The following is a 288,358-nucleotide window of genomic DNA, read 5'->3' as shown; positions in this document are numbered from 1 at the left end:
AGACTCTTAAAGGGACACACACATCTTTCAGGTAAGTTTGTATTTAAGCTTTTGGACTGGATTTTTTTTTTATTGATGCAGTGGCTTGCTGCAATACATGTTAAAAGTTTTTCAAGTGTGTAGAGACTGCTGCTGGATGCTTGCAAGGCCTCAGATGGTAAAGGAAGGCCTCTGAGAAGACACAAAATGCTGCAAATACTCAGTAGTTCAGGCAACATCCGTGGAGAGAGAGAAACAGAGTTCACGTCTCAGGTTGAGATGCTGCCGGACCTGCTGAGTATTTCCAGCATTTTATGCTATTACTTCAGATTTACAGCATCCGCTCGCAGAGGGAGGAGGAAGACGCAGAAGAGGAAGATGCAGAAGAGGAAGAAGTTGAAGAAGAGGTAGCGGAAGAGGAAGAAGCAGAAGGAAGGAGGCAACCCAGACAGCCCCTTTCTGACCAGGATGGAATCATCCGCCTGCGATACCAGTGACCACATCCTCAATTTCCCTTTCAACATTTGTCCCACACCTTACCTTCCCTCTGTTACTGACCATCACAGCATCCTCTTGGCCTCACTGCTGAAATAAAAGCCACCACAAAGCAAACTTTCCAATCCAACTTTATACATTTATCCATTCAATATTACATCACGAAATCAATTCATTACCCTTATGCATTATTGACTGTCTTGTGTGTGCCTTTGCCTATCCTACTGATGATATGCAGTGCTACCCCAATGGCTGCAGCATGGCTGGTGGAAGGCTGCTGGCTTTCAGTGGGGGAGACGGGAGATGGCCTTGCTGGTCGACCTTGAGGAGCTGGTGGCTGGGAGTGTGAAATTGAGTGATGGTGTTTATTCTTCTTCTTCTTCTTCACTCTCCTCTCTATCTTCCTGGTCAACCACTGGCTGGGCAGGTTGGATTTCTTGAGTGTGTGAAATGAGGAAGGCACAAGGGTGGAGTTGTGGTGAGGTGAGGGCAGGAAAGCAAGAGGTGCAAGCCAGAAGGAGGATAATGTATAAGAATACCAGCATCTTGTATCCTTTCTGCGCCGCTGCTGGTCAATGGCTCAGCCATGCCCCTACCAAGAATGGCCAGCACCGTCTCCTCCAAGGGAGTGAAGTGAGGCTAGGAGTAGGCGGTGTGCCTCATGATTGGTACAAATTGCTTGTAGGTGAGTGATTCAGGGGGAGTTGTGCATTGAGAAGTGTGTGAATCTAGTGGTGCAGTTGGTAAGAGATGGCTTTTGAAGATGCATTCACTGATCTTGACCAGTGGTCTGAGGTCATGAAACTTCTTTGGGCACTGGAGCCAGGTGGTGGGGGCGAGACTGCTGGCAGTGATGGCCTCTGTGTTCTGGTCCCACATCATTCTTTCTGGGGGGCCTCCTGGCCCCTGTGGGTAGAGCAACTCTCTTAGAGCGTTGACCTCCTACACAAAGCTGGAGTGCTGCATGTGAGACCCTGAGTGCCCTGACCCTGGCTTGCTGAGCCATTTGTGTTAGTGCTGAGGCATTTTTCCCATTTTTTGAAGTGCAGAAGGAAATTCAGCTTTAAGAGCTGAACACTCCCATTTGGGACTTTTTTTTAATATTAATTTATTTTAAAGGCAGTGAGGGCTGAAAACTGCATTTTTAAATTCATTTTTATTTTTATCAGTTCAGAAGGTATTGCCTTTTTAAGGTACTACCCTTTTAATGTCCCACAATGCCTATCGAACTCATTGCCTCACTTCCAGAGGCTGTTGGAAGATGGAACACTACTTCTGGACAGTAACTTTGCCTCCAATGCCTGCGCTAATGCCACCAGGAGGGCGCTACATGGTGAGTTAGTCTAGACTAAAAATCTTTTGTCGCCAGCACAAATTTTGCTCTCCTACCACTGTGACCATTTTTAGCAGCCATTAACCCGAGGCTGCAGTGACAACGGCAACTCTCGTGGCGGCCACGAATTTCTAGGCTATGATTTTTTTAGTGGTGAGAAACTATTAAATGTTGGTGTTCAGAGAAATTTAGGTGTCCTCGTACAGGAAACACAGAGAGTTAGCACGCAGGTACAGCAAGCAATTAGGAAGGCAAATGGCATGTTGACCTTTATTGCAAGGGGGTTGGAGTACAAGAGTAAGGAAGTCTTACTACAATTGTACAGGGCTTTGGTGAGACCACACCTGGAGTACTGTGCACAGTTTTAGTCTCCTTATCTGAGGAAGGATATACTTGCCTTAGAGGTGGTATAATAAAGATTCACTAAATTGATCCCTGGGATGAGAGGATTGTCCAATGAGGAGAGATTGAGTAGATTGGGCCTATACCCTCTGGAGTTTATGAGTGAGAGGTAATCTCATTGAAATATATATGATTCTGAGGGGGATTGACAGGGTAGATGCTGAGAGGTTGTTTCCCCTAGCTGGAGAGTCCAGAACTAGGGGGCATAGTCTCAGGATAATGGGTCAGCCATTTAAGACTGATGTGAGAGGAGTTTCTTCACTCAGAGGGTTGTGAATCTTTGGGATTCTCTACCCCAAAGGGCTGTGGATGCTGAATCGTTGAGTATATTCAAGGCTGAGATAGATAGGTTTTGGACTCTAGGGGAATCAAGGGATATCGAGAACGGGCGAGAAAGTGGAGTTGAGGTCAAAGATCATCCATGATATTGTTGAATGGCAGAGCAGGCTCAAGATGCCCTATGACCTACTCCTGCTCCTAATTCTTATGTTCTTATATCAATTTTAAGTAGCTTGAATGTTAGAAACCTCTTAAATAGAAGACGTTGTTTAATGTTTTTATTATTTAATACTACTGAAGGAGCCATAAAAACCCTGATTGCAAAACAAGGAGAAAACTTAGACAATGAATTAACACATTAAAACTTGGGTCAAATGTTTTAAATTATTGAATACAATTTTGAAGACCTTTCACATCTTCTAGCAGCATGGGTGTTATCATAGTGACCAGCCACAATTTCCATACTGGCTAATAATTGGCCTTTGGATGTGTGGCCGGCCATTGATATCATCATCAGTTCAATCAAAAAAAAACACACCAGTACTTAATTAGTAGCTTTTGCCTTTCTCCACCGTGTGCATGTGGTCAGAATTTTTTTTTTAAATGAAGGGCGGGCGGTTCAATGGATGTTTACAGTTTTATAAATTACTAAAATATCTATGAACAAAGATTCCACACAAGAAAAAAATTCAGATTATACATTATAAATAAATTTTAAAACAGAGTAAGCCTCTTAGAGATTGACATCAGTAATCAAATACAAGTAAAATACAATTCAAAAAGCTTGTGTGGGTAGATTCTACAAATTCACAATTTCGGCTTAAAACTTTGTGCACCCAGAGCACATATCAGGAATCCAGGCACAGAGGTCAACCAGCCCCATAGGATTTTCAAACCATTAAAGTAATTTGACGGAAAATCCAGTTGGGCCTGTTGACATCTGTGTCTGAATTCCCGATACGTGCTCCTGACAGATGAAGCTCCACAATGCCAGCACAAGTTTGTAAAGTCTATCCTCTAATGCCGAATGACATGTAAAAAACTTGGGTTATTTGCCTTCACATTGAATAATTCATTAGAGTCTGTTCAGTTTGTGACTGCACAGTCCCTTGCATATCATTAACAATCCCATCTAAATGTTAAACCATTACTACCTTTTACCCTTGCAAGACTCTATTAGAAGCCACTTTTAAATATGATCCCTTTCAGCTTGTTGTTTATAATCATTTATAACTCATATCAATTAGTTGTTTTATTCTTAATACTCATATTTTCAATTTTAAAGGCACTGACTATTCCACAGGTTCCAGCAGCCCTGCCATTCTTCACCTAAGTGGGCTTTCTTCACATGTGTCAGTAGCCTATTCAACTGTTGAAGGCATCACAGCAATTTCTGATCCTGTCTTCACCTGACATACACTCTTTCCAGCACAGGTCACTGGACAGGAAACCTGCCAGAGTTCTCCCTCCTCCTCCCTTATCTGGGCAATGAGACTAATTATTCTTCATATTGTCAGTTATGAATGTTTTTGAGTAATGTATACATTTTGGTGTTTAAGACATTAGATAAACAATATCCTATCCTCAACTGTGTTGTGTTCTTAGTAAAGCTTAAACATTTCTGTACAATGTCACTGTGATGGAACAGCTTTTTAGAACCAGATATAATACTACTTGCTTGTAACATGATATTAGAAAATGGCAAAACTCTCTATTCTAGCTCACAGCAACTATTGGCTCAACTGATGAAATATCTGTCTTTCCTGACTGGATGTTGCTGTTTGAGCGAAGACTCTGAGGGTCTTGTCCCCTCTTGAAGTTGCTCTGTTCAGGCCAGGCTAGCCTGTAAGAAGGGGCTGTGGAGGGGAGGATGTGTTCCTGCACTACACGTTCTCTTCTGAATATGTTCAAGAGAGATTTAAGTTCTGAGCGAAAACGCTCATTCAACCAGCAATAGATAAAGGGGTTATAGCAGGTACTGCTCATGGCAAACCAGTGGAAAGCAAAATAGAGAGCGTTGTTGGTGTGAATGGTTTGACTAGAAATGAGGACAACATAACAGTTCAGAGGAAACCAACAGACAGCAAATACTACCACAACCAGCATCAGCATTTTAATTGTCTTTTTCTTTTTCCGTCGGTGTGCAAAATACTGCTCTGTTGTCACGTCCCCGATTGCATTGCGAAGCCATAACTTCTTGGCAACTGTTGTGTATGTGGCAGTGATGATTAAAAGGGGCAGCACATACAACATGATAAATGTGGCCAAGTCCAGGTACTTCCAGAACAGGTCTGCTGGCTCTGGGAAGTTTGGGACGCACAAACTCCGAATCTTTTCTTTGCTGCAATGTAAAATAACAGACATAAAGTCATCAGTGGGATCAATGGTTTATGATAACTAAATAAGTCAAATTACATTATTATTACATTGAGTTGTGGAGCTTTTACTGGTGTTTTGGAAATCTTGTTCCATGATTCCTTCCATTTTCCATGACAACCAGAAATCAGTGGTTTGGTTATTAGCACTTAATTTAATTGTGTAAACAAATCCTTCTTACCAGAACTTCTGATGATAGTAATGACTTTTACATTTAGTTTTAACAGTCTCTGGTGGACAAATATAACTGAATTGAATGGGTGAATTAATTTGAAAATAAGTATGCTTTACTCCCAGGAAAATGTTCAAAATACAGCGATTAAGCAGTCTGTCTAAACAACCAACTAATGTTACATGTTGTGTTTGCTTAGTGCTAACATTAAAAAGAACAGTTGTCAAAGGATATTACACATAAATTATGGTACTTACTGATTGATCTCCTTGCTTACCTTCTATAAATGTGCAATTTGAATTTATTATGTTTGATGTCAGTCGTGACTCATTGGCAGCTCTCACGCTGCAAGGAGATCAATCAAGATAATCAATCTCTCTGGATATTTACCTGTATTCAAATTTGAAGAGCTTCTGGTAGATCGCATGTGGGAGGGAGAAACAACTGGCCATAATCCAGATGATGGTGATGTAAAGTACACCCTTGGCTGTTGACATGCGTGGCTTCAAAGGATGTATGATAACCTGCACAAGATATAACCATTAACTTCTAATATAGATAAAGGATTTACGCAATATATTACGTTATATGGTTAATGGCCCAAAACCTTCCACTTTATCTTTTGCCGCCCTCTTATAATTTCACCGTGGCAGCAAATGATAATGTACAAACACTTAACATTTTTGCATGAAATTCCCCTCTCCAATACTTTACTGGAGATGCTGGCACCATTTAAATTAGGGCCTCAACTAAAATATTGCAGATAGGAGTTTCAAATGAATGCTGTGAGCATGGGTGCATTAGTAACACATGGCATATTTCAGAGCCTATGATTTCCTTTTCAAAGTGAAATCAATTACAGGTCCCAACCTGACTCCGAGAGAAGAACCCCTGGCAAACCCAATGGATTTGACATCACATGGACTTTCTGAGTACTTTTTTAAAAAATGATCCTGAGTTGATTGAAATATCTAGAGTGGGCTACTGTAACTACGCGTGCGCAGAGCTCTGCAGAGTTCGAGTTGGAGCCAGGCTGTATCTGATACTGGGTCAGGTCTGGAATCTTTAGCAGCTGTATCGTTATGTTTTCAGTCTCACAACAACAAAAAATTCTGCCGACATCAATCGAAGCACCCGCCGCAGAAAGCCGCTTCTTACTACTGAATCGCTGTTAAATGATTTATTGTGATGTTGCGTATCGTTATTTTACACTTAATTGGCTAAACTCCAAAATAATTTATATTAGGTCAAAGGAAAGGAAGAGAGGGAATGGGCAAAAGGGGAAAGGGGAGCGAGCGGAGCAATTGAATACAAGAACCATTGAATGAACGGGCAGTGTAATGTGATACGGCTTAAACGGTAACGGACACTGTTGTCAATGATTGCTGGTTTGTGTTGTAAAAGAACATTTTACAGTTAATAATTACTGTCGATTCAAGTGAATTCCGAAATATTCCGAGCCTCTGCTTTCTTTTAACAATAGAGAATCTGTTACCGGTATAAGATGTTCAGCACCCAGTAGATGAACAGCGCCAGGAAGGTCAGTCTGAACGGATTCATGGTTTGGCAGTGGCGACACCGCCCAGGCGTTAACTGTGTTACTCCAGCTCTCAGTTCTGAACAAATGAAACGCTGCAAACACTGACTGCTTTCCTTTGCCCTTAGCTTGGTAGCCAGGTGCAAACTGTTCGATGAATGGTTCATACTGCGCTTGTTAGCTCGGAAAAGATTAAAGCGGGGATTAGGCTGCAGCAAGGATTCGATTTTGCTCTACAGCTGCGGGGGTCTGTCTCACTAAAAACCCGATCACAACGTTCTGGTGTGGAAAGATCTATGGGATCCTCAGATCCTACGTCTAAGAAATTCTATAAAGTTACGTGTTATTTTAGGAGATTGCATAGTTAGAATGAAAAATCTATGGCTATGGTTGTACTGTAGCTACCGATCTCATATGACATTGCACAAGAGTTATGTGATGTCAATCACAAGCGATGTGAGACGCCATCCTTAAAGGGATTGGACACCTCTTTGCCTTGCTTAGACACAGCTCTGGGATTATACAATCACTTTTGTGTTGCTTTAATTTGGAAATCACTTAGTGCAACTTTTCTGTCATTGATATCATTACATCTATAATTCATGAGAATTGACTGGAAATGTGGATTTTAGAGGTATATTCACCCGTGGGTTATGTTATGCAACAGTCAATGCAAGCCAACTTTTGTCTCTTCATTCTGATTCTAAAATAAGCTAATGACTGACCTCCCCGATTATTTCAGTCAATCATTTCCAGTATGTATACAAATACATCCTGGTAACTGTACAAATGGTGTTTGTGCTGGAAACCTGTCCAGGTATTATTTTAGATTAATGACCTCAACAAACTGTTAGCTAAATATTTCTCAGGTGCGATTGGGGGGAAACAGCTAAATTAAAGAACATGATTGTGGGACAACATTTGGTCATTTTTCGTGCTTGCTGAGAAAAGTGGCACTTTCAAACAAATAACCGTGAAAGCCTCTGAATACCGGAATTTTTTCAGACCAACAAACTTGTGTATTTATGGTGACTTGGAATGTCAGAGTTTCCAAAGACATTATAGGTCCATGTAAATGCCCTCGGACATATATGTGGACCTCTTTGAAAGGCTGATCAGTACCTGATGCCTGTCTAGGGCGATGCCTGTCAAGGTGAGAGTGGAAACGTGCAAAGAACAGTACTGAGCAAAGCGGCTGATGTGACACATGACCTTCCCGAAAACCCAAGAGCTGTTAACAAACCGAACCTGTCAATCAAAAATACCAGACGATTACTCATACAATCCTTCACATAACATAGTACGTATACCGAACAATACTGTTGATGTCTGTTCGCTGTTATTGTGTGACTATGTGGTGTTCATCTGGGACATATAACTAGTGAACAAGATGTACGCCCTTAAGTACAAAGACATTAAAACTCTATCGTTTTGTATAAATCACAGCTAGGAAAAATAGATCGTTTATTTACTGCACATTAAGGAATCATTTTACGGACTACCAGAATTACAATCATATTAATGATTGTTTAATTGTACTCTTTATATCGTTAATGTGGGTTCAAAGTTACAGCAACGACATTTGCACGATAAAAGAATACGCTGCATGCAAAATAGAATTAACAAGATTTAGATGATATTTTGGGACAACTTTACATTTCAAGCTGAGTGCCACTTATTGTCAGCCGCCCTGTTTTACTTGCATGTGCTATTCACTTGCGTGTCAATTTACCGTAAATTAAGTCGAACACATGCTTAAAAATGGAAACTATACCTGTCACCAGGTATTTGTTACCTACAAATGTTTTAAATAACATGTTCAAGAAGTTCGGATAAAGTTTTATTCAGGTACTCAGAAGGCACTAGTGATTGAGTGTGACACAAAAAGGTAAATCAGTAATCAATTACAACAGTTCACAATTAAGCTCTTCAATGTTTTAATTGAGATTCAAATGCAGTTAAGGTCCGGATTGGGATGGACAAAATAGTTGTGCAGGTAGCTGGACTGGGCATACCGTAAGAGACAGTGTAAGGAACACAAGTGGACGTTTTACAACATTGTCAAGACTTTGCTATTGTCAGAAGTGGTTTGGACCCCGTTTTACTCTTGTGGTGAAGTGGACTGGTGAAGAATATGTAACGACTTGGGACAGGCAGGGTAATTGTATACCTCGTGCCAAGCTTAAAAAGATAAGAAAATCCATGGCCTAGAGCTTTTTACTTGCAAGTTGTCCTCGAGTATTACTTTTGCTCCGATGGCAGAAGTATAGTTATCATGTTTGACCAGGCGTTTGGTCACCTGTCCTACTATCTCTTTCTGTGGCTCGGTGTTAAATGTTGTCTGATAATCGCTCCTGTGCAGCTCCTTGGGACGTTTTACTATGTTAAAGGCGCTATAGAAATGCACATTGTTGTTGTTGTTATCTGCGTTTCTGATTTTGTGTAACCTTTTCAGTATGTTTGAACAATGCAAGGAATAAAGTTTAAACATCCCCCGCCCAATAAATAATTTTAGTCTTACCAGTGTAAACGGAGTGTTAAGAAGGGTGATCATGATGTCCGCCACGGCGAGATTAACAATGAACAGGCTGGTGGCAGAATGCATCCGTTTGTTCTTTATTACCACCTGGCACACAAGGACATTTCCAAAGAGAGAGATGACTATAATAACCGAGTATGCCACAATAAGCAAAGCCTTGACGGTTGCATTTTGGGATTCCGCCTCGTATTTTGCCGAGTCCACAAAGCTCTCCCAATCGTCCAGAGTAAAGTTACCCCAAGGAAAGAAAGTCGACCTGTTAGACGTAATGGGAGACTCGGGGAAGCTAATGTTAAATAAGTTGTTTGATCTTTGAAAAGCATTGGCCAAGTAGGGAAGAGAGAGCCACATGTAACGGGTCATTATTCAAATGTTACCAAAACTCTCTTGTATTTAAACACGGCAGCTGTTGGCAAAGTTCTGCTTTTTGATGCTTTCTGAAAAGTTGCTACGATGCAGGCACCCGAACAGTTCGGCGTTAACTAAGAAGTCGATAATTCACATCTCTCGGTTTGCAGGTCGGAACTCTGGTGCGCGCCTTGAGAAGGTTTGCTCAATTTGTCAGATGTTAGTCCGGTTTTTGGTCGCTGACCATTCTTGCAGCGCCATGATCTAACATCTCACTGCTGATGAGTGACTGTTGTGGAAGCTTTTTTTATATGGACCAAGCTGAAACCCACGCACATGGTGACACGTACTGTAGCCAATTGATGCTTCGGGCTCTTTCACATCGTGACGTCTCTTCCGCGTCAACGATCACTCGTTTTTTGTTCAGGACCTGCATAGTATCACTTTCTGCTTTATTTTCTGTTTAATATAATAGGTATATATCATTTTTTCAAATGAAGAGTAGGCGTGACACTGCCTTCTTTTCGATAGTCTTTCCCCATTCGGTGATTTACGTTATATTTCACCCCTTCCTTTAATATTCACCATGAACAAAAAACATTATTAATGCAAAAATGGAACCAGCAGGTTTATTTTTGCATCTTTCACTAGAACCTAACAGGGCAGTAACTTTTGAAACAGCAGCGCACCACACCAGCTTTTTATCTATCCACAGTCAGTCGTCATTGACATTAGTCTCAGATAAAATAAATGATCTTTATTTTAAGTAGCCATTCATGTTAATACGTGAGGACTTATATTCATCAACACATTTCGGCTCTCTATATGGCATACAACCGGTGCCGGCATCATCTCCAAACGAAATGTAATCCCATTTTTCAATCGCTGTCGACTCGCTCGAAATTTGAAAAGACTAATTATAAAATTCTGGAGCATCTCGTCTTGAGGTGTTTCTGCTTGCCTTCCGCAGGCAAGCATTCCCCTTTGTTCACAGATGTATTCCGGTCTTTTTGCGTGGGAGTGCATGCAAGAGGGAATCCTGCTCCTAGTCCAGTCTTGGCGCTTACGTTAAAAGATGCGGCAGAATCGGGACCAGACGTCAGAGGACTTATTCAAAAGCAAAATACTGCGAATGCTGGAAATCTGAAATAAAAACAGAAAATGCTGGAAATACTCAGCAGGTCAGGCAGCATCTGTGGAGAGAGAAACAGAGTTAACGTTTCAGGTCGATGACCTTTTGTCAGAACTGGGAAAAGTTCGAGATGTAACCAAGTGCAGGGGCAGGGAAAGGGGGGAGGGGAGGAAAGAACAAAAGGGAAGGTCTGATAGGGTGGAAGGCAGGAGAGATTAAAAGACAAAAGGGATGATGGTGCAAGGCAAAAGGAGATGGTAATGGGACAAGTAAAGAAACAAAAGATGAGTCTAGATGAGGTGTAAATGGCAATGGCAGAATCATCAACAGCTGCCATGTGAAAAAAAAGGGGCAGAGGTTATGGTCTGAAATTGTTGAACTTGATGTTGAGTCCAGAAGGCTGTAAAGTGCCTAATCGAAAGTTGAGGTGCTGTTCCTCGAGCTTAGGTTGAGCTTCATTGGAACAGTGTAAGAGGCCAAGGACAGCGAGATCAGAGTGGGAGTGGAGCGGAGAATTAAAGTGACAGGCGACTGGAAGCTTGGGGTCATGCTTACGGACTGAATGGAGGTGTTCTGCAAAGCGATCACCCAATTTGCGTTTGGTCTCTCCAATGTAGAGGCGACCCCATCGTGAGCAGCGAATACTAAATTGCCAGAAGTACAAGTAAATCGTTTGTTTCACCTGGAAGGAGTGTTTGGTGCCCTGGACAGTGGGAAGGGGGGAGGTAAAAGGGCAGGTGTTGCATCTCCTCCGCTTGCACGGGAAGGTGCCGTGGGAAGGGGAAGGGGTGTGGGGGGTGATTGAGGAGTGGACCAGGGTGTCACGGAAGGATTGATCCCTTTGGCATGCTGAAAGGGGAGGCGAGGGGAAGATGTGTTTGATGGTGAGGTAATGCTGGAGGTGGCAGAAGTGGCAGAGGATGATCCATTGAATGTGGAGGCTGGTGGGGTGAAAGGTGAGGACAGGGGGAACCTTATTGTGGTTCTGGGAGGGAGGGAAAAGGGTGAAAGCAGAAGTGCAGGAAATAGAATGGACACAGTCGAGGGCCATGTCAACCACGGAAGACATATCGGAAGCACTAGTATGGAAGGTGGCATCATCAGAGCAGATGTGACAGAGAAACTGGGAGAATGGAATAGAGTCCTTACAGGAAGCGGGGTGAGTGGAAGTGTAGTCCAGGTAATTGTGGGAGGCAGTTTGTCAATAGCCTATCCCCAGAAATGGAGACAGAGAAGTCGAGGAAGGGAAGAGAAGTGTCGAAAATGGACCATGTGAAAGTGAGGGAAGGGTGGAAATTGGAATCAAAGTGAATGAAAGTTTCTAGTTCAGGGCAAGAGCAGGAACTGACACCAATACAGTCATCAATGTTCCAAAAAAAGAGGTGAGGGAGGGGACCTGAGTAGGACTGGAACAAAGAATGTTCCATATATCCCATGAAAAGGCAGGCATAGCTAGGACCCAAATAAAAACAGAAAATGCTGGAGATACTCAACAGGTCAGGCAGCATCTGTGAAGAGAGAAACAGAGTTAACGTTTCAGGTCAATGACCTTTCATCAGAACTGGAACCCATGTCTAGGACCCATGTGGGTTTCCATAGCAACGCCTTTAATTTGGAGGAAGTGAGTGGTGTCAAAGGAGAAGTTGTTCAATGTGGGAACAAGTTCTGCAGGCGGAGGAGGGTGGTGGTGGATGGGGACTGGTTGGGCCTCTGTTCAAGGAAGAAGCGGAGCGCCCAAAGGCCATCCTGGTGGGGGCTGGAGGTGTAGAGGGATTGTATGTCCATAGTGAAAAGGAGGCGGTTGGGGCCAGGAAACTGGAAACTGTTAAAGTGGTGAAGGGCATCAGAAGAGTCACGGATGTAGGTAGGGAGAGACTGGACAAGCGGAGAAAAAATAGAGTCGAGATAGGAAGAAATCAGTTTTGTGGGGCAAGAACAGGCTGAAACAATGGGTCTACCAGGGCAGTCCTGCTTGTGGATCTTGGGAAGGAGTTAGAAGTCGGCTATTGGGGGACTATGAGGTTGGCAGCCATGGAGGGAAGATCTCCAGAGGAGATGAGGTCAGTGACAGTCTTGGAAACGATGGCTTGATGTTCAGTAGTGGGGTCATAGTCCAGGGGGAGGTAGGAGGAGGCATCAGGGAGTGGGCATTCAGCCTCCACAAGGTAGAGGTCGGTTTGGCAAACAACAACAGTGCCACCCTTGTCAGCAGGTTTAATGACAATGTTGGGATTGGATCTGAAAGAACGAAGTGCTACAATTTCAGAGGGAGGCAGGTTGGAGTGAGGGAGTGGAGCAGAAAAATTGAGATGGCCGATGACACGCCAGCAGTTTGCAATGAAAAGATCTAGAGTGGGTAAGAGTCCAGAGGGAGGGGTCCACGTAGATCGAGAATTCTGTAAACAGGAGAAAGGGTCAGCTGTGCAGGTGGAAGACTCCTGGCCAAAGGAATGGGCACGGAGACAAAGGCAATGGAAAAAGAGTTCAGTGTCATACCAAGTTCGAAATTCATTGAGGTGGTGTGACGAAATAAGCTATCAATTACTCATAAAAGACTGAGAGTTAGAAGAGTAACTAAAGGCTTTTATTAACAACAGAATGGAGGTCTGCCTCGAGTGGTCGACCGGTCCAGGATACAAGGGCTGGGGAGCAGTCACCTTTATACTAGGACCTGTGGGAGGAGTCAGCCGAGGCATGTCCAGGCATGTACACAGTGGAATACAAACAGGACAAACAGGAATACAAACAGTGGTTTACCACATTCACCCCTTGTTTAAAATTGAGTCCGGCGGGGTGAAGTGTATTAAAAGTTAGTGTATTGGAGTCTCTCCGGAGGTCTTGTCTGCCGCTGTGATCGGCGTGGCGACGGCAGGGGTAGTGAAGCTTCCGGCGTCGAGTCCAGCGTAGGCTGTGGCACAGGCGTGTCGTCCTCGTAGATGTCGAGCGGGTCGCGGGGCCCAGGCCTGCCGTCTGCTGGGGCTGGATATCGGATCGTGGGGGGGGGTGGTAGTGGGTAGTGGGTTACTGTGGTCCCCGAGGGTGCAAGGTCTCTTATGGAGACTGTGTCCTCCTGCCCGTCCGGGTATGCGATGTAAGCATACTGGGGGTTGGCGTGGAGGAGGTCGACCCTCTCGACCAGGGGGTCCATTTTATGGGTCCTCACGTGTCTTCTCAGTAGGACCGGCCCTGGGGACGTCAGCCATGGCGGTAGCGACGTCCCTGATGTGGACTTCCTTGGGAAGACAAACATTTTCTCATGAGGGGTGGCGTTAGTGGCAGTGCAGAGCAGTGACCAAATAGAGTGGAGCGCATCGGGGAGCACATCCTGCCAGCGGGAGGTTGGAAGGCCCCTAGACTTTAAGGCTAGCAGGACGGCCTTCCAAACTGTCGCATTTTCTCTTTCCACCTGTCCGTTCCCCCGGGGGTTGTAACTGGTGGTCCTGCTTGTGGCAATACCCCTAGTTAGCAGGTACTGACGGAGTTCGTCGCTCATAAACGATGAGCCCCGGTCGCTATGGATATAGCTGGGGAAGCCGAACAGGGTGAAGAGGTTGTTCAGACATTTAATGACCGTGGCACTGGTCATGTCCGGGCAGGGGAAGGTGAACGGGAAACGGGAGTACTCATCAATAATATTGAGGAAGTACACATTGCGGTCGGAGGAGGGGAGAGGCCCTTTAAAATCAACGCTCAGGCGCTCGAAGGGGCGAGTGGCTTTTATCAGGTGGGCCCTGTCTGGTCTATAAAAGTGTGGTTTGCACTCAGCGCAGACTTGGCAGTTCCTGGTCATGGTCCTGACCTCCTCAATAGAGTAAGGCAGGTTGCGGGCCTTGATGAGGTGGAAGAACCTGGTGACCCCCGGGTGGCAGAGGTCATTGTGGAGGACCCGTAGTCTATCGATCTGCGCGCTGGCGCAGGTGCCACGCGATAGCGCATCCAGGGGTTCATTTAGCTTCCCGGGCCGGTACAAGATCTCATAGTTGTAGGTGGAAAGTTCGATTCTCCACCTCAAGATCTTGTCATTTTTGATTTTGCCCCTCTGCTTGTTGTTAAACATAAAAGCAACTGAACGCTGGTCAGTGAGCAGGGTAAATCGTTTTCCGGCCAGGTAGTGCCTCCAATGACGCACAGCCTCCACAATCGCCTGGGCCTCCTTCTCAACAGCGGAGTGTCTGGTCTCCGGGCCTTGGAGGGTTCGTGAAAAGAAGGCCACGGGTCTCCCCGCCTGATTGAGGGTAGCGGCCAGGGCAAAGTCGGACGTGTCGCTTTCCACCTGGAAGGGGATGGATTCGTCCACTGCGTGCATGGTGGCTTTGGCAATGTCCTCCTTGATACGGTGGAAGGCTAAGCGGGCCTCTGCCGTCAAGGGAAAAGAGGTGGACTTGATCAGCGGATGGGCCTTGTCCGCATAGTAGGGGACCCACTGGGCGTAATAGGAGAAAAACCCTAGGCACCTCTTCAGGGCCTTGAGGCAGTGGGGCAGTGGAAGTTCCATAAGGGGACGCATCCGGTCGGGGTCGGGGCCGATGACTCCGTGTTCCACAACACAGCCAAGGATGGCGAGGCGGTTTGTGCGGAATATGCACTTCTCCTTGTTATATGTCAGGTTTAGGAGTTGGGCGGTGCGGAGGAATTTTTCGAGGTTTGCGTCATGGTCCTGCAAGTCACGGCCGCAGATGGTCACATTGTCCAGATATGGGAAAGTGGCCTGCAACGCATTTTGATCTACCATCCAGTCCATCTCCCTTTGGAAGATGGAGACCCCGTTGGTGACGCCAAAGGGAACCCTAAGGAAGTGATAGAGGCGGCCGTTTGCCTCAAAGGCAGTGTACTGGCGGTCCTCAGTGCGGATGGGGAGCTGGTGGTACGCTGATTTCAGGTCAATGGTCGAGAAGACGCGGTACTGCGCGATCTGGTTGACCATATCAGCTATACGGGGGAGTGGGTAGGCGTCCAGCAGGGTGTAGCGATTTATTGTCTGGCTGTAGTCGATGACCAGGCGCTGCTTCTCGCTGGTCTTAATGACCACAACCTGGGCTCGCCAGGGGCTGGTGCTGCCCTCAATAATCCCTTCTTTCAGGAGCCGCTCCACTTCGGTTTTAATGAAAACCCTGTCCCCGGCACTGTATCGCCTGCTCTTTGTGGCGATGGGCTTACAGTCGGGGGTGAGGTTAGCAAACAGTGGTGGGGGGGTGACTCTGAGTGTGGAGAGGTTGCACCTGGTGCGCGGCGGGCAATTTGGAAGCTGCTGGCTGCGGACTGTGAGTGGGGGTAGGGGTCCACCGTACGCCATCGTAACACTTTTAAGGTGGCACTGAAAATCTAACCCCAGCAGGACGGCAGCGCAGAGGTCAGGCAGGACCAGAAGTTTAAAATGATCATACACGGTCCCGTCTACTACGAGTGTCACCACGCAGTAGCCGCCGATGTCCGCCGACTGGGACTCGGAGGCCATAGAAATCCGCTGTTGCGCAGGCAGGACTGGGAGAGAGCAACGCCACACCGTGTCTGGGTGGATGAAGCTCTCCGTGCTCCCAGAGTCAAAAAGGCAGATTGTATCGTGACCATTTACCTTAATGTCCATTGTGGAACTGGCCAGTTGGTGCGGTCTCGCTTGGTCCAGTGTAACGGATGCCAGCGTAGGGGTCGGTGTGTCGCTGCGGGTATCAGATGAGGCGGTGTCGGGGGCCTGCTGCGTCCCGGCTGTCGTCCAAGATGGCGGCGTCCATGATCCCCATGTGGCTGGAGGCGTCCAAAATGGCTGCTGTACCGGTGATTCGCACACGGCCGGGGAGGTCCAAAATGGTGGCCCGCATGGCCCACACGCGGCTCTGCTGGGGTTCGGGGTGGCTTTGGCCCTGCAGACGCTAGCGTAGTGTCCCTTCTTCCCGCAGCCCGAGCAGATCGCGTTTTTCGCCGGGCAGCGCGCTCTGGGGTGTTTTGCCTGGCCACAGAAGTAGCATTTCTGGCCTTGGGGCACTGCTGTCTGGCCTTGGGACACTGCTGCGGTAGTTGGGCCATTGTTGGGGTGTGGCTGGGGTGGCACGGCGCTATGAGGCGGTCCTACCGTGTCCCAGGCTGTCATTCCCCACGGCGTCCACGGTGCAGAGGAGTAGGCATCCATGCCCTGGTAGGCTGCATCCAACGATAGTGCGAGTTCAGAGGCCTTGTTGAGGTCGAGGTTGCTCTGCTCCAACAGTCGCTGTCGTGTGTAATTGGATCTGTGGCCCGCTACAAAAGCGTCCCGGATAAGTTCCTCTGTGTACACGGCGGCCTTTACATCCTTACAACCACAGGCCCGGCCAAGCACAGACAGTGCCTGAAGGTATTCCACGGTCGATTCCCCAGGTTGTTGTTTACGACTCCCCAGGAGGTGCCTGGCGTACACTTCGTTCACTGGGCGCGTGTACTGGTCCTTGAGGAGCTTGATAGCATCCGCGTACGAGGTCGCGTCTTGGATGACCGAGTACACTCGGTGGTTCACTTTGGAGGTCAGGACATCCAGTTTGTCCTCGTCCGATTTGATTGCTTCGGAGGCGGTCAGGAATTTTTTGAAACACTTAAGCCAGTGAGTAAACTTGGTGGATGAGTCCGCCTCCCGATGATCTAAGTCCAGGCATGCTGGTGTGAGGATCTTCTCCATTATAAAAATGTTGTTAATAAAATTGATGCGCTATCAATTACTCATAAAAGACTGAGAGTTAGAAGAGTAACTAAAGGCTTTTATTAACAACAGAATGGAGGTCTGCCTCGAGTGGTCGACCGGTCCAGGATACAAGGGCTGGGGAGCAGTCACCTTTATACTAGGACCTGTGGGAGGAGTCAGCCGAGGCATGTCCAGGCATGTACACAGTGGAATACAAACAGGACAAACAGGAATACAAACAGTGGTTTACCACACATAGTGAAAAGGAGGCGGTTGGGGCCAGGAAACTGGAAACTGTTAAAGTGGTGAAGGGCATCAGAAGAGTCACGGATGTAGGTAGGGAGAGACTGGACAAGCGGAGAAAAAATAGAGTCGAGATAGGAAGAAATCAGTTTTGTGGGGCAAGAACAGGCTGAAACAATGGGTCTACCAGGGCAGTCCTGCTTGTGGATCTTGGGAAGGAGTTAGAAGTCGGCTATTGGGGGACTATGAGGTTGGCAGCCATGGAGGGAAGATCTCCAGAGGAGATGAGGTCAGTGACAGTCTTGGAAACGATGGCTTGATGTTCAGTAGTGGGGTCATAGTCCAGGGGGAGGTAGGAGGAGGCATCAGGGAGTGGGCATTCAGCCTCCACAAGGTAGAGGTCGGTTTGGCAAACAACAACAGTGCCACCCTTGTCAGCAGGTTTAATGACAATGTTGGGATTGGATCTGAAAGAACAAAGTGCTACAATTTCAGAGGGAGGCAGGTTGGAGTGAGGGAGTGGAGCAGAAAAATTGAGATGGCCGATGACACGCCAGCAGTTTGCAATGAAAAGATCTAGAGTAGGTAAGAGTCCAGAGGGAGGGGTCCACGTAGATCGAGAATTCTGTAAACAGGAGAAAGGGTCAGCTGTGCGGGTGGAAGACTCCTGGCCAAAGGAATGGGCACGGAGACAAAGGCAATGGAAAAAGAGCTCAGTGTCATGCCAAGTTCGAAATTCATTGAGGTGGTGTGACGAAATAAGCCATATTTCCAGAGATACACCATAATATGAACAGAATTCTGATATTTATTAATACATGATATACTGGGTTTAAAAATCTAAAGCCTCGGGGACACAAGCTGCAAACTGAAAACAGGCTTCTGAGATAAAGATCAGTTGTTAACAAAGTTGGAAACACCACAAGCTTTTGAAATGGGAATTGGTTAAATATGCTAAAACAATGGCCCTATTGAAATAGCAGTTTGGCACTTTGAAAAGGTCTGGAGTTTGGGAGAAACACAATGGAATAACCCAAGTAAGGTGTTATAAACTAACACGTTGAACAGAAACAGAATATTAAAAGAGGCATGTGCCTTTGAAAAGATGACATCAAGTTAAAGAAACACCTGCTGGTCAAATAGTTTTTATGTTAAACTTGAAAGACAGGAAACGTGATTAAATATGCAACCAATTGAGTGAGCTAGAAAACAAGAAACCACCCTAGTTGCAGTGTCTTTAATTTACATGTAGTAAATATGATACCTGCAGAACACTTTGAAGATATGACTTCAATAGACGACACCAAGCAATCACATGGTTTTTGTATTGAACTTGGAACACCATGGAATCACAACATCTGTGGTTATAACCAGTTAAGCCAATATTAAGAATTGAATGAAAGACCTTGGATAAGAATGGCATCAAATAAAGACTACTGTCATAGTGTTTTATGATAAGTTTTTGGAACACCTAAAGGTAGAGACATAATTATGCATAGAAACATAGAAGATAGGAGCAGGAGTACATCATTCGGCCCCTCGAGACCGCTCCGCCATTTAATAAGATCATAGCTGATCATCCAAATTCAGTACCCTGTCCCTGCTTTCTCTCCATATCCCTTGATCCCTTTAGCCTCAAGAAATATATCCAACTCCTTCTTGAATATATTTAATGAATTGGACTCAACTGCCCTGTGTGGCAGAAAATTCCACAGGTTCACCACTCTCTGGGTGAAGATATTCCTCCTCATCTCAGTCCTAAATGGCTTACCCCTTATCCTTAGACTGTGACCCCTGGTTCTGGACTCCCCCGCCATCAGGAACATCCTTTCTGCATCTAGTCTGTCTAGTCCTGTCAGAATTTGATAAGTTTCAATGAGATCCCCTCTCATTCTTCTAAACTCCAGTGAGTATAAGCCCAATCGACTCAATCTCTCCTCATACATCATTCCTGCCATCCCAGGTATCAGTCTGGTGAATCTTCGCTGCACTCCCTCCATGGCAAGAACATCCTTCCTCAGATAAGGCGACCAAAACTGCACACAATACTCAAGGTGTGGTCTCACCAAGGCTCTGTACAACTGCAGCAAGACATCCTTGTTCCTGTACTCGAATCATCTCGCTACGAAGGCCAACCTACCATTTGCCTTCTTAACTGCCTGCTGCACCTGCATGCTTACCTTCAGCGACTGGTGCACAAGGACACCCAGGCCTTGTTGCACTTCCCATTTTGCCAATCTATTGCTGTTCAGATAATAACCTGTCTTCCTGTTTTTGACACCAAAGTGGATAACCTCGCATTTATCCACATTATACTGCATCTGCATGCATCTGCCCAATCACCCAACCTGTCCAAATCATACTGGAGTTTCTCTGCATCCTCCTCACAGCACACACGCCCACCCAGCATTGTGTCATCTGCAAACTTGAAGATATTACATCTAGTTCCCTCGTCTAGATCATTTATATATATTGTGAATGACTGGGATCCTAGCACCAATCCCTGCAGTACCCCACTAGTCACTGCCTGCCACTCAGAAAAAGACTTGTTTATTCCAACTCTTTGCTTCCTGTCTGCCAACCAGTTCTCTATCCAAGACAGTACCTTACCCCCAATCCCATGTGCTTTAACTTTACACGCTAATCTCGTATGCGGAACCTTATCGAAAACCTTCTGAAAGTCCAAATACACCACATCCACTGGTTCTCCCTTATCTATTCTACCAGTTACATCCTCAAAAAATTCCAGTAGCTTAGTCAAGCATGATTTACCCTTTGTAAATCCATGTTGACTTTGTCTGATCCTGTCACTGTTTTCCAAGTGCGCTGCTATTACATCTTTTATAATGGACTCCAGCATTTTCCCCACTACCGATGTCAGGCTTACCGGTCTATAATGCCCCGTTTTCTCTCTACCACCCTTCTTAAATAGTGGGGTTACATTAGCTATCCTCCAATCCATGGGAACTGTTCCAGAGTCTATAGAATTTTGGAAGATGATGAGCAATGCATTTACTATTTCTAGGTCCACTTCCTTAAGTACCCTAGGATGTAGATTATCAGACCCTGGGGATTTATCGGCCTTCAATCCCATCAATTTCCCTAACACCATTTCCCTACAAATACTGATTTCATTCAATTCCTCCCTCTCATTAGACCCTATGTTCCTCGACATCTCTGGGAGATTATTTGTGTCCTCCTTTGTGAAGACAGAACCAAAGTATGTATTTAATTGGTCTGCCATTTCTTTGTTCCCTGTTATAAATTCCCCTGATTCTGACTGCAAGGGACCTACACTTGACTTCACCAATCTTTTTATCTTCACATATCTATAGAAGCTTTTACAGTCAGTTTTTATGTTCCCTGCAAGCTTACTCTCATAATCTATTTTCCCCCTCTTAATTAATCCCTTTGTCCTCCTTTGCTGAATCCTAAACTGCTCCCAATCCTCAGGTTTGCTGCTTTTTCTGGCCAAATTATATGTCCTCTCCTTGGATCTTATGCTATCCCTAATTTCCCTTGTTAGCCACGGTTGGGTCACCTTTTTTGTTTTATTTTTATGCCAAACAGGGATGAACAAATTCTGTAGTTCATCCATGCGATCTTTAAATGTTTGCCATTGCCTATCCACCGTCAACCCTTTAAGTAATGTTCCCCAATCCATCCTAGCCAACTCGTGCCTCATACCATCGTGGTTTCCTTTATTTAATTTCAGGACCGTAGTCTCTGAGTCAACTAATTCACTCTCCATTTTAATGAAGAATTCCATCGTATTATGATCACTCCTCCCCAAGGGGCCTTGCACAACAAGATTGCTAATTAATCCTTTCTCATTACATAATACCCAGTCTAAGATGGCCTGATCTCTAGTTGGTTCCTCGACATATTGGTCCAGGAAACCATCCCGTATATAGTCCAGGAATTCCTCCTCCACAGTATTGTTACTAATTTGGTTAGCCCAATCTATATGTAGATTAAAGTCACCCATGACAACTGCCGTGCCTTATTGCACGTGTCTCTAATTTCCCATCTAATGCCATCCCCGAACTCAGCATTACTGTTTGGGGGTCTGAATATAACTCCCACGAATGTTTTCTGACCCTTGGTATTTCTCAGCTCTGCCCATACAGATTCCACATCATCAGAGCTAATATCCTTCCTTACTATTGTGTTAATCTCCTCTTTAACCAGTAATGCTACCCCACCTCCTTTTCCTTTTTTCATGTCCTTCCTGAATATTGAATACCCCTGGATGTTGAATTGCCAGCCTTGGTCACCCTGGAGCCATGTCTCCGTAATCCCAATTATATCATATTCGTTTACATATATTTGTGCAGCTAATTCATCCACCTTATTATGAATGCTCCTCGCATTAAGACACAAAGCCTTCAGGCTTGATTTTTTAACACACTTAGTCCTTTTAGAATTCTAATTTACTGTGTCACTGTTTGTTTTACACCCTTGATTTCTCTGCCTTCCACTTTTGCTTTTCTCCTTCCTGTCTTTTTTTTCTATCCTTGCTTCCCTTTCCTCTGTCTGCTTGCACAGGTTCCCAACCATTTTAGTTTAAACCCTCCCCAACAACACTAGCAAACACTCCCCCATGGACATCAGTTCTGGTCCTGCCCAGGTGCAAACCGTCCAGTTTGTACTGGTCCCACCTCCCCCAGAACTGGTTCCAATGTCCCAGGAATTTGAATCCCTCTCCCTTGCACCATTCCTCTAGCCACGTATTCATCTGAAATATCCTTCTATTTCTACTCTGGCTAGCATGTGGCACTGGTAGCAATCCTGAGATTACTACCTTTGAGGTCCTATTTTTTAATTTACCTCCTAACTCCCTATATTCAGCTTTTAGGACCTCATCCCATTTTTTACCTATATCGTTGGTACCTATATGCATCATGACAACTGGCTGTTCACCCTTCCCCTCCAGAATGCCCTGCAGCCGCTCTGAGACATCCTTGACCCTTGCACCAGGGAGGCAACATACCATCCTGGAGTCTCGTTTGCGGCCACAGAAACACCTATCTATTCCCCTTACAATAGAACCCCCTATCACTATAGCTCTCCCGCTCTTTTTCCTCCCATCTTGTGCAGCAGGACCACCCATGGTGCCAGGAAGTTGGCTGCTTCTGCCTTCCTCCGATAAGCCATCTTCCTCAACAATATCCAAAGTCGTATATCTGTTTGAAAGGGGGATGGCCACAGGGGACCACTGCACTACCTGCCTGCACCTACTACTCTGCCTGGTGGTCACCCATTCCCTTCCCGCCTATGCAGCCATTACCTGCGGTGTGACCAACTCCCTAAACATGCTATCCACAATGTCCTCAGTATTGCAAACTCTCCAGTATGTATCCATTTGCAGCTCCAGCGCCGCAATGCAGTCTGTCAGTAGCTGCAGCTGGATACACTTCCCGCACACATGCAGCAGCTAAATTGACAGTAAGATCAGTAAGAATTCAACAGAGAGAATTAATAAGATAATTAACGTACATCAGCAGAAAACTTCAAAGAATAAACCACTAAAAAAGAGTATAAAAGATAGGATTTTCAAATGGGAAAACAGAAGTCGCTGGAAACGGGCAAGCGATTCGTAGCTTCAGAACCACTCTGTAAGCCTACAACTCTGAGTCTCAGGTAATGAAGGTATTTCATTATGGTGGATATTCTGGATTAAGAATAAGTAGAAGTGTGGAAATATAACAACGTTAAGATTTGAGAATAAGGATCTCTGATAAGAAATGTAAGCTATTTGTATTTTGAATTGTTAATGTTGCGACTGACTCAACAGCTGTTAAATGAATGTCGGTTCTCAAATAAATCAATATCTTTTTTTAATTGTCTCACAGAGTATTTCTGTATCAATCTCTCGAACCTAATTTCTGTACACTCTTTTGTAAGGAGTTGCAGGATTCTGGGGAGTATTCTGGACCCTCATAATATCTGGAAGGTTACAATCTAGTTAAATGTATTAAAAGTGCTATCTGGAGGATGGTAACATCTTCAGTCATTCCTTTCCTTTAGGGAAAGATAGCCTGAACCTTTAGACCCATTTAAGCATCTTATAGAATTCAGCTATCTCTAACTTTAGTTGAAGGTCTGGGGAATATGCCTGATCTGGTGTAGCCCAAAAAGGGCTAGGACCTGTAATTATCCCTCCAGTGGGGACATAAGGGGATGAAGCTCAGGCCTTTGCTGAGGACTGATCGTTCGGGGTCAGAGATGGGAAGGTCAGAGGGGATAGTGAAAACACAGTAGGGGCTAAGATTGGAAGAAGGGATGGGGTCAGAGGAAAGTGAAGGGGAAGAAGTTTCCGGAGAGGCCTTAGTGTCCAAGGATTGTTGAAGCTTGCGATCCTTGACACCTGAAAGGAAGAAAAAAGGTTTTTTGTTAAAGCGCCGGATGAGGCGAAGTATGAAATCGAACTGCAGACCAGGACAGCTTCAGAAGACTGATTATTTGTCTTGACTCCGAGTTTGGGTTTAGTGGGAGCAGGAGGGGGTTTCTGAGACCCAGTAGTTGACAAAAGTACAACACTTTAAGGATTAGCCGCTAAAATCCTGAACACGGATATTGTAGGATATTAGAAGCCCTACATCGTATAGAGTCCTAGGCTGCCATAGATTCCTCAAGATCACTCTAATTGGTGTAATGGTTGCAGCGCAGTGCTATTTTGGCTTCTGCCACTGATGCAAACACTTTATGAAAGTAATTGTGACCAAGGTATGGTCATTATCTACTCCCACCACCCACTATCATTAGCCCTATGCCTACCGGAAGGCTCGCCACCACCTTTTCAAGGGCAGCTAGGGATGGGCAATAAACGTGGGCCTTGCCAGCAATACACACATCGCGAAAATAAATTAAAGAAACATTGGAGCTAGCATGGTAGGTGTGCAGGTGGGGGCAGATCAAGATGAAAGTTTTGAATCCTGTTTGGATTTTTTTCTCTGGACAGATGTATGTCACAAATAATCTAAAGTTTCAGGAGGGTGGTTTGTAAAGCTTTTCAAAAATAAAGAGAAATCAACATTTTAATCCAACTCTCTCCAGAAAAGTAGATAAATTAGGAAATTCCCAATCATGAAGGTGCTTGAAGTACCTTAATGCAGAAAACGTTTGTTCATTGAAATTCAATATATATCAGACCACAGAGTAAGAAGGTTCTACAATATTTCTTTAGGATATTAAGCAAAGTTTTGCAACAAAAATACTGTTTAAAAACAATTGGAGGAAGATCTGCTACAGAGCAAAGCTGGTTCCTCTGCACGTTCATATACTATATCAAATTGGTGGTCAGTATAGCTACTGACACTTTGAATCAATTAAATGTTGTACTCTGTAGGCCCAGGCAGTTGACTACACAATTCAGAATGGTGACCTACTCCAAGACTTACCTGGAGTTGCCCACGTTACAGTAAATGCTCGTACCAGTTTCTGATTGATTACATTAAGATCTAAAGTATGACATTTTGGCTTGAGCATCCTGGGCTTTTCCTAATATTATTTACAATCGCATGTAGTTTATTACAAGGTCCAAGTCAGGGGTGTAATGGAATATTCACCACTCACCTGAATGGGCGCAGCTGCAGCACCACTCAAGAAGCTCAGCACCATCCAGGTCAGAGCAGTCTGCTTGATCAGCACACTTGCCACTGAGCCCAATGTACATCCCCTGCACCTCTCGTGCACTGTAACTACAATATGTATGATCTACAGGTTGCAGAGTACACTACATCCCTGGTCTCACCAAGGAGAATGCTGAACTCTACTGGGAGTATGTCTCAATGTTTGAATCTGACCCCTTCTCAGAGGAAACAATATCTACCGGTGAGAGGGTGATGTTAAGTATCTCTCAAGTACGTCAAAACACCTGGAACACCTTGATAGAGACAACAGATCTTACAAAAAACAGCAAGAAGGCATGGTCTCTCATACGCAAACTTGGAGGTGATCCCAAGAAAGCTGCCCAACATCCAAATGTGTCTGCTAACCAAGTTGCACACCAATTGCTCCTAAATGGAAAAATCAACAAGAAACAACCAAGAGCACAACTAGATAGGAAGAAGTACAGCGATGATCCTGGCTTCACTAGACCATTCACCATGGAAGAGCTGGAAACTGGTATATCTAGTCTAAAACACGGGAAAGCAATTGGTCTTGACAACATAGCAACGGAGCAGATAAAGCATTTTGGACAGCAAGCAAAGAAGTGGCTCCTACAATTGTTCAACCACTGTCTGGCAACACACAAGCTACCTAATATCTGGCAGAAGGCACATGTAATAGCACTATTAAAGCCTGGAAAAGATCCCTCAGATCCTAAGAGTTTTCGGCCAATTTCACTGCTTTGCCACACCTATAAGCTGTTTGAACGCCTGATACTCAATAGGATAGCACCAACTGTAGATGAGAAGATCATTCCAGAGCAAGCAGGTTTCCACCCCGGCAAATCAACAACAAGCCAACTGCTCAACCTCACACAACACATCGAAGATGGTTTTGAGCAAGGGATGGTAACAGGTGCTGTTTTTGTAGACCTGTCAGCAGCATACGATACAGTGAACCATAGACGTCTCCTCTGCAAGATTCTAGAGATGACAAAAGATATTCACTTAACAGAGCTGTTAGAAAGCATGCTTCAGAATCGCCGGTTCTATGTTGAACTAGGTGGGAAGCGCAGCAGGTGGCGTATTCAGAAGAATGGTCTTCCTCAGGGAAGCATGCTTGCACCGCTGCTGTACAACATCTACACGAATGACCAACCTATAGACGGTGTCACACGCCGTTTTATATATGCTGATGACTTATGTGTCACTGCCCAAAGCACTGATTTTAACACCATGGAGAAAACGCTTTCTGAGGCCTTGGAGGGACTAAAATCCTACTATGAAGAAAACCACCTTCGCGCAAACCCATCAAAGACGCAAGTTTGTGCATTCCACCTCAGAAACCGTGAAGCCAAACGCCAGTTGAAAGTAACCTGGTGTGGAGCAACACTGACGCATTGCGAGCACCCTATCTACTTAGGAGTCACCGTTGACCGATGCCTCACCTTCAAGAACCACATCGAGAAGACAAAGGCAAAAGTGAGCGCATGAAACAACATCCTGAATAAGCTCACTAACACAAGATGGGGAGCAAGCCCGAAAACATTGCGAACCAGTGCACTTGCTCTTTGCTATTCCACTGCCGAATACACCTGCCCTGCATGGGAAAGGTCTACTCATGCCAAGAAGATGGATGCCGTTCTGAATGCAAGCTGCCGATTTATCACAGGTTGCTTAAAACCAACAAACACCAACAGCCTATATATCCTGGCAGGTATCGCTCCCCCTGATATAAGAAGAACGGCAGCCAGCAAGAAAGAGCGACTCCATCAAACATCAGATGAGAGGCACCCTCTGCATTGTCATACACCTACACCCAGCCGCCTAAAGTCAAGGAAGAGCTTCATGAACAGTGTTGTTCCATTACAATCAACCTCATCTGAAGCCCGCATCGCCTTGTGGAAAGACCGGCTCGCCAGTCTTGAACAACCCCCAGCGATGGAAATTTTACCTGATGAAAGCCTTCCCCCAGGAGCTAATTGCAACTGGGCAATCTGGAAGTGCCTTAACAGACTTAGGACCGGTGTAGGTTGCTCAAAGGTGTCACTAAACAAATGGGGATATTCAACCAGCCCGACAACTTGTGAATGTGGAACTGAGGCACAGACTATGCAACATCTCCTGCAATGCCCATCGTTAGAGGAACCCTGCACTGTTGCAGATCTTGCCGAATCCAACAACAAGGCGCAAAAATGTGTCCAGTTCTGGCTGGGCTATGTATAGACTGTCCGTGGACACGATAAGAAGAATCTACATGATGCACTGCAGCAACTCACCAAGTTCACTTTGACATCACTTCACAGCCCATGGCCTCGACCACCAAAAAGGATAAGAGCAATAATATAATGGAAACAGCATCAGTTCCAAGTTCCCTTCCAAGTCACACACCATCCTGACTTGGCCGTTTATCACTGTTCTTTCATTGTCATTGGAAAATCCTGGAAATTCCTGTTCACTACTTTACAGGAACACCATGAGCACAAAGACTGCAGTGGTTCAAGGAGAAGGCCTAACAGCACCTTTCAGAGATACTAGGGATGGGCAATAAATGCAGCCTTGCCGGTGTCATCTACATCTTGTGAACAAATTTAAAGAAAACTTGCCTCTTTCAGAAATAAGTAAACATATAGACAAAGAAAATTCATCTGAGACTAACATAATCCAAATTGATTTTAATCCAATGTAAATTAATGCAACTTAGTGAATGTCTAAACTAATATAAAGAAAACTTTACAAAAACGATCCCTCTGCGGCCAGATGACATTACTGGAAAAACCTCAATATGGAACATAACATCAAACAGAGGTACAGCATGCAAAAATCCCTAAAACTCAAGAAAACACAATGGCCCCGATTTTCGGCTTGTGTGGGGAATGGTCGGATTTCCCCGAATGTGGGGTTTCTGACGCACATAAAAAGTGTCAGCCAGCTCCACGCAATTTTCCCTCAAGTGGCTAATTAATTTCCAGCATGTGGGAAGCCTTGCTAATTGTTCAATTCGAGTCAGAAATCCCCACACTATGATGTCATCATTCGTGCTGCTTTCAAAGTGTCCAGCAAGCTTCTCCACCACTGCAGGCTTCTCAACCACTCTTGCACAATGGCAGAGGAGCCTGCACCAGCTGCTGCCAGCGGCAGAGGCCGAGCTGCCTTCAAATTCAACGAGGCTTCACTGCAGGCATTATTGGATGGGGTTAGGGCCCACAGGGAGGTCCTCTTCCCTAGGTCAGGGAGGAAGAGGCCTCCCACTGAGACCAATGCTGCATGGATGCAGGTGTCAGCAGATGCCAACTCGCTGGGAGTCACCAGAAGAACCTTGGCATTACATCTCTATCTACTTCCTTTACTCCCCCACAGTACCATCCAGAGCCCCCATCCTCACTGTGGAGGAGGAAGAGGCTGTGCAGCCAGACTCCTCAGAGGAAGCTCCAACCTCTGAGGGCGCAGCATCAGCAGAAGTAAGCGCACCCAGCACCAGCGCAGACACTCACACCTCGGGGGGACCTTCGGGACTTAGAGTAGCGTTGTCACCTGGTGTTTCACAGCTCACAAGTGAGCCTCAGCAGATTCTGGAGACAGGGACAGCAGTAGAGAGTCCTCGTCGGAGGGCGCAGGACTCTGCCAGCTCAGCTCAGCTGTGCTGCATGACGACCCTCTGCCTCTGGGTCCATCCGCAAGAGAAGAGGTGATGGATCTCCATGCACAGATGCAGGAGTCTCTGGCAGGTTTTGTCTCCAGGGTCGCTGCGAGTGCTGAGTAAATGAAGGAGTCCATAGTGACCATGAGCAGAGCCTTTGTGGATTCATTGGCGCATGAACGCATCACCATGGAAAGGTTGGCAACCTCCATGCAGGAGATAACTCACCAGGGTACGGAAAACATGATGAGTGCTCATAGGAGAATGACATCTCTTGAGGAGCGATGGCCATCTGCTGAACAGAGAAACCAGATCTTCCTGGAAGTCCTTCTGAGTAGGACTGCCAGTGCAGAAACAGGTCCCACTGGCCCCCTAAAGCACAGCAAGGTGCTCTCAAGCCGCTTCCAAGCACTGGCCCCTTCTGGCCTGTGCAGCTTCAGGTGAGTGAGCAGCAGCCTGGTGCTCCTGGTGCTCATCCTGCTGTTCCTGGTTCTGCTGCTGCCGCCTCTGCTGTTGGAGATCCTCTAATGCCAGGAAGGGAACGTCCCAAAGGCCTCCCATGCTTCTGGCAGATGCCTCCGTTGAGGGGGCGCTGAGTTAGGGTGGTGAGAGGGGCTTCCCAGGAGCTCACACTGGAGAAGTGTGTGAGGCTCCAACTTTCTGCAGCTGCTCCTAAGGCTTCAAAAAGTTCCCCCGAGCCTTGATCAACAAGGCCCTGCAGCCTGCAAATGCTGCCTATTTAAATCTCTTCAGCCCTCAGCGACCTGCTGCTGCAAGCAAGCAAGCCAGCTGTTTTCACGCCAGCTCTCAGCAGCGGGGTTCCCCGCAGGCGGGTTTCAGGTGGGGAAAGCCCCAAAGTTGCAACGGCACGGGAAAATCCACTTCAACGAGCAGATAATTGCTTGTTAGTGCTCCGACGACCAGTCCCTCCAGCAGCGGCCGGGACTGAAGCGGGGCGCACGGAAATGGCAGTCCGAAAGTCAGACGGGGCGGGGAATCAGGCGGGGGGGTCCCGACCCGCTTTATCGCCGATTTTCGGCCCCCGGCCGCATGAAAAGCCGCCCGACGGCGGCCAGAAAATCAGGGCCAATATATCAAGATAATGACTGTCAAATGTGTGTGCAAACATAAAGCAATAACTGGTTTTACATTGGGACAGTAATTCCGGTCCCAACGCGTGAGTATGGATGGGGTACTCACGCGTGGGCCCGTTGGAAGTGCCGGATTTCAGCATGCACAGCGCATGCGCGGGAAACCGGCATTTCCTGTCCTCTGAACCAAGGGGTTCAGATGATGAACGCGTGCGCGCAGGAGTCTACGCGTGCGCGCTGAAATTCCTTTTTTTCCACAGGTTTGCGCGTGTGTAAGGGCCTCTCCTTTTTACGAATGTAAAAAGGAGACGTAAAGACTTCATTCTTTAAGGTAAGTGGTCTATTACTTAAAATTATAACATTTTTTCCACAGCTTTATTGTTTTTAAGGACTTTACAGTAAGGTAAGTGTAGTTTTAGACCCGATTTTTTTTTAAATTATTTTTTTCAAAAATTTGATTAATTGTTTAAAATAGTTTTTTAAAGTTATTTATAGTTTATTTAATTATTGGGATGTTTTTTAAAATTTTATTTAAAGCTAAACTAGTCTTTTGGGTGCCCGTACTTTTCATGAGTTTGACAGTTCTTACTATCAAACTCATGAATGAAGTTTCCTCTCCCCTGATTGGCTGCACAGTGCTCACCTGATCCCAGCCGGCATATCGCACTAACTACGCCGCTGGATCAGGCAAGCACATCGCGCCGACATCTGAACCGCGCCAGTGACAGGAATTCCAAGCAGGCCCAGGCTTCAGATGTCGGCGCGCCGGGTGAGTGCACATTGGGGGCTTGCACGCACGGCAAGCCCCCGAACCTAATTTCTGGGCCATTATCTGCACTTAAATGGAGTGATGTTTGGCAGAGGTACAGCACTTAATGTGAAGTGTAGCTTTAATGTATATTGGTTAGTATTCATTCTGTAGTGCTGACTGACAATTCACTCCTTACAGAATTGTCATTACATACCTTGGAGAATTAAAATATAACAAGGCAATGTAGGAAATACAACTCTTTTCATTTAATTATTTAACTATTCAATTGCATTGCCTACTTTATTCTATAAAAGTTTAAACACTCACTGTGTCTCTCATTATTTACATGCAATCAACTCAATATATATGTACATCTGTATTTACCACTTATTTAAAAATAATTGAGAGTCTTTAGATTGATTGCTACCAACCTTTTTGCATATTTTATGAGTTTGCTCTCCTGGTTCAACCAATGCTAATCAAAATCCATACTGACCTGACACCAGAACACTTCACTTTATACATTTTTTAAAATGGTATAAATTGAGTAACAAAATCAGAATTGAAGTATTTAGTTGTTTCAGTACACTGTAAGTGTTCTTTAAATATATACTGTTACACTTCAGGCTTTCTCCCAACACTTTTGTATTATGTTCTTGATAAAAAAAGATGGTTTCTATAAGCAAAGTGAGTCTCCTATGAACCAATACCTGCACCCTTATAAGTCCCATGAATGGAGTAACATTCTCAGGATTAATAATTACCCATTAATGGTAGTGTAAAGATTAAATAGAATTCCCACCTCTTTCTCCTGACTCTTTTCAAAAGCAGAAACTATCACTCCTTTGCAACAGTGTATACAGGGTAAAATTAATAGTCAGATTTATTTACAGGTTGAGTAATAGACAGGTGCAGTAAGACAAGTAAAATACTGAGTACAATAAAAGAAAATAGGTCCATAAAGGGCTAAATACTCTTTTTAGAATATATTTTTTTACACATTTTGACTGAAACAGTCTCTTGCAGACATTCAGGATACAATGTTGTATGATGTGGCAAGGCAAATGTTAGTTTATCCACACAGTTCAGATCTGCAGCCTGGACAAAAGTCTATGAAAATGTCCCTACTATTTAATCAGTACATACACATCTGAAGTCAAGGCTGTCAATCATCCATGATTAAAGACTCAATGGAGTGAACTATTGCATAGAATGCTGATTAGCACCTACTGATATGTTGTCTACTTTCTGAGGATCTGTTAAAGCTTTGTCCAAGAACAATGCAATTAGTACCAAGAGCAAAGCCCCCGTAAGTTCTGACAAATTTCCTGATCAGAGAACCTGATCTGATCCCAAAGACAATTTTTCTCCAGACCCCCATTTTTAAATTGGGTAAGGAACTGTTTCCAACATTATTATAAAATATAAACTGAAGTTTGACAATGCATTAACAGTAATCATTAACTCCAAAATACAGCAAGAGTGGAGAAAAGCAGAACAAAATAAGCGTTAATGGTATTATGCTAAAAGAAAGATGGCTTTAAACATGGTTTATATGAGGAGCTTTATCTATAGTCCATTCAAAGCAGATGCATGGCATCAATTTGTGGTCTTAGAGGTTTTTTTTCTTCCAAATTCCGTCTCTCTCCTGAAGGTGCTGTCTCTTGTTGAGGTATAACAGATCATTTGCCAAATTTGCACTACTTGTGGGGATTGTCGCACACAGGCTGTGCATATTGAGAAATCACAGGCTCTAAGATTGCATTGTGCGTGGGGTCACAATTGATCCAAATCCTATCCTCATTTGATGCCTATATATGTATGTTTTTCAGGAGTGGTTACTGGGTTACATTCAGGGGTAAGAACACCAGAATCACTAAGACCAACTGAGGGCCCTCAACTCCTGTTGTACTGACAATAGCTAACTGAGGATCAAACTTTGGATTCTTCATGAGATGTATGGCGCAGTTCCATATCGGGCAGTGCTCAACCATTAGGAAACTTATTTAGTCTGTTTAACAAAGCTTTAATATTTATTCTGTGGATATTGCAAATATTTTCACTCCTGAAGATGCAGTTTCAAACCAGTGAAAATTAAAATAATATTGCACCTTTGACAAGTTATCCGAGGGTGGCTGGTATCTGTTGACCCATAGCTCAGAGGGTGGCTGGTACCTGTTGATCCATAGCTCAGAGGGTGGCTGGTATCTGTTGATCTATACCTCAGAGGGTGGCTGGTATCTGTTGATCTATACCTCAAAGGGTGGCTGGTATCTGCTGATCCATACCACAGAAGGGTGGCTGTTACCTGTTGATCCATACCTCAGAGGATGGCTGGTATCTGTTGATCTATACCTCAAAGGGTGGCTGGTGTCTGTTGATCTATACCTCAGAGGGTGGCTGGTATCTGTTGATCTATACCTCAGAGGGTGGCTGGTATCTGTTGATCTATACCTCAGAGGGTGGCTGGTACCTGTTGACCCATACCTCAGAGGGTGGCTGGTATCTGTTGATCTATACCTCAGAGGGTGGCTGGTATCTGTTGATCTATACCTCAGAGGGTGGCTGGTACCTGTTGACCCATACCTCAGAGGGTGGCTGGTACCTGTTGATCTATACCTCACAGGGTGGCTGGTACCTGTTGACCCATAGTTCAGAGGGTGGCTGGTACCTGTTGATCCATACCTCAGAGGGTGGCTGGTACCTGTTGATCCATAGCTCACAGGGTGGCTGGTACCTGTTGACCCATACCTCAGAGGGTGGCTGGTACCTGTTGACCCATAGCTCACAGGGTGGCTGGTACCTGTTGACCCATAGCTCAGAGGGTGGCTGTTACCTGTTGATCCATACCTCAGAGGGTGGCTGTTACCTGTTGATCCATAGCTCAGAGGGTGACTGGTATCTGTTGACCCATAGCTCAGAGGGTGGCTGGTACCTGTTGACCCATAGCTCAGAGGGTGGCTGGTATCTGTTGACCCATAGCTCAGAGGGTGGCTGGTACCTGTTGACCCATAGCTCACAGGGTGGCTGGTACCTGTTGACCCATAGCTCAGAGGGTGCCTTTACCTGTTGATCCATAGCTCAGAGGGTGCCTTTACCTGTTGACCCATAGCTCAGAGGGTGCCTTTACCTGTCGATCCATAGCTCAGAGGGTGGCTGGTACCTGTTGACCCATAGCTCAGAGGGTGACTGGTATCTGTTGACCCATAGCTCAGAGGGTGGCTGTTACCTGTTGACCCATAGCTCAGAGGGTGGCTGTTATCTGTTGACCCATAGCTCAGAGGGTGGCTGTTACCTGTTGACCCATAGCTCAGAGGATGGCTGTTACCTGCTGAACCATAGCTCAGAGGGTGGCAGCTACCTGTTGACCCATAGCTCAGAGGGTGGCTGGTATCTGTTGACCCATAGCTCAGAGGGTGGCTGGTACCTGTTGACCCATAGCTCAGAGGGTGGCTGGTACCTGTTGACCCATAGCTCAGAGGGTGCCTTTACCTGTTGATCTATACCCGTGCATGAATCAGCACAAGACACAACGATACACAATTTAGCCCGTTGTAACTATCTGTTTAAAATCCTTCAGCGATTTCTAATCAGTCTGGTAATACATTCAATGAATTGTTAGACACAATGGGGGGGATTTTAACTCAGGTGCGGGATGGTGACGTGTTATCTGAATTCCGTGTTTCCCACACGAATGTAAATGGATGTGGGAGATTGATGCAATTTTAACTCAATTGGCCAATTGATTTCCAACGTGTCTGAAGCCTTTGCAAATGGGTTTTTCATGACTGAAAGTCCCCTCTGATGATGTCATCATTGCTGCTGCATTTAAGGTCCACAGCAAGCCTTGCTTCTTCTGCAGACTGCCAAGCTTCTTGACTGTGCAGTGTGAAGGAGCTGCAGCAAAAATGACAAGCGGGAGGGCAAGGTCAGCTCCTCGCTTTGATGAGGTGGCACTGCAGGCATTAGTCGATGGGGCTAGGGCCAACAGGGAGGTGCTCTTCCCTTCATCAGGGAAGAAGAGGCCTCCCACTCAGACCAAGGCAGTGTGGATGCAGGTGGCTGAGGAGGTCAACTCCTTGGGAGTCACCCGCAGAACCTGGATACAGTGCAGGAAAAGATTTCATGACCTTCAGCGCACTGGAAAAGTGAGTATGAATTTCCCATTGTGGTGTATGTGCCTTTAAGAGCCCCTGTGTACTGTAATGCCGGTAATGGCCACTCGGGCTATATAAGCCTGTATAATGTCTTGTATCTGTTAGTTCACCTCCAGACTTTGTTCAGTAAACACCTGTAAACCAACTCCTGCATTCCGTGTCTCCATTAACACACGGGTACAACAGTGGCGACGAATTGGAAACAGACTTACCTGCAATTCGGCAGCACCTCAAGGAGATCGATTCCTCAGACGAAGGTCGAAGAAAAAGAAAAAAAAAGAAAAAACTGTGGTTTCACCAGCTAGCCGGGCTGGTGGCAGGTACTGCAATAATCCTTCCTGGGCGGCGGGCTGGGGCTCGATCGGTTGGCTCTGCAGCGGGGCCGAGCAGTGAAGGCGGAGGCAAAGAGAGACGGAGGGTGGAGCACTCGGGAGACGGCCAGCGCTGCAAAGCAGGTCGGCGTTCGGACCAAGCAGAGGGAGGGAAAATTCCCAGAGAGTCCGGCGGGAACGAGTCTCCAACTATTAAAAATATCTGTATAAATAAAAACCGCGGAGAACAGCATTGTCAGCAGCGGCAGCGGCGGGAAAGCGCGGGAGGCGCCATTTTTTCTCGGCAGGGAAGAAAGGAAAGCGCGGGAGGCGCCATTTTTTTTTCAGGATGCCTAAGACTAGCAATATTACTGCTTTCAATAGTGATGTGGAGGATTGGACCACATATGTGGAAAGAGTGGAGGTATATTGCACAGCAAATGAAATAGAGGATGATAAAAAGGCATCGGTACTTCTAAATCTAATGGGCGCAAGGACATATGGACTGTTGCGAAACTTAATCACTCCAGCCAAACCGATGGTCAAGAATTTTAAGCAGATTGTTGATACCCTGCAGGAGCACTTAAACCCAACACCGCTGCTGATAGCGGAACGATTCAAATTCTTTAAGAGGAATCAGCACAAGGATGAAAGCAACGCTGATTACCTCAACGAATTAAGGAAGCTATCAAAGCACTGCCAATTCGGGGCAGGACTGGCAGATTCTCTTCGAGACAAATTCGTCTGCGGTCTCCTAAGTGAAGGAACACAGAAAAGGCTACTTTCTGAGAAAGATTTAACACTGGACAAGGCTTTCAGTGTGGCTGTATCATACGAAGCAGCCGCAAGAGGAGCTGCAGAGATACAGCCAAAGCCACAGGACTTCGGCACCCATGAAATGACACAGGGTTTCGAGAGATGTTATCGCTGCGGCAGATCCACCCACGACCAGAGGGACTGCTGGTTCAAGGACAAAGCATGCAGGCAATGCGGAAAGATGGGACACATTGCACGTGTATGCCGATCTGGAAACAAAAAAATCCACTGACAGAAAAAAAATCAATAAGGAAAAGTACAGAAAGGTACAAATGATGACAGACAGTAGCTCCGAAGACCAGAAGAGCAATAGCGACTCCGGAAACAAGAGACTAAGCTGTCTCAAATTATATAATGTAATTGCCAAAGAAGATTACCAGACCATTTGGGTTACCCTCACGATAGCGGGGTCCCCAGTTAAAATGGAGCTAGATACAGGATCAGCTCTGACCGTCATAAGTCGACGGGATTACGAGCGACTATTTCCGCATATACCTTTGAAAGACACATCCATTATCTTGAAAACATATACGGGGCAGAAAGTATACCCCAGAGGGAAAATAAGGGTACCTGTTGTATACAACGGCAAGGAAATACAGAAGTTGTATTTATACGTTCTGCAAGATGGTGGTCCACCGCTGTTGGGACGTGAATGGATCAGGAAGATACGTTTAGACTGGCACTCCATTCAGGCACTGACGGTGACCAGTAAGAAAAAAAATGAGGATGACGTCATACCTGAACGATTAAAAGACATCTTGGCCAACGCCAAAGAAGTGTTTCAACAGGAACTAGGAACCTTGAAAGGCGTCACCGCCTCAATAAAAGTGAAAGATGCGGCAATTCCCAAGTTTTTTAAGGCAAGGCCAGTGCCATATGCAATTCGTCCAGCAGTCGAGGCAGAGCTGGAGAATTTGTAAAAGGCAGGCGTGTTATCCAAGATAGATTGGAGCGAGTGGGCAACACCCATCATTCCGGTCATGAAGAAAACGTTGAATAATGATAAATCTGAAGAACAGAGAAAAATTCGCATCTGTGGGGACTTCAAGGTGACTGTAAACCCGTTCCTTCACACGGTACAGTATCCTCTTCCGAGGATAGAAGAAATTTTTGCCTCACTGTCCGGAGGGAAACGTTTCACCAAAATTGACTTGGCACAGGCATATCTACAGATGGAGGTTGAAGAGGCCTCTAAAAAGTATCCCATGATAAACACACACAAAGGCCTGTACCAGTACAATCGACTGGTTTTCGGAGTAGCATCAGCTCCAGCTATCTGGCAAAGAGCTATGGAGCAAGTCCTCCAAGGGATTCCGAGGACTCAATGCTACCTAGACGACATCCTTGTAACAGGAGAAAACGACAACGAGCACTTTGCCAATTTGGAGCAGGTGCTCACTAGGCTGAGAGAATGGGGCCTACGAGCAAATCGCCCAAAGTGCGAATTTTTCCAGAAACAAATATCATATTGTGCCACATAATTAACGAGAAAGGGTTGCATAGGTCACCTGAAAAATTTGAAGTGGTCATAAAAGCCCCAGCACCGGAAAATGTCTCACAATTAAGGTCGTTCCTGGGATTGATAAATTACTATCATAAATTTTTACCGAACTTGTCAACTGTTCTGCACCCTCTTAACGAACTGCTACAAACGGGAGTAATTTGGAAATGGAGCGAAGACTGTAAACGTGCCTTCCATAAATGCAAAGGCTTGATCACGTCCAAGGAAGTTTTGGCTCATTACAACCCATCACTGCCAATCAGACTGGCGTGCGATGCATCCCCTTACGGCGTAGGAGCGGTGTTATCGCATAGATTCCCTGATGGCTCGGAGCGGCCAATAGCTTTTGCGTCACGCTCATTGAACTCAGCTGAGCGTAACTATGCCCAGATCGACAGGGAAGCACTCAGCCTGGTATGGGGAGTGAAGAAATTCAACCATTACCTACACGGACAAAAATTTACCTTCTTGCCTGACCATCAACCCCTCGTCTCCATATTCAACCCTAAAAAGGGCGTTCCCATTATGACAGCGCAAAGGCTACAGAGGTGGTCCCCTTTCCTAGGGGCACACCAATATGACATAGAATACAAAGGATCAAAACAGCATGGGAATGCTGACAGTTTATCGCGCCTACCGTTGCCAACGGTAGAAGAGGCACCTACAGTGGACCCAGTGGAGGTGTTCCACTCAACCATAGTAGAATGTCTACCAGTAACAAATTCTACCATTGAAAAGGAAACGAGAAATGACCCGACTCTCTCACGAGTCTACGATTTAACGGTGAAGGGATGGCCAGCACATGGCGAACCACTGTTGCCAGCATTCTCGGAAAGAAGAGAACAGCTGTCAGTATGCCGAGGAACCTTGATGTGTGGATCCAGAGTGGAGATTCCACCCAAACTCTAGGATAAAGTGCTAAAGGAGCTTCACGAGGGGCATCTGGGTGGAGTGAAAATGAAGAACCTAGCCAGAGCGTTTGTGTGGTGGCCAGGTATCGATGGAGACATCGAAGAAATGAGCAAGAGCTGTCTAGGATGCCAGAAGGTCCAAAACGCCCCACCACAAGCCCCTCTACATCCATGGGAGTGGCCCTCATCTCCATGGGAAAGGGTACACATCGACTTTGCTGGTCCATTTATGGACTCAATGTTCTTAATCGCGGTTGATGCACACTCCAAGTGGCCGGAGGTAATAAAGATGTCCTCCCCCACCACGGAAAAAACCATCACAGTATTAAGGACCATATTTGCCAGGAATGGGCTGCCTGAACAGATCTGTTCTGATAATGGACCGCAATTTGTGTCCGAAGAATTCAGGAAGTTCTTAAAAAACAATGGGGTTAAGCACTACACGTCCGCCCCATACCATCCCGCCACCAATGGATTGGCTGAAAGGTTTGTCCAGACCTTCAAGAAGGCCATAAAGGCCATGGGTAATGAAGACATAAATCTACAGCATAAGGTAGATAACTTCTTGTTTGCATACAGGAATGCAACACATATGGTTACAAACCAAACTCCCGCCATGATGTTTTTCAATCGAAGCCTAAGATGCCGGCTGGATTTGATCAAGCCAAACATCAGAAGGGACGTGGAGAACCGGCAATTTCAAGGCATGAATGAAAGGCCAACTAGAACCTTCCAGATAGGTCAACAAGTTTTGGCCCGGGACTACCGTACCGAGAAATGGCAGCCTGGAACTATTTGCACACGACTAGGACCGCTGATGTATACCGTGGACATTGGAGAAAGCATAATAAGGTGCCATGCTGACCAGATCATAGAGTCATCCGAAAAGGGACAACCTACACCACAACTCTATACGCCTAATGATGAAGCAGAGATACCCATAATATCTACCTCCGATCCGGTGATACTGGAACCAGATGAACCCGACACTGGCATTCAAGCTGAATCGACCTTGTCAAAACAACCTACTACACCACCAAAAACTACTGCACCACCGAGGCGTTATCCGGACCGAGTCAGGAAGCCTCCAGAGAGACTGACTTATAATTGATTAACTGCAGCAAATGTGTAGATTATTGTTCTTGTAAACATGTTAATTAATGATTACTTAAAATGTTATGTACTGGTTGTCTAAAAGGGGAGGAATTGTGGTGTATGTGCCTTTAAGAGCCCCTGTGTACTGTAATGCCGGTAATGGCCACTCGGGCTATATAAGCCTGTATAATGTCTTGTATCTGTTAGTTCACCTCCAGACTTTGTTCAGTAAACACCTGTAAACCAACTCCTGCATTCCGTGTCTCCATTAACACACGGATACAACACCCATCACCCTCAATCTGATCTCCATTGCCTTTCCTCACCAGCACTAAGCTTTAGCAATCTCTTCCTCCACATCCCACTTGACACTGACATCCATGCACCCTTACCCATTCCCTCTCTCTCTATGCTCACATTCACATAACTATTCCACCATGCAGCCCTCACACTCCCTATCACTCTGATGCTTTGAACACAACTGACAACACACAGGGAGGGCCCTTGGACTTGCAACCTCACTCCATCTTTGTCTGCTTCTAAGTATCTATGCTATGCAATCTCTACACTCACTCCTTCATTCTCACTCAACCTCCACTTGTCTCCCTCATTGCAGGAAAAGAGAGCTCACAACAAAAGAGAGCGACCCAGGACAGGAGGAGGGACAGCCTCATTAGCACACCTGACCCCCCTGGGAGGAGGCCATCCTGGAAATTATGGGCATTGAGGATGATTCGCGCGTGGGGGATGGACAGATGGGTGCAACACAGCAAGCTGGTGACAGAAAAGTTTCCCATCTCTCTCTTTCACATTGCATGAGTCGCTGGTAATGATTGTGGAGCTGTAACAGATGCACTTATTAGCACCTGCGAAAAGCTATGTGCATGTAGCCTTTGCATCAGATCTCTGACTCTTTCCTTTACTCCCCCACAGGACCATCACAAGCATCCATCCCCCCTAGCCAGGAAGAAGAGGCTGAGCAGCCAGACTCCTCAGAGAAAGCTGCAACCTCTGAGGGCACAGCGTCACCAGAAATCTGCATACCCAGCACCAGCGCAGATACTCACACCACAGTGGGACCTTTGTGGCATAGAGTAGCGTTGTCACCTGGTGTATCACAGCTCACAAGTGAGCATCAGCAGATTGTGAAGACAGGGACAGCAGTGGAGAGTCCTAGTCGGAGGGTGCAGGACTCTGCCAGCTCGGCTCAGCAGCATGTCGACCCTTTGCCTCTGGGTCCATCCATAAGATCAGAGGTGATGGAACTTCAGGCACAGATGCAGGAGTCTCTGGCAGGTTTTGTCTCTAGGGTCGCTGCGAGTGTGGAGCAAATGGAGGAGTCCATAGCGAACATGAGCAGAGCCTTTGTGGAGTCATTGGCACATGAACGCATCACCACGTGTCAGGGCGAGGCTGGATCTGGACCCAAGTGCAGACAGACGAGGCGAGAAGCAGGTATGCAGTCTTAAATAAAAGTACCTTACTAGAATAACACAGGTAAACAGTTACAAACATAGGAGCTCAAGACAAGCTACCACTAGGCGAACGGCTTGTCAAGACTGAGCACAGAGGGAAGAAACCACAGAACTTAAATACAAGCAAAAACAGGTGAAACCAATAAACCTGATAAAAGGCAGTTAAGTAAACTAGTAACAATTTAGCAAAAGGTGCCATCTAGGGGTTACTGAGGGAACTAACCGGCACCCTCACACCACGGAAAGGATGGCAACCTCCGTCGAAAGGATGGCTACCATAGAGGAGAGGGTGGCTACGGTAGAGGAGAGGATGGCTATGGCCATGGAGGAGCTTAGTCACCAGTGTATGGAAAACATGGTCATTGTTGTAGTGTATGTGCCTTTAAGAGCCCCATGTGTACTGTAATGCCAGTAATGGCCACTCGGGCTATATAAGCCTGTATATTGTGTTGTATCAGTTAGTTCCCCTCCAGACTTTGTTTAGTAAACACCTATGAAACCAACTCCTGTCTTCAGTGTCTCTATCAACACACAGACGCAACAGTGGCGATGAATTGGAAACGGACTTACCTGCAATTCGGCAGCACCTCAAGGACATCGATTCCTCTGGCGTCCAAAGTTGAAGTAAAATGAAGAAAAAGAAAAAGCTGTGGTTTCACCAGCTAGCCAAGCTGGTGGCAGGTACTGCAATAATCCTTCCTGGGCGTCGGGCTGGGGCTCCAGCGGCTGGCTCTACAGCTGGGCCAAGCAGCGAAAGCGGAGGCAAGCAGTAACAGATGGGGAGGGAGCACTCGGGAGATGGCCGGCGCTGCAAGCAGGTCAGCGTTCAGACCTAGAGAGAGAGTCCGGCGGCAACGAGTCTCCAACTGTAAATAAATAAATAAAAAGAACGGAAACCGCGGGAAACAGCGTTGTCATCGGCAGCAGTGGCGGGGAAGCGCGGGAAGCGCCATATCTTTTTTGCAGAAAAGCGCAGGAAGTGCCATTTTATTTCTAGGATGCCTAAGTCTGGCAATATTGATGCTTTTGATAACGAGATAGAGGATTGGACCACATATGTGGAAAGAGTGGAGGTATATTGCACCGCAAATGGAATAGAAGATGAAAAAAAAGCTTCAGTACTGCTAAATCTAATGGGCGCAAAGACATACGGGCTGTTACGAAATTTAATCACTCCAGCCAAACCAAAGGACAAGAATTTTAAAGAAATTGTTGATACCCTACAGGAGCACTTAAACCCAACACCGCTGCTGATAGTGGAACGATTCAAATTCTTCAAGAGAAATCAACACAAGAATGAAAGTAACGCTGATTTCCTCACTGAATTAAGAAAGCTATCAAAACACTGCCAATTCGGGGCAGGACTAGCAGATTATCTTCGAGACAAATTCGTCTGCGGTCTCTAAAGTGAAGGAACACAGAAAAGGCTGCTTTCTGAAAAAGATTTAACACTGGACAAGGCTTTCAGTATGGCTGTATCATACGAAGCAGCCGCAAGAGGAGCTGCAGAGATACAACAAAAGACACAGGACTTCGGCACCCATGAAATGACACAGGGTTTCGAGAGATGTTATCGCTGCGGCAGATCCACCCATGACCAGAGGGACTGCTGGTTCAAGGACAAAGCATGCAGGCAATGCGGAAAGATTGGACACATTGCACGGGTATGCCGATCTGGACAAAAAAAATCCACATACAGGAAAAAAAAATCAATAAAGAAAAGTACAGAAAGGTACAAATGATGACGGACAGTAGCTCCGAAGACCAGATGAGCGATAGCGACTCCGAAAACAAGAGACTAAGCTGTCTCAAATTACATAATGTAATTGCCAAAGATGATTACCAGACCATTTGGGTTACCCTCATGATAGCAGGGTCCCCAGTTAAAATGGAGCTAGATACAGGATCAGCTCTGACCGTCATAAATCGATGGGATTACGAGCGGCTATTTCCGCATATACCTTTAAAAGGCACATCCATTATCTTGAAAACATATACGGGGCAGAAAGTATACCCCAAAGGAACAATAAGGGTGCCTGTTGTATACAACGGCAAGGAAATACAAAAGTTGTATTTATACATTCTACAAGATGGTGGCCCACCGCTGTTGGGACGCGAATGGATCAGGAAAATACGTTTAGACTGGCACTCCATTCAGGCACTGACGGTGACCAGTAAGAAAAAAAACGATGATGACGTCATACCTGAACGATTAAAAGACATCTTGGCCAACGCCAAAGAAGTGTTTAAAGAGTAACTAGGAACCTTGAAAGGCATCACCGCCTCAATAAAAGTGGAAGATGCAGCAATTCCCAAGTTTTTTAAGGCAAGACCGGTGCCATACGCAATTCGTCCAGCAGTCGAGGCAGAGCTGGAGAATTTGGAAAAGGCAGGCGTATTATCCAAAATAGATTGGAGCGAGTGGGCAACACCCATCGTCCCAGTCATGAAGAAAGCATTGAATAATGATAAATCTGAAGAACAGAAAAAAATTCGCATCTGTGGAGACTTCAAGGTGACTGTAAACCCGGTCCTTCACATGGTACAGTATCCTCTTCCGAGGATAGAAGATATTTTCGCCTCACTATCCAGAGGGAAACGTTTCACCAAAATTGACTTGGCACAGGCATATCTACAGATGGAGGTTGAAGAGGTCTCTAAAAAATATCTCACGATAAATACACACAAAGGTCTGTACCAGTACAATCGACTGGTTTTCGGAGTAGCATCCGCTCCAGCTATCTGGCAAAGAGCTATGGAGCAAGTCCTCCAAGGGATTCCGGGGACTCAATGCTACCTAGACGACATCCTTGTAACAGGAGAAAACGAAAACGAGCACCTTGCCAATTTGGAGCAGGTGCTCACTAGGCTGAGAGAACGGGGCCTACGAGCAAATCGCCCCAAGTGCGAATTTTTCCAAAATCAAATATCATATTGTGGCCACATAATTAATAAGGAAGGGTTGCATAAGTCACCTGAAAAAATTGAAGCGGTCATAAAAGCCCCAGCACCTGAAAATGTTTCACAATTAAGGTCGTTCCTGGGATTAATCAATTACTATCATAAATTTTTACCAAACTTATCAACTCTTCTACACCCTCTTAATGAACTGCTACAAACAGGAGTAATTTGGAAATGGAGCGAAGACTGTAAACGTGCCTTCCATAAATGCAAAGGCTTAATCACGTCCAAAGAAGTTTTGGCTCATTACAACCCATCACTGCCAATCAGACTGGCGTGCGATGCATCCCCTTACGGCGTAGGAGCAGTATTATCGCATAAATTCCCTGATGGCACGGAACGGCCGATAGCTTTTGCGTCACGCTCATTGAACTCAGCTGAGCGTAACTATGCCCAAATCGACAGGGAAGCACTCAGCCTGGTATGGGGAGTGAAGAAATTCAACCATTACCTACACGGACAAAAATTTACCTTGTTGACTGACCATCAACCCCTCATCTCCATATTCAACCCTAAAAAGGGTGTTCCCATTATGACAGCGCCAAGGTTACAGAGGTGGTCCCTTTTTCTAGGGGCACACCAATACAACATAGAATACAAAGGATCAAAACAGCATGGGAATGCTGACGGGTTATCGAGCCTACCGTTGCCAACGGTAGAAGAAGCACCTACCGTAGACCCAGTGGAGATTTTCCATTCTACCATAGTCGAATGTCTACCAGTAACAAATTCTGCCATTGAAAGGGAAACTAGAAATGACCCGACTCTCTCACGAGTCTACGATTTAACAGTGAAGGGATGGCCAGCACATGGCGAACCACTGTTGCCAGCATTCTCGCAAAGAAGAGAACAGCTGTCAGTGTGCCGAGGAACCTTGATGTGTGGATCCAGAGTGGTGATTCCACCCAAACTCCAGGATAAAATTCTAAAGGAGCTTCACGAGGGGCATCTGGGTGAAGTGAAAATGAAGAACCTAGCCAGGGCGTTTGTATGGTGGCCAGGTATCGATGGAGACATCGAAGAAATCACCAAGAGCTGCCTAGGATGCCAGAAGGTCCAAAACGCTCCACCCCAAGCCCCTCTACATCCATGGGAGTGGCCCTCATCTCCCTGGCAAAGGGTACACATCGACTTTGCTGGTCCATTTATGGACTCAATGTTCTTAATCGCGGTTGATGCACACTCCAAGTGGCCGGAGGTAATAAAGATGTCCTCCACCACCACGGAAAAAACCATCAAAGTATTAAGGACCATATTTGCCAGGAATGGGCTGCCGGAACAGATCTGTTCTGATAATGGACCGCAATTTGTGTCCGAAGAATTCAGGAAGTTCTTAAAAAACAATGGGGTTAAGCACTACACATCCGCCCCATACCATCCCGCCACCAATGGATTGGCTGAAAGGTTTGTCCAGACCTTCAAGAAGGCCAGAAAGGCCATGGGTAATGAAGACATAAAACTTCAGCAGAAGGTGGATAACTTCTTGTTCGCATACAGGAATGCAACACATATGGTTACAAACCAAACTCCAGCCATGATGTTCTTCAATAGAAGCCTAAGATGCCGGCTGGATTTGATCAAGCCCAACATCAGAAGGGACACGGAGAACCGGCAATTTCAAGGCATGAATGAAAGGCCAACTAGAACCTTCCAGATAGGTCAACAAGTTTTGGCCCGGGACTACCGTACCGAGAAATGGCAGCCTGGAACTATCTGCACACGACTAGGACCGCTGGTGTATACCGTGGACATCGGAGAAAGCATAATAAGGCGCCATGCTGACCAAATCATAGAGTCATCCGAAAAGGGACAACCTACACCACAACTCTATATGCTTAACGATGAAGTAGAGATACCCATATCTACCTCCGATCCGGTGATACGGGAACCCGATGAACCCGACACTGGCATTCAAGCCGAATCAGCCTTGCCAAAAGAACCTACTACACCACCAGAAACTACTACACCACTGAGGCGTTATCCGGACCGAGTCAGGAAGCCTCCAGAGATACTGACTTATAATTAATTAACTGCAGCAATGTGTAGATTATTTTTCTTGTAACATGTAATTAATAATTACTTAAAATATTATGTACTGGTTGGGTAAAAGGGGAGGAATTGTAGTGTATGTGCCTTTAAGAGCCCCATGTGTACTGTAATGCTGGTAATGGCCACTCAGGCTATATAAGCCTGTATATTGTGTTGTATCAGTTAGTTCCCCTCCAGACTTTGTTTAGTAAACACCTATGAAACCAACTCCTGTCTTCAGTGTCTCTATCAACACACAGACGCAACAATTGTTCAGAATAGAATGACATCTCTTGAGGAGCGATGGGCATCTATTGAACAGAGAAACCAGGCCTTCATGGAAGTCCTTCTGAGTAGGACTGCCATTGCAGATACGGGTCCCCATGGCCCCCCTGATGTGCAGCAAGGTGCTCTCCAGCAACTTGCAGGCGCTGAGGGGGACCTGACCCATGAGAGGGAGGTTGGTGGCAGACCTCAAGGAAGTGGGGGTGCCTCTCCAAGCACTCACACTTCCATGCCACTGCAGAGCCCTCAGTCAGAGCCCCACCGGAGTCCATACCCAAGTGAAATAAGTGTCTCAACCCTTGCACAACCACAGGAGCAGCAGACTGTTGACTAGCCCTCACAGGCTCACCACCCCAGAGGACGCCCGCCAAAGGTGTCGATACAGGAGCAGCAGCAAAGTGAGCAAGGGGCCTACCCATCTGCTGAAGCCAAAGGGGAGGCACCACGTAGGAGCACGCATAAGAGGAAAATTCTGCACAAATAGTCACAAGGGTAGTCACTTGGGTGCAATTTTGTGTTTGCTGTAAAAATGCCATCACTTCGTTATTGTACATAAAATTTCTAATGGCAAATGTTGCAGTTGTATCATCTGTCATTTCGCTAGTGGGACTTCCACTGAGGGTTTAGGCATATTTGCAAATGTCAGTATGGTGGTCAGAGTGCTAGGAATCCGCTGGTTCTTGGCCATTGTCAAAGCTCTGGTAAGAAGCTGCGAGGCAAAAGTGTTTGTTTGACTAGGCTAAGCAAATCTGGCCAGGATGAGTGCGTCCTTTGCATCCCGGGCAGCAATGTTGTCACGCACTGGCGCCTTCTGGCATATGCATCTTCAGGTGGGTGACTTGCAGCTTGCCGCTCCTGTTGATGCTCCTGCTGTTGGTACTGCTGTTGCTCATGGTTCTGCTGCTGCCGCGGCTGGTGCTTGAGCTCCTCTAATGCCCTGATGGGAAGGAAATAAATGGCTCCCATGCTTCTGGTATATGCCTCCATTGAGGAAGCACTGAGTGAAGGTGGCGAGAGGGGTTTCCCTGGAGGTCACACTGGAGATGGGTGTGAGGCTCCAACCTACCTGAGACCACTAAATCCTGCCACCTGCAAATCACGGCTGATCAAATCTCCTCTTTAATGGTTGACCTGCAGTTGATAGTCAGCAATCCAATAGTGCTCCCGCCAGGTTTCACATTCGTGTTTCCCACCAGGCGTATTTCATGTGGGAAAAGGGTTAAATTCACAAGGGCCTTTCAAAATAGGACTATAGAGGCCATTTAGTGGTTGTTAAGGGCCTTAACAACCACTCCCGCCTGTTGGATGCGGGATGGAGTCGGGACCATCAGACACGCCTGAGTTAAAATTGCTCGGAGTCGGGAACCAGGCCGGGGGGGGCGGGGTGTGGGGGGGAGTCCCGCCCGCCAGTTTTTGCGATTTTAACCCCCTGCATGCTTCCAAGCCCGACTCCACGGCTCAATGAAAATCGAACCCAATGTGATTTTTAATGAAAGTGATGTTATTACAGATCTAGAGTTATTATTATGACAATACAGTCTTATTTACAGACAGTGCTGACTTGAAATAAGGAGGAGTGAATCTGTTAATGTAATACTGCTGTTATCTGTCATCTCTTATGTGTAGAAATTCCTTTAATTGTGCTTTCTCATTGGTTAGAGAAAAGATTGTACGGGGTGCCTCTACTGAATATAAAAGGATGATTTTCCTGATTAAAAGGTAGTGCTGGTATAAAATAACCTGCCAGGAACATGTTCATGAATTAAACAAGTGACTGAATAAATTCACTCTTGATTATTTGTACTATTTACTAATCCCTTAGAATCAGAAAATTTGTGAGACCACAGGAACAGTAATTAATAAGAGTAAGGTGGATCTTTCTTCCTGGAAGACTACAATCATTCAAATATTCATCAAGTCTGTTGAATAATGGAATGAAGAAGAGTCTTTCATATAACAACTGTGAAATAAGACTATGTTACATATGGGGTTAACAGGCATTATTGTGTACAGTTTATAGATGGATATGCACAAACAACTTGCAGACTGGTCAAATTAATTGTTTGATCAGAATTAATCTAATCACACTGACAGCAAGTGGCTCTCAGCCAGTTACAGTTTATTCTTTGTATTACAATTTGTACAATTAAAAAAACCTCTGAATACTGTGGAAGTACAGTTTCTCACTTAGACACAAAATGGCTTCCTGGGCATAGAATAAAAACTTAAATGGCCGACAGCATGATTCACTAACCAGTCTCTAGGGAATAAGACAAGTTAGGAATGCTACATACGTACTCCTTATCTATGATAAGCTTACAAAGAGCCTCATTCACCAAACAAATAGCCAAGGACATGATAAGGTAAACATCGGCCTACAGGCCCAGCTGGTACAGTGAGAGAACAGAAGGAACAGAGGGATCCCATAATAAAGGATTAGTTAATCTTATCCCGAGGTATTTCTGTTTGCTATTCTAACGCAGCCCGGAATACGTTGTTTCAATAATTCGCAAGGTCTGTACCTTTGTAATCAGGTATGATTCCATACTATGTCATGTGGCATAGAAAGCCTGTTTTGTTTCTATACTGTATAAATATGTTACAACTTCTTTATTACTTTGAAGAGGCCTGATGTAGCCCTTGACTACACAACTCTTCCCTTGCAAGCAAATAAAGCCTGTCTTTAACGATACTTTGTGTTTAAGAGTCTTACTCGGGAGTCGAGACTTCGACAGTTACATGGAGGTTCCACCGAGATCGCTTGCTGCCTTTCGGTAAGTCACGGACAAGGACATCGTGAATCTCTAATGACAGATCCTGACTGGCCACAGTGATTTTTTTTCACATAAAAGGATTTCTCATTAGATATTAAGTTGGTGTGGTCTGTTTCTTCCGACGGGAGTACTGCGATCTAGTTAAGACTCATGTTTCAGACTTGAGTTGAATCCTGTAACTTTTGCTTCTTTTATCGTTGACCACTGAAAGGAGGAGAATACTGACAACTCAAGTCTTTAAAGAAAAAGTATCGGGCAAAGAAGGCAAGAGGAAAGTCGACAGGGCTGAGTCCCAGACAGATAAGGTACCAAGTTAAAACTGCAGTATCAAGGGTGGGTCCCTTGATCAAGGGTGGGTCCCTTGAGCCGGGGCTGAGTCCCGCGGCAGAAAGTATCGTTTGAGAATTGTCACTGTAATTTTTTAAGATCTGTATTATCAGGCTCAGGATTTTTCTCCGTTGAGATACCTTCTACGAGGGTTCAAGCCCCTTGCATTAAAGCATAAGGATTCTATGTTGTTTTCCATTTTTGTTGACTATTGACAACATTAAGACAGAAAACTCTCACATAAAGTATAAGTTAAACGTTAAGGACTCAGCTTGTAGTGGCGTACAATGCAAACTGAGAATTGACTATTTGTTTAGTTTAAAGTATAAGATAAATGTCTGAATATTTCGTCTGTTTGCCTGTTTGGGCAGTTGCATTGCTTATCATTTCTTTGACTGTTGTCACTACGTGTTATTTTTCATCACTTATGGTCCTTTGGACAGTCAGTAATAGTCGTAAGGGGGCAAGGGGTGAAACTTGCGATCTAGAAGAAGAGAGCCTAGTTTAAAAAAAAACACCAAACAAACTAAGATGGGAGCTGCACAGAGCAAGATCCCAGAAAAGGGAACTCCCGCTTCTTATGTCTTTACCTACTATGGTCAGATATCCACAAATGATTTACCTAAGTGGGCTAGATGGACAAAGAAAGACAGACACCCTTTCCCCGTGGATGGTACATTCAATCTAGATAGAATCACGTGTCTAGAAAACTGCCTAGCAGGCAGAGACCCAAGTAGAAGGGGTGCAAAATCAGTAAATTGGTCTGCCTTCTCAGACTGGAAAAGGGAAGCAGAAAAACGTAAAGAGCGCAGCATATTAACTAGCAAAATTGAGAAAAAAAATAAGAAAAGAGATCTAATGAATAAATTGATTAAACAAGAAGAGATTACACTAATGCCTTTAAGACAAATCCCGAAGCCCACCGCCCCTCCTTGTGAATATCCTCCCATTCCCACGACTCATTCCAGTAATGACGAGGATGAGGGATTGTTCAGAAGACCAACCCCGCCTCCTGACTACAAAGTACAACAACCAGCCGCAGCAGCTGCGGAACCACCTGACCCCGGTGCTACAAGGCAGGAGAACAGACCCAACACTAGGTCTGTGACTGCCAGTCAATCAAACCAAGGAGGAGCTGAACGAATTAATGCTTTTCCACTCAGACGTTTCCCCAATGTCCACAATGCTGACGGAGCTCCAGTCGCTGTCCACCGCTCATGGACAGCTGGTGAGCTTAGGACAATAATTCATGAATTACCCGGTCCCACAGAGAACTTAGAAAAGGCAATTAATGAGCTTAAAAGTATCATTATCTGCCACCAGCCCACCATTGTGGATGTTGACCAGCTATTTAGAGCTTGGTTAAAAGATACCAAATACTGCCTTTTGACAGAAGGCGCAGGCGTGGATAGGTTTCAGCTTTTCGAAAACCATAGAACAAATCAAGGCTGGAATCCAGAAACCTTACCTGATGATGCATTCTGGACTGAATTATATAGAGTAATGCATGTCAAATTCCCTAAAAGGATGAATTGGACAAAGATAATTGAGACAACTCAGAAAAGGGATGAAGACGTTGAGGATTATATGGAAAGAATGGAAGCGGTTATGGGACAGCATTCGGGTATGACAAAAGAAAATTATCAAATCCCTTTAATTAATGCTCTTGTAAACGGCCTCAGAACAGAACTTAAGGAACCGTTGACTTTAGTTTGCCTTGACTGGAGACATAAAACCATTCCTGAATTGACACAAATCTTGAAAGGAATACAGGAAAGGAATAAAGATCAAAAGAATAAAGTTTCTTTGTTAATGGAGCAAGCAGCTTCTCCAGCCCCGACCGCCCAGACTACTATTTACTACCAGGGTCAGAACAGGATTTCAGTACTCAATTAGATCCCGTTGCACGTGGGTTGCCTGGATGCCTGCCAATTCTAACTGCTGCCTATTACGCTGTACAACAGGCTCAAGGAAATGTCAGGCTCATGCAGGTAGTCAGGATCAGATATCCCTGGGTAACGAGCGGTCAGATAGAGCTGCTAAATCAGCCGCTCTGTCAGATACAGGGCCACTGGTCTCAGCCTTTGTTTTGCGTCAACAAAAATCAGATAATGACCCACCTTCTATTAATGATGTTTTAGCCTTTCAGTCACGGGCTAACTCGGACAAAGTGTTAAGTTGGGCAAGGGATTTTTGCTTTAAAACGCCTGAAGGGGTATGGGTTCACCATGACGGCCGCATGGTGGCTCCAAAGTCTTTACTTCCATGGATTGCCCGATGCGTTCATGTTTTCATGCATGCGGGCAAAGGGGGTATGGCAGACTATATTAATCAAACATGGTATGCACCAGGTATTTCGGCAATTGCAAAACAAATTAGTGAAAGGTGCACCATTTGCCAGGAAATGAATCCAGGCAAGACAGAGAAAGTACAGGCTGCCTCCCACCCAAATCCATCAGGCCCTTTCGTACATTTACAAATGGATTTTATTGAATTACCTCCATGTTTAGGATTTAAGTATGTGTTAGTAATTATAGATATGTTTTCAAGATGGGTTGAAGCTTTCCCATGTAAAAAGAATGATGCTGTAACAGTAGCAAAGTGCTTGTTAAAAGAAGTCATACCCAGGTTTGGAATACCTATGCAGCTTTCAAGCGACAGAGGATCGCATTTCACTGGAGCAATTATAAAAGAACTATGTAAAGCTTTGCAGATTAACCAGCATTTTCACTGCAGTTATCATCCACAATCCGCAGGACTGGTGGAAAGACATAATGGAGTGCTGAAGAATAAACTTTCTAAACTTTGCAATGAAACTGGACTTAAATGGGTCGAACTATTACCCTTAGCATTGATGATAATGCGAGCAGCAACTAACAGGACAAATGGACTGTCTCCACATGAGATTGTTATGGGACGACCCCTAAGACTGCCATTCTCAGCACCATTTACGGTGAAACAAATGGACATTCATAAAATGGACGAGACTATGCTAAACTATTGCATTGCATTAACTAAATGTATTTCCAGCTTTCACCAACAGGTAAAAGAAGCTCAAACGAGTCCAGCAGAGGGAAAGTGCCACGACTTGGAACCAGGAGATGACGTCTACGTAAAGGTTTTTAAAAGGAAGAACGGTCTGCAACCACGCTTCGAAGGACCATATCAAGTGCTCCTGACTACAAACACAGCTGTAAAAGTCAAGGAAAGATCTTCCTGGATTCACGCATCCCACTGCAAGAAGGCACCGAATAGAGACAATTGATTTTTGAAAGACTCTAACAATGAAGACGTTACTTATATTTTGTATACTAATCGGACTACTGAGTCTAATATGCCAAGGAGATAAAGAAAGATCCCGAAAGAAATGAGAATTACACGTGAAAACCTTTTTATACATGTCTTACAAGTATGCTAAAGCTGTTGGTAAATCCAGTTGTTGGGTCTGTGCCCATGTGCCTATTCACACCACGGGGGGAATTCCCCTAAGATCAATTCCCTTTAATACATCTGAAACACCAGAATGGGTGATAGACAAATATATACATATATATTCCACATGCTCTCCTCTTTCTGCAAAACACATTTTTCCATTTTAAATGGGAACTGCAGGCTAGGAAAAAGAGAGAGGACTCCTTTCAACAACAAGCCAGTGTCGTCGACCTTGTATATCACTTGGTCCGCACTTTGGGGGCTTACATAGAAGCACTTGTGCTTAGGAGAACCCCACAGGTTAGTTATAAACTGTGTGGGCCATGAACTAGCCCTCCTCTATAAGCTGCTGTTCCTTATCTTCTTAGAAGGTGCATAGTGGCACCAGAACTACAGGCTAATATAAGCTGCAGGGAAATTAGAACTGCAGGCTAATATAAGCTGCAGGGAAATTAGAACACTGCAGGCTAACATAAGCTGCAGAACTTCACAAAGACATAAACCTGAAATCAAATCAAACACAATTCAACCCCTACAAGAATACACGCCCAAACACTAAGAATAAACAAAAACGAAAGACGATCTTAGATAAGGTCAACCATCAATACAGGTATATCCCGAGGATGGTTCAAAACAGAAGTCGGTATCCTTGGCTAAAATCTAAATTTGGTATGAGGACCGAAAAAAAAAAAAAGGGGTTAATTTCAGTTATGTTGTCCTTGTAAGGACAAAAGGGAAGAATGTGGAAGTACAGTTTCTCACTTAGACACAAAATGGCTTCCTGGGCATAGAATAAAAACTTAAATGGCCGACAGCATGATTCACTAACCAGTCTCTAGGGAATAAGACAAGTTAGGAATGCTACATACGTACTCCTTATCTATGATAAGCTTACAAAGAGCCTCATTCACCAAACAAATAGCCAAGGACATGATAAGGTAAACATCGGCCTACAGGCCCAGCTGGTACAGTGAGAGAACAGAAGGAACAGAGGGATCCCATAATAAAGGATTAGTTAATCTTATCCCGAGGTATTTCTGTTTGCTATTCTAACGCAGCCCGGAATACGTTGTTTCAATAATTCGCAAGGTCTGTACCTTTGTAATCAGGTATGATTCCATACTATGTCATGTGGCATAGAAAGCCTGTTTTGTTTCTATACTGTATAAATATGTTACAACTTCTTTATTACTTTGAAGAGGCCTGATGTAGCCCTTGACTACACAACTCTTCCCTTGCAAGCAAATAAAGCCTGTCTTTAACGATACTTTGTGTTTAAGAGTCTTACTCGGGAGTCGAGACTTCGACAATACCCACGCAAAGTCTTACTTCAATGGTACCCTCCTCAAGTATTGTGGGCATTGTCTGCATCAACCTCTCAGGAGCTCCCCAAACTTTGTTCAAAAGGTGATAGTGACGTTGAGCTTTCAAAAGTATGGTACCCAGGAATAAAAAAATAAGCTCATTTGTTGGAGAAGTGCATCATCTTTAATTGACTGTAAGTGAACTTGTTTGATACTGGTGTATCTATCAGTTCTAATCCAAGTTAATCTATTACTTGTGATTTTCAAACAGGTTAAGTAAAAACACATGATTTACATTTCTAATTTTCCTGACTGACAGTCTGTTGTCTTAGAGTATAGAGACCATATGATTGGACTGCAAGGCAAAGTAATTCTATAATATGCCTTAATAGTTATAATGGACTAGAAACCCAGAGGTCATGAGTTCAAATCCCACTTTGACAAGTTGTAAAATTGAAATTAATAAAAATCTGGTAATTTGTGGGCTAACACTAGAAAACATAACTATGAAAGCTTCCAAATTGTTGGAAAAAGCCAACTGGTTCATAAATGTCCTCCAGGAAGAGAGTCTGCCACTCCTTCTTGGCCTGGGCTCCATGTGATTCTAGTCCCAGACTATGTGGTTGGACCTTAACACCCTCTGAACTGACCTAGAAAGCCAGCCAGTTATAGACAATTGCTACAAAATCAGATGGACCTATCATGAACAACCCAGTCTTCATTTCAGGATTAGACTAAAGTAATCCTAGCTCAGTCAACCCTGCAAAATCTGGGGGGAGGTGTCCAATTAAGGAGAGCTGTCACACAGACTAGTCAAGCAACAGATTGGCATAATCACACTCATGGAATCACATCTATAAATCTCCTCTTAACCTTCTCTGCTCTAAGGTAAATAGCCCCTGCTTCTCCAATCACTCCACAAAACTGCAGTTCCTCATCCCTGGAACCATTCTAATAAATCTCTTCTGCACCCTATTTCACCAGTCTGTCTATGTCCTCCTGAAGTGTGTTACTATCCTCCTCATTATTTACTACATTTCCAAGTTTTGTTTCATCAGCAAACTTTGAAATTATGCCCTGTATATCCAAGTCTAGGTCATTAATAAATATCTAAAAGAGCAGTGGTCCTAATATTGACCCCTGGCGAGCACTACTGTATACTTCCCTCTAATCTGAAAAACAACCCATTCACCACTACCCTCTGCTTTCTGTCCCTTAGCCAATTTTGTATCAATGCTGCCATTGTTCCTTTAATCTCATGGGCTTTAATTTTGCTAACAAGTCTATTATGTGGTACTTTGTCAAACACCTTTTAAAAGTTCATATACACATCAACCGTATTATCTCATCAACTTACTCTGTTGCTTAGTTAGTTAGTCAAATATGATTTGCCTTTAAACAATCTGTGCTGACTTTCATTTATTAGCCCATACTTTTCCAAGTGCCAATTAATTTTGCCCTGGATTATGGTCTCTAAAAGTTTCCCCACCACCAACGTTTGTCAGATTGGCCTGTAGTTGTCGAGTTTATCCCTCTCCCCCTTTTTTGAACAGGGGTGTAACATCTGCAATCCTCCAGTCCTCTGGCACCACCCTCATATCCAAGGAGGATTAGAAGATTGTGACCACAGTCTCTGCCATTTCTCCCTTACCTCCCCCAGAAACCTAGGATGCATCCCATCTGGACTGGGTGACTTTTCTACTTTGAGTACTGCCAACCATTAAGTACCTCCTCTTTATCTATTTTTATCGTATCCAATATCGCTACCTCCTCCTTTACTGCTACATTGGCAGCATCCTCTTCTCTAGTGAAGCTAGATGCAAAGTATTCATTTAGTACCTTAGCCATGCCCTCTGCCTCCACAAGAAGGTCTCCTTTTTAGTCCCTATTTGGCCCCACCCTTCCTTTGACTACCCTTTTACTATTTATATGCTTATAAAAGACTTATATGTTTATAATCAGCCAATATTCCAGACTCCTTCATCACCATCCCTGGGTATGTCCTGTCCCATTGGCTGGATAGACCCACTGGAGGTTGGGGCACACTGGTATACAGTCAGGTGGCAATGACCTGGGGAGTTCTCAACATTGACTCTGGACCCTATGACCTCTCATTGCCTCAGTTCAAGCAATGTCCAGGAAATCTCCTGCTGATCACAACCTACAGCTCCCCTCAACTGAATCACTATTCCTCCATGTGATAGCAAAATACTGTGGATGCTGGAAATCCGAAATAACAACAGAAAACGCTGGAAAAACTCAGCAGGTCAGGCAACATCTGTGGAGAGAGAAACAGAGTTAACGTTTCAGGTCAAAACCCTTCTTCAGAACTGAGAAAAAAGCAGGAACTGAAACAGGTTAAGAAGCAAGTTTGGGGGCTAGGAAATGGGGGAGGGGATGAAAGAACAAAAGGGAAGGTCTGAGAGGTGAAGAGACATTAAGAGATATTCAAGGCGAGACGAGATGGCAATAGGACAGGTAAAGAGACAAAGGATGGCTCTAGATGAAGTGTGAAATGCGCTGGCAGAATGAAAGACAGCTGCCATGTGGGAGAGAAAAAAATGAAAAGGCACAAACCAAAGGTGTAGATAAAAAATATATAAAAATATAATAGGGGCCGAGGTTATGATCTGAAATTTTTGAACTCGATATTGAGTCCGGAAGGCTGTTAAGTGCCTAATCGGAAGATGAGGTGCTGTTCCTCGAGCTTACGCTGAGCTTCTGTGGAACAATGCAAGAGGCCGAGGACGGTGAGGTCTGAGTGGGAATGAAGCGGTGAATTGAAATGACAGACGACCGGAAGCTCGGGGTCACCCTTACGGACTGAACGGAGGTGTTCTGCAAAGCGGTCACCCAATTTATCCACACCTTTGGTTTGTGCCTTTTCCTTTTTTTCCTCTCCCACATGGCAGCTGTCTTTCAATCTGCCAGCGCATTTCACACTTCATCTAGAGCCATCCTTTGTCTCTTTACCTGTCCTATTACCATCTCGACTCGCCTTGAATATCTCTTAATGTCTCTTCACCTCTCAGACCTTCCTTTTTGTTCTTTCATCCCCTCCCCCATTTCCCAGCCCCCAAACTTGCTTCTTAATCTGTTTCATTTCCTGCTTTTTTCTCAGTTCTGAAGAAGGGTTTCGACCTGAAAGGTTAACTCTGTTTCTCTCTCCACAGATGTTACCTGGCCTGCTGAGCTTTTCCAGCATTTTCTGTTGTTATTTCACTATTCCTCCATGTTGAACATTATTTGGAGGAAGCTCTAAGGGAAGCAAAGGACACAGAATGTATTCTGGATAATGGACTTCAATGTCCACCATCAAGAGTGACTCAATAGTACCAGCACTGATTGAGCTGGCCGAATCCTGAAGAATATAGCTGCCACAGTGGGCCTGCATCAGGTTGTGAGGGAACCAACATGAGAAAGTAACTTATCTGTCACAGATATGCCTCCACATTAGCATTGGTAGAAGGCAAAGTCTTATCTCCACATTGTCCTCCATCATGTAGTGCAGTAGTACCACCATGCTAAGTAGGACAGACTAAGGACAATTCTGGCAGCCCAAAACTGGGCAACCTTAAGGCACTATGGGCCAGAATTGTATACCACTACAATCTGTAACCTCATGGCCTGGCACATCCCTCACTCCTAGATCATTGTAACCATCCTTTCACATTTAATTGAAAACACCTTTATTGCACTTCACACTGTTCCCAACTTAAGAGAAAAACAGAAGCACTTTAATCACAGAGATGGGAGGGTAGATGTGAAATCTTTGGAAGCCAGCCAGTGGAGTGCACCAGTCAGTCACCCGATGCTGCCAGTGGGAGGCCCAGCCTCATTACCATATCACCAGTGAGCTGCATGTCCCACAACAGGGCCCCACTGCAGTTCGTTGGTTTCTGGGCCAGTGCAATATAAGGCAGCCGAGAGGCTGGCACAGTTGTCAGGAAGGTAGGTCCGGGGGTGGGGGGTGAGGACCGATCACGGAGTCGGAGGGAGCCTGGAATGGTAGTGGCCTATATTATTCTTGTGGCGCCCCAGGGAGCACTCCTGAACCCACACAAATATTTTTATTTGCCTTTTTGGGGTCTCTACCGCTTCACCATCCGGTACAACTCGGAAAAGCACACCGAATGCTTGAATGTTGGCTCTCAAAATTGCACCGGGGTCTTATGTGAGAGCCAATTTAATAGAGTGATGAGGCTCCTGCCTGATTCCGGTGGGCATCTGGGCCACCCAATGGAAGGCCCCAGTAAATAATGCAGCGGAGCAGGAACAAGGCAGTAACTTCACCACCACTATTTTAAATCTGCTTCCAACCTGTTTCTGCTGGACATTTTCTTCAACACTTTAAATGCATGTTTTAATAAAATCATGTTTGTACTCCAGCTGGTTAATTGAAACAAGCCATTGTGCCCTTCAATCAACTGCACAATCCTTGATTTTCCATTACAGTACACACTATCAAATTATGTTCTGATGCAAATCTTGGTTTTATTTTGTGATGCATTTTGCTTTCACTCAAAATGTGATTAAACGAAAAGAAACAAAAACTTGAATTTTAAATAGTCCTTTATCTTGTTACTTGAAACTTGCATATTTGTTCAACAAACCAAGTTATAATTCAGTCACACAGCACCATCTCCTTGTACACAAAGGAGACTGCATTCTAATGGTTATGAAATTGTACCTGTAAAATAAAGACTATGGGGGTAAAATTCAACTACAGCAAGGGCGCACAATGGGCAGTAGCAGATCGGCCGCACGTTATACACGCCACCCATTATAGAAGCCACCCAATTTTCCTTTCCATTGAGGGAGCCATTAACAATGGGGCCGGAAAGATAATTGAGTAATGTTTCTAAAGCAGCTTAACTATACAGGACTTGAAATTACATTGTGGGATACTGGAACATGAAGGTGTAATGCATTTGTGTGAAATTTATTCCTTTGCTATGTTAATGAAGGGATTACTCCATTTGAAATACACCATAATATGTCACAGGAATGGTAGCATAGTGGTAATGTCACTGGGCTATTAATGATCCAGAGATGTGAATTCAAATCCCACCACAGCAACTGGGGAATTTAAATTCAGTTAATTAAATAAATCTGGAATTAAAAAGCATCAGTAATTAAACTATTGGATTGTCGTAAAAACCCATCTGGTTCATTAATGTCCGTGAGAGAAAGAAATCTGGCCTATGTGGGTGACTCTTAACTACCATCTGAAATGGCCTAGTTACTCAGTTGTAACAAACCATAATCAGAATAAAATCAACTGGACCACCTGACACTGGCTATGGACAAAGCAATGGCACACCCAGCCCAGTCAACCCTACTCACCAACATCTGGGGACTTGTGCCAAAATTGGGAAAGCTGTCCCACAGATTAGCCTGACAGAATCATACCTTACAGCGCATCACCATCCCAGGGGTTATACAGTCAGGAAGGTGTGGCCCTGGGAGTCCTCAACTTTGACTCCAGACCCCATGAAACCTATCTGCCCTCCCTCAACTGATGAATCAGTACTCCTCCATGTTGAACACCACTTGGAAGAAGTACAAGGGCACAGAATGTATTCTGGGTGGGGGGGACTTCAATCTCCATCACCAAGAGTGAATTGGTAGTACCACTGCTGGCCGAGTCCTGAAGGATATAGCTGCCAGTCTGGGCCTGTGACAGGTGGTGAGTGAACCAACATGAGGGAAAAACCTACTTGTCCTCGCCAATCGACCTGCTGCAGATGCATCTGTCCATGACGGTATTGGTAGCAGTGACCACTGCACAGTCATTGCGGAGACTTCACATTGTGTTGTGTGGCACTACCACCGTGCTAAATGGAATAGATCCAGCAGCTCAAAACTGGGCATCCATGAGGCGCTGTGGGGCAGCAGCAGAATTGTATTCCACCACAATCTGTAACCTCATGGCCTGGCATATCCATTACCACCAAGCCAGGGGACCAACCCTGGTCCTATAAGGAGTGTAGAAGAGCATGCCAGGAGCAGCACCAGGTGTACCTAAAAATGAGGTGGGAAGCTGCAACACATGACTACATGCATGCTCAGAAGCAGCATGCTATAGACAGGGCTAAGCAATCCCACAATCTACGGATCAGATAAAAGCTCTGCAGTCCTGTCACATCCAGTCGTGAATGGTGGTGGACCACTAAACAACTAACAGGCGGAGGAGGCTCCATGAACATCCCCATCCTCAATGATGGTGGAGCCCAGCACGTGAGTGCAAAAGACAAGGCTGAAGCATTTGCAGCCAGAAGTGCCGAGTGGATGATTCATATCGGCCTGCTCCTGAGATTCCCCACCATCACAGAAGCCAGTCTTCAGCCAATTTGATTCACTCCATGTGATATCAAGAGACGGCTGAGTGCACTGGATACCGTAAAGACTATGGGCCCCGACAACATCCCGGCTATCGTGCTGAAGACTTGTGCTCCAGAACTAGCCGCGCCTCTAGCCAAGCTGTTCCAGTACAGCTACAACTCTGGCATCCATCCAACAATGTGGAAAACTGCCCAGGTATGTACTGTCCACAAAAAGCAGGACAAATCCAATCCGGCCAATTACTGCCCCATCAGTCTACTCTCAATCATCAACAAAGTGATGGATGGTGTCATCGACAGTGCTATCAAGCGTCACCTGCTCACTGGTGCCCAATTTGGGTTCCGCCAAGACCACTCGGCTCCTGATCTCATTACAGCCTTGGTCCAAACATGGACAAAGAAGCTGAATTCCAGAGGTGAGGTGAGAGTGACTGCCCTTGACATCAAGGCAGCATTTGACCAAGTGTGGCATCAAGGAGCCCCAGTAAAACTTAAATCAATAGGAATCGGGCGGAAAACTTTCCACTGGCTTGAGTCATACCTAGCACAAAGGAAGATGGTTGTGGTGGTTAGAGGTCAATCATCACAGCCCCAGGACATCGCTGCAGTGTCCTAGGCCGAACCATCTTCAGCTGCTTCATCAATGATCTTCCCTCCAACATAAGGTCAGAAATGGGGATGTTCGCTGATGACTGCGCAGTGTTCAGCACCATTCACAACTCCTCAGATAAAGAAGCAGTCCATGCCCGCATGCAACAAGACCTGGATGACACTCAGGCCTGGTCTGATAAGTGGCAGTTAACATTCGCACCACAGAAGTGCCAAGCAATAACTATCTCCAACAAGTGAGAGTCTAACCACCGCCCCTTGACATTCAACGGCATTACCATCGCTGAATCCCCCACCATCAACATCATGGGAGTCACCATTGACCAGAAACTTAACTGGACCAGCCACATAAATACTGTGGCAACAACAGCAGGTTAGAGGCTAAGTATTCTGCGGTGAGTGTCTCACCTCCTGACTCCCCAAAGCTGATCAACCATCTACAAGGCACAAGTAAGGAGTGTGATGGAATACTCTCCACTTGCCTGGATGAGTGCAGCTCCAACAACACTCAAGAAGCTCGACACCATCCAAGACAAAGCAGCCCGCTTGATTGGCACCCCATCCACCACCTTAAACATTCACTCCCTCCACCACCAGCGTACCGTGGCTGCAGTGTGTACCATCTACAAGATGCACTGCAGCAACTCACCAAGGCTTCTTCAGCAGCACCTTCCAAACCCGCGACCTCTTCCACCTAGAAGGACAAGGGCAGCAGGCACATGGGAACACCACCACCTCCAAGTTCCCCTCCAAGTCACACACCATCCTGACTTAGAAGTATATTGCCGATCCTTCATCGTTACTGGATCAAAATCCTGGCACTCCCTAACAGCACTGTGGGAGTACCTTCACCACACGGACTGCAGTGGTTCAAGAAGGTGGCTCACCACCACCTTCTCAAGGGTAATTAGGAATGGGCAATAAATGCTGGCCTTACCAGCGACGCCCACATCCCATAAACGAAAAAATATATATACACACATGTGCGTGCATTTGGGTTTGGAAAGATATTTGTGAAGATGTTAAAATAAATAAAGGATTTGTTGAAAATTTATGAAAGATAAATAATTGTTCCCCTCACATGCAATAGCTACCTAAATAAATTTGCACATGTAGCCTGTGGAGAAGTGCAGTTCAGAGTAAGAAGAGTGGCTCTGGGGCAGAAGGGTGGCTCGGGACTATCTGGCTGTACAATTCACTCCAGTAAACAATGGTGCGTTAATAAACATAAATTGCGTAAATAAACAACAAAGAGGATTAGGTTTGAAGAAACATTGCGCAACTTCTCCTCCAACGTTGCCAATCACCACGGCCTTGATTCTGCTCCTGCCCATGATAGCCGACTCGCTTTCTTCAAGCGGGAAAGATGTTGTGCAGGCAGGCTTTTCCTACTCCGACGCAAGCCTGCTGTCTTGAGTTGTGTGCGCCCTTCTCCTGCAAGATAGGAGTGTGTTAGTGAGCATCTTGTGAGGTGGTTAGAGAATGTGCCGATCATGATTAAATAGTTGTTATGCAGATGTGAGGTGTAGGGTAGTGAGGGTTGTAATAGTGGCGATTATGTGAATATGAGAAGGATGTGTAGTAAAATGTGTAGTGAATATAGGAGCGTGCAGGGAAGTGGGGAAAAGGAGTCTTGTGTTATGAGGCTGCAAATGATGGTGGTGTGAGCAGAGAGTAAGAGAGCACTATTCTTATATTGACAACTCGTGATGTCATTTAACTTCTTCCAGCATTACTTCCATGTCCTGGCATTAACATACTCTGCAATATCTTTCCATTGCCACAGTTGATGCCTGAAGGCTTCCTGCCCCTGCGGGTGGTGAAGAGAGGATTTCTCTCCTTCTGTTCACTGCCTGCATCCAGGACTTCTATGGCAGCATCCGAGAACCTTGATGGTCTGTCAGCATTTGCTTCAGCCATATTTCTGCTTGCAAAAGTCTTTCCCTGGTGTCTGCAGCCAGAACGCACCTCTCCTTTAAGAGGGTTTGGCTGTCTTTAAATTGTGCGGCAGCTTATCAAAAGATTCCTGAAAATCCAAGTCTATGGTGTCTACCAGGCTATTTTCAGCCACCGAATTGTTTATGCTGAACAATGTATAATTTATCCATTTTTTTTGCAGTTGCTTGAGTGACATACAACATTTCTTATTCATTAGTGACATTATTCAAATTTATTGCAGTTAATTGGAAACTTATGCAAATTTATTTATTGTGATTCAGTCTATCAATTGATTGGAAGAGAAAGCTCATCAAGTAAATCGCTGAAAAAATGTCCACGTCTTTTTCTAATGTCTAAAATAAGGTTGTAAACAAAAGCATCACAATTAAAATTTTTACAACATTAAATTTATCCACAGAATTATCTTTTGGGTCTTATTTTCTTCCAAACACACTAGAGTACAAATTAAGTTGTTTATATTTTACCTCAGAAAGAGGCAGATAAACAATAGTGGTACTTTGTTATTTATACTTAATGCCAAATTATGAAATTATTTTCCCTTTTCATTTTGACTTCATATAAAGCTAAGAATTATCTATTTTAATTCAAATGAATATGCATTGAAAAAACTCAGAAGTTGTGAAATGTGGATTTTCTTTGGATAAAAAATTGAAAAGAATGCCAATCGTGAAATATGGATGTTTTAGTTAAGACAACTTTTAGAAATTTTTCATACTGCTAGTAAGATTGCAATGTTTACATCAGTTAAAACAAGAGAGAGAGAAAAGAGTAAGTAAATGAGAGAGGAGCAGTGAGAAAGAGAAAGAAATAGAAAGGAAAAGAGACATACTCAGAGTTAAAGAGAGTGCAAGAGACCCACATAAACTGAGCCAGGGTGAGAGAAAGAAAGACACAGATGGAAAATGAACAAGAGTATGAGACAGAGAAAGAAAACATGAGACAAAAATAATGCGAGACAGAGACAAAGGCCGTAATTTTGCTGACTGAGACGGGCCTGGGGCGGTCGGGGTCAGTGTCGTGGTCCCAGCCCGCTGTCTACTGCAGCCCGCACTCTCCAAGTGATTTTACGTTAATTGGATTAAGCCCACCCTGCGAGGTTACCGGCCAAATAGGAAGGGGGTCGGATGACATCATTTGACGACGCGTCATCAGCCGGTTTTCTTAAAGGGGCCATATCCAAATTGATCGACAGTTCTGCTGCACCCAGGCTCTTCCACGACTCCCTCCATGTGCTTATGGAGACAGTCACAGTACACAGGGAGGTTATCTTCCCTTCCCATGGGTGGAAGAGACCTCCCCAGGAGATCAACGCAGCCTGGTTGCACATTGCACAGGAGGGCACAAGCAGGGATGTCGTCAAGAAGACTAGGATGCAGTAGCACAAGCCTTTCAATGATCCAAGTCGATCACAAAACGTTACTGCCAAGCCACAATCAACCTCATGATGCTGTGCTACTCATCACATCCACATCACTGCCTTTCCTACCCTACTCCTGCACATCTTTACTCACACCACCTACATTGGACCTCCACCCATCCCCCTCTATCTACATTATCACTTCCCCATCTCACTCACCACCTCTCACACTCACCCTCATCCAATTGCAAGCATACAAACTAACACACAAGGGTAGGTAATGTATGGTTTAGCCAATGTCCATGTCAAGTTTCTGTTAATGTGCTGTCAAACATTGAAATCTGTATTTTCAACACGTTACCTTATTGGACAGATCTGTGCTCACCTTTGGGAGTGTTTTAGTGAGTTCCAGTGAATGTTGAGAAATAATTACCCCCCCCAAATTGTGATGAATGTGAAAGGAATGGCTTGGACATTGTAGGGATGCTTTATGGTGCTGGTGTGGGGCGGTGTCAATCTGGCACAGTAATAGGCAACCAGGGTATGCAGCATCAAGTAAATCTGGCCATGGTAATGCCATCGCTGGCCTCTCGGGCAGCCATGTTGTCAGGTGCTGATGCCTTGTGTCCTGTGCAGCATCAGGTGATTGCGGAGAAGGTTGGTATTGTTGTTGGTGTGCCTGGTGGTGTTGGGGCTGATCGTGGAGGGATTCAGAGGACCAAGGTGAGATTTCTTTTTAAGGGCACTGACATTGCTGGAATAGATGGCAGCTGAAGTTGAGATGACTGAAGCAAACTGTCAGTGGTGAGAGAGCTTACTCCAAGGAGGTGATAGTGGATAGCGACTTTACTCCAAACACTTCCAAACTGCATATAGCTCAAAAGTGTCTTCCAAGTCCTGAAGGCTCAAGCTTCTGACATTGGAAAGTGAACAGCTGTGAAATGGTAGCTTTCATACCACTTTTGCAGCTGTCACCTATTCACAGCAATGGGGAAGAGAACCCAACCTACTTACCTGACGTGATCTCTGAACGACGTGAGCTTCGTTAAAAAAGTGGTAAAATAGAAATAGCCTGGCAAAATAGTAGTTAACAAACGTTTAACAAGCATTTAACTATCTTAAATGCCTCCCCCGCCGCTTGGTGTCAGGTCTGTTTTGAAATCGCAGCCCCGACACTCTGGAAACTCACATGGAGGCGGGTTGAGAGCGGGCTCCCAACCTGCTGTCAATCATTTTGATTTTGACAGCAGACCCGCCTCCATACCCGCCCTCTGAGCACTGGCAAAGTCACAGCCAAAAAGTGAAAGACAAGAACTAGAGAAAAAAAGAAATTGTGACAAAGTGAGAGAAAGAAAAAGAGATAACGACACAAAGTGTGTGAGAGTGGAACAGAGAGAGATAAAGAAAAAGAATGCAAGACAGAGAGAAACACAATATGACAGAGTAAGACAAAAACAGACATAAAACATGTGCCTAAGCGTCCAATATGGCAGGCAGCGTGCGTGTATGCATACATTCCATGTCAAAATTGTGTCGCCTTTCATATTGGTAAACACTCCTGAATAGGCGACCAGGGCTTGTGCCTGAAACAGATATCAGGCCCCCTAATTGCATATGCAAAGGGCCTAACACCTGTTTAAGGCTCCCTGTTCAAAATTTGTTAGCGCATGCTCTTCCCAGCTTCACATTAAATTTGTGGGCCGCTGCCCCTCGCCCCCCCTCCTGATTGCCTGCCTCCAACCCTCCTTCTACTGCCTTGTCCAGATCTTCCCAGGACCAACGAGTTGCCTCTGGGGCAGTGACTGGCAACCTCACCTCACCAGTAATAAACAAATAAAGCCAGTGGTTTAATTTTGCGTGGTCCTGCCACCGGCCTCATAAGGTTTGTGCGGTGTGCACTGCACCAGGATCATGTTCCAATTTGGATGCAATCCAATTTCTAAGTCAGGGAGTGAGAGAGAGAAAATGAAACAGAGGGAGAGATAAAAGGAAAGTGAAAGGCAGGAGGAAACAGTGAAGGAGGTCAGAGACAGAGATACACAGTGAAAGAGCAAGACACAGAAAATGAGAAGACAGAGAAAGCGATTGGGAAAGAATGAGACTGAGACAGATGAAACCAGAGAGGTAAGGGGAGGGGTGGGGGGCAAGACAGAGGAAAAGTAAGTGCCAGAGCACATGCATTTTTTAAAAAGCCAATCACATCCCAAAGTGCTTTGCAAACAATAAATTCATTTTTGAGCAAACACTCTTAGGTAGGCAAACAGCAAACCACCGAGCTGAGTTTGCTGGGAAAACGAGCCTCCTTGGGGAGATCAACAACCAGCTGTTGGACTCTTAGTGATTTTGCCCTTTCCATATGGAAACAAAGCAGTGCATCAATATTGTGGAACCGGCATCATCTCGGACCTGTGGAAGGCAGAAAAGAATGTAAAAGCGATCTCACAACACTAATATAACTCAGTGCCTACCCAGTCAATCACAAAGAGCACATTTTAACTTTTGCAGAATAATTTATAGAATTCATTGGAGTACAATGGGCACATGAAAGTCTTTTTTAAAAGAGATTATTTTCATACAACTCAAAACAGCATGTTATTTACATATTAATTTAGTGCTATTTAAACCATGGAGCAAGCATAGGAATTCTTGGGTTTTATTGTCCAAGATAATTACACTTGTTTACAATTTTGAGCAGCTCCTGACTTGGTTTCTTAAAGGGCTAGACTCCAACGTCAAACATTTGCAGCCAATTTTGGTCTCTTCACTGCCCCATTTGTGCCTGTAACATTTTGGATTTTTCCTGGACTACCCGAACTACATTTATTAACTTTATATTTCTAAGGTTAAATTCAACATTTTTTCCTCTACAGTAAGTCACCAATGTGAAAACCAGGCTGATTATCATAATGTTTGGAATGATAATTAGCAAAGGCAGGGATTGTTGTGTACAATCACAAACATTTCAAGCTATTGTGACCGGTGACACTGAACGCGAGACACAATCTAACAGAATATCTCAAAAATTGCAGCAGCCAAAGCTGTAGACAAGCCTATTGGCGAATGACCATGGGAACCTGTCCTCGAGCTCTGGGTCAGCAGAAGCAGATACCAAGCTGTACCATCTGCTATAAGGACACCTACAGCTACCATGTAGCAAAGGACTAGCACAATTGCATGGACAGTAATGGTCAGCTGTGACCTGAAACTTGATTTTACCTGCTTGCAGGCATGCTATAGTAGACCTATGGGATGGTGTTGTGAAGTGTCAGAGGGGAACCCTCCTTCGAAGCCTCTCATTTAACAGAGAGGAGGCTGGGTGCTGGTTTGTACTATCAATTATCTGCAGACTCACACCTGCAAGTTAGAGGTCCCTTTCACTTCCCTTCTTAATCACCTGCGCCAGCAGCATTGACAATGGCATTTGATTGGTTGAGATTATCTTTTAAACTTCTTCCAGAAATTATTTGAAGTTTTGTTTTCCCCTCCCCATTATGACCCTTACCTTTAATTGTCCCCACCCCTTTAAATTTGACTTGCATGCCATTTTCCACTAGCAGTGGTTTCATCCATAGGCCCATCGCACTCAAACCTTTCAGAATCAGACCCCAGCGGTCCCACTGAATGACAGCATAATGTCATGAGATGAGAACAGGTTTTTAAAAGGGTGCATAGTGCATGCGTAATTTGGCTGCATTTAATGACAAGATTTGTAGTTACACTGCCAGGAAGTGAGGACAATAATACAATTAATGAAGAAATGTAATGTGTAATTTCATGGAGTCAAGCTGTAGACTGACAGTACTGCATTGAAGTTCTCTACATGGCTAAATGCAGAACTCAATGTATAGCGCTTCAACACAGCACTAACACTTGGGCCAGGCTCGAGCGATGTCACACGCAAGGACCTGGCGGCAGTGTCAATATTCACTCCATTCATTGATTTGTAACGGTCTTTTCAGAAAATATTTATAAACATGGTATTTTTTTGATTAATTATATTAATATATCGTGGTTGAGAATTTATATAAAAATAATCACACTTTCTTTTGAACAAAAATACAATTTGAGCATTAACAGCCTTATACACAAGGATTTCTATTGTATATTCAAGCTGAGCAACAGATTAACAATTAAACACAAACAATAACACTGCTCATATTTTAATATTCAATTATTTCTTCAACAAATAGTCTCTTGACTGAAAATTACTATGTTCTAGGTTAAGCAACTACAAAAGTTTTAAACTAAACTGATACATGCTTATGAAAGTTTCAATTTCACACATACTTAAAGATGATGCACATATTTTTTTAAACAAGGAAAACAGGCCTAAACTACACGTACAAGAATCTCAAGTCAGTTTTTTATTGCAGCAACATTTTACATCAGGGTAATCCTTCTTTGATTCATTGCAGATCCAAGAATATTTGACAAGTTTTTCTTTAAAAAGGGAAAGGCTTTTCTATATTATAAAAAAACATTTCAAGGCAGCTGGAGAGACAGTTTTAGAGGCACCATGTTGTTGTTTTCGAACAATGGAGCACTTTTTTTTTAATATGATTCACATCAGATAAAGATATTAAAACAGGAAACAGTATTGTACATTTTTCACAAACAAAATAAAAGTATTCACATCCACCGCTGACAAGTATCCACGTATAATGGACAGATGTTTCAGGGATAGTTTTTTTTCCTCGGTTGGTTAACTATTGTTACCACAAAATTGAAACCGAATCAACCGTTGAACAAAAACATCCAGAATGTAAAACATCAGCACATTACGGGGGCTTGACAAGTTATCTTCTGTTTCTTCTCAAGGTTGTAGAACTTTTAAAGGGATCATATTCATCCTGGGAATAGACATATAGCATTGATACAATGAGTACAAATCTTTCACAAAGTGAGACTATCAAAATTTCACATCAGTTAGCACCATATCAATAAGGCTGTGGTGTCCAGACATTAAAATTAAGTTAGATTATACCATATTTATTAAATACCTGTATTTTAAACAGGCGATTAAACCTTTAAATACATGTATTGTACATTATCAAAGAGCTGAAGGTACATAAGGTGCAACATCACTTCCTGGAAAAACTGAATGTGCTCCAAAAAAGCAACTTTCCATTACTGTGTAGTTAGTGAGGAAAAGTCAAGTGCACGGAGATGCAAGAATCCTTTTGCTAAAATTGCTGGATTGATTAACACAGTTTGTCATTGGAAATTTGCATCTGCAGTTAATTCACTAAACAGTCAAAAACTCATTTAGCCAATGAAAGATTATGTCACAGCAAATGTATAAATCATTTCAGAATCGTGTTGGTTAGTTCCAACAACTTCTAGTTATAATACATAATTTTGATGAATGGACTGAATTAATTGAATCAATTTATGACTGAATGCTATCTTCTTTATACAGCTTAAAACAGTTCCTTTTATTGTTACTTGCCATAACTCACAAAATTCATTAACTATAACAATTTGCATTTATATAGCATGTTTTAATGTAGAAAAATGTCCAAGGCTCTTCAGAGGAACAAGAAAAATAAATGCTAAGCTAAAGGAGAATAGATTAGAATGGATGACCAAAAGCTTGGTCTAAGAGATGGGTTTTGAAGAGGGTCTTAAGTAAAGTAGAAAGAAAGAACTTGCATTTATATAGCGCCTTACACATTCCGAGGATGTCCCAAAGCACTTCATAGCTAATTAAGTACTTTTGAAGTGCAGACACTTATGCAGGTAAATGCAGAAGCCATTTTTCATACACCAGTGTCCCACAAACAGCATCGAGATTAAAAAACCAGACCATGGGTTTGTTTTAAAAAAAATTTGGTTGAAGGATAAACGTTGGCCATGACACAAGACCTCCCCTGCTCTTCTTCGAATAGTACCATGGGATCACTTATGCTCATCTGATGCTGTAGACAGGGTTTCTATTTAATGGCTCATCCAAAAGACGGCATCTCTGACAATGCATCACTCCCTCAGTGCTGGATTGAAAGGTCCAGGTTTCTGGAGTGGGTCTAGAAGTCAATGGAAAGGAAAATCAGGCAGGGTGTACAACGGGCCAGTGTACAATCTGCCCGTTTTCTGCCCCTGCCAGAAGTAAAAATTACCCCCAACAATGTAGCATTCCCTCAGTACTTCACTCAGGCGGTGTTGCCTGGAGGACTTTCAGCCCCCTGGTGGGGGAGGGAGCAGGGGAAACAGAGCATCTCCATCCTCCTGCTCACTGCCTGGACCAGGGCTTCCAGTGCAGCATCAGAGAACCTTGGTGCCCTGTTTGGACGATTTTTAAGTTCCCCGTTGTCTGCATGATAGCTGTTCATTTCTACAGAACGATTTTTAATTCAGAGGAGGTAACAAATTATTAGACCTTCCCCATTATATGCAGGGTATTTGTTGCTCCTGGCCCCAGTACTGACAGAGACAACAGTTAATTGGTGACAAGTGATGCACATTTTTCCCTCTCCCGCTAGTTGAAAACTAATGAAAATCTCCAGATGCATTTGCTGGTACATTCAGTGCCCCAGACACCTATAAAGGCTCAATTGACATTCAGCTCTAACCACTAATCTCAGAGGTTTTTCTTAAGGCACTTTGTTGTCAGCACTGTGGCAAATTAATCGGTCAACCTTAAGTCTAAACAGCTGATTCCTCATGAATCCTCATACAAGATCAAATGTTTTCCTAATCCCAATCGGTTTCAAATATAGCGGACAGATACAAGCAACTGTGATATAAAAGTATGACTTATTATGTTACCTACCCAATTTGCAATGCACTGTAAAAATATAACTTCTGTGATCTGATTTAAAAGAACTAATACCAAGGCAGAACAGTGCAAGATAAGTCACAGAGAGCCTTGACTGACACTTACAGGTTGGTGCTAAAATTGGCATTACTAGTCACCATTGTTAAGGAGCTGCTACTCTCTATTAATGTGACGAGATGAGTCAGTCATCTCATTCCATATTCATATGCTGGAGGTAAATTCATGCCCAACTGCACTGTTCCTATGTCACACAAAATTACTTTTAAAATCGGTTGCTGTGGGCATAGCAACTGAAAAGTACAATCCAAATTACAGGAAACTTTGGTTTATCCGGAGGTTAACTGTCCGGAATGCTCGAGCCACCGGCAAAAATCAGGAGCCGTTTCGTTAGGTTTTTTTCTTTTCGTTGCTTTTTTTTCTCACCAGTCAGGCTCTGCAAGGTCTCGCTGAAGCTGTTGCTAAGCTACAGAGACGCTTGCAAGGTACGGCCGACTGTTTAGAAGCTGTTGCGCAACAGGGTTTGTTGCCAGATACGGAGCTGAAAATCTCCGTATGTTTCAACATTAGCGCTGGTTTGTCTGGCAGTTTTGATGGGACGGCAACAGCTCGGTCCTGTCGGTGCCGGATAGCACAAAGTTTCCTGTAGTTCTGCTGTATGTAACGCAGCATGCTGTAACTGTACAACAATTGCACAAATCCAAAAAAATCATTTATTTTTTAAAAGGAGCATAGATTCCAGTGTGTCATTACAATGATGTGTCTTCTGCCAAGGTAACATTAGGCTTTTCATATGCTGATATGATAATCTGGCTTTGCCTATTGTTAAGTATAATTTATCAAAGCTTGGTCCTTAAAACTGCACACGTGCTTTCTTGAATACTGCTGTGTAGAAATGGAACTAAAATCCATTCATAAAGTAATAAATTACAGGTTGATGCTAAAATTTGCATTAATAGCCACCATTGTCAAGTAGCTGCTACCCTCTATTAATGTAACAAAATTAGTCAGTTATCTCATTCCATATTCATCTGCTGGAGGGAAATTCATTTCCAACTACCCTATTCCCTTGCTGCATAAGATTGCTTATAAAACTGTTCCTGAGGGTACAGCAACTGAAAAGTACAATCAAAATTAGGTGTGAAAAATATGGATGGGCCTCTCAAAACATGAAGAAAAAAGATAAACTGAAAATGCTGGAAAAACACAGCAGGTCCATCAGCATCTGAAGTCAAAACTAGGTCAACGTCCCCAGTGTAGACCCTTACATCAAAAATGGAAATCAGTCCTATTAAGGGCGTATTTATTTTGCAAACTGCCAGGGAGTGGGGGAAAGAGAGAGAGAGACCAACAGGTAACAATCAACAGTTAAGGGTGTTGACTTCTATCACAGAGAGGTAGTTAATGGTTTTAATGGCCTGCACATGTTTTTAAAAAGCTGGCAAGAGGTGAAAACTAATGGATAATACAATATATAAAGGTCATGTCAGTGAGGCAGTCAAAAGAGAGTAAAGAAAGTAAGAACATGCATTAAGGCATTAATAGAATAAATGGGCATTAACAGTTAAGGAAGGGAATGAAAAGGCACAGGAAAGATGCATAAAAAGCTAAAAATGGAAAGGAATCAAGCAGGAGGTAGATGGGAAAACCAGGGTTGTAGCCGAGTGTATATGTGGGTAAATGGCATGCACGCATTTTAAACTGAACTTTTGGAGGCAAGCACCAGTGACTGCTGTCATAGCCTTGTCTCAATCACCTAACCAATGGAATTCTTCCCCTGCTGTGAAAGTGGCTGAATCAGCAGCAGAGAGGGAGAGAGAATTTTCAACTAGAGACATCGCAGTAATGGGAAAAATTGTGTAGTAACATCAATGAATGCTGCAGCTGTGCCCTCTGCAGGAGACTCTGGCATCAGTAATAGCATCTCTCAGGGATGCTTATACCGGGGCTTAGCAGGCTCTGGGTTCCACCATTATCTCTGTTTTAGACAGGCTCAGAGACCAAAGGAATAGGGGCTTCTAGGATTTCCTGCAGTCTGCTCTCCTACAGATCAATGGGTGTGCGGAGTCCCAGCCCCATAGCAGGTACAGTCATACAATGGGAAGGGAACATGCAGCCATCTCGCAGGCTGACAGCATGTCCACACCCTTGCCACCTCTTGTGCCAGAAAGCCAGCTGGGTCATATTACCCAGACAGTTGCTGGGCCCCTTTAAGTCCAAGTTGCTAGAAGTCATTGACTATGACTGAGCCAAAGCAGCCTTCATCTCCCGTGCTGCTGCCACTGGCAGAGCCCCATAGGTAAAAGAGACCGACAATAGAGCCCACACCAGAGTGATAACTAGTGTTCGGCATTTGTACAAGTCTGCAAAATTACAATCCTTTTTGAAATCTTTGTGTGGATTGTTCCTGTAGTAGCTGGCGACTCTGCCATGTTAGTTGACATGATCATCATCGTTGGTCTTCAGGCTGATGCTGTTTATTTGAGGTTGGAAGGAGAGATGATGGACATGTCTGTTAATGCAGGGTAGCAGAAATTGTCTCCATGTCTTTTCCCTGTTGCAGAGCAAAGTTATGCGTGTATAGTAAACCATCAACAAATGGAACACTTTCTGAGCTGTATTGCAGGAAGACACCAATGTAGGCAGCGAGAGCCAAGTGTGTGGGGATAGCCCTTGTCCCCAAGCAGCCAGCCTCTCATTTGCTCTGCAGGGGCAAACGGTGGAGGGTTGGAGCACTGTCACTATATAAAGTCATCATGACAGCTGCCATAAAAACAGACAGACCTGCAAAATACGCTGCTGGTGATCACACACTAGCTGAAGAAGAAAAGTGCACTGCCAGAAAAAAACTTGCATTTCTACAGCGCCTTTCACAACCACAGAATGTCCCAAAGCGCTTTACAGCTATTGAAGTACTTTTGAAGTTTGGTCACTATTGTAATGTAGGAAACGCGGCAGCCAATTGTCAAGCTCCCACAAACAGCAATGTGATAATGACCAGATCGGAATCTGTTTTGGTTATGTTGGTTGAGGGATAAATATTGGCTAGGACACCAGGGATAACTCCCCTGCTCTTCAAAATAGTGCCACGGGATCTTTTACGTCCACCTGAGAGAGAGCAGTCGGGGCCTCAGTTTAACGTCTCATCCGAAAGACAGCGCCTCCGACAGTGCAGCACTCCTTCAGCACTGCACTGGAGTGTCGGCCTGGATTTTTGTACTCAAGTCTCTGGAGTGAGACTTGAACTCACAACCTTCTGACTCAGAGGAGTGCTACCCACTGAGCCACGGCCGCAGGTGTCAGCTGTGACTCAGTAGCTCCTGAAAAGGCTATTTGATCCTAATTTCCATATATTCATTAGGCCACGATTGGAGCTACCCCCAGAAAAAGTTACCTAAACCAAGGAACAGCCGAAAATCAGAATGGGCAGATAGCCAGCAGTAAGTTAGTGCTTCTGTTCTCCAGACAATCGCTACCGTCCCATTTCTAGGCATAAATAGGGCAGCAGCAAGATGAAAATCACCCCATTATGTTCCATAAGCTTGCGCTGAACTTAGCTGGAATGAAAGGAAGGAAGCTGCACTTATGTAACACCTTACCACATTCTCAGGACATCCCAAAATACTTCATAGCCAATGAACATCATCTCGGTCATTAGGTAACCAAAAACAGCAGTCAATTTGCATACAGTAAAGTCCCATAAACAGCAAATTAGATAAATTACCAATTAATCTAGTCTGGTGTTGGGTGAAGGACAGGTGTTGGCCAGAACACCAGGGGGACTCACTGCTTTTCACATTCAAAATTAGGCAAACAGGGCCTCAGTTTAAGATCTGATTTAAAAGGCAGCAACTGCAACAGTAACTGCACTTCAAAAGTAATTCATTGGTTTGGAGCACTGTGGGACATCCCGAAGTAATGATAAAATGCTGTAATGCTTTTAGTGATTCGTCAGCTAGTTACAAAGTGGTTATTTGTGTTTAGCAATAATTCTGACTATGTATTTTGGCTGTAGGAACAAAACAACATGTATTTATATAGCGCATTTAATGTAGTAAAACATTTCAAGGCACTTCACAAAATTTGACACCAAGCCACATAGGAAATTAGGGCAGGTGATCAAAAAGTTGGTCAAAGATGTAGGTTTTAAGGAATGTCTTAAAAGGAGGAAAGGTGGAGAGGCTTAGGGAAGGAATTCCAGAGCTTAGGGACTAGGCAACCGAAGGCATGGCCACCAATGGTGGAACGATTAAAATCGGGGATGCGCAATATGCCAGAATTGGAGGAGCACAGAGATCTCGGAGGGTGGTAGAGCTGGAGGAGGTTACAGAGATAGGTTGGGTCGAGGCCATGGAGGCATTCAAAAACAAAGAATTTTTAAATCAAGGCATTGCTGGACCAGGAGCCAATGTAGGTCAGTGAGCATGGGGGTGACGGGTGAATGGGATTTGGTGCGAGTTAGGACATGGGCAACAGAGTTTTGGATGAGTTCAAGTTTATGGAGGGTGGAATATGGGTGGCCAGACAGGAAATCATTGGAATAGTCAAGTCTAGAGGTAAAAAAGGTAACAATGAAGGTTTCAGCAGATGAGCTGAGCCAGGAGCGGAGACAGGCGACGTTACGGAGGTGGAATTAGGCAGTCTTGGTGAGGAGTGTTTTTTGGGGTTGGAAGCTCATCTCGGCGTCAAATAGAATGGCAAGGTTGCAAACGGTTTGGTTCAGCCTCAGACAGTGACCAGGGAACATGTTGAGTCAGTGGCTAGGGAACAGAGATGTGGCGGGGATCGAAGACAATGGCTTCAGTCTTCCCAATGTTTAGTTGGAGAAAACTTCTGCTCATCCAGGACTGTCACAAGCAGCGTGACCAATCAGAGATAGTGGAAGGGTTGAGTATGATGGTGAGGTAGAGCTGGGCATCATCAGCGTACATGTGGAACCGGACGTTGTGTTTTCAGATGAGGTCACCCCTTGTGAAATAGGAGGGGGCCAAGGATAAATCTTTGGGGGACTCCAGATGTAATGATGCGGGAGCAGGAAGAGTAGCCATTGCAGGCGATTCTCTTGCTACGACTGGATAGATTTGAACGGAACCAGACGAGGGCAGTCCCACCCAGCTGGATGACGGAGAAGAAACGTTGGAGGAGGATGGTGCGGTCAACTGTGTCTAAGGCTGCAGACAGGTTTAGAAGGAATAGTTTACCACGGTTACAGTCACGTAGGATGTCATTTGTGACTTTAAGGGATGGAAACCTAATGTAGGAATTCAAACATGGAGTTGTGGGAAAGATGGGCACGGATTTGGGAGGAGACAACACATTCAAGGATTTGACAGGAAAGGGAGGTTGAAGATGGGTTGGTAGTTTGCAAGAACAGATGAAGTCAAGGGTGTGTTTTTTGAGGAAGTGGGTGATGACTGAAAATTTGAAGGGGGGCGGGGGGACAATACCAGGAGAGGGAACCGCTAACAAGATCAGCTAACGTGGTTAATTTGCTAAACAATATAGAGGAAGAAAACTAGAAATTACCTCATCATCGTCATCATCATAAAAATTTACTCCTTTAGATTGGCTTTGCGAGCCTCTTTTACTGAAAGATCCTGATGTGCTTGATGTCCTTTACAAATGAAATAAGATCACAAATCAACAACTAGAATCATTTTCCATGTGCTTGAAATTCAAAAGGGTCTGTTTTGCAACATATATATCATGTAAAGCAGTGGTGCTGATTAGGTGGCCCCAGCACTAATGTTCCCCGTAACTATTTTTTTGGGTGTGGGGCTGCATGTCCCACAGTTCCGTGCATGTGCGAACTTTAACATTGCAAAAGTCTGTCCCGGGCTGCGCAGGACTGGCAAGAGCGGCTGCGCAGCTTATAGGGAACGTTGTCCAGCATCATTTCGCTGCGGGTCTTGCAAAAGGCGGCAAGGAAATACTATTTGGAGACAAGGTTATCCAGTTTCCATATAGCAAGTGAAAGGGTCATATTAAGATGGAGGTATTTAATGGAACAATTGGTTCTATCATTTACCCCCAACTCCATTGCCTCTGGGGAAGGCCCTTGCCTCCTCCGACCAATCGTCTACTGTGGCATGATTGAAATCAGGAGCAGATTCATAATCTGTCATGCCACGGTGTAGCACATGGTTCACAGTTCACAGGTTTGTAGCCTTTGATACAAAAAAAGTAATACTTATTTATAGTGTAAATATCAAAAGACAGATTTAATGAACAAAACCTCAACAGCTTTCCTATATGTCTGAAAAACCTCTTTCACAGAAATCACAGAAACCTCACAGTACAGATAGAGGCCATTTCGGCCCATCGAGCCTGCACCGACACATATCCCACCCGATCCCCGTAACCCCTACACCAACACATATCCCACCCTATCCCCGTAACCCCACGTATTTAATCCCCCTAACACTAAGGGTCAATTTTTATCATAGCCAATCAACCTAACCCCGCACATCTTTGGACTGTGGGAGGAAACCGGAGCACCCGGAGAAAACCCACACAAACACGGGGAGAATGTGCAAACTCCACACAGACAGTCACCCGAGGCCGGATTTGAACCCGGGTCCCTGGCGCTGTGAGGCAACAGTGCTAACCACTATGCCACCGTGCTGCCCTTTGTAACAATGTTTGCAGTATTTTGTGCTAATTTATCAATATTCAGTTTAATAAGCTTACAGAAATTTGATGGATGTAATTGTACTATTTTTGGAAGCCATGAAAGGAAATCAGTATTTAAAAAATGCCTTTAGTAAGAAATAAGCTGCAATTAAATGGCATACACATTAAAATATGTGAAAGTTATTTTGTGTAATACAAGTATCCAGTATTCATTGATACATTTTACCTATGTGGGTGACAATTTTTATTATATAGTTTAGGCAATGAACATTACAAGAGATCAAAATAACATTTTTGTAGACAAGTACAATTTTTACAGGGAACACAAGATTTCACGTTAACGTAACTGTACTGTCCATAGATGATGACTGTACTGCCGAGTGCCAGATTAGGGCAAAATGATTTTTAAACCAGCATTAAAGGTCGTGTGAACTCGATTTACGCTTGACGTAACGTGTTTGAAATTCCCCGATCTTTTGCGCTGGTTCAGCCAATTTCACCAAGATTGCACCGATAAAACTAGTGCAAACTCTACCCATGTGTTTTGTTTTCAGATTTACAGCATCTGCAGTTTGTTGTTTAGAACATTTCACACATAATGAAGCTAGACCCAAGCAGCACCATTCTAAATTGATAAATGGCTTTCCAGAAATTTTTAAAGCCTTGCAACAATTACTTCCATTAATCTTATACAATTATTACTTATCTCGTCAAAACAGAAGGTACGGTAGTTACAAAATATCCTTTCAAGGGCACGAATGAGGCTCTAAGATTACTATTAAAAATCATAGGTATCAAGTAAATTAAAACAGTTACTGCTAAACAAAGCTTTCTAGGTATCTATTTATTGTCATGAATGTAGGTAGAATTTTAATTTACTCAAAAAATAAATGTAGGATGCGTACACAATCCTTTATATTATATGCAAGTGACATAGTACAATCTTACTCATTTTTTTTTTTAAATATGAAAATCAGGATACCCAGGACAGTGTTCCATTCCACTGTATCTGAGCCTCCCAGTGATATCCACTTGCCAATTAAGAGCTGTTACTGTTGTGTGTTTCTGGTATTTTGTATGATAACAAATTATACATACCCCTGTTTTGGTTTTGAAGAACTGGATAAAGAAGCTTCTTCCAAATCAGAATCGTCACTGATTAAAACCTGTAATATACAAAATTTAACACATGCCCATTATAAAGTTTTTAAAAATGCTACGGTACATGTTTTCTAAAAAAAAATTATAGTATTGTCATACACACAAAATTATATTTATCAAATTTTTAACTTCACTTCGATTTGAACTCTGGCTTGGACTGGTAAAGTGTTTTTGCATTACAATTTTTGCCTTACAACATATACTTATAATTAAAAAAGCTCAGTATGTCACAACATTCCATTTCAAAAAGTCAGGCTCCACCTATGGCAAAATCCATTAAAAAAGTGTAAACATTTGGATGCAGTGCCTGTTGCACACTGTGATAGGCCTTTACAATGTTAAAAAGACCCATCACGCAACTTAGGTTTGGAAAAGAAATAGCCAAAACTGTAAACTTAAAAGTTTTCTTGGGTATTGGCAAAATAAAGTGCAGCAACTCTCATCACCGAGGAGATTCTTCAACCGAGGCAGATGAAACAACAACGGCCCTCAGCCCCCACGGAGAGGGTTTGGGGCCCTGGCATATCTAAAAAGGCAGTGTGCCCCCAACCCTGCTTTTATTTTGCTGTGCCAGCTGTTGGAAATCAATTATACTGCAACCTGCTCAATGTGCGGGCTGTGTACTTCTCTATTGGCTTGGTCTCAACTGACTGAAGGCAATATTAACAATCCCTACTCCTCCTGGAAATGGAATGAAATAGGTTTCTCAAACTTCCCCCACCCACAATGGATAGTCCGTCACAACCGCCTCCCAGCTCCCTTTTCCACAGGAGATTGTTTTTTTAAATGCGATCTGTAGGAGCGATGGTGCAGCGCATAACACCCATGTGCAGAGATAAAAATCAGAGTCTGCAGGAGAGTAAGGGAGCTGAGCTTGGTTAAGAGTAGGGTAGTTTACCAGAACCCCTCCCCCAGTTAAGAGTTTTCCGTCTTCCCCCCACAAAAAGGGGTTTCTGTACCTTGTCTCCCCACCCCCCCCTCTCTTTGTCCTCCTCCTCCCCCCTCTCCACCCCCATTCCCTTCCCTGGCTGGGTCCAGTTATCCCCATTCAGAACTAGTTATTCTCCTGTCCTCTATCCCTCATTGACATGAATGCTGCACTTGGTCTTGCCTCACATCTGCACTGTCATGGTAGATTGACTCGTGTAAATATATTTTAAAAATTGTAATGAATGGTTAATAAACTATTAAATGTTTTACCTCCGCATGAGTACTTTGATGCAAAGTCCGTGCTGGACGCTGGCTAGATGCTTTAAAGGCTGAAAAGAGAGTTTGGTTACTAGCAATGTACTCGCCAATCAGAAAGATTTTACAGTAGCAACATTGTGTGCGGCCATAAGTAAAATGGCAGTTTCAAAACCTACAACTACTTCAATTAAATTCTAATCTGTTATACACACTAGTGATGTCCTGTGACAGTGCTCAAGGTGGTCGAGGATCTGCAGCATGATTTCTAGTGCTTAACCAGGTTCTGTTGCAGCCTAAATGCCACAGCAAATGTACTGAAGTAATATATCACATGATTGACACAAGGTAAAAATATTACACATAAAAGATACAGCTGTAATATTTTAATACTATCTACCTACTACTTTAAGTTGCAACTAAAGCAGGTTTTGTAAAGTGTCAATGTTATTTACATGATTTTTATAATCTACTCTTAATTTGAAGTCCCTTGCATCGAATTACTGGATAATTTGAATGGTACAAAAAAATCAATTTCGAATTATCAAGAGTGGACTTTAAAAATCTTGTTTCTGCCCTTTACATCCCATGGTAGGTTTCTAGTTTATGCTGAAGCTGTCATTGGTGTAGTGTTGCACCAGGAAGGTTTCTCCCCTACTAATCATCAAGACCTTGAACAATTGCTCACTGGAGAATATGTGGACCTCCCACCACATTCCTCCCCTCATCCTCTTACACTTGCTGTGGTCATCCAGACTGGGGATTCAGGGGTTAACTTAGCAATAGTGGTTATTTTCCACCCTGCAGACACCTGACACTTTGAGTTGTCACCCCACAGATGTACACTAAACAAAAGACCTATAATTATATAGACAAATGGGGAATATGCTGTAAAACCATATAGAGTATTGAAAATACGCTGTGAATAAATTAGGTCTTTACCAGAGCCCAGAGATGAGCCACTGGTGAATAAGACTGGAACCCAGAAATTTGCAGCAAGTAATTAAGTCTGTTTTGATTCACTCAACAACTGTGTTTAGAAGAGCAACTATTACAAAGTAATATAATTAATTTAATGTTCAGCAAAACACTAACAATTCTGTTTTTTTTTTAATACTATTTTATAGCTTACCCTTACAAAGATAACTGCAGTGGGCAATCAAAGGACTGCTGAGTTTTGTAAGAAACATTATACAGTAGTATAAAAATATAAGTTATAGTATTTAGAATAAAAGACTAATATTTAACACATCTGCAGTGGTTCCCGGACATATAAATTGGCCTACCGTCCATGATCGACTTAGTCTTTACAGGAGTAACTACTGGAGCCTTGTATGCTCTGCTGCTGACCTTCGATTCTTTTCCAGTTTCTCGTCCACTGCTCCCTAGTGAACCAAAGGAGTTACTTAAGCTCTCAATATATTAGAATATTAAAACATATTAATAAAACAATACCATCTTTGCAGTTATTTACCATAAGCTCAGAAAAGTCACCTGTGATTACCTCTTTTATATTGACATTTTAAAAAACAGACACCATTTTAGGTCAAAACAGCTGCTGTTAAACAATTACTATGAATGGTCAGACATACGAAGGACCTTTGCAGGTTTTGGAAAAAATATTTATTCTTCAATTCAAACTAATAACTGAATATATGTTTGCAGTAAACAGGTCTCCTTGTCTGGTGTAGAACTGCTTTCTTAATGTGAACACTTCAGTTACCTATAAAATTAATATCAAGAGTGTGCTTTGGAAAGCAAACAGTGATGAATTAGCTCATTGAACAAACATCACTTAAGTGGACATGAAACAAATGGACATGAAACAAATACAAAACATAGAGTGCTAATGACAGCTCGCTGCTCATTCACCGTAACTTCAGTAGAAGAGTCAGAGAGTCTGGAGAAATGCTGTTTATCTGGGATTTGGCTGAGGTACTAAATGAATACTTTGCATCTGTCTTCACCAAGGGAGAAGATGCTGCCATAGACATAGTAAAGGAGGAGGTAGAGGAGATACTGGATGTGATAAAAATTGATAAAGACGAGGTACTAGAAAGGCCGGTTGTACTTAAAAGTAGATAAGTCACCAGGACTGGATGGGATGCAGCCTAGGACGCTGAGGGAAGTGAAGGAAGAAATCATGGAGGTAATGGCCATAATCTTCCAATCCTCCTTAGAAATGGGGGTGGTGCCAAAGGACTGGAGAATTGCAAATGTTACACCCTTGTTCAAAAAATGGTGTAAGGATAAACCCAGCAACTATAGGCCAGTCAGTTTAACCTCAGTAGTGGGGAAGCTTTTAGAAACAATAATCAGGGACAAAATTAAGAGTCACTTGGATAAGTGTGGATTAATTAAGGAAAGCCAGCACGGATTTGTTAAAGGCAATTTGATCGAGTTTTTTGATGAGGTAACAGAGAGGGTTGATGAAGGCAATGCGGTTGACATGGTGTACCTGGATTTCCAAAAGGCATTCAACAAAGTGCCACATAATAGGCTTGCCAGCAAAGTTGAAGCCCATGGAATAAAAGGGACAGTGGCAGCATGGATACAAAATTGGCCAAGTGACAGGAAACAGAGAGTAGTAGTCCACGGTTGTTTTTTGGACTGGAGGAAGGTATACAGTGGTGTTTCTCAGGGGTTGGTTCTAGGACCACTGCTTTTCTTGATATATATTAATGACTTGGATGTGGGTGTACAGGGCACAATTTCAAAATTTGCAGATGACACAAAACTTGGAAGTATAGTGAACAGTGAGGAAGATAGTGATAGACTTCAAGGAGGACATAGACAGGTTGACAGAATGGACGGACACGTGGCAGATGAAACTTAACGCAGAAAAATGCAAAGTGATACATTTTGGTAGAAAGAATGAGGAGAGGAAATATAAACTAAAGGGTACAATCCTAAAGGGGGTGCATGAACAGAAAGATCTAAGGGTATATGTGTACAAACCGTTGAAGGTGGCAGGGCAGGTTGAGAAAGCAGTTAAAAAAGCTTACGGGATCCTGGGCTTCATGAATAGAGGTATAGAGTACAAAAGCGTGGAAATTATGATGAAACTGTATAAACACTGATTCGGCCTCAACTGGAGTATTGTGTCCAATTCTGGGCACTGCACTTTAGGAAGGACGTGAAGGCCTTAGAGAGGGTGCAGAAAAGATTTACGAGAATGACTCCAGGGATGAGGGACTTCAGTTACGTGGATAGACTGGAGAAGCTGGGGTTGTTCTCCTTACAGCAGAGAAGATTGAGAGGAGATTTGAGATAGGTGTTCAATATCATGAGGGGTCTAGACAGAGTAGAGAGAGAGAAACTGTTCCCATTAGCGGTAGGGTCGAGAACCTGAGGACACAGATTTAAGGTGATTGGCAAAAGAACCAAAGGTGACATAAGAAAAAACTTTTTTACGCAGCGAGTGGTTAGGATCTGGAATGCACTGCCTGAAAAGGTGGTGGGGGCAGATTCAATCACAGATTTCAAAAGGAAGTAGGATAAGTACCTGAAAGAAAAAAAATTGCAGGGCTACGGGGAAAGGGTGGGGGAGTGGGACTAGCTGAGGTGCTCTTGCAGAGAACTGGCACGGGCTCGACGGGCCGAATTGCCTTCTTCCATGCTGTAACCATTCTATGATTCCACAGCATTTTTGTCAAAGTTACAACGAACAACCGGGTGGGCCTCTATGGAAATTTACCCCCATTACTCTTAAGGGGCAAGGGTAGAGAGAACTATATTTTTCCATGTATACAATCAAAGCTATCTATTACCATTCATTATTGTGCAGAATAATCTGTACCGTTAACATAGTGACTTCAATCAGTGCACCCTAAATACAATACTCAAAATGAAACATTCATTTCTGCACTGTACCAAACCAAAACTAATTAAACTCACTCAATGGAGAGAAGCATGTTTGAGTGACAGAGTTAAACACAGCTTTCTGTCCAGGAGTCAACCCCACAAGTGAAAATACTGACTCACTATGTAATAATGGCAGTGTAATAATTGTTTTAAATCTAACATTTTAAGGACTGTGTTCTTTGTAGTTTTAGAAAGGATGCAAAAACAGCCATAAGATTAGCCAAATGATCTCTGGAAAAGAAGATGGTGCATAATTGTGGCAGTCATAGCAAAAGCTCTTTTAGCCATGTCAGAAGACCATTAAGGACCATATAAGGGCCACTAATGGATACTGTAGGGCAGATTCGAACTGATTCGCAGGTTATGGCAGAGCTGCTAAATGACTATTTTGCATCAGTCTATACTCCTGTAGATGATGCTTATGTTCCAAATTGTGGGGTGGTGGTGGGGTTTACTCAGTATTGAATAGCATTATTAATATTAAAATAGATAGTAATGTCATCTTGGATAGATTAGGAAAGCTCAAAGTTGATAGAGCTCCAGGTCCAGATAATATCCATCCAAGGGTGATTAAAGAGATGGCACAAGTGTTCTGTGAGCCCTCCTTTCCCATATCTTCAAAAGTTCAATAGAGTCAGGGATAGTTCCTTTAGACTGGAAGCTAGCTCATGAAGTTCCTATTTTCAAAAAGGAAAAGGGGACAAATCAGAGCAAGGGAACTACAGGTCTATCAGCCGGATATCCATTATTGCGAATATGTTAGAAGGGATCATAAGAGATGCAAATTCACAACACGGCTTCTCAAAAATATGTTGCACCTAACAAATTCGATGAGCTTTTTTTAAGGAAGTCACTAGCTTAGTGGATAAGGGAAATCCGGTAGACTTTGTCAACTTGGACTTTTAGAAAGTCTTTGAGAAGATACCTCACACTAGGTTACTTATCTCGTGGCATTAGTAGAAATCTGAAACGCTGGATGAGGAATTGGTTCCAATCTCGCAGACAAAATGTTGTAGTTAATGGATGTGGTTCAGCTTAGAGACATGTTACTAATGGTGTCCCCCAGGGATCTTCACGGTCTTTATTAATGACCTGGACAGCAGTGTTCAGAGTATGGTTTGCAAATGACACCAAAATCTGTGCAAGGGTTAAAACGGTAGAGGAGTGCAATCAAATCCAAAAAGATTTAGATGTGCTGGGGAGTGGGCTGCACAGTGACAAATGACGTTTAATTTAGATCAATTTAGTGTTATGCATGTTGGTATGGCCAACACAGAATACACATTATTTGCAGGGAACAATACTGAAAGCGATTGAGAAAGAGAGAAAAAAAGATCTTGGTGTTACTGTGCACAGATCACTAAAGGTTCATGGCCAATGTAGAGAAACTGTATCTAAAGCTAACAGGGTATTGGGCTGTAGTAACAGAACCAAAGGACACCATTTTGACACTATACAGGTCTCTTGACAGACCGCCCAGTTTTGGTCCCCGTAAATGATGGGCGATATAGTTGCCTTGGAGTAGGTCCAGAGGAGAGCAACAAAAATGATTCCATGCTTAAAGAATCTCAGTTACTGAAATAGGCTCAAGGCCCTTGATTTATTTACTTTACAGCAACATAGACTTAGAGGTGACCTGATATAGGTCTATAAAATAATTAAAGGGCTGGATACATCCCTACTGATGGATTATTGCAGTTTACCAGATTGGGGAGGGCACAGGTAGGCGAGTTTAAACTATGCAAGGGTAGGAATAGACTGGATGTTAGGCAGTTCTTCTTTTCCCCAGAGAATTGTGAGCTTCTGGAATACACTGCCGGCTGGTGTGGTGGGTGCTGACTCTCTGCTGGCCTTCAAGAGGGAGCTGGACCAGTTCCTGACTAGGCAGAGATTGCATCATATAGAAGGTTAGTGTCTTTATAGATAACAGTTGGTCCATGTGATCTCCTGTACCAGTTTTGATCGCCTGAGGGGGTCAGAGAAAAATTTTCCAGAGTATTTTTTCCCTTACTAGCTCTGGTTTTTTCTGCCTCTCCCAGAATATTACATGGCTGCAGGGGTGGGTATGAGGAGAGGTCAGGGGAGGGAAGAAGTATTTAGCCATGATGGACCGGCCAGCATGGTGTGGGCCTGTCTTGATGGACCAGCTGGTCTTTCCTGCCCATCAATTTTGTATGTTCGTATAACGTAAACAATTCTTACTGCTTCCTCTTCTGGATCCTCCTCTTCCCGTGGAAGTGCTCTGGCCTCTACTGCTGCCCCTTCCACGACCTCTGCCTCGCCCTCTGTTGGTTAAAGATGCACTGCTTTCATCAGAGTCTGCAGCTTTCTCTTCAGTAATGTCCACATAATCCACATCGTCATCACTAATCAATGATGAGACTTCTTTTCCTTCAGTTCTATGCGCCCTGGCTCTACTCATTGCCTTTCATTTAAGGGGAAAAAACTGCCCATCAGGAAAATGCTCACTACAATAACATTAAACAAATAAGCAGACATACAATGACAGTATAATTTACAGTGAATTCAGTTTGAAATTATTTGAAAGATCCAATTACTCAAGTTAAACATGGGATATTTCCTATTAATGCAAAAGCAATGTCTATCACAGTAAGGAATTGAAATAATTTTCTACACTGTTACAACTTTGACCCAAGTGGCTAAAGTTAGAATATTACAAGGTAAACAACCAGCAACTATCTAATGCCTTTAATGTAGAAAATGTCCCAAGATGCTTCACGGAGTGGGAAGAACAAGATAGCCTTTAAGCTGCAAACAAAATACGCTGCAATAAAAATAAAAATTCTAAAATACAAGTTAAAAATCTTTAAATACTATGTTTTAAACTGGCAGTTACAGCAAGAACATGGCACTGGGAGTGATATCACTAAAATTAACAAATCACTCATTCCCCACCAAAAATATTTCACAGTCTCTAAACAATTTAACAAAAAAACACACAAATAATTTGAATGGTTTGGGGGCAGTGAAGATTTACATACCTGCCCAAATTATTAGCTAAAAACATGATTGAAGAACAAATAATCTATGTGAATGAGAATTTTCTGATTATTTGTCTCACACATGCCATTTTTCTCCTCTCCATGCCCCCACCCAAAAAAATAAAGAGCAAATGAACAAGAATAGTATGATCCATATTAATTTGATAATCCCTTGGGCTAATTTATAGCCACACATTCTGGACTCGAGCAAATATATGAGTGATGATAACTCTCGACATGTTTATGCTTTCAGCACATAGTTCATATTAAAATATTATAAGGGGATAAATTTCAAAGAATTCTGAGGAGAAAACACTCAGCCACTTTATCTCCTGTGAAATCAAGATTGATTATTCATTCATGGGATGTGGGCGTCGCTGGCAAAGCCAGCATTTATTGCCCATCCCTAATTGCCCTCGAGTAGTTGGTGGTGAGTCGTCTTCGTGAACCGCTGCAGTCCGTGTGGTGAAGATACTCCCAGTGTTATTAGGGAGGGGGCTCCAGGATTTTGACCAAGCGACGATGAAGGAACGGCGATATATTTCTAAGTCAGGATGGTGTGTGACCAGAGAGAAAAGACAGACTTGCATTTATATAGTGCCTTTCATGACCACTGGATGGTTCAAAGCGCTTTACAGCCAATGAATTACTATTTGAAGTGGAGTTACTGTTGTAATGTGGGAAATGCGGAGGCCAATTTGCGCACAGCGAGCTCCCACAAACAGCAATGTGATAATGATCAGATAATCTATTTTTGTTATGTTGATTGAGGGATAAATATTGGCCAGGACACCGGGAATAACTCCCCTGCTCCTCTTCGAAATAGTGCCATGGGATCTATTACGTACACGAGAGCGCAGACGGGGTCTCGGTTTAATGTCTCATCCGAAAGACGGCACCTCCAACAGTGCAGCACTTCCTCAGCGCTGCACTGGAGTGTCAGCCTAGCTTTATGTGCTCAAGTCTCTGGAGTGGGACTTCAACACAACCTTCTGATTCAGACGAGAGTGCTACCCACTGAGCCACAGCTGACACTGACATTGAAGGGGAACTCGAGGTGGTGGCATTCCCATGCGCCTGCTGCCCTTGTCCTTCTACGTGATAGAGATCACGGGTTTGGGAGGTGCTGTCGAAGAAGCCTTGGTGAGTTGCTGCAGTGCATCTTGTAGCTGGTACACACTGCAGCCACAGTAGGCCGGTGGTGGAGGGAGTGAATGTTTAAGGTGGCAGATGGGGTGCCAATCAAGCGGGCTGCTTTGTCCTGGATGGTGTCGAGCTTCTTGAGTGTTGTTGGAGCTGCACTCATCCAGGCAAGTAGAGAGAATTCCATCACACTCCTGGCTTGTGCCTTGTAGATGGTGGAAAGGCTTTGGGGAGTCAGGAGGCAAGTCACTTGCTGCAGAATACCCAGCCTCTGACCTGCTCTTGTTGCCACAGTATTTATGTGGCTGGTCCAGTTAAGTTTCTGATCAATGGTAACCCCCAGGATGGTGATGGTGGGGGATTAGATAATGGTAATGCCATTGAATGTCATGGGGAGTTGGTTAGACTTTCTCTTGTTGGAGATGGTTGTTGCCTGGCACAAATATTACCTGTCACTCATCAGCCCAAGCCCGAGTGTTATCCAGGTCTTGCTGCATGTGGGCATGGACTGCTTCATTATCTGAGGAATTACGAATGTAAGCATCAGCAAACACCCTCACTTCTGACCTTATGATGGAGGAAAGGTCATTGATGAAGCAGCTGAAGGTGGTTGGGCCTAGGACACTGCCCTGAGGAACTCCTGCAGTGATGTCCTGGGGTGGAGATGACTGACCTTCAGCAACCACAACCACCTTCCTTTGTGCTAGGTATGACTCCAGCCAGTGGAGAGATTTCCCCCTGATTAAAGTCAAGAGTGTGCAAGAAAATCCAAATGCTGATATTATGACCCATGGCTTTTAACAGTCTTTTGTGGTTTCAATATTTTTGCAATAAACTGTTCAAAGATTTAAAATCCTGCATATATTCCTTCGATATTACAAACTAATTAAGCACGTTCCACCCAGTCTCAGTAGTGTTAAAATGATCTTGTTACTAATAAAACAATAGCCTAAGAATTTGTTACAGATTAAATTTAAATCAACTGCTAGCGGCAATAGTATGATTCTTATATTCCTAACCTATAGAACCCTATGGCTTAGTAGTTTGGATAACAAATTTTCTAGAATTAAGAAACTAAAAGCAGGATCTCCAAGACGTTATCCTTCTGGCTAGCAATTTACAGAGCTAATATGCAGTCCAGAGCGTTAGCATTACTCCAATGATCCGGGAGTGAGAGATTGGGGCTTTGTACTAAATCGTAGAGATCAGCAGATTCCAGGTTTGTGCCGAGTTAACTGATCAGTTGGAGCAGCAACTGAGGCACTGAAACTGGCCTCACCATTCTTCAGCTAGCAACTTTAATATAACCCAGTGTTCCTAATCCTGATCATTATCCTGTGATCACAACCGGATTGTGTGCAATTCAAGTGAAGACAGGCTCAGCTGTGATGCAGTCCAGTGAATAACTCACTGATGTTCACTGCCCAAGTTCATGTGAGAAGTACAGCCATGTGGGTGAGCTACCAGAGTGCTGCTGTTTCATGTAGAACCATAACCAATGAGAGTCAATGGGGGAAAAATTCGTTAGCGTCCATTATAGCGCCGGCGATCGCCAACTTCAGTTTTAGCGCCCCAAGAGGGAGGTGGAGATCTAATTCAAATGCTCCACTTCCTTCTTAAGAGCGCTAACCCCGAATACCGGGGCGGTGCGTTCTGCAGCGCTATGCACTGGGCCACATAGCGCTGCCGCATCGAAGGGCTCTTCCCCTCATTAAAGGGGAGGGCCCAATCCCACAACTCTGCGGGGCCCTACCTGGACCACCGGGGAGCAGGGGTGCCGTTCCAGCAGCCCAGCACACAAGAGGAGCGCCAGGCTGCCAGATCGCGGCATGGACCCCGCATTCAAAGACGCAACGGGCCGTGACAAGTCAACCAGCCAATTTTTTTCCCCCCGCCAGCCACCTCCCCTTTAGTTAGCGCCCCGCGAGCCTCCTGCCGCTCCGTTCCCACCCCACTGAATCGGTCGCTGTCATCGCCCGGCGCAGGTTCTGGGGGCGCGGGCCAGTTTTGCAGGCGGGGCGAAAACGGGGCACTGCGCACAGTGATGACGTCATCATCGCCTGCGCACCAGAGCAGTGCGCAACCAGTTACCGCTGCCACTAAACTCCCGCTGAATTCTGATGAAAGGTCATCGATCTGAAACGTTAACTCTGTTTCTCGCTCCACAATGCTGCCTGACCTGCTGAGTGTTTCCAGCATTTTCTGTTGTTATTTCTGATTTCCAGCATCCGCAGTATTTTGCTATTGTAGGAACAACATATTGTATATGCCTGCCTGAAAATATTGAGGGGGTATGGAGCACTCAGCCTGTGCACGCCATCTCATTTAGACATACATTTAAATTTAATTACTTGGATCTGGACGGGTCAGATTTGTATCCATAGACAGGGCAGTAAAAGAGCATCACTGTAAATTCTGGTCACATGGTACAGCTTGCAATGATCAAAAACACTCCTGTGAGTAACATTACACCACTCAAGTCCAGAGGCAGTGTGTAAAAAGTTGTGGCACAAATCTATTATTTAATTAAAGAATAGAAACGTTACAGAATCATCACACAGCAAACAATGGATACTTACCTCTTGAACGTCTTCATCTTCTTCTGCTGTGTTTTTTTTTCGAGTTTCACGAAAATGTCGAACCTGAAAGTTTAAAAAAAATCAGATGACTAGTCTGTGTGAAATGTCCCAATAATGAACAGAAACCTCACCCGGCCCCAATAACCAGACAGACTGATAGTTCTCTCATCAGTACAGCAGAGTGTTAATCAGGTAGCTGTTGCAGGCCCCTCCCCCTTAACAGCAGGAGGAAGGCCTGCAGTACGGCGGCGTGCCGTGCCGCAGCGTGTGGCGCTGCGGCACGTTGCGCTGCGATATTCAGTTTCAGCGCCCTAAGAGGGACGCGGAGCGCCTCGAGCCTCGCCCCGTCTCCCTCTAGGGGCACTTCAACTGAATTTCTGACGATCGCTACAGCACCGAACGCTGCGCAAAAACCAGCGCCCAGGCGAACTTGGCGCCTCAACCCAATTTCTAGGCCTATAACTTTTAAAATAAACCCTTTGAACCAAAATTCAGACTGCATATTCCTACATGTACAGTTCCTTTTTTAATTTTATTTATGCACAAGCTACAATACCAGCTGAGGAATACTTTCTCTCCCAGTATATTTCCCCCTTGCCAATTTTCTCCCTGCTGTGAGATGGTTACATAGGAATTGGTCATCCTCTGACATCTTGCCCAAGTGGCCATCATTCAGATGAGAGCCTGAACAGAGTGTCAGGAGGTTATTTAACCACAGTTGAACATCACACTGAGCTTGAAACTGCCCTCACCTGATGTACATATATGCATAACGTCAGCAGTGGTTGTTGGATAGTGGTCACAAGGAAAAATCCCACACAATATTCTCGCTCCAACCAAGGGTGCCAAAACCAACTCAGCAAAAACCAGGAATCACACTTGGAATCTCCGTAATCCCACACCAGCATGGCATTCTCCAGCACCTTGCCAGAATGGCCATGTTTCATGTGGAAGCCTGGACAGCGAAGGTTGACTGGAGGATCTCACAGCCAAACCCGATCCTATAGTCACCCAACATTCATACACCTGTAATTCCAGAAGAGGTTGCTGAATATCAATCAGGAGTGGGAGCCCTCTCTTGTCTGTGTAGGCATCCTCGCTCCAACTCAACAGGTGGTACCCTGGTTACCAGCATGCATGTGTATTTTATCACCACACAAATGCACTGACATATGTGGCACATGGTATCATGTTGAGATGGTGTTCAGAATTTTGCAGCAACAAACTAAAGACCTCTCAGGCCTGCAACTGCACATCAAGCCTCAGAGATCAGGGCCTTCTAGTCACTGATAGAGATCGGCAGTCAGAAGGCCCCCATTAGACCTAGATATCCTGGGCGGGAGAGGTGGGGCGTTCAATTTCCAAAAATGGTAAACGCCCTGCCCCTGGAACCTCAATAGATCCTCTGGTTGGTGGAGGTCCAGAGCCAGTACACAGTGCTATATTTTCTGGGTGTCCCAGAGCTGAAGCAAAGGGAGCTCGGATTCGGTGCAAAAATGACACCAAGGTCCCATAGCCCTGGGTTGAGCCTGGGGTGCAAGCTGGTAGTTGATGGAAGTTAAGGCTGGCATCATGTATCATTGACAAAAACTATCTTTTACCGATGCTGATTTGAAGTAAAGTGTGACTCAGAGGATGAATGCATTAAAACCTCTGACCTTCACATCTCCACTATTCAGCTTTGCCTTGCTGTCCTCCAGACATTTCTCCTCCCCACAACACAGGAAGATTTGTGACTTGTGGAGAATGTGACAATCTCAGTCTATAATCACTCTTCATATAACCACCGATTCCATTCCTATCTGCATATTTATCCAGTGTGGAGCAGTTAATCATCTTAACTTCAACTGCTTTTGCTGAGATCTCTGCCAGAGTAGAGGCAAGGGCATCTATAGTCTGCCTCAGCAGCCCTGCTAATGGAGTGGAAAACTAGCCAAGGTTCTCATTCCTGGTTGCTATCCAGTTATCCTGCTAGGTGAGTGCATGCATGCAAACACACATGTGCAGGGCGAGTATAGTACCAGTCTTAACAATGATAACCTCCACAGTCTAATAGCTTTCTCACTATCAAGCCTTGCACAAATTAAGCACGGCCAAAGAACACTTCCTGCTTGTGCAACTGTACCACAGCAAGGAGACAACTTCAGGAGAAAACATGGCAAAAGGAAGCAAAAAAAGAGAAAGACAACCAGAAGTAACAAATAAATCAACTTTTTTATTTATGAATTTTGTTTCCTTAAAAGTGGGATATTACAGTTTTAAATCTCTACTCAATCACTCTCAAGGTTTGCAAAGCTCAGCGAGAATTTAAGCTGTTAAATACAAATTCTAGAGCCTCCAATTTGTCACTACATATTTTACTGAACATGAAAATCAGTGTCATTTTAATAGAAAAGAATCACTTTACAACAAGTTTTAAAATCACTTAAAAACTTATTTTTAGAGTATATATTATCCATAGCTAAAACCAACTCCTTGGGGGCAGGGACTTAGCAGGGTCTCTTTGGGATTGAAGTGGCTTCAAAATGACATGTCTACAGATGGAAGTTGGAACCACGTCAGTCCTCTGTGTCAGACCTGAGCCAAGCAGGTCTGCAGTACCTCAAGGGCACAGTTGTTTAACCAGCCAGACTGGCTCACGAATAGAAGCTGAAGGGGTAGACCTAGCCCCAGAGGCTGGGATTCTTCCCACTTGGTTCCAGATAACTCTGCAGGCCAGGTAGAGTGATCCAGCCTGGACAAGCAGCATGACATTTACCAGTGCTGTGTGCTGGTCAGCTGTACAGTTTTGGTCAATTAAACTTCAGCACTACCCATGCATATATCCGAGGGGTCCCCAAACCCGAGAATCTCCAAACATAGAAACATAGAAGATAGGAGCAGGAGTAGGCCATTCGGCCCTTCGAGCCTGCTCCGCCATTCGATGAGATCATGGCTGATCATCCAAATTCAGTACCCTGTCCCTGCCTTCTCCCCATATCCCTTGATCCCGTTAGCCTTAAGAAATATATCCAATTCTTTCTTGAATATACTTAATGAACTGGCCTCCACCGCCCTCTGTGGCAGAGAATTCCACAGGTTCACCACTCTCTGGGTGAAGAAATTCCTCCTCATCTCAGTCCTAAATGGCTTACCCCTTATCCTTAGACTATGACCCCTGGTTCTGGACTCCCCGGCCATCAGAAACATCCTTCCTGCATCGAGTCTGTCCAGGCCTGACAGAATTTTATAGGTTTCGATGAGATCCCCTCTCAATTTTTTAAACTCCAGTGAGTATAAGCCCAATCGACACAATCTCTCCTCATACGTCATTCCTGCCATCCCAGGTATCAGCCTGGTGAATCTTCGCTGCACTCCTTCCATGGCAAGAACGTCCTTACTCAGGTAAGGCGACCAAAACTGCACACAATACTCAAGGTGCGGTCTCACCAAGGCCCTCTACAACTGCAGCAAGACATCCTTGTTCTTGTACTCGAACCCTCTTGCTAAGAAGGCCAACATACCATTTGCCTTCTTAACCGCCTGCTGCACCTGCATGCTTACCTTCAGCGACTGGTGCACAAGAACACCCAGGTCTCTTTGCACTTCCCCTTCTCCCAATCTATTGCCATTCAAATAATAATCTGCCTTCCTGTTTTTGCCACCAAAGTGGATAACCTCACATTTATCCACATTATAGTGCATTTGCCATGTTTCTGCCCAATCACCCAACCTGTCCAAATCGTACTGGAGTTTCACGACATCCTCCTCACAGCATACCCTCCCACCCAGCTTTGTGTCGTCTGCAAATTTGGAGATATTACATCCAATTCCCTTGTCCAGATCATTAATATATATTGTGAACAGCTGGGGTCCTAGGACCGATCCTTGCAGTACCCCACTAGTCACTGCCTGCCACTCGGAAAACGACCCGTTTATTCCAACTCTTTGCTTTCTGTCCGCCAACCAGTTCTCTATCCAAGTCAATACCTTGCCCCCAATCCCATGTGCCTTAATTTTGCACGCTAATCTCTTATGCGGGACCTTATCGAAAGCCTTCTGAAAGTCCAAATACACCACATCCACTGGTTCTCCCTTATCTATTTTACCAGTTACATCCTCAAAAAATTCCAGTAGATTAGTCAAGCATGATTTACCTTTTGTAAATCCATGTTGACTTTGTCCGATCCAGTCACTGCTTTCCAAGTGCTCTGCTATTACATCTTTTATAATGGACTCCAGCATTTTCCGATGTCAAGCTTACCGGTCTATAACTCCACCCGCCTTTTCTCTACCACCTTTTTTGAATAGTGGGGTAACATTAGCTACCCAATTCATGGGTACCGTTCCAGAGTCTATTGAGTTCTGGAAGATGACCAGCAATGCATCTACTATTTCTAGGGCCACTTCCTTAAGTACCCTGGGATGTAGATTATCAGGCCCTGGGGATTTATCAGCCTTCAGTCCCATCAATTTTCCTAACACCATTTCACTACAAATACTGATTTCTTTCAGTTCCACCCTTTCATCAGACCCTATGTTCCCCGGCATCTCTGGGAGGTTATTTGCGTCCTCCTTTGTGAAGACAGAACCAAAATATGTATTTAGTTGGTCTGCCATTTCTTTGTTCCCCATTATAAATTCCCCCGATTCTGACTGCAAGGGACCTACGCTTGACTTCACCAATCTTTTTCTCTTCACATATCTATAAAAGCTTTTACAGTCAGTTTTTATGTTCCCTGCAAGCTTACTCTCATATTCTGTTTTCCCTTTCTTAATTAATCCCTTTGTCCTCCTTTGTTGAATCCTAAACTGCTCCCAATCCTCAGGATTATTGCTTTTTCTGGCCAATTTATATGCCCTCTCCTTGGACCTTATGCTATGCCTAATTTCCCTTGTTAGCCACGGTTGGGTCACCATTTTTGTTTTATTTTTATGCCAAACTGGGATGAACAAATTCTGTAGTTCATCCATTCGATCTTTGAATGTTTGCCATTGCCTATCCACCGTCAACCCTTTGAGTGCCATTCCCCAATCAATCCTACCCAACTCGCTCCTCAGACCATCGTAGTTTCCTTTTTTTAAATTGAGGACCCTAGTCTCCGAGTCAACTACTTCATTCTCCATCTTAATGAAGAATTCGATCATATTATGATCGCTCCGACCCAAGGGGCCTCGTACAACAAGATTGCTAATTAATCCTTTCTCGTTACATAATACCCAGTCTAAGATGGCCTGATCTCTGGTTGGTTCCTCGACATATTGGTCCAGGAAACCATCCCGTAAACACTCCAGGAATTCCTCCTCCACAGTATTGTTACTAATTTGGTTGGCCCAATCTATATGTAGATTAAAGTCACCCATGATGACTGCTGTGCCCTTATTGCACGCTTCTTTATTAATGCCATCCCCAACCTCCGCCTTACTGTTTGGAGGTCTATAAACCACTCCCACTAACGTTTTTTTCCCCTTAGTATTTCTCAATTCTACCCATACAGATTCCACCTCATCAGAGCTAATATCCTTCATTACAATTGTGTTAATCCCTTCTTTAACCAGTAATGCTACCCCACCTCCTTTTCCTTTTTGCCTATCTTTCCTGAATATCAAATACCCCTGGATGTTGAGTTCCCAGTCCTGGCCTTCCTTGAGCCACGTTTCCGTAATCCCAACCAAATCGTATTTGTTTACTTCTATTTGCACAGCCAATTCATCCACCTTATTACAAATGCTCCTCGCATTAAGACACAAAGCCTTCAGGCTTGTTTTTTTAACGCTCTTAGACCTATTAGAATTATTATTTACTGTGGCCATGTTTGATTTAAACCGATGATTTCTCTAACTGCCACTTTTGTTTTTCTCCTTCCTATCTTTTGCTTTTATCCTTGTTTCCCTTTCCTCTGTCTCCCTGCTCAGGTTCCCAACCCCCTGTCATTTTAGTTTAAACCCTCCCCCACAGCATTAGCAAACACTCCCCCTAGGACATCGGTTCCAGCCCTGCCCAGGTGCAAACCGTCCGGTTTGAACTGGTCCCACCTCCCCCAGAACCGGTTCCAATGTCCCAGGAACTTGAATCCCTCCCCCTGGCACCATTCCTCTAGCCACATATTCATCTGAAGTATCCTTGTTTCTACTCTGACTAGCACGTGGCACTGGTAGCAATCCTGAGATTACTACCTTTGAGGTCCTGTTTTTTAATTTATCTCCTAACTCCCTATATTCCGCTTTTAGGACCTCATCCCGCTTTTTACCTATACCTATACCTAAACCAAGCAGCTGAGAAATTCACACATGTAGAGTCTCTCTTTTCCCAGTGTTGAGTGACAATATGAATGCACTCTTGTCCCATAGCTTACCAGAGTCTAATGAACTTAGATAACGCATGGCTCAAGAGGAAAGTCAGGCAGGGCGCACACCCAAAACACAACCTGTCCAATTTCAACCCATGAATTTAATTGGACAGTAAATTGGGTGGTTGATCCTCCTTGCCAGATTTTCTGCTAAGCACTACACTCATGTGATGCTTTACGTCCAAGTGCTGAAAATGGAAATCTGCCCCAAGGTCTCTTAAGAACATAAGAAATAGGAGCAGGAGCAGGCCAATCGGCCCCTCGAGCCTGCTCCGCCATTCAATAAGATCATGGCTGATCTGATCCTAACCGCCAATCCACTATCACAGAACCATCTCCTGAATCTAACAGAATTAGACACACGAAATAGGAGCAGGATCAGGCTACGCGGCCCCTGGGCCCGCTCCGCTACCCACAGGGCCATGACCGATCCGAACCTAGACTCATGTCCAAATTCCTGCCCGCTCCCCGTAACCCTTAATTCCCTTTACTTCTAGGAAACTGTCTATTTCTGTTTTAAATTTATGTAATGATGTAGCTTCTACAGCTTTTTGGGGCAGCATATTCCATGGACCTACCACCCTCTGAGTGAAGTAGTTCCTCCTCATCTCAGTTTTGAAAGAGCAGCCCCTTATTCTAAGACTATGCCCCCTAGTTCTAGTTTCACCCATCATCGGGAACATCTTCCCCGCATCCACCCGATCCAACCCCTTCACAATCTTATATGTTTCAATAAGATCGCCTCTCATTCTTCTGAACTCCAATGAGTAGAGTCCCAATCTACTCAACCTCTCCTCATATGTCCATCCCCTCATCCCCGGGATTAACCGAGTGAACCTTCTTTGTACTGACTCGAGAGCAAGTATGTCTTTTCTTAAGTATGGACACCAAAACTGTATGCAGTATTCCAGGTGCGGTCTCACCAATACCTTGTACAACTGAAGCAATACCTCCCTATTTTTATATTCTATCCCCCTAGCAATGAAAGCCAACATTCCATTGGCCTTCTTAATCACTTGCTGCACCTGCATACTAACCTTTTGAGTTTCGTGCACCAGGACCCCCAGATCCCTTTGTACTTCAGTACTTTCCAGTTTCTTGCCATTAAGATAATAACTTGCTCTACGATTTTTCCTGCCAAAGTGCATAACCTCACACTTTCCAGTATTGTATTCCATCTGCCAAATCTCTGCCCACTTACTTAGCCTGTCTATGTCCCCTTGCAGGTTTTTTATGTCCTCCTCACTCACTACTTTCCCTCCCATCTTAGTATCATCTGCAAACTTTGATATGTTACACTCGGTCCCCTCCTCCAAATCGTTAATGTGAAAGAGGAATTCAAATGGCCACTTGTACCAAATTCACAATGTTTATTTTACTTCAGTTATAAGGCACACTTGCAACATCTAGTGGCATTTAAATGTTACTACACAACCTTTCTCAGTGGTTATTCTTCATATGAGAATCTAGTGTTAGCAGGCTTTTTGGACAGGGACCATCTCAGTTGATCCTTATCCTGTTCTCACCCAACGTCTACATAAGTGCACTTTCCAGCAGAAGTCACTGGATAGTAACCAGGAACGGGACTCCGACTCATTTTTCTCTCTCCCTAGCCCAGGGGACCAATAATATTATGTACAATAATAATGGAACTGATTAGCTGCTGCATTTCCTTTTGTGCCATCAACTGATAAAGAGACAGTTTGGGAAGATTAATTTTCCCTCACCTACACCTTTGATGCTTGTCCCCAGTTCTCTCCCAACTTGTTCATTCACCCTGGTATGGCCCCATCTTCGCTCCCTCAAGTGTGTAGACTTCAGCATATCTGGCTTAACCATCCATCATCAGATTTTGCTGGATCACATCTAGTGCTTTTGGTCCTCATTCTCCTCTGCCAAAACTGCTCACTACTCTAGGATCATCCTGGAGAGCAAAGGTAACTCCCAGCTTCTTTTCTGCATTATCAACCGCATCCTTAAATTCCTCTCCCCTGCCTCAGTTCCAACAAGTGCATTGAGCTCATGGACTTCTTTGTCACTAAGGTAGAGACCATCCATTTAGTTGCCTCTGCTGCCTCCCCACCAAGCTTAATCTCCAAGGCTTTTCTCCCCTAGTTCTGAACCCCTGTATCTCTCTGGTTTCTCTCCCACCTCCACTCATTCACTCTCTGAGCTCATTTCACCAATGAGACCCACCCCCTGCTACCTTGACCACATTTCCTTTAAACAGCTGACCACTTCCCATTCTGGCCCCCAGACTAGCTGATATTTTAAATGGTTCCCTCCCCTCACTTGGCCAGTGCTGGGACTAGAGTCCTGGCGGATCATATAACTAGGGCTGTAGAGAGGGCTTTAAACTAACTAGTGGGGGGGAGCTTCCTAGAGAACAAATAATAAAAATGACAACAGAGAAGGTCATAGACTTAGGTAGCAGTGGGGAAATTAAAAACCAGAGCGTGTCAGGAAGGGGCAGAAGGTATGGAGTAAAAGGTAAAGTAATAAAAAGGGCAAAAGCAGGAACTAAGTGTCACAAAACACATTTGAAAGTTCTCTATCTGAATGCACGTAGCATTCGTAACAAAATAGACGAGTTAATGGCACAAATAGCTACATATGGGTATGATCTAGTGGCCATTACAGAAACATGGCTGCAGGGTGACAATGCCTGGGAATTAAACATACCAGGTTATTTAACAATCAGGAAGGACAGGCAGGAAGGAAGGGGAGGTGGGGTGGCTATGTTAATAAAGGAAGGAATCACTGTAATACAGAGAAATGATATTGGGTCAAAAGATCAGGATAATGAAACAGTTTGGGTGGAGATAAGGAATAGTAAGGGGAAAAAAACACTAGTGGGCGTAGTCTATAGGCCTCCGAACAGTCGCAACTCGGTTGGACGGAGTATCAATCAGGAAATAGTTGAGGCTTGTAATAAGGGAACATCTATAATTATGGGGGATTTTAACTATCATATTAATTGGACAAATCAAATTGGGCAGGGCTGCCTTGAGGATGAGTTCATTGAGTGTATTAGGGATGGGTTTCTTGAGTAGTATGTAACTGAACCGACCAGGGGGCAAGCAACCTTAGATCTGGTCCTGTGTAACGAGACAGGATTAATTAAAAATGTCCTAGTAAAGGATCCCCTTGGAATGAGTGACCATAACATGGTTGAATTCCATATTCAATTAGAGGGTGAGGAGGTTGTATCTCAAACAAGTGTGCTAAGCTTGAATAAAGGAGACTATGAAGGTATGAGAGCGGAATTGAGTAAAGTGGATTGGGAAAATAGATTAAAGGGTAAGACGATACATGATCAGTGGCGTACATTTAAGGAGTTACTTTACAACTTCCAAAAAAAGTATATTCCACTGAGAAAAAAAGGGTGTAAAAGAAAAGACAGCCATCCGTGGCTAATTAAAGAAATTAAGGATAGTATTCGACTAAAAACAAGGGCATATAAGGTAGCCAAATCTAGTGGGAGGATAGAGGATTGGGAAAACTTTAAAAGACAGCAAAAAATAACAAAAAGATTGATTAAGAAAGGGAAGATAGATTATGAAAGTAAATTAGCAAAAAATATAAAAACAGATAGTAAGAGTTTTTATAGTTATATAAAAAGAAAAAGGGTGGCTAAAGTAAATGTTGGTCCCTTAGAGGATGAGACCGGGAAATTAATGGTGGGAAATATGGAGATGGCAAAAACACTGAATGAATATTTTGTATCAGTCTTTACAGTAGAGGACACCAAGAATATCCCAACACTGGACAAGCAGGGGGCTATAGGGGGGGGGGGAGGGGGGAGGAGATAAACACGATCAAAATCACTAAGGAAGTGGTACTCGGTAAAATAATGGGACTCAAGGCGGATAAATCGCCTGGACCTGATGGCTTACATCCTAGGGTCTTGAGGGAAGTGGCGGTAGGGATTGTGGATGCATTGGTAATAATCTTCCAAAACTCCCTGGACTCAGCAAAGGTCCCGGCAGACTGGAAAACTGCTAATGTAACACCCTTATTTAAAAAGGGCAGTAGGCAGAAGGCTGGAAACTATAGACCGGTTAGCCTAACATCTGTGGTAGGTAAAATTTTGGAGTCCATTATTAAGGAGACAGTAACAGGACATTTGGATAATCATAATTTAATAAGACAAAGTCAGCATGGTTTTATGAAGGGGAAGTCATGTTTGACAAATTTGCTGGAGTTCTTTGAGGAAGTAACATATAGGGGTGGATAAAGGTGAACCAGTGGACGTAGTGTATTTAGACTTCCAAAAGGCATTTGACAAGGTGCCACACAAAAGATTATTGCTTAAGATAAAAAAATCACGGGATTGGGGGTAATATTCTGGCATGGATAGAGGATTGGCTATCTAACAGAAGGCAGAGAGTTGGGGTAAATGGTTCATTCTCAGACTGGCAATCAGTAACCAGTGGTGTTCCGCAGGGGTCAGTGCTGGGTCCCCAACTCTTTACAATCTATATTAACGATTTGGAGGAGGGGACCGAGTGTAACATATCAAAGTTTGCAGATGATACTAAGATGGGAGGGAAAGTAGTGAGTGAGGAGGACATAAAAAACCTGCAAGGGGACATAGACAGGCTAAGTAAGTGGGCAGAGATTTGGCAGATGGAATACAATACTGGAAAGTGTGAGGTTATGCACTTTGGCAGGAAAAATCGTAGAGCAAGTTATTATCTTAATGGCAAGAAACTGGAAAGTACTGAAGTACAAAGGGATCTGAGGGTCCTGGTGCACGAAACTCAAAAGGTTAGTATGCAGGTGCAGCAAGTGATTAAGAAGGCCAATGGAATGTTGGCTTTCATTGCTAGGGGGATAGAATATAAAAATAGGGAGGTATTGCTTCAGTTGTACAAGGTATTGGTGAGACCGCACCTGGAATACTGCATACAGTTTTGGTGTCCATACTTAAGAAAAGACATACTTGCTCTCAAGTCAGTACAAAGAAGGGCCGAAGGGCCTCTTTCTGTGCTGTAAAACTCTAAGGTTCACTCGGTTAATCCCGGGGATGAGGGGATGGACATACGAGGAGAGGTTGAGTAGATTGGGACTCTACTCATTGGAGTTCAGAAGAATGAGAGGCGATCTTATTGAAACATATAAGATTGTGAAGGGGTTGGATCGGGTGGATGCAGGGAGGATGTTCCAGATGATGGGTGAAACTAGAACTAGGGGGCATAGTCTTAGAATAAGGGGCTGCTCTTTCAAAACTGAGATGAGGAGGAACTACTTCACTCAGAGGGTGGTAGGTCCATGGAATATGCTGCCCCAAAAAGCTGTCGAAGCTACATCATTACATAAATTTAAAACAGAAATAGACAGTTTCCTAGAAGAAAAGGGAATTAAGGGTTACGGGGAGCGGGCAGGAATTTGGACATGAGTCTAGGTTCGGATCGGTCATGGCCCTGTGGGTAGCGGAGCGGGCCCAGGGGCCGTGTAGCCTGATCCTGCTCCTGTTTCGTGTGTCTAATTCTGTTAGATTCAGGAGATAGTCCTGTCATAGTGGATTGGCGGTTAGGATCAGATCAGCCATGATCTTATTGAATGGCGGAGCAGGCTCGAGGGGTCGATTGGCCTACTCCTGCTCCTATTTCTTATGTTCTTATGTGCTTATGTTCTTATGTTCTCAGGTATTGTACTCCTCTCTTTCAATACCACTATCATACCCTCTCCAAAAAAAACTACCCTCAACCCTTCTGTCTTTTCAAACTACTGTCCTACCTCCAATTTCTTTCCTCTCCAAAATCCTTGAACATGTTGCCACTTCTCAAATCCGTGCCCATCTTTCCCACAACTCTATGATTGAATCTCTCCAATCAGGTTCCTGCTCTGGACTGTGAACATGAGGTACTATCCCTCTTTGGCCTCTCTACAGCCTTTGACAGGATTGACTACACCAGCCTCCTCCAACATCTCTCCTCTATTGTCCAGCTCTTATCTATTCAACTCTAGACAGAGATTCTCCAGCAATGGCTTCTATTCCCACTCCATTATCTCCAGGGCCTCCTAAGGATCTATCCTTGGCCCGCTCCTCTTCATGCTGCCCCTGATGCGCCATCAATTACTCAAAAGACTGAAGTTGAGCGAGTAACAATCAGGCTTTTATTAACTAAAGAATGAAGGTCTAGTCTCGAGTGGTCGACCCGTCCAGAATACTAAGGGACTGGGAGGTAGTCACTTATATACCTGGAATAGTGGGAGGAGTCAGCCGAGGCATGTCCAGACCTGTACCTAGTGGAATACACATACAGACACAGACAGGTATGACAGTGGTTTACCACATTCACCCCTTGTTTAGAAATGAGTCCGGCGGGGTGAAGTGTATTTAAAAGTTCGTGTATTGGTAGAAATGAGTCCGGCGGGGTGAAGTGTATTTAAAAGTTCGTGTATTGGAGTCTCTCCGGAGGTCTTGTCTGCCGCTGTGATCGACGTGGCGACGGCAGGGGTGGTGGAGCTTCCGGCGTCGCGTCCCGTGTAGGCTGGGGCCCTGGAGTGTAGTCCTCGTGGGTGACGGTCCAAGGCGAGCCGGCTGCTGGGGTTGGATATCGGGTCGTGGGGGGGGGTGGTAATGGGTAGTGGGTTACAGCGGTCCCCGAGGGTGCGAGGTCTCGTATGGAGACTGTGTCCTCCCGCCCGTCCGGGTACGCAATGTAAGCGTACTGGGGGTTGGCGTGGAGGAGGTCGACCCTCTCGACCAGGGGGTCCGTTTTATTGGCCCTCACGTGTCTTCTCAGTAGTACCGGCCCTGGGGACGTCAGCCATGGCGGTAACGATGTCCCCGATGTGGACTTCCTTGGGAAGACAAACATTTTCTCGTGAGGGGTGGCATTGGTGGCAGTGCAGAGAAGTGACCGAATCGAGTGGAGCGCATCGGGGAGCACCTCCTGCCAGCGGGAGGTCGGAAGGCCCCTAGACTTTAAGGCTAGTAGGGCAGCCTTCCAAACAGTTGCATTCTCTCTTTCCACCTGTCCGTTCCCCCGGGGGTTGTAACTGGTGGTCCTGCTTGTGGCTATACCCCTAGCGAGCAGGTACTGGCGGAGTTCGTCGCTCATAAACGATGAGCCCCGGTCGCTATGGATATAGCTGGGGAAACCGAACAGGGTGAAGAGGCTGTTCAGACATTTAATGACCGTGGCACTGGTCATGTCCGGGCAGGGGATAGCGAACGGGAACCGGGAGTACTCGTCAATGATGTTGAGGAAGTACACATTGCGGTCGGAGGAGGGGAGAGGCCCTTTAAAATCGACGCTCAGGCGTTCGAAAGGGCGAGTGGCTTTTATCAGGTGGGCTCTGTCTGGTCTATAAAAGTGCGGTTTGCACTCAGCGCAGACTTGGCAGTTCTTGGTCATGGTCCTGACCTCCTCAATGGAGTAAGGCAGGTTGCGGGCCTTGATGAAGTGGAAGAACCTGGTGACCCCCGGGTGGCAGAGGTCATCGTGGAGGGCCCTCAGCCTATCGATCTGCGCGCTGGCGCAGGTGCCACGCGATAGGGCATCTGGGGGTTCATTGAGCTTCCCAGGCCGGTACAAGATCTCGTAATTGTAGGTGGAAAGTTCGATTCTCCACCTCAAGATCTTGTCATTTTTGATTTTGCCCCTCTGCTTGTTGTTGAACATAAAAGCAACTGAACGCTGGTCAGTGAGCAGGGTAAATCGTTTTCCGGCCAGGTAGTGCCTCCAATGACGCACAGCCTCCACGATAGCCTGGGCCTCCTTCTCGACCGCGGAGTGTCTGGTCTCCGGGCCCTGGAGGGTTCGTGAGAAGAATGCCACAGGTCTCCCCGCCTGATTAAGGGTGGCGGCCAGAGCGAAGTCGGACGCATCGCTTTCCACCTGGAAGGGGATGGATTCGTCCACTGCATGCATGGTGGCTTTGGCAATGTCTTCCTTGATACGGTGGAAGGCTAAGCGGGCCTCTGCCGTCACGGGAAAAGAGGTGGACTTGATCAGCGGACGGGCTTTGTCTGCATAGTAGGGGACCCACTGAGCGTAGTAGGAAAAAAACCCTAGGCACCTCTTCAGAGCTTTTAGGCAGTGGGGCAGTGGGAGTTCCATAAGGGGACGCATCCGGTCCGGGTCGGGACCGATGACCCCGTGTTCTACAACACAGCCAAGGATGGCGAGGCGGTCTGTGCGGAATATGCACTTCTCCTTGTTATATGTCAGGTTCAGGAGTTGGGCGGTGCGGAGGAATTTCTCGAGGTTTGCGTCATGGTCCTGCAAGTCATGGCCGCAGATGGTCACATTATCTAGGTAAGGGAAAGTGGCCTGCAGCTCGTTTTGATCGACCATCCGGTCCATCTCCCTTTGGAAGACGGAGACCCCGTTGGTAACGCCGAAGGGAACCCTAAGGAAGTGATAGAGGCGGCCGTTTGCCTCAAAAGCAGTATACTGGCGGTCTTCAGGGCTGATGGGGAGCTGGTGGTACGCTGATTTCAGGTCAATGGTCGAAAAGACGCGGTACTGCGCGATCTGGTTGACCATGTCAGCTATGCGGGGGAGTGGGTAGGCGTCCAGCAGGGTGTAGCGGTTTATTGTTTGGCTGTAGTCGATGACCAGGCGTTGTTTCTCGCCGGTCTTAACGACCACAACCTGGGCTCGCCAGGGGCTGGAGCTGCCCTCAATAATCCCCTCCTTCAGGAGCCGTTCCACTTCGGTTTTGATGAAAACCCTGTCCCCGGCACTGTATCGCCTGCTCTTTGTGGCGATGGGCTTACAGTCGGGGGTGAGGTTAGCAAACAGTGGGGGGGGTGGGACTCTGAGTGTGGAGAGGTTGCATCTAGTGCGCGGCGGGCAATTTGGAGGCTGCTGGCTGCGGACTGTGAGTGGGGGGAGGGGGCCACCGTACGCCATCGTAACGCTTTTGAGGTGGCACTGGAAATCCAACCCCAGTAGAACGGCAGCGCAGAGGTCGGGCAGGACCAGGAGTTTAAAATTATTGAACACAGTCCCGTCTACTACTAGTGTCACCACGCAGTAGCCGCCAATGTCCGCTGACTGGGACTCGGAGGCCATAGAAATCCGCTGGTGCGCAGGCAGGACTGGGAGAGAGCAACGCCGCACCGTGTCGGGGTGGATGAAGCTCTCTGTGCTCCCGGAGTCAAAAAGGCAGTTTATTGCATGGCCGTTTACCTTAACGTCCATTTTGGACCGAGCTAGCTGGTGCGGTCTCGTTTGGTCCAGCGTCACAGAGGCCAGCGTAGGGGTCGGTGTGTCGCTGCGAGTATCAGATGGGGGGGGGTTGGCGGTCTGCTGCGTCCCGGCTGGTGTCCAAGATGGCGGCGCCCATGATTCCCATGTGGCTGGAGTCGTCCAAGATGGCTGCTGCTGCGGTGGTTCGCACATGGCTGGGGAGGCCCAAGATGGCGGCTCGCACGGCCCACACGCGGCGCTGCTGGCGTTCGGGGTGGCTTTGGCCTTGCAGACGCTGGCGTAGTGTCCCTTTTTCCCGCAGCCCGAGCAGGTTGCATTCTTCGCCGGGCAGCGCGCTCTGGGGTGTTTGGCCTGGCCACAGAAGTAGCATTTCTGGCCTTGGGATACTGCTGTCTGGCTTTGGGACACTGCTGCGGTAGTTGGGCCGTTGTTGGGCTGTGGCTGGGGTGGCACGGTGCTATGGGGCTGTCCTACCGTGTCCCAGGTTGTCGTTCCCCGCGGCGTCCACGGTGCAGAGGAGTAGGCATCCATGCCCCGGAAGGCTGCGTCCAGCGTTAGTGCGATGTCGGAGGCTTTGTCGAGGGTGAGGTCACTCTGCTCCAGCAGTCGCTGTCGGGTGTAGTTGGACCTGTGGCCCGCTACGAAGGCATCCCGGATCAGTTCCTCCGTGTACTTAGTGGGCGTTACCGCCTTACACCCACAGGCCCGGCCAAGCACGGACAGTGCTTGGAGGTATTCCTCAGTCGATTCCCCAGGTTGTTGCTTGCGACTCCCCAGAAGGTGCCTAGCGTATACTTCGTTCACAGGGCGCGTGTACTGGGTCTTGAGGAGCTGGAGGGCGGCTGTGTACGAGGTCGCGTCCCGGATGACTGAGTACACTCGGTGGTTCACCTTGGAGATCAGGACAGACAGTTTGTCCGCATCCGTTTCGACCGCAGTGGAGGCAGTCAGGAATGTCTCGAAGCACGTGAGCCAGTGAGCAAACTTGGTGGAAGCGTCCGCTTCCCGACTGTCCAGGTCCAGGCATGCTGGTGTGAGGATCTTCTCCATTATAAAAAATTTAGTTAATAAAATTGATGCGCCATCAATTACTCAAAAGACTGAAGTTGAGCGAGTAACAATCAGGCTTTTATTAACTAAAGAATGAAGGTCTAGTCTCGAGTGGTCGACCCGTCCAGAATACTAAGGGACTGGGAGGTAGTCACTTATATACCTGGAATAGTGGGAGGAGTCAGCCGAGGCATGTCCAGACCTGTACCTAGTGGAATACACATACAGACACAGACAGGTATGACAGTGGTTTACCACAGCCCCTTGACATCATCCACAGATATGGGGTCAGTTTCCACTTGTACACTGAAGACACCCAGCTCTACCTCTCACCACCTCTCTTGACTCCTCCACTCCTGTGTTGTCAGACTGCTTGTCCAACATCCAATCTTGGATGAGCCGCAATTTCCTCCAGCTAAACATTGGGAAGACCGAAGCTATCGATAGCCACAATCTTTGTATCCTTGCCACCGATACCAACCCCTCTCAAGCCACCATCAGAGGCAGAAACAAACTGTTCGCAACCATGGCATTCTATTCATTCCCAAGCTGAGCTTCTGACCCCATATCATCCCAACACTAAGGTCACCTATTTCCACTTCCATAACATCACCCACTTCCAACCCTACCTTAGCCCATCTGCTGCGGAAACCCTCATACATACATGCCTATAGCAATTCTCTCCTGGATAGCCTCTCATTGTTCACCCTCCATAAACTTTAGCTCATTCAAAACTCTGCTACCCGTATCCTATGCCGCAACAATTCCCACACACCCATAAGCCCTTTCCTCACTGACCTACATTGGCTTCTGGTCTCCAATGTCTCAAAATTATCTTCATGTTTAAGTAATTTCATGAGCTCACGCCCCCTTCTCAGCTCTAGAACCTCCTCCAGTCCTACAACAATCTCCTTCAAACTCTTCTTTCCTCATGTGTATCAACCCCTGCAACCCTGCTCCCTTCACCCCACTATTGGCAGCCGTGCCTTCAGCTGCCTAGGCCCCACGCTCTGGAATTCTCTCCCAAACCACTCATCCTCTTCAAGTCCCTCACCTCCTTTAAGACCCTGCTTAAACCCCACTCCTTTGACCAAGGTTTTGCTGACCTTGCTAATATCTTTTATGAATCGGCATTCATTTATTTTGATTATTACACACCTGTGAAGTGCCTTGGGATAATTTTCAAAGTTAAAGTTGTTGTGTTAACAAACACACTGACCGCAACATTACTTACCTCGGCAGGTTTGTGGCGGGCGATGTCGATGGCGGGTTGCGGCCCCGCTGCTGGCTCTATCCCACTCTACGAAATGACTTTCCATTGATAGGGCTTGTTAAGCCCGCCCAGCACATTTCCCGGGCCAATTAAAGGAAGCGAGTCTGGTGACGTCATTTCATGACGCGTCATCAGCCGGTTTCCTTAAAGGGACCACATCCAAATTTATCTTGACATTTGTGCTGCAAGTGTTCTACAGCATTGAGGAGCTGCAAACACTGACAAGCACCACACAGATGCACAGGGCTGCACCCAGGTTCTCCCATGACTCCCTCCATATGCTCATGGAGGGAACACAGCACGCAGGGAGGTCCTCTTTCTTTCCGATGGGCATAAGAGACCTCCCCAGGAGACCTAAACAGCCTGGTTGGATATTGCACAGGAGGTCACAAGCAGGGATGTGGTCAGGAGGACCTGGGTGCAGTGGCGCAAACCTTTCAATGATCTCAGTAGATCACGAAATATTAGTACAAAGCCACATTCAACCTCATTCTGCTGTACCTCTCATCACATCCCCATCACTCTGCCTTCCCTACCCTACTCCTGCACATCCTTACTCACACCAACTTACCTTGCACCTCCACCCATCACTCTCTCTCTCTATATTATCACATCCCCATCTCACTAGCCACCCCTCACACTCACCCTCATCCTAGTGCAATCATACCAACAAACAACACACAAGGGTAGCCAACTTGGGTGATTTATCCAATGTTCATGTAAAGTTTCTGCTAATGTGCTGTCAAACATTGAAACCTTTATGTATCAGTGTCAGCTGTGGCTCAGTTGGTAGAACACTCGACTCTGATTCAGAAGGTTGTGGGTTCAAGTCCCATTCCAGGAACTAGGCTGACACTCCAGTGCAGTGCTGAGGGAGTGCTGCACTGTTGGAGGTGCCGTCTTTCGGATGAGACGTTAAACTGAGGCCCCGTCTGCTCTCTCAGGTGGACGTAAAAGAAGAAGAGCAGGGGAGTTATCCCCGGTGTCCTGGCCAATATTTATCCCTCAAACAACATCACTAAAAACAGATTATCTGGTCATTATCACATTGCTGTTTGTGGGAGCTTGTTGTGTGCAAATTGGCTGCCGCGTTTCCTACATTACAACAGTGACTCCACTTCAAATAGTACTTAATTGGCTGTAAAGCCCTTTGAGATGTCCGGTGGTCATGAAAGGTGCTATATAAATGCAAGTCTTTCTTTATTTTCAACACTTTCCGTTCTTGGACAGATTTGTGTTCATCTTTGGTAGTGGCTTAGTGAGTTGCAGTGAATGGTGAGATGTAACAGTAACCCCCGCAATGGTAGTGAGTGTAAAAGGAATGGTTTGGACATTGTAGGAATGCTTTATGGTGTTGCTGTGGGGTGGTGCCAACCCATGGGGCAGCCAGGGTGTACAGTGTCAAGTGAAGTAAATCTGGCCATGGTGTAGCCATCCCTGGCAGCAATATGCTCGGGTGCTGATGCCCTCTGTCCTGTGCAATATCAGGTGATTGAGGAGAGGTTGGTGTTGCTGCTGGTGTTGGGGCCGATCGTGGTCAGATTCTGAGGACCAAGGTGAAACAGTATAAATAGTACCCTGATGGAATAGATGGCAGGTGAAGTTGAGATGACAGAAGCAAGCGGTCAATGGCAAGAGAGGTTGTTCCAATTGAGGTGACACTGGATAGAGAGTTTGTTCCAAACACTTGCAGCCTGCATATAGCTCAATCTGTGTTCCAAATGGAGCAAGCAACGGTTTCTGAGCTTGGAAAGTGAACAGCTGTGAGGTGGGAGCTTTTATAGCACATTTCAAGCGGTCAAGTAATCAGTTCATTCAATGGCCAGTCAACTCCTACCTCAGTTTAACAGACGTGATCCCCGAGCAGCGTGGACCCCGTGGGCGAGCAGTTAAAGAGAAAAGGTAAGGTTAAATGTATTCTTAATGATCTGTCAACAAGGCAATAATCAGCTTAATTTGGTCCCCTGCCGCTGCGTGTCGAGTCTGCTCAGCACTGACAGACCCGACATTGGGAAAGGCACGTTGCGGCAGGTTGACAACAGGGTCCCGACCCGCTGTCAAAAAAAAACCCCAGTTTTCCACCCGACCCGCCACCGATCCCGCTCGCTGACCCCCTGGAAAATTCCAGCCAACGTTTTCCTGAAAGTCAGTGTTTCAAGGTGCAGATATTTGTTGTAAAGTATTAAGATTACTTACCTCTTCATCAATCTTGTCCTCGGTGGCATCAATGTGCCGCTCTTTCAAAAACCGCTGTGTCTTTTCCAATTGAAATTTTACCAGCTCATCAATAGCATCTTTTTCTTCCTTGTCAACAAATTCCTGCACAGCTTCCCCCATCCCTCTTTCAGTCAACAGTGACAATCGGACACTCTATAGAGGAAAAGCAACATCTGAGGTCATTCAATCTAGATGTATTTTATAAAGAAACACTGGGCTGGATTCCCATTAACCTGCCGGAAATGTAACAGGATGGGATGGGATGGGACTTCTGTCCACCCACCCCTGCCATAAACCAGCTGCTTTTTCTTGGGGGAGATAAAATACTTACGCAGGGCATATTTGGAGCGGTATTGTCACTGACAGAATTCTAGCTGGGACAGAGGGAAATATTGTGGTGCACACAACAACTAAAGGGGCTGTGTAAAATGCTGGAACCACACTACAGGAAGTGAAAACCTGAAGAATGGTTGAAGGAGAACAGCGTTAGAGGGTTCAACACCAGATTTTCTGATGCATCCGTGGAGTTCTTACTCACAGAAATAAGAAAAGGATGGCCCGTCTCCTAGGGACTATGGAGGGAGGTGGCTGAGGCAGTCAGTGCTATCCTTACCTCCATATACTGCCACGCAGTGCCTGAAGAGGTTTAATGACCTCACAAGATTAGCCAAAGTAAGGGAAGGCACGAGTTACCATGCACATCCTGTAAGACTGACTAATAAACATGACTCACCTTCATAGCCACCATATGCTCACAGAGTGGATGACTTGACTAATGTTAAACACAGGGGTGGGAGTGTCAAAGTGTCCAAGGAGAGGCAATTAAACTTAATTTGCACCTGAAAACAGTATCACCATGCAGACATCTGGGAAAAAGCATACAGTTGCAAGTCAGATTCCCGTCAGTGTTTTTTCTTGTACAGGGAAAGGTTACCTACACAACCAGCGGCAAAGAACAATCACAGAGGGGAGGCACAGCCACCATCAGAACATTAAGTGCACATGAGGAGGTAGATAGTAATACAAAGAAAATCCAGCCCACTGTTTCTCAACAGAATAACAACATACAACCTTGCCTCAGCTGTCAAATTCCTGGATGCATTTGGTATGCAGTTTGGATAAGCATGATAGAAGTTTTAAAATACAATGCTCTATTAAAACTGCAAATAATTTAATCTGTACTGAATTTACTTCCTATTCTCTTCATGTGACCACACTATAATGACCCCCCACTCAGATATCTTACATTTCCCAGTATCAAAATCCTTCACCTCAAATGAGCACGAATGTAGAATAACTATAAAATCTTACCGTCTTTATTCAGCAACTACAGGAAACTTTGTGTTATCCAGAGGCTAAATGTCCGGCAAGCTCGAGCCACCGGCAAAAATCAGGAGCCGTTTTGTTAGGTTTTTTTTCTTCTCGTGGCTTTTTTTTTCCAACAGTCAGGCTCTGCAAAGTCTCTGTAGCTTAGCAACAGCTTCAGAGAGACACTTCCAAGGTACGGGCCGACTGTTTAGAAGCTGTTGCTAAGCAACAGTGTTTGTTGTCAGATATGGAGATGAAAAGCTCCATATGCTTCAACATTAACGCTGGTGTGTCCGGCAGTTTTGAGGGAACGACAACAGCTCAGTCCCGTCGGTGCCGGATAGCACAAAGTTTCCTGTATGTAATACAGCATTCAAATGTTCTAGTTTAAATCCTTTGCTTTAATATTTTTTCACCAAAAATACAGCAATTTGTTAACAGTAAATGATAATAAAGAAATTATAAGCTTAGAACTTTTGATGGAAGACTGGCTAGAATACTAGCATGTACTTTGTTCTTGCTCCTTTCAAACAGAATTAGAATTTGCTCATTCCTAAATTAAAAGAACAGATCAGTGAACCAAAGCATTTTCTCTGCCATTAAGTGCAAAAGGCAATTTAGCACAAAATGGAAATTTAGCATCAAGATTCCACAGGATTGAGTGGAGTTAACAATAACAATTGTATTGTGTTTTTTTTTAAAAACTTGACTAATATTGTGAATGCATTATGACAAATTAATTAAACTCTGAATTTGAGAGACTAATTTCATGTGATTCAACAATTTATCTTTTCAAATCTCTTTTTTAATATAAGAGTAGCCTTTGCTGTAAAGCAGCATTTATAATTTATCCAGACTGTCAAAGTGGCATTAACTTACTTTTTCTGCAGTCTCAAAATACTGTTTGACTAGATCCTCCACTCTTAAGGTCATTCCTTCTGAAGATCTCTTTGTAAATTTTTCAAAATTAATCTGTGCGTCATCTGTAGCAAAATCAAACAAGAAAAAGAAATTGTCAATCACCAACTTTCAGCACAATCTTCGCCATTCTTTGAATGCTGTCCAGTCAGATGAATGTTACATTGGCCCGGAGTTTATGGGGCTTATAAGCGTATGCCGTCGTAAGTGCTGTGAATGGCCCCGCAAGTTCCGGGTTTCCGCATACGATGCGAATGCGCGAAAACCTGGAACTTGCAATCTGTCAAGTTTCTCCTTGACAGATCGTCCGCATCCACTGGAAATCACTTTCGCTGACAGAGTTGGGCCAACTACTGCCCAGCGAATACCCACAACCCCTTCTTTTACCAGCGTAAGGGTTAAAATAAATGTTAGTCATTTTTTTAAATGATTTAAATGTTCACTTACATTTAAAATTAGTTTAGGTAAATTTTGTCATGTTTAAAAATGTTTACATTTATTTTTAATGTTTAATTAAAGGGTATTTTAATTCATTTTGAATCTGTGATCATTTATTTTTATTTCAGTGGTGTGAAATTGCATTTATTAGGTGAATTCTATTATGTTTATGGGGATTCCGTACGTAAATGGAATCCCCCTTTGTCATTAGTTGGCATGGCCCACACGATCCCAGGGACACTTGCGAACCGCGTACGCCCCTGGGATCCGTGGGTCTTTACGCAGCCGTATGCCCACAGGCTCAGGACCGCAAGAGTCCGAAGCTCTGGAGACACAAGGTAAGTACAGGAAACTTTCTTTAACCGGAGGTTAAATGTCTGGAAAGCTCTATCCACCGGCAAAATTCAGGAGTCAGTTCAGATAAGTTTTTTTTACTTCTCGTTGCTTTTTTTCTCCAGTCCTGGCTCTGCAAGGTCTAGCTGAAGCTGTTGCTTAGCTACAGAGACGCCTGCAAGCTATGCCGACTGTTTTGAAGCTGTTGCTAAGCAACAGGGTTTGTTGCTTCACACGGAGCTCAGAAGCTCCGTATGTTTTAACATTAGTGCTGGTTTCTCCGGCAGTTTTGATGGAACGGCAACAGCTCGGTCCCGTCAGTGCCGGATACCAGAAAGTTTCCTGTACAGAGTTTTCTTGCGGCTCGGAGGCGTATGCAGATGGCAAGCCTCCGGCCACAATTTCCAGGCCATTATGCTTGAAATGAAAAAAAATATTTCTCTCCCCTTTTAAATAGTGCATTTTTTAAAACCATAGGCCAGAATTTACGGTCAAAATAACTGCAAGGCTAATGGCGCTCACTATTATTTATAGGTAAATGGTATGGCAACTTCAGGCGAGGAGCAGATGTGCGGTTAAATGGAAATATCTTCAAGTTACTGCCCAAGTTACACTGCTCCGGTGTTAGCTTTGCAAAAAACGGCATCTCACCCTTTGCCTTCCCGTTTTTTTGGAACTTGCTGTATTTTCCCATTAATTGCACATTCAACTCGCCACAGAAAGTTAATTCTCGTCATCAGAAGCGCAAGTACCCTTTTAACGGCATTAATTACTGCCAATCAACCTCTCTGGCACCGAAAATTAACTGTTACAAGTGTGGAGACTCATTCCTTCAGGTTCTGACTTTTTCAGGGAGATTTTTAAAATGTCAAATTTAAAATGTTACTTCTTCTTATTACTTTTCCTTTCTGTCTCTTTCTTCTCTCTCTTAACCCAATCTTTCTTTCCCTCTCTATTTCTCTTTCTGTGCCCAATTTGACATTGAATTTATACCCTTTAATGCACCCTCCTTCTCAGTCCTTCCTGTGTTTATTTCTCAATCCTTAAATCTCAATGGTTAAGGAGATACCCTGTTGGTTGCCCTTTTCACTCAGGTCCCAGATGCCCTGTTTCCCTCACTGTGCCGTTATCGGTAGCCTAGTGGTTGTTACTGGACTACTATTCCAGAGACCTGGCGACATGAGTTCAAATCCCATTATGGCAGCTGGGGAATTTAACTTCAGTTCATTAAATAAATCTGGAATAAAGAGCTAGTATCAGTAATGGTGGCCATGAAATTACTGGATTGTCATAAAAACCCATCTGGTTCACAAAGGGAAAGAAATCTGCCGTCCTTACCTGGTCTGGCCTACATGTGACTCCAGACCCACAGCAATGTGGTTGACTCTTAACTGCACCACTCCACCACCTTCTCAAGGGCAATTAGGGATGGGCAATAAATGCTGGCCATGAACGAATTTAAAAAACTCTGCGAGTCTCAGCAGGGATTCTTCAAGCTGATTGGTTAAGAAGATACACAGTCGCTTGTCCTGTTCACACAGGTCCCAGATCCCCTGTAGTGGGCACCGCGCTGTTTTGCATCTCTAATAACCGGAAGTCAGTGCAAAAACCCACAGAAAGTTTGTGAGGAAGTGTAAATGTAACAAATGTTCGCCGCTGATCACAACATCCTCGCCTACCTTTTCTGTCTTTTTGTTCTCTATGCCGGAAAAAGTGAATGACATCCTTGGGGTTGGCCACTCGTTCTACAAACTTCTGGCTGAATCGCAGAGTATTGAAAGGTTCAAATCCTCCACTGTAATCCACCTAAATCACATCAAGGAAAGGAACTGTACTAAGTTATATTTCAGTTTGTGACGAATTGCTTAGAACATTTTTAAACAAAGTCGGTACTTGGCATTTCCAAACACTCACTGGATATTTTTAGATTCACCAATAAATTGGTTTGCTTAGAATTCAAAGTGTACAGTTGTTTATAATAAACTAGCTATTGGGTATTGCATATGACAGCACTGCTAATACAGTACTATGTTTTGTCAACTACAATCGAACCAATACTATAAAAAGCCTTGAACATTTTGTGCATAAGAGTCAAATGCAGAGAACTCTAAAATTACCAAAATCAAATTTTCTGACAAACTCCATTAAGTCAAATGCAGCACAATTCTATTTGATTATCTTGTTACAATTCCTAAAATTGACATAAAATTTTAATTCAAACTACCACACTCCACTCATTTGCAAGTAGTGCAAGCCATATAATCTTGCATTTATATAGCACCTTTGACAACCTCAGGACATCCCAAAGAATTGTACAGCCAATTAAGTACATTTGAAGTGCAGTCACTGCTGTAATGGAGTGGGCCTTTGGCGTAGCAGTAGCATCCCCGCCGCTGGGCCAGAAGGCGTAGGGTTTTGAACCCCGCTCCAGACAGTCCCGGCAAGTGGAGTCGGAGCTCCGGCTCTAAATTCTGGGTTGACATCCAGCGGGATACTTGCGTCCATGGGTGTGGGTGGCCCCCCCCCCTCGTATGGGTTGTGGGAGCCCGTAAAACCCTCCCGCCATAGGACTAACCACCCTAATGGCTGGTACGAAGATGGTTATGGTCATGGAAGGAGCGTTAATCGCGGCCAGAAATCCTTCCACCACTTCATACAGTTCCCCAAAGGGAACAGTGTGAAGACACGTACGACGACGACGACTGCTGTAATGTAGGAAATTATTCACTTGATTAATTTCCTTATTGTGCACACATGCAAAAAAGACCAGCAGGTCCATCAACCCTGTCCCATCCTTACATGCTGTAATTTCTGCACACCATCACCACTATTCCCCTCCCTCCATGTCGCCATCAGGGGGAAAAAACCTTGGGCCTGTCTAGGAAAAACTGGCAAATTCCTCTCCAACTCACGTTTTGGCAACTTATTCCAAAGGTCAACAACTGTAAAATGAAGAACCTCCCAGCATCTAATCTAGTTCTGTGCTTTCATAACTTATACTTATGCCCCCTCGATCTCCTTAACCTATCTAGCTCAAATTGCCTACACAAGTGGACCGAGTCTAATCCTGTCATTATTATTGTTTTTTAAAAAAAATCTCAAACAAATTTCCTCGAAGTTTATGCTTCCCCCACCCCTCCGCCCAAGTTAAAAGTCCCAGCTCTCTTGTCCTGGTAACTGAGTGCCCTTAAACTAGTGGGCCCTCCTCTGAACTTTTACCAGGGCCTTTATTTCCCACATTTGAGGAAATCAAAACAGTATACAGGATGTGATCTGATTAAGCTCTTATACAAATAAAAGATAGTGGGGGTGAAATTGGCCTTGGGCAGTAGCACACAATTGGTGATATTAAATCGGCAGCCCGTTTCACACCATGCCAGATTTGCTTTTCCATTCCCTTTAACAATAGCCTTCATGACACCGATTATAGACCTTCAAGGACTCCCAGGCCCTTCTCCCACTCAGCAGCCTTGAGCACTTCATCATGTTTTAGACAAGAATAGTGAACATATTTGTGTTATAAAACTCAAAAAGATATCTATTCCTCTTGATATTTTATTCTAGATAGAAACATCCTTTAGCAGCTCAGTTCTTCAAAATTAGCTCTACTTTCAGCCAATTTAATTTGCATTTTAAAAAGACTAAGCCAGTAAAAAAAACACTAACTCTTAGTCTCATTAGAGGCTTTTCTGGTTGGCGTGGATTTCCAATACGTTCGCTTTCAGCGACATCCAACATTCCTTCTACCTAAAAGATGAATACAACAGACAAACAAAATGAGCAAGAGCTATTATTCCAACCTAAAAGATTCAGAGATTCAAAGATTGAGCAGTCTCTAACCATTTGTTACTGTCTCAATATTCATCTTGTGCTGCAAATACTTAGCGTGCATTCATAACATTTTCCAAAAAAATACATCTAATACATATTAAATTAGATGCTGTAATAAAAGTATACAAGTTCTGACTTAAATGCCCCAAAGCACAAGCATATTGATATTAATAAGTTACATAGCAATCAGTTTACATTCTGAATGTATTACTGCAGTGGTCTCAAGCTACAGGAGCAAGACACCAAGTCAGGATGGTGTGCAACTTGGACGTGATGGTGTTCCCATGCGTCTGCTGTCCTTGTCCTTCTAGGTGGTAGAGGTTGCGAGTTTAGGAGGTGTTGCCGAAGAAGCCTTGGCGAGTTGCTGCAGTGCATCTTGTAGATGGTACACACTGCAGCCACAGTACACCGGTGGTGGAGGGACTGAACGTGTAAGGTGGTGGATGGGGTGCCAATCAAACGGGCTGCTTTGTCCTGGATGGTGTCGAGCTTGAGTGTTGTTGGAGCTGCACTCATCCAGGCAAATGAGAGTATTCCACCACACTCCTGACTTGTAGATGGTGGAAAGGCTTTGGGAAGTCAGGAGGTGAGACACTCAAAGCAGAATACCCAGCCTCTGACAGTATTTATGCGGCTGGTCCAGTTAAGTTTCTGGTCAATGGTGACGCCCAGGGTGTTGATGGTGGGGGAGTGGACGATGGTAATGCCTTTGAATATCAAGGTGCGGTGGTTAGGCTCTTGCTTATTGGAGATAGTCATTGCCTGGCATGTGTGTGGCGCGAAAGTTACTTGCCACTTATCAGCCCAAGCATGAATGTCATTCAGGTCTTGCTGCATGTGGGCATGGACTGCTTCATTATCAGAGGAGTTGTGAATGGAACTGAACACACTGCAATCAGCAAACATCCCCACTTCTGACCTTATGACGGAGGGAAGGTTATTGATGAAGCAGCTGAAGATGGTTAGGCTTAGGACACTGCCCTGAGGACCTCTTGCAGCAATGTCTTGGGGCTGAGATGATTAACCTCCAACCACCACAACCATCTTCCTTTGTGCTAGGTATGACTCCAGCCAGTGGAGAGTTTTCCCCGATTCCCATTGACTTCAGTTTTACTAGGGCTCCTTGATGGCACACTCGGTCAAATGCTGCCTTGATGTCAAGGGCAGCCACTCTCACCTGACCTCTGGAATTCAGCTCTTTTGTCCATGTTGGACCAAGGCTGTAATGAGGTGTGGAGCCAATGTACGTTTTTGTACATCACTATTACACATGCCTCCATAGTGTGTTTGGTTTCCAGTTATGAGAATATTTGTCATGCTGCCCCTTACCCTGTTATCCCGGAGGGAGGCAGAGTGAGTGAGTGAATGTGTGGAATAGGGCCGGGGGGGGGGGGGGAAGACCATTAGTACCAGTATCCTTAGCTAGACGGGAACTATTGGCTACAAGACATTTTTGGCAGAGCCCAACTCAAAAACATTGAGAAAAATTGAATCCCTCTAAGGAGTACTGTAAATAGAAATGTCAATCAAACAAATCAACTCCAAATCCTTTAGCTCCTGTGATCTGGATTAGAAAATTCATATGTATGTTAATACAGCTCCTTGTTGTACTTTACCCATTTTTTCCTCCTGGTTCTTGGTCTCCTGATTGCAGGCACCATATACTGCCAAGATAGACAGGAAACCAGCTCCGAGGCCTTTGTTAAAACTGTTCGGAAACCAAGAGGTATGCAACAGCAGTCCAAAGGACTCTCCCTCCAATTTACTCTCTCAGTGGAGAAGTTCTTGGCATAAGCTCAGTGTTGTGTATTTTGAATGTTGTATTTGAATTGTCCCACATAGCTTACCGTAGTTGTGATGTGCAATGCACTATGAGAAATAGAGTGCATTTAGTTGAGAAGATTCTCTGGAAAGGTTGGCTGTTAACTGAACTCTGTCTCCTGTGTACTCTTTTAATTTTTATACAAGCAAGGTTATTAAACTTGAGATTTAACAAAAGTGGCGACGAGGACGCCTGAACTTACGTGACTCTGCTGTGCGGAAGATAGTCGGGTTTTACGTGTTTAAAACTGTTATTTTTGCCGTGGACAGTTAAGTAAAGTGAGGCTGGCTCGAGGATAAAGGAGCTTGCAATGGCGGGAAGACGAGACGGCGTATAAGGTACTAACGACTTGAGGAAGGGGAGGTAAAAGCAGTGAGTAAATCGGGAAGGACATTTATTCAACTGTGAAACGATCTGTGAATTGAAGCACTAAATAACTGATAGTGATTTTAGTTGAGTTCAACATTGGAAGGATCCTTAGTGAATGATAATTAGGAGCCTGAGAGAAGGAAAATGGCTGGAATTATCGGTAACATTGGACCGTTTGATGAGAATGTTGAACAATGGAGCTCATACACAGAACGATTTGAATACTTCACACAAGCAAATGACATTGGAGGGAACAAAGTAGTACCTACATTGTTAAGTGTGATGGGACCAAAGACTTTCAATCTTTTGCATACTTTAGTGCATCCAGATAAACCAGGGACTAAACAATATAGCGAAATTGTGGAGATACTAAAAGGGCATTTTTCACCCAAACCCCTAGTCATAGCTGAGAGGTTTAGGTTCCACAGGCGTAACCAGGAAGAAGGAGAAACAGTGACCATGTTTGTAGCTGCACTAAAAAGACTATCAGTGCACTGTGAGTATAATGACGTGCTAAATGATACTATAAGAGGCAGGCTAGTGTGTGGTATGAGAACTGAAGCCATACAGAAGAGACTATTAACGGAGAGTAATCTGACTCTACAAAAGGCCATTGAAATCAGTATTTCCATGGAATTGGCAGCTAAGGAAGCTCAACAGTTGGGTGCAACAGAAAAAGTGCACAAAGTAAGAACAGAGAGCCAAGGGCCATACTTCCGTTGTGGCAAAACAGGGCATCTTGCGTCTGCATGCTGGTGTGTGGACATGGATTGCCACAGCTGTGGTAAAAAGGGACATATTCAGCGCGCATGCAGAAATAAAAAGGACACAGAGAAAACGTCAAAGACGGAAGGAAGAAAAAAAACATTCAGACAAAAGATAAAGAAGCATGTCCGCTCTGTAGAACAGGACAAAACAGAGGCAAATGACACTTCAGAGGAGGAACTATCACTGAACGTGCTGACTGTAGCTGGGGATTCGCATGGCTACTGGGTTTCACCCTTGCTAGAGGGGCAGCCTGTGCAAATGCAGATCGATACCGGGGCAGCAGTATCTCTTATGTCAGAGAAAGTCTACAAAAAGACATTAAAGCACCTTCCACTTCAGCCAGCTAACATAGCGTTAAAGACATATACCGGTGAAAGAGTAACCGTGAGAGGTATCACTGAGGTCACAGTTCAGTTGAATGGACAAACTAGGAAGTTACCACTCTACGTAGTTAAAGGAGACAACCCCTCCCTGCTGGGACGTTCGTGGATGGAGAGAATAAAACTAGACTGGTCATCAGTCTACATGATGTCACATAATGATCCAGGCTTACCCGCCATCTTAAAGAAACATGCAGAAGTCTTTAATGGAGAACTGGGTAGCATGAAAGATATTACTGTGAAGCTTCGTATTAAGCAGGATAGCAAACCCAAGTTCATGAAGGCACGACCTAGAAGCTCTAGTTGAAAGCGGAGTATTAGAACCAGTCAGCGTGAGTGAATGGGCAACGCCCATCGTACCAGTGCTCAAGAAAGGGGGTGGAGTTAGGATATGTGGAGATCTTAAAGTAACTGTTAACCCTGTATTGTCAGTGGAGCAATATCCGCTCCCCCATATTGATGATTTGTTTGCGGGACTTGCTGGGGGCCAGATGTTTAGCACAATCGACCTCTGTCAAGCCTATCTGCAAATGCATGTGGATGAACAGTCACGAGAAATGCTGACTATTGTGACGCACAAGGGCCTATTTAGGTATCGTCGACTTCCTTTCAGAATTACATCAGCTCCAGCGCTTTTCCAACGTGCTATGGACCAGATCCTTAGTGGATTGCCTGGAGTCCAGTGCTACTTAGATGATATCTTAGTTACTGGGTATGACGACCAAGACCATCTGCGTAACTTGGACGCAACGCTACAGAGACTGAGGGATTACGGACTCAGAGTTCGCAGGGATAAATGCGATTTTTTTCAGGCATCAGTTGAGTACCTCGGTCATGTGATCGATGCCACAGGCCTTCACAAGGCACCATCCAAGACCAAGGCAATCGTGGATGCTCCAGCACCTGAAAATATCAGCCAGTTGCGTTCTTTTCTAGGGTTACTGAACTACTATGGAAGGTTCATACCGAACCTAGCCTCGATGCTGAGGCCGCTGCATTGGTTGCTATGTAAAGACAAGAAGTGGGAATGGACTAACAAGTGCCAGGAGGCGTTCATGACAGCAAAGGACACGCTCCTGAAGTCAGAGGCTTTGACGCATTTTAACCCTTCATTACCAATACAGTTAGCTTGCGATGCATCGTCATATGGTGTGGGAGCGGTCGTTTCTCATATCATGCCAAACGGAGAAGAGAAGCCGATAGCATTTGTATCTAGGACTTTGAACCGAGCTGAAACTAACTACGCCCAAATAGAACGAGAAGCACTGAGCATCGTTTTTGGCGTTCGCAAGTTTCACCAATATTTGTACGGGAGACAGTTCACCCTACTAACAGATCACCGCCCTCTCACGACCATCTTCGGGCCACATACAGGGATTCCGTCACTTGCTGCGAGCAGAATGCAAAGGTGGGCGCTGCTGTTGTCTGCACACACATTTGACATTAGATATCGCAAGTCTGACCTGCACGGCAATGCCGACGGTCTTTCCAGCTTACCGCTGCCTGTCACCAAGCCTATGATGCGTAGCATGGACATCTGCTATTTTAGGCAGGTGGAGGACACGCCTGTTACTTCGACACAGGTCTGACGAAACACCAGAAACGACCCAGTGTCGTCTGCAGTGCTGGACATTATAGTCAGGGGCAAGCTTGACAGCGATGACCCAAACCTAAAACCATATCTCTTAAGGAGAAATGAACTGTCGGTGCAGTCTGGATGTTTGCTGTGGGGGAGGAGAGAGGTTATTCCACCATCGCTACAGAAACCAGTGTTACAGCAACTACACTCCGGACACTGCGGAATGGTTCGTACGAAAGAAATAGCGAGGAGCTACTTCTGGTGGCCGGGTATGGATGGACAGATTGAGGACAAAGCTAAAACCTGTTCCTCATGTCAGAGAGTTCGTAATGTGCCACAGCTTGCACCTCTTCACCCCTGGGGCTTTCCGGAGGAAGCATGGCACCGCATTCATGTAGACTTTGCAGGTCCATTCGAGGAGAGAATGTTCCTGGTGGCTGTTGACGCGCACAGTAAATGGCCAGAGGTTGTTATAATGAGGTCCACCACCACTGAGAAGACCATCGAGAAGTTAGGTGAGGTGTTCAGCCGATTTGGATCTCCGATGCAACTTGTCTCAGACAACAGTCCACAGTGGGTGTCACAAGAAATGGCTACATTCCTGCAGGTGAATGGTGTACAACATATCAGGGCTGCACCATACCACCCTGCGACCAATGGTCTAGCTGAGAGGTTTGTTCAGACCATGAAACACTCTCTAAAGGCATCGCAAGGCCAGGGAACGCTTCATCAGCGCCTGAATAGTTTCCTGTTGAGTTACAGGAATACACCACATGCGGCCACAAAAGCATCACCTGCCACTCTACTGCTCAAAAGAGAGCTATGAAACAACTTCGACCTGCTGAAATCACCAAAGGTGAAAGACGTGGTACAGTATCAGCAGGACAAGCAGATCAAGCGACGTGAACAACGCTCCAAAGACAGAGTCTTCAGTCCAGGTGAACATGTGTTGGCACGGAACTACAGTGGTGGACCTAAGTGGGTTCCTGCTACTGTCATTGCACAGACTGGTCCAGTATCCTACACTGTACAGACACCCGAGGACATTGTCTGGAAGAGACACACCGATCAGCTTCTACGAAGTGCAGCAACACCCACTGAACCACCAACAGCAGTTTATCTGCCATTGGGTGACGCTGTGGGTCATCCGCCTTCTACACCAAGAGGCTCACCTTCTGAGGAAGCAGCCGCTTCAGCCCCTAGCTCATCAGCAAGGGAGACCTGTATACAGGCACCTCAGCCGCCTACACCTGTGTTGACGTCACCTGTGAGAGACAATGAACTGGAGAGCCAGGTTGACCGCCGGTATCCTACCAGAGAGCGGCGGGCCCCTATATGTTTGAACTTATAGTTCAGAGGCTTACCCTTTATCTGGGGCAGAATAATCCTCATGGGTATAGCCATGGTTGGAGGAAGTCTACCCTCACTTCCAGGTTATTGTGTTTTAAAAACTTCGTGGTTTTATTGGGACATCTAATGTAAGAGGGGAGATGTTGTGTATTTTGAATGTTGTATTTGAATTGTCCCATATAGCTTACCGTAGTTGTGATGTGCAATGCACTATGGGAAATAGAGTGTATTTAGTTGGGACGATTCTCTGGAAAGGTTGGCTGTTAACTGAACTCTGTCTCCTGTGTACTCTTAATTTTTATACAAGCAAGGTTATTAAACTTTTGAGATTTAACACTCAGCATCATCCTCTGTAGTTTGGCTGAGATCAGGAAGTGACTTACTGTATATTCTATTAACTTACCTTCTCTATACAGAAAGCCTCTATTTTCTGTGTGACTTTGGGGTGATCTGGGTTAAATATGTCAGTGTGATCTGCAAGAACAATGTCCTCAATAAAGAATTGACGAATTGTTTTCAAAGGAATCTTCTGCATGTTCATTTTCTTTCCTTTGATTCGCAGCAGCCCAATATGTCTATAAATCAAGAGCAATAAAACTTCATAAATAGCAATAGTAAACAGTTTGTAAATATTAATGACTTTACTGATATCCATTGGTTATTCCATGGACTTTGATTAAGTTTGGTATAGATATTACAGTAAATTTTACAAATCCATGCTGCTGGAGAGCATATCAGTAATTAAGCACAAAAGTCAATGGGCTCGATTTTGCCAGTGTGGGCGGGCTGGGGCGTGTCAGGTGGTTTTCGTGTCAGGACCCCGACTCCAAAGTGAAGTGGGGAAAAAGTGCGATTTTCCCCTAATTGGGCACTTGATTTCCTGTGTGTGGGAACCCCTGGCCTAATGAGTCTTTTCATCTAGAAAGTCGCCTCTGATGACGTCATCAATGCTGCTAGCTTTAAGGCCTGCAAGCAGCCTTGCTTCTTCTGGAGACTGCAAACTATATGGCCATTGTAGTAAGCATTTCATTGATCGACCATGTCCACCAGTAGGCCAAAGTGTGCTCCACGCTTCGATGCGCTCTCCCTCCAAGCTCTGGTGGAGGGAGCAAGATCCAATAAGGAGGTGCTCTTCCCTTCCTCAGGGAGAAAAAAGCCACCCCAGCAGACTAAAGCTGTGTGGCTGCAAGTGGCCCAGCTCTAACTCGATGAGCCGCAGAACCTGGCTAAAGTGGACTGGAAAAAATAATTAAAGGGTAAGACAGTTGAAATGCAGTGGCAGACATTTAAGGAGATATTTCATAACTCTCAACAAAAATATATTCCAGTGAGAAAGAAAGATTTTTAAGAGAAGGGAGCTCCATCCGTGGCTAACTAAGGAAGTAAAGGATGAAATCACATTGAAAACGAAGGCATACAATGTTGCCAAGATTGGTGGGAGACCAGAGGATTGGGAAATTTTTAAAAACCAGCAAAGGATGACTAAAAAGAGAGATGAATTATGAGAGTAAACTGGCAAAAAACATTAAAACAGATAGTAAGAGCTTCTACAGGTATATAAAATGGAAGAGGGTAGCAAAAGTAAACGTTGGTCCCTTAGAGGATGAGACTGGGGAATTAATAATGGGGAATGGGGAAATGGCAGAGACTCTGAACAAATATTTTGCATCTGTCTTCACTGTAGAAGACTCCAACAACATCCCAATAATGGATAATCAAGGGGCCACAGGGAGTGGGGAACTAAAGACCCTCACTATCACTAAGGAAATAGTACTTGGTAAAATAATGGGACTAAAAGATGACAAGTCCCCTGATGACCTGCATCCCAGGGTCTTAAAAGAAGTGGCTGCAGAGATAGTGGATGCATTGGTTGCAATATACCAAAATTCCCTGGACTCTGGAGAGGTCCCAACAGATTGGAAAACTGCAAATGTAACACCCCTATTTAAGAAAGGAGGGAGACAGAAAGCAGGAAACTATAGACCAGTTAGCCTAACATCTGTCGTTGGGAAGTGCTGGAGTCCTTCATTAAGGAAGCAGTAGCAGGGCATTTGGAGAATCATAATACAGTCAAGCAGAGTCAGCATGGTTTTATGAAAGGGAAATCATGTTTAACAAACTTGCTGGACTTCTTTGAGGAGGTAACGAGTAGGGTGGACAAAGGTGAACCAGTGGATGTGGTGTATTTGGATTTCCAGAAGGCATTCGATAAGGTGCCAAATAAAGGGTTACTGCATAAGATAAGAGCTCACGGAATTGGGGGTAATATATTAGCATGGATAGAGAATTGGCTAACTAACAGAAAGCAGAGTGTCGGGATAAATGGGTCATTTTCCGGTTGGCAAATGGTAACTAGTGGGGTGCCACAGGGATCGGTGCTGGGGCCTCAACTATTTACAATCTACATTAATGACTTGGATGAAGGGACCGAGTGTATTGTAGCCAAGTTTGCTGATGATACAAAGATGGGTGGGAAAGCAAGTTGTGCAGAGGACTCAAAGAACCTGCAAAGGGATATAAACAGGCTAAGTGAGTGGGCAAACATTTGGCAGATGGAGTATAATGTGGGAAAGTGCGAGGTTATACACTTTGGCAGGAAAAATAAAAAAGTAAATTATTTAAATAGAGAGAGATTACAAAATGCTACAGTTCAGAGGGACCTTGGGGTAGTTGTGCATGAAACACAAAAAGTTAGCATGCAGGCACAGCAAGTAATCAAAAAGGCAAATGGAATGTTGGCCTTTATTTCAATGGGGTTGGAGTATAAAAGCAGGGAAGTCCTGCTACAACTGTACAGGGTATTGGTGAGACCACACCTTGAGTACTGCATACCGTTTTGGTCTCCTTATTTAAGGAAGGATATATTTGCATTGGAGGTAGTTCAAAGACGATTCACTAGATTAATTCCAGAGATGAGGGGGTTGACTTATGAGGAAAGGTTGAGCAGGCTGGGCCTATACTCATTGGAATTTAGAAGAATGAGAGGTGATCTTATTGAAACATATAAGATACTGAGGAGGCACGACAAGGTAGATGCAGAGAGGATGTTTCTCCTCGTGGGGAAATCTAGAATGTGGGGCACAATTTTAGAATAAAGGGTCGCCCTTTTAGAACTGAGATGGGGAGGAATTTCTTCTCTCAGAGGGTCATAAATCTGTGAAATTCTCTGCCCCAAAAAGATGTGCAGGCTGGGTCATTAAATACATTTAAGGTGGAGATAGACAAATTTTTGCAAGATAAGGGAGTGAAGGATTATGGGGAGCGGGCGGGGAAGTGGCTTTGAGCCCAAGATCAGCCATGATCTTATTGAATGGTGGAGCAGGCTCGAGGGGCCAGGTGGCCTATTCCTGCTAATATTTCTTATGCAATGCAGGAAGAGGTTTCATGACCTTCTCCGCACAGGAAAAGTGAGTATAACTTTTCCATCGCCCTCAATCTGATCCCCATCGCCTCTCCTCACCAGCACTCTGCTTTGCCAACCTCTTCCTCCACATCCCACTTGACACTTACATCCCTTCACCCTTACCCATTCCCTCTCTCTCTCTATGGTCACATTCACTTAACTATTCGACCATGCAGCCGTCACACTCCCTATCACTGTGATGCAACGACAACAACTTACAACACACAGGGAGGGCCCTTTGTCTCCTTCTAAGCATCTATGCTATGGATTCTCTACACTCACTCCTTCATTCTCACTCAAACTCCACTTGTGTCCCTCATTGCAGGAAAAGAGAGCCCACAATAAGAGGGAAAGAGCCATGACAGGAGGAGGGCCACCCTCAGTAGCCCAGCTCACCGCCGGGGAGGAGGCGGCCCTGGAAATCGCCAGGATTGAGGACGATTCCCAAGTGGGGGACGAACAGACGGGCGCATCACAGCAAGCTGGTGACAGAATAGTTTGGCATCTCTCTCATTGACATTGCATGAGTGACTGATAATGATTCTGATGCTCTAACAGATTGACATATGATCTGCACTATACAATGTGCATGTAACCTTTACCTCACATCTCTAACTCTTTCCTTTACTCCCCCACAGGACCATCGAAAGCCCCAGTCCCCACTATCCTGGAGGAACAGCCTGAGCCTCCAGACTCCTCAGAGGAAGCTGCGACCTCTGAGGGCGCAGCATCAGCAGAATTCAGCGCACCCAGCACCAGCACAGACACTCACACATCGGTGGGACCATCGCGAGATAGAGTAGTGTTATCACCTGGTGGATCACAGCTCACAAATGAGCATCAGCAGATGGTGGAGACAGGGACAGCAGTGGAGAGTCCTCGTCGGACTCTGCCAGCTCGGCTCAGCTGCATGTCAGCCCTGTGCCTCCAGGTCCATCCAGGAGAGCGGTACTGGAACTTCAGGAACAAGTGCAGGAGTCTCTGGCAGGTTTTGTCTCCAGGGTCGCTGCGAGTGTGGAGCGAATGGAGGAGTCCATCGCGAACATGAGCGGAGCCTTTGTGGAGGCATTGGCGCATGAACGCATCACCGCGGAAAGGATGGCAACTTCCGTGGAAAGATGGCTACCTCCGTGCTAAGGCTGGCTACAGTAGAGGAGAGGATGGCTGCGGCCATGGAGGAGCTTAGTCGCCAGTGTCTTGAAAACATGGTCATTGTTCAGAATAGACTGACATCTCTTGAGGAGTGATGGTCAGCTATTGAGCATAGAAACCAGACCTTCATGGAAGTCCTTTGGAGTCGGACTTCCAGTGCAGAAATGGGTCCTCATAGTCCCCCTGCAGTGCAGCAAGGTGCTGTCAAGCCACTTGCTAGCTCTGAAGTGGGGCTGAGCCATGAGAGGGATGTTGGCAGTAGACAACATGGAAGTGGGAGCTCCTCTCCTCGGTCAGAGCCCCACCAGTCCTCACCCAACTGAGATGGCCGTCTCAGCCCCTGCACAGTCGCAAGAGCAGCAGACTGTTGCCGAGCCCTCACAGGTTTGCAACCCCAGAGGATGCCCGCCAAAGGTGTCGAGACAGGAGCAGCAAGAAAGTGAGCAAGGGGACACCACATCTGCTGAAGCCACAGGTGAAGCACCATGCAGGAGCACGCGTAAGAGGAAGAAAAGCACAAGTAGTCACTTGGGTGTTGTGATGTATTGTTTTTTGACCAGCCATCCTTGTCATGGTATCAAACAGATTTGATGGCAAACTGAAGTTGTGGCCTGTGTCATTTTGCAAATGGGACTTCCACATTGAGTGCTTAGGGCGACTTGCAATTGTCAGTATGCTGGTCAGAGTAATAGGAATCCGCAGGTTCTTGTCCATTGTCGATGGTCTGGTAAGAAGGTGCGAGGCAAAGTGTTTGATTGTGCAGGCTAAGCAAATCTGGCCAACATGAGTGCGTCCCTTGCAACCCGGCCAGCAATGTGGTCGCGCGCTGGCACCTTCTGGCCTGTGCAGCTTCAGGTGGGTGAGCAGCAGCTTGGCGCTCCTGTTGTTGTTGCTGCTGCTGTTGCTCATGGGTCTGCTGCTGCCGCAGCTGGTCTTCGTCCGAATCTGATGTCCAGGAGGAAAGGAAATAAATGTTCGCCATGTTTCTGGTATATGCCTCAGTTGAGGAAGCGCTCAGTCAAGGTGGGGAGAGGGGTTTCCCAGCAGGTCACACTGGAGATGGTGTCAAGCTCCAAACTTCCACAACAATAAGTATGCCTGCTAAAAGCTCCCCCAGACCTGAGACAACAAAGTTCTGCCACCTGCAAATGATCATTGGTGAAAACTCCTTTTTAATGATGGAGCTGCAGCTGTTAGTAAGCAATCCACTTGTGAGACCGCCAGGATTACCTGGTGTGGTCCAGAGGAGGCGTGTAGGATGGGGGAAATGTCTAAAAATCAGAAAGGCCTCTCAAAATGGGATTATAGAGGCAATTAAGTGGTTGTTAAGGGCCTTAAGGGCCTATCCCGCCTCCTGGAGCAGGATGTAAACGGTGTCTGAAAACACAAATGTGGGAAAATTGCTCGGAGACGGGATCGGGCCCGGCCGCCATTTTTTGCGATTTTGACAACTCACACGTGTCCAAACCCGCCTCCTCGGGCCTGGTAAAATCGAGCCCAATGCGTCTGACAGGATTGGCATGCTGACCTCTGCATCCAAATTACTGATATATACTCCTGGTGCATGAAACTCTGTGCTAGGAGTGCAAATTCAGCATCCTTTTTAGTTTTGGATAACAATCAAGTGTTCAAGGTAGAAAACTTTGCAGTATCCAAGATAAATATTACAACCAACGGACAGACCCAACAATATAACCGGGTCAATGAAAAAGTGACATGGAATGGAAACCATGGGTGATTCTTTTTCTCAGTGATACTAAGGCAATGTGTCACGTAAGTAGTATGCTAGACTGTGACTTTGTTGCTCGAGTGTTATTTTGTTTCATCCACCCACTGATTAAACAGCCTAGTCAATGGGTCAATGTGTATCTGCCATATCTCACAAAAAGTTTTTTTTTAATAATTTAAGTTGAGAAGACCACTTTGTATTTTAAGTGGTCCACTATATTTTTAAAATTTGGCTAAGTAATTTGTCTGTTTTGGTACATGGCAAAGTATCAACAAACTTTTACCTTAGACTAAGCTAAAAGATTAAAATCTCAATTTAAAGTACAAGTTATTAGGACAGGAATTAATCAGGTCATAGGAACATTATCATCTCCAAGATCCAAAGTCCCAATATCCTCGCGGGGGGGGGGGGGGGGGGGGGGGGGGAGTTGCTAGTGCTGTTGGGGAGAGTTTAAACTAGCTTGGCAGGGGGATGGGAACCTGAGGGTAGAATCAGAAGGGAGAAAAGCTAAGCTGAAAATAGATGATAGGGGTTCAGGTAAAGGGGTATTTAGGAAGGCAAAGAGAAAGGATTGGCAACAGTGCAGGGCAACGATAACCAGAATGTATCAGGAAGGGGCAGAGTATACAAGCAGAAGAGTGCACCAGAAAATAGAGTCAGAGTAAGGAAAAATGATAAGGTAAAATTAAAGGCTCTTTATCTGAATGCACGCAGCATTCGTAACAAGATAGATGAGTTGACGGCACAAATAGAAATAAATGGGTATGATCTGATAGCCATTACAGAGACGTGGTGCAAGGTGACAAAGGCTGGGAACTGAATATTGAGGGGTATTTGACATTTCAGAAGGATAGGCAGAAAGGAAAAGGAGGTGGGGTAGCTCTGTTAATAAAGGATGAGATCACTGCAGTGGTGAGGAATGATATTGGCTCAGAAGCTCAAAGATGTAGAATCAGTTTGGGGAGAGATAAGAAATAGTAAGGGTAAGAAGTCACTGGTGCGAGTAGTATATAGACCCCCTAACAGTAGCTATACTGTAGGACAGAGTATAAATCAAGAAATAATGGGGGCTTGTAAGAAAGGTACTGCAATAATCATGGGCGATTTTAATCATCATATAGATTGGACAAATCAAATTGGCAAGGGTAGCCTTGAGGACGAGTTCATAGAGTGTATTCGGGATGGTTTCTTAGAGCAATACATTGAGGAACAAACCAGGGAGCAGGCTATTTTCGATCTGGTAATGTGTAATGAGACAGGATTAATTAATGATCTTACAGTAAAGGATCCCCTAGGAAAGAGTGATCATAGCATGGTAGAATTTCAAATTCAGTTTGAGGGTGAGAAACTTGGGTCTGAAACTAGTGTCCTAAACGTAAATAAAGGCAATTACAAGGGTATGAAGACAGAGTTGGCTAAAATGGACTGGGAAAATAGATTAAAGGGTAAGACAGTAGATCAGCAGTGGCAGACATTTAAGGAGATATTTCATAAATCTCAGCAAAGGTATATTCCAGTGAGAAAGAAAGGCTCTATGAGAAGGATGCGCCATCCATGGCTAACTAAGGAAGTTAAGGATGTGAAAGGATTCGCAAATTTCATGTCTCCCCTGAAGATTTACTTCTGGCTTATTGGAGAAACCCTGGCTGGACTGTGTTTAAAATCCAGGGCTCCAGGGCCCAACAAGATGGCTACGGTCAACCTCATGGCCAAGGCCTGCAAAGTTCAGGTTTGGACTGACAAAGAAGGAATGTTCCAGAAATTAGAAGGCAGACAGGCCTTCTGCATTTATGTATGAGAAGCAAACAGTGGCATTCGGGCTTCTGATTAAAACCCATCAAGGCCATTTGCACAGATAATCAACGGGTAATAGCTGCATTCAGACCTTCGTTAGCTGACTTCAACACTGTTTGGAAATGATCAACGGGGCATTAAAACTGGAACGGCCCCATCACAAGACCAGTTACACAAAGGAAAACACTTATGGGACGTTTAAAAACCGATTAACCGGCCATCCAGGTCAATGGGCCCAGAACGGTTTCCTTTGTATAGGCTTCAACACGTCCAGGTCAGACAAAGAAACAAGCTGATCTGGCGAGTGATAAGGGCTCCCAGAAAGGGGTATAAGTAGTCCCTCGGGAAGCCATCTCTCTCTCTCTCTCGCCTGGACTCCGGTGCCCTGCCTTACCATCAAGAAGATCGACGACGAAGAGCCCGACCAAGAGAAGCAGGATACCCGCAGTTACATTTTAAATCACTGGGGTATCGCTGCTCTGGGCGGTGAAAACCCTAAAGACATCGGCAGGCAACGGGGCACGGAGCAGGCGTTCTAACATCCGAGACTGGTGAGCATAAACTTTCTGGCCCATCGCAAGACAACTTAGATAGGTGTAAAGGGTGGGAGTTAAGGGGATTGCTAAAACTGTCATTTTAGTCATTTTCCCTCGATGTGTCCGTTTCTCCTCCCCCGCTAAGTGTAATTGTGTTACAGAGTGATTTTCTCTGTATAGTGTTTATTTTTCCCTATTTTTAATAAACATTGGTTTTCTTTGCACCAAACCACTGGTCTCGTTTTGTTTATATCGCTGCTCGTAATAAGTCCGGTGGTCAGAACCAGAGGGGAAGCGATTTGAACCGCACGGAGCTGGAGCAGCTCAGATACGCCTGACTGGCCAGACACAAACCCCAAACCAAAACCCCCTACAGATGGTATCAAATTGAAAGAAAAGGCATACAATGTTGCAAAGATTAGTGGTAGGCCAGAGGATTGGGAAATTTTTAGAAACCAGCAATGGATGATTAAAAAAATTATAAAAGAGGGAGAAGATAGAGTATGAGAGTAAACTAGCAAATAATATAAAAACAGACAGTAAGAGCTTCTACAGGTATATAAAAAGGAAGAGAGTAGCTAAAGTAAACGTTGGTCCCTTAAAGGATGAGACTGGGGAATTAATAATGGGAAATAGAGAATTGGCAGAGACGCTAAACAATTATTTTGGATCCGTCTTCACGGTAGAAGACACTAAAAACTTCCCAATAATAATTGATAATCAAGGGGCTATAGGGAGGGAGGAACTTAAATCAATGACTATCACTAGAGAAAAAGTACTAGACAAACTAATGGGGCTAAGGCCGTCAAGTCCCCTGGACCTGATGGCCTGCATCCTAGGGTCTTAAAAGAAGTGGCTGCAGAGAAAGTGGATGCGTTGGTTGTAATCTACCAAAATTCCTTGGATTCTGGAGCGGTCCCAGTGGATTGGAAAACCGCAAATGTGACGACCATATTCAAGAAAGGAGGGAGACAGAAAGCAGGAAACTATAGGCCAGTTAGCCTAACATCTGTCATTGGGTAAATGCTGGAATCCATTATTGAGGAGGTAATAGCAGGACATTTAGAAAATCATAAGACAATCAAGCAGAGTCAACATGGTTTTATGAAAGGGAAATCATGTGTGACAAATTTGCTAGAGTTCTTTGAGGATGTAACAAACAGGGTGGATAAAGGGGAACAAGTAGATGTAGTTTATTTGGATTTCCAGAAGACATTTGATAAGGTGCCACATGAAAGGTTACTGCACAAGATAAGAGCTCACGGGGTTGGCAGTAATATATTGGCATGGATAGAGGGTTGGCTAACTAACTGAAAACAGAGAGTCGGGATAAATGGGTCATTTTCTGGTTGGCAATCAGTAACTAGTGGGGTGCCACAGGGATCAGTGCTGGAGCCTCAACTATTTACAATCTACATTAATGACTTGGACGAAGGGACCGAGTGTACTGTAGCCAAATTTGCTGATGATACAAAGATAGGTGGGTTAGCAAGTTGTGAGGAGCACACAGTCTGCAAAGGGATATAGATAGGTTAAGTGAGTGGGCAAAAATTTAGCAGATGGAGTATAATGTGGGAAAATATGAGGTTATCCACTTTGGAAGGAAGAATGAAAAAGCAAATTATTATTTAAATGGAGTGAGACTACAAAATGCTGCGGTACAAAGGGATCTGGGGGTCCTAGTACAAGAAACACAAAGTTAGCATGCAGGTACAGCAAGTAATTAGGAAGGCTAATGGAATGTTGACCTTTATTGCAAGGGGTATGGAGTACAACATTAGGAAAGTTTTGATGCAACTTTACAGGGCGCTGGCGAGACCGCACCTGGAGTACTGCGACAGTTTTGGTCACCTTATTTAAGGAAGGATATACTTGCATTGGAGGCAGTACAGAGAAGGTTCAGTAGGTTGATTCCTGGATGAAGGGGTTGATGTATGATGAAAGGTTGAGCCTATACTCACTGGAGTTTAGAAGAATGAGAGGTGATCTTATTGAAACATATAAGATTCTGAGGAGGATCGACAGGGTGGATGCTGAGAGGATGTTTCCCCTCGTGGGGGTATCTAGAACTAGGGGGCATAGTTTCAGAATATGGGGTCACCCATTTAAGATGGAGATGAGGAGGAATTTCTTCTCTCAGAGGGTCGTGAATCTTTGGAATTCTCTACCCCAGAGAGCTGTGGAGGCGGAGTCACTGAATATATTCAAGTCGGAGATTGACAGACAATTGAACTACAAGGGAGTCAAGAGGTATGGGGAGAGCGGGAAAGTGGTGTTAAAGCCAAGATTGGATCAGCCATGATCTTATTAAATGGTGGAGCAGGCTCGAAGGGCCAAATGGCCTTCTCCTGTTTATGTTCTTATGTCACATACCATCCTTACTTGGACATGTATCACCATTCCTTCATCGTTCTTGCCATGGAAGGATTGCAGCGAAGATTCACCAGGCTGATACCTGGGATGGCAGGAATGACGTACGAGGAGAGATTGTGTCGACTGGGCTTATACTCACTGGAGTTTAGAAGATTGAGAGGGGATCTCATCGAAACCTATAAAATTCTGTCAGGCCTGGACAGACTAGATGCAGGAAGGATGTTTCCGATGGCCGGGGAGTCCAGAACCAGGGGTCATAGTCTAAGGATAAGGGGTAAGCCATTTAGGACTGAGATGAGGAGGAATTTCTTCACCCAGAGAGTGGTGAACCTGTGGAATTCTCTGCCACAGAGGGCGGTGGAGGCCAGTTCATTAAATATATTCAAGAAGGAGTTGGATATATTTCTTAAGGCTAAAGGGATCAAGGGATATGGGGAGAAGGCAGGGACAGGGTACTGAATTTGGATGATCAGCCATGATCTCATTGAATGGCGGAGCAGGCTCGAGGGGCCGAATGGCCTACTCCTGCTCCTATCTTCTATGTTTCTATGTTGCTGGGTCAATATCCTGGAATTCCCTACTTCATTAGTACAAGGACTGCAACTTCTTTTCAGGGCAATTAGGAATGGGCTATAAATGCAGCTTTCCCAAATCAATTTTTTTTAAACGTATTGCTAAACAGTAATAAATGCCTCTCCACTAACGCTTCATCTGTGCTAGAAAAGCTATAGCAAGATAGATTTTTTAAAATAAAAGCACATACTTTTTGACAGCTTCTCCTGGAGAAAGAGAAGTGACAACAGAGCTTCCGGGCTGTGAAACGTAGAAGAGCTGCTGTTCATTTCTTGTGGGAGCTATTTTACACTCATGTTCATGTCCCCAAATGACGAGGTCAAGGAAATCATCCAAAAACTGCTCAGGAATGTAATTGGTAGCTCCGTGTTTGCTCCTGTTTGAGAAATGCTAAACTGTATAAATGCTTAACTAGATCCGATTCAATTATTATAAAGATATTTTAAAGCACAATATTATCTCTAAAACTTAAAACTGTTATTTCACTGCTTTCGAACCGCTAGTGAGAGCGCAGCCTGTGGAGCAGTGAATGACAGACCGCAACTTCAGGAATTCCGCATTAGGCTGCGCATGTGATAAATCCTGAAGTTGCGATCACTTTCAAAGGAGAAATGACAGCGAACGCTGTCAGTTCACCGTCATCAGGACTGCAAGTTCCAGGCCACTGTGCAATACTTCGTAAATTAGTACAGATATTGAAACAATCCAAGGGGTGAAATTCCTTTTGTCGATAATTTTACTGAAAAACTCAATGGATACTAAATGGGATTTCTCATTTTGTACTCGTACGCACATTCATTGACGGGAGGGATTTCATCCACAGACTTCAGTTAAAACTGCTTGACAATTTTCTTTTCCATCAGATCATTAATTAATTAGTTGTTTTCTTACCTGTTTTGATGGATGACAAATATGTTAAACCAGCTGTCTTCCTCTTCCTTTGGCCTAAGCATAGTAACTTGTTTATTTACAAACATCCGGTAGAGACGCTCATCTGGAATGGCTCCTATCAATTATTAGAACACGCACAGCATTTTACCAAAGTGCTAACAGAGTTTCAAGCTCGGTAAGTGGGGTCTCTTTTTTAAAAGACAATGCTCAAAGCCTTGAACTTGCATTACTTGTTCTCAACTAAAATATTGTACTAAACATCTGGTTAAACAAATGAGTCTCAGAAGCATGGCTGCCACCAATATTTCGTAATAGCTTTTTTCCTGTAACTTTTTTTTTAATCTCAGGTTTTGCTAAATTTTGATCTTATAGACTCAATTCATAACTCAAACCTAAGACTAGTATGTCATTCTATAGTTTTCAGTTAGTTTTTCCAAACTTGCCTTAAGTATATAATTCAATTCACTCACATCAACCAACACTCAAATGACATGAGCCACAGTTGGTGAGTGAGCACTGCCACTTGAGAAAAAAAACTAGGAATAGCATTCTTCAATCCCAAGATGTTGTCCCAGTTATCAGTTATTAAATTTTCAGTAATGCAGAGAATATTTCAGAAAAGATTAGCCACCATATTGAAGAGAATGTTTTTGATCCCTCACACTACCTCCGTTTTTAATCTCAGTCGTGCTGGTAAAGTGAAGTGGCTTGCAATAGTCAGTCAGTGAGGAGGGAAAGTCATCTGGAGTCACAGTCACATCCCACCTAGAAATCTGGACAAAGTGCCATTGGCCGAGACCTAGGAGATCACCTCTCGACCACAGGTGATTCACAGCTTAGGGAGAAAATAGAAGTTTGATTCCCTTGTTAAAAAAAAAAATAGTACAGTTTCTCGTCTTGCTCCCCCCAACTCCAATAGAAGCAATCCCGCCTACTGGGCTACAAACAATTATTTTATTTGTTCTCAGGATGAGGGCCATTCTTAGATGCCCCAAGGTGATGATGGCCTTTCTCCTTGGACCACTTCAATCATTGCAGTGATGATGCTCCAACAATGTTGTTAGGACTATGAAAATATTGACCCAGCAACAATATGAATATGGGGTGTGACTTGGGGGGGATTTTAGAGGTGGTGGTGTTCCCACGACATTGCTGCTTTTGTTCTTGGTGGTAGAGGTTATGAGGAGGAAGGTGTTTTTAAAAAAACCTTGAAGAGTTGCTGTAGTTCATCCTGTAGATAGTATATACTACATCCACAGAGCGCTGGTGATGGATAGCGAGCCCAATGGCAGGAGCGCCGATCACGTAAACTGCTCTGTTCTGGATGGGGGGGGGTGTCGAGCTTTAGAAGCGTTGCTGCAGCTGCATCTATTCAGGGGAGTGTTCCATCATACTACTGACTTGAGCCTTTTAGATGGTGGAGAGGCTTTGAGGGGTCATGAGGTTAGCTACTCCTCGCATTGTACCTAGCCTCTGCCCTGCTGTTGAAAAAGTTGCTCTATTTAAAATTCTGGTCAACTGTGAAACATACTGATGGTAGGGGACTCAGCGATGGTTGAAGGCCATGGGAGGGTGACTGGGCTTTCCTTTGTTCGTGATAGTCATTACCTGGAACCTGCAATGAGAATGTTACTTGCCACTTGTCGCTCCAAGCCTTTTGTGTCGCTTGGCCAGCGAGAGGGATAAAAACGTAAGAATTCCCACTCTTAATCACAGGCTTAGCTTTGATGGTCTTTCCATGGATGAATAGGTCAGGCATAAACAAACATTCTCAATTTACACATGAAGAATGGCCACTCAAGTGAACTCCCAGCAGCATGAGTTGCTGCTTTAAGGGAGAATATTGGAAAAATAACTGTTTGGCCACTGCCTTGTACTCACGTCAACTAAATTGATCAGTCAAGGACAACAAGCAATTTTTTAAGTAGATGTATGGTATGCCGTGTTACCTGGCACATAAGGGACCAGGTAGTTATGACCATTGTTCAAGGTTAGTGATATTGGCGTTGTCAATTTCAGATAAAGAAGGAAAGTAATGTGGATACCACAATGTTCAAATCAATTTGGGTCCACTTACTCAAAAGGGCATCTTTGTCAAGTTAGACAGCTGACTGACCAAAGTCTGTGGTCTCCACATTGTCAGGACAATTATGTAGCTGAACAGAAAGCCATATTAATGAATGAAAAAAAAGGTAGCCAGGAAACAGACTTCTTGACATTAGTGAAGTGTAACAGAATATTTTCTGCAGAAACCAAAATTCTAATAATCTCTCTGATCCAGAGGTATCTGCAAGTAGCTTTAGCAACTATACTAAAAATGAAGAGTGATGTGAGTGGAAGGTACATAGAACAGTGGAATAGGCATTCTGCCCTCTGATCTCTGGGATTTGGGTTTGAATCAGGCTGAACCCATGAACAAACCTCAAATACTTTCAAAAACAGGATGATATTGTACACACTTAAAATACTTAGAATAATAGAAGTTATATTAAGCTAAAGCCCAGTTTGCCTGCTCAGGTGGATGTAAACGATCCAATGGCGCTACTTGAAGAGGAGCCAGGGGAGTTCTCCTGGTGTCACTATTTAGCTCTTACTAAACACTGTCACAACAGATTTACTGGTCACTTATCTCATTTGCTATTTGTGGGAAATTGGCTGCTGTGTTTGTCTACATAACAAGTTTTAAAAATTTCAAAACATTTCAACAGTAACTCACTGTGAAGCATTTTGGGGCTTCAGAGAACGTAAAAGGAACTACATAAATTGTGACATCAGCGCCGACCTGTATGGCTGCTGTTTTATAAGCTCCTCCCCAACTAGTATTTTAATGTTGTATTTTAATATATCGTAGTTAGTTTTTTAGTATTCTACTGTTTAGTATTTAGCATTCTAGTTTTAGTATTAGTAGTTTAGTTGTTTTTAAAAAAAAATATTCTACTGTTTAACCGACCTGTATGGCTCATGAGGGTAGCCGCTGTTTTACGAGCTCGTCCACAACTTTCCACTTTATTTATTATTTTGTTATTATTAAACAATTTTGTAAGTACTGTTTCTTCGCTTATCCGCTATGACCGTCAATCACTTCTGGACATAAGATCGTCCGGAGATATAGGACCTACCCCCGATTTTTCAAACTGGGATTCTGCTGCTACTACCATCTACCCCCCCACCTGCTTACCTGACTTCATTCCTGTGATCAGGAAGCGACAACAGCACAAGCGGGGCAGACGAGCAGGTGCATTAGTGAAGCTGAGGCGACGTGAACACCACCCCCCCGCCCTTCCGAGTATTCTCCTGGCGAATGTGCAGTCACTGGACAATAAGCTGGACGAACTCAGGGGGAGGCTCACCTTCCAGCGAGACATTAAGAACTGCAACGTCTTGATTTTCACTGAGACTTGGCTTGATCCATCGATACCAGCTTCGGCCATTCAACCAGAGGGATTCAACATTCACCGGCTAGACCGAACAAAGGACTCGGGGAAGAATAGAGGGGGTGGAGTATGCTTTATGATCAACAATTCTTGGTGTTCCGACGTGGAACTACTTACATCTTCTTGTTCACCCGATCTTGAACACCTGATGATCAAATGCCGACCCTTCTACCTCCCAAGAGAGTTCTCATCCGTGATCATTACAGCGGTGTATATGCCACCACAGGCCGACGCAAATAGGGCACTAAATGAGCTGTATGGGACCATTAGCAGGCTTGAAACTTCCCATCCAGAGGCTGCATTCATCGTGGCTGGCGATTTCAACAAAGCCAATCTGAAGAAAGTACTGCCTAAATACCATCAGCATATCACCTGCCCAACACGAGCCAAGAACACACTAGATCACGTTTACACTCCATTCCGGGATGGATACAAGGCCCTCCCCCGCCCTCCCTTCGGCAAATCAGATCACGACTCCATCCTGCTGCTACCCACCTATAGGCAGAAACTGAAACAGGAAAAGCCTGTGATGAGATCTCTACAACGGTGGTCGGATCAATCAGACGCTATGTTACAAGACTGTTTTGATTCCACTGACTGGGATATGTTCCGGAATGCCTCGGACAACGACATCAACACATATACAGATTCAGTCATTAGTTTCATAAACAAGTGCATAGATGGCGTTGTTCCGAGGATTGTTGTACGAACATTTCCCAACCAGAAACCATGGGTAAATGGCGATATCCGTGCTATGCTAAAAGCACGGTCCATCGCATTCAACTCTGGGGACATAGATGAGTACAAGAAATCAAAGTACGAGCTAAGAAAAACCATCAAAAATGCAAAAACAAAATACACGGATAAAGTGGTCACACTATCATAGCTCAGATTCACGAAGGATGTGGAGTGGACTACAATCTATTACGGACTACAAAGGGAAACCCAGCTGTATCATGCCCAGCAATGCCTCTCTCCCGGACGAGCTTAACACTTTTTACGCCCGGTTTGAGGCCAACAACAACTGGCCTGTTACAAGGGCGCCCACGGCTCAGGACGACCGGGTCTTCTCAATCTCCATGGCTGACATGAGCAAGACTTTTAAGAGAGTGAACACCCACAAAGCACCCGGTCCAGATGGAATCCCTGGGCGTGTCCTTAGAGAATGCGCTGACCAGCTGGCAGCCGTGTTTATGGATATATTCAACCGTTCACTGTACCAGTCTGTAGTCCCCACCTGCTTCAAGATGACATCGGTTATTCCAGTCCCCCAAAAAAAGTAACCTGTTTAAATGACTACCGCCCCATAGCACTCACTTCTGTCATCATGAAGTGCTTTGAGAGGCTGGTCAAAACCCACATCAACTCCTTACTAACTGACACACTGGACCCATTCCAATTTGCTTACCGCCCAAAAAGATCTAGGGATGATGCCATCGCCACTGTACTGCACACTGCCTTATCACACCTGGATAAAAGGAACACCTATGTGAGAATGTTGTTCATGGATTATAGTTCAGCATTCAATACCATTATCCCCTCCAAGCTTGTCAACAAGCTCAGTGAGCTAGGACTTAACACCTCCCTATGCAACTGGATCCTGGAATTCCTGACAGGCAGACCCCAGGTGGTGAAAATAGGCAGTAACACCTCCTCAACACTGATACTGAACACGGGAGCGCCCCAGGGTTGTGTGCTCAGCCCCCTTCTGTACTCCCTGTTTACTCACGATTGCGTGGCCATGCACAACTCCAACTCCATCATCAAGTTTGCTGATGACACTACCGTTGTAGGCCTGATCACAGATGGCGACGAGACAGGCTACAGGGAGGAGGTAAGAGCTCTAGCAGAATGATGCAAGTACAACAACCTCTCCCTCAACATCAGCAAAACAAAGGAGATGATCGTGGACTACAGGAAGCGGCAGGGGGAGGGACACACCCCAATCTACATCGAAGGGGCTGAGGTGGAGAGGGTCAGCAGCTTCAAATTCCTGGGTGTATTCATTACGGAAGACTTAACGTGGTCACATCACATCGACGTCGTAACGAAGAAGGCATGCCAACGCCTGTTCTTCCTCAGGAGACTGAAGAAATTTGGAATGGCTCCCCAGATTCTCACCAACTTCTACCGGTGCACCATCAAAAGTATCCTGTCCGGCTGCATCACTACCTGGTATGGCAGCTGCACCGCCACAGACCGCAAGGCTCTACAGATGGTGGTGAAAGCTGCACAACATACTATAGGAATTAAACTACCTGCTGTCCAGGATATCTACCCCGAGAGGTGCCGGGGGAAGGCCCTGAGAATCATTAAAGACGCGAGCCACCCCAGCCACAACCTCTTCGCCCTGCTCCCGTCCGTTAAGAGATACCGACGCATACAGTCTCCTACCAGCAGGTTTTGAAACAGCTTCTACCCCCAGGCCATAAGGCTCATGAACGTATAAATTATTTATTACTGTTGTTTTATTTATTATTACTGTATTTCTATTAGTATTTTATCATTGTTATGCCATATTTATTCCAATGTTGGGAGGACTCGTAAAAATCAACATTTCATTGTGCAGTACACAAGTCTGCTGCATATATGACAAATAAAATTTAACTGAATTGAATTGATAAATGCAAGTTCTTTCTTCCTTAACTGGACAAGAGCAAACTTGCAATTTATAACAAAGTGTTTGTATAGCTACAGTTTAAAAAATAGTTTTTGTTTTCCTCAAACTCAAGAGTCTCACCTAACCCATAGAGCGCCAGCTTAGTATCTCCTTTCTGGATCAGAACAGGGCTAATGTCAATCTTCTCAACAGACATTGACCGACCAAAATGGTTTATCAATCCAGCACAGCTCAAAAGATCCAAGGCACACAGTGCATCTGCCTAAAACAGAATTGAAATAGAGAAAAGGTTTCAGTAGAATTAAGGTGCAATATATACACTGAATCAAATTCCTAGCAGCAGCACAAATGCAAAAGGCATTTCTATGATTCTTTTATCTACCAGATAAAGCTAGTTAGGGTTAAATTTCCCAGAAATTTAAGTGTGGAATAATGGCATTTAGTCAGAGTCATAACGGCGCAGGAGGCCATTCGGCCCATCGAGTCCGTGCCAGCTCTCTGTAGAGCAATCCAGTCAGTCCCATTCCCCCGCTCTATCCCCGTAGCCCTGCAAGTTTATTTCCCTCGAGTGCCTATCCAGTCTCCCCTTGAAAACATTGAGTGTGTCCACTTCCACAACTTCCGTCGGCAGCGAGTTCCAGGTCCTCACCACTCGCTGTGTAAAAAAGTTTTTCCTCACATCCCTCCTATATCTCTTGCCCAAAACCTTAAATCTGTGTCTCCTAGTCCTTGTACCATCAACTAGTGGGAACAGCCTTTCCCAGTCTAGCCTATCCAAACTCGTCATAATCTTGTACACTTCTATCAAATCACCTCTCAACCTCCTTTGCTCTAATGAAAACAAATCCAGTTTCTCCAACTTGTCCTTGTAGCTAAGATCTCCCATCCCCAGAACCATTCTGGAAAATCTCCTCTGCACCCTCTCAAAGGCCTTCACATCCTTCCTAAAGTGTGGTGACCAGAACTGGACGCAATACTCCAGTTGTGGCCTAACCAGCGCTTTATAAAGGTTCAGCATAACTTCTCTACTTTTGCACTCAATACTGTACCTCTATTTATGAAGCCCAAGATCCCATATGCTTTGTTAACCACTCTCTCAATATGTCCTGCCACCTTCAGGAACCTATGTAGATTAACTCCCAGGTCCCTCTGTCCATGCACACTCTTTAAAACTGTGCCATTAAGTGTATACTGTTCCTTCTTCCAAAATGCATCACCTCACTCTTCTCTGTATTAAACTCCATCTGCCACATCTCTGCCCATTCTACTAGCCTTTCTATGTCCTGTTGCAGTCGATTGGTATCATCCTCACTGTTTGCCACACCCCGAAGTTTGGTGTCATCGGCAAATTTAGAAATTCTACTCTGTATTCCAATATTCAGCTAATTTACATAGATCACAAAAAGCAGTGGCCCCAGCACTTACCCTTGGGGAACACCACCGTCTACCATCCTCCAGTCTGAAAAACAACCATTTACCACAACTCACTGTTTTCTGTCCTTAAGCCAATTTCTTATCCAAGCTGCCACTGACCCACCTATTCCATGAGCCTCAATTTTGTTAACCAGCCTTCTACAGTATTTGGTAATTTGTCAAACGTTTTCCTAAAATCCATGTAGGCAACATCCATTGCATTCCTTTCATCAATCCTCCCTGTTACTTCATCAAAAAATTCAATTAGATTCGTCAAACATGATCTGCCTTTTACAAATCCATGTTGGCGCTCCTTAATTAGCTTAAACCTCTCCAAGTGCCCGTTAATTTTTTCCTTGATTATTGTTTCTAAAACTTTACCCACCACTGATGTTAAACTGACCGGCCTGTAGTTACTGGGATTGTCCTTATACCCTTTCTTGAACAGTGGTGTCACATTTGCCACTTTCCAATCCTCAGGCACCTCCTCCACATCTAGGGAAGATTGGAAAATTATGGCAAGCCTTTCCGCTATCTCCTCCCCCAATTCCCTTAGCAACCTGGGATGCAAGCCATTTGGACCAGACGGCTTATCCACTCTTAAGCATACCCAGCTTTTCTAGTACATCCTGTCTATCAATTTTCACCCCTTCCACTGCTTCGCCCTTTTCCACTTCTAGCGATATTTTGTCAGCATCCACCTCCTTAGTAAACACCAATACAAAGTACTCTGGGTATTCTAGCCTTGCCCTGCGCCTCTAAGCAGATATCACCTTCTTTGTCCCCAATAGGCCCGCCCCACCTCTTACTACCCACTTACTGTTTACATGCCGGTGGAAGATTTTTGGGGTTCCCTTTTATGTTAACCACCATTCTACACTCTATTCTCCCTTGAAGAATTCACATGACATTCATCATACACCCTCTTCTCTATCTCCCTCATCATCCAAGGAGCCCTTACTTTGGTTCCTTTACCCTTCCCTCTTGTTGGAATGTACCTAGCCTGTACTTGGAACATCTCCCCCTTAAAGATCTGCCATTGTTCCGTTACAGTTTTTCCTGTCAGTCTTTGGTTCCATTGTATCCTGGCTAGATCCTTTTGCATCCCATTGAAGTTAGCCCTATTCCAGTTTAGAAGTTCCACTCTAGATTGTTCCTTGCTCCTCTCCATTGCTAATCTAAATATTTTGGGTACGAGTGATCATCGTATCATGTGTTCTCCCACAGTCACTTGGTCGACCTGGCCCACCTCATTCCTCAGCACCAGATCCAGCAATGCTGCCTTCCTAGCTGGGCCAAGAACATACTGGTCAAGAAAATTCTCCTGAACACATTTCAGAAATTCCTCCCCCTCCTTTCCCTTTACCCTAGCATTATCCCAATCGATCTTTGGGTAATTAAAGTCCCCAATATCACCACTCTATAACTCTTGCATATCTCTGCAAGTTCCCTGCAGATTTGCTCCTCTACCTCCCTCTCACTATTTGGAGGCCTATAGAATACCCCCAATAGTGTGATCATACCATTTTTGCTCCTCCACTCTAACCAAATGGATTCTGTCCTTGTCCCCTCAAGAACATCCTCCCTTTCCAACACTACAATGTCTTCCTTAATCAGCACTGCCACCCCACCTCCCTTTTTCCCTTCCCTAACTTTTCTGAACACCTGGTACCCTTGAATATTAAGTGCTCAGTCCTCACCGTTTTCAAGCCACGTTCCCGTTATTGCCACAATATCATATTGCCACACGGCTGATTGTGCTTGTAGCTCACCAACCTTATTCACCACACTTTGTGCATTTACATACATTCATTCTAAACCCATTTTTGAATTTTTCGTAGTCTTTCTTAGTCTGCTCCTTTCTAATATGGTACTACTTCCGCCTCTAGTACTACTTTCTTCTCGAGTACTATCCAACACACTCAATTCTTTTATGCACCTTATTCCTCTTTTCTACTCCTATATGCTGGGGCCCATCCCCTTGCCAAGCTAGTTTAAACCCTCCCCAACAGCACTAGCAAACCTCCCCGCGAGAATATTGGTCCCGGCTCTGTTGAGGTGTAACCCGTCTGGATTGTACAGGTCCCACCTTCCCCAGAAATGGTCCCAATGCCTCAGGAATCTAAAGCCCTCCCTCCTGCACCTTCTCTCCAGCCACGCATTCATCTGTTCTATCTTCCTATTCCTGTACTGACTAGCACGTGGCACCGGGAGTAATCCGGAGATTACTACCTTTGAGGTCCTGCTTTTTAATCTCTTTCCTAGCTCCTTATAGTCTGCCTGCAGGACCTCATCCCTCTTTCTGCCTATGTCATTGGTACCGATATGGAAAACGACTTCTGACTGATCACCCTCCCACCTCAGAGTGTCCTGCAGCCGCTCAGTGACATCCTTGACCCTGGCACCAGAGAGGCAACATACCATCCTGGAGTCACGTCTGCGTTCACAGAAACGCCCATCTGTTCCCCTAACCGGTGAATCCCTATCACTATTGCTCTTCCACTCTTCTTCCTCCCCCCGTGCAGCTGAGCCACCCATAGTGCCGTGGCCTTGGCTCTGGCTGCTCTCCCCAGAAGAGCCATCACCCCCACCAGTTTCCACAACTGTGAGCCGGTTAGTGAGTGAGATGCACACTGGGGATTCCTGACCTACCTGCCTGGTGGTCACCCATTCCCTCTCTTCCTGCACATTTTGAGGCTGCGGGGTGACCACTTCTAGAAACGTGCTTTCCAAGTATTTCTCAGCCTCGCGGATGCACTGTAGTGACTCGAGCTGCCGTTCAAGCTCCAAAACCCGGAGCTCGAGTTGCTGCAATTGGCAACACTTCCTGCACACGTGGGCGTCCAAGCCACAAGAAGTGCCCAGAATTTCCCACATGGAACAGGATGTGCAAATCACGGGACTGAGCAGCCCTGCCATGCCATGGAGGGCAGCACGGTGGCATAGTGGTTAGCACTGTTGCCTCACAGCGCCAGGGACCCGGGTTCGAATCCGGCCTCGGGTGACTGTCTGTGTGGAGTTTGCACATTCTCCCCGTGTTTGCGTGGGTTTTCTCCGGGTGCTCCGGTTTCCTCCCACAGTCCAAAGATGTGCGGGGTTAGGTTGATTGGCTATGATAAATTGACCCTTAGTGTTAGGGGGATTACATACGTGGGGTTACGGGGATAGGGTGGGATATGTGTCGGTGCAGGCTCGATGGGCCGAAATGGCCTCTATCTGCACTGTGGGGTTTCTGTGATTTACCAGACTATGGAGGTAATTTAGCAGAAATAAACTTAAAACTTAAGAAACACTCAACAGCTACCCGCCAATCAGCACTTCCCTCTATTAGATTTACTGTACATACTGTATAATTATTTGATACTGGCTTAAAAAAAATAGAATTTAAGAATACATTTAAAGGAGATATCCAGGACAACCTCCTAAAAAACAGCTTAATTTTTGAGCATTCATTCAAAATACATCAAGTCTAATTTTTTTTTTGACCCAGGCCTGTAATCAGCAGAAATGGAGGGAAGTGCAGCAGTAAAATTGGGAGTGAGTGAGCATGTAAAGTCAAAAGGTAAGCTAAAATGTATTCTTAATGATGTCTAAACAAGGTCATAATGAGCTTAATTGGGTCCCCCACCGCTGCATGTCGGGTCTGCTCGGCGCTGGCAGACCCGTCATTGGGAAAGGTGTGTGGTGGCGAGTTCACAGCAGGGTCCCGCCCCGCTGTGGAAAAAAAAACTTTCCCACCCAACCTGCCACCAATCCCGCCCGCTGACACCGCATAAAATTCCAGCCAATGATGCAAGTTTTGTCAGTTACAGGGTTAACAGGAATATCAGTAAAACTTAAAAGATCCTGTTATTGGTTCAGTTTGTACTTGAAGCCTAAATAAAAAATAAATCGGGGGCTGAAGCAGGCAACGAACCACCTGGCCCTCAGAGTGAGGGTCTCACTATAATTTCCCGACACAGACTCCGCCTGAAGCCAGTGGGAATGACGTCAGAGTCAAAACTCGTGTTGGGGAGGGATCAGGTCACCGCTAGGGACCCACTGAAACGGTGCGCGGCAAGGTATGGGGGGCAGGAACACTGCATGAATCCTCCCCCAAAGACAGAACCAGGAGACAGTTTGAAAGGCATCACATTTTAAATTCTTCAAAGAACTAACAATGCATTTAAAAGTCAGTAACAGTTTAGTTCTTAAGAGTTGCAATGTTTTATCAACTTGAAGATAGATAAAAGGCTACATATAGTGAGATATCTATTAGATTATTTGCTTGCTCATTGTATAATAATTTGCTTGCTATTTTAAATTAAAAGCAGGGTCTGGTATGTTGCTTTATCATTTGCGAAGACTGAACTTATATCTTAAAAGGGCATTATATAGCACAGTATCTAAAAGCAATTACCAAGCAGTGTTTGCTGTTCAGTTATCTCAGCAAATTATCAAAAGCTTACCTAGATCTCAAGGCAAGAGTAGAGACTGGAAGGTAAGGGAAGTTGGGGCTCAGTCATGAGACTGATTCAAGATAAGAGAACTAAATAATCTTTAATACACCCCAAAATTACAGGAGTCAACATCTTCATAACATTCATCACAGAGAAGCAGCAGCAACTATCGCACTGCTGGCTTTCTACGAGTGCAAAGGGTGACTGATTGCACCTGTGTAGACATTCTACCACTGCCCATAGCATTGTGACCCATTTGAACAGAAAGCACCACTACCCTCAATGTCTAGCTGGTCTTTGACCACCAGAACATAAACATGCTGGTCTACAGCTACTTCCTTACAGCTTCAGCAATACATTTATTCTACTCCAATCATGTGCCAGCTTTGATCCTGGAGAAGGTAGAATGGAAAGAAAGCTCCTTTCAGACCAAGGCTACTGTCGCTAGCCTGGACCAATGACAGAATTTGAGCACCCACACAAGTTGTATGCAACCACCAGTTTCATTATTGAACATTCCATTGGCATCTTGAAAGAGTGCTTTATTTGTCTGGATACTTCATGGAGCACATTACAGAATAGCCCACTTGGGGTCTCCAGGATCATCACTGTGCTGCATGCTCCATAATTTTGCTATCCAGAGAGGATGAATCATGAAAGAATACAAGTAAAGGAGGGAGGCAGTGAAAATGAGGAAGTAGCGCCTGAAACACTAACACAGCCTAGAAGAGTGGTGCACGTTAATGCAAGGTACAAAAATAAAGGCCGTGGTTTACTCAGTTTTGTTGCTTGAGATAGTGGTGGCTGACTTGTGTTACCAGCTTGCTGCTACTGCCTCTCATGTCTAGTGCCCCCAATTCTTTAGGGTGTGGGGAGGCCATCTTTTCCTTATATACCTCCTTTCCCACCCCCCACCCCAACTCCTGGTTAGAGCCCCTGGCTGGGACACTGCTTTTCCTCAATCCAATAACCAATTCTACAGCATTTGCTGAGCAAATGTTCGGTGTTGCCTTGCGTGCAATCTGAGAAGCTGGAATGTCTCCTAATTGCAGTTCACAGCTGAAGAGGATTAGTTCTTCTCCCTTTTCACTGGATGTCCCAATATATAGAACATTTAGCCCACCTACAGAAACAACAGGTTCTGCAAGTACTAGTTTTTAATGAAAGGCATATCCCACGTACCAAATTTAATACAATAGGCAAGTACATTGACCAGTATATGATCAAACAGCACGGTGGCATAGTGGTTAGCACTGTTGCCTCACAGCGCCAGGGACCCGGGTTCGAATCCGGCCTCGGGTGACTGTCTGTGTGGAGTTTGCACATTCTCCCCGTGTTTGCGTGGGTTTCCTCCGGGTGCTCCGGTTTCCTCCCACAGTCCAAAGATGTGCGAGTTAGGTTGATTGGCTATGATAAATTGACCCTTAGTGTTAGGGGGATTAAATACGTGGGGTTACGGGGATAGGGTGGGATATGTGTTGGCGTAGGCTCGATGGGCCGAAATGGCCTCTATCTGCACTGTGGGGTTTCTGTGATTACAACTTCAATGTTTAAAGTAATTAAAAACAAAAATCTTACCCCTGTAGGGTCATCATGGTTACCATGAACACTGAAAACAGGAATAGATATATTTAAATTTCCATCTTGATAGTTTACCCAGGGAAATCTGAAAAAAATTGTAAGATAGCCAATAATGAGAAATACAAAGTTTCATTTTTTTGTTAAAAAGTCTATTACCTGCCAAATATTCGCCTCCCTTACTCAAGACACTTACTCCTTGACCAGGTATGATTCCAATAGTGTCAGGCTTCCTCCAGTATTTCACTCAGATGACCATTATTCAGGATGAGTCTTGACAGTGACCAGCTGCAGTGTATTCGACCACAAGGACATCACAGTTGAACGCAATTCTATCATAGAGTCATAGTCATAGCCCTCATCCTGGGACTAGGGACAGGGTCACTGGCAAGGCTTGGAAGCTAAGCAGAGCCAGGCCTGGTTAGTACCTGGAGGGGTGACCATCAGGGAAGACCAGGTGCAGAAGGAGCCCCGAGGAGGGGCGGTTGGTGAGAAGGTCACGGAAGGAGCCCCGGGAGGGGCGGCTGGTGAGCAGGCCCGGGCGTTGGGCTGAAGAATGTCGGACAGGAGGAATGGTGGAAATTGAATGGCGGCGCGCACAGACGCAGCGGCTTTGCTTCTCCCAGGACGGTGCTATTTACGTTTAATGTTAATGTTATTTGTACTGGACTCATGGGAGCTTGCAAGATCACATTTCGTTGTTCATGTACTTGTGCAGTGTACAATGACAATAAAGTTGAATTATTATTATAATGGCACAGGAGGCCATTCGACCCATCTAGTCCAAGCCAGCTCTCTGCAGAGCAATCCAGTCAGTCCCATTCCCCTGCAAGTTTATTTCCCTCAAGTGCCTATCCAGTCTCCCCTTGAAAACATTGTGTGTGTCCGCTTCCATCGGCAGCGAGTTCCAGGTCCTCACCACTTGCTGCGTAAAAAAGTTTTGCCTCACATCCCCCCCTGAATCTCTTGCCCAAAACCTTAAATCTGTGTCCCCTAGTCCTTGTACCGTCAACTAGTGGGAACAGCCATTCCCCGTCTTGCCTATCCAAACCAGTCATAATCTTGTACACTAGCACGATAGCAAAGTCTTGACAAAGGGTTTGACCCAAAACGTTGACTCTTTTTTCTCTCCACGGATGCTGCCTGGTCTGTTTTTCCAGCATTTTCTGTTGTTATAATCTTGTACACCTCTATCAAATCACCCCTCAACCTCCTTTGCTCTAATGAAAACAAATCCAGCTTCTCCAAACTGTCCTTGTAGCTAAGATCCCCCATCCCAGGAACCATTCTGGTAAATCTCCTCTGCACCCTCTCAAAGGCCTTCACATCCTTCCTAAAGTGTGGTGACCAGAACTGGATGCAATACTCCAGTTGTGGCCTAACCAGTGCTTTATAAAGATTCAGCATAACTTCTCTACTTTTGTACTCTATACCTCTATTTATGAAGCCCAAGATCCCATATGCTTTGCTAACCACGCTCTCAATATGTCCTGCCACCTTCAGGGACCTATGCACATTAACTCCCGGGTCCCTCTGTCCCTGCACACTCTTTAAAACTGTGCCAGCCTTCTATGTGGTACTTTGTCAAATGCCTTCCTAAAATCCATGTAGACAACATCCATTGCATTCCCTTCATTGCTCCTCCCTGCTACTTCATCAAAAAATTTAATTAGACTAGTCAAACATCATCTACCTTTTACAAATCCGTGTTGGCTCTCCTTAATTAGCTTAAACCTTTTCAAGTGCCCATTAATTTTTTCCTTGATTGTTTCTAAAACTTTACCCACCACTGATGTTAAACTGACCGGCCTGCAGTTACTAGGATTGTCCTTACACCCTTTCTTGAACAATGGTGTCACATTTGCCACTTTCTAATCCTCAGGCACCTCCCCCGCATCTAAGGAAGATTGGAAAATTATGGCAAGCGCTTCTGCTATCTCCTCCCCCAATTCCCTTAGCAACCTGGGATGCAAGCCATCTGGACCAGGCGACTTATCCACTCTTAAGCATACCCAGCTTTTCTAGTACATCCTGTCTATCAATTTTAACCTTCCATTGCTTCGCCCTTTTCCACTTCTACCGATATTTTGTCAGCATCCACCTCCTTAGTAAACACCGATACAAAGTACTCTGGGTATTCTAGCCTTGCCCTGCGCCTCTAAGCAGATATCACCTTCTTTGTCCCTAATAGGCCCGCCCCGCCTCTTACTACCCGCTTACTATTTACATGCCGGTAGAAGATTTTTTGGTTCCCTTTTATGTTAACCGGCATTCTACTCTCATATTCTCTCTTTGCCAATTCTTATTTTCATCTTCACTTCCCCAATACAAAAGTACTCATCGAGTATTCTAGCCTTGCCCTGCGCCTCTAAGCATGTAACACCTTCTTTGTCGCTAATTTTCCTCTCAATTTTCCACACAAATGCACTTCCAACAAGAATCCCGTAACCTAACCCAGGACACAGAGGTCAATGGTCATGCTCAGACCAACACTGCAGCAAAGATTAGCTAATTCAGCACAGATGGGGAATTGAACCTGGGCTCTTCACAAAGTGAATTTCAAATTGTCTACATTAAAACATAGTACAATATGATCATAGTACATCAAATTTAGAATTCACTGCTCCCTATAACATACTTTAGTATACCATCATGTATTACCACATTTAATAAATAAATGCAATTTGTTTAACTCATATTTAGCAAATAACATGGTTAAGAAGTGCCTCGTTAATGGTGCCACAAGGCACTGCAGCATCAACACAGTGCAGCAGCAGAGGGGAAAAGCAAATGCCAGCCCCTATGCAGCTGAGATGTTGACCTCATTTGCACTTCTGTGGGTAGGCATTGGAGTAGAAAAATAATAATCAGGAGAATCATTCCTGAGCTGCTGTCACATGCTATCCATAACAGCAACAAAGGCCGGAGGACAGGTCAAAACCTGCCTTGGCAGGCACTAGAGGGACTGGAATGCATTGTGGACATGGGGAATAATATGATTTGATAAGCTTTCCTTTGTTTTATTTATAATTTGGAGTTTGTTTGTGCCCCTTTAAAAAAAGGGGCACATGTTAAATTGCTTTCGATTGATGATACAGTCATCCTAATTGGCAGTTAAAAGAGGCAAAACCTGCTTTGGAGATGGCAGGTGGCGAGACCCTAGCAGAAAAACAGAATTCAAATCCTGGAAAAAAGTTTAAAATCTTAGCCATTCACTTGCAGAAAAATGAGAAGCAGACTATACGCTGACGTAATCAACTTCCTTATTTTATTTTGTTTGAGCTGGGTATATAAGATTCAGAAGCTGTTCTTTTATTTCACATTGAAGGAAATTTCATGCACCCTTTGTAAAAATGTGAATGAGTTTTTTGTTTGGCATGCAAAGCACAAATTACTGGCAAATATGAAGCGAAATAGAGCAAAACCAGAGTAGGTAGAATGAGGCATATCAAAATGTAACAGCAAATATTCACAAAGGCAAAGTTTCAACACTATAGTTGAAGCATCCAGAGCCTAAGCTCAGTATACTCAACTCTGATAGACATAAACTAAGAGTGTGCAGAAAGGAAGTGTCCTGCTATTATGAGCAAGAACCATTTTTGTATACCGTATCTGGTTCATGCCATACATTTGTGTATTTTAACCAACATTTATTTAGTTGTTTGCACGTGTATGATTTTTCTACGTGTATGAGAATTCATTTAGGATTCACCTACAAAAGGTGAAGAGAAAACCTTCCCATGTGGTTCTCATTGTTCCGAGAACATATATTGAATTTAATGCTACCCAATCAATCCACTACAGTTTGTGCTTAAATTTATTATGTAACAAAATAACAATGCAAAATTCAAAAAACTTAATAAATGGCAAGAGCACTTAGATTTCCAAGTCTTTGAGTGCTGAGATTCTCTGTAATCACCCATTTGGCAATTTCCAAGTCTTTGAGTGCTATAAGATTCCCTGTAATCACTTATTTGGCAAGAGTTTTACTTTAATTATCTTAAATATTAGGAAAAATGAAGCAAATAAATAATAACCTTAAATGTATAAAAAAAAAGTACTTACTTGCTAAAACCAAAATTAACCGACTGGTCACTTAAGATTTCAAACTGTATTGGATTATCGCCCATACAGTATTTTCTCAATAACTCCATGCAGGTATGCAATGTCTTACGGGAGGGTTTGTTGTCATGAAACAGATCGCCACCTAGCAGTATAAAATCAACCTAGGAGGTGGACAGAGGTGGAGCAAAATAAATTGTTTTCTGAATTTTGGCTGATGCAGGTAAAAAAATTCAAACGTAATTTTCACTTTAGCTACGAATAAGTATAACCTCAACTAAACTTTAGGTTAATTAAATGTCATAGTGGCACAATGGGTTGGAGCAGGACATCAGTTTGTGCAGATGCTCCCAAGAGAGTGCTATGACCATGAGCGTTCTCATTTCAGCAACTGAGCAGAGCTCCATGGCTTCCCACAGAGAAAGGGATCTTCAGACAAAGTTACCTACACTGCTTTGAGCAGCCAATTTCAGAGCAGCATAGGTAATGCCAAGGCAACTACTCTCTCAGGTGGTGAACAAAAGAAGATAATAAAATAGCTTTTTGTTAAAATAATCCAATTGTGACCTTTTTTCCAAGTTTGTTACACCTAAGCAATTGAGCATGAAGGTCATAAAAAGGTTACTTGTATTGCTTCATAGTTAACCTAAACCAGCATCATAGGATTCACATGGGTACAGTACATTCAGGAGCAGTGGGGCCAACAGAGGATCATGTCAATAGCCCAATCATACAATTTATAAACAAATTCACAAGTGTGAGCTACCTTAGATGTCGCAAAACATATGAAAAAAGAGTTTATTTTAACAAAGGCAATATATCATTTATGGACTAGTGATCAAGGTCACCAGTCTTTAACAATAACAACTTACATTTATATAGCATCTTTAACACAGAAAAAGGTCTCAAGGTGCTTTGCAAAGAGGTGAGGAAAACAGACAGCAAGCCATAAGGAGATAATCAGGAGGGGTGACCATATTCTTGGACAAAGACCAACTTGCAATGTAAAATTTATGGCAAAATTTTAAAGAAATGTGTCAAATAAAATGTGATTTACATTCAATTCTGTGACATACAGGTCACGGATATGTTACACACCCAATCTTAAATCTGCATGCACTTCCTGTCAACATTTTCCATTATAAATTCCCACATCCAAACTTATAATAGAAACTGCCAATGTAAATGTGCATTTATGGAGCATCTTTAATCCTCTGTAAAACTGCCACCTCCAACTCAGCCCATCCACCACTAAAATCATCATACATGCCTTTGCCACCTCCAGACTCGATTACTCTTTGCTGGCCTGGCCTTCCATAAACTTCAACTCGTCCAAAACTCTGCTGCTATCTCAAACCTAGTCATTCCTGCCCATCACCTCAGCCTCGCTGACCTACACTGGCTCCTGGTCACCTAGTGCCTCACATTTAAGATTCCCATTCTTGTTTTTAAATCCATCCAATACTTCAGTGCTAACTATTTCTATAGCCTCTTACAGCCTGCCTAATCTCTCCTTCCGTGGTTCAGCATTCATTCCCTCATACCTTTATGAAACACCTTGGGATGTTTTTCCTCAACATGCTACATAAATGCAAGTTGTTGTTGTTTAATTCTCTTAACTAAATATTCATCCAGCTCCTTTTTAAAAGCTAATTATAGTATTAACTATAGTTAAAATAGTTCCATTTCAGACAAACTGCAGGCTCCTGTGATTGTATAGGAATTCAGACTGAATTGTAAGATATGGCTAAAATTGCAGTATTCAGTTTAATTTCAAACTGTTACAGGGAAATTAGTCATGTGTACTATACCATATACTTATTTCTGAATCAGAGTTATAAATGCAATTACATTTGTCCCATAAAATGATACCTGGTACTATTCTGCAACATTATCAATGTTACTGGTGACTCACCGCATTATCTTGCGCGCATCTTAAAATCTCATCAAAAGTAACAAGGGTGTCATTTCCCCTTATGGCATCCTTTTCCAAATAGCCAAGATGAATGTCAGTTGCAATCAAAATTTTAAAAGTATTCTCATCTTCACTGTAAGAATGACAAAACATTGAATTAATTCACATTAGAGAAATCAGAGGAATGTTTTAACCTATAGTTTTCTTAATAATGTGCCTCAGTTACTTAGAACAATTAATTATTATGTAGTACATGAGACTAAGATTAATACAAGTCCACTATTTGTTTTCTTTCCCTCCCTTTTGAGTCCTGAGGGCCACAGGTATGAGAAAGGTGGCCTATAAGTGTACTGTGCGGGTTACTTTTTCACACCCATGGCCCATAACATCTGATCTGCAATTTACAACTTAACAAGATGTAATGAAATCTGTTTGTCTTGATCCTGTATTCGTTTTGCACTCATGTATATTACCCTCCCCCACTGTGTATAGTTTCACTTCCTCTTTCCCAACTAACCTGGGAGGTTCCAGGTCTTGGCTCTTGGCTCCGCCCCTGACTTCTCTTGCATAAAGATCCCAGGATCTGTATGACTCATTCCTGTGAACCAGTCGGCGTGTTGAGATGTTAGCTCTGATCTTAGTGATTAAAAGCCAACTTGTTTAAGTCTATAACTTCTAGTTTTGTGGTTATTGAAGGCCCATCAATTTTAATCACTAAAGAATACTAGGATGGATCGACTCCTAAAACCAGATCATCTGGACTTGGATCCACATTCTGCTGAAGCATCAAATCAATTTGGACACGGGCTCAAATGCTTCGAACTCTTCGCGGGGGCCTCATCCGCTAGCGAGGTAGATAAACTGAGTCTACTGACTACTCGCGCAAGTCATCGGATTTATTTGTTCATCCGGGACGCCACCTCTTACACGGAGGCCATCACTATCCTGAAGGCCCAATACCAGAGGCCGGTAAACGAAGTGTACGCCAGACATCTGCTGGCTACACGCAGGCAGCGACCAGAGGAATCAATGGACGATTTCTTACAGGGCCTAAAGGACCTGGTCCGGGACTGTAACTGCAAGGCCGTGACGGCCAACGCGTACTCTGACGAATTTGTTCGCGATTCCTTCATCACGGGCCTCAAATCGAATTATATCCGGCAGAGACTGCTGGAGGAGGTGGTCCTGGACTTAAAAAAGGCAGTGGCCACTGTGCGATCACTGGACGTGGCCCAGAGACACTCTGACTCTTATTCTTCCGGCCATGCGGCCCTCACCGCCTCGTGCGCGCTGAGGGGGCCACCATCTTGGAATCAGCCATCTTCCCCATCCAGGTCTCAGACCAGCTCTACGCCGCCAGAGTCCCCACACAGTTCACCCAGGAGTCCTACTACAGCGGCAATGTCTCGAGGCCCAAAATGCTACTTCTGCGGCCAGGCCAAGCACCCCAGACGATGCCCAGCGAAGGACGCTACATGCTTCAAATGTAAGAAAAAGGGGCATTTTAGCAAAGTCTGCAGGGGGAATCCGATTTCCAACTCCATCACCGCCTCGTGCGTGCCGTGCAGGCCGCCATCTTGGGATCCGCCATCTTTTCCCGACTCAACGGCCGCCCAGGGCCCAACAGTGGCTTCGATCACGGTGGATCAATCCAGGCCACACCCGTTGACAAAATCCATGATGGACATACAGGTAAACGGGAATTTAACGAAATGTTTAATTGACTGTGGGAGTACCGAGAGTTTTATCCACCCTAGCCTGGTACGGCGGCACTCATTAACGGTAACCACTACACGGAGCAGAATTGCTATGGCTGCTAAGCCCCACACTTCGGACATTTTGGGCTACTGTGTGGTAACACTGACTGTAAAAGGCACGGACTACAAGGATTTTAAACTCCTCGTGATGCCAGAACTCTGTGTTAATGTAATCTTGGGCCTGGACTTCCAGTGCCACCACGAAAGTGTCACGCTAGCATATGGCGGGTCCCAGCCGCCACTCACAGTTTGTGGCCTATCAACCTTAAAAATCAGCCCGCCCTCTTTATTCGCTAATCTCGCTCCGAACTGTAGGCCCATAGCGACCAAAAGTAGATGGTACAGTCTGGAAGACAGACACTTTATCAAGGCGGAAGTGGACAGACTCCTGCGGGAAGGCATTATTGAATGCAGTACCAGCCCGTGGCATGCCCAAGTAGTCATAGTTAAAAATAGCGAAAAGAAACGGATGGTAATTGACTACAGCCAGGCTGTTAATATTTATACCCAGCTGGACGCCTACCCTTTACCCTGCATATCAGAAATGGTCAACCAGATTGCGCAATACCGAGTCTTCTCGACTATCGACCTCAAATCCGTGTATCACCAGCTCCCCATTAGAACGGAGGACCGCCCATACACCGCCTTCGAGGCGAACGGACGCCTCTACCATTTTCTCAGAGTGCCCTTCGGGGTAACAAATGGGGTCTCGGTCTTCCAACGCGAGATGGACCGCATGGTTGACGAGAATAAACTACAAGCTACCTACCCCTATCTGGACAATGTCACTATCTGCGGGCACAACCAGCAAGACCACGATCTAAATCTTGCGAGATTTTTAAAAACTGCCCTAAAGCTGAATCTAACCTACAACGAAGACAAATGTGTCTTCAACACAACCCGTCTCTGTATCCTCGGCTGTGTGGTGGAAGATGGGGTAATTGGACCGGACCCTGACCGATTACGCCCCCTAAAGGAACTGCCCCTGCCACACAATCCCAAAGCTTTAAAAAGGTGCCTGGGATTTTTTTCGTATTATGCCCAATGGGTGCCCAATTACTCTGATAAGGCCCAACCCCTCATTAAATCGATGTCCTTCCCACTATCAGCTGAAGCTCGGGAGGCTTTCACCAGTATTAAACAGGACATTGAAAGGGCTGCAGTGTGTGCAGTGGACGAATGCATTCCCTTTCAAGTTGAAAGCGATGCGTCAGACTTTGCCTTAGCTGCGACCCTCAATCAGGCTGGGAGACCGGTGGCCGCCTTCTCCCGAACCCTTCAGGGACCTGAAATCAGGCACTCTTCTGTCGAGAAGGAGGCACAGGCTATAGTGGAGGCAGTGCGGCACTGGAGACACTACCTAGCCGGCAAACGTTTCACCCTGCTCACCGACCAGCGGTCGGTGGCTTTCATGTTTAATAACAAAGGGGGAAAATCAAGAATGGCAAAATACTCAGGTGGAGGATCGAACTATCCACGTTCGACTATGATATTATGTACAGGCCGGGAGCCCTTAATGAACCCCCAGACGCCCTATCGCGGGGAATGTGTGCCAGCATTCATACGGACAAATTACAGGGTCTCCACAACGACCTCTGTCACCCAGGGGTCACCCGACTATACCATTTTATAAAGTCCCGCAATCTGCCCCACTCCATCGAGGAGGTCAGGGCAATGACCAGAGCCTGCCGCATCTGTGCGGAATGCAAGCCTCGTTTCTACAGGCCTGACCGTGCACACCTTATCAAAGCCACACGGCCATTCGAGCGCCTAAGTCTGGACTTCAAGGGACCCCTTCCCTCTGCCGACCGTAACGTATACTTCCTCAATATCATTGATGAATATTCCCGCTTCCCCTTCGCCATTCCCTGCCCAGACATGACCAGTGCCACGGTCATCAAGTGTCTCTGTAATCTATTCTGCATGTTTGGCATGCCGAACTACATACACAGCGATAGGGGGACGTCATTCATGAGTGACGAGCTGCGCCAGTTCTTGCTCTCGAAGGGGATAGCCACTAACAGAACCACTAGCTACAACCCCCGGGGTAATGGGCAAGTGGAAAGGGAGAATGCTACTGTTTGGAAGGCTGTCACGTTAGCCTTAAAGTCAAAAGGCCTTCCGACCTCCCACTGGCAGGAAGTCCTCCCAGACGTGCTCCACTCCATAAGGTCTCTGTTATGTACTGCCACTAACGCTACCCCTCACGAAAAGATGTTCGTTTTCCCCCGGAAATCCACCTCGGGCATATCTCTACCCGCGTGGCTGACGTCTCCGGGGACAGTACTATTGCGGAAGCACGTGAGAGGCCATAAAACGGACCCCCTTGTGGAAAAGGTACAGCTCCTCCATGCAAACCCTCAGTATGCCTATATCGAATACACTGACGGGCGAGAGGACACTGTTTCCATAAAAGACCTCGCTCCCTCGGGGAGCGGAGAGAATGATGGGAGACTACCCGATGAAGACCTACACTACAAAGAGACAGGACGCCCAGAGGTATCAATACCCGACTTTAACCTGGAGGACACTGCAGATAACCTGGAAGACACTGCGGAGGCCCGGACAGCAGAGGAACCAGAATCCACTCCCCTAGAGGCACCCCAACCGGCTTTGCGCCGATCACTGAAAACTGCAAAACCTCCTGACAGACTCACTTATACCAACTTTTAAGAAACATCACCCCGATGGACTAAATCTATAGAAGGGGTGAATGTAATGAAATCTGTTTGTCTTGATCCTGTATTCGTTTTGCACTCATGTATATTACCCTCCCCCACTGTGTATAGTTTCACTTCCTCTTTCCCGACTAACCTGGGAGGTTCCAGGTCTTGACTCTTGGCTCCGCCCCTGACTGCTCTTACATAAAGATCCCAGGATCTGTATGACTCATTCCTGTGAACCAGTCGGCGTGTTGAGATGTTAGCTCTGATCTTAGTGATTAAAAGCCAACTTGTTTAAGTCTATAACTTCTAGTTTTGTGGTTATTGAAGGCCCATCACAAGATCAATAAGATAACTAAACAGTTTAAAAATTTATCCAGCATCATTAGTCATGGTACTCTTCTAACGACAGGATTCACAGGTACCCCTTCAGCTGGCCCTGGCAATGCCAGCTGTAAGTAAGCCTGTGAAGTCGCAATCCAGTTCCTCGAAAGTAACAGTCTGTACTGAAAATAGACACAAAAATTCACACAAATCATCAGCCTTATTCTCAGAGGCCGTAGGATGTAGTTGTCGGAACAGGAACAGTGTTTTTCCACAATGAAGCAACTGCCGTTCAAAGAGCAATCAAGCCCAGTAAATCCCCTTAACTGCTCTCACAACTAAAGTGACAGACTTTCCAAAATCTCAAACGGACAAAACAAAACCAGTAATGCTAGCTTTTGCGAATTAGTCCAGAGACACATGATTTTTAATGAAAATTTAGCCTAACTCGCAATTCAAAACCAAAATCTCCTGTTTTTTTCTAAACTTGCAGTAACACATTTCTCATTGGTTCCAGCATCCAGCAGCGGACAGACTTGGTAGTCCATCAAAGCGATATGATGCAATGATTCTGGACAGAGAATGATGCTGGGTAGTATTTAGATTGGTCACTGTGCGGCAGCACCACTCAGCATGGGCTACGGGGATTGGAACGCTCACCGGGGGCACGGCACAGGGATTGGAACCTTCAGTAGCAGGTGTTCCATTCCTGCGCTGCGTGCACCCAGCACACTCTTCGCGCACACCCTGACTCATGGCTCGCATTGCCAAGGACCCAGCTGGAGTCCGCACGTGGCGCGCTGCTTTTCCTCCCTGAATTGTGAGGGAAAATCCTTGCATTAAAAAAAATTATAACTGGGAGCTCACCACGTTGGACTGTTTCAGGAACTCCTTGGCGGCTTTGTCGAACTTATTCTGTGGCTTTGCAGCTTATGGTCTGAAGCGCTCAGGAAATAATGAGCATGTGCAGCAGGTCGGTGAGCATCTTACATAGTATTACTTCATTCATTGAAGACGGCACAGGCAACTAACTGTTGGTGCAATGATGGGAATGGTAAACAGCCTATAGGGCAAACAGTGAGCTGCGGAGCAGGACTGTGGCTATCACTCCAGGGACAGGCCTGTGTACCGAGCCCACAGCGGCCTGAGCCCAAATATTGCCCACCGTCAGACCCCACATCAATATCATTAGTGCGCTTACACGCTTCGTTGAGTCTTTGAAAAACCGGGCATTAAAATGTCTTAATTTTTGTTTAGTATACAATAATTTCATGCTTACCTAATACTAAAAAATCACCTGCCTGAAACTCAAGAGGAGTACCCAAACATAGAGATGTGGTGATAACAGGTAGGATTTTTTTTTAAGGTTTTTTGTAAAGCATTTTCAGATGCAGTAATATTAGCTTTTATAAAGAACTGTGACCTGTTAGAGATTAAATAAGCCACTAATGAGGTTTATAAACCAACTTGTCAATATATATTAGCACAACAGCAAAATACTGCAGATGCTGGAAATCCAAAATAACAACAGAAAATAAGTTCAGTTCTGATAAAGGGTCTTTGACCTGAAACGTTAACTCTGTTTCTCTCTCCACGGATGCTGCCCTGTCCTGCTGAGTTTTTCCAGCGTTTTCTGGTGTTATGTCAATATATATTGGTTTGTTTTAAAAAAAAATTGCAACTCGTGATTTCTATACGAAATCTCATGATTTTGAAGAGTTTGTCTCCTGATTTATGAGGCGGTGGGGTTGGCAATACTGCAAAACTAAATGCTGAAATCCACACTGAACTGCAATAAACTCTTCTCCATAACTTACAGGGTATTTCCAGTACTCATCTTGTCAGACTGTTAAAAGTAAACAAATGCACAGTTCGATTTGTAAAGTTTTCACAAAGAGCTGGAAACGGGGATTGACTTCTGAAAGGAAAAACAGGGAACACGAAGTTAACAGTGAAAGTAATAACAAGCAGCCATGCATTCAGGAATAAAGCCGTTTATAATCTTCACGCTGAGACAGGGTGCCTTTTGCAAACGCCCACGTGCTGCACAGAGCGGGGATTTAACGACCCAAACTGGCCGGGAGTTACACCGAGCCCGGTCACCGGCCCTCACACCTCCCCCCCAGCCAGGTCACCGGCCCTCACACCTCCCCCCCAGCCAGGTCACCGGCCCTCACACCTCCCCCCCAGCCAGGTCACCGGCCCTCACACCTCCCCCCAGCCCGGTCACCGGCCCTCACACCTCCCCCCCAGCCCGGTCACCGGCCCTCACACCTCCCCCCCAGCCAGGTCACCTCCCCCCAGCCCGGTCACCGGCCCTCACACCTCCCCCCAGCCCGGTCACCGGCCCTCACACCTCCCTCCCCCCAAGCCCGGTCACTCACCATCTCACGCTTCTCCCAGACTCGAGCTCAATCTCCGGAGGAGCCGCGCCGTCTCACCTTCCGGCTTAACCCGGAAACACAACCGGCAGAGGAGCCGCGGCCATCGGCGGAGACAGGGCGCAAAGAATGTGAGCAATCGGCGGAGACAGGGCGCAGAGAATGTGAGCAATCGGCGGAGACCGGGCGCAGAGAATGTGAGCAATCGGCGGAGACCGGGCGCAGAGAATGTGAGCAATCGGCGGAGACCGGGCGCAGAGAATGTGAACAATCGGCGGAGACCCGGCGCAGAGAATGTGAACAATCGGCGGAGACAGGACCGGCCCACAGCTGACCTGATTATTAACCAGCAAATCTGTGCCTCCCTCTTTTACAATCAAATTCTCTTCTCGACGACCAGCCACCTCGTCCAACTTTCGCCCTTCCCCAGTCACTTACCCCTTACCTCCAATGCCGTGTAAGGAGCTTATGGATTTTTTCAATTCTTAGATTGTGACTATCCACATGGCTGCCTCGTCTACTTCCTTATGCCAACCCCTCCTTCACACCTGCTACAACCCACTGTAGTTTGTCCTTGTTTCCCTCTACAACCCTACCCTTCTGACCACTCAACTAGCTTTCCTTGCCTAAATGCTTGCTCTCCTGGCCAACCTTCCACCCCTACATAAACTTGAGCTCATCCAATACTCTGCTGCCTGTACCCTAACTGTTCACCCATCACCCCTGTGGTGCTGCCTGTACCCTAACTGTTCACCCATCACCCCTGTGGTGCTGCCTGTACCCTAACTGTTCACCCATCACCCCTGTGGTGCTGCCTGTACCCTAACTGTTCACCCATCACCCCTGTGGTGCTGCCTGTACCCTAACTGTTCACCCACCACCCCTGTGGTGCTGCCTGTACCCTAACTGTTCACCCATCACCCCTGTGCTCGCTGACCTACACCCTAACTGTTCACCCATCACCCCTGTGGTGCTGCCTGTACCCTAACTGTTCACCCATCACCCCTGTGTTGCTGCCTGTACCCTAACTGTTCACCCATCACCCCTGTGCTCGCTGACCTACATTGGCTCCCAGTCCAGCAACGACTCGATTTTAAAATTTTCATCCTTGTTTTCAAACCCCTCCATGGCCTCGCCCCTCCCTATCTCTGTAACCACCTCCAGCCCTACAACCCTCCAGATTCTCTGCGCTCCTCCAGTTCTGGCCTCTTGTGCATCCCTGATTTTCTTTGCTCCACCATTGACAGCCATGCCTTCAGCTGCCATGGCCCTAAGCTCTGGAATTCCCTCCCTAAACCTCTATACGTCTCTCCCCTCCTTTGACCAAGCTTTTGGTCGTCTGTCTTAATATCTCCTGTCTAGTATTTTCAGGGGTGATTTTGCCAATGGGGACTGCTGCGTGTCGGGTTTTAGTCTCGCCTCCATCGACTTGTGGCCAACCCACGCTATTTTCCCTTGATTGACCTTGTTAAGCCCGCCCAGCGAGTGACATCAGCGAGTGACGTTTCATCTGTCAAGAGCTTTTGACAGATGAAATGTCAGCGTTTGACGGCTCTGTGAAGCTGTTAAAACACTGACAATCTGTCCTCTAAGCTGAGCCCTTCCACTCAGGCTCACTTGATCTCTCCTGAGCAGAAAGCAGAAGGCTGCAGCTTTTGACAGTTCAGCGGCCATTCTGCTTTCTGTGCCGGTGAGATGAGGGACTCCCGAGACCTGAAGGGATGAAGCCTGCAGGAAGAGGTAAAGGTAAGTAAAACTTATTAAAACACTTTACACTCCCCTCACACACTCACACACTCACCTCTGCACACATGCACCCATCACTCACCTGCACACCGGACATCTCGACCCCCGCAGACCGATGGCCCGCCTCGCTGACCCTGGCGTGGTTCAGAGCCGTCAGGAAGCCCACACTTCAGGGCTGAAACTAGGGATTCTCAAAAAAACTGCCTGTTAACTACCTGTGGAGGCGGGGGCGGGATGGGTACCCGCCCCCAGATTCTGCCATTTTCCCGGCAGTCCCGCCTCCTTACTCGCCTCCCCAGGGCTGGCAAAATCACCCCCTTAGTGTCAGCCGTGGCTCAGTGAGTAGCACTATCGCCTCTGAGTCAGAAGGATGTGGGTTCAAGTCCCACTCCAGAGACTTGAGCACAAAAATCTAGGCTGACTCTCCAGTGCAATACTGAATGAGTGCTGAACCGTCAGAGGTGCCGTCCATGAGAAAGAGAAATAAAGATGGGAAAGAAAGATTGGATTAAGAGAGAGAGATAAAGAGACAGAAAGGAAAAGGGAAAAATAATTAAACCGTTTTAATTTTAAATTTTCTAAATCTCCAACAACAATTAAAACCAGAAGGAATGAGACTTCACACTTGTAATAGTTAATTTTTAGTGCCAGAGAGTTTGACTGGCAGTAATTAACTCATCGGGGGAGAAATTGGGTGAGTAGCGCCACCTGTTAGCGCCTAAAGAGGCAGTCAGTGGCTGTAGCGCCACTGGCTGCGTCTCCCACGATATTCAGTAGGGGCGCTAATGGTGGCGTTAGGCATTTGCGCTGCGCCGCCACCGATGACGTCATCGGTGTGCGCAGCGCCCCATTCGTGCCCCGTTCGCGATATTTGGTAGCGAACGGCGCTGCTCGCTGCCCGGTTCACGGGGCCTTACTGTGCCGGCAGCGGCGCAAGTTAAGGTGGAGGTGCGGGGCGGCCGCCTTTTCGGTGGCCGTCTGCCAGCACCTCCGTCCCCGACCTCCTAAACAGCCCCCCCGCGGCATTGCCGGCTATTTCCCGAGAGCCCGGCACTTCTCCTTGGTGCCGGGCTCATTTGCCGGCACTCGCGAGCAGGGATCGCGCTGTTGCAGGCACCTCCCCCTTAACAGTGGGAGGAAGGCCTGCAGTACCGCAGCGTGCACACGCTGCGGCACGTTGCGCTGCGATATTCAGTTTCAGCGCCCTAAGAGGGACACGGAGCGCCTCGAGCCGCGCCCCGTGTCCCTCGAACAGCAATGAAACTGAATATCTGACGATCGCTAAAGCCTCGAAAGCTGCGCTAAATCCTGCGCTCAGGCGACTTTTGCGCCACTTTGGCGCCCCAACCCAATTTCTAGGCCACATGTCGTTAAAAGGGTACTTAGATTGAAATGGACAAGACTTAACTTTCTGTGGCGAATTTAGTTCATATCTACAGCACAAATACAGCAACTTCACGCCATTCAATGCATTTGAATGGGGAGCCAGGCAGCGAGATGCCACTTTTGCGAAGCTAATGGCGGAGTGGCAGATCTTGGACAACAACTTTTGGATTTCCACATTTAACCACACATCTACCCTCACCTGAAGTTGCTGTAGCATTCGCATATAAATAATGGCGAACGCGATTAGCTTCACCATTATTTTGACAGCAAATTATGAACCATTGTGCTTCTCCTTCTTGAGTCCTCCTTCCAATCTGTACTGTCCCTCTTATTTTTGATTACTTTTGTCCTTTAATGGCTACTTACAATGCTCTCAAGTTTTTTTTTTCTATAATGCTAAATATTTCTGTGTTTCTCTGTATCTGGTTCTCCTATGTTTGTGTTTTGTTTCCCTCTAATCTCTCGCACCTGAATTTTGACTCTGATCCCCACTCTTAATGCTTCAGCTCTAATATCTCGCTTCCCTAAGTGTCTGTCTTCATTCTCTTTTATTGTAATGTCTCTGCTTTGAGTTGGTGTTGTTTTTGTTTTTCCAGTAAGGGAATGCTGTCGGGAAGGGGTCTTATCACAGTTTCCTTAGTTCTATTAAAGTTGATCCATCACTCCCCCTGGTAACAGCAGATTCTTAATGCTGAGGAGATTAGGATCAATCTCTTTTTATCCTCTCAGGATAGGGAAACTGTTGCACTTTTTGTCTTGGTGTACCACCTCTCCAAAACTACATCACTTAGAGCAGAGGGAAAGGGAAGAAAATACTGAGGTCAGTGACGGGTGTTACTGCTCTATAGGCATATGGTAAGAAAAAAGCTCATTTAGTCCATTCAGTTTGCCTCACTTTTAGTTTTTAATTCAGGACCCACATAGAGCATTTTTACTTGCCTGCTACTGCGTGTTATGCTAATATAGATATCCTTCTATCTGTCTGGGCTGAATCGGAGTGTTGTAACCATTGTTTTACCATTCTCTCCAATAGAGTAGGATTGACACCAAAGATAGAGGACCATTTAGTATTATATGTTGTATTCACCAACAACAACAGCTTGTATTTATATAGTGCCTTTAAAAGTAAAGAAATACGGCCAGACACTTCACAAATAGGTGTAAGGAAATTAATTCTGGGACTGTACTAATTGTGAATTTTGGTACACGATAGATCTTGTTCGGTTGCATTGTTGAATGTGAATTCATATTTTCAAGCTAAATCTCCATTATTTAATTAGGATAATGATGATGTATTTCAGAGGAAGATGAATGGACAAGAGAAAAATAATGCCAAAGTGGAAAAGAAAGGGTCATTTGTTGCAAAGCCTTCAGAAGAAAATCAAACATCTGAAGAAAATGAGAATCCGGAGTGCAACACTGAAGGGCTGGCAGACCTCCTAGACCACTTCAATCAACTGGACTTGTTAGAGACACATGGACACCTGATACCTATGAGAACACATAGCATTTGGCCAGGAGAGTCCGATGAGGAAGAGGAGGAGGCTGAAAGTGATGCTTATTTAAAAAAGAAAGAGATAGAATTGGAAAGTGACCCAGCAAGTCTATTACTTTGGGCGTCTGAGAAAAACCAGGTAGGTCCTAGAGGGGATTGTCCATGACTATTTTCGAAATATTTAAAGAGTCATCAGGTCCAAATACATTAATAACTAGAAATCACTGCATATATTTACAGAAGTTTTTGAAACCAATTCCCTGGACAAGACAGAAGAGCAATCTGTAGCCAGATCTTTGCATATCTTTCACTTCTCCTCCCCATGATGGACTGATAGTAATAAGAATACATCTCTATAGGGGATCACAAATGCAAATGCCTATCACATTTCTGCATCAGTATACTTGCAACTGAAAAACCCAAAATGTTTTTTTTTCCATTTAACAAATTGTTTCAATACTAGAATTATTTTGAGCTATTTAAAAACATTACGGCCCATATTTTCCAATGCCTACGGGTGTGTAAGAGCTGTGTACACACCCGTAGGGGCCTCGCAAGTGCCGATTTCAGGTATGTGAAGTGCATGCGCTGAAAACTGGCACTTCCGATCTGTTAAGAATCCTCTTGACAGATCCTCTGCCTGCCCTGGAAAAGGGCCTCTGCGGGCAGAGTGTTCCGCTTTCTGCAGAACCTCCACCCGCCGAAAACCTTTAAAATTCTTACGCCTGGTAAAAGCAGGCGTAAGGCCTGCTTTTACCAGCATAAGAGTTTAAAAAAGTAATTTTCACTCATTTATAATTTTAAAATACTTTTTAAAAAGGTAAGTTTATTTTTAGCCCCGGTAAAAAACTTTAATTTTTAAAAAAAATTAAATTTGTTTAAAATATTTAATTTAATGTAATTTTAACTAATTTTAAAAATGTGATTTAAAAAAAAAATTATTTAATGTTTTAGTGTGTTTTTTGAGTTATCCCCATTCATACTTTTGACAGGTCTAAGCTGAGTGACCTGTCAAAAGTATGAAAGGGGATTCCCTTCTTCCATTGGTTCCCCATGGCCCATGCGATCCCAGGGACGCTTGCGAACCGCATACGTCCCTGGGATACCTGGGCCTTTGCGCGCGTGCAGCAGAAGAGGCCCAGGAGCGGAAATGTCCGGACCTCTGGCATCCTCAGGTAAGGGCGTAGATTTTTTCCAGATCGGAGGCATCTGATCGGAAAATACGGGCCAATGACATTTTAGTTCTAAAAATTGTATTTTTAAACAGTTTTAATAGTTTCTTAATAGCTCAGTGGGCAAATGCACCATGTGGTCTAATGGTCAGTTACAGTATACAGAGCAGGAATATCCTAGGTTCCATCCCACCCAAGGCTGAGTTACATGGGGCCAGATTTTGCCGCAGCAGGGCATCCAACTGTGCCTGTCATTAGTTAGATTGCCCCCGCACCCTGCAGATCAAAAAAAAATTGCCCATTAACTTTCTTAAAGTGCAAGCTGATAATGGCACAGTGAGGGAAACAGGCCATCTGAGTGAACAAAGACAGAAAGGCAAAGTAAGATTTTTTTTTTAAATGACATTTATAAAAACTTCTAAAGGAATGAGATCCACACATATTTTGGTGCCAGAGAGTTTGATTGACAGTCCCACATTTTCCGGCAAAATAACAATGAGGCTAATGGCACTCGCCGTTATTTATGCATAAATGGTATAGCAACTTCAGGCAAGTGACAGATGCGTGGTTATCACATCGTTAAGAGTGCTTAAGCTTGTAATTACCAGCCCTAAATATCTGCGGCAGGTTTAGTTTGTATCTACCGTTCAAATACAACAACTTTATGACATTCAATGCGTGTCAATACTAAGGAAGACAGCAAAATGTTATTTTCATGAAGCTAACAGTGGAGCGGCGCAACGTTTGGACATTAGCATTTAACCACGCATCTGTCACTTGCCTGAAGTTGCTATACCATTTATGCATAAATAACGGCGAGTGCCATTAGCCTCATTGTTATTTTGCTGGAAAATCTGGGACAGCAATAGAATGCTAGAATTGGCCAAGAAAGTGGGACAACATAAATTAGGGTTCTCCGTTCTTATCGTTATCCCGTAAGCCTTGCCAGGAGGGTGTATGTGTGGATATTAAGGATCAGGCTTAGCCATGGTGTTCACAGGGAATAGCCTGCCAATATTCCTTGTGGGAGAATTTCTACAGAGTTCTCCCAATCTCCCGCTGTAACTTTTGTGGACGATCAGCAGCAAACCTGGTAAAACCCTCACTGAAACTTCAGATGAATACCTAGGCTCTAAAGGTATGGAAGGGTACTCCAGTACGTCACTGCCTTCTGGAGAGGAGCAGATGAGAGAAAAGAAAGGAAAATACAGTTTTAATGGGAGAAAATTCATGAATGTTAGGAAACAATAGTTTACCTGTACCATGCTTTAAACTGATGTATGCTTACCATTCCCTTTGCACAAAATTTCTGTGTCACGCTTTGAAGAGCTTAATATTCCCATGATGATTATCTAAATGCATAAAAATAAATTATTCTTTTTTAAATGGATAGTTTACTGAATTGAATCTAACTTTTTATTTCTGTGCTGCTCACAGTGGAGTCTTAAAAAATCCTCATGCTGTACATTAAAGACAGAGACTGTATCCATTCTTTTGTTCAGCAGAGTGTTTATTTAGATTTTGAAGAGTAGAATAAAAATCAGTATAACTTGTCTCAAGGTCTTTACTAGGGTGTTTGTTACAACACATTATCCTATTGGGAGAAGTGAAACCAGCTGCTGGTAGAAGTGCTTGCCAGTCATTCGGTCCACCAGCTTCTTTCCCATCTGGAGGGAGAAGGTGTATGGTGAAACAGCTACAAGAGGAGAAGTAACAAGTGGGGAGGAGATTTGAATAAAGAATGCGAATCAGCACTTGGTAGTTTACCACAAAAGAAATCAAACTACCTTGGACACAAGTTAAGCACAGAAGGAGCTTACCTGTAAAACATTGTGGCCTAGAAATTCAGTGCCCTTAGCGCCGATTTTGCGGCGCTAGAGGGCCTAGCGCTGCAATTGGCGCCGGCGCCGAAATTGCCTGGGGCCCTTCCGCCGCGGTAGACCGGTAGCGCTGCGCCGGCACCGATGACGTCATCGGTGTGCGCAGCGTCCCGGTTGCCATGCCGACGGGCCCCAGCGCCGAAATTCAGTTGCGGCCGCCTCGCCCGTGGCAGCCGCAACTAAGACTCTGGCAACAGAGTCTTACATGACTTTGCGCCGGCGCATTAAAGGCCCCGCGGCGGCCGGCCGCTTTCCCGCCGGCCGCCTGGCCGCAGCTCCCTCCCCGGACTTCCCCCCCCCCCCCCCCCGGAACAGAAGCAAGCCCGGCACTTGTCCGAGGTGCCGGGCTCATTTTTAAAAAGATTTTCGCGGGCCGCGGCCGGGTGCAGGCAGCTCCTCCTTAAGGGAAGGAGGAGGCCTGCACTTCCCGAACCTGCCGCACCGCAGCGGGCGCCGCAGCGCCGGAATAGCGCCGAAATTCAGCGCGTTGCGCCAGTTTTCAGGCGCAAACAGCTCTCAGCAGCGCCGGCAGCCGTTTGGGCGCAGAACTATTGAATTTTGGGCCCGACCAGCGCGACTTAGCTCCGGCACTAACTTCCGGCGCTAAAGCCCTGGCTGCGCCAAAACTCAATTTCTAGGCCTGTGTATGTACACGTGCTAGCTCTTCAACTGAAATGATCTACTCTTGTCCCAGTTCCCTGCCCTTTACCCCCATATCCTTTTATTTTCTTCCTTTAAAAATATTTTTCCAATTCCTTTTTAAGTGATGTTATAGTCTCTGCCTCAATAGCCACTTGTGGAAAAGGATTCTATGTTCCAATAACTTCCTTTTTTTGTAAAAAAAAAATGTTGTTTCTCCTCTTCTAATGATAATCCTCAGTCTATACCCCCTTGTTACCATTTCGGCATCCAATGGAAACAGTATTTCACTATTAACTCTCTCAAAACTTTCTATAATTTTGAAAACTGCTCTTATTTGTTCATATCAGTAGTAGGGAAAATGCTAGAATCTATTATTAAGGACACTTAGAAAATAATAATAGGATTAGGCAGAGTCAACACGGATTTATGAAAGGGAAATCGTGTTTGACGAATCTGTTAAGAGTTTTTTGAGGTTGTAGCAGAATAGATAAGGGTGAACCAGTGGATGTGGTGTATTTGGGATTTTCAGAAGGCATTCGATAAGGTGCCACACAAGGGGTTATTAAACAAAATTAGGGCTCATGGGATTGGGGGTAATATACTAGCGTGGACTGAGGATTGGTTAATGGACAGAAAGCACAGAGTAGGAATAAATGGGTCATTTTCGGGTTGGCAGGCTGTAACTAGTGGGGTACAGCAAGGATTAGTGCTTGGGCCTCAACTATTCACAATCTACATCAATGATTTGGATGAGGGGACCAAATGTAATATATCCAATTTTGCTGATGATACAAAGCTGGGTGGGAATGTAAGTTGTGAGGAGGATGCAAAGAGACTTCAAGGGGATATAGACAAGCTAAGTGAGTGGGCAAGAACATGGCAAATGGAATATAATGTGGAGAAATCTGAAGTTATCCACTTTGGTAGGAAAAATAGAAAAGCAGAGTATTTTTTAAATGGTGAGAGATTGGGAAATGTTGGTGTTCAGAGGGACCTGGGTGTCCTTGTACACGAATTACTGAAAGTTAACATATAGGTACAGTAAGCAATTAGGAAAGCAAATGGTATGTTGGCCTTTATTGCAAGAGGATTTGAGTATAACTATTTTGGTGCAACCAATAACCAAATAAACTGTAACAACAAAACCATTAAATGAAACTTAACAACTTAAATTAAAATTTGGTTGCCGGGGGTGATGATGCACTCTAGTCCCTGTGGTGCCCACCGGTCGCGGAAGGCCTTGAGCTTGCCTGCGGACAGTGCGTGCTCCATCTCCAGGGCCACGCGGACATGGCCACGGAAGAGAGGCAGACAGTCGGACCGAACGACCCCCTCGACCACCCGCTGCCTGGACCAGTTGATGGCCACTTTGGCCAGGCCCAGGAGCAGCCCTACAAGGAGGGGAACATAGGGTCTGATGAAAGGGTGGAACTGAAAGAAATCAGTATTTGTAGGGAAATGGTGTTAGGAAAATTGATGGGACTGAAGGCCGATAAATCCCCTGGGCCTGATAATCTACATCCTAGGGTACTTAAGGAAGTGGCCCTAGAAATAGTAGATGCATTGCTGGTCATCTTCCGGAAATCGATAGACTCTGGAACAGTACCCATGGATTGGAGGGTAGCTAATGTTACCCCACTATTCAAAAAAGGTGATAGAGAAAAAGCAGGGAATTATAGACCAGTAAGCCTGACATCGGTAGTGGGGAAAATGCTAAGAGTCCATTATAAAAGATGTAATAGCAGAGCACTTGGAAAGCAGTGACGGGATCGGACAAAGTCAACATGGATTTACAAAAGGTAAATCATGCTTAACTAATCTACTGGAATTTTTTGAGGATGTAACTGGTAAAATAGATAAGGGAGAACCAGTGGATGTGGTGTATTTGGACTTTCAGAAGGCTTTCGATAAGGTCCCGCATAAGAGATTAGCGTGCAAAATTAAGGCACATGGGATTGGGGGCAAGGTATTGACTTGGATAGAGAACTGGTTGGCGGATAGAAAGCAAAGAGTTGGAATAAACGGGTCGTTTTCCGAGTGGCAGGCAGTGACTAGTGGGGTACCGCAAGGGTCGGTCCTAGGACCCCAGCTGTTCACAATATATATTAATGATCTGGACGAGGGAATTGGATGTAATATCTCCAAATTTGCAGACGACACAAAGCTGGGTGGGAGGGTATGCTGTGAGGAGGATGTCGTGAAACTCCAGTACGATTTGGACAGGTTGGGTGATTGGGCAGAAACATGGCAAATGCACTATAATGTGGATAAATGTGAGGTTATCCACTTTGGTGGCAAAAACAGGAAGGCAGATTATTATTTGAATGGCAATAGATTGGGAGAAGGGGAAGTGCAAAGAGACCTGGGTGTTCTTGTGCACCAGTCGCTGAAGGTAAGCATGCAGGTGCAGCAGGCGGTTAAGAAGGCAAATGGTATGTTGGCCTTCGTAGCAAGAGGGTTCGAGTACAGGAACAAGGATGTCTTGCTGCAATTGTACAGGGCCTTGGTGAGACCGCACCTTGAGTATTGTGTGCAGTTTTGGTCGCCTTATCTGAGGAAGGATGTTCTTGCCATGGAGGGAGTGCAGCGAAGATTCACCAGGCTGATACCTGGGATGGCAGGAATGACGTATGAGGAGAGATTGTGTCGATTGGGCTTATACTCACTGGAGTTTAGAAGATTGAGAGGGGATCTCATCGAAACCTATAAAATTCTGTCAGGCCTGGACAGACTAGATGCAGGAAGGGTGTTTCCGATGGCCGGGGAGTCCAGAACCAGGAGTCATAGTCTAAGGATAAGGGGTAAGCCATTTAGGACTGAGATGAGGAGGAATTTCTTCACCCAGAGAGTGGTGAACCTGTGGAATTCTCTGCCACAGAGGGCGGTGGAGGCCAGTTCATTAAATATATTCAAGAAGGAGTTGGATATATTTCTTAAGGCTAAAGGGATCAAGGGATATGGGGAGAAGGCAGGGACAGGGTACTGAATTTGGATGATCAGCCATGATCTCATTGAATGGCGGAGCAGGCTCGAGGGGCTGAATGGCCTACTCCTGCTCCTATCTTCTATGTTTCTATGTCCCCTGACCTGCCAGCTCCCCTCCGCACCGGGTGACCAAAGATCAGGAGCATGGGGCTGAAGTGCAAAAATCAGGATTTGAGTATAAGAGTAAAGACGTCTCACTGCAGTTATATAGGGCCCTGGTGAGACCACACCTGGAGTATTGTGTACTGGTCTCCTTACCTAAGGAAGGATATACTTGCCATAGAGGGAGTGCAACGAAGGTTCACCAGACTGATTCCTGGGATGGGGGGATTGTCTATGAGGAGAGATTGAGTAGACGAGGTCTATATTCTCTAGAGTTTAGAAGAATGAGAGGTGATCTCATTGAAACATACAAAATTCTTACAGGGCTTGACAGGGTAGATACAGGGAGGATGTTTCTCCTGGCTGGGGAGTCTGGAACCAGGGGTCACAGTCTCAGAATAAGAGGTCGGCCATTTAGGACTGAGATGAGAAGAAATTTCTTCACTCAGAGTGTTGTGAATCTTTGGAATTCTCTACCCCAGAGGGCTGTGGAGGCTCAGTCATTGAGTATATTCAAGACAGAGATCGATAGATTTTTGGATATTCAGGGAATCAAGGGATATGGGGATAGTGCAGGAAAGTGGAGATGAGGTAGAAGATCAGCCATGATCTTATTGAATGGCAGAACAGGCTCGAAGGGCCAAATGGCCTCCTCCTGCTCCTATTTCTTATATGTTCATATAACAACAATGACTACACTTCAAAAGCACTTAATTGGTTGTGAAATACTTTAGGACTTACTGAGGATGTACGTTCTTTTTTTCTTTCTTAGTTTCCCATCCTTAACCTGCTCTGTTCCAGTTTAAAAGATAAAGTCCAATTTTCCAACCTTTCTTTATAACTATAATAATCTCTCATTCTTGTTATTATTCTAGTGAAACTTCACTTTACCCTTTATATGAATCTGTTACTCTTCCTATAATGCGATGCCCAAAATGACATGCAGTACTCCAACTGTGGCCGAACCAATGCCTTGTACAAATTCAGTGTCACGTACTTGTTTTTGATTCAGTGCCCCTTTGAATAAAACATAGAATCTCATTTGCATTTTAATGACTTTTTCTAACTGCACTCCCACCTTTAGATTATAAATCTGCACCGCTAGATCTATCTGTTCTTCCACTCTTAAGGATCTTACTAATTTAGAGTATATTTGCTTCTTTATTCTAATGTGCACTACTTCATATTTGTCTAGATTGAACTGCCTCTTCCACACATCCGCCTACTCCACTAACTACATCCTCCTGTAATCTGCATTATTTGGATGATCAGCCATGATTGCATTGAATGGCGGAGCAGGCTCGAGGGACCGAATGGCCTACTCCTGCTCCTATCTTCTATGTTTCTATTCCTTACAGTGTACCATGCCCTGTAATTTGTTATCTCCAACAAACTTCAAAATTGTTCCTCTTGCTGTTATGTCCATATCATTTATACAAATAGAACACCAGGCCTCAGTGCAAATCCCTGGGGCACACCATTATTGATATCCTGCCAATCTGAAATCCAAAAAGTATCGATGTAGGCATAACTCTCTTAATAATTTATTTTTCTGTTGTTCCTTGTTGCAGTCACACATTCATTTTTGAGTGCAGCATGGGGTAAAAAATTAGCAATTGCAACTTATAAAGTATTTACATTCAGGAAGGCAGTTTAAAAGGCTGTTGTCAATAGCTGTAAATGTTCCTGTATTCTATGATGTGCCAGATGGCTTCATTAATCAAAGAATGTGCTGCTTTCATTAATAAGCAACAAATAAGCCCTTACTAATGTACACCCACTGTTATACAGTCATGAGTATTCACCTAAACACCAAAACTTATACAACAACAGAAAATGCTGCAAACACTCAGCAGGTCAGGCAGCATCGTGGAGCGAGAAACAGAGTTAATGTTTCAGGTCGATGACCTTTCATCAGAACTGGAAAAAGTTAGAGATGTAACAGGTTTTAAGCAGGTACAGAGGCAGGGAAAGGGGGGAGGGGAGGAGAGGAAAGAACAAAAGGAAAGGTCTGGGATAGGGTGGAAGGCAGGAGAGAGTAAATGACAAAAGGGATGATGGTGCAAGGCAAAAGGAGATGGTAATGGGACAAGTTAAGAAACAAAAGATGACTCTAGATGAGGTGTAAATGGCAATGGCAGAATCATCAACAGCTGCCATGTGAGAGAAAATCTCCATTTGCCTTGCCCCATCATCCCTTTTGTCTTTTAATCTCTCCTGCCTTCCATCCTTTCACAGACCTTCCCTTTGTTCTTTCCTTCCCTCCTCCCTTTCCCTGCCCCACACTTGCTTAAAAATCTGTTACTTCTCCAACTTTTTCCATTTATGACGAAGGGTCATCGACCTGAAACATTAACTCTGTTTCTCTCTCTATGATGTTGCCTGACCTGCTGAGTGTTTCCAGCATTTTCTGTTGTTGTTCCTTTAGACCCATCTTTCGTTTCTTTACATGTCCCATTACCACACCCTTTTGCCTTGCAGCATCATCCCTTTTGTCATTTACTCTCTCCTGCCTTCCACCCTATCACAGACCTTCCCTTTTGTTCTTTCCTCTTCTCCCCTCCCCCCTTTCCCTGCCTCTGTACTTGCTTAAAATCTGTTACATCTTTAACTTTTTCCAGTTCTGACGAAAGGTCATCAACCTGAAACCTTAACTCTGTTCCTCTCTCCACAGATGCTGCCTGACCTCCTGAGTGTTTCCAGTATTTTCTGTTGTTTCAGATTTGCAGTATTTTCCTATTATACCAAACCTTATAGTTGTTTATTAATGGGTGCAATAACAAATGTTAAAATCGTTTTGTTTTCTTGTTATCTTCATTGTAGGTTTCAATAGTAAGCAGACTTCTCTCTGAAAATCCAAGTCTAGTTAACGTTAAAGATGATGACCACTACACACCACTTCACAGGGCTGCCTACAATGGTCATATAGAGGTTGTTCGGAAGCTGATAGCTCACGGAGCAGATGTGCATGCTCGTACTGTCGACGGCTGGACACCTTTGCACAGTGCTTGTAAATGGAACAATGCAGCAATAGCTTCATTTCTTCTACAGCATGAAGCAGACATCAATGCCCAGACCAATGGTTTGCAGACTGCATTGCATCTTGCTTCAGGAAGTAAAGGCACCAAGGAAACCATTGAGTTGTTGTTAATGAATCGCTACATCAATTCAGATCTAAAAAATAACTTGGGTGAGACAGCATATGATATTGCTTGGAGAACAAACATTTACTATTACCTCTTTGAAATTACAGAACACTGCACAAATTCTGCACCTGAGGCACAATGATCCAATTTAATGTACACCCACCATTATACAGTCATATGAGCATTCACCTAAACACAAAACTAAAAACTTAGTTGTTTATTAATGGGTGGAAAACATACTTGGTTTAGAAATTAGGGATACATACTGAAGCTTAAAGAAAGCAGTATGTCTGCATCAGTGTTTGTTAGTACTAAAACAGCCAATTTTGTGATTTACAAAAATTGCTTATGCTAATCTATTTTTAGAGTGAGCCCAGACCAGTTTTGGTGAAAGATTACAAATATCCTTTTTTTCCCCATCAGTGTTACCATTTTTTGTTGTGATGGGTTGAGGTAAATGCAGCCAAATGTTTTCTAACATTTACAATCTTACTCCATTTCTCAGGGATAGAGGAAAGGGAGAGACTGTAACGGTTGCTGGTGTGGGAACCAAACAATGTTCACACTGGTGCTCTTTAGAAGTTGTGGTTGACAAATATCGCCTGTCACAACCTCCAGGCTTCTCAAAGCACTTTACAGCCAATGTAATACTTCTGAAGTGTAGTCACTGTTGTAAGGTAGAGAAATAAATTGAATGTTAACAGCTATCTGCCATAATTTGGATAATCCTAAATCTCTGTCATCTTTGATCAGGAAGGCTCCTTTAAAAATGTAACGCTGTTTTTTGGTGCATTTAACCAGATTTGTTTGAAAAATCTAGCATGAATTTAATAAGTGTATTTTCTCAAGCTGAAAATCAAAATTGTCACTGGATATCAGAAGGTCAATAGCAAAGTTTCATTAATAAAACTGATAACTTGCACTCCCCCCCGCCCACCCCCCCCCCCCACCACTCCTATAATCAATGTGTTCAAAAACGCAACTGAAGACACAAGTGTCTCTGAAAAATAAAATAAAATTCGTTCCTGGACCTTGATTTGAAGATTTCTTTTTGCCAAGTTGTTTAGAGCAGCAGTGACAGACCCACAACAGTTACTGCAACATCATTTTCCAGCTGGCATATGTACATTATGTGGAAATATCTTCCCTAACTTCAGTTTTTCTTCAGCCTTCGTAAATGCAACCAAAACCTAACCGCTTTAAGTACCTGCAGATGAAACATTAAAAAGTGATCGGCTAAAGCAGCATATTACCCTTATGTTACTTATTTAGATTTTTTATTAGCACAAATAGTGCTCGACTAGAGAGTTCCATACAGGATCAAATATGATGGGTACAAATTCGAGTTTCCTGCACGGATAAAAACTCATAACATATTGCCTATTATATTTCATCTGTATTACAACACGTCATGTATGTCCTGCTGCAGTAGTTTATACATAGCAGGTCTTCCATTTTGTTGAGACAACTGCCCACAGCAACTGACGCTTAGTTCATATAGTCAGCAGCAGAACATCTGTAGCTCAGTGGGGAACCTGACCCTTGTCCATGATAAAATCTTTCTTGCTTCATGATCAAATACAGTACCGGGACATTATGCTCATTATACATCATCCTGTGCGCTACTCTTCAGTCAAACACTATTTGTAAATTTACAAACTGCCCATATGCTCTATTCCACTCTGAATATATGTTTGTAGCATTTTCTGCAATTTTAGTCTGAGTTTGTCACTGTTCACAACAGTCCATTGTTGCAATGATATAATTAAGCTTTCAGGAGCCATAGACCATTCAGTTTGCATGCTGCTAGAACATGATAAACTGGAATTTATTTAGTGTATGGAGTCAGCTTCAATTTCAGACTAAGTGCTGTGAAAGCATTATTAATTTGCACATCTAAGTGCTGCTTGGAGAAATAATGCAGAAGTATTAAACTACTGGTGGTGCTGCCATGCACTTTGAAATATCTGTGAAATACTGTACTCTTCTCTGTCATATCCTACATCATAAAGGCATTTGGCCGTCAAAACAGACTATTTTCCTAATCATTTTACGAGCAAAAAAAAGGTCTGCACCGTATTTCACGGTTACAATTGATGTAATACATTTTTTGTCAAGAGGTTAAAGCTGCATAATGTATTTATTATGAATTCAGCTATATATTGGAAGAGAGGAGAGTGGGACATATAAGGGGAGGGGGGCGGCGGAGGAGTGGGACATGTTAGAAACATAGAAGATAGGAGCAGGAGTAGGCCATTCAACCCCTCGAGCCTGCTCCGCCATTCAATGAGATCATGGCTGATCATCCAAACTCAGTACCTTGTCCCTGCCTTCTCCCCATATCCCTTGATCCCTTTAGCCTTAAGAAATATATCTAACTCCTTCTTGAATATATTTAATGAATTGGCCTCAACTGCCTTCTCTGGTAGAGAATTCCACAGGTTCACCACTCTCTGGGTGAAGAAATTCCTCCTCATCTCTGTCCTAAATGGCTTACCCCTTATCTTTAGACTGTGACCACTGGTTCTGGACTCCCCTGCCATCGGGAACATCCTTCCTGCATCTAGTCCTGTTAGAATTTTATAAGTTTCAATGAGATCCCCTCTCATTCTTCTAAACTCCAGCGAGTATAAGCCCAATCGACCCAATCTCTCCTCATACGTCATTCCTGCCATCCCAGGTATCAGTCTGGTGAATCTTCGCTGCACTCCCTCCATGGCAAGAACATCCTTCCTCAGATAAGGCGCCCAAAACTGCACACAATACTCAAGGTATGGTCTCACCAAGGCCCTGTACAACTGCAGCAAGACATCCTTGTTCCTGTACTCGAATCATCTCGCTACGAAGGCCAACATACCATTTGCCTTCTTAACCGCCTGCTGCACCTGCACGCTTAGCTTCAGCGACTGGTGCACAAGGACACCCAGGTATCGTTGTACTTCCCCTTCTCCCAATCTTGCCATTCAGATAATAATCTGCCTTCCTGTTTTTGCCACCAAAGTGGATAACCTCGCATTTATCCACATTATACTGCATCTGCCATACATCTGCCCAATCACCCAACGTGTCCAAATCATACTGGAGTTTCTCGGCATCCTCCTTACAGCACACACGCCCACCCAGCTTTGTGTCGTCTGCAAACTTGGAGATATTACATCTAGTTCCCTCGTCTAGATTAATATATATTGTGAATAGCTGGGGTCCTAGCACTGATCCTGCGGTATCCCACTAGTCACTGCCTGCCACTCGGAAAAAGACCCGTTTATTCCAACTCTTTGCTTCCTGTCTGCCAGCCAGTTCTCTATCCAAGTCAGTACCTTGCCCCCAATCCCATGTGCTTTAACTTTACACGCTAATCTCTTATGCGGGACCTTATCGAATGCCTTCTGAAAGTCCAAATACACCACATCCACTGGTTCTCCCTTATCTATTCTACCAGTTACATCCTCAAAAAATTCCAGTAGATTAGTCAAGCACGATTTACTTTTTGTAAATCCATGTTGACTTTGTCCGATCCTGTCACTGTTTTCCAAGTGCTCTGCTATTACATCTTTTATAATAATGGACTCTAGCATTTTCCCCACTACCGATGTCAGGCTTACCGGTCTATAATTCCCCGTTTTCTCTCTACCACCTTTTTTAAATAGTGGGGTAACATTAGCTACCCTCCAATCCATGGGAACTGTTCCAGAATCTACAGAATTTTGGAAGATGACCAGCAATTCATCTACTATTTCTAGGGCCACTTCCTTAAGTACCCTAGGATGTAGATTATCAGGCCCTGGGGATTTATCGGCCTTCAATCCCATCAATTTCCTTAATACCATTTCCCTACAAATACTGATTTCATTCAGTTCCTCCCTCTCATTAGACCCTATGTTCCCCAGTATCTCTGGCAGGTTATTTCTGTACTTCTTTGTGAAGACAGAACCAAAGTATGTATTTAATTGGTCTGCCATTTCTTTGTTCCCCACTATAAATTCCCCTGATTCTGACTGCAAGGGACCTACACTTGACTTCACCAATCTTTTTCTCTTCACATACCTATAGAAGCTTTTACAGTCAGTTTTTATGTTCCCTGAAAGCTTACTCTCATACTCTATTTTCCACCTCTTAATTAGTCCCTTTGTCCTCCTTTGCTGAATCCTAAACTGCTCCCAGTCCTCAGGTTTGCTGCTTTTTCTGGCCAATTTATATGTCTTCTCCTTGGATCTTTGATGCGCTATCAATTACTCATAAAAGACTGAGAGTTAGAAGAGTAACTAAAGGCTTTTATTAACAACAGAATGGAGGTCTGCCTCGAGTGGTCGACCGGTCCAGGATACTAAGGGCTGGGGAGCAGTCACCTTTATACTAGGACCTGTGGGAGGAGTCAGCCGAGGCATGTCCAGGCATGTACACAGTGGAATACAAACAGGACAAACAGGAATACAAACAGTGGTTTACCACAATCTTATGCTATCCCTAATTTCCCTTTTTAGCCACGGTTGAGTCACCTTTTTTTTATTTTTATGCCAAACAGGGATGAACAAATTCTGTCGTTCATCCAAGCAGTCTTTAAATGTTTGCCATTGCCTATCCACCGTCAACCCTTTAAGTAACATTCCCTAATCCATCCTACCCAACTCGCGCCTCATACCATCGTAGTTTCCTTTATTTAAATTCAGGACCCAAGTCTCTGAGTCAACTACTTCACTCAACATCTTAATGAAGAATTCTATCATATTATGATCGCTCCGCCCCAAGGGGCCTCACACAACAAGATTGCTAATTAATCCTTTCTCATTACATAATACCCAGTCTAAGATGGCCTGATCTCTAGTTGGTTCCTCGACATATTGGTCCAGGAAACCATCCCATATACACTCCAGGAATTCCTCCTCCACAATATTGTTACTAATTTGGTTAGTCCAATCTATATGTAGATTAAAGTCACCCATGATAACTACTGTGCCCTTATTGCACGCATCTCTAATTTCCCGTTTAATGCCATCCCCAACCTCCGCATTACTGTTTGGGGGTCTGTATACAACTCCCACTGACGTTTTCTGCCCTAGGTATTTCTTAGCTCTACCCATACAGATTCCACATCATCAGAGCTAATATCCTTCCTTACTATTGTGTTAATCTCCTCTTTAACCAGCAATGCTACCTCGCCTCCTTTTCCTTTTTGCCTGTCTTTCCTGAATATTGAATACCCCTGGATGTTGAGTTCCCAGCCTTGGTCACCCTGGAGCCATGTTTCCATAATCCCAATCATATCATATCCATTTACATCTATTTGCGCCACTAATTCATCCACCTTATTATGAATGCTCCTCGCATTAAGACTCAAAGCCTTCAGGTTTGTTTTTTTTAACACTCTTAGACCTTTTAGAACTTTTATTTACTGTGGCCATGTTTGATTTAAACCTTTGACTTCTCTGCCTGCCACTTTTGCTTTTTTCCTTCCTGTCTTTTGCTTTTATCCTTGTTTCCCATTCCTCTGTCTCCCTGCACAAATTCCCAACCCCCTGCCATTTTAGTTTAAACCCTCCCCAACAGCACTAGCAAACACCCCCCCTAGGACATCGGTCCCGGTCCTGCCCAGGTGCAAACCGTCCAGTTTGTACTGGTCCCACCTCCCCCAGAACCGGTTCCAATGTCCCAGGAATTTGAATCCCTCCCCCTTGCACCATTCCTCTAGCCACGTATTCATCTGAAATATCCTTCTATTTCTACTCTGGCTAGCACGTGGCACTGGTAGCAATCCTGAGATTACTACCTTTGAGGTCCTATTTTTTAAATTTACCTCCTAACTCCCTATATTCAGCTTTTAGGACCTCGTCCCGGTTTTTACCTATATCGTTGGTACCTATATGCACCACGACAACTGGCTACTCCCCCTCCCCCTCCAGAATGCTCTGCAGCCGCTCCGAGACATCCTTGACCCTTGCACCAGGGAGGCAACATACCATCCTGGAGTCTCTTTTGCGGTTGTGGGTTCAAGGCCCAGTCCAGAGACTTGAGCACATAATCTAGGCTGACAGTCCAGTGCAGTACTGAAGGAGTGCTGCACTGTCAGAAGTGTCATCTTTCTGATGAGATGCTAAACCGAGGCTTGCCTGCCCTCTCAGGTTGATGTAAATGATCTATTCGAAGAGCAGTGGAGCTTTCATTGGGGTCCTGGCTACTATTTCGCCCTCAATCAGCATCACTAAAATAGAATATCTGGTCATTTATCTCATTGACCTTACTGTGCACAAATTGGTTGCCACATTTCCCTACATTACAATTCAAAAGTACTTAATTGGCTGTAAAGAACTTTGGAATGTCCTGAGGTCCTGAAAGGTGTTCTATAAATGAAAGTTATTTCTTTCTTGCACATCTACTTTTAGAGGTTTATGTATCTGGCCCCCTAGATCTCTCTATTCATAATTCTGTTAAAAGAGTCTTACCATTTGGGGGTATACTTCCTTTCACTGTTCCTTTTCATATGATGTGCTTCTTCACGTTTGTCATTGTTGAACTACATCTGTCCACTCCACTAACTTTTCAATATCCTTTTACAATTGCTTGCATTCTTCCTCAGTTTACCATGCCCCTAATTTGGTATCAGCAGCATCCTTTAATATCATTCTCTTGTGCTCATGCCAAAATTATTTATATATAATTGGGAAAATGTGCAGATCCATGGGGTCATCACTAAATGAATCCTGCCAATCTGAAAACATTCATTAACTCTACTCTTTACTTTCTATCTCCTAGGCATCTCTCTATACATGCAGCTATAATCCTTTTACAACTACGTCTCTTAATTGTTGTAAATATTCACTTACATGCAACTTTATTAAATGCCTAGTGTCAATGGTCGAATTATGAGGAAAGACTGGAGAAACTTAGGTTTTTCAGCCTGGAAAGATGGGATCTGAGGGGATCTTAGAGATATATATTTAATGGAATGAAAAGGTAAATCTGAAATATTAATTGAAATTAAATTGCAAGAATAGGACAAAGGGACACAAGTTCGAATAAGTAAAATGTTAATTTAGGACTGATTATCAGGAAGTTCTTCTTCGTACAAAGTGATCAAGCCGTGGGATGTACTGCCAACTAGACCAGTGGAGGCAAAGACCTTTCCAGGCTGAAAAACCTAAGTTTCTCCAGTCTTTCCTCATAACTCGACCATTGACACTAGGCATTTAACAATGGGAAGGATGAGGAGGATGTGGAAGAGCCACTACTGCAGGTAAGTATTCAAAAGAAAACTATTATAGGAGCAGTTAATTACAAATGAAGGCCATTCAGCCCATTTTAAATATTGCACCCCCATTGCACTATTCAATTATTTCTTCCCATTGTTATCTTCCTCTGAGCAGGAATTCTAGATGGTTTGCTATTCCCTAGCTTGGAGGGCCTCGAATGCTGTCCTGCTGAGAACAGCGAACTCAACACAGATTGGAGATTAAACCTGGGAACGTCATGTCTGTTCCACAACAAGCAGTGCATTGACCAACTAAGTCATTTGAGAAACTTAAATTTGTATTCTTGACAAAGCCTATATGGTCTCGGAGGTCCAACTCCAATTCACTTTCAAACTGTATTGCTGTGATTTCACACCCCATATATTTGAAGCCAATTGGAACTTGCGTGGCTTCAAGTATCAGTGATCAGAGTCAAATTGATGCAATCAGGGAATAGCCTATTTACAGAGCCAATACCGGTCACGTCTGCATACAAAAGGTAATTGAAATGCTCTGAGATCCTTAGAAGTGATAATTCATTTTAGATTGTATGACCTATCTTAGTGTAATCAATCTTAAAAAAATAAAGAGCTGCGCATAGAGGTTTAGATGAGGTTGGGATGTTGCTCACAATTCACAATTCAAATTGCTTTATTGGCATGATAAGTTACATCTTATGTTGCCAAAGCATCAAAATACATTTATGGTTTAGCACATAAACGCAGTTCTATTCATACAGTGTATAAACAGGTATATCCCTGAGTGTATAAATATACATTCGCACCGTTTATATATATTCTTTTCTTAGTTTACTGGTTGTCCCTCTGTTCATGGCAAGCTGTAACATAGTGTGCCGCCAGTGTTATACAGCTTCTCTCCTCTCCCAGTAGAAATGGGAGTTTTTGGTTGTCATTCAGATTTCTGAAATCAGGGCATATTTGTGAGAATTTTTGGTAGAAATTCTCCCTGATGCCCTGATATTTTCCGCAGGCTGTGAGGAAGTGCATCTCTGTCTCCACTACTCCCTGACTGCAGTGAGAGCATATCCTGTCTTCTCTTGGTAGCCTGGTCTGCCTGTGTCTGCCTTTTTCGATCGCTAGGCTGTGTTCGCTAAGTCTGTACCTTGTCAAGGTTCTTCTCAGTTTGTTATCCTTTACCATGGTCAGGTAATCAGCTATGTTGTATTGTCTGTTTAGGGCCAAGTAGCAATTGAGTTTGCTTTGGGTTTTTGTTGTTTCTGCCCAATATGTCAGATATTTTTCCTTTTGCTTAGCGACGATTGTGTTGGGTCGAATTCTTTGTGTTACCCTGTCACTGTCCTGGGGCTGGTTATTGTTAGTATTGTTAGTAGTTACTTCACTGAGTCCCAGGACTAGTTGACTGAGGGTATTCTTCTTTATGGTCAGCTCTTGGCATTTCAGGGCGTCGTAGTGATAGCATTGGGGATTGCTCATTTGTAGGGGATTCCAAAATTTGGTGGCTCTTTTTTGGATAGTGATTATTAATGGATATTGGCCTAGTTCCGCCCTGCATGCATTGTTTACTGTTTTCCTTTGAGTCCGGAGGATACTTTTACAGAATTCTGCATGTAGGATCTCAATTGGGTGTTTGTCCCATTTTGCAAATTCTTGTTGAGTTAGCGGTCCCCATACCTCACTGCCATAGAGTGCGATTGGTTCAATTACTGATTTCACTCCTGTCACCCAGTACAGACAAGTCTCTGTTCCAGTGCCGCGGCCCCATTCACAATTCTTACAACATTGGTTACGCTGACATCACGTGACCACGGCATATTCTTCACGTCAGCGTCAAGAATCCGATCCCCCCCCGCATTCTCTCTGGATGCCATGGAAACAGCAGCTTCCGGAGGCCTGTCTGTTGCCGTGGCGACAGCAAGGGGACGCGGGTGTGTCTGAATGTCGAGGAGATATGGCGCGTGAGACCGAGGAAGAGGCGGCGAGCACCGTGTACCAGCGGGGCAGAGAGTGCATGGAGACAGCTGGTGCATCCAGTGAGTAACCGCCCGCCCGCCCGCCCGCCAGCCCAGCCCCGCCTCGCCACGCCCGGCAGCGTTCATTCACCAGTTTTGGTTCACAGCAAAGAGGGTCCATTCGGACGGGATTGCCCCATGTGCTTGAGCCTCCTCGATACACCTAGTGGAGTCAGGGCCCAGTGCCACTTTCAGTGACTCGATGGCTTTGGCCACGAGCCGGACGTTGGCCCAGGACAGGCGCTGCACCAGCTTGACTGGCGCCATCTAGCCTGCTCCTCCGCCATCGAGCAGGTCCCCGACTCTAGTCACCTTGCCAGGCACAGCCCTGCCCTCCGCCAGCCACCCGAACCCGCGGTCGTGGAGGTGCAGATTCCTGAGTAGCGGCTCCTGAAGGACAGCCGCCACTCCTGATGGGGGAGAACTCCGCCTGGAGGCAATGTTGTTCCAGACCCATAGCAGTTCCTGGTAGAAGACAGGCAGCTCTCGCAGGCAGGCATGTGTACCACACAGTTTCACTAACAGGAGCTGTGTGTCGTAATTGAGGCCATGCAGCTGGTGGAAGAAATATGTCACCAGCACACACCATCTAGGAGGATTCTTGATGTACAGGTATCTCTGCAGGGTCTGAGGATGGAAAGTCGCAGCCTGGGTGCGAAGGCACACCACAGCGCCTGACCGCCCTCCCTAAGCGGGAGACTCAGAACCGCAGCAGAGACCCAGTGTTTCCTTTTGTCCCAGAAGAAGTCGATGAGCTTCTTCTGCATCTTGGCGACAAACGCAGGGGGAGGGATCAAAGTGACCAACTGGTACCACAACATGGCAGCCACCAGCTAGTTTACGACCAGCGCTCGACCCCTGTAGGACAGCACTCGGAGCAGTCCTGTCCAGCGCCCTAGGCGAGCGGTGACTTTGGCCTCCAACTCTTGCCAGTTCGCCGGCAGGGCTAAGGTAGACTCCCAAGTAGAGGACGTGCGTGGTGCTCCAGGCGAAGGGCCTGAGCTCCTCCGGCAGGGAGTCCACCCGCCACTGACCCACCAGGAGTCCGGAACATTTCTCCCATTTGATCTTGGCGGAGGATGTGTCCGAGTAAATCTGCTGGTATTCTCGCATCCTCCGCAAGTCGACTGGATTCGTGATCATGAGGAGCACATCATCGGCGTAAGCCGAGAGGACGACCTCCACGGCCGGCCGTTGCAGAGGCAGTCCCGTCAACCTCTCCCGCAAGAGGCGCAGGAAAGGCTCCACGCAGATGACATATAACTGACCGGACATGGAGCATCCCTGACACACCCACTCCCGAAGCGAAGGGGCGCCGTCAAAGACCCGTTAATTATACCCAGTGTATTGCGTATTATTCTGCCACACGGAGGTAATGAGACATTCCCATCTCAGGAAGGCCTCGAGGAAAGCCAGCAGCCTACCACCTCACTTTCTTCATAGCACATAGAAGGACCACGAGGCTAGTTAGTATATACCTTCACCATGCACTGCAACCAAGGTGTAGCATCGGGGAAAAACACTAAACCACAAGAAGCACCTACCCCTCACTTTCTTCATTCTCTACATAGCACATAGAAGGACCACGAGGCTAGTTAATAAATACCTTCACCATGCACTGCAACCAAGGTGTAGCATGGGGACGGGGGTGGGGGGTGGGAACACTAAACCACAAGAAGCATCTATATTTTTCATAAATAAATTGTGAAAGTTTGCACTTGAGATTGGTGCTGGGAGTTCCTTTGCGTGATTAGATTTTTCTGCTTGAACACCTGACTGGATTTGCATTCATGCTCGGTGAGGTGCAGGTTGGGGCCATGATGTTGTCTGGGGTTAGTGTGACAGTTAAAGGGGAATATACTATAGACATTTTTGTGCTGGAGGTTTCCAAATTTTAAAAGCATTTTTTCTCCATGGTGGATCTGCTAGTCATATTGCTGCTCCAGTATAGATGGCAAATCCTGATAATCGGTGTCATTGCTGTTACTTCTTCAGTCCCTTCAGAACCCTCCTAATTGCGTGTTTCATTTAAATCTTTATAGAGAAGCATGTGCCTCATTATATTTTCTTTTAGCTGCAGTTCTAGGATTGTGTGTGGTCTCACCAGCCAGGTCTCCAGAGGGTATCGCTGCTCACCCCAGGATCCATTCTTCTAGGGTAGAATGATCCTGAAATAAGGGTGAAACTTTAGAATGGATAGAATGAATGCATCTGGCAAATTGCAGAGTACCTGCATCCACCTGCATGATGCAGTTCCTATGGCCATACACAACTTGTACACTGATGGAATTGAATCCTTCTTCCTGTTCATAAAAGCAATAGCATTGATGAAAGGAGCCCATTTGACCACACAGGTTGCATCCATGAGGCCTTTCACTTTTGAGAGGTTAGCTACTCTGAAAAAGTGAAGAGCCTGTTGATGTTCTTCATCCATAGGGGAAGTTATGAAGTTGTTGGTCTTGGCAGACCATGCTTTATTTACCTGCTGTATAGAAAGAAAGAAAGACTTGCATTTATATAACACCTTTCATGACCACCGGACTTCCAAAAGCACTTTACAGCCAATGAAGTACTTTTTGAAGTGTAGTCACTGTTGTAATGTAGGAAACATGGCAGCCAATTTGCGCACAGCAAGCTCTCTCAAACAGCAATGTGATAATGACCAGATAATCTTGTTTTTTAGTGATTGAGGGATAAATATTGGGCAGGACACCAGGGATAATGCCCCATCTCCTCTTCAAAATAGTACCATGGGATCTTCTACCTCCAACTGAGAGAGCCGATGGGGCCTCAGTTTAACGTCTCATCTGAAAGATGGCACCTCCGACAGTGTCACCAGTGGTACCCTGAAAGGAGTCAATGGCATAAAAGTCCATGGCAGTCCTGACTATTCACCACTATGGGCAGAGCCGGGCCAGTTGCAGGAGAGGTTTGGAAATCCCATTGCAGGGTCAGCAAAGTTCCGCTATTTCCTCATTGGTGAAAAGTAAGTGGTGAAGACACAGCTTCTCTGAATGTTTAGGAACCTGTTGTGAGATCTATATATACACCTCCCTGGGCACGCAGGGGCCCACCTGAGCCCTCCTGTGATACAAGTGCACCTGTCTCTGATCTTGGCTGAAAATTCTCCTCTTTATATTCCATCTCCCCAGTGGCAAGGAAAATTCCCAAAGGAAGGACCCATGCTAGTCAGAGGGTGCTGTTGCCAATCTATATTGAATGGTATGGTTAAAAAGTGAAAATCCAACAGAACTATGAAAAATTCCTGCACGTGCAGGAGTGTGTTGTGTGCCTGTCACAGTGGTGACACTGCGCCATTGAGGCAGTGTGTTGGAAATTGTGGGGCAATGAAAATACACCTTAAATGTATAAAATTAAAGGCTGTAATGAGGTTTGCATGAACCTCCTGCAGCCACTGATTTTTTTCTGATTTTTTTAATATGTTAAATATTATTGTTAGATGTGTATATTGACTTGAACAAAAAAGGAAATAAGTGTGAATTGAACAGTTTAACTTGTTTCAAGGTTTCAAATTACTGAGTATAAAAAATAAGTTTTTGTGGTCCTTGCTCGTTGCTGATTAAAAGCTTTCCTGTCTGTCTATTGAATGTTTTTTGAATGCTTGGCATTTACCCAATGGGATATTGAGTTAATCAGTATACTCAACTTACAGGTTGTGGTTCTTTGAGCCAATCACAATTTTTTGCCCTATAGACCTCTATCACTTTAGAGTTGTGGCGCTTGTTGAGATGTGCTGCCTGTGGCTACAATTTCTTATGTGCTCTAGAAGCAAGACATAATTGTACACTCTACTCCTGTTACTTTGAAGTCATTTTTTACTCAAACGATTTGAATTATCCAGTAATTCAAATTAAGCAATATAAATACAACAGCACAGGGTGTATTTTATGCTGGAAAATATTTGAATTAACAGATATTTCAAATTAGATGATTGAATTAAGAGGAGTGGACTGTATTGATATGGATCTGTGTTTACTTTCAGAAGGAGGTGCATCAATATAGGGTGTATAATAATACTGGAAAGAATCAACCTGCAGTTCTGCATTTATGATTAGCACGAGTAGCATAGATTATAAACCCATTTAAATGTGATCAGACCTGCCACTGTATATCATTCGAAAAATAAACGAGTATCAAATCAGTTGATGATCATATGTCATTCCTAACATTTCTCTGATCTTAACAGTTCTGAATTGCAACTAGGATTATTTTTAAGTCATTTTTTAAATCAAAAGAGCTTATTCCCTTTTGATAATGTGCAGAGAGTCAACACATGCCTGGTGCATATTGTGGATTATCTGTAACACACCTGATGAAATGCTGAAGCTAAACCATCTAATCTAGGCTAGGGTACATTTTATTCATCTTTTCTCTGAGGGCATTACCACATTTTCAGGCTGGTTCATATCTCCAAGCTATTACTTTGTTCCCCTAGTCTCTCTTGTGCCAATCCACTGCCCACACGGTGAGTTCTTAATAGCAAATCTGCAATTATTAAATGTGTTAAGCAGAAGAGAGGAGCTTCTATACAAAGCAGGAGAAAAAAAGATGGGAGAGTCATCACAGGCTTCTCTGGAGACCCAACTAATAACAGACAAAACTGACAGGCCCTAGAGATGATTGTCTGCCTGTCCCCTGGAAGGTAGCATGGGAGAACCTTTAGAGGAGGAGAAAAATAACATTTTAAAGGTGAGGGGAAGTACAATGTAAATTCTACCCATTTACAAACATACGGAAATGACGAGCGGGAAAAGAGCAGCCAGCCCATCAAGCCTGACCTTCATTAAAGATGCCTGGCGCATCATGACTTGACTCTTCCTACCACCCAGCAGCCAATTAATAACCCGGAGAGAGGCAAAAAAAAAAACCAGGGCTTAAAAGGGAAAATAAATCTGGAAAATGCCTCTCTAACCCTTTCAGGCAATCATATTGACCATGCTTATGTGAACTGTTACATCACATGCTTTTTATAAAATCTGATCTCTGCCCAAGCCAAGAACCAGTCCAGCTTCCTTTCTGAAGACATGCTGAGAGTTGCCACACCTCACACAAGCCAGCAACATATTCCGAAAGTTCACTACTCGCTGAGAAAAGGACCACCTAACATCGAGCCTAGTCATACTCCTGCATTGTTTAAATGCATGACTCCTGGTCTGGCCCAATCTGTCAAACTGAAATAATCTATCAAGCTGTCCATAATCCAGCCCTTTCATTATTTGATATGCCTCCTATCAGGTATTTAGCACACATGTTCCTCATCAGAGATTCACAATGTAGGAATGATTAATATGCATCTTGGATCTGAGCCTCTGTTAGAATTGAAAATTTAAATTTTGGGCCCAAGCACACATTAAGAGTAGGTGGGGACTAAATTCAATAGCTCCTGAAAATGGGCGCGGGGATCGTGATGCGCGATTAACCTGCGCCCAATGATTGCAATGCAGGCAGCACACCAACTTTTTGTGCTGCCTTCTCATTTAAATGATCTCTGCATCCAGCCAGCACGAACAGTGCTGTTCATTGGCTGGACGCATCAGCAGGGGGCCAATATTTTGAGAGGCTAGCACCAGTTAAAGCTAGCCTGTACTGCTTAAAGCTAGCCTGCACCTCTTAAAAGGGAGCTGCATTGTGGCTGGAGTTGTGGTTGAAGAGATTTTGACCTGGGAACAATGTTCCCTTATTTTCTTTCCTGTGCTGGCCCTTTAAATTTGCTGCGCGGCCATGCATGTGTGGTATCTCTTCCAATGGCAGCAACTGGTGAGTGGGCTGTGTGCGACCTCGCACCTTAGCAGGAACATTGTCTGGGAAATGGTGAAGAATTGTCCAACATGGGGGAGAGCGGGCTCCAAGGTTTCCGGACGCTGCACTGAAGGCCTTGGGGGAGGAGGTGGAAAGTAGGAGAGAACTCCTGTATCCACAGGAGGCCCTCCAGTCACACGCTCAGAAGACAGTTGGAGCAGATAGCCATGGAGGTCAATTGCAGGAGTCAAGCCCCGATGACCTGGATGCAGTGAATCAAGAAGTTCACTGATCTCACACAAGTGGTCATGGTTAGTGAATGCATCTTCAAATGCCATATCCTATCAGCTGCACCACTAACCTCAGTCACTGGTCAATGCACCACACCCCCATCACTCACCTACCAACAATCTCTATCAAGCACGACTCATACCTCACATTCATAGCTTCACTTCACCCTCATGCACTTAGCACTGCTGCAAGCCTCAGGCCCACATCTCACAGCTTGCACACACTGCCAGCTATTCATCCATGACAGCCACATCACCCAAACACATTGCACGACACTCACTGATACACTTCCCTCTCTCTTGCAGGACAAGTTGGTGCATAACTGGAGGCAGCAGGAGCTAACCAGCGGGGGACAGGCGCATCTGCATGTCCTAACCCCCATGGAGGAGATGGTGCTGGCCATTAGTGGAACGACCATTGCGGAGGCCGTGGCCAGTGGCAGGGCTGAAACCTTAGAAGATGACAGAATCCTCATACCTAATCCTCCTCCTCACATCCCACTTCCCCCTCATCCCACAATCTCTTCTGATTTACAAGCAGCAGATGATGTAAGCATGCACCTCTTACTTTCCCCCCTCTCTTTACCATAATCTTACCCTTGTGCCTTTCTCCTTTCAGATACCCAAGAAGTTCAACCTGGCCAGGCAGTGGAGGAACAGAAAGAAGACAGTAATGATGAAGGCACACAGTCACTCGAATTCACACTTCCAGCCATCAGCCCAGATACTGACACTGCGCGTAATTTAGAGGATAGCATAGAGGCGGGATCTGTTCGTGGTGAGACACCGGGCACGAGTGATCTGCAGCCAGAACGGGGGCAAGGATAGCGCAGGGGTGCCAGCTCGCCGGAGGGACTCCGATGAGGACTTTAATGGAGCAGGCTACAGAAGAAGGCTGATAGGTATGCACAATAAAAGGCTTGGTGCATTGGGAAGTCTGCCAGAAAGCTTGCGGTCAATGTCAAGGAGCCTGGAGGAGTCCGGCACCAACTTGGCACAGGGCTTTGTGCAGAGCTTGGAGCACGTCCTTTTCAGCATGGAAGTGGTGGCCAACTCCGCTCACACACTTGTGAACCCAACCATGATGCAGCATCTGATGGCCGATGTCTCAACTTCCATTACCAGTGGAAGCTCAGACTGCTGCCATCATGGCTGTGGGTTGCAGGGTGTCGCAGCAGTCCAGCAATCTGTCCTCCAACAGATTACTAGGATTGCTGAGGCGCCGCCCTGGGGGAGTGGCAGTGGCTCTATGGAGCACAAACCTGCTGTCCTCTCTCAGGAAGACAGCATTCACCCTCCCACCCCACCACTCCACCAGTGCCTTGCTGTTGCCTCTCAGCCAGCCAGCCCAGACTGCTGCCGCTCATGCCGAGATGGTGCTGTCCACAGCTGGGCCTTCTAGGTCCAGAGCTGCTCGAGGTCGTCCTCCAAGGCCATCTGCAGTCTCCCCCACTGAAAGTCAGCAGCCTTCCACCAGCCATGCTGCAAATACTGGGGTAGCACTGCATAGGAGTACTAGGACAGCCAAAGGTACTAAGGGAATGCACAAGGGTGATTAGTTGACTTTTGTATGCAATATCGCATGATTTAATTTATAAATTTGGTTTGGAATGTTTATTTTGTGGTGGCTTTTATTTTTGCATTGTGGCCACGCAGATGCTGTGATGGTCAGTGATAGAGGGAAGGTAGGGTGTAGGACTGTTGGTGAATGTGGAATTGGGTTTGTGGTTACTGGTATCACAATCGGATGAGTTCTTCATGGACTGCCTGGGCATTTGTGGTTACTGGTATCACAATCGGATGAGTTCTTCATGGACTGCCTGGGCAGAAAGGGGCTGTCTATGTTGCCTCCTACCTTCCTCCTCCTTGTTTAGCTGGTGGCAAGGGCTGTACCCTCCTGATGGTGAGGTTGTGTAGCATGCTGCAGGCCACCATAAACCTTGACACCTACTCTGCCGCATACTGTAGGGCTCCTCCAGAACAGTCCAGGTAGCAGAAACATTTCAGCACGACAATGGTCTGCCCTATCGCAGTTTGTGTGGCAGCATGGCTTTTATTGTATGCATGCTGCGCACGCGTTCATGGGTTGTACACTGGAGTTGTGAACCATATGGTCACCGGATAGCCCTGGTCGCCCAGTAGCCAGCCTTTGGTTTGTCATGGTGGCTCAAATGCAGCTGGCACAGCAAACTGCCGCAGAATGAAGGCATCATGACTGCTGCCATGATACCAGGCATTGTCCTGCATGATGCGCTGCCTATGGTCACACGCCAGCTGGATGTTCAGGGAGAATCCCTTTCGGTTCTGGAATAGGGCAGAGTTGACATGCGGCGCCTGCAAAGCGATGTGCGTGCAGTCAATGGCAGCCTGCACCACGGGGAAGCCTGCAATCCTAGCGAGTCATGTGCTCGCTCCACCTGCTTGTCTCTGGCAATGCGGTCCTCGCCCTGCTCTGAGGTTGCAGTTGTGGCTGCAGCAGGTGACAGATTTCAGTGAGGACATCCTTACTGAAGCGCAGATATTTCGCACATTGTTCCTCACTGTGCTTCAGGTAAGAGAATTGCTCCCTGAACACCCTGGGTGGATATGGCCTCCTGCTGAGAGCCATTCTCCCCCTCCTCCTCCTCCTCCCTCTTCCTGCTCTGCGTGGTCTCTGGTCATTCTTCAAGTTGTGCTGTATTCCAAGGGGAATGCCTAAGAGTCCACCCATGTCTGGCAGCAAGTGGTTTGTGCAGAAGCCTTAAAGTCAGCAAAAAGCTGTTCAGCACTTGTCACACCACTCCCTGTAGACTTTTGCAACTTGAAATAAATGTAGAAAGCACCAAAGAACTTGTAGAATCGTAGCAACAGCCAGAAGAAATCAACCAGCAATTAACCTGTAAGTAGTTGGTGATCCCTTTAAATGGCACTGGTGGGGGGTCCTAACTGCTGCTGAACGCGTGTTCAGCTGAGCTCCAATATGATGCCAGTGGCGTCAAATCAGCGTTGCACACTGATTGACGTCATGATCGGCCTGCTCTGCATAATTCCGGCGGACGTTAATTGTGTGCACGCGAACACCCTCACCAATATGGCATCCAGCGTGATTTGCCCCACAAGTGCGCGCGCACGCACGCATCGGACGCCATTTTGACACCCAACGGCACCCGTTGCACCCAAACAACGGGTGCTATTGATCCCAATTTTGCGCCGGGTATGTTTAGCTGAAAAATTTTAATGTTATGATGTCCACAACTAATGTAGGAGATATATCTATCAGAATTTACTATTGTATACCTATTCTTTAATATATGACGTATTTGGTTTGCTTTTAATTATCTTACATTAAACCAGCCCCAAATAACATGAATTTTAAAGATATTCAGCTAACAGCTGGACTAAAGTGTGGTTTAAGTCCCGGCTGACCAACGATCACAAAATGAATGGCAACACAGTTATATGTCTAATACTACTTTATTTTCTTCACTTTACACAAGGAAAATAACATGGTTAGCAGAGTGAGCATGCAAATAATACAATAACTTGGTTTTGGAATTGTGATACATCCTCAGCTGGGTTTAAATTGATATGATGTAAGTTAGTTTAGCACTACAGTTTCACAGCTTTAGCTGTGTTAAGCTTAAAATAACAGCAGATTTCAAAATTTGGTTTCAAAGATTATACCATATAGTCTTTTGGCATTGTATAGCTGCAGAATGGATAACAATCATGTTTCTTATTTACATCTATGGTATTAGTAAAAAGACTTAGTACCTCTTGTTCCATTTAAAACCAGATCCTCTTCTGTGGTGATCTGGTTTTGTCTCTTGCTTTCTCTCTCCCTCACTTTCTCTCTCCCTCACTTCTCTCTCCCTCACTTTCTCTCTCCCTCACTTCCTCCCCACTTTCTCACTCCCTCACTTCTCTCTCCCTCACTTTCTCACTCCCTCACTTCTCTCTCCCTCACTTTCTCTCTCCTTCACTTTCTCTCTCCCTCACTTTCTCTCTCCCTCACTTCTCTCTCCCTCACTTTCTCTCTCCTTCACTTTCTCTCTCCCTCACTTCTCTCCCCTCACTTTCTCTCCCTCACTTCTCTCTCCCTCACTTTCTCACTCCATCACTCTCTCTCCCTCACTTCACTCTCCCTCACTTCTCTCTCCCTCACTTTCTCTCTCCTTCACTTCTCTCTCCTTCACTTTCTCTCTCCCTCACTTTCTCTCTCCCTCACTTCTCTCTCCCTCACTTCTCTCTCCCTCACTTTCTCTCTCCCTCACTTCTCTCTCCCTCACTTCTCTCTCCCTCACTTCTCTCTCCTCACTTTCTCTCTCCCTCACTTTCTCTCTCCTCACTTCTCTCTCTCCCTCACTTTCTCTCTCCCTCACTTTCTCTCTCCCTCACTTTCTCTCTCCTTCACTTTCTCTCTCTCCCTCACTCTCTCTCCTCACTTTCTCTCTCCCTCACTTCTCTCTCCCTCACTTTCTCTCTCCCTCACTTTCTCTCTCCCTCACTTTCTCTCTCCTCACTTTCTCTCTCCCTCACTTTCTCTCTCCTTCACTTTCTCTCTCCACACACTTCTCACTCCTTCACTTTCTCTCTCCCTCACTTTCTCTCTCCCTCACTTTCTCTCTCCCTCACTTCTCTCTCCCTCATCTTCTCTCTCCTCACTTCTCTCTCCCTCACTTTCTCTCTCCCTCACTTTCTCTCTCCCTCACTTCTCTCTCCCTCACTTTCTCTCTCCCTCACTTCTCTCTCCTTCACTTCTCTCTCCCTCACTTCTCTCTCCCTCACTTTCTCTCTCCCTCACTTTCTCTCTCCTCACTTTCTCTCTCCCTCACTTTCCTCTCCTTCACTTTCTCTCTCCTTCACTTTCTCTCTCCCTCACTTTCTCTCTCCCTCACTTTCTCTCTCCCTCACTTTCTCTCTCCTTCACTTTCTCTCTCCCTCACTTCTCTCTCCCTCACTTCTCTCTCTTCACTTCTCTCTCCCTCACTTTCTCTCTCCCTCACTTTCTCTCTCCCTCACTTTCTCTCTCCTTCACTTCTCTCTCCCTCACTTTCTCTCTCCCTCACTTTCTCTCTCCCTCACTTTCTCTCTCCTCACTTCTCTCTCCTTCACTTCTCTCTCCCTCACTTTCTCTCCCCTCACTTTCTCTCTCCCTCACTTTCTCTCTCCTTCACTTCTCTCTCCTTCACTTTCTCCTCCCTCACTTCTCTCTCCCTCACTTCCCTCCCTCACTTCTCTCTCCCTCACTTTCTCTCTCCCTCACTTTCTCTCTCCCTCACTTTCTCTCTCCCTCACTTTCTCTCTCCCTCACTTTCTCTCTCCCTCACTTCTCTCTCCTTCACTTCTCTCTCTCCCTCACTTTCTCTCCCTCACTTTCTCTCTCCCTCACTTTCTCTCTCCCTCACTTTCTCTCTCCTTCACTTCTCTCTCCCTCACTTTCTCTCTCCTTCACTTCTCTCTCTTCACTTCTCTCCCTCACTTCTCTCTCCCTCACTTCTCTCTCCCTCACTTTCTCTCTCCCTCACTTTCTCTCTCCCTCACTTTCTCTCTCCTCACTTTCTCTCTCCTTCACTTTCTCTCTCCCTCACTTTCTCTCTCCCTCACTTTCTCTCTCCTTCACTTTCTCTCCCTCACTTTCTCTCTCCCTCACTTTCTCTCTCCCTCACTTTCTCTCTCCCTCACTTCTCTCTCCCTCACATCTCTCTCCTTCACTTTCTCTCTCCTTCACTTTCTCTCTCCCTCACTTTCTCTCTCCCTCACTTCTCTCTCCCTCACTTCTCTCTCCCTCACTTTCTCTCTCCCTCACTTTCTCTCTCCCTCACTTCTCTCTCCCTCACTTTCTCTCTCCCTCACTTTCTCTCTCCCTCACTTCTCTCTCCTTCACTTCTCCTCCTCACTTTCTCTCTCCCTCACTTTCTCTCTCCCTCACTTTCTCTCTCCCTCACTTTCTCTCTCCTCACTTTCTCTCTCCTTCACTTCTCTCTCCCTCACTTTCTCTCTCCTTCACTTTCTCTCTCCTTCACTTTCTCTCTCCCTCACTTTCTCTCTCCCTCACTTTCTCTCTCCCTCACTTTCTCTCTCCCTCACTTTCTCTCTCCCTCACTTTCTCTCTCCTCACTTTCTCTCTCCCTCACTTTCTCTCTCCCTCACTTTCTCTCTCCCTCACTTTCTCTCTCCTTCACTTTCTCTCTCCTTCACTTTCTCTCTCCCTCACTTTCTCTCTCCCTCACTTTCTCTCTCTCCCTCACTTTCTCTCTCCTCACTTTCTCTCTCCCTCACTTTCTCTCTCCTTCACTTTCTCTCTCTCCCTCACTTTCTCTCTCCCTCACTTTCTCTCTCCCTCACTTTCTCTCTCCCTCACTTTCTCTCTCCTTCACTTTCTCTCTCCTCACTTTCTCTCTCCCTCACTTTCTCTCTCCCTCACTTTCTCTCTCCCTCACTTTCTCTCTCCCTCACTTTCTCTCTCCCTCACTTTCTCTCTCCCTCACTTTCTCTCTCCCTCACTTTCTCTCTCCTTCACTTTCTCTCTCCCTCACTTTCTCTCTCCCTCACTTTCTCTCTCCCTCACTTTCTCTCTCCCTCACTTTCTCTCTCCCTCACTTTCTCTCTCCTTCACTTTCTCTCTCTCCCTCACTTTCTCTCTCCCTCACTTTCTCTCTCCCTCACTTTCTCTCTCCCTCACTTTCTCTCTCCCTCACTTTCTCTCTCCCTCACTTTCTCTCTCTCCCTCACTTTCTCTCTCCCTCACTTTCTCTCTCCCTCACTTTCTCTCTCCCTCACTTTCTCTCTCCCTCACTTTCTCTCTCCCTTTCTCTCTCCCTCACTTTCTCTCTCTCCCTCACTTTCTCTCTCCCTCACTTTCTCTCTCCCTCACTTTCTCTCTCCCTCACTTTCTCTCTCCCTTTCTCTCTCCCTCACTTTCTCTCTCTCCCTCACTTTCTCTCTCCTTCACTTTCTCTCTCCCTCCCTTTCTCTCTCCCTCACTTTCTCTCTCTCCCTCACTTTCTCTCTCCCTCACTTTCTCTCTCTCCCTCACTTTCTCTCTCCTTCACTTTCTCTCTCCTTCACTTTCTCTCTCCCTCACTTTCTCTCTCCCTCACTTTCTCTCTCCTTCACTTTCTCTCTCCCTCACTTTCTCTCTCCCTCACTTTCTCTCTCTCCCTCACTTTCTCTCTCCTTCACTTTCTCTCTCCCTCACTTTCTCTCTCCTTCACTTTCTCTCTCCCTCACTTTCTCTCTCCCTCACTTTCTCTCTCCCTCACTTTCTCTCTCCCTCACTTTCTCTCTCCCTCACTTTCTCTCTCCCTCTCTCCCTCACTTTCTCTCTCCCTCACTTTCTCTCTCCCTCACTTTCTCTCTCCCTCACTCTCTCTCTCCCTCACTTTCTCTCTCCCTCACTTTCTCTCTCCCTCACTTTCTCTCTCCCTCACTTTCTGTCGAATGATGTGTATTATTATACATGAAATAGTCCGACAGAAATCATATCTCATGGGCTTTCACTTCAGGGCTGAGCAAAGCAGGCTGTAGTAAATATTTTGTTAAATTATGCTTAATTAATTGATACTGTATAGATCTATAATTCTGAACTTTTCTACAGAAAAAATGTTTCTGTACAATGGTCCACTGAAGAAATCTCAAGACTTACCTATGATCCAGAGCCATGAGCTACAAGAAAAGAAACAAATTACTTGTGAGTCCTGTTTCAGATGACCAGATACTTTAAATCTCATGCTACACTAATAATTGCTAAAAGTTGGGGATAGAAGAAATTGTTGGTATTTTACCAGAAATTAAACCTTAATCCCATCTTTATTGTCAAATCAAACAAAGCACTGTGCATTGTAGACAGAGGCCTAGAAATTCGGTTGGTAGCGCCAGCGATTAGCGCCTAAAGAGCCCGAGAATTGGGGCGTTACCCAATTTTCGGGCAGGCGCAGTGAATATAGCACCACCTCCCATATTGAGTATCCTTTTAGCGCCGGCGCTAACTCGTTTCGCTCGCCCGCGGGTGCAGGCAGATCATGACGTCGTTTCAGTGTGCAACGCCTTTTTGGCGCCCCGGACTGGATATTCGGTGGCGCCCGCAACCTTTTCGCCTGGCACTATTAGTGACAGTTGGATGGAGCATTCCCAGGCCCTTCTCGGACTCGGGGGGCGCTATTTAAAGGGGACAGCACTAGTATAAACGCTGCAGCCATTTGGGCTGGCCATTCTGATCGTTGCTGGAGAGAGTTGCTGACCTTCTGCTGGACAGTAATTTTCTCATTGAGCCTTCGGAGGCACTGGCACTGGCAGCTTGAGGGCCCAGCTCCCGAGCTGGTGATGCAGCATCTGAAAGCAGGGTGGTGGAAGAGTGGCTTTAGCAAAAGGACAGCTTGGCAGCAAGGGATGCCAGATAGCGGCAAGGCTATGACATGGGTCCACAGTGAGAAAGCATGCTGGCGGGGGGAACAAGTGGAAGGAGACAGTTGTAAAAGGTGAGAACCTTACCATCGCTGTCGACAATGGGGTCGGCAGCTGCAGTGGTTACAGGACCACTCAGACGTCCTCCAAGAATCTGGTGGACTCTCCTCGAGATCCGTGAGAGTGACCACTTGTGGAGGTCCTCCACCGGTGCGAAGCTGGTCTTTGCCAATCCTCGCCAGCTTGGACTGCAGGGGAAAGGAGGGGAAGTTATGTTACATGATGCCCTGAGTGATCATCTCATGCCCCCCATGGTGGAAGAGCCCTTACATGATGCCCTGAGTGATCATCTCATGCCCCCCATGGTGCAAGAGCCCGTACATGATGCCTTGAGTCAAATGTGCATGTGTGTGCCCAGAAAGGGCCATGGGTGCTTGCTGGCAGATGGCCAATGGGGCACAGCCCACTCTGTAGCCATAAAGTCAGGTGCAAATGAAGGGATGCAGAAGTTTGCAGAAACAACACTCACCCTCACGACCCGAGTGAGGTCGTTGAATTTCTTTCTGCGTTGGACAGGGCTCCTGGTCACCATGCTGCTGGAGTTGACCCTCTGGCATACATCCCTCCAAGCTCGTCGGTAGTCCTTATGATTCGGCCTCGTGCCATTGTTTGGGTAGAGAACATCTCGCCGGCCTGCAAGGCGAAGAGTGTGGATGCTGAAGCTGACTGACCCACCCCTTTAAGAGCTGGCCGGCGCCTGGAAGTCTCATGGTCATCAGTAATTGAGAGCACCTGTGCTGCGCCCGTCCGCTCCGATATTGGGTTGCGCCAGAAGTTTAGCGCCTTAGGAGTCCCGTGTAACGCCTGAATTCGCGCCTCAATCCCCTTTAAGGGCGATGCAACCCAATATCGCGCCAGGCGGCGATAAGTTTTGTCTGGCTATAAACTTTGCGCAGCGCCAGTTCTAACGCCTCAAGTGGGGCTATACCCAATTTCTAGGCCAGAATCTCTTATTCAAATTACAATGTCAATAGATCTTAGCTTTTAATTATCTTGCATTAATTCAGCCCCAAATAACATGAATTTGAAAGATATTCAACTAACAGCTGGACTAAAGTGTGGTTTAAGTCCTGGCAGATCAGTGATCACAAAATGAATGGCAACACAGTTATATCTCTAATGCTACTTTATTTTCTGCACTCTACACATGGAAGTGTTTGATTATCAGTTCTAAAATAAAGTTGAAATTTGTTCTCTACTGAGTATCTAGATTTCAGGTTTGACTTCATTGACTGCCTGTGCAATATAAAAAATCGCTTGCTTACTTAAGGTGTTGTAGTTCTCATCAAGTTAGTATTGGATCACATACCATGGATGAAGTAAGCTATAGAGCAAAATCAGTTATGTCTGTCCTAGGGCAAAATCAGAGGTATGTTGAAGGTTTTTCCACGCAGGACTTGCATGTCTGTCCCTTATTGCATTTGTTGAATCATATTTATTTTGTTTGATAATGGGAACTGTGCAAAAAGAGAAACTCTACACTCTAAAGGGTTTATTGTAGTAAAAAATATTTGCAAGTGATAAGCTGGGGGGAAAGGGTGTTAACTATGGGTGGGCGGCTGGCCAGCTGGTGGAACACCTGATCCTTCCGGTGGGAGGCCCAGTCCATTTTGAGGATGAGGTCTCATTAACATGCCACTAGTGAACTGTACCCACCTACAACCCAGTACATGATAGTTGCTACCTTGCTGTATACCCTGGGCTTTAACAAAAATAAAGCAAAGAAATTAAGGAAATCAGTAAAGGACCTTGGGCAACATACAGAAGAGAGAGTATTGCATAGCACAGAAACAGGTTATTTAGCCCAACTGGCCCATGTCAGTGTTTATGCTCCACACAAGCCTTCTCTCTTCATCTCACTCTATCAGCATTACCTTCTATTCCTTTCTCCCTTGTGTTTATCTAGCTTCCCCTTAAATACATCTATGCTATTCTCCTCGACTTCTCCTTGTGGCAGTGAGTTCCACATTCTAACCACTGGGTAAAGAGATTTGTCCTGAATTCCCTATTGGTTATATTAGTGACTATCTTATATTTATGGCCCCTAGTTTTGGTCTCCCCACAAGTGTAAACATCTTCTCTATGTCTACCCTATCAAACCCTTTCATAATCTTAAAGACCTCTATCAGCCTTCTCATTTCTAGAGAAAGGAACTCCCGCCTGTTGAATCTATCCTGATGGGTATAATATCTCAGAACTATTATCCTTGTAACTCTTTTTTGCACCTTCTCCAGTGCCTCTATATCCTTTTTATAATATGGAGACCAGAAATGTGCACAGTGATTCCTGGAGAGAAGATGGCTCCTGGACAGGTAGCTCCCTAGGGAGCTCCTTAATGTGCAACTCTATCCTTAGCCATCTGCTGCCATCCTTTGCTCTTTCTCCCCCAATCTCCTCTTTTCCACTGTTTAAGTTCCCCGGCTCTATTAGTAGGTGCATTTTATCCCTAACTACAAGTTAACTGCTAGTTTAACCGCCACTGCCCATCCCCCCGATTGTGCCTGCTCTTTGTTTTCCTCAGTGAGCACTGGATCTTTTCTCAAATTTGGCTTCCAAATTCCTGGACTTCTCTGGGCTCTGATCTGCTGCTTAGTTTTAAAGTAACTTTGTTCAGCTTGCAGCCCATCCCACCCCAGTCTGTTGTTACCTGCTGAGCCTGTGACTGTCCTATTGGTTTTTCAGCTTCAGCTACAGTCTAGTTCCAGGCTAAAGATTCACTCACCTGGGCCGAAGTATATTTCTCCGCCACTTCTGGATCAGAAGTGACCTCCAACATTACCACCATTTCTCTGCCCACAACCGATTCTGCTCACCTCCTGGATCTTCATTACTACGGAAATACCTCCAGCAGTGTGCCCTACAATACTCTACCCTTTTAAGTAGCTTCTGGACTCACTCACTTGCCATGCCTGTCTCTGAACCTTGACAACAGTTCGTCGATGCTTCATGCCTACCTACGTCAACTTTATCCCACCCCGGGACCTCTGACATTAACTCTACTCCCCGTTTACTAACAGGATATAGGTATCCGAATCATGCTACATAACCAGGCCTGTGTAACTTGAGTTTTTCCTGTGTCCATTTGCTTTCATGTTTTAGCCCCTATTCTGGACCCGAGCCCATCACTTCTAGTTCCACTTTTTTCTTCCCTTTGCTTTTTCCTTCTTTTCTCTTTACTCTTCCTCGACCCCTCTCTCTTGTCATCATGCCTACTTTTATTTCTCCACTCTCGGGTACTCTGCCCTACCCCAACTCTTCAGCACCCCTTGACCTTCCTACTCTCCTGCCACCATCCAGCTTGACTCCCTTTTAGATAAGCCTACAGCTTCCCTCTGTGCCTCTCTTAGCATCCTCCGAAGGGCCAATTGAGGCACTCGTCACCACCTCTTACGAGCAGCAACCCCAAATGCCCCATCCTGCTTTCTCGCCGACCTTACCGCCCAGTGCGCTCGCTGGGGGCTAATTTTTCCTATACCTCCTTCCCGTCACACTCACCCCTCCCTGTCACTGGATCAGCTATCACCGCCCCTCTCCACATCTCCCTCCAGAATATCTGTTCACTTGTGAACAAGGCCCTTGCCATCCATGAGCTTATTGTGGATGATTGCATCAACATCATGGCCTTGGGGTGATGACAGCTTCCCCTAAACGAAACCTCCCGCCTGGCTATACCTTCCACCACTTGCCCCGCCCAGACCGTCGCGGTGGCGGTGTGGCTCTTCTCGCCAAATCGCACATTGGTTTGTCCCCCTACTTCTCCAGCACCCTCTACTCCTTGGAGCATCTCAGCTTGTTCCACCCCTCTCGCCTCATTGAAAATCCTTGTTCTCTAACGCCCACCCAAGTACTACGCCAAGTTTCTCACCGAGATCTCTTCACTGCTTTCCTCCCTCAGCCTCTGAAGCGAGAGACTTCTCATCCTCGAATTTCAACCTTGATCTCAATTCATCATGCGCTCTCTCCACTGAGTTCACTGCCCTCCTATCCTCCCTTAATCTCTCCCTCCATATAAATTCCCCTACCCATATACACGGCCACCCCTTGACCTTGCCATCTCACGTGGCCTTGATTCTCCCATAGTGTCAATAACAGATAAGGCCATCTCTGATTATAGAGTCATAATGGCACAGAAGGAGGCCATTCGGCCCATCGTGTCCGTGTCAGTCAGTCCCATTCCCCCACTCTATCCCCGTAGCCCTGCAAGTTTATTTCCCTCAAGTGTCTATCCAGTCTCCCCTTGAAAACACGAGTGTGTCTGCTTCCACCACTTCCGTCGGCAGCGAGTTCCAGGTCCACGCCACTCGCTGCGTAAAAAGGTTTTTCCTCACGTCCCCCCTGTATCTCTTACCCAAAACCTTAAATCTATGTCCCCTAGTCCTTGTACCATCAACTATTGGGAACAGCCTTTCCCCGGCTAGCCTATGCAAACCCATCATAATCTTGTACAACTCATTTCAAATCACCCCTCAACCTCCTTTGCTCTAATGAAAACAAATCCAGCTTCTCCAACCTGTCCTTGTAGCTAAGATCCCCCATTCCTGGAACCATTCTGGTAAATCTCCTCTGCACCCTCTCAAGGGCGTTCACATCCTTCCTAAAGTGTGATGACCAGAACTGGATGCAATACTCCAGTTGTGGCCTAACCAGCGCTTTATAAAGGTTCAGCATAACTTCTCTACTTTTGTACTCAATACCTCTATTTATGAAGCCCAAGTTCTCATATGCTTTGCTAACCACTCTCTCACCATGTCCTGCCACCTTCAGGGACCTATGCACATTAACTCCCAGGTCCCTCTGTCCCTGCACACTCTTTAAAACTGTGCCATTAAGTGTATATTGCCTCTCCCTGTTCCTTCTGCCAAAATGCATCACCTCACACTTCTCTGTATTAAATTCCATCTGCCACTTGTCTGCCCATTCTGCTAACCTTTCTATGTCGTGTTGCAGTCAATTGGTATCATCCTCACTGTTTGCCACACCCCCAAGTTTGGTGTCATCGCCACTGACCCACCTATTCCATCAGCCTCAATTTTGTTAACCAACCTTCTATGTGGTACTTTGTCAAACGCCTTCCTAAAATCCATGTAGACAACACCCATTGCATTCCCTTCATCAATCCTCAGTATTACTTCATCAAAAAATTCAATTTGATTAGGCAAACACAATCTGCCTTTTACAAATCCGCGCTGGCTCTCCTTAATTAGCTTAAACCTCTCCAAGTGCCCGTTAATTTTTTCCTTGATTATTGTTTCTAAAACTTTACCCACCACTGATGTTAAACTGACCGGCCTATAGTTACTAGGATTGTCCTTACACCCTTTCTTGAACGATTGTGTCACATTTGCCACTTTCCAATCCTCCGGCACCTCCTCTGCATCTAGGGAAGATTGGAAAATTATGACAAGCCCTTCCGCTATCTCCTTCCCCAATTCCTTTAGCAACCTGGCATGCAAGCCCTCTGGACCAGGCGACTTATCCACTGTATGCATAGCCAGCCTTTCTAGTACATCCTGACTATCAATTTTCACCCCTTCCATTGCTTCTACCTTTTCCACTTCTACCAATATTTTGTCAGCATCCAGCTTCTTAGTAAACACCGATACAAAGTACTCATTGAGTATTCTAGCCTTGCCCTGCGCCTCTAAGCATATATCACCTTCTTTGTCCCTAATTGGCCCCATCCCGCCTCTTTCTACCCGCTTACTGTTTCCATGCTGGTAGAAGATTTTTGGGTTCCCTTTTATGTTGACCGCCATTCTACTCTCATATATTCTCTCTTTGCCAGTCTTATTTTCATCTTCACATCGCCTCTCAACTTATTGTATTTGGTCTGGTTCTCCCTTTGAAGAATTCACCTGACATTCATCATGCACCCTCTTTTTTTGCTTCATCATCTTCTCTATCTCCCTCGTCATCCAAGGAGCCCTTGCTTTGGTTCCCTTACCCTTCCCTCTTGTTGGAATGTACCTAGCCTGTACTTGAAACATCTCCTCCTTAAAGATCACCCATTGTTCCATTACAGTTTTTCCTGTCCGTCTTTGGTTCCATTTTACCCTGGCTAGATCCTTTCGCATCCCATTGAAGTTAGCCCTATTCCAGTTTAGAAGTTCCACTCTAGATTGTTTCTTGCTCCGCTCCATTGCTAATCTAAATCTTATGATACAATGATCACTTGTACCCAAGTGTTCTCCCACAGACACTTGGTCAACCTGGCCCACCTCATTCCCCAGCACCAGTTCCAGCAATGCCTCCTTCCTAGTTGGGCCAAGAACATACTGGTCAAGGAAATTCTTCTGAACACGTTTCAGAAATTCCTCCCCCTCCTTTCCCTTTACCCTAGCATTATCCCAATCGATATTTGGGTAATTAAAGTCCCCAATATCACCACTCGATAGCTCTTGCATATCTCTGCGATTTCCCTGCAGAATTGCTCCTCTACCTCCCTCTCACTATTTGGAGACCTATAGACTACCCCCAATAGCGTGATCATACCCTTTTTGCTCCTCAACTCTAACCTTGTCCCCTCAACAACATCCTCCCTTTCCGACACTACAATGTCTTCCTTAATCAGCACTGCCACCCCACCTCCCTTTTTTCCTTCCCTATCTTTTCTGAACACTTTGTACCCTTGAATAGTAAGTGCCCAGTCCTCACTGTTTTTAAGCTGCGTTTCCATTATTACCACAACATCATATTGCCACATGGCTAATTGTGCTTGTAGCTCACCAACCTTATTCACCACACTTTGTGTGTTTACGTACATGCATTCTAAACCCGTTCTTGAATTTTTCGTAGTCTTTGAGTCTGCTGCTCTCTAATATGGTATTACTTCTGCCTCTAGTACTACTTTCTTCTCAAGTACTATCCAACACACTCACTCTTTTATGCACCTTATTCCTCTTTTCTACTCCTATATGCTGGTGCCCATCCACCTGCCAAGCTAGTTTAAACCCTCCCGAACAGCACTAGCAAACCTCCCCGCAAGAATAATTGTCCCAGCTCTGTTGAGGTGTAACCCATCCCACCTTCCCCAGAAATGGTCCCAATGCCTCAGGAATCTAAAGCCCTCCCTCCTGCACCATCTCTCCAGCCACGCATTCATCTGTTCTATCCTCCTATTCCTGTACTCACTAGCACATGGCACCGGGAGTAATCCAGAGATGACTACCTTTTGAGGTCCTGCTTTTTAATCTCTTTCCTAGTTCCCTATACGCTGTCTGCAGGACCTCATCCCTCTTTCTGCCTATGTCGTTGGTACCGATATGTACAACGACCTCTGGCTGTTCACCCTCCCCCCTCAGAGTGTCCTGCAGCCGCCAAGTGACATCCTTGACCCTGGCACCAGGGAGGCAACATACCATCCTGGAGTCACGCCTGCATCCACAGAAACGCCTATCTGTTCCCTTAACTAATGAATCTCCTGTCACTATTACTCTTCCACTCTTCTTCACTTCCTTGCATCGCTCTCCACCCACATCCCCCTACCCACTTCCAACCCTACTTCATTTTGTGTCCACCCTGGAAAAATCTCTCTCCCAACTCACTTACAAACTTCACTTTCAAAATCCCAACTGTCTAGCCGTTGGCCCTCCATTGACCACGACATTTCTGTAGCTACCGATCTGCTCAACCACACCCTCACCTCCATCTTCGATGCCCTAGTCCCCATTAAAAGCATTTCTCTCTCCCTGGCTGCTCCCCTGGTACAGCCCTCATCTCCGCACCCTTGAGGGATGCAGACTTGAACGTATATGGTGGATAACTGCTTTAGCCATTCACTGCCAGATCAGGCTGAACGACATAAAGCACTGTCTGGTCTTGCTTTCATCTGCCAAAACTGCTCACTATTCCAGGATCATCCTGGAATGCAAAGATAACCTCTGGCGCCTGCTCTCTATGCAAACCATCTTCTTAAACCCCTCTTCCATGTCTCCTCCACCGTTACCTCCAACAAACATGTGAAGAGCTCATGGACTTCTTTGTCACTAAGATTGAGACCATCTGTTCAGCTGCCTCTGCCGCTTCCCTTCCTTCCCCTAGCCTACCGGGCCGAACTTCCTCCAAGGTTCCCCCCTGCCCAAGCACTGAACTCACGTCTTTCTCTAGTTTCTCTCCTATTTCCCCATATGCCCTCTCCGAGCTCATCTTGTCCATGAGATCCACATCCTGCCCCCTCGGCCCTATTCGCACTAAACTGCTGACCACCCAACTTCCCTTTCTGGCCTCATCCTTCTTGATCAGTCTGCAGCCTTTGACATGGTTGACCACAACATCTTCCTCCAATGCCTCTCCTCCGTTCCAGACATAGCCAGAGAATTACCTGCAATGGCTTCTCTTCCCGCTCCCACACTGTCAACTCTGGTGTCCCCCAAGGATTTACCCTTGGCCCCCTCCTATTTCTCATCTACATGCTGCCCCTTCAGCGGCATCATCCAAAAACACAATGTCAGTTTTCGCATGTACGCTGACGACACCCAGCTCTACCTCACCAGCACCTCTCTCGACCCCTCTACTGTCTCTAAATTGTATAACTGCTTGTCTGTCATCCAGTACTGGATTAGCAGAAATTTCCTCCAACTAAATATTGGGAAGACTGAAGCCATTGTCTTCGGTCCGCACCACAAACTCCGATCCTTAGCCACCGACTCCACCCCTCTCTCTGGCAACTGTCTGAGTCTGAACCAGACCATTTGCCGCCTTGGTGTCATATTTGATCCTGAGATGAGCATCTGACCACATATCTGCTTCATCACCAAGACCGCCTATTTCCATCTGTGTAACATCACCCAACGCCACCCTGCCTCAGCTCATCTGCAGCTAAAACCCTCGATCATGCATTTGTTACCTCTAGATTTGAATATTCCAATATTCTCCTGGTTGGTCTCCCATTTTCCATCCTACATAAACTTGAGCTCATCAAAACTCTGCTGCCCATATCTTCGCTCGCACTAAGTCCCATTCACCCATCACCCCTTTGCTTGCTGACCTACATTGGCTCCCAGTCCGGAAATGCCTCGATTTTAAAATTCTCATCTTTGTTTTCAAATCCCTCCATGGCCTCACCCCTGTTTATCTCTGCAACATCCTCCAGTCCTACAACTGTCTGAGATCTCCGCGCTTCTCCAGTTTTGGCCTCTTGGGCATCCCTAATTTTAATCGCTCCACCATTGGCGGCCGTGCCTTCAGCTGTCTAGGCCCTCAGCTCTGGAATTCCCTCCCTAAACACCTCTGTCTCTCTACCCCTCCTCCTTTAAGACGCTCCTTAAAATCTACCTCTTTGACAAAGCTTTTGGTCATCTGTCCTAATATCTCTTTATGTAGCTCGGTTCAAATTTTGTTTGATAATGTTCCTGTGAAGTGCCTTGGGATGTTTTACTATGTTAAAGGCGCTATATAAATGCAAGTTGTTGTTGTCTAACCAAGGTTCGCTACAGGTTTAGCATAACTTCCCTGCTTTTCAATTCTATCTCTAGAAATGATACCCAGTGCTTCGTATGCTTTTTTAATGGCCTTATTAACCTGCCTCACTACTTTTAGTGATTTGTGTATCGTAACCCTAGATCCCTTTGCTTCTCTACCCCATTTAGACTACCAAAATTCACCACCTCATTCTTGCCTATATTTAAATTAATTTGCCAATTATACATTCAGCAAGTTTATTAATGTCTTGTATTTTGTCACACTCTTTCTCAGTGTTAACTATAACCCCCATTTGGTATCATCCACATATTTTGAAATTGTGCTTCTGATTACCAAGTCCAAATCATTTTTGTAAATGGTGAACAACAGGGGAACACCACTTCCCACCTTTTTGCCAGTCTAAGTAACTACCCGTTACCCCACTTCTGTTTTCTGTTTTGCAGCCAGCTTGCTGCTCATTCTGCTACTTGTCCCCTGACTCCACATGCTCTGACCTTAGTCATGAGTCTACCATACAGTACCTTATCGAAGGCCTTTTGAAAAAACAAATATATTACATCCACTGCATTACCATTGTCTACTCTTTCTGTTACTTCTTCAAAGAATTCAATAAGGTTGGTCAAACATGACCTTCCCCTTTTGAAGTCAATGCTGACTATTCTTTACTAGATTTTTGTTAAAAGAGGAATGTAGAGAATTACAGAAAGTGAGGAATAGAGTTGGGCATAAATAGAGTGATAGAGACATTACAATGAGAAAAGTATGTGAGAGCCATACAGAGAATAAAACCTAAACAGAAGATAGGGAAGAATTGGAGAATGTGAAAGGAGCAAGATACTTTTTTTGTGTATGTACACCACAATACATTATTTATGAGTAAAATGTAAATACGAATAGAGTTCTAAAACTATTTTAATCCTACATGTATTAGGAACACTTGCAATAAAAGAGTATAACAGTTTCCTTTTATAGATTCAGTGAATTTTAGTATTGTTTTCCCTAGCTATTGCTCAGGATGAGTTATGGAACGTCAAAAGGAACATATCTTTGGGGCATTTGAAAACTGCAAAGAGTTCATCATCTACCACTAAATTTTATTCTCATTATGGTGGAATAAGAGGTATGATTGAAACTGAATTGGAAGAATATTGTGTTGCAACTGTTTGCCGAAGTATGCTTTTGGAATTGATAGTACACTAATTAGTTTCAGCTATGAGTTGGCACTTGCCAGATTGAGAAACATTTAATTATATTCCACAAAAATGCCACAGATTTGTTATGCAAATCAAAAATGTGGATACTTTCAGAATACATGTGTCGTTTTGTGATGGCATAAGTAAGATTCTGATCATTGGGTAAACAGAGATTTATCAGAAATTCATATTTGGTAAGTTCAGATGGCTTGCATGTGAATTGGGATTTGAAATAAAGTCTTACACAAAGCATTTTATAGTCACTAATTGGTTTGTCAATTAAAAATAGAAATTGTGAGGCCTACACAGAAACATACCTCTAAATAGCCTTAGTTCATCAATCTGTTACCAAAGGAAATAAAATAACTGCATCTGACTTCAGTGGTTCAAATAGTAAAATCTTACAACCCGCACTATTCAACTCTGACCTTTTGTGTTCCACAGATGACACATTTAAGGCCTCTGCAACACAGGAACCATTGTGTTCCTTACAATATTGAACTGTCTATATATGTCCTTGTCATTATACCCTGCAATTGCCTTCTTGGACAGCTATTTATCAAGCTGATTCAACACAAAACTAAGATCTGTATACCTTAATAGCACACAGTCTAATACATTTACCAGCTCATTGAAGAAGTCCTATTCAGCTCACTTTTGAGGGATTTATTGATGTATCATTATTTACTTTTGTGGGAGAACCTCCGTCTCACTTGCAGTATATTCATTTTATATGTATAGCCTTTGATCCTGGACTCATCGTCCAAATGTAATAACCTGTTTACCTCTTTTATCCAGACTGCTAATTGTTAAAAGACCTAGATCATCCCATCATATTTGGTCTCAACCTTATCAATTTATAGAAGGACATTTGGCACATGTATAACCTCCTCCCTTTAAATTGTACCTAAACCACAATTTTGCAGTGGCCACCCTCTCCCCCATTGGGCCACCTCCATACAAATGGCCTAAACTGCACTTGGAGCTGTGACTAATTATACAAATCAGCTATCCCAGGACAAATATATGCTGTTAGCACACTACATTGCTGGCTCAATTTGCACAATTTCTTAACAACTCAGGACTGAATTTCACCAGTGCACAAAAATCTACCCCATAACCTCTGCAGGCCAGTTTCCCAGATTATGTCATCAGTTTAAACAAAAGTAGACACATTGAGAAGTGGAAATAAATTAGAATGTTACCTTTTGATGGAATGGATACCTTCACTGGAGTGCAGTTTATGTTACAAGCAGTTTGCCCTCTTGGAGATTGGTTTATTAGTTTTTACACTCTTTCTAGTTTAGTGAAACACTCCACACACCTTAATCCCTCTGAGGACAGGCTTTATTTTTATTATGTAGCTTCCACAATAATGCAACTCTTATACTAAATAAGTGCAAACAATTCATGAGATTCTACAAAGGAATACTTATTGTAATATTCATAAAATGTTATAGTTATATAGTAAGATACATAATCTAACAAGCTGTACCCATAAACTATCAGGCTGCAAAATTAGGCTCCTTAGCGCCTGCTGTTTCGGTGCTACGAGTGCCGTTTTGGATCCAAAATGATGTATGCGGCGCACATGCACACTCCTGGTACGATTCATGCCGGACACCATCTTGGTAAGGGCATTGGCGCGGACGCAGTGAGCGTTTGCCATAAGTATGCAGATCACCAGCACTGCCATTTTGGAGCTCAATGCTCCAGCTAATGCCCTCTTAAATATGCACAGCTGAACACGTGTTCAGCAGCAGGAAGGTCCCCTCAACGGTGCTATTTAAAGGGATCATCAGCTACTTACAGGTTAGTTACTCATTGATTTCTACTCCATGTTGCTGCATTTGTAGCAGAGTTTGGTTGTTTCTAGAATTTAAAATCTACAGGGAGTGGTGTGGCATGCGCTGAAGGACTTTGTCCTGACTTCAAGGATTTGGCACAGACCACTTCCTCCCAGACATTGGTGCAGTAGTAGGCATTCAACTTGGCCTACAGCATGACAGGGAGAATGAGTAAAGGTGACAGAGCTGCTGGAAGAGGGAGATGGGGGACAAGGGCTCTCAGCAGGAGGCCACATCTGCCCAAAGTGTTCAGGGAGCAATTCTCCTACCTGAACCTCAGTGACGAACAGTTTGTCAGATATCTGCGCATCACTGAAAGCTGCCACATGCTGGAGCCACAACTGCAAACGACCGCATTGCCAGTGGCTGTGAAGGTCACTGTGTCCATGAACTTTTATACGTTGGGCTCCTTTCAGGCTGGAGCAGGAGATATTTGCAACATCTCCCAGTTTGCCATCCACTGTTGCTTAAGGGAGGTAACTGAGGCTCTGTATTTCAAGAGAGCTGAATACATTTCATTCTCTCTTGCCAGAGAGCGGCAGGTGGAGCGAGCACGTGGCTTCGTGAGGATTGCAGGCTTCCCCATGGTGCAGGGTGCCATTGACTGCACGCACGTTGCTTTGCGGGCGCTGCATGTAAACGCTGAGATGTACCGCAACTGAAAGGGATTCCACTCCCTCAATGTCCAGTTGGTGTGTGACCACACTCAGCAAATCATACAGGTCAATGCTCAGTATCCTGGCAGCAGTCATGATGCCTTCATTCAGTGGCAGTCCACTGTGCCATCTGCATTTGAGCCACCACGACAAACCAAAGGGTGGCTACTGGGCAACAAAGACTATCCGTTAACTACATGACTCCTGACTCCGGTGTGCAACCCACGCACGCGTGGGCAGCATGCAAACATGCTGCCATACGAAATATAATAGAGTACACCATTGTCATGCTGAAGCAATGCCTCCACTGCCTGGACTGCTCTGGAGGAGCCTTGCAGTACTCAGCTGAGCGGGTGTCAAGATTCATGGGGGTCTGCTGCATGCTGCACAGCCTTGCCATCATGAGGGTACAGCCCTTGCCACCAGCTCTATGGTGACCAGCTGAGGAGCAGGAGGAGGAAGAGGAAGGGAGGAAGCAACCTAGGCAGCCCCTTTCTGGCTGGGCAGTCCATGAAGAACTCATCCGACTGCGATACCAGTAAACGCAACCCCAATTCCACATTCGCCAACAGTCCGACACCTTACCTTCCCTCTGTCACTGACCATCACAACATCCATTTGGCACAATGCAAAGATAAAAGCCAACACAAAATAAACATTCCATAACAAATTTATAAATCAAATCATGCCATAATGCATACAAATGTCAACTAATCACTCTTGTGAATTCCCTTAGTGCCTGTCTTCCATATGCCTTTGATGGCCCTAGTGCTCCTACACAGTACTACCCCAGTGTCTGCAGCATAGCTGGTGGAAGGCTGCTGACTTTCAGTGGGGGAGACTGCAGATGGCCTTGGAGGACAACGTCAAGCAGCTCTGGACCTAGAAGGCCTGGCTTCAGACTGCTCCACCTCGGCATAGGCGGCAGCAATCTGGGCTGGCTGGCTGACAGGCAAGGGCACTGGCAGAGTGGCAGTGGTGGGAGGATGAATGCTGTCGTCCTGAGAGAGGACAGTGGGTTCATGCTCCACAGAGTTACTGCCACTCCCCCAGGGCAGTACCTCACCAATCCTAGTAATCTGTTGGAGGACAGATTGCTGGACTGCTGTGACAGCCTGCAAGCCCCTTTGAACATGCATCCGCAGCCATGGTGGCAGCAGGCTGAGCTTGCATGAGAGCTGTCTGAGCTTGCATGGCAGCAAGCTGACCTTGCATGACTTCAGTCTAAGTTTCCACTGCAGCACCTAGACGTTGGGTGGTTTCTGCTTGTGTAGCAATGGAAGCTGTGACATCGGCCATCAGATGAAAATGTACTCCAAAGGCGCTTAGGCATCCAGAGAGTAAGACCCCAGAAAAAGGATGCGTGGACAAATCTGGAGGAAGGTGACTCTGGCCCATTCTATGACCCCTCACAAACAGCTATTCAGTGCCGGAAATGTTTTAATGACTTCACCAGGCCGGCCATGGAAAATGAAAGGCATGAATGCCCGTGCTAAGATACTGCTGGGAACTTGACTCACCCCAACAGCACATGTGGGGGGGGGAATTTAGAATTTTGCCGCTAGTGTAAAACGGGCGGTATTGGTTTGGCCGCCCATTATGCACCTGTCCTGATTTCCGTTTCCATTCAACCATTGGAAATCAAAATGGGGAGAGATGCATAATTGGACGGCTGACCCGATATCATCCATTTTGCATGATTGCCAGAAGCCACAATTGCCGCTACTGTAAAAGAATAAATGAATTAGACCCTTATTAGGCGCAGGAGACCCTCACCATCCCCCTCGTGGGTATGTGTCCTCTCCTGCCAATCCACTTTCCCTTATCACATTTCCTCCAATCCTTGAGCGAGAAGTGAAGAGACTGCTACATTGCCTGCACCTGATAGCATGTTCACAAAGGGAATGTTTGCAAGATACCTGGACAAAAATACATTGTGAATTAGTCTGTAACATGTCTAAATCCTCCATTTAAGCTATGCTAGTTCTGTTCGCACAGAGGTTCCCAAACTTTACTTACTGCATACCCCCTTCCAGATCTACCAGCTGCCCACGTACCCCTATCAGCATACATATTTAATATTTTAACCCCTTTAATGCCCAATCATTATACAAAATGTACAAATTACAATATACATATACAACTTAAACAATGGCTTAGTAATACTACTCACCATTAATATGATGGATGAGGTTGTTTGTTCGAGCATAGGCGCGTAATGTTTGGAGTGATAGGCGATAGTTTGACTCGTAAGTTGTTTGCTACACAAAGGCGCTGACATTACTTTGGTTTCATTTCAGTGAGTGATGAAAATCCACTTTCACACAGGTAAGTTGTAGCAAACGGTATCAAAGCCTTGACAGTCCCATCTGATAATTCAGGGAACTCTGCTCCCATTTGGACCCAAAATTCAGCCAATTGCTTTTGTTGGCACTCAATCTTGAGTCCGCCATCAGTTGAGATGTCTAGGAAGTTTTCTTGTTTTTTTTATTGACAAGTCTTGCTGCATGGATACTGCAGAAAAATTTGTGAAAGTGTAGCGGACACAGCTGTTTGCATTTCCCATTGAGGGAAAGTACTCACTTAATTGCCTCACCAGTTCAGTGAAATGTTGCTTATTTTAAAAATGCACTAAATAAATAATTAAATAAAATCCACTTTCAGACAATTTCTCCCATGTACCCTCCAGAGATGTCTCACTTACCCCTTGGGGTACACGTACCACAGTTGGGATCCCCTGTGTTAGCACAAGGTTGATTATCTTAAAAGGGATAAGTAGCATCTGTTCTGTCTGAGGTGATTACAAGCTAATAGTTCACTGGTGTAGGGGGTGGTGTGGGGTGGCGCGTACGCCCAGTCAGTTATGCCTCTGACTGAGCGGTTCGAATCGCTCCCACGCCCCTAGGTTCTAGACACCGGACTTAGGTACAGGCGGCGATACAGAAAAGACTCGCGTAGACAGGTGGTTTGGATGTAAGCAAAACCAAGATTTTTATTGAAAAAGAAATGAACACAATCTTATGAAAAGTTACTAGTATAAAATTTATAGGCAAATACAAAATAACTATACTTATACAGGGAATGGGGAACACACGGCACATCGAGGGAAAACGACTATCTTAACAATCCCCTTATCCTTATCCCACCCCCTATACCTAACTAGATTAAGCTATGAGGGGCCAGAATTCATGCTCACCAATCCAAAAGATCTGCTGAATTCAAAACAGCGGTGGGGTTTGGGGTTCGCTCTTTGTGCTCTCTGGAGCCTGCTGTCGTCACGTGGTCTCGGGGTGCTGCAAGGGCGTCGTCCAGGTACAAGTACCCCAAAGTTAAAGTCTCTGCTTGGGTACTTTACCTCGCAGGGATGATGGTTCCTCTTCCTCGGCCGGCAGTTGGAGTTTGCATGAAGATAGTCGCAGGTCAGCTGGACTGAAGGCCCGATTATTCGAAGCTTTTCTTCAATCGTCTTTCCATTCGTCTTCACCACCTCGCCTCATCACGTCCCGCCTCGCCTGGCCTGGTTTGTCTGTGTCCGCCTGGCGCAATGCCGGGCGTCCCTGATGGAATGGGGAAGGCACGGGCAGTGGCCGGGCGGTAAGTGTGGGACGGGGGAAGAGCAGTAGCCACGAGGGCGAGGGGCCGGAGCAGGAGCCGGGAGCAAGGGCAGGGAGCAGAGAGAGAAGGTTGCCAGTGGGCCTACAATTATACTCCTTCGGATGGCCCTTATCTGCACGCCAAATCAGGTTAGTTCATTGTCCCAATCTTGGCGGGCTAGTTTAAATAATTGTAGCAATTTAAACTAACTGTTTTTAGATGGCCGGTAATCGCACCTACTGGCCCGATTCCTGATTTGCTTTTGTTATTAATACATCTTAATTGGCCTGCCCAGCTTTGATGGCTTCCCTAAGCTGTTTCCGATTATTTATGCAAACAACTTGATGGCCTTAAGTATAGGCCTCACTGGTTTTGATCTGTCTCTGATTTGACTTAATGCATAATTCAAAGTCCTGTCTGCTTTCAAAACACAAAATTCTCTCTTCACAGAAACTGAAGCCTGGGTTTTGATTTCCCAAAGAGCTGCTTGTGCCACAGAGTTCAACCCTTTTAAATCTTGCAGGCTTTTGGCCACGAGGTGCGGACGCCATCTTGGGTACCCCTTTTCATTAAAATGTCCATGCAGGGTCCCTTTTCTTATTAATAACTTTTGGGGAAATGTAGAAATTTTGCGAATCTTACACTGGACACAGTTCTTTAATACAAAGTCCACTAATATTAAGTACACATGTGTATAAAACAAAGCAAGATTCTAAATCTAGTTTCTTTTTATGACTATTTCATGTTAAATCTGATCACTCACAGGTTGCTATCCAGTTTTTTTGTTATCTTTACTTCTCCTGTGATTTGCCTCCAAATCATCCCTTTTCAAATAGTGGCAAATCATTATATTAACAGACGCAGTTCTTCCTTCTCCCACATTTATCCATATGACGCCTTCTTTCTTATCATTTTCTCTCTCAACTGATATCTCTTCTGTCTCCCACATCATCATCTTCATATTACCCTCAGATGGTCAGGTCTATCACATTGTTTTCTCCAATTTACCATGATGCCCACTTCTACTGTTTCTATCCTTGTGTCACAGGAATGGTCTTTGCCACTTCCTCTCTTAGTTGCCTCATTTCCTTTTGCACCATGTAGCTCTTTTCTAAGGAAAACACACAGCTAAAGTACGAGACCTTGTGTTCCTTGTACATTTCTGTGTAAACACATAGCGAAGTGGACAGACTGCAGATACTAAATAGAAATTTATCAATCACTAAAAATAGTGATTTAAAAAAAATCTATTTTAAAGATATAGATGAAAATAGTACTTCTTCATTGTCTTTACACTTAAACTGCTACAATTTGGGTGCACTCCAGATAACTTTTCTCATGCCCAATGAAAGGTCTGTTTCAATAGATGAGCCAAATTTCCCTATGTACCAAAACATGACACTATTTGCAAACTTATCTGGCAGTACAGAAAGAAGGGAACTGCCGGACTGGGAAAAGGCTCCAGTATATATTTCTCTCTCAGGTGGGCTCTGAGCCTGGAGATGACAATCAATATCAGCATCAGTTGCCCTGGTTCAAATGCCGTCTCTCACAAACTCGCACCCCATTGAGTGTCAGCAATCTCAAGCTGTTAATTCTGTCTCTTGCAGCCCATTAATCAAATAGTTACATCCAATGTTCCCCTAATTTTCTTTGGGTGCGCGGCCCATTCACAGTTTCGTGCATACGCAAAATTTAACATTAGAAGAGCCGGTCCCGGGCTGTGGGACCAGTAGAGAGCTGCGCAGCCACTCAGCTTAGAGGGAACATTGGTTACATCTTTCTGGATAGAGAGCACATGAATGGCTTCTGGTGCTTAACAATTAAGAAAGTGTAAAATATGCATATAAAATACACTTTTGGACAATTATGATAAACTTACAACTGTTATTAGCAGGGACAGGATTGAAAAGAGGATGATAAAACTAATTGTCTGAAATTATTTCAATTTTAAATAGTTCCTGATGGTGGAACTTATTTAATTAGGAAAGTTATCAATTCAAAAGTTTATGTACTATTTGTTTCTTGTATAAAATATAAGTTTATACAGCATTAATTTGGGGATATTGTACCTTCTTTAAAATTGCATGACCTTATCCTTCTGAACACTCATTTCCTTATAGGTATTTGTGGAACTGGACCAAACATGCACACATTATCAAGGACAACAGGTAACATTTCCATTGTTTACTTAAAAGAGAGAAATAGCCTACTGAATTGCCCCATAAGCTCTGAATGCTAAAAAGATGTCTGTACACTTACAATGTGCCACAGTTACCTTTTGTTAGGATTGCTGGACACTGCCTGGAAATGGGCATTTGTGCAGAACTCATTTGACAGATCTGTTCAAATAACTTCATCAGTGGCAGCACTCCATATTCAAGATGCCATGCCATGCCAGAGAGACATTTACATAAAGAAGTGGACCTCCCAGATGCCAATAAATTCCCTGTCTGTTTTCCATCAAGTGGAGAATTATAAATTGAACAGACCCTGTTTTTCACTTAATACATAGAATTACATAGAATATACAGCACAGGAACAGGACATTCGGCCCAACTAGTCCATGCTGTCGTTTATGTTCCACTCGAGCCTCCTCCCACCCTTTCTCATCTAACTCTATCAGCATAACCCTCTATTCCCTTCTCCCTCATATGCTTACCTAGCTTCCCCTTAAATGCATCTATACTATTCGCCTTAACTACTCCCTGTGGTAATGAGTTCCACATCCAATCTCTGGGTAAAGAAGTTTCTTCTGAATTTCCTATTTGATTTCTTGGTGACTATCTGATATTGATGGCCTCCAGTTTTGATCTTCCCCACAAGTGGAAACACTTACTCTGTGTCTACTCTATCAAAACCTATCATAATTTTAAAGACCTCTATTAAGTCTAAAGAAAAGAGACCCAGCCTGTTGATCCTTTCCTGATGGGTATAACCTCGCAGTTCTGGTATCATCCTTGTAAATCTTTTTGCACCCACTCCAGTGCCTCTATTTTATAATATGGCGACCAGAACTGTACACAGTACTTCAAGTGTGGTCTAACCAAAGTTCAGTACAAGTTTAGCATAACTTCTCTACGTTTCAATTCTATCCCTCTAGAAATAAACCCTAGTGCTTACTTTGCCTTTTTTATGGCCTTATTAACCTGTGTTGATACTTTTAGTCTTCTTCTTTCGTATGGTAGTAGCAAAGCAAATCAAATGTCAACATCTAAGTCAGATATCCGGGCCAAAGCTTCCGGTGTAACAGCATGGATGTCTTGTAGGCTGCCTACGAATTTCCTCTGAGGGCAGTGCTCAATGATGTGCTCCAGGGTCTGATTAGGAGCTCCACAGTCGCATGATGGGGATGCTTTAATCTTCCATCTATGGAGAAGGTGGCAGCATCTACCATGACCGGTTCTGAGGTGGTTGATGGTTGTCCACTGTGTAATGATCAGTAACATGTCATCCTAGAATGGTACACTAGGTGGAGCTGTATGTATATAAGAGTGGGCTACCCACGATGCACTAGGTTACCCACAAGGCAGTAGTCAAGATGGATGCCTGCATACAAAGTCCACATGGCTGAATAAAGTGACTAGCTCAAGCTAGCTGTTCATAATGATAATGTCTATTTATTTATGAACATAACATGGTACCAGGATTGGTAAAATCTGCTGAATATTGTGAAACGCGACATGGAGACTTTGAAGCCACCGGAGGGTTTGAAACTCACGGGGAATGTCGACTGCAATTGGCAGACTTTCAAACAACAATTCGAACTCTACATTGCTGCCAACGGGTTCGGTACGAAGCCAGATGCAAGGAAAATAGCGTTGCTGCTCACGGTTGCAGGCAATAAAGGTATTTAATACGTTTGTATTTGATCAAGAGGAGGACAGAGAAAAGATGGAAGATGTACTAAAGAAATTTGATACACATTGTTCTCCCAAAAAGATCGAAACCTATGAGAGGTACATGTTCCGTTCACGGACACAGCAGCAAAATGAGACTTTTGATAGCTTTGTGACCGATCTGAAACTGAAAGCACAGACATGTAATTTCTCTGAGCTGAAATCATCCATGATTCGTGACCAGATTGTGTTTGGTATTCATGATAAAAAGGCCAGGGAATGTTTGTTGAGAGAAACCGAACTAACATTGTAGAATGCTGTGAAAATATGCCAAGCCAGTGAGCTAGCTCAAAAGCACGCGAAGACTTTCAGTGAAATTAATAATAATGCGATTGTAGTAAGTAAATGTGCTGCTGTCGGTGCTGTGTCCTACAAAGGGAAGAAACGTGGGCAGAACAGAAATGAAAAGCAATTGGAGGATGGAATTTTTAATTGTAAATGCTGCGGTTATAAACACCAGTCACGACAATGCCCAGCATTTGGAAAAATGTGCACAAAATGTTATGGAAAGAATCACTTTGCCAAACAATGCTTTTCAAAAGTAACAACAAAGAAAGGGCAACAAGTCAATATAATTGAGGACACTGATTTAAGTGAGACATTTTTTGGAAGAATGATGTCATGTGACAACATAGAAAAGGATACAGAAAATGTGCAGCCCTCAGGAATGGACAATGCTGAACATAAAGTCAATGCAGTAAAAGAGGACAAATGGATGATCCCACTGCAGGTAAATGGAGCATTAGTTACATTGAAACTAGACACTGGGGCAAAAGCAAACTTAATCAGTATGAGTGACATTAAAAATATGAAAGAAAAGCCCAAAATACAGAAAAAGTCAGTACTACTGAAGAACTATAATGGACAGAAAATAGATAGCTTAGGTGTATGCAGACTTAAAGTGACAGTCAAAGACAAAGTGCATCAGCTCATGTTTTATGTTGTGGCTGAAGGACTTGATTCACTACTAGGTGACAAAGCTTGTGAGGATTTAGAACTGGTCAAGTGAGTCTACCGTATAAACTGTGCCATAAGCAGACCAGATGACTCGGTGGATTCTGTAGTGAGTAATTTCCAGGATGTGTTCAAAGGATTTGGAGTTCTACCATTCAGTAACAAGATCCAGCTAAAGGAGGATGCTCAGCCAGTGGTACATGCTCCATGGAGAGTTCCAGCACCCCTGCGTGACCGGCTCAAGAAAGAACTGGACAGAATGACCACACTAGGAGTCATCAGGAAAGTCAAAGAGCCAACAGACTGGGTTAACTCCATGGTATGTGTAAAGAAAAAGAACAATGATCTAAGAATATGCATGGATCCAAAGGACTTAAATGCAAACATAAAACGTGAACACTACCAGATTCCCAAGCGAGAAGAAATCACCAGTGACATGTCAGGTGTCAGATACTTCGCAAAGCTCGATGCCTCACAAGGATTTTGGCAACTAAAACTGGATGAAGAAAGCACCAAATACTGTACCTTCAACACACCATTTGGCAGGTATTGTTTCCTCAGAATGCCTTTCGGGATTATGGCCCAGTAATTCGGGTCTCAACGCGCGAGTACGGACGGGGTAGTCACGCGTGGGCCCGATGGAAGTGCCGGATTTCAGCATGCACAGCGCATGCGCGGAAAACCGGCATTTCCTTTCCTCTGAACCAAGGGGTTCAGAGGTCGAATGCGTGCACGCAGGAGTCTGCGCGTGCGCGCTGAAATTCCATTTTTTTTAAAGGTTTGCCCGTGCGTGAAGGCCTCAACTTTTTACGAATGAAAAAAGCAGATGTAAGGACTTCGTTTTAAAAGGCAAGTGGTCTAATAATTAAAGTTAGAAATTTTTTTCCACAGGTTTATTATTTTTAAAGACTTTACAGTAAGGTAAGTGTATTTTTAGACCCGATTTCTTCAAAAATTTATTTTTTCAGAAATTTGAATAATTGTTTAAAGTAGTTTTTTACTGTTATTAATAGTTCATTTAATTAGTGGGATGTTTTTTTAACTTTTATTTGAAGTTTAAGTACTGTTTTGGGCGCCCGGAGTTTTCATGAGTTTGACAGTTCTTACTATCAAACTCATGAATGAACTTTTGCAACCTCCGATTGGTTGCCCAGTGCTCACGTGATCCCAGCCGGCTCATCGAACTAACTACGCCGCTGGATCACGCAAGCATAGCGCGCCGGGAGCTGAACTGGGCCACTGACAGGAAATCCACGCAGGGCCAGGCTTCAACTTTCGGCGCACTATGTAAGTGTAGGTCGGGGGCTTGCACCCGCGGGAAGCCCCCGACACCAATTTCTGGGTCAATATCTGCATCTGAAATCTTTCATAGAGCGATGGAACACATAATTGAAGGTCTGGAAGGAGTTCGGGTCTATGTTGATGACATCATCATCTGGGGCTCCACACTGAAAGAACACAATGAGAGACTGACTAAAGTGCTACAGAGCATACGCTGGAATGGACTGAAGCTCAACAAAGCCAAGTGTCAGTTTGGCGTCCAGGAAGTCACTTTGCTAGGAGATAATCTATCTGGTAAAGGAATAGAGCCAGATATGGAAAAAGTAAACGCCATACTCAACATGCCCCGACCCACTGACAAAAAAGGAGTGCTACACATCATGGGGATGATAAACTTCATTGGAAATTTCATTCCTAACTTGTCAGCCAAGACAGCCTGTCTGCGAGACCTGCTACATAAAACAAATGAGTTTGCATGGACAGAAAGACATGAACAAGAGTGGATGAACCTGAAAACAGTGCTGACAACCACACCTGTACTCACCTTCTTTGACCCAACAAAGAGAATCAAAGTGTCAACGGATGCACCAAAAGATGGCCTCGGCGTGGTCTTGCTACAAGCAGAGGGTGAAGATTGGAAGCCTGTTGCCTATGCCTCCAGGTCTATGACTGATTCTGAGTGTCGATAGGCCCAGATTGAAAAGGAATGTCTAGGCTTGGTAGCTGGACTAGAAAAGTTCCATGGCTACATATATGGACTTCCCACCTTCACAGTTGAGACAGACCACTGCCCACTGGTTGCCATCATAAAAAAGAACCTGAATGAGATGTCTCCAAGGATTCAACGACTCATGATGAAGCTGCAAAGATATGACTTTGAACTGATCTACACACCAGGCAAACACATAGTGTTAGCAGATGCACCATCCCGAGCACCCACAATGAGTCATGTGAGCTCTACTGAAGAAGACGTGGATGTTCATGTGAGTATGGTCACTGCTGCGCTGCCCGTGTCAGACACAAAATCAAAACAAATAGCAGAAGAAACAGTAAAAGATACAGTGTTACAAACAGGAGTAGAGAACATTCACCATGGTTGGCCAAAAGGTTCCTGTTCAAAGTACTTTCACATCATGTAGAAAGCCCTACAAGAGAGGGGGCGGTACTGGACCTAATTCTAGGGAATGTGGCCGGCCAAGTGGAAAAAGTGCTAGTAGGTGAGCACTTTGGTGATAGTGACCATAATATGGTAAGATTTAAGGTGGTCATGGAAAAGGACAGGGATGGGCCGGAAATAAAGGTTCTAAATTGGGGGAAGGCCGATTTTAATAGGATAAGGCAGGATCTGGCCAAAATGGACTGGGATCAGCTACTTGTAGGAAAATCCACATCGGAGCAATGGGAGGCTTTCAGAAGGGAGATTGAGATCATACAATGGCAACATGTTCCCGTAAAGGTCAAGAGTGGTTCCAAAAACCACAGGGAACCTTGGATGTCAGGGGATATACGAGAATGGATTAGGAAAAAAAGGAGGGCTTTTGGTAGATACAAAAGGCTAAAGATGGAGGAAGCCCTAGAGGAGTACAAAAAGTGCAGGGGGATACTTAAAAAAGAAATTAGGAGATCAAGGAGGGGCCATGAAATAACACTGGCGAGCAAAATAAAGGAAAATCCTAAGATGTTTTATAAGTATATTAAGGGTAAGAGGATAACTAGGGAAAAAATAGGGCCCATTAGGGACAAAAGTGGCAATCTGTGTGTGGAGCCGGAAGATGTAGGAGGGGTTCTAAATGAATTTTTTGCATCTGTTTTCACTATGGAGAAGGACGACGTAGACATAGAAATAGGGCGGGGGGACTGTGATATGCTCGAGCATATTAACATCGAGAGGGAGGAGGTATTGGCGGTTTTAGCTGGCCTAAAAATGGATAAATCCCCAGGCCCGGATGAAATGTATCCCAGGCTGCTGGGTGAGGCAAAGGAAGAGATTGCGGGGGCTCTAACACATATATTCAGGACCTCTCTGGCCACAGGGGATGTGCCAGAGGACTGGAGAACCGCTAATGTAGTACCATTATTCAAGAAGGGTAGTAGGGAAAAACCGGGGAACTACAGGCCAGTGAGCCTAACATCAGTGGTAGGAAAATTATTGGAAAAAATTCTGAGGGACAAAATTTGTCTCCACTTGGAGAGGCAAGGATTAATCAGGGATAGTCAACATGGCTTTGTCAAGGGAAGATCATGTCTGACTAATTTGATTGAATTTTTTGAGGGGGTGACTAGGTGTGTGGATGAGGGTAACACAGTGGATGTGGTATACATGGATTTCAGTAAGGCCTTCGATAAAGTCCCGCACAGGAGACTAGTCAAGAAGGTAAGAGCCCATGGAATCCAGGGTGCCTTGGCACATTGGATACAAAACTGGCTTAGTGGCAGAAGGCAGAGGGTGATGGCCGAAGGTTGTTTTTGTGACTGGAAGCCTGTGGCCAGTGGGGTACCACAGGGATCGGTGCTGGGTCCCTTGCTGTTTGTGGTCTACATTAATGACTTGGATATGAATGTAAAGGGTATGATCAGTAAGTTCGCGGATGATACAAAAATTGGTAGGGTGGTAAATAGCGAGGAGGGTAGCCTCAGTCTGCAGGACGATATAGATGGGTTGGTCAGATGGGCGGAACAGTGGCAAATGGAATTTAACCCGGAAAAGTGCGAGGTGATGCACTTTGGGGGGACTAACAAGGCAAGGGAATACACAATGAATGGAAAGACCCTAGGCAAGACGGAGGGTCAGAGGGATCTGGGTGTGCAAGTACACAGATCCCTGAAGGCGGCGGAACAGGTGGATAAGGTGGTAAAAAAGGCATATGGGATACTTGCCTTCATTAGCCGAGGCATTGAATATAAGAGCAAGGAGGTTATGATGGAGCTGTATAAAACACTGGTTAGGCCACAGCTGGAATACTGTGTGCAGTTCTGGTCGCCACACTACAGGAAGGATGTGATCGCGTTAGAGAGGGTGCAGAGGAGGTTCACCAGGATGTTACCAGGGCTGGAGCGCTTCAGCTATGAAGAGAGACTGGGCAGATTGGGTTTGTTTTCCTTGGAGCAGAGGAGGCTGAGGGGGGACCTGATTGAGGTGTACAAAATTATGAGGGGCATAGATAGGATGGATGCTGAGGAGCTTTTTCCCTTAGTAGAGGGGTCAATAACTAGGGGGCATAGATTCAAGGTAAAGGGCGGGAGGTTTAGAGGGGATTTGAGAAAGAACTTTTTCACCCAGAGGGTGGTTGGAGTCTGGAACTCACTGCCTGAAAGGGTTGTGGAGGCAGAAACCCTCACAACATTTAAGAAGCATTTGGATGTGCACTTGAAATGCCATAGCATACAAGGCTATGGACCAAATGCTGGAATATGGGATTAGATTAGACAGGGCTTGATGGCCGGCGTGGACACGATGGGCCGAAGGGCCTCTATCCGTGCTGTATTACTCTATGACTCTATGACTCTATGACATCAGGTCAGAGTTGAGTGTCGCAAGTGGACTATTACTAAAACAGAACAGAATAGTCATTCCACAGGCTCTACGTCAAGACATGCTCAAAAGGATTCATGAGGGACACCTCAGAATTGAAAAATGCAAAAGGAGAGCAAGAGACACTGTTTATTGGCCTGGCATAAATAAGGACATTGAGAACATGATAGGCAAATGTGAGACATGTCAGAAACACCAAAACAAACAAGCAAAGGAACCAATGATAGCTGACTTACCAACAGCACCACGGCAAAAGGTTTGGTATGGACCTTTTTCATTTGAATGGTAAAGAATATCTATTAATGATTGACTACTATTCTAACTATCCTGAGATGGCGCTGCTCTCAAGCACCACAGCAAGCAGTGTCATAATGCATGTGAAATCCATCTTTGCCAGACATGGAATTCCCAGGATTGCCATTAGCGACAATGGTCCGTGCTTCAACTATAAAGAGTGGCAACAGTTTGCAGCACAGTATGACTTTCAGCACATCACATCCAGTCCTTTGTATGCTCAGTCGAATGGTAAGGCAGAAAAAGGTGTTCAAGTTCTCAAACAGCTACTGAAGAAAGCGACAGAAAGCAAGTCTGATCCTTATCTCGCCCTGCTGAGCTACCGAGCCTCACCTTTAGACTCTGGTTCTTCACCTGCTGAACTCCTAATGGGTCACAAGTTGCATACCACGCTACCTTGCTGTGCAAAAGAAAAGCAGAGTAAGGAACTAAGACAGAGACTTCAACTGTTAAAGCTGAAACAGAAATCAAACTATGACAAGTCATCCAAAACTCTGAAACCATTGACAAGGGATGATGTTGTCAGGATTGAGGATCCAGATGCATGGAACAGGAAAGCTACAGTTCTTGAGGAAGTAGGACCAAGGTCATACACTGTTAGAACTGAGGAAGGACAGATTCTCAGGAGGAACCACCGTTCCCTCCTAAAACACAAGAGACTATCCAAGAGCAAATCGATAACAATGCCGCAACTGAATATTGTCACTCACCACCAGAACAATCTAACACAAACACACATACAGGCTCTCATGAAAACACATCAGACTTACCCGTGCTGAGAAGATCCACACGTGAAGTAAAAAAGCCTGATAGACTTAATCTTTTATACAAAGAAAACTATATTGAAAATGTATTGACTGTTGTGAAGATGTTTATGTCGTTATGATTGATTGATATTGATTGATACTGATTTTGTTTAACCTCAAAGAAAGGGGGATGTAATGATCAGTAACATGTCATCCTAGAATGGTACACTAGGTGGAGCTGTATGTATATAAGAGTGGGCTACCCACGATGCACTAGGTTACCCACAAGGCAGTAGTCAAGATGGATGCCTGCACACAAAGTCCACATGGCTGAATAAAGTGACTAGCTCAAGCTAGCTGTTCATAATGATAATGTCTATTTATTTATGAACATATAACACACTGTTTGCGAGGAAGGTTTGATCATTCAGGTTGTACTAGAAACTTAGAAAAATAGGAGCAGGAATAGACCATTCGGCCCTTCGAGCCTGCGCCACCATTCAATATGATCATGGCTGATCCTCTATCTCAATACCATACTCCCACTTTCTCCCCATACCCCTTGATGCCTTTTGTGTCTAGAAATCTATCTATCTCCTTCTTAAATATATTCAGTGACTTGGCCCCCACAGCCTTCTGTGGTAGAGAATTCCACAGGTTCAACACCCTCTGAGTGAAGGAATTTCTCCTCATCTCAGTCCTAAATGCCCTACCCCGTATCCTGAGACTGTGACCCCTCGTTCCAGACCCCCCCCCCTCCAGCCATGGGAAACATCCTCCCTGCATCCAGTCTGTCTAGCCCTGTCAGAATTTTATATGTTTCAATGAAATCCCCTCTCATTCTTCTAAACTCCAGTGAATACAGGCCTAGTCAACCCAATCTCTCCTCATACGACAGTCCTGCCATCCCAGGAATCAGTCTGGTGAACCTTCGCTGCACTCCCTCTATGGCAAGTATATCCTTTCATAGGTAAGGAGACCAAAACTGCACACAGTACACCAGGTGTGGTCTCACCAAGGCCCTGTATAACTGTAGTAAGACATCCTTGCTCCTGTACTCAAATCCTCTTGCAATGAAGGCCAACATACCATTTGCCTTCCTAACTGCTTGCTGCACCTGCATGTTTGCTTTCAGTGACTGGTGTACAAGGACACCCAGGTCCCTCTGTACATCAACATTTCCCAATCTATCACCATTTAAATAATACTCTGCCTTTCTGTTTTTCCTACCAAAGTGGATAACTTCACATTTATCCATGTTATACTGCATCTGCCATGTATTTGCCTACTCGCTCAATTTGTCTAAATCGCCTTGAAGCCTCTTTGCATCCCCTTCACAACTCACAGTCCCACCAAGTTTTGTGTCGTCAGCAAACTTGGAAATATTACATTTGGCTCCCTCATCCAAATCATCATTGATATATATTGTGAATAGCTGGGGCCCAAGCACTGATCCCTGCGGTACCCCAGTAGTCACCGCCTGCCACCCCAAAAAAGACCCGTTTATTCCTACTCTCTGTTTCCTGTCTGTTAACTAATTTTCAATCCATGCCAGTATATTACCCCCAATCCCATGTGCTTTAATTTTGCACACTAACCTCTTACGTGGGACTTTTCAAAGGCCTTCTGAAAGTCCAAATACACCACATCCACTGGTTCTCCCTTATCTATTCTACCAGTTATATCCTCAAAAAAACTCCAGGAGGTTTATCAAACGTAATTTCCCTTTCATAAATTCATGTTGACTTTGCCTAATCCCGTTGATATTTTCTAAGTGTCCTGTTATCACATCCTTTATAATAGATAGACTCTAGCATTTTCTCTACGACTGATGTTAGGCTAACCGGTCTGTAGTTCCCGGTTTTTTCTCTCCCTTTTTTAAATAGTGGGGCTACATTTGCCACCCTCCAATCTGCAGGAACTGTTTCATAATCTATAGAATTTTGGAAGATAACAACCAATGCATCCACTATTTCCATGGCTACCTCTTTTAGTACTCTGGGATGCAGATTATCAGGCCCTGGGGATTTATTGGCTTTCAGTCCCATTAATTTCTCCAGCACTTTTTTTTACTAATACTAATTTCCTTTAATTCCTCCTTCTCACTAGACCCTTGGTTCTCTAGCATTTCTGGTAAGTTATTTGTATCCTCTTCCATGAAGACAGAATCAAAGTATTTGTTTAATTGCTCCGCCATTTCCTTGTTTCCCATTATAAATTCTCCCATTTCTGACTGTAAGGGACCTACATTTGTCTTCATTTGTACTGTGGGGTCCTCTATAAGGAATCTATTCGTATGTTGCAGTTCTTCCAAGCATTTCGCCATTGGTCATCAAGACTGAGGGGAGATCGCTGAAGGGCTTTGGTGATGGTCCAAAATGGCCTTCTAGATTTGAGACGGGTTGGTGGTAGGTTGTTCAGGTCAGCCTAGATCGGCATGTCTTTGCTGGTGTAGCGGTTGTATTCTCTGGAGACTGCATATTCGCGGTATAGGTGTGGTGGTGCAATGTTTTAGTGATTTGTGTACTTGTACTCCCAGATCCCTTTGCTCCTCTGCTCCATTTAGATTCTTATTTTCCAAGTAATATGTAACTTCCTTATTTTTCTTACCAAAATGTAATATCTCACACTTGTCTATGTTGAAATTAATTTGCCAATTATATGCCCATTCTGCAAGTTTATTAATGTCTTCTTGTAACATGTTGCAGTCCTCCTCAGTATTGACTACCACCCCACCAAAAAATATTTGGTGTCGGCCGCAAATTTAGAAATTGTGTTTTTGATTCCAAAGTCTAAATCGTTAATATAAATTGTGAACAACAGTAGTTGGCCCAGCACTGATCCTTGTGTGACCCCACTTCCCACCTACTGCCACTCTGAATAGCTACCCTTTACCCCTACCCTCTGCTTTCTGTCTTGCAGCCAGCTAGCTATCCATTCTGCTAGTTGTCCCCTGATTCTGCAAAGCCAGTCCTTATTTATTAGTCCATTCTGTAGTACCTTATCAAAGGCCTTTTGGAAATCTAGATGTATTACATCTATTGCATTACCCTTGTCTGCTATAAACCTTTTAGCAGGGGCCATTGGATGATTATCAGATGGGGGGAACGCTGTGTTATTTTAATCCTTCCTAGCCCAAGTAATTGTAGTGCCCCTATAACCACCTTGAATGAAATCAGTTAACTCAACACAGACCACTGTTCATACCCAGGACTTTCTTGGTCTGTGTGGCTCAGTTTTGGACCATTGTAGATTTCTTTAAACTAATGTTAAATTGTAAATTAGTCATCCACTTTCAAAAGTTTAGGAATATGTTTTGAAAGTTTTTTTTACAAGCTCACTCACAGCTGTTATTTTCTGCTCTTTACTACAGTTAGTACGCATATAGCAGGTGCGTTCATATTAACGTGGTTTGTCTGCTATACGCCCTAATAATTTCCAGGAGGGGGCTAGGTGCTGAAACTAACTTTGAAAGTAAAGGGCTGGATTTTCATTCAGAAGTTGGGAAGGAGGCGGGACTACATCTTTCGGGTTTTAGTCCCGCCTCCATTGAGATGCGGCCAATCCACGCGATTTTCCCTTGATTGACCTTGTTGAGCCCGCCCAGCGGGCTCAGCAGGCCAATTTAAGGGCCACCCGGCAACAGGTGATGTCACAGACTGAAATTTCATGTCAAGACGTGTTGACAGATGAAATATCAGTGTTTCACAGCTGTTTGAAGCTGTCAAACACTGACAGTCTTGCTTCTAACCTGAGTCCTTCTACGCAGACCAGGTTAGAAATCTCGCCACCACTGAAAGCTGAAGGCTGTCACTTTTGACAGATCGCAGCCATTCTGCTTTCTGTGCCGGCTGAATGATGGACTCCCGAAGCCTAGAGGAAGGAAGGCTGTAAAGGTAAGTACAGGTAATTTAAACTTCTTTACACACTTTAGACACACCAAACACACTTACCTTTGCACTCATGCACCCATCATTCACCTGAACACCAACATCTCGACCCCTCCAAGTCCTTCAACCCGACGGCCCGCCTCCTCTAACCTGGCGTGGTTTGGAGCCGTCGGGAATCCCACACGACACCCTTCAAAATAGGGATTAGGCTAAAAACTGCCTGTTAACTACCTGTTAACAGGCAGTTAATTGGCACTAATCCCTTCCCACCTCGGGTCGGCAGGTCCCAGTGCGGGGCGCGTACCCGTCTCCTTTGAAACTTAAGTGGAGGCGGGTTTTGGGCGGGATGGTGTCGGGACCCCCAAATTCGGGATTTTTGCCCCCCCGCACGCCTAAAAGCCTGCCTCACGGCACACTGAAAATTGACCCCAAAGTCTCTGCAGATAAGCAGCAAATACCCCTAATGAGGCATCGGGTTTAGAGCTAATAAAAATAAATGTAGTTAGACCCAACACACTTAAATCAAATAATGAATGTGTTAAATATATTTCAAATTTAGATCATATCTCCATCTCCAGCAATTACATTTAAGGATCGCATAATCTCTGCATAAACTCAATTCCAATGGTATAATTATTAAACCGGGTTGCATTTCTTTATGTATATTCTAAGTTTTTTCATAACATTATAGGGAAAGAAAATTGACTATTTACTACATTTTCTTCTTCAAGTTGATCATCTCCTGGTTTGTACAGTGTTAAAAGTCTGGCGGAGCTGCCGTAAGGGTTCTTTGCTTCTGGACATGATTATCAACGGCTCTTTTAAGAAAGAAAGATTCCCATTTATATAGCACCTTTCATGACCTCAGGACATCCCAAAGCTCTTTACAGTCAATGAAGTACTTTTAAAGTGTTGTCACTTTTGTAATGTAGGTAACGCTGCAGCCAATTTATGCACAGCTAGATCCCACAAACAGCATTGTGATATGACCAGATAATCTGTTTTAGTGATGTTGGTTGAGGGATAAATATTGGATGGTGAAGAACACCCCTGCTCTTCAAAATAGTGCTGTGAGATCTTTTACGTCTACCTGAGAGGGCAGACGGTGCCTTGGTTTAACATGGATATCAGAATTCAGTACTCCATGTCCTCAAAGTCATTTATATGTTGGTAATTTCCTCATACCTACATCAGCTCTACAGCCTCAACTTCGTTGGATGTATAGTAGAAACCCCATTTACGCGTGTACATTTAAACTTCCGGCAAAGTTACGTCAGCAGAGCAGGAGTAGTTGCAAGGAAATTCTCAGCCTGTGTTTTAGCTACATATACTACTTTTATGTGCACATTATAAGTGTACTTTCTTTTAACTTTTGAACAGATATTACTCTTGAAATGAAGTGGTCTTCAAAATCAAAGGAAAACCAGATGAACAGGGTAGCCCATAATAGTCAGAATAAAGAAGATGAGTTTGACTTCTAAGCTTTGCTTATATCCTTTCTTCATCTGAAAGTCATATTTCTAATAATTAGAAGCTGAATACCTTCATAACTTATTTAAGATTGAACTATGTATTTGAACATTTGAGAGATTTAGTATATAATTTGGTTATTGCGTCTTAGAGATGGAAGTGCATCTAAATGCCTCTTTTGGGGGGGAAAGTGATTTTCTTCTCCGTATTTAATGATCCACTAACAAGATTGCAGGAATCTGCAAATTTAAAATGTTCAGTTTCTAAGCATGTGGTTGATAATGGAACAAAAACAAGCATTCTCCCTTTTTTCATTAATATTCCACCCCATCGGGCATCTGGTATTACTTTCTTATCTATTAGACTAACTTTGGCAACTGCAGTTCAATTAATGTAATACTAGCAAGACATGTTTAAAGTAAAATTTAATGATACCCTGTATAGCAATAAGTACAGACATAAAAATTTCCCATCTTGTATTTTGGATATTAAAAAATTCAAAGTAGTATAATGTAATTGTCCATTATTTAGAGGATTGGTTAGTTGATCACACCTGACAAGATCAATGCTTGATAGTTAAAGTCAAGCATTAAGCATGGACTCCCAACAACAGTGATGACTATGAGACTGATGTGCTTCTGTTTGAAATTGAATCTAAAGGCTGTAAGATCATGTAGCGACCAGTCTCAGGAAGGTTGTGTCTTGAACATTCTGTATGCAGCATTGTTACTGGACATCGTACACAGTGACTTAGGCTGTGACTTTACTTATCTTGGCAGTTCCGTGGCAGGCGATGTCGGTGGAGGGTCCCGACCCCGCTGCTGGTTCCATCCACTCTGTGAAATGATTTTCCCTTGATTGGGCTTGTTAAGCCCGCCCAGCGTGTTTGCCGGCCAATAGAAGGAAGCGGGTCTGATGACGTCATTTGACACGTCATCAGCCGGTTTCCTTAAAGGGACCATGCGCAAATTGATTTTTTGACAGTTGTGCTGTCAGTGTTCTACAGCATTGAGGTGCTGCAAACGCTGACAATCACTGCACAGAGGTGCAGGGCTGCACCAAGGCTCTCCCATGACTCCCTCCTTATGCTTATGGAGGGAGTCACAGCATGCAGGGAGGTTCTCTTCCCTTCCAATGGGTAGAAGAGACCTCCCCAGGAGACCAACGCAGCCTGGTTGCACATTGCACAGGAGGGCACAAGCAGGGATGTCGTCAGAGGACCAGGCTACAGTGGCGCAAACCTTTGAATGATCTCAGTAGATGAAGAAATGTTACTGCAAAACCACACTCAACCTCATCCTGCTATGCCACTCATCACATCCCCATCACACTGCCTTTCCTACCCTACTTTTGCACATCCTTACTCACACCAACTTACTTTGCGCCTCCACCCATCCCTCTCTCTCTACATATCACATCCCCAACTCACTATTCACCTCGCACTCACCCTCATCCTAGTGCAATCATACTAACTAACAACACATGAGGGTAGCCAACTTGGGTGTTTCATCCAATGTTCATGTAAAGTTTCTGTTATTGTGCTGTCAAACATTGAAACTTTTATTTTCAACACTGTGTTCTTGGACAGATTTGTGTGCACCTTTGGAAGTGGTTTAGTGAATTGCAGTGAATGGTGAGACATAACGGTAACCCTCACCCGCCCCCCCCCCCCCGCAATCGTCGTGAGGGTGAAAGGAATGGCTTGGGCATTGTAGGGATGCTTTATGGTGTTGGTGTGGGGTGGTGCTAACCTGGCGCATCATGTGGCAGCCAGGGTGTACAGCATCAACTAAAGTAAACCTGGCCATGGTGTGGCCATCCCTGGCCTCCCGGGCAGCAATGTGCTCGGGTGCTGATGCCCTCTGTCCTGTGCAGCATCAGGTGATTGTGGAAAAGGTTGGTGGTGTTGTTGGTACTGATGGTGTGTCTGGTTCTGCTGGTGTTGGGGATGATCGTGGTCAGATTTTGAGGACCAAGGTGAAACAACATAAACGGTACCCATGCTGATGGAATAAATGGCAGGTGAAGTTGAGATGACAAGATGACAGAAGCATTCTGTCAATGGTGAGAGAGGTGACACTGGATAGAGAGTTTGCTCCAAACACTTGCAGCCTGCATAAAGCTCAATCTGTGTTCCAAATGGAGTAAGCAACAGCTTCTGAGCTTGGAAAGTGAACAGCTGTGAGGTGGGAGCTTTTATAGCACATTTCAAGCTGTCAAGTAAACAACTCATTCAATGGCCATTCAACTCCCGCCTCAGCTTAACAGATGTGATCCCCGAGCAGAGTGGACCCCGTGGGAGAGCAGTTAAAGAGAAAAGGTAAGGTTAAATGTATTCTTAATGATCTGTCAACAAGGCAGTAATGAGTTTAATTGGGTCCCCCGCCGCTGTGTGGCGGGTCTGCCCAGTGCTGACGGACCCAACATTGGGAAATGCGCGTGACAGCGGGGTCCCAAGGTGCATGGCAGCGGGTTGATAGCGGGGTCCCGACCCACTGTCAAAAAAAAACACTTTCCCACCTGACCCGCAACTGATCCCACCTGCTGACCCCCCAGAAAATTCCAGCCGTAGTGAGAGCAGGGTATCAACTGGCACCCAATCTAAAATAATTGGTTTTGCCACAGTTATAGTGAGTTTATTGCTGAAATCTGCAGGCCAGTGGCCTGCTTGCCCTTTACAAGAAGCTAAATTATCTCATTTAAATTGACCATATTTAAGGGAGTCACCCCCATCAATCGCCGCTGCTCTCTCGAACATGGGAAATTTGAACAGGCTAATTTAACTAGCTGCAAATTTCAGGAAGGAGCCAGTCCCAACTGAGGCAAGGGTTATCAACAGGCTGGTGAGGGGCAGGCAGCACTTCAGGATTCAGATGGCTGGAAATAGCACTGAGAATCAGGTGGGCATACAGAACATTGGGAATTTGGGCTGGTAGGCAGAACATCAGGAATTGGTTGGGCAGGTGCAAATGCATTGCACATTTGTTCTCCCCAAGTGTCACTCTGGTTGGCACTATGGCTGGATACTTCCCGTTCAATGATACGTTAACACTGCCAAATAATTGCAAAAGTAACACCTGTTAATTGCTCCTGTCTTACACGCACTCATACTTAAACCCTGAGATAATCAAATAAACTAAATAATTAAAAAAATCAAATAAAGCCAATTAGTGAAAAAAGATTTCAACTGAATAAACAAAACTGGTATTGACATGCTGTTTTTATTTTTTGTTCAGAAAATAGACTATCCAAATTAACTTAAAACTAGAGTAAGTAATGCTCACTGTCTTACATTAATACATGTTGACAGGTATATCATGTTGCCTGAATGACAACTTGCTGTGAGACTCCATTATCCTGATCTATGCTGCAACACCTGGGACAATATAGTAACTTTAGCTAATAAAATATATTTTAAAGTTACAATTTCAATTTCATTGTATGGTATAATTAATTTAGGCCATTCAACCCATCAAGCCTACTCTGTCATTATGTTATCCATTTACAGGGACAGTTACAATTTTAAAATTGTTTGGTATCTCATCATGCAACTTTGTAACAAACTAATTAAATTGCACATTCATTAAGAAATCAAGATCTACAGGATAAGGGGAATAATTTTACAAAACTGCATCCAGAACAGGCTCTCACCTGCCAGGAACACACATGGAACACTTGGGCATGGGCTCTATATGATTTTTTGGCCATCGTACTTATGGGGAGCAGACCCTCGGTGGAATTTTAACCCCCCCAAGAGCAGGTGGGTGGGGGATAGAAAGTTTTGATTTTTAGAGCGGGAACGCTACCCGGCATCCAAACGCCACTTCCGGGTTCAACAGCGGCGCGTTTGGATGCCAGCGAGAATCCTACTCGCCATAGTCAGGGATTTCCTAACTGAATGAGGGTGGATGCTTACTGAGGCAATTAATGTCCTTTGGAGATGTTAATGAGGTATTTTTAAATTGTTTTTAACTTGGCTCCAAATTTTACTTCAACAGCATGGGTTTCCCTGGGCTTGGGAAACTGACTGGGGAAAGAGTCAATAAAACCTCAATTATTGCAGCTGCTGTCTCCATTCCCTCTGGCAAATGTTTGGCAGAGAGTACTTGTGTGGATATAGCTTTTTTTTAACCTTTTGAGGATTTCAAACTAACAAGATCAGGATGGGAGGTGCCTTGAATGTGTTTGACAGTACATCAGAAGAGAATGACCATCACCATCCATGGCAGCGATGACGTGCTATGGTGGGATCAGCACGTGCACAGGGGGAAGGTGGACAGGGGAGGAGCCGAGGTCACAGGAGACACTACCCACATCACAGGATTTACAGACAGAGGCTCAGCTGCCTTGACTTCTCAGAAAAGCAGTGCTTCTGCAGGCTGAGGTTGTCACATCAGGTGGTGGCAGATATCTGCAGAATCCTACAGGAAGACCTGCTCCCTGCTGGACCAGGTGGCCATGCATTACCAGTGGCTGTGAAAGTGACCGCTGCCCTCAACTTTTTCGCCTCCAGATCCTTCCAGGGTGCTACCGGCAACATATCCAGGATCTCCTAGTCGGCTGCACGTAAATGCGTAAGGCGGATCACTGATGGCTTGTTTGCCAGGGCCAACAATGATGTGAATTGTCCAACCTTTTTGTTCCAGGAAGTGGACTTGAGGACTGGCTGATAGGCGACAAGGGATACCCACTTCAAACTTGTCTCGTGACACCTGTGAGGAATGGGGCACAGGAGCGATACGAGAGCCACATGACCGCCAGGTATGTCATCAAGCAAGCCATCAGAATGCTGAAGATGTGCTCAGATGCCTAGATACAGCTGGAGGCATAAGAACAAGAAATAGGAGCAGGAGAAGGCCATACGGCCCCTTGAGCCTGCTCCGCCATTCAATTAGATCATGGCTGATCTTCGACCTCAATTACACTTTCCTGCCTGATCCCTATATCCCTTGATTCCCCTAGTGCCCAAAAATCTATTGATCACAGCCTTGAATATATTCAATGACTGAGCATCCACAGCTCTCTGGGTTAGAGAATTCCAAAAATTCACAACCCTCTGAGTAAAGAAATTTCTCTTCATTTCAGCCCTAAATGGCTGACCCCTTATCCTGAGATTATACCCCCTAGTTCTAGACTCTCCAGCCAGGGGAAACAACCTCTCCGCATCTACCCTCTTGAGCCCTCTAAGAATTTTCTGTTTCAATTAAATCACCTCTCATTCTTCTAAACTCCAGAGAGTATAGGCCCATTCTACTCAATCTCATAGGACAACCCAATCAGAGGTGCCCTTCAGAACTTGCCAGCCAGCATGTCCAGAATGATAATGGTGTGTTGTGTCCTGCACAACATTGTGCAGCAGAGAGGATTGCAGGTGGAGGAGATTGAAAGGGCTCATCACTCATCTTTGCTTGAGGAGAACATTGAGGAGGAGCAGAAGGATGAACATGGGGCACCGATCGCCAGACCAGCCACTTACATTGCTGTCAGGGATTCCCTAATATCACAAAGATTTACCTAGAGTGAAAAATAACAAATGAAATCCTGCGGTCCGCTCCCACCACCAGCACCAACCCAACCCACCCTCCCTTTGCACTAAACAGTCCTTCATCTGCCCAATGGGTCCCAGCATGTATTGACATTCATCATGAAACAAGTGAAAGGGCATGTTGCCCCGCGGGATGCAATAATGGACAAGATGTGAAAGTGGTGCAAATCATTAAATTTTATGTAGCATTATAAAAAACAAGTAAACAACATAACAATTTGTCAAAAACCCATGTGCATACCCTTAGTCATAGAGTCATAGAGTCATAGGCCTAGAATTTGAGGTGACGCCGCGCCAGGGCTTTAGCGCCGGAAATTTAGCGCCGGCGCTAATTCCCTTGCGCGCGCCAAAAATTCAGTAGCGCCGCGCCCAGACGGCTGCCGGCGCTACTGGCGGGCGTGAGCGCCTCCCAATGGGCGCTGAGTGCCGAATTGCGGCGCTAATCCGGCGCTGCGGCACCCGATGCGGTGCGGCAGGCTGGGGAAGTGCAGGCCTCCTCCTTCAGTTAAGGAGGAGCTGACTGCACCCGCCCGCTGTCCGTTCAAATATTGAAAAAATGAGCCCGGCACCTCGGACAAGTGCCGGGCTTGCAGGCCAGACGCATCTGTTCCGCGGGGGGGGGGGGTGGAGGAGTCCGGGGAGGGAGGTGCGGGCAGGCAGCCGACGGGAAAGCGGCCGGCCGCCGCGCGACCTTAATGCGCCGGCGCTAACTCGGGGAAGACTCGGTTGCCAGAGTCTTAGTTGCGGCTGCCACGGGCGAGGCGGCCGCAACTGAATTTCGGCGCTGGGGCCCGTCGGCATGGCAACCGGGACGCTGCGCACACTGATGACGTCATCGGTGCCGGCGCAGCGCTACCGGTCTACCGCGGCATAAGGGCCCCAGGCAATTTCGGCGCCGGCGCCAAATGCAGCGCGAGGCCCTCTAGCGCCGCAAAATCGGCGCTAAGGGCACTCAATTTCTAGGCCATAGAGTTTTACAGCACAGAAAGAGGCCCTTCGGCCCATCGTGTCTGCGCCGCCCATCCATCCCTGTCCAGTCTAATCCCATTTTCCAGCATTTGGTCCATAGCCTTGTATGCAATGGCATTTCAAGTGCTCATCCAAATGCTTCTTGAATGTTGTGAGGGTTCCTGCCTCTACCACCCTTTCAGGCAGTGAGTTCCAGCTTCCAACCACCCTCTGGGTGAAAAAGTTCCTCCTCAAATCCCCCCTAAATCTCCTGCCCCTTACCCTGAATCTGTGCCCCCTTGTTATTGACCCCCCTACTAAGGGGAAAAGTTCCTCTTTATCTACCCTATCTATGCCCCTCATCATTTTGTACACCTCAATCAGGTCCCCCCTCAGCCTCCTTTGCTCCAAGGAAAACAACCCCAGCCTGTAGAGTCTCTCTTCATAGCTAAGGCGCTCCATCCCAGGTAACATCCTGGTGAATCTTCTCTGCACCCTCTCCAGAGCAATCACATCCTTCCTATAGTGAGGCGACCAGAACTGCACACAGTACTCCAGCTGTGGCCTCACCAGCGTTTTGTACAGCTCCATCATAACCTCCCTACTCTTATATTCTATGCCTCTGCTAATGAAGGCAAGTATCCCATATGCCTTTTTAACCACCTTATCTACCTGCTCCGCTGCCTTCAGGGATCTATGTACATGTACACCAAGGTCCCTCTGACCCTCTGTACTTCCTAGGGCCCTACCACCCATTGTGTATTCCCTTGCCTTATTTGACCGTCCAAAATGCATCACCTCGCATTTTTCCGGGTTAAATTCCATTTGCCACTTTTCCGCCCATCTGACCAACCCGTTAATATCGTCCTGTAGCCTGAGACTTTCCTCCTCACAATTTACCACCCCACCAATTTTCGTGTCATCCGCGAACTTACTGATCATACCCTTTACATTCTCATCCAAATCGTTAATGTAGATCACAAACAGCAAGGGACCCAGCACCGATCCCTGAGGTACCCCACTGGACACAGGCTTCCAGTCACAAAAGCAACCTTCGACCATCACCCTCTGCCTCCTGCCACTCAGCCAGTTTAGGATCCAACGCGCCAAGGCCCCCTGGATCCCATGGGCTCTTACCTTCTTGACCAGTCTCCTATGCGGGACTTTGTCAAAAGCTTTACTGAAGTCCATGTAAACCACATCCACAGCATTTCCCTCATCTACACAGCTAGTCACCCCCTCGAAAAATTCAATCAGATTGGTCAGACATGATTTACCCTTGACAAAGCCATGCTGACTATCCCCGATTAATCCTTGCCTCTCCAAGTGGAGACTAATTCTGTCCCTCAGAATTTTTTCCAATAATTTCCCTACCACAGATGTTAGGCTCACTGGCCTGTAATTCCCTGGTTTATCCCTGCTACCCTTCTTGAATAATGGTACTACGTTAGCTGTTCTCCAGTCCTCTGGTACATCCCCTGTGGCCAGAGAGGTTCTGAAAATTTGTGTCAGAGCCCCCGCAATCTCCTCCCTTGCCTCACACAACAGCCTGGGATACATCTCGTCCGGGCCTGGGGATTTATCCACTTTTTGGCCTGCTAAAACCGCTAGTACCTCCTCCCTCTCGATGCTAATATGTTCAAGTATGTCACAGTCCCCTTGCCCGATTTCTATGCCTACATCATCTTTCTCCACAGTGAACACGGAGGCAAAAAATTCATTTAAAACCCCATTTAGTGAATTGCAATTTTTCAACTTATGCTTCCTAACGCTTCTACGTAGTACATCCTGTGTGGCTTCAGCAGAGGTAGAGGTAGGCTGCTCAGATCCCTACCTTGACTGCTGAAATGCTTTTGGCCTATGCCCTCTTGAGTTTTGGAGCCCTTGACGGCCCACCAAAGACTGCTTCACTTGCACCTATGCAGGGGCAGAATTGGCCATCGGGAGACAAGGCAGCATGTCCGGTACTAACTGGGGGGTGCAGTGGGTGAGAAGTGGGAACATTTTGAGTGGAGTTCTCACTTCCATGTCCCCTTTCACTATCATCCCTCTCCTGGGCCAGTGCCACATCTGTCCTACCACTCTGCTGGAGACCAGCTTGGTGGAGATCAGTGACGTGTTGTAAGGCCACGGACAACGTGTCTGTCATCCTGTTTAAGGCGACAGACAAGTGGCATCCAAAGTGCACGGCTGTGGTCATGGCCTGCATGGACTCATTTGAAAGCTGGGCTTGAAGCTCCATGGAGGCGGATTGTCTCTCCATGGCAGACATTCTCGCAATTCCCTGCGCCACCAATGCACTAGCGATCGAGTTGGATGACTCCATTCTCTCTGCTATTACATAGAATATACAGCACAGAAACAGGCCATTCGGCCCAACCAGTCCATGCTGACATTTATGCTCCACAGGAGCCTCCTCCCATCCTTCCTCATCACCCCTCAATTCCCATCTCCCTCATAGCTAGCTTCCCCTTAAATGCATCTATACTAGTCGCCTCAACTACTCCCTGTGGTAGCGAGCTCCACATTCTCAGCACTCTCTGGGTAAAGTTATTACTTCTGCATTCCCTGTTTGATTTCTTGGTGACTATCTTATATTGATGGCCTCTAGTTTTGCTCTTCCCCAAAAATGGAAACACGCTCTCTCTCTCTGTCTATTCTATAAAAACCTTTCATAACTTTAAAGACCTCTAATAGGTCAAGAGAAAAGAGATTCAGCCTGTTCATCCTTTTGCACCCTCTCCAGTGTCTCTATATCCTTTTTGTAATATGGTGACCAGAACTATACACAGTACTCCAAGTATGATCTAACCAAGGTTCGATACAAATTTAGCATAACTTCTCTACTTTTCAATTCTATCCCTCTAGAAATAAACCCTAATGTTTGGTTTGCTTTTTTATGGCCTTTTTAACCTGCGTTGCTATTTTTAGTGATTTGTGTATTTGTACTCCGAAATCCATTTGCTCCTCTACCCCATTTAAATTCTTATTTTCCAGCCCATGACCTCATTTTTCTTATCAAAATGTAATACCTTACACTTAACGTTTAAATTCATTTGCCAATTATATGCCCATTCTGCAAGTTTATTAATGTTCTCTTGTAATTTGTAGCAGTCCTCCTTGACTATTCCCCACCCCCCCCCCCCAACCAAATTTGGTGTCATCCACAAATTTAGAAATTGTGTTTTTGATTCCAAAGTCTAAATTGTTTTAATATAAATTGTGAACAACAGTGGTCTTGCACTGATCCTTGTGGGATCCCACTTCCCACCTTCTGCCACTGTGAATAGCTACCCTTTGTGGAGAATGTGCAAGGTATGTCTGTCAGTACCTTGCTGAGTTGCTGATGCACCGCTAGCATTCTCCTTCTGAACGATTACTCCCGGTATTCAGCATCTGTGTCCAGCTGAGCAGAGCTTGGAGAAGAGTGTGCCCCCCCAATGCGGACTCTACACTGTCCCTGCCACCATTGTCTGCTCGTTTGCACTTGAGGTGTGAATCACCAGGTGAAAATCCAACTAACTCTCTAACTGGACCCACCGAAATGCGAATATTTATGCTGGTGCATGGCTGTAGGTCCTGCACCCTTGGAAGGAATGAGGTTCTCTGAGAAATCGTCTTCATGGCTGTCCTGCAACACTTGCTGTACATGTGACGGCCCTGGAAGACAAAAGAAAGGGATATGACAATCACCGTACTCAGTCTGATCATATTTTAGTCATTAATAAAATGAAGTCAGCATATGTGTGTCAGAGATATTTGTAATTCTGTCACCAGCTATCTGCAGCTCCCAGTCTTTCCATCTCCAACTGAGAGGGACACAGATGTGCCATTTATCTCCAGGGCATCCTCCTCTGTATCTGTGAGCTGGACTATTTGTGGTGGGCTGATGTGCCTTCAATAACTCAAAGACAAGGAATTTAAAGGATTCAACTAAGGCTTTTAATCACTAAGAACATAGCAGCATTACAGGTCTTCCCACATCGGGCGTCTGGTAGGAATGACTCATCCAGCTCCTGAGACCTTTATATGGCAAAAGACAGGGGCGTAGCCAATACACACAATAGGAACAAAAGGGGGCGGTTCACACAATACAAGCAGGTGAAACACACAGGTAAAACACATAGGCTGATGAAGGCATATATTTCATCACATTCACCCCTTCTACAGATTTAGTCTGTCCGGGGGTGTGATAGTCCTTCCTGAACGTCGCAACAGTACCTCGGGTTCCGACCGGGAGTCCGTGGTGCCCTCCTGGGCATACCCATGTGCTGGGGTTGTTGCAGGTACTGCTGGGGGTGGTGAGGATACCTCTGGGGGTGGTGGAGGTTCTTCTGGGGGTGGTGGTGATGGGTCGTCGTCGTCGCTTCCTGCCGAGGCGAGGTCCTTTATGGGCACGGTGTCTTCACGCCCATCGGCGTGCTTGACGTACGCGTACTGTGGGTTTGCGTGGAGTAGGTGTACTGCCTCCACGAGGGGATCCGTTTTGTGGCCCCTCACATGTTTCCATAACAGGACTGTCCCTGGGGCGGAGAGCCACGAGGGTAGGGATACTCCTGAGGTTGATTTGCAGGGAAAAACAAACATCTTCTCGTGAGGAGTGGCGTTAGTAGCAGTACACAGTAGCGACCTTATCGAGTGGAGTACGTCTGGGAGGACCTCCTGCCAGCGGGAGGTGGGGAGGCCTTTAGACCTTAGTGCTAAGGTGACCGCCTTCCACACTGTCGCGTTCTCCCTCTCCACTTGCCCATTACCCCGGGGGTTATAACTAGTGGTCCGACTCGTGGCTATCCCCTTTGACAGCAGGTATTGGCGCAGTTCATCGCTCATGAACGACGCCCCCCTGTCAGTGTGGATGTAGTTGGGCATGCCGAACGTGCAAAACAGGTTGCCGAGGCACTTGATGACCGTGGCACTGGTCATATCTGGGCAGGGGTAGGCGAATGGGAAGCGGGAGTACTCGTCCACAATGTTGAGGAAGTACACATTGCGGTCGGTGGAGGGGAGTGGTCCCTTGAAATCTAAGCTCAGGCGCTCGAATGGCCGTGTAGCTTTGATCAGGTGGGCTCGGTCGGGCCTGAAAAAACGGGGCTTGAATTCCGCACAAGTGCGGCAGTCCCTGGTCATAGACTGGACCTCCTCGATGGAATAGGGCCGGTTACGGGATTTTATAAAGTGGAATAGCCGGGTGACCCCCGGGTGGCAGAGGCCATTGTGGAGGCCCTGTAGCCTGTCCCCCTGGATGCTGGCACACATCCCTCGTGATAGGGCGTCGGGGGATTCGTTGAGGGCCCCCGGCCTATATATTATGTCGTACTCAAACGTGGTGAGTTCAATCCGCCACCTGAGAATTTTGTCATTCTTGATCTTCCCCCTCTGTTTGTTGTTAAACATGAAGGCTACCGACCGCTGGTCGGTAAGCAGGGTGAAGCGTTTGCCGGCTAGGTAGTGCCTCCAGTGCCGCACTGCCTCCACTATGGCCTGGGCCTCCTTCTCTACCGAGGAGTGCCTGATCTCGGGCCCTTGGAGGGTTCTTGAGAAAAAGGCTACGGGCTGCCCATCCTGGTTGAGGGTGGCTGCTAAAGCGAAGTCGGACGCATCACTTTCGACCTGGAAAGGGATGTTTTCGTCCACTGCCCGCAGCGCGGCCTTCTCAATGTCGTGTTTAATGCTGTTGAAGGCGGCGTGGGCCTCGGCCGTGAGCGGGAAGGACGTTGATTTCAGGAGGGGACGGGCCTTGTCGGAATAATTGGGGACCCATTGGGCGTAATAGGAGAAGAACCCCAGGCACATTTTCAGGGCCTTGGGGGTGTTTGGTAGGGGTAGCTCCCGTAGGGGGCGCAATCGGTCGGGGTCCGGACCGATTTCCCCGTTTTCCACCACGCAGCCCAGGATACAGAGGCGCGTGGTGCTAAAGACACACTTATCCTCGTTGTATGTGAGATTGAGTCTGAGGGCGGTTTTCAGTAATCTCGCGAGGTTCAAGTCGTGGTCTTGCTGGTTGTGGCCGCAGATGGTGACGTTGTCTAGGTATGAGTAGGTGGCTGTTAACTGGTTCTCATCGACCATGCGGTCCATCTCCCGCTGGAAGACTGAGACCCCGTTCGTTACCCCAAAGGGGACTCTGAGGAAGTGGTAGAGACGTCCGTTCGCCTCGAAGGCGGTGTATGGACGGTCCTCCGGCCTAATGGGGAGCTGGTGGTATGCCGATTTTAGGTCGATGGTGGAAAACACCCGGTATTGTGCGATTTGGTTAACCATATCCGCTATGCGGGGCAGAGGGTAGGCGTCTAGCTGGGTGTATAGATTAACCGTCTGGCTATAATCTATCACCATCCGCTTCTTTTCGCTACCCTTAACTACTACTACCTGGGCGCGCCACGGGCTGGTACTGCATTCGATGATACCCTCCTGCTTGAGTCTTTCTTCTTCCGACGCAATGAACCGTCTATCCTCCCAGCTGTACCGCCTACTCTTGGTCGCTATGGGTCGACAGTTGGGTGCGAGGTTGGCGAACAGAGAGGGGGGCTTGACCTTCAGGGTAGCCAGACCACACACTGAGGGGCGGCTGGGACCCACCGTAGGTAAGCGTGATACTTTGGTGGTGGCACTGGAAGTCCAGACCCAAGATCACGCTCACACAGAGATCTGGCATTATCAATAGTTTAAAATCTCTGTAATCAGTGCCTTTTACCGACAGCATAACCGCGCAGAAACCTGTGATTTTTGAGGTATGAGTCTTATCAGCCATGGCGATTTTGCCCTGTGTGGGGACTATCGTTAGTGAAAGTCGTTTTACCAGGCTAGGATGAATAAAGCTTTCGGTGCTCCCGCAGTCAATCAAGCATTTAACCTTGTTCCCGTTTACCTCTATGTCCATCATCGATTTAGACAACGGATGCGGCCTGGACTGATCCACTGTGATCGAGGCCACCAGTGGGTCCTGGAGGTCCGTGTAGTCGGGGCAAGATGGTGGACTCCATGAGGGTGGACAAGATGGCTTCCAAGATGGCCGCTCCCACGGCGCGCACGCGGCGGTGGTGGAGTTGGAGGCGGGGTTCCCTCTGCAGACTTTGCTGAAATGTCCTTTCTTCCCGCATTTAAAACAGGTGGTGCCCTTCGCTGGGCACAGATGCCTGGAGTGTTTGTCCTGGCCGCAGAAGTAGCATTTCGGGCCCCGATGCATTGCGGCAGTAGTGGGGCTCCTGGGTGGAGGCTGGGGCTCCGATGGTGCTGGGCTGGCCTGAGACCTGGGAGGTGAAGATGGCTTCCAAGATGGCGGCCCCCGCGGTGCGCACGAGGCGGAGTGGGCCGCGTGGCCAGGGGAACAGGATTCGGAGTTCCTCTGGGCCATATCCAGCGATCGCGCTATATCTATAGCCTGTTTTAAGTCCAGTCCCTCCTTTTCAAACAGTTTCTGCCGAATATAATTTGAACTGAGGCCCGCAATAAGGGAGTCTCGAATCAGCTCCTCCGTGTACACGATGGCAGACACGGCCTTACAGTTACAGTCTCTGCCCAGTACTTTTAGGTTTAGTATAAAGTCCTCTAGTGACTCACCATGCCGCTGCGTGCGAGTAGTCAGAAGATGCCTGGCGTACACCACGTTTATTGGCCGCGCGTAGTGGGCCTTCAGGATGGTGCAGGCCTCCTCGTAGCTGGTGGCATCTTGGATGAGAGGGGAGACCCGATGGCTCACCCAGTTTCGCAGGATTCCCAGTTTCATGTCTCCAGTAGCGGTTTCGGCTGCAGCTATGGCAGTGGATGAGTTTGCAATGAAAAATTCGAAGCATTGGAGCCAGTGTCCGAACTGTGTGGCTGCGTCTGAGGCATGGGGGTCCAGATCCAAGCGCTCTGGTTTCAGGAGTCGATCCATCCTGGTGTTTTAGTGATTAAAATTGATGTGCCTTCAATAACTCAAAGACAAGGAATTTAAAGGATTCAACTAAGGCTTTTAATCACTAAGAACATAGCAGCATTACAGGTCTTCCCACATCGGGCGTCTGGTAGGAATGACTCATCCAGCTCCTGAGACCTTTATATAGCAAAAGACAGGGGCGTAGCCAATACACACAATAGGAACAAAAGGGGGCGGTTCACACAATACAAGCAGGTGAAACACACAGGTAAAACACATAGGCTGATGAAGGCATATATTTCATCACATGGGCCACCTCCAATCCTGTCCCTCTCCCTTGCATTTTGTATGCTCTTCTCCTACAAGGCATTAAAAAATAGACCTTTGCAACCTGTTTATGCGGAATCCCCCCTTTCTAATTGGTGGACCGGGCCCAAGTGATCCCAGGGACCCCTTCCCAACCGCCTGCGGCCTAGAGAGCCGAAGTCTCCGAAGTCTGGAGCCAGAGGGTAAGTTCGTATTTTTTATTGCGTCGAAGGCGTACTCTGGAAGTGCGTCTCCGACCGCAAATGTCGGGTGACAGTGGATGGGCTGGGGTCTGTCACCAGTTTGTCATTAGCAGCGCCTGTGGCAGTGCTGGTGAGCAGGTTTGGTTAAAGTAGCGTCTGGTGTCGGAACTCGGCCTGGTTAACTGGTGAGCGATGGGAGCTTGAATTGCTGCGTGCCATTAATTCGGAGCGAGCGATTTGTTTTGATGTGGAAGACTTGTTTTTTTTCCAATTATAGGATCAAGTCCACCTGGTGGTCAGAATAAAAGGGGCACTATCTGAAAATTTGGCAAAAAGTGCATACTTTTTGTCATAATGTCATATGATAGGGAGCTAATGCAATTTGACGATAGTGAAATACTTGTGTTTCTAAACAAAAAACGTTTAAAAGTTTGCTATATATTTTATGAAGATAATAAACCTTTTACATTGCAGTTGTGTTGTGAAATGCGAACAGATTTAATTAGTAGGGCGCCCTCCTACCATATTTCATCATCCCAGTCCCCGGTTGCAGCATGAAACACACTGTAATGTTCATTAATACCACACTAAACATATAAGGGCAATCATATCAAAGTAGTCAAACGATTTCAAAAGCCAATTTCGTCTTTTGATCAGACCCTGAATGACATGAAACGAACTGAAATGACCAAGTGCATAAATATCGAACGCGTCTCCTCGCAGCCAGCCCAGGATAAAGTCATCAAAAGAGTCTTTGTTAGTTGCAACAAGCTTCCTCCCTCCACCCACTCTCCTCCAATTTGTGCCACGTCAGTATCTTGCCAGGAAAACTGCGACCTTCCCTGTAAATCGACTGACCGATCTGAACACAAAAGCCGGTGCGACTGAAAGCACGGTTTTGGGATGAGGAAGTCGAGGCTGGGAGATTTCTGCACCGGCCCGGCCCGGCCCGGAGCCTCTCCGGTTAACCTGATTTTAGCATTTTTACAATTACATCTCTGAGCTTGTTGCGTTTTTATTTGTTCACAACGGTGGCTCAAAGGGTTTGGACTATGTGGATAAATTATGCGTAGGAGTTTGTGCGGGCGGCTCTCTTTCGTTGCTTCCGTGTGTGTCGTTTTAACCCTCTACTGGTCTGCACAAGAGCTTCCTCAGGTCATTCTCCCATATCCTTTACGGAAAAGAGTCGGAGTCAGTAAAACGGCCCCGACGGTGACCGTGCTCATATGGTGGTATCCGTTCGGCAAGAAAACCAAGATCAAAGACTGCGAGACTCTTTATAGCATCAAAGGCTGTCGATTGACAACAAACCGGGAATTCTACCTGCTTTCCCAGGCTGTGGTCATACATCACCGAGATTTAGGAGCAAATGTGAACCAGCTTCCTGCAGGACAGAGACCCGCTTTCCAGAGATGGGTCTGGATGAATTTCGAGTCTCCCACTCACACTTCACATCTAGAAGAACTGAACGATGTCTTCAACTGGACTATGTCTTACAAACTCGGGTCTGACATCTTCATTCCTTATGGATACCTTTACCCTAGAAAAAAAGATTGGAAAATAGTGCTGCCCAACAAATCTAAATTAGTGGCTTGGGTCATCAGCAACTGGAATGAAGACCATGCACGGGTTAAATATTACTACCGGCTCAGTAAATATGTGGACATCGACCTGTATGGAAAATATGGTCTGGATCTCAAAAATAACAGTATTGTTCTGACCGTATCGCCGTATAAGTTTTATCTGGCTTTTGAAAATTCGCAACACGTTGACTACATAACTGAAAAACTCTGGAGAAATGCCCTTATGTCCAGTGCTGTGCCCGTAGTCCTCGGACCCAGCAGGGCCAACTATGAGCTGTACATCCCGGCCGATTCCTTTATCCATGTAAATGATTTCTCGACTCCCAAAGAGCTGGCCAAGTACTTGGAGTTTTTGGATAAAAACGGAAGGAGCTATCAAAAATATTTCAATTGGAAAAGACGTTTCAATGTGCATGTGACAAAGTTTTGGGAGGAACAGTACTGCAAAGTATGCGAGGCTGTCAAAAATGCTGGGGGTCAATACAAGACCATCTCAAACCTGGCCAGTTGGTTTCGGTGATTGTAGGGTACGCATTTCTGTTAAAAGAAAACCGGGAAAGAACGTACTGTAAAGGCTTACATTTGACTGATCCCTTCAGCTTGTGGAATCTACTATTAAAATGCAGGATGTTTATGAAATTACAGAACAAGACTTACTGGTGCATGTTGGGCCTATGGGTTTGCTTCCGAAGACCCGAATGTTTAATTTTAAACATGATTTTAAAAGCAATAATCCTAAAGTGTTGGATTATTCTGATTCTAGCGAGTTATGATTTGTCTAAACGACTGCTAAATGAACACCATCTCAGCTACAGTACAGCGTTATTTACTGTTGTACACAATGAGGTTCAGGATGGAATGAACTGGCACCAGCTCCATTCCACAGTGAACTGTGCAGGGAAAAATCCTCAGGTAAAGTGGCTTCCCTCCCATCCGCCATGAGTTTCCTGACAATATGAATTTGGCACAGTGTAAATGCTAGCTGAAAATTTGGCGTTAGCATTTTGTTGTCATCCGCCCCTGCTCCCAGACACTGCAAATACCATTGTTTGGAAACTTGTGAACAGCCCTGCATTTCAATTACGTCCTAGTCATACTGTTGGGGTAAACCCGGAGAAGCTTGCATTACGCTACAATTTGCATTACAAATATCGGGCCAGAAATTATTGCGAAGCTGCATCATTAGAATGATGCATTAACGGCGCTCGACGTTAATAATTTGTAAAAAATCCAGGAATTTGTGGAGTAAAGGAGTTACGCCACGAGTTGCGATTCTCTGCAAATTGCTGGACGATTTACGTGACTCCGCCATTAGCCTTGTCATAGCCGATAAATGTTCCTTCTCGTCGTGAGGCACCCCATTGAACTTAATGGTGATTGTGAAATTGCTGAATTTACAACGTTATTACGAATTATTCCCACCACAGCCACTTAGGGCTGGTAATTAATGTTGTAGAGGACCATGTTAATGATGTAGTTTATGGTCCTAACATGACGCTAAACAGAGGCCCATAAAGGGACCAATGAAGCCGTGGAATCTCATTCCAGCAGGTAGTGAATTGTTACTAGAGGTTTTTAATTCTTTTTATCTGTCTTGGCAGTTCTTTTGTGCCAGTCTTGCCATCCACTCTCCTGCTGGTGTTGGAAGGCAATCACTTTCATAACGCAAAGCTGTTTCGACATTCAGAAGAAGGTCACTAGTTCAAATGCAAATTACATAGATTTCTCTCAAAAAATAAAATTTTGGGATACAATATATGAAAGTAGTGCAATGGTGCACCCATTTGCTGTTCCACTCTTCCATACCATGATGGGCAGGGCCGCTGGTTCTATACTTCATGGGTCAAGAATGTTTGTACATTATAGGGTAATAATAGTGGGGGATTTCAACTTCCCCAATATAAATTGGGACAGTCAGAGTGTGAAAGGCTTAGAGGGTGCAGAATTCTTAAAGTGCATCCAGGAGAGCTTTTTGAGCCAACATGTAGAAAGTCCTACAAGAGAGGGGGCGGTACTGGACCTAATTCTGGGGAATGTAGCCGGGCAAGTGGTGGAAGTGTCAGTAGGAGAGCATTTTGGCGACAGTGACCATAATTCGGTGAGATTTAAGGTGGTCATGGAAAAAGACAAAGACGGCCCGGAAATAAGGGTTCTAAATTGGGGGAAGGCCGATTTTAATATGATAAGGCAGGATCTGGCCAAAGTGGACTGGGAGCAGCTGCTTATAGGAAAATCCACATCAAAACAGTGGGAGACTTTCAGAAGGGAAATAGAGAGAGTACAACGCCAACATGTTCCTGTAAAGGTCAAGGGTGGGACCAACAAGCAAAGGGAACCTTGGATGACAAGGGATATACAAAAATGCATTAGAAATAAGAGGGGGGCTTTTGGCAGTTACAAAAGACTAAAGACAGAAGAAGCCCCAGAGGAGTATAAAAAGTGCAGGGGCATACTTAAAAAAGAAATTAGGAGGGCGAGGAGGGGCCATGAAATAACACTGGCGAGCAAAATAAAGGAAAATCCTAAGATGTTTTATAAGTATATTAAGGGCAAGAGGATAACCAGGGAAAGGGTAGGGCCCATTAGGGACCAAAGTGGCAATCTGTGTGTAGAGCCAGAGGATGTAGGCGGGGTTTTAAATGAATTTTTTGCATCTGTGTTCACTATGGAGAAAGACGATGCAGACATAGAAATCGGGCAAGGGGACTGTGACATACTTGAACATATTAGCATCGAGAGGGAGGAGGTGCTAGCGGTTTTAGCGGGCCAAAAAGTGGATAAATCCCCAGGCCCGGACGAGATGTATCCCAGGCTGCTGTGGGAGGCAAGGGAGGAGATTGCAGGGGCTCTGACACAAATTTTCAGAACCTCTCTGGCCACAGGGGATGTACCAGAGGACTGGAGAACAGCTAACGTAGTACCATTATTCAAGAAGGGTAGCAGGGATAAACCAGGGAATTACAGGCCAGTGAGTCTAACATCTGTGGTGGGGAAATTATTGGAAAAAATTCTGAGGGACAAAATTAATCTCCACTTGGAGAGGCAAGGATTAATCGGGGATAGTCAGCATGGCTTTGTTAAGGGTAAATCATGTCTAACAAATCTGATCGAATTTTTCGAGGGGGTGACTAGTGGGGTGGATGAGGGAAATGCTGTGGATGTGGTGTACATGGACTTCAGTAAAGCTTTTGACAAAGGCCCGCATAGGAGACTGGTCAAGAAGGTAAGAGCCCATGGGATCCAGGGTGCCTTGGCGCGTTGGATCCTAAACTGGCTGAGTGGCAGGAGGCAGAGGGTGATGGTCGAAGGTTGCTTTTGTGACTGGAAGCCTGTGTCCAGTGGGGTACCTCAGGGATCGGTGCTGGGTCCCTTATTGTTTGTGATCTACATAAATGATTTGGATGAAAATGTAAAAGGTATGATCAGTAAGTTCGCAGATGACACGAAAATTGGTGGGGTGGTAAATTGCGAGGAGGAAAGCCTCCGGCTACAGGACGATATAAACGGGTTGGTCAGATGGGCGGAAAAGTGGCAAATGGAATTTAACCCTGAAAAGTGCGAGGTGATGCATTTTGGACGGACAAATAAGGCAAGGGAATACACAATGAGTGGTAGGACCCTAGGAAGTACAGGGGGTCAGAGGGACCTTGGTGTACATGTACATAGATCCCTGAAGGCAGCGGAGCAGGTAGATAAGGTGGTTAAAAAGGCATATGGGATACTTGCCTTCATTAGCCGAGGCATAGAATATAAGAGCAGGGAGGTTATGATGGAGCTGTACAAAACGCTGGTGAGGCCACAGCTGGAGTACTGTGTGCAGTTCTGGTCGCCTCACTATAGGAAGGATGTGATTGCTTTGGAGAGGGTGCAGAGAAGATTCACCAGGATGTTACCTGGGATGGAGCGCCTCAGCTATGAAGAGAGGCTGGACAGGCTGGAGTTGTTTTCCTTGGAGCAGAGAAGGCTGAGGGGGGACCTGATTGAGGTGTACAAAATAATGAGGGGCATAGATAGGGTAGATAAAGAGGAACTTTTCCCCTTAGTGGGGGGGTCAATAACAAGGGGGCATAGATTCAGGGTAAGGGGCAGGAGATTTAGAGGGGATTTGAGGAGGAACTTTTTCACCCAGAGGGTGGTTGGAATGTGGAACTCAATGCCTGAAAGGGTGGTGGAGGCAGGAACCCTCACAACATTCAAGAAGCATTTGGATGAGCACTTGAAATGCCATTGCATACAAGGCTATGGACCAAATGCTGGAAAATGGGATTAGACTGGACAGGGATGGATGGGCGGCGCAGACACGATGGGCCGAAGGGCCTCTTTCTGTGCTGTAAAACTCTATGACTCTATGATTATGCACAGCCATTCACTCATAATTTCTCAAGGAACAGTATAGCAATTTGCAAATACAACTGGGTTACAAAGTCCTCTTCTTCGACTTGTTCTTTTTAATTTTTTTTAACTTTTCCTTTCTGTCTTTTTTTTCCCTGTCTCATAATCCACTCTTTTTTTCTTCCCCTCTCTTTATTCCTCTTTCTATATTTCATTTGACTCTAATTCACCCTGTTTCCTTCTCCGTCTTTCATTAAAAAAAAATCATTTTCTATCATTGGTTAAAGAGATAAGCCATTGGGCACGGCATTCAGGAGGTCCCAGATGCAACATTGACATCACTGGGCCGTTATTGGCGCGATGTTCCAGCAATTTGTGGTGCAAATATAGCGCAATGTGAATGGTGACCAAAAAAGATGCCATTCATGCAATTTCTGGCCCATCATTTGTTATTTAATGGCATCCCTCCATTCAGAAATGTTAACGGTGTGACTGATCAGCACAGATGTATTTGTGTCTGTACCAGAATTGTAAGAAAATGGAAGGTGGTCCATCAATATAAGAGCCTGACCGACACTTTCTTCAATCAGCTGCCTCGTACTCGCTCATATTATTTAGTTTTTATTGTAAAGGAGCTGTACCGTCTTAACCACAAAAATATCATGGTGTCAAAACAATGTGGCAGCAAATTTGGAATCTGTAATTTTTATTATTTTTTTAACTCGCTTTCAGAATAAAAAGGTACAAAATTCTAATTTATTATGAAAATTATGGTAGAATGCATTTTGATTTCATGTTTCCCCAATGACTAATATAAAATGAGCACTATCTTATTTTACTAGGCCTTTTTACTGCCCAGTGCTGAAAACCATTTAAATACTTTGTCTCCAGTTTTGAACGCTAATTTTCTATTTTTTCTTTTACATGTTATTTAATTTTTGTTAATTTATTACAATAACTTATTTATTGGCACGCCATCTTGTGAACTGACTGAACTGCACTCACATCACTGGATTAAGCGCCCCCAGGCGATCACTGGGAAAGGGCCTTCAGATTAATGTTTTACTTCGGGCAACTATTTTGAACGGGTTTCATGTGAGCTGCACACAGACAGGATTTTGCTCAAAACAGCAATCCTGAAGTAATAGTGATGCGGCCTCTTAATGAGATTGCAGTGCTAATCCTGAAATAATGTATGTAACTCAAAAACAATTTGGCAAACAGGTCAAAAAACCTTTGACAGATGTGAGGAAAAATGACAGGGGCAAGGGAATCACTGCTTTCTCAGTGTACTTTGTCTGGAAGACAGGAAATTTATCCAGACCATAATTTGTATAGAAGAATGAGCAGCAGAGAGATTCTAATGGTAGAACGCTATCAAGTATCAAACTTCGGCTTTGGAGACATACAATGTGGGTGTGTTTGAGACTTTTGTGACCCGGTTTCACTGCACCATGTTTTTCAGGTGGACCTCATTTTGCAGTTAGTAGTTTTCTTAACTCCTATGTTTGGCCTGTTTCTTTTAAAATTGTAAGGAGATTCACAGATGTCTCCCGTTAAAATGTTTTTAAATCAACTGCCATTAGAACAGAGCAACGTAACAGTTTAACATTCTGGTTTTAACATTCATTTTGTTACAACTATTAAAGAAATGTGTACTTTTTATTGCTCCTACATAGTTTTCATTATAACTTTTTTGTGAGGAAGGGAAACCTGAGATTCTTTAAGCAGCTGAGAGAGAAGGTTCTATTTTATTTACTTCTGTTGTACTACAGACCATAAAAAAAGCAAATTAAAATGCTATACAGTGATATCGTGTAAAAGAAACAGTGACTGAAAACTTGAGCAGTCTAAATACTATATGCCTTTTGAAGCAGTCATTATTGAAAGCTAAACAGTCACACTGAACACTGTGCAATCATCAGCGAACATCCCCATTTCTGACCTTATGTTGGAGGGAAAGTCAGTGATGAAGCAGCTGAAGATGGTTAGGCCTAGGACACTGCCCTGAGGAACTCCTGCAGCAATGTCCTGGGGCTGCGATGATTGACCTCCAACCACCACAACCATGTTCCGTTGTGCTAGGTATGACTGCAGCCAGTGGAGAGTTTTTCCCCGGATTCCCATTGACTTCAGTTTTGCTAGGGCTCCTTGATGCCACACTTGGTCAAATGCTGCCTTGATGTCAAGGGCAGTCACTCTCACCTCACCTCTGGAATTCAGCTCCTTTGTCCATGTTTGGACCAAGGCTGTAATGAGGGCAGGAGCCAAGTGGTCTTGGCGGAACCCAAACTGGGCATCAGTGAACAAGTTATTGCTGAGTAAGTGCTGCTTGATTGCACGGTCGATGACACCTTCCATCACTTTGCTGACGATTGAGAGTAGACTGATGGGGCGGTAATTGGTTGGATTGGATTTGTCCTGCTTTTTGTGGTCAGGACATACCTGGGCAGTTTTCCACATTATCGGATAAATGCCAGTGTTGTAGCTGCACTGGAATAGCTTGGCTAGAGGCGTGGCTAGTTCTGGAGCACAAGTCTTCAGCATGACAGACGGGATGTTGTCGGAGCCCATAGCCTTCACTCTATCCAGTGCGCTCAGCCGTTTCTTGATATCACGTGGAGTGAATCGAATTGGCTGAAGATGATGGTGGGGACCTCAGGAGGAGGCCGATATGGATCATCCACTCAGCACTTTTGGCTGAAGATGGTTGCAAACGCTTCAGCCTTGTCTTTTGCACTCATGTGCTGGGCTCCACCATTATTGAGGATAGGGATATTCATGGAACCTCCTCCTCCCGTTAGTTGTTTAATGGTCCACCACCATTCACAACTGGATGTGGCAGGACTGCAGAGCTTTGATCTGATCCATTGATTGTGGGATCACTTAGCCCTGTCTATAGCATGCTGCTTCTGCATTTTAGCATGTATGTAGTCCTGTGTTGCATCTTCCCCAGGTTGGCACCTCATTTTTAGGTACGCCTGGTGCTGCTCCCGGCATGCTCTTCTACACTCCTTATTGAACCAGGGTTGGTCCCCTGGCTTGATGGTAATAGTAGTGTTGTGTATGTATCTTTAAGAGAATAACTGGTCTCAGACTGCAGTACCGGCAGTGACCACCCCTGTATAAAAGGCGCTAGAGAGCCTCCGTTGGTTAGTTTCGTTTATGCCTTTCACCAGTAAAGACTTGTTTGTTTCTCTCCTGCTAGTCCGTGTCTCAATCATTCACGGACTTAACACTGGCGACGAGTTAGAAACGAACTTACCTGCAACTCAGCAGCAGCTCCGACGACGTGTTGAAGGTCGGAGCCAGAAGAAAGAAGAAAAAAAAATAGGCCATTGAAACTCGAGAAATGGGCGTCGACCGTCAATCATCGATTTCAAAACTTGCAGGAGAGACTGTCCAGAGCCAGGCTCGGTTCCTCGGTCCGTGGTTTCCGAGCTAATCGGGCTGGTGGCAGGTAGTGCTCTGATCCTTCCTGGGCTGCAACGGGGCCGGGCAGTGAGTCGGGAAGCAAGGAGAGAGAGAGAGAGGGTTGGGCATACAGGGCGCGGCCGGTGTTTCGAAGCTGGGCAGCGTTCGGACCTCAGAAGAGGGAGGGAAGTGTTCCAGAGGGTCCGCTCCACAACGGGAAAATAACAAAAGAAAAAGAATACGCGCAAGAAACCGTGGAAAGCAGCGCTAACAACAGCGGGGAAGAAGGAAAAGCGCGGGAGGTGCCATTTTGTTAAATCGGAGAAGGCGGCAAAGCGCGGGAGGCGCCATTTTAGATTTGCAAGATGCTGAAGACTGGCTGTATCACTGCTTTTGATAATACATTAGAGGACTGGACCACGTATGTGGAAAGAGTCGAGGTATATTTCGAGGCAAATGAAATAGCGGAGGGGAAAAAGGCATCAATATTGCTAAACGTAATGGGCGCTAGAACGTACGGCCTATTGCGGGATCTGATTACTCCAGCCAAACCGAAGGCGAAGAGTTTTAACGAAATTGTTGCTGTTCTACAGGAGCACTTAAACCCTGCACCGCTGTTGATAGCAGAAAGATTTAAATTCCACAGGAGAACTCAGCACAAAGATGAGAGCAATGCTGAGTATCTTACGGAACTACGCAAGCTATCAAAGCACTGCCAGTTCGGAGCAGGACTGGCAGATACCCTACGGGACAAATTTGTCTGTGGACTCCTGAGTGAAGGAACACAGAAGAAGTTACTCGCAGAAAAAGAGCTGACGCTAGATAAGGCTTTCAGCGTGGCAGTATCGTATGAAGCAGCAGCCAGGGGAGCTGCAGAAATTCAACAAAAACCACAGGAATACGGCACCCATGAAATGACACGGGGATTTGCAAAATGTTATCGCTGCGGCAGAGCTAACCATGACCAGAAGGACTGCTGGTCCAAAGACAAAATATGCAGACAATGCGGGAAGATTGGACACATTGCACGAGTTTGTAGGTCTGGGAAGAAGACCAGCGACAACAAAAAGGCTACTAAGGAACCGTACAAGAAAGTACAAAAGATGACGGACAGTAGTTCCGAAGACCAGATGAGCGATAGTGAATCCGAGAACAGGAGATTAAGCTGTCTCAAATTTCACAATGTAATCGCAAAAGAGGATCACCGAACCATTTGGGTCACCCTCACGATAGCAGGGTCCCAAGTTAAAATGGAATTGGATACAGGATCAGCGCTAACTGTCATGAATCGACGAGACTATGAGCGGCTATTTTCACACATACCCTTGAGAGAGACATCCATCGTCTTGATGACGTATACGGGGCAAAAAGTATACCCCAGAGGAAAAATAAGGGTGCCTGTCGAATACAATGGCAAGAAAATGCGGAAATTGTATCTCTACATACTGCCAAATGGTGGACCACCGTTATTGGGACGGGAATGGATCAGGAAGATAAACTTAGATTGGCATTCCATTCATGCAATGACGGTGGACGGTAAAAAAGATGAAGACGTCACTCCTGGACGATTGTCAACAATCTTAGCTAACGCCAAAGAGGTATTTCAACAAGAACTGGGCACGCTTAAAGGCGTAACCGCCTCGTTAAAAATAGAAGAGAATGCAGTTCCCAAGTTTTTCAAAGCGAGACCGGTACCATATGCAATTCATCCAGCCGTCGAGGCAGAGCTGGAGAATCTGGAGAAGGCGGGCGTGTTGTCTAAGGTCGACTGGAGCGAGTGGGCGACACCCATCGTTCCTGTCATGAAGAAAACGTTAAGCAATAAGTTCGGAGAGCCAAGGAAGATTCGCATCTGTGGGGATTTCAAGGTGACGGTGAACCCTGTCCTTCACACAGTACAATATCCTCTTCGAAGGATAGAAGACATCTTCGCCTCACTGTCTGGAGGGAAGCGTTTTACAAAAAGTGACCTAGCACAAACATATTTGCAGATGGAGGTTGAAGAGTCCTCTAGGAAGTATCTCACGATAAACACTCACAAAGGTCTTTACCAGTATCATCGATTGGTATTCGGAGTAGCATCGGCTCCGGCGATATGGCAAAGAGCGATGGAACAAGTCCTGCAAGGGATTCCGGGGACTCAGTGTTACTTGGACGACATCCTTGTATCAGGTGAAGATGACAGTGAACACCTTAACAACCTAGAACAGGTGCTCACTAGACTACGGGAACATGGGCTGCGAGCCAACCGCCCCAAGTGCGAATTTTTTAAGAAACAGATATCGTATTGTGGCCACGTGATTGATGAAGAGGGGTTACATAAGTCCCCTGACAAAATTGAAGCAGTTGTTAAGGCCCCAGCGCCTGAAAATGTGTCGCAACTGAGGTCATTCCTCAGATTGGTGAATTACTACCATAAGTTTTTGCCGAATTTGTCGACAATTCTGCATCCACTGAACGCCCTGCTACGAACGGGGGTAGCATGGAAATGGAGCGATGATTGTAAACATGCTTTTCAGAAGAGTAAGGACTTAATCACTTCAAAGGAAGTATTGGCTCACTACAACCCAGCACTGCCAATCAGGCTGGCGTGTGATGCGTCTCCCTACGGCATTGGGGCGGTACTGTCACATAAATTCCTTGATGGTTTGGAGAGGCCGATAGCTTTTGCGTCACGCTCGTTAACTTCTGCCGAGCGTAACTACGCCCAGATTGACAGAGAGGCCCTCAGCCTAGTGTGGGGGGTGAAGAAGTTCAATCACTATCTGCACGGTCAAAAATTTACTCTACTAACCGATCATCAACCTCTTGTCTCCATTTTCAACCATCAGAAGGGCGTACCGATAATGACAGCACAACGGCTGCAGAGATGGTCCCTTTTCCTAGGGGCACACCAATATGACATCGAGTACAGGGGAACTAAACAGCATGGAAATGCTGATGGATTGTCACGTCTACCGTTGCTGACGGTGGAAGAAGAAGACCTTGCAGTGGATCCAATGGAGTTATTCCACTCGACCATAGTCGAATGTCTCCCTGTGACGAATGCAAACATAGAAAAGGAAACACGGAATGACCCGACACTATCACGGGTCTATGATTTAACAGTGAAGGGATGGCCAGCACATGGCGAACCACTGCTGCCAGCATTTTCGCCAAGAAGAGAACAGCTGTCAGTGTGCAGAGGAACCTTGATGTGTGGATCCAGAGTAGTAATTCCACCTAAGTTGACGGATAGAGTGCTCAATGAGCTTCATGAGGGTCATCTGGGTGGGGTAAAAATGAAGAGCTTAGCCAGAGCGTTTGTGTGGTGGCCGGGAATCGATAGAGAAATCGAAGAGATGACCAAGAGCTGTGCAGGATGCCAGAAGGTCCAAAACGCCCCACCACAAGCTCCTCTGCATCCATGGGAGTGGCCCTCATCTCCATGGCAAAGGGTGCACATTGATTTTGCTGGTCCCTTCATGGACTCGATGTTTTTAATTGTGGTGGATGCACATTCAAAGTGGCCAGAGGTAATAAAAATGTCCTCAACCACCATGGAAAAAACTATCGCAGTTTTACGAACCATATTCGCCAGGCATGGGCTGCCTGAACAGATTTGCTCTGACAATGGACCACAGTTTGTGTCTGAAGAGTTCCGGAGGTTCTTAAAGAACAATGGTGTTAAGCATTACACATCTGCCCCATATCATCCAGCCACTAATGGATTGGCCGAGAGGTTTGTCCAAACATTCAAGAAGGCTATCAAGGCAATGTGTAATGAAGATATACCCCTACAACACAAGGTGGACAACTTCTTGTTTGCCGACCGGAATGCGACACATGCGGTTACCAACCAAACTCCAGCCATGATGTTCTTCAATCGAAGACTACGATGCCGCTTGGATTTGGTTAAGCCAAACGTCCGAAGAGATGTGGAGAACAGGCAGTTTCAGAATATGAATGAAAGGCCGACCAGGAGTTTTAAGATAGGTCAACCAGTTTTGGCCCGGGACTACCACACTGAGAAATGGCAGCCAGGAACGATTTGTACACGACAAGGACCTCTCATGTATACCGTGGACATTGGGGAGAGCATTGTAAGACGCCATGCTGACCAGATTCTAGAGTCACTGGAAAACGTCAACTCCACACCACGATCTGATACACCTGGTAATGAAATCGACGTTCCAATTGCAGCTACCGCAGAACCGGTAATATTGGAAGCAGATGAACCAAACAACGACATTGATTCCGACTCAACATTGCCAGAAGAACTTGATACTCCAAAGAGGCGTTATCCAGACAGAATCAGGAAGCCTGCTCAAGGACTGAACTTATAATTGCTTAAACTTAACCAATGTATCTAGCAACAGTAATTGTGATTGTAATTCGTTATCATTAGTTGTTAAATGAATGTTATGTACTGTTTATCTAAAAGGGGAGGAATTGTTGTGTATGTACCTTTAAGAGAATAACTGGTCTCAGACTGCAGTACCGGCAGTGACCACCCCTGTATAAAAGGCGCTAGAGAGCCTCTGTTGGTTAGTTTCATTTATGCCTTTCACCAGTAAAGACTTGTTTGTTTCTCTCCTGCTAGTCCGTGTCTCAATCATTCACGGACTTAACAAGTAGAGTGAGTGATATGCCGGGCCATGAGGTTACAGATTGTGGGTGTATACAATTCTGCTGATGGCCCATAACGCCTCATGGATGCCCAGTTTTGAGCTGCTAGATCTCTTCTGAATCTATCCCATTTAGCACGGTGGTAGTGCCACACAACACGATGGAGGGTGTCCTCAGTGTGAAGATGGGACTTTGTCTCCACGGTGGTCACTGCTACCAATGCTGTCATGGACAGATGCATCTGCGACAGGTAGATTGGTGAAGACGAGGTCAAGTAGGTTTTTCCCTCGTGTTGGCTCTCTCACCACCTGTCGCAGGCCCAGACTGGCAGCTATGTCTTTCAGGACTCGGCCAGCTTGGTCAGTAGTGGTGCTACCGAGCCACTCTTGGTGATGGACATTGAAGTCTCCCACCCAGAGTACATTCAGTGCCCTTGCTACTCTCAGTGCTTCTTCCAAGTGGTGTTCAACTTGGGGGAGTACTGATTCATCAGCTGAGGGAGGGCGGTAGGTGGTAATCAGCAGGAGGCTTCCTTGCCCATGCTTGACCTGAAGCCATGAGACTTCACAGGGTCCGAAGTCAATGTTGAGGACTCCCAGCGCCATTCCTTCCCAGCTGTATACCACTGTGCTGCCACCCCTGGTGGGTCTATCCTGCTGCTGGGATAGGACATACCCAGGGATGGGGACGGAGGAGTTTGGGACATTGGCTGAAAGGTATGATTCTGTGAGTATGATTATGCCAGGCTGTTGCTTGACTAGTCTGTGGGACAGCTCTCCCAATTTTGGCACAAGTCCCCAGATGTTGGTGAGGAGGACTTTGCAGGTTCGCCTGGGCTGGGTGTGCTGTTGCCATGTCCATAGCCGGTGCGGAGTTCGATGCCGGGTGGCCCGTCTGGTTTTATTCTTATTGTGTTTCGTAGCGGTTTGTTATCTATTAGTCGTGGGACTGCTTAGCTCTGTCTATAGCCTGCTGCTTTTGGTGTCTAATGTACAGCCCTGTGTTGTAATTTCACTTAATTTGTGTCTCCTTATAAGGTGTATCTGATGTTGCTCCTGGCACGCTCTTCTACACTCTCCATTGAACCAGGATTGATCTCCTGGCATGATGTAGATAGAGGGGTGAGGGATGTGTCAGACCATAAGGTTACTGATTGTGGTGGTATAAAATTCTGATATTGATGGTCCACGGGGCTCCATGGATGTCCCAAATCTGTCCCTTTATCACAGTGGTAATGCTACACTACATGATAGAGGGTACCCTCATGGTGCAGGTGGTTTTCTTGGCCTTGTTTGGCCTAAAGCCTCGTGGGTCTGGAGTCAATTTTGAGGACTCCCACTGTAGATATCCTTGCAATTAGACTCCACATGTCATGTGAAGTGAACAAAATTGGCTGGACACTGGCACCTATGATTGTGGGGATCTCAGGAGGAAACTGATTGAGATTGTGAACTTGGCACTTTTGTGAACGTGGTACTTGAAGTCCATCATAAATAAAGGTTAAAAAAATTTTTAATACGTGTAGTCATGTCTGATTTGACAGGCCTGAACCCAAATTATATTCAGAGACAAAGTACATATTTTGACCAACACCACTGTACTGTATACCACCATCAAATCAATGCTAGGATGTTCGTGAATCAGTTAGGTTTTTACAACCATCTGGAAGTTTATCATGGTTATTTTTCAGCTCTAGCCCACAAATTATCTGATTTATTGAAGTAAATTTCATAATTTGTCAGGTTGTATTAAAATTCACAACCTTTAGGTTATAATATCATAACCATTAGTTACTGTACCCTTGGGAGGTTGTCTGTGTCCATGGGGCCAGACCCTAGCATGAGACAATACCTTTAGGAGAAGGGAGAAAGTGAGAGGATAATAAAATAAAGTAAATCAGGACAACTATTAATGTATCCGTTATAACCAGCAAGCACTAAAAGGCTATCATTGAAGACTTAGCAAGTAGCATAAAACCACTCAAAATTTCAGTGGCCTTTTTGATTTCTCACTGAGCCTAAGATGTAGGGCTCTGAATTCCTGAAGTCTTGCTCCACTGCCAGAAGTGGGCGAGGTGGGTCTTCCTCCCATGTCTACCCCAGCCCTGACCCACATCCAAAATCCCAGGATTGGGCCATTGGTAAAGAGGGCCATTTTTCAAGAGTTCCTCTGCCATTTCCAGCATTTCCTGGCATCCATTCTTTTGGGGTGGGGTGGGCGCGCTGCTCTGTTGGGGAGCAGCTATTTCGGCTGAAAACTTTGGGAAAAAATTGCGCCATTGAAGTTGCAGTTAGGAAACTTGGCATTTTCAACTTTCTGGGGCCAGAATTGTTTCCTAGTGCATAAGTATGCTTGCATGGTGCGAACGTACTGGAGGCACAGGAGTTGGAACTGGTGGGATTTCTAATGGGTGATGTCATTTTGCCAGCCTGGTTCTTCTAATGGGGGGTAGGTGCAAGAAAAGTCAACTCACACTTCTTGTGGAATTCACAGTAGAGTGATAGAGACCTAGCTGAACAACAGCCCCATCCCAAATTCCAGCCTGCTCACCTGCCACAGCACCCAAACAGACTCAGGAATTCTGAGGCCAATTTATAACAAAGAAATAAATAATAAAAGTGAAAGCAAATCACTAAACTTACCCATTTACTCACTTACGCTGTTTTAAAATAACGCCTCCAATGATTTTCACCGGTGCAGGTCTGCTTGCTCAAGGTACTTTAAATTCACTTGTCCTTCATTCCCAGAGATGAGAAGTGTTTCCACAGGCTTACTTTGACATCTCGGGGACTTCTTTCAGCCTCTGTCTCCCATTATGCACATGTGCTTCTTAGTAAAGATTCTCCACTGTCCACACATGAATGCAACTTTCCACCTGCTTTTCCCGACCTCTATCTTTTTCCACCTTCTTTAATGTTTTCACAGCCTGCTCGGAGTCTCTGACATGTTTTTGCGGTTAGATTTCTGGAATATTTTTGTGGCTTGCTGACACATCCCAACTGCTCCACCTCTCAGTGTAACATATCACTGATCCAATGCTACCAAACCATAACCTCCTCTTAAATGCTGCCGTGTTGTGTGGCACTACCACCGTGCTAAATGGGACAGATTTCGAACAGATCTGGCAACTCAAAACTGGGCATCCATGAGGCGCTGTGGGCCATCAGCAGCAACAGAATTGTATTCAACCACAATCTGTAACCTCATGGCCCGGCATATCCCTCACTCTACCATTACCATCAAGCCGGGAGATCAACCCTGGTTTAACGAAGAGTGCAGGAGAGCATGCCGGGAACAGCACCAGGCATACCGAAAAATGAGGTGTCAACCTGGTGAGGCTACAACACAGGACTACTTGCATGCCAAACAACGGAAGCAACATGCGATAGACAGAGCTAAGCGATCTCACAACCATCGGATCAAATCAAAGCTCTGCAGTCCTGCCACATCCAGTCGTGAGTGGTGGTGGACAATTAAACAGTTAACAGGAGGAGGAGGCTCCAAAAATATCCCCATCCTCAATGATGGTGGAGCCCAGCACGTGAGTGCAAAAGACAAGGCTGAAGCATTTGCAACTATCTTCAGCCAGAAGTGCCGAGTGAATGATCCATCTCGGCCTCCTCCTGAGGTCCCCAGCATCACAGATGACAGTCTTCAGCCCATTCAATTCACTCCACGTGATGCCAAGAAACGGCTGAAGACACTGGATACTGCAAAGGCTATGGGCCCTGACAACATTCCGGCAATAGTACTGAAGACTTGTGCTCCAGAACTAGCTGTGCCCCTAGTCAAGCTGTTCCAGTACAGCTACAACACTGGCATCTACCCGGCAATGTGGAAAATTGCCCAAGTATGTCCTGTCTACAAAAAGCAGGACAAATCCGACCCGGCCAATTACTGTCCCATCAGTCTACTCTCAATCATCAGCAAAGTGATGGAAGGTGTCGTCGACAGTGCTATCAAGCGGCACTTACTCAGCAATAACCTGCTAACTGACGCCCAGTTTGGGTTCCGCCAGGGCCACTCAGCTCCTGACCTCATTGCAGCCTTGGTCCAAACATGGACAAAAGAGCTGAACTCAAGAGGTGAGAGTGACTGCCCTTGACATCAAGGCAGCATTTGATCGAGTGTGGCATCAAGGAGCCCTAGCAAAACTGAAATCAATGGGAATCAAGGGGAAAACTCTCCATTGGTTGGAATCATACCTAGCACAAAGGAAGTTGGCTGTGGTTGTTGGAGGTCATTCATCTCAATCACATGACATCACTGCAGGAGTTCCTCAGGGCAGTATCCTAGGCCCAACCATCTTCAGCTGTTTCATCAATGACCTTCTCTCCATCATAAGGTCAGAAGTGGGGTCGTTTGCTGATGATTGCACAGTGTTCAGCACCATTCGTGACTCGACAGATACTGACGCAGTCCGTGTCCATATGCAGCAAGACCTGGACAACATTCGGACTTGGGCTGACAAGTGGCAAGTAACATTCGCACCACACAAGTGCCAGGCAATGACCATCTCCAACAAGCGAGACTCTAACCATCTCCCCTTGACATTCAATGGCATTACCATCGCTGAATCCCCCACTATCAACATCCTGGGGGTTACCATTGATCAGAAACTGAACTGGACCAGCCATATAAATACTGTGGCTACAAGAGCAGGCCAAAGGCTGGGAATTCTGCGGCGAGTGTCTCACCTCCTGACTCCCCAAAGCCTTTCCACCATCTACAAGGCACAAGTCAGGAGTGTGATGGAATACTCTCCACTTGCCTGGATGAGTGCAGCTCCAACAACACTCAAGAAGCTCGACACCATTCAGGCGCAGCCTGCTTGATTGGCACTCCATCCACCACCTTCAACATTCACTCCCTCCACCACCAGCGCACTGTGGCTGCAGTGTGTACCAGCTACAAGATGCACTGCAGCAACTCGCCAAAGCTCCTTCAACAGCACCTTCCAAACCCGCGACCTCTACCACTTAGAAGGACAAGGGCAGCAGACGCATGGGAACATCACCACCTACAAGTTCCCCTCCAGGCCACACACCATCCTGACTTGGACCTGTATCGCCGTTCCTTCACTGTCGCTGGGCCAAAATCCTGGAACTCCCTTCCTAACAGCATTGTGGGTGTACCTACACCATATGGACTGCAGCAGTTCAAGGCGGCGGCTCACCACCATCTTCTCAAGGGCAATTAGGGATGGGCACTAAATGCAGGCCTAGCCAGCCAGCGACGCCCACATCCCATCAATTAATTAAAAAAAAAGAATCTGCTGACCCCCAACCCACTCAAGTTCTTTTTTGACCGCAAACCCCAGTATACTGTTAATATATAAGAACACACTACGTGCTACTTGGTATAAAATTTCTATTGTGACAAGCAGAGTAGGGTAGAGTTCTCCCAATCCCCCACCATAACTACAGCAAAAGATTGTCGGAAACCGTAGGGAAATGGCTGATCTTTCACTGAAATTACGGCAAGAGATCAGGAGAAGCCCCATGGAAACTCCAGGCTGGTATCTTCCAACTCACCTTGATCAATGCCACAGGAGATCTGCTAGTTTTATATAGCTACTAGCTAAAGTGCCCGGCGGTGCTGAGGGTCTTTTAAGGGCATGTTGTTGTTGGAAGAGAGAGAGAGAGCGACTGGGGGGAAGAGAGAGAGCGACTGGGGGGAAGAGAGAGAGCGACTGGGGGGAAGAGAGAGAGCGACTGGGGGGAAGAGAGAGAGCGACTGGGGGGAAGAGAGAGAGCGACTGGGGGGAAGAGAGAGAGAGCGACTGGGGGGGAAGAGAGAGAGCGACTGGGGGGAAGAGAGAGAGCGACTGGGGGGGAAGAGAGAGAGCGACTGGGGGGGAAGAGAGAGAGCGACTGGGGGGGAAGAGAGAGAGCGACTGGGGGGGGAAGAGAGAGAGCGACTGGGGGGGAAGAGAGAGAGCGACTGGGGGGGGAAGAGAGAGAGCGACTGGGGGGGAAGAGAGAGCGACTGGGGGGAAGAGAGAGAGCGACTGGGGGGAAGAGAGAGAGCGACGGGGGGAAAGGGAGGAGGAGGAGGGGGAAGGGAGGGGGGAAGGGAGGGGGGAATGGGAGGGGGGGAAGGGAGGAGGGGGGGAAGGGAGGAGGGGGAAGGGAGGGGGAAGGGAGGGGGGGAAGGGAAGGGAGGAGGGGGAAGGGAGGGGGAAGGGAGGGGGGAGGGGAGGGGGGAAGGGGGGGGAGAAGAAGAGGAGGGGAGGGGAGGAAGAAGGAGGGGAGGGGTGGAAGAAGGGGGGGGAGGAAGAAGGGGGGGAAGAAGGGGGGGAGGAAGAAGGGGGGGAAGAAGGGGGGGAGGAAGAAGGGGGGGAAGAAGGGGGGGAGGAAGAAGAAGGGGGGGAAGAAGGGGGGGGAGGAAGAAGGAGGGGAGGGGAAGGAGGGGGGGAGGGAAGGGGGGGAAGAAGGGGAGGGGGGGGAAGAAGGGGGAGGGAGGGGAGGGAAGGGGGAAGAAGGAAGAGGGGGGGAGGGAAGAAAGGGGGAGGGGGGAAGAAGGGGGGAGGGGGGAAGAAAGGGGGAAGAAGGGGGGAGGGGGGAAGAAAGGGGGAGGGGGGAAGAAAGGGGGAAGAAGGGGGGAGGGGGGAAGAAGGGGGGAAGAAGGAGGGAGGGGAAGGGGGATGGGAGGGGGGAAGAAGGGGGGGAGGGGGGGAAGAAGGGGGGGGAGGGGGGGAGGTGGGAAGAAGGGGGAGGGAAGGAGGGGTGAAGAAGGAGGGGGGAAGAAGGGGGGAGGGAATGAGGGGAGGGGAGGAAGAAGGGGGGGAGGGGAGGGGAAGAAGGGGGGGGAGGGGAGGGGAAGAAGGGGGGGGGGGGAGGGGAGGAAGAAGGGGGGAGGGGAGGGGGGACGAAGGGGGGGAGGGGAGGGGGGAAGAGGGGAGGGAAGGGGGGAGGGGGGAAGAAGGGGGGAGGGGGGAAGAAGGAGGGGAGGGGGAAGAAGGGGGAAGAAAGGGGGGAGGGGGGGAAGAAGGAGGGAGAAGGGGGAAGAAAGGGGTAAGAAGGGGGGAGGGGGGAAGAAAGGGGAGGGGGGAAGAAAGGGGGGAGGGGGAAGAAAGGGGGGAAGAAAGGGGGGAAGAAGGGGGAGGGGGAAGAAAGGGGGAAGAAGGGGGGAAGAAGGGGGGAGGGGTGAAGAAAGGGGGAAGAAGGGGGGAAGAAGGGGGGAGGGGGGAAGAAGGGGGATGAAGGGGGGAGGGGGGAAAGAAAGGGGGATGAAGGGGGGAGGGGGGAAAGAAAGGGGGAAGAAGGGGGAAGGGGGGGAAGGGGGGGGAAGAAGGGGGGAGGGGAGGGGAAGGGGGAAGAAGGGGGGATGAAGGGGGGGGAAGAAGGGGGGAGGGGTGATGAAGGGGGGGGAAGAAGGGATGAAGGGGGGAAGAAGGGGGAGGGAAGGAGGGGGAGGAGGGGGGGGAGGGGGGATGAAGGGGGAGGGGAGGGGGGAAGAAGGAGGGGGGAGGGGAGGAGGGGGGAAGAAGGGGAGGGTAGGAGGGGGGAGGGGAGGGGGATGGAAGAAGGAGGGGAAGGGGAAGAAGGGGGGGAAGAAGGGGGGGAGGGGAGAAGAAGGGGGAAGAAGGGGGAGGGGGGAGGGGAGAAGAAGGGGGGGAGGGGAGGGGGAAGAAGGGGAGGAGGGGGGGAGGGGGGGAAGAAGGGGAGGAGGGGGGGAGGGGGGGAAGAAGGGGGTGAGGGGAGGGGAGGGGAAGAAGGGGGGAGGGAGAGGGGGGAAGAAGGGGGGAGGGAGAGGGGGGAAGCAGGGGGGGAAGAGGGGGTGGGGGGGAAGAAGGGGGGAGGGGGAAGGTGTTTTAAAAGCAACTTTTTTTTTAAAGACGCAGAAAGCGGGAAAAAGAAATGAAAAGTTTTGGAATCAAGATGGCGGCGACTCACCTCGGTTCAGAATGATAAGGCCCGCCCACACACGCACCGATTGGTCAACCGTCAGGTCACTGAACTGTAGGATTGGTCAATCATCATGTCACTCAACTGTGGGATGGCCCGCCCGCACACACAATGAACCCGCCCCCACTCGATGCAAATGAGCGGATAATGAGAGGAATTTTGAACGTTTTTTGGATACCGTCGGTACAATTTTTGTCCGACCGTCGGCACAATTTTTGTCCGAGCAAAAAGTATATACACCTACAAGTGTCCCCTAATGATGAGCTTTCTTTTGATATAACATATGTGTAGGTACGCTCTATAACTTTTGATTGTATAGCCGGCCAGAGAGACAGACAGACAGACATATCCTTTTATATATATATAGATAATATGTTGTGCATTTCATGGCATAATGTTAAATAATAGTGTCTCGTCCAATGAGCAACAACAAAGGATATCTGATAGTATTTCTGTAAATATATTACAGGAATTTACTTTAAGTCTATTGCTTTTCAAGGTACAATTATATGTCACAATAATCACTGAAAACAGCCCCAAGCATGCACAGACCGAAAACAATAATGTAATGCAAACTAGTTTCTGTGACAACAAACTCAAGTTTCATGTGGTTAGAGAATTTATATTCAATTGAATTTTCTGTCCTCAATTTTAAAACAACCATTAACCCATTTATTTTAAATGCATACCAATGCACATCTGTTAATATCGCCAATTGTAATTTCCAAATCCTAGACTTTAATGTTACAAAAAAGAAACATTTTAATACCGGGTGATACGACTATCATTATCCTGGTGATAAAGATAAATGTATACAAACCATGTACTTTGGTTGGCCTAGTAACTGCTATGCCAGGATACTGGATTGCCAAGAAGGAAACCTGAACTAAAATCTCATTCTCACTTCATTACGCACTTGAACTGCACCTGGAGTACGTGAATAATTCATCACTCACTGGGGCTGAAAATATAGGTCTAGAAATTCAATCGTACTGAAAATTGGTGTGCAGCAGGGGCCAGGGTGTCCCAAAAACTACATTGGTGCTGGGGCCTCATTACAAGCACTGTTTATTGGCTGCACGCCTGTTTGGGGGTGCAGGGCAAGGGGGGCGATGGGGAAGAGATCAGGCTTCATGGACACCACTTGAAGACAGCCAGTACCTCTTAAAGGGCCGGTCCACTTTGGCTGCAGACAACAGGGAAACTTAAAACAATGGCTGGAAGAGGTCCAGACGGGACACCCATATTCTCTAATGCCGAGTTGGAGGCCCTAATCTAGGTGGTGAACAGGAGGAGGGAGATCCTGTTACCCCCAAGGGGCAGAAAGCCCTCCAGGCAACAACTCCACCACCAGTGGAAGAGGTTGCTGAGGAGGTTAATGCCAGGTCAGTGCCACTTCAGGAAGAGAAGGTTAGCCTTCCTGAAGATGCACCATCACTCAGTCTGGCCCAGCCAGCATCAGCCCAGAGACTCGCACCATGCATAGTTTAGAGGCTAAGCTAGAAGATGGATCTTCACGTGGTGAATCGCCAGCCGCAAGTGTGCAGGAGCTAGGGCAGGGGGATATGACACCATAGGTGCCAACTCGCCAGAGGGCGTGATCACATATGAGCTCTGCTGCAAAGGACTCAGATGCTCACTTTGAAGGCCCAGGCTACCAAAGAAGGCTGATGTGCATACACTAGGAAATGTTAGGTGCACTAGATAGCCTGCCAGCGAGCTTGGGCGTAATGCTCATGAGCACAGTGGAGTCTAGCTCCAACTTGTATTGGGGCTTTGTGCAGAGCATGGAGACTATTCTGTCCAACATAGAATGAGTGGCCAGTTCTATGAATATGAAACTGGTGTCGACCATGATGAAGCTTAGGAGGCTTGGAAAATACATGGTGGGGGGTGGGGGTAGGAGTGGAGGAAGCACTTCTGAGGGCACAGCTGCAGCATTTCAATCTGAGCTGCTCTTAAGGCAAACTGAGCAAGTTAAAGGAAAGGCTCTGACAGGAACAAATAAAATTCTTCTGACTATAATAAGACACAGGAGGGATGCCGTAATGCGCTAGGACCACGAGTAAGGAGGTGGCACAGGCATTGAGTAGCAACTCTCTAACTGAAAGTGTGGTGTCCGTGTGTTGATAGAGACACTGAAGACAGGAGTTGGTTCATAGGTGTTTACTAAGCAAAGCCTGGAGGGGTACTAACGGATATAACACAATATACAGGCTTATATAGCCCGAGTGGCCATTACTGGCATTACAGCACACATGGGGCTCTTAAAGGCACATACACTACAATTCCTCCCCTTTTAGCTAACCAGTACATAATATTTTAAGTAATTATTAATTACATGTTATAAGAAAAATAATATACACATTGCTGTAGTTAATTAATTATAAGTCAGTCTCTCTGGAGGCTTCCTGACTCGGTCCGGATAACGCCTCGGTGGTGTAGTAGGTTCTTTTGGCAAGGCTGATTCGGCTTGAATGCCAGTGTCGGGTTCATCGGGTTCCAGTATCACCGGATCGGAGGTAGATATGGGTATCTCTACTTCATCGTTAGGCGTATAGAGTTGTGGTGTAGGTTGTCCCTTTTCGGATGACTCTATGATTTGGTCAGCATGGCGCCTTATCATGCTTTCTCCGATGTCCACGGTATACATCAGTGGTCCTAGTCGTGTGCAGATAGTTCCAGGCTGCCATTTCTCGGTACGGTAGTCCCGGGCCAAAACTTGTTGACCTATCTGGAAGGTTCTAGTTGGCCTTTCATTCATGTCTTGAAACTGCCGGTTCTCCACGTCCCTTCTGATGTTGGGCTTGACCAAATCCAGCCGGCATCTTAGGTTTCTATTGAAGAACATCATGGCGGGAGTTTGGTTGGTAACCATATGTGTTGCATTCCTGTATGCGAACAAGAAGTTATCCACCTTGTGTTGAAGTTTTATGTCTTCATTACCCATGGCCTTTATGGCCTTCTTGAAGGTCTGGACAAACCTTTCAGCCAATCCATTGGTGGCAGGATGGTATGGGGCGGACGTGTAGTGCTTAACCCCATTGTTTTTTAAGAACTTCCTGAATTCTTCGGACACAAATTGCGGTCCATTATCAGAACAGATCTGTTCCGGCAGCCCATTCCTGGCAAATATGGTCCTTAATACTGTGATGGTTTTTTCCGTGGTGGTGGAGGACATCTTTATTACCTCCGGCCACTTGGAGTGTGCATCAACCGCGATTAAGAACATTGAGTCCATAAATGGACCAGCAAAGTCGATGTGTACCCTTTGCCAGGGAGATGAGGGCCACTCCCATGAATGTAGAGGGGCTTGTGGTGGAGCGTTTTGGACCTTCTGGCATCCTAGGCAGCTCTTGATCATTTCTTCGATGTCTCCATCGATACCTGGCCACCATACAAACGCCCTGGCTAGGTTCTTCATTTTCACTCCACCCAGATGCCCCTCGTGAAGCTCCTTTAGCACTTTATCCTGGAGTTTGGGTGGAATCACCACTCTGGATCCACACATCAAGGTTCCTCGGCACACTGACAGCTGTTCTCTTCTTTGCGAGAATGCTGGCAACAGTGGTTCGCCATGTGCTGGCCATCCCTTCACTGTTAAATCGTAGACCCGTGAGAGAGTCGGGTCATTTCTCGTTTCCCTTTCAATGGCAGAATTTGTTACTGGTAGACATTCCACTATGGTAGAGTGGAACATCTCCACTGGGTCTACTGTAGGTGCCTCTTCTACCGTTGGCAACGGTAGGCACGATAAACCGTCAGCATTCCCATGCTGTTTTGATCCTTTGTATTCTATGTTGTATTGGTGTGCCCCTAGAAAAAGGGACCACCTCTGTAGCCTTTGCGCTGTCATAATGGGAACACCCTTTTTAGGGTTGAATATGGAGATGAGGGGTTGATGGTCAGTCAACAAGGTAAATTTTTGTCCGTGTAGGTAATGGTTGAATTTCTTCACTCCCCATACCAGGCTGAGTGCTTCCCTGTCGATTTGGGCATAGTTACGCTCAGCTGAGTTCAATGAGCATGACGCAAAAGCTATCGGCCGTTCCGAGCCATCAGGGAATTTATGCGATAATACTGCTCCTATGCCGTAAGGGGATGCATCGCACGCCAGTCTGATTGGCAGTGATGGGTTGTAATGAGCCAAAACTTCTTTGGATGTGATTAAGTCTTTGTATTTATGGAAGGCACGTTTACAGTCTTCATTCCATTTCCAAATTACTCCTGTTTATAGCAGTTCATTAAGAGGGTGTAGAAGAGTTGATAAGTTCGGTAAAAATTTATGATAGTAATTTATTAATCCTAGGAACGACCTTAATTGTGAAACATTTTTAGGTGCTGGGGCTTTAATGACCGCTTCAATTTTTTCAGGTGACTTATGCAACCCTTCCTTATTTATTATGTGGCCACAATATGATATTTGATTTTGGAAAAATTTGCACTTGGGGCGATTTGCTCGTAGGCCCCGTTCTCTCAGCCTAGTGAGCACCTGCTCCAAATTGGCAAGGTGCTCGTTGTCGTTTTCTCCTGTTACAAGGATGTCGTCTAGGTAGCATTGAGTACCCGGAATCCCTTGGAGGACTTGCTCCATAGCTCTTTGCCAGATAGCTGGAGCGGATGCTACTCCGAAAACCAGTCAATTGTACTGGAACAGACCTTTGTGTGTATTTATCATGAGGTACTTTTTAGAGGCCTCTTCAACCTCCATCTGTAGATATGCCTGTGCCAAGTCAATTTTGGTGAAACGTTTCCCTCCGGATAGTGAGGCGAAAATACCTTCTATCCTCGGAAGAGGATACTGTACCGTGTGAAGGACCGGGTTTACCGTCACCTTGAAGTCTCCACAGATGCGAATTTTTCTCTGTTCTTCAGATTTATTATTATTCAATGCTTTCTTCATGACTGGAACGATGGGTGTTGCCCACTCGCTCCAATCTATTTTGGATAATACGCCTGCATTTTCCAAATTCTCCAGCTCTGCCTCGACTGCTGGACGAATTGCGTATGGCACTGGTCTTGCTTTAAAAAACTTGGGAATTGCTGCATCTTCCACTTTTATTGGGGCGGTGATGCCTTTCAAGGTTCCTAGTTTCTCTTGAAACACTCCTTTGGCGTTGGCCAAGATGTCTTTTAATCGTTCAGGTATGACGTCATCATCGTTTTTTTTCTTACTGGTCACCGTCAGTGCCTGAATGGAGTGCCAGTCTAAATGTATTTTCCTGATCCATTCACGTCCTAACAGCGGTGGGCCACCATCTTGTAGAATGTATAAATATAACTTTTGTATTTCCTTGCCGTTGTATACAACAGGCACCCTTATTTTTCCTTTGGGGTATACTTTCTGCCCTGTATATGTTTTTAAGATAATGGATGTGTCTTTTAAAGGTATATGCGGAAATAGCCTCTCGTAATCCCGTCGATTTATTACGGTCAGAGCTGATCCTGTATCCAGCTCCATTTTATCTGGGGACCATGCTATCGTGAGGGTAACCCAAATGGTCTGGTAATCATCTTTGGCAAGTACATTATGTAATTTGAGACAGCTTAGTCTCTTGTTTTCGGAGTCGCTATCGCACTTCTGGTCTTCGGAGCTACTGTCCGTCATCATTTGTACCTTTCTGTACTTTATTGATTTTTTTTTTCCTGTATGTGGATTTATTTTGTCCAGATCGGCATACCCGTGCAATGTGTCCAATCTTTCCGCATTGCCTGCATGCTTTGTCCTTGAACCAGCAGTCCCTCTGGTTATGGGTGGATCTGCCGCAGCGATAACATCTTTCGAAACCCTGTGTCATTTCATGGGTGCCGAAGTCCTGTGTCTTTTGTTGTATCTCTGCAGCTCCTCTTGCTGCTGCTTCGTATGATACAGCCATACTGAAAGCTTTGTCCAGTGTTAAATCTTTTTCAGAAAGCAGCCTTTTTTGTGTTCCTTCACTTAAGAGACCGCAGACGAATTTGTCTCGAAGATAATCTGCTAGTCCTGCCCCGAATTGGCAGTGTTTTGATAGCTTTCTTAATTCGGTGAGGTAATCAGCGTTACTTTCATTCTTGTGTTGATTTCTCGTGAAGAATTTGAATCGTTCCGCTATCAGCAGTGGTGTTGGGTTTAAGTGCTCCTGCAGGGTATCAAGTATTTCTTTAAAATCCTTGTCCTTTGGTTTGGCTGGAGTGATTAAATTTCGTAACAGCCCGTATGCCTTTTTGCCCATTAGATTCAGCAGTACTGAAGCTTTTTTTTCATCTTCTATTCCATTTGCAGTGCAGCATACCTCTACTCTTTCCACATATGTGGTCCAATCCTCTATTTCGCTATCAAAAGCATCAATATTGCCAGACTTAGGCATCTTAGAAAAGATATGGCGCTTCCCGCGCTTTCCCGCCGCTGCTGCTGATGACAACGCTGTTTCCGTTCTTTTTTTATTTATTTATTTACAGTTGGAGACTCGTTCCCGCCGGACTTTCTCTCTAGGTCTGAATGCCGACCTGCTTGCAGCGCCGGCCGTCTCCCGAGTGCTCCCTCCCCATCTGTTATTGCTTGCCTCCGATTTCGCTGCTTGTCCCAGCTGCAGAGCCAGCCGCTGGAGCCCCAGCCTGATGCCCAGGAAGGATTAGCGCAGTACCTGGCACCAGCTTGGCCAGCTGGTGAAACCACAGCTTCTTTCACTTTCTTGAGTCTTCTGGACGCCCGAGGAATCTTTGAGGTGCTGCCGAATTGCAGGTAAGTCCGTTTCCACTTCGTCGCCACTGTGGTGTCCGTGTGTTGATAGAGACACTGAAGACAGGAGTTGGTTCATAGGTGTTTACTAAGCAAAGTCTGGAGGGGTACTAACGGATATAACACAATATACAGGCTTATATAGCCCGAGTGGCCATTACTGGCATTACAGCACACATGGGGCTCTTAAAGGCACATACACTACAGAAAGAAGTACAAAAAAATGTTTAATGATCTCACATGGTGAGCAAGGGTAAGTGTGACAGCAAGCTGCCATTATTCTATTGTAGACACGTTATAGACCACAGACTGATATCAACACTAAACTGTGTACAATTTTGGTCTCCTTACCTAAGGAAGGATATACTTGCCATAGAGGGAGTGCAACGAAGGTTCACGAGATTGATTCCTGGGATGGCGGGACTGTCATATGAGAAGAGATTGAGTAAACTAGGCCTGTATTCTCTTGAATTCAGAAGAATGAGAGGGGATCTCATTGAAGCATACAAAATTATTACAGGGCTTGATAGGGTGAATGCTGGGAGAATGTTCCCCTTGGCTGGGGAGTCTAGAACCAGGGGCCACAGCCTCATGATAAAGGGTAGGCCATTCAGGACTGAGATGAGAAGAAATTTATTCACACAGAGGGTGGTGAATCTTTGGAATTCTCTACCCCAGAGGGTTGTGGAGGCTCAGTCATTGGGTATATTCAAAACAGAAGTTGATAGATTTCTGACTAGAAAGGGCATCAAGGGATATGGCGATAGGGCTGGTGAATGGAATTGAGGCAGAAGATCAGCCATGATCTCATTGAATGGCGGAGCAGGGTCGAATGGCCTACTCCTGCTCTTATTTCTTATGATGTTCTTAAAAGTGCAGTCGCACAAATAAGAGTAGAACCGTATGAATTAAATACACTGTAGAGACTCCTTCACATGGAAGAATTTATTTATATGGCTGTAGCGTCTCACACAACCAATGGCGTATTTTTGAAGTGTGGTCACTATTGTAATGTATGCAAAGGCAGCAGCCAATTTGAGCACAGCGAGGTCCCACAAACAGCAGTGAGTTAAATGATTAGATAATTTGTTTTATTGTAGTTGATTTAAGGGATAAATGTTGGCCAGGACACCGGGAGAACTCTCCTGCTCTTCTTTGGAATAGTGCCATGGGATTTTTTACATTAATCTCAGAGGGCAGATGGAGCTTCACTTTAAGATCTCATCCAAAAGACAGCACTTCTGACAGTATAGCATTCCATCCGTACTGAACTGAAGTGTCAGTCTAGATTATGTGTTCAAATCTCTGCAGTAGGGCCGCTGCACCCAGAAGGTCTGACGTAGACATAAGAACATAAGAAGTAAGAGCAGGAGTAGGCCATATGGCCCCTCGAGCCTGCTCCACCATTCAATAAGATCATGGCTGATCATTGACCTCAACTCCACTTTCCTGCCCGGTCTCCATATCCCTTGATTCCCCTAGAGTTCAAAAATCAATCTATCTCAGCCTTGAATATACTTAAAGACTCAGCATTCACAGCCCTCTGGGGCAGAGAATTCCAAAGATTCACAACCCTCTGAATTAAGAAATTCTTCCTCATCTCAGTCTTAAATGGCCGACCCCTTATCCTGAGACTATGCCCCCTAGTTCTAGACACTCCAGTCAGGGGAAACAACCCCTCAGCATCTACCCTGTCAATCCACTTCAGAATCTTCGGATCCACCCAGGATTACAAATATCTCCTCGATATTCATCGTTCCTCGAACTACTGCTCTCGCCGCATCTTGAGATCCACGCTCAACGCCATGCACCGCCACATGAACAACCTTGACCTCTCTCTTCAGCAGCACCGATGCACTCTATCTCAAAGCTGTCCGGGTTCACGGTTCCATTTCATCCTTCGACTCATCCGATGCTTCAACAAAAAACTTTTTTTCTTCCTTTCCGATGTCAACTATTGCAAGCTTCATCAACTCTTGAACACCAACGCCCCTCCAGAACCTTCTTCCCCATCACTTTCCTCTGACCCCCTTTCTCCCAATCTCACCCCCTGCTGCGTTTTCACTATCCCCTCTGACCTTCCCCTCTCTGATCCCGAATGATCAGTCCTCAGCAAAGGCCTGAGCTTCATCCCCTTACGCCCCCACCTCAATGAATTTCGAGCTCGGCACGATGCTGAGCTCTTTTTCCGCTGCCTTCGTCTCCGTGCCCACTTCTTTGGCCAGGAGTCTCCCCTCGCACGGCTGGCCCTTTCTCCCGCTTTCAGAATTCTTGTTCTACCTGAATCCCTCCCTCTGGCCTCTTACCCTCTCTAGATCTTTTCATTGCTAACTGCCGCCGCGACATCGGCCATCTCCATTTCTCTGCTCCCCTCACTCACTCCAACCTACCTCCCTCTGAACTTGCAGCACTCTATTCTCTCAGATCCAACCCCGACATTGTCATTAAACCCGCTGACGAGGGTGGTGCTGTTGTTGTTTGGCGAACCGACCTCTACCTAGCGGAAGCTGAACGCCAACTCTCCGACACCTCCTCCTACCTCCACCTGGACCATGACCCCACTACCGAACATCAAACCACTGTTTCCAAGACAGTCACTGGCCTCATCTCCTCTGGAGATCTTCCCCCACGGTCACTAACCTCATAGTTCCCCAACCCCGTATAGCCCGCTTCTACCTCCTTCCCAAGATCCACAAACAGGACTGCCCTGGTAGACCCATCATTTCAGCCTGTTCTTGCCCCACGGAACTTATCTCTTCCGATCTTGACTCTATCTTTTCTCCCCTTGTCCAGTCTCTTCCCACCTACATCCGCGACTCTTCCGACGCCCTCCGCCACTTTAACAGTTTCCAGTTTCCTGGCCCCAACCGCTTCCTTTTCACCATGGACATACAATCCCTCTACACCTCCATCCCCCACCAGGATGGCCTGAGGGTGCTCCGCTTCTTCCTTGAACAGAGGCCCAACCAGTCCCCATCCACCACTACCCTCCTCTGCCTGGCTGAACTTGTTCTCACATTGAACAACTTCTCCTTTAACTCCACTCATTTCCTCCAAATCAAAGGTGTTGCTATGGGTACCCGCATGGGTCCTAGCTATGCCTGCCTTTTTGTGGGATATGTGGAACACTCTTTGTTCCAGTCCTACTCGGGTCCCCTCCCTCACCTCTTTTTCCGGTACATTGATGACTGTATCAGTGCCGTTTCCTGCTCTCGCCCTGAACTAGACAATTTCATTCACTTTGCCTCCAATTTCCACCCTTCCCTCACCTTCACATGGTCCATCTCCGACTCTTCCCTTCCCTTCCTCGACTTCTCCGTCTCCATCTCTGGGGATAGGTTATTGACCAACATTCACTACAAGCCCACTGACTCCCACAGCTACCTGGACTACACTTCCTCCCACCCCACCTCCTGTAAGGACTCTATTCCATTCTCCCATTCTCCCAGTTTCTCAGTCTCCGCCGCATCTGCTCCAATGATGCCAACTTCCACACCAGTCCCTCCAACATGCCTTTTTCCTCAACCGAGGATTCCCCTCTACCGTGGTTGACACGGCTCTCAACCGTGTCCGTTCTATTTCCCGCACTTCTGCCCTCACCCCTGCCCCTCCCTCCCGGAACCACGATAGGGTTCCCCTTGTCCTCACCTTTCACCCCACCAGCCTCCACATTCAACGGATCATTCTCCGCCATTTCCGCCACCTCCAACGTGATCCCAACACCAAACGCATCTTCCCCTCCCCTTTCAGCATTCCGTAGGGACCGCTCCCTCCGAGACACCCTAGTCCACTCCTCTATCACCCCCCGCACCCCTTTCCCTTCGCCCGGCAGCTTCCCATGCAAGCGCAGGAGATGCAACACCTGCCCATATACCTCCCCCCTTCCCACTGTTCAGGGCCCCAAACACCCCTTCCAGGTGAAACAGCGATTTACTTGTACTTCTTGCAATCTAGTATACTGTATTCGCTGCTCACGATATGGTCTCCTCTACATTGGGGAGACCAAACGCAGATTGGGTGACCGCTTTGTGGAACACTTCAGTTTAGTTCGTAAGGGTGACCCCGAGCTTCCGGTTGCTTGTCATTTCAACTCACCGTTCCATTCCCACTCAGACCTCACCGTCTGCGACCTCCTGCATTGTTCCACGGAAGCTCAGTGTAAACTCGAGGAACAGCACCTCATCTTCCGATTAGGCACTTTACAGCCTTCCGGACTCAATATCGAGTTCAACAATTTCAGATCATAACCTCGGCCCCTATTATATTTTTATATTTTTTATCCACACTTTTGGTTTGTGCTCCCCCCCTTTTTTTTCCCTCTCTCCCACATGGCAGCTGTCTTTCACTCTGCCAGCGCATTTCACACTTCATCTAGAGCCATTGTTTGTTTCTTTACTTGCCCTATTACTATCTAGTCTCACCTTGAATATCTCTTAATGTCTCTTCTTTCATCCCCTCCCCCATTTCCCAGCCCCCAAACTGCCTTTTAATCTGCTTCATTTGCTGCCTTTTTTTCTCAGTTCTGAAGAAGGGTTTCGACCCGAAACATTGACTCTGTTTCTCTCTCCACGGATGTTGCCTGGCCTGCTGAGTTTTTCCAGCATTTTCTCTTGTCCCTTCAGAATCTTGTATGTTTCAATGAGATCACCTCTCATTCTTCTAAACTCCAGACAGTATAGGCCCATTCCACACAATGTCTCATCATAGGACAGCCCTCTCATCCTAGGAATCAATTTAGTGAACCTTCATTGCACCTCCTCCAAGGCAAGTATATCCTTCCTTAGATAAGGATACCAAAACTGTGCACAGTACTCCAGGTGTGGTCTCACCAAGGCCCTGTACAATTGTAGCAAGACTTCCTTACTCTTATACTCCAACCCCCTTGCAATAAAGGCCAACATGCCATTTACCTTCCTTATTGCTTGCTGTACCTGCATGCTAGCTTTTTGTGTTTCTTGCACGAGGACACCCAAATCTCTCTGAACACCAACATTTGAAAGCTTCTCACCATTTAAAAAATATTCTGTTTTTCTATTCTTCCTATCAAAGTGAATAACCTCACATTTCTCTATTTTATACTCCATCTGCCACCTTACTGCCCACTCACTTAGTCTATCTATATCCCTGTGCAGACTCTTTGTGTTCTCCTCACAACTTAGTGTCCCACCTAGCTTCGTATCGTCAGCAAGCTTGGATACATTGCACTTGGTCCCTTCATCTAGGTCATTAATATAGATTGTAAATAGCTGAGGCCCCAACACTGATCCCACTAGTTACAACCTGCCAACCTGAAAAAGATCTGTTTATCCCTACTTTCTGTTTTCTGTCCGTTAACCAATCCTCTATCCATGCTACTATATCACCCCCAACCCCATGAGGGCTAATCTTGTGTAATAACCTTTTATGTTGCACCTTATTGAATGCCTGTTGGAAATCCAAATATACTACATCCACTGGTTCCCCTTTAACTACCCTGCTAGTTACATCCTCAAAAAACTCTAATAAATTTGTCAAAAACGATTTCCCTTTCATAAAACCATGTTGACTCTGCCTAATCATGTTATGATTTTCTAAGTGACTTGATACCACTTCCTTAACATTTTCCCGACGACTGATGTCAGGCTAACTGGCCTGTAGTTCCCTGTTTTTTCTCTCCATCTTTTCTTGAATAGCGGTGTTACATTTGCAACCTTCCAATCTGCTGGGACCATTCCAGAATCTAGGGAATTTTGGAAGATCAAAACCAATGCATCCACTATCTCTTCAGCCACCTCTTTTAGAACCCTAGGATGTAGGCCATCAGGTCCAGGGGATTTGTCGGCTTTTAATCCCATTAGTTTCTCTAGTACTTTTTCTCTACTTATATTAATTATGTTAAGTTCCTCACCCTCATTAGACCCTTGGTTCCCCAGACATGAGAGTACTATCAAGGTTAAGCCAAGACTGACATATTATCTAACCACTGTCAATATTATAAAAGTAAATAAGCTAACTGCTTTTGGTGCTCAAGCTTTATTTGTACTCTGATACAAATTCAACAAAACAAAGCAGTTGTGAAATATTAAGAAACCACAAAGCAAACAGTGAACAAACATTTTGAAACATGCAATTCCTGTGTTAATAATAGCTATTTAATCCACTCTCAAGCCAGCTCCTGAATGTGACATGCTGTACCTTCAGCATATATTGTCCTGCAAAAGGTTTGCATTCCTCTGGAAATGTAGCAGGCTACAGGGATTTTGGAAAAAGAGTTCTGAATTTAGCTTTGTGCATCTGGGATCTACAAAGTTGCCAAAGCCTGAAGTTGTTGATAGCTAGAAAGTAACTTTGCTCTTACAAATCTAAAAATCAGACCAAGATGGATGATTTAATAATATGCTTACTGTTGCAATTCTGAAGTCCTTTATAGGATTAAAATTAAAATTAATGCACGCTGAATTATGCAGAAAGCATGTCTCAATTTGTAATGTGCATTCGTGGCGGGTGAAGCTCCCCATTGGGAGTGAAATTTAATAAAATGCCCTCCTGTTCCTTGCCTTCCATATATTGTATGGCCTAAACTGATTTTGCAACCTCTGAGGTTTTCTCAATAAACTTTCTTAACTTTTTTCTTTGTTTGGAGCATGTAGTCAAGTTTTCCTTCCCCATTTCAACCCATTTTAATGTTGCTGAGTCTTACATCTCTGGCAGGTGAGAGAGGAGCTAATTTGCTCACAGGTATGAGTTATGGAAACAGGGATGTCTGTCTTTTTTTATTTTGATTTCAGATACAGTAAATTCAAATTTTAAAATGGCTAAGTTGAATGCATCTTTGAGATGACTGTGGCAAAGTTATTATATAGATGGCACTATTCTCAGTTCAATTCCTTCTTTTTCCTCTTTGTTTCTCCCTTCCCTCGCCCCCTCTATTACTATCAGTTTCCCTATATCCTTCATTGATACTTCTCGGCATTCGTTGCCATCCAATTCTTCCCTTTCCAGATCCTTTCAATAGCATTGAATGGCATATCTCCATCATTCCACCTTCCCTCTCCACTTCACTGCCATCATTCCCCTTCTCATCCTTGAATCCCACTCTTACTTCAGTCCAGCTACCCATATACTGGATTGGGCCCCTCTCCCCTCAATGCTGTTTCTAGCACTATGGCAGTGATTCAGCCACTGTATACTCTGTTGCCATAAGTGTTTACCTTTCCTGATGGGATGGCAATGTCCTCAGCTCACAAACCAGAAAGAATGTGTAATGATAATGCCCCTTTCACAACAGTGCTGCAGTGATATTTAATAATGCGTATTATTTTTTTCAACAAATAGGAATCAAACTATCTCAGCTTGATCTAACCGTTGTCCCCACACTACCGTGCCAAGGACAGGTGCTTGTAAATATGGCATTGTTCCACAGTGAGGGGTGGTCCCTCTCGATGACTGGCAGGTGGGCGGAGCCGGCAGGTAGTTGTCTCGCGTTGTGTGCCTGGTGTGGAGCGCACAGGTGGCGGTGGGGGGTGGAGGAGCTCACGGGTGGGTGGAGGGTTTGGAGGAGCTCACGGGTGGGTGGAGGGGTTTAGGAGCTCACGGGTGGGTGGAGGGGTTGGAGGAGCTCACGGGTGGGTGGAGGGGTTTGGAGGAGCTCACGGGTGGGTGGAGGGGTTGGAGGAGCTCACGGGTGGGTGGAGGGGTTTGGAGGAGCTCACGGGTGGGTGGAGGGGGTTGGAGGAGGGCACAGGTGGGTGGAGGTGCTCACGGGTGGGTGGAGGAGCTCACGGGTGGGTGGAGGAGCTCACGGGTGGGTGGAGGAGGGCACAGGTGGGTGGAGGTGCTCACGGGTGGGTGGAGGAGGGCACAGGTGGGTGGAGGGGGTTGGAGGAGCTCACGGGTGGGTGGAGGGGTTGGAGTAGCTCACGGGTGGGTGGAGGGGTTGGAGGAGGTCACGGGTGGGTGGAGGGGGTTGGAGGAGCTCACGGGTGGGTGGAGGGGGTTGGAGCCGCTCACGGGTGGGTGGAGGGGGTGGAGGAGCTCTCGGGTGGGTGGAGGGGGTTGCAGGAGCTCACGGGTGGGTGGACGGGGTTGGAGGAGCTCACGGGTGGGTGGAGGGGGTTGGAGGAGCTCACGGGTGGGTGGAGGGGGTTGGAGGAGCTCACGGGTGGGTGGAGGGGGTTGGAGGAGCTCACGGGTGGGTGGAGGGGGTTGGAGGAGCTCACGGGCGGGTGGAGGGAGTTGGAGGAGCTCACGGGCGGGTGGAGGGGGTTGGAGGAGCGCACGGGTGGGTGGAGGGGGTTGGAGGAGCGCACGGGTGGGTGGAGGGGATGGAGGAGCTCACGGGTGGTGGAGGGTTTGGAGGAGCTCACGGGTGGGTGGAGGGTTGGAGGAGCTCACGGGTGGGTGGAGGGCGTTGGAGGAGCTGACAGGTGGGTGGAGGGGGTTGGAGGAGCTCACAGGTGGGTGGAGGGGGTTGGAGGAGGGCACGGGTGGGCGGAGGGGTTGGAGGAGCGCACGGGTGGGTGGAGGGGTTGGAGGAGCTCACGGGCGGGAGGAGGGGGTTGGAGGAGGGCACGGGTGGGTGGAGGGGTTGGAGGAGCGTACGGGCGGGTGGAGGGTTTGGAGGAGCGCACGGGCGGGAGGAGGGGGTTGGAGGAGCGCACGGGTGGGTGGAGGGGTTGGAGGAGCTGACAGGTGGGTGGAGGGATTGGAGGAGCTTACGGGTGGGTGGAGGGGGTTGGAGGAGCGCACGGGTGGGTGGAGGGGGTTGGAGGAGCTCACGGGTGGGTGGAGGGGGTTGGAGGAGCTCACGGGTGGGTGGAGGGGTTGGAGGAGCTCACGGGTGGGTGGAGGGGTTTGGAGGAGCTCACCGGTGGGTGGAGGGGTTGGAGGAGCGCACGGGTGGGTGGAGGGGCTGGAGGAGTTGACAGGTGGGTGGAGGGGTTGGAGCAGCTCACGGGTGGGTGGAGGGGTTGGAGGAGCTCACGGGTGGGTGGAGGGGTTGAGGAGCTCACGGATGGGTGGAGGAGCTCACGGGTGGGTGGAGGGGTTGGAGAAGCTCACGGGTGGGTGGAGGGGGTTGGAGGAGCTCACGGGAGTGTGGAGGGGTTGGAGGAGCTCACGGGTGGGTGGAGGGGTTGGAGGAGCTCACGGGTGGGTGGAGGGGGTTTGAGGAGCTCACGGGTGGGTGGAGGGTGTTGGAGGAGCTCACGGGTGGGTGGAGGGGGTTGGAGGAGCTCACGGGTGGGTGGAGGGGGTTGGAGCAGCTCACGGGTGGGTGGAAGGGGTTGGAGGAGCTCACGGGTGGGTGGAGGGGTTGGAGGAGCTCACGGGTGGGTGGAGGGGGTTGGAGGAGCTCACGGGCGGGTGGAGGGGGTTGGAGGAGCTCACGGGTGGGTGGAGGGGTTGGAGGAGCGCACGGGCGGGTGGAGGGGTTGGACGATCTCACGGGTGGGTGGAGGGGTTGGAGGAGCTCACGGGCGGGTGGAGGGGGTGGGAGGAGCTCACGGGCGGGTGGAGGGGGTGGGAGGAGCTCTCGGGCGGGTGGAGGGGGTGGGAGTAGCTCACGGGCGGGTGGAGGGATTGGAGGAGCTCACGGGTGGGTGGAGGGGGTTGGAGGAGCTCACGGGTGGGTGGAGGGGGTTGGAGGAGCTCACGGGTGGGTGGAGAGGTTGGAGGAGCTCACGGGTGGGTGGAGGGGGTTGGAGGAGCTCACGGGTGGGTGGAGGGGTTGGAGGAGCTCACGGGTGGGTGGAGGCGTTGGAGGAGGTCACGGGTGGTGGAGGGTTTGGAGGAGCTCACAGGTGGGTGGAGGTGTTTAGGAGCTCACGGGTGGGTGGAGGGGTTGGAGAAGGGCACAGGTGGGTGGAGGGGGGTGGAGGGGATTGGAGGAGGGCACAGGTTGGTGGAGGGGTGGGAGGAGCTGACAGGTGGGTGGAGGGGGTGGAGGAGCTCACAGGCGGGTGGAGGGGGTGGAGTAGCTCACGGGTGGGTGGAGGGGGTTGGCGGAGCTCACGGGTGGGTGGAGGGGGTTGGCGGAGCTCACGGGTGGGTGGAGGGGGTTGGCGGAGCTCACGGGTGGGTGGAGGGGTTGGAGGAGCGCACGGGTGGGTCGAAGGGGTTGGAGGAGCGCACGGCTGGGTGGAGGGGGTTGGAGGAGCTCACGGGTGGGTGGAGAGGGTTGGAGGAGCTCACGGGTGGGTGGAGGGGGTTGGAGGAGCTCACGGGTGGGTGGAGGGGGTTGGAGGAGGTTGGAGGAGGTTGGAGGAGCTCATGGGGTGGAGGGGTTGGAGGAGCTCACGGGTGGGTGGAGGGGTTGGAGGAGCTCACGGGTGGGTGGAGCGGTTGGAGGAGCTCACGGGTGGGTGGAGGGGGTTGGAGGAGCTCACGGGTGGGTGGAGGGGGTTGGAGGAGCTCACGGGTGGGTGGAGGGGGTTGGAGTAGCTCACGGGTGGCTGGAGGGGTTTAGGAGCTCACGGGTGGGTGGAGGGGTTGGAGGAGCGCTCGGGTGGTTGGAGGGGGTTGGAGGAGCTCACGGGTGGGTGGAGGGGTTGGAGGAGCTCACGGGTGGGTGGAGGGGTTGGAGGAGCTCACGGGTGGGTGGAGCGGTTGGAGGAGCTCACGGGTGGGTGGAGGGGTTTGGAGGAGCTCACAGGTGGGTGGAGGGGGCGGAGGAGCTCACAGGTGGGTGGAGGGGGCGGAGGAGCTCACGGGCGGGTGGAGGGTTTGGAGGAGCTCACGGGCGGGTGGAGGGGGTTGGACGAGCGCACGGACGGGTGGAGTGGCTTTGGAGGAGCTCACGGGCGGGTGGAGGGTTTGGAGGAGCTCACGGGTGGGTGGAGGGTTTGGAGTAGCTCACGGGTGGGTGAAGGGGGTTGGAGACGCTCACGGGTGGGTGGAGGGGGTTGGAGGCGCTCACGGGTGGGTGGAGGGGGTTGGAGGAGCTCACGGGTGGGTGGAGGGTTTGGAGGAGCTCACGGGTGGGTGGAGGGGGTTGGAGGAGCTCACGGGCGGGTGGAGGGGGTTGGAGGCGCTCACGGGTGGGTGGAGGGGGTTGGAGGAGCTCACGGGTGGGTGGAGGGGTTGGAGGAGCTCACGGGCGGGGTTGGAGGAGCTGGCAGGTGGGTGGAGGGGGTTGGAGGAGGGCACAGGTGGGTGGAGGGGTTGGAGGAGCTCACGGGTGG

General features: G+C 45.6%; 5 protein-coding genes across 11 annotated transcripts; 3 read left to right on the top strand and 2 right to left on the bottom strand.

Annotated features, from left to right (window-relative positions):
- Window positions 1-2,751: 2,751 nt before the first annotated feature.
- On the bottom strand, window positions 2,752-9,723 carry LOC147111671 (G protein-coupled receptor 83-like). The gene is made up of 4 exons (XM_085999923.1): window positions 9,095-9,723; window positions 7,696-7,821; window positions 5,427-5,560; window positions 2,752-4,829 (listed from the first exon to the last, which is right to left on the bottom strand). The coding sequence occupies exons 1-4, from the start codon at window positions 9,473-9,475 to the stop codon at window positions 4,205-4,207; spliced, it is 1,266 nt and encodes a 421-aa protein (XP_085856049.1). The 5' UTR covers window positions 9,476-9,723; the 3' UTR covers window positions 2,752-4,204.
- A 58,173-nt stretch (window positions 9,724-67,896) lies between these two features.
- mre11a (MRE11 homolog A, double strand break repair nuclease) lies at window positions 67,897-162,827 on the bottom strand. Its single transcript, XM_085998770.1, has 20 exons — window positions 162,740-162,827; window positions 162,173-162,273; window positions 155,612-155,744; window positions 153,700-153,860; window positions 149,635-149,722; window positions 142,325-142,466; window positions 136,151-136,265; window positions 135,450-135,635; window positions 124,103-124,274; window positions 117,267-117,347; window positions 115,280-115,406; window positions 112,791-112,894; window positions 110,583-110,756; window positions 90,562-90,624; window positions 86,040-86,262; window positions 81,260-81,358; window positions 79,989-80,047; window positions 78,726-78,793; window positions 76,521-76,608; window positions 67,897-69,072 (listed from the first exon to the last, which is right to left on the bottom strand). The coding sequence occupies exons 2-20, from the start codon at window positions 162,190-162,192 to the stop codon at window positions 69,019-69,021; spliced, it is 2,157 nt and encodes a 718-aa protein (XP_085854896.1). The 5' UTR covers window positions 162,193-162,273; window positions 162,740-162,827; the 3' UTR covers window positions 67,897-69,018.
- Window positions 162,771-179,319, top strand: ankrd49 (ankyrin repeat domain 49). 7 transcript variants are annotated; one of them, XM_085998778.1, is made up of 3 exons: window positions 162,771-162,867; window positions 167,170-167,502; window positions 176,968-179,319. In XM_085998778.1, exons 2-3 carry the CDS (start codon window positions 167,176-167,178, stop codon window positions 177,430-177,432), a joined length of 792 nt encoding a protein of 263 aa, XP_085854904.1. In that variant the 5' UTR covers window positions 162,771-162,867; window positions 167,170-167,175; the 3' UTR covers window positions 177,433-179,319. The 7 variants fall into 7 exon arrangements, with proteins under 7 accessions (XP_085854904.1, XP_085854903.1, XP_085854901.1 ...); XM_085998777.1 differs by having other exon boundaries at window positions 162,817-162,900; XM_085998775.1 differs by having other exon boundaries at window positions 162,849-162,966.
- Window positions 179,320-181,106: 1,787 nt separating this feature from the next.
- On the top strand, window positions 181,107-234,267 carry LOC147111668 (uncharacterized). The gene is made up of 5 exons (XM_085998769.1): window positions 181,107-186,524; window positions 200,133-200,225; window positions 211,422-211,538; window positions 219,832-219,879; window positions 233,685-234,267. Exons 1-5 carry the CDS (start codon window positions 186,356-186,358, stop codon window positions 233,783-233,785), a joined length of 528 nt encoding a protein of 175 aa, XP_085854895.1. The 5' UTR covers window positions 181,107-186,355; the 3' UTR covers window positions 233,786-234,267.
- Window positions 234,268-248,650: 14,383 nt separating this feature from the next.
- Window positions 248,651-252,303, top strand: LOC147111667 (alpha-(1,3)-fucosyltransferase 4-like). The gene has a single exon (XM_085998768.1). The coding sequence runs from the start codon at window positions 249,700-249,702 to the stop codon at window positions 250,735-250,737; it is 1,038 nt and encodes a 345-aa protein (XP_085854894.1). The 5' UTR covers window positions 248,651-249,699; the 3' UTR covers window positions 250,738-252,303.
- Window positions 252,304-288,358: the final 36,055 nt, after the last annotated feature.

Source organism: Somniosus microcephalus, chromosome 10, assembly GCF_052327205.1.
Source record: "Somniosus microcephalus isolate GS21.2 chromosome 10, FLI_Smic_1.0, whole genome shotgun sequence".
NCBI lineage: Eukaryota > Metazoa > Chordata > Chondrichthyes > Squaliformes > Somniosidae > Somniosus > Somniosus microcephalus.
Note: the sequence above shows the minus strand (reverse complement) of the source record. Positions and strands in the feature narration are given on the sequence as shown.

Coding starts and splice junctions, on each gene's coding strand:
- ankrd49 (XM_085998778.1), top strand. CDS start 167,176: ATGAATGGACAAGAGAAAAATAATGCCAAAGTGGAAAAGAAAGGGTCA. Junction 167,503..176,967: donor GGGCGTCTGAGAAAAACCAG/GTAGGTCCTAGA, acceptor TCTTCATTGTAG/GTTTCAATAGTAAGCAGACT.
- LOC147111668 (XM_085998769.1), top strand. CDS start 186,356: ATGCCATGGAAACAGCAGCTTCCGGAGGCCTGTCTGTTGCCGTGGCGA. Junction 186,525..200,132: donor GGAGACAGCTGGTGCATCCA/GTGAGTAACCGC, acceptor ACTTTTCTACAG/AAAAAATGTTTCTGTACAAT. Junction 219,880..233,684: donor CACATTATCAAGGACAACAG/GTAACATTTCCA, acceptor ACTTTTGAACAG/ATATTACTCTTGAAATGAAG.
- LOC147111667 (XM_085998768.1), top strand. CDS start 249,700: ATGCGTAGGAGTTTGTGCGGGCGGCTCTCTTTCGTTGCTTCCGTGTGT.
- mre11a (XM_085998770.1), bottom strand. CDS start 162,192: ATGAGTACTGGAAATACCCT. Junction 135,636..136,150: donor TTTGTCATCCATCAAAACAG/GTAAGAAAACAA, acceptor TTTCTCAAACAG/GAGCAAACACGGAGCTACCA. Junction 124,275..135,449: donor CCAGGAGAAGCTGTCAAAAA/GTATGTGCTTTT, acceptor CTTGATTTATAG/ACATATTGGGCTGCTGCGAA.
- LOC147111671 (XM_085999923.1), bottom strand. CDS start 9,475: ATGACCCGTTACATGTGGCTCTCTCTTCCCTACTTGGCCAATGCTTTT. Junction 7,822..9,094: donor TTAACACTCCGTTTACACTG/GTAAGACTAAAA, acceptor TTTGATTGACAG/GTTCGGTTTGTTAACAGCTC. Junction 4,830..5,426: donor CTCTTCAAATTTGAATACAG/GTAAATATCCAG, acceptor TTTACATTGCAG/CAAAGAAAAGATTCGGAGTT.